Source organism: Lissotriton helveticus, chromosome 7, assembly GCF_964261635.1.
Source record: "Lissotriton helveticus chromosome 7, aLisHel1.1, whole genome shotgun sequence".
Lineage (NCBI taxonomy): Eukaryota > Metazoa > Chordata > Amphibia > Caudata > Salamandridae > Lissotriton > Lissotriton helveticus.
Genome location: NC_136068.1, coordinates 690,134,666 through 690,423,023, shown reverse-complemented (window position 1 = coordinate 690,423,023; position 288,358 = coordinate 690,134,666). Strand labels below are relative to the sequence as shown.

Genomic DNA, 288,358 nt, shown 5'->3' with positions numbered 1-288,358 from the left:
GGTCATTTAATATTCTTCATCACGCACTACATGTAGAATAATGCATGGTCCAGTCTTAGAATCAAGTTAGCCTTTCCTCTCTTGACTTCTAGTTTATATCAACATGTTCCCTAAACATTAGATACCAGATAGGGTTTAGGTACATGTCGCTCCGACCCTCCAGACTTTAGTCTCTGCTCCTAGCACAGAGTTCATAGCCCCCAGCTTCTCCTAGTAACACGTCATTGCCAGTTTGCGCGCACCATCAGGTTAGAGGTCCCGGCTCCTTAGGTAGCCCCCTCCATGGTTTCCGCCCCATTCATGACATATTCTGTTACGTTTGCATCACATGTCTATGTATACGCCCAGTTACACCCTCTTTAGCCCTTATCTTTCGCGACTGTTTCGCGTCACGCCTTCTGCTCCACCCACTGCTACGCCTACTGCAATGTAATGCTATGTGTTTGCGTTATGTATATATGCTCATGTATTGTTATTAAAAGTCAGCGCGCTCATCCCAGATCCAGCCCCAGCAGCTGCTGGGCCCTGTTATCCTATTCCTATGCAGGTTGTCCTGTTCCTGTCCTTATGCTGTATTAAACCTGCAAAACTCCTACTACCTCGAATCTTGACTCTTATTTATTGAGCTATCTGTTATGATATATGTCCAGTCAAAAATAGGGTATTATTTATTTATTTACCACAGACAGGAGGAGAATTTTCCATAGCTTGTAGATGCAACTGGTCTCTCCCAGGCAGAACAATCTAATAGACTGCCATCAGGTGGCTGGTTGCCTTGCGGTAACCGCTTGACTGCGGGAATGTAGCTTTTGACAAACTTTGATGGCAAGCAACTTGCTTCCTAATCCCGATCTTGGATAGTGCACTGCTTGAGATTGAGCTTTTATCCCAAAATAATGGATTCCAAAGGTCTTTTTTTATTTGTTTTTTTATAAACCAACAGAAAACATAGCACAGGCTTGCAGACTGGTTTGGTATGATGTCATATAACAGTACACAAGTTTAAAGTTATCAGTTGTGATCCAATAAATCAGATTACAAAGTAAGGGGCTTTTAGTAATGTCTTGATAGAGATTCAAGGGCGTATGAACTGCAATACATCATTTCTCCAAGTCTCAATGTATCTTCCCTCTTCACAATAATGTTGTTTAATATATGTTATAGGATCCCAGGTGTTACTTCTAAGCAGGTACATTCCCTCCCTCTGGCTCCCCGGTTTCTTGTCCCACAGTGTGTTGCTGATACAGGCAACTGAATATTCCAGCAATTAAACACGAGCACCCGGCATTGTTTGTTCTTGGCTCCACTTAGTTATCCTTCGGGTCCTCCCCCAGTGAATTGCTGGTAGGAGTCCACCAGGCAACCACTTGGTCCAGTGCATTTTTTGAGGTGGAGATGTGTCCTTGTGCCCTGATGAAATTGCAGCAGATTTTTAGGGCAATGAAACATGTTTAATTTCTGGGTTGATTAGTTCACTTTGTTTTACATTACAGGGCTTAGATGGTGGATAGATGTCACCTTTATTTGCACACCTTTTCATCACATTAGTTTATGAGTTAGGTTACATTCTTTTTCTGTCAAGAAGGTGCAGATGATGAGAGTGAGCAAACTGGTGAGTACCAACCAGTAGCTCCATGGATGGTGCTTACGTGAGGCACTTTCTGACCGACCTCACACTTTTCCTTTATTATCCGTTTTTACGGATTTTTACAGATAAATACAGACTGAAACCCATTTATTTTCCTGTCTATATTTATATTTAAATGTGGATAAAAACGGAAATCGGATTGTTTTTTGAGTGATTCTAAATGCTGTCAGTCATGGCTGCCAATCGTATAGCTGTGCGGATTGACAGACAAGGGTATTAAAAAAAAGAAAGGAATGTTAGTAAAGTTGCTTTAACAGCAGTAGATATGCACAAGGTTGATACTGATATGCACGTTTTCATATAAGTGCATGGAGTTATTGTCTGTGGATTTTCATATCATTAACACCTCTCTGGCATTTAAGCATGAGAGAACATTTATCGGTTAAAAACATGTGGAAATATACTAGTTTCAGCTCAATTTTTTCACAAAACCCAAAATAAATATGGATAAATACAGATGGAAAAGTAAAAAAAAAAATACCATGAATCCAGGAGCCCTAATTATAATTGATAAGCCCATTTGGAGACGGTTGGCTGATGGGCCTGTGACCTGAACTGGTAGGTTGATGATTTTATTTTTTACAACGATTAACACATATAGGTAGGCATGACTAGATAAATGAGCATAGCCTTACCAAGGAGTAAGATAGGATACCCATTTGATAGAAATTATTTATAAGTGTTAAGTGTTTCTTATAACCAGGTTTTTCTTTTTGTGAGGGATTGCAGATACTACCCCAAACTTTCTGAGGTCGATTCTGGTGCGGAAGCAATTTGTTGATTCTAAAAGTCTTTGAATGCAAACCACTGCCTCCCTGCCACCAAGCAGGTTTTCATTATTGTTTTTAAGTGATAAAAGGGGTTGCCCAGCTTGCACCAAAGGCTCTGAATAGCCATAAGATCAGGCAGAGACATCGCTGCAGCTCACTAAATGGACAAAATGTTACCATCCCAGTCATTTAAGCTGCTTTGCAGCTTTGGTTGGTGTCATTCTGAAACCCATCTGCTCTTCCTCCATAGTTCCCTCTGGACTATGCTGCTGATTTTTTGCTCTTTATTTTTAGAGTCAGTTCACTCAGCCTGGTTGAAACAAGTACGTACAAGAGGGAACGCCTAAACAAAAACACTTTAAATGGATCTGCTCATATGAACACCAGGCACCTCTGGGTCCCCCATTTGTCAACATTATTCTCTTTAAACTTTCTCTGTCTTGCAAAATCCTTCGTCATGAATCATTGAGCCTCTTGTTTTCCCGTTACCTTAGCTATAACAGACAGTGCTGCCACCCACATTTCCACAAACTGATCTGGGTGTAAATAAATAAATCGTAAATCATATGTTCTTATATAGCGCCTTTTCACCGTAAGGTCTCAAGGCGCTTGCTTTGGGAACCCGTCCTGGCCTTTCCCTGCGAGATTACCCCTACTGGGCATCTCCAAGGTGAAGACCAGGCATCCCATCGCGGTGGGGCCGTAGTGGAGATTAAGCAAGCTATTGCCCAGAGTTGCAGAGTGTGAACCCACGATTCGAGTAGGCACCGAGGCGAGAATTATCGAGTCCATGGACATTTTGAGCTCAAGACCCTGCCGCGTCGGGGATTGAACCCTGGTCCCGGGTCTGACCTCTGCATCAGGGACTGCCTCCTCTAACCGGTGAGCCACACTTCTCCACTACCATTAACCCATGCCCAAAGCATGAACGATATTGGAGAGATTCTTGGCAGACAGTCAGTGTCATTCCCCTACGTCCTCCATACACACTTAAACCTGTAGAGGGCATCTACTGAACTCATTGCTACTTATCTGGCACTAGAGTCCTTAAGGACAGAACGTTAGCTTGGTTCTTAATGAACTGCAGCCTTTCAGTTAGCTTGTAGATGCTATTGTACACACAAAACATTAAGTTTTAAACATTTGGGGATTAGCGTGAGAATGTATGAGCACTTGGGTGTGTGGTTGTTCAAGGTCTACATTGTTGACCTTCTGACTAAAATACTATGTTCTTCTTTCACTCCAAACCTCTATTGCCACCTGGATGGCAGAAATCATAATCTAATAGCTTTCTCTAGTTCTACTGTATCAGCTAGTCATCTATTCATCAATGCCTGTCCAAGGAGGTGCCAAGGTCCCATCTAACAGATTCCTTTGTATTTCCCCCAGAGCCTCACTGCTTAGTTTATGTCCCCTCCATATGTACACCCAATTGTAATTCTCTAATGTGTCTTCAAAATTCACAGTCCATTATTTCCTTGGTTGAGGCTGCACAAATGCTGTGTTTGAGATCCACTGTAACTCTGGAAAAGAATAGACAGAATAAGCCTGAAGAATATCTATCTATAAACCACAGGTAGTATACATTTTTGTACAAAGAAATGCACATATCTAAATACTTACATATAATCAAATTATACACATTTACATGCACAGGTATATACTATACTTTTGTGTTGAAGTGAGGTGGTCATGTAGGAAAGAGCCAGCTCTTGAGTAGTCTTCTGAAAATAAGATAGTAATCGGTGGCTCTTATTTTAGGGGTAATGAAGTCCATAGTTTGGCTGCTTGCACAGAGGAACAAGGTGCCACCTATGGATTTTTTCTTGTATGCTGGGGTTTTGAAGAGAGGTGTCAATGCGGAGCGGAGGTTCTTTCGTTGTATGTATTTGGTGATATTATTCCCAAGAAAAAGTGGTCCCATTCCATTTATTGCTTTGTTGGTTGGACCTCGTGTGGAAATCCTAGATGTGGGAAGATGCGTTTCAGAGTTTTCATGGTAATGAAGCTTGATCTTGCGAACATGTTGTCGTGACCCGAGAGTCTTTCCCAGATGAAGAGTTGGCCAAACCAATGACTTTTTCAGGAGACTGATGTGTTGGTTGAGAATTCTTTTGTTTATTCAAAAGAAATGATACAAAATAAAAGAAACGTCTGTAGTGTCTTCGGGGATCCGAACTCCTGGTTAAAAAAAGGTCCCGTCTTCACCAGGACGTCCCCTGGACTTTAGATGGTCGCCTCTCCAGCGTGGATGGGATGGCGTGAGTAGATGGGGATGGGACAACAAAGAAATAAACCGGGTTGAGTTATGGAGAGAAAAAAACAGCGGTTCTTTTTCAGGGGAAAGGAGTGATGCCACCTTTGACCGTCACTGAGTGGTCCCTGAAGTGACCTCCCTCTAAACACCGTCCTTCCCCCTCCCGTGACCCGCAAGCCCCTGAAAAGTCGCCCATACCTTAGTATGCCACCCTCCTCCAGGGGGGTGGCTGGGCGAAGCGTGGTGCTGTTGCCCTCCTGGCTTCTCATCCATGCACACCGCCGCAACACTGGTGCCGGTGTCCTCTCCGGCTCGGCTTCTTCGGGCTTCTATTTCGCCTCCGTTGCTCCACGCCACGTCCTTCTCTGCTTCGGGGAAATCCGCTCCCGTATCCTGAGGGAAGGACGGCCCTCTTGTTTGTGTCTGCCGCTCCTCTGATAGGCCGTTGGGGTGTGAAGTCACAGGCCACGCCCCCAGGTATCCCGTCTGAGAGATTCCTTTAAAGGGGTCGTGTCCGTCCTGCACAGAGGATGAAAGGACGGTGTCAGAGCCGAAGGGCAACAGAGTCCGTAGTCCGTTATCGGACTCGTGACACATGTCCACTTGGGCATTCATTGATAATATGGAGTCCATTGTAATTCCAAGGTTCAGCACTTCCTTAGATGCTTTAGCAGGTGGTCCCAAATTGCCAGGCCAGTTGCAGAGCGGGTCATAATTTTTCCAAACATCACATGAGTATTTCAGTTTTGGACAAATTCAATTTGAGATAGCTCTATGTCATCCACCAATCAATGGCTCGGAGACAAATTAAGATTTCTGAGTTTCCGTTGTCTTTGGGGCTTTCCAGTTTAAGAAGTATTTGTGCGTCATCTGCGTAGTTATAGCATGCAAGCTGAAATTCATTGATCATTGCCGGTAATAACCATGTAAATGTTGAAAAGCATGGGTGAGATGACAGATTTTTTGTAAAGTACAGTTTGGGTGAGAAAGGGAGAGTATGAATGACATTGGCCCTATGTTTAAGGTAGTACATGAGCAGTCCCCTCTATGCTAGCTTCGTAGTCTTTGGATTAGAGTGTCATGGTCAACTGTGTTGAAGGCAGATGAAAGGTCCAACAGAAGTATTGTGGCCTGTTCCGGTCTACTGTGTTTTTAGGGTCATCCCAGATGGCAATGAGGACAGATTCAGTGCCTCTTCCTGGACAGAATCCTGTTTGGCATTCGGAAAGTATGGACTTATCTTCAATTAAATGTTACAAATTGGAAGATGTGTGTGCGCCCCGGAGAGTGCCAGAGTACTTTCTTTTTTTAAATATTTTTATTAGATATTTACCCCACATTCTCCCCCCTCCCTCCCCCTTGGCTGCATGACACTTTACACGTAACATAACACAATTATTGTTTTACATATACAAAATTCAATGTTTATATTGAAAAGACTCAGTGAAGACAGGAAAAAGAAGGAACAAACTTAAAAAAAGAAAATAGTAATAGCAAAGGTACCAGGTTCACAAAAGTGGGAGAGTTTCAAGAAAATAAATACATGAGATTTTCCTAGAAGATAAGGGTAAGGGAAAAAGAGAAAAAACAAAAAAGGGGAAACATCTACTAATAAACCCATACCCTATTACCCTCATTCATCCCTTCTTCCAAATTTCCATAGATTCCCATATTTCTAAACCTAGCTTTCTCCCTCTTTTACCTTACCTTGCATATATCTCCCTCTCCAAATTATATATATGGAGTAGCCTTGCCAGCCATTGATGAAAAGTGGGTAGTGCCGAATCTTTCCAAGCTGATGTCACGCAAAGTCTCAACCTCGCCATAGCTACGAACAAAAATGTATCAGCTGCACAGTGCCCATCCACTCCCAGGATCAGCCTTGCTGGTGTCAATTCTGTAATGATACCCATAGCGTTCTCCAAAAACTTTTCTATTTCTTTATGTAGTGGTAGCAATGTTGGACAGGTTGCAAACATGTGCACCATCCCAGCTTCCGAACTATTACAGCGCGGGCATGTAATTCCAGATGTGCCTCCCCATTGCGCAATTTTTGCTGGCGTACAATAGAGTGAGAAGATGGTTTTATAATGCTGCGCCTGCAAGGCTGCACAGCATAGGGTATTTCTGCCTAATTCCAGTGATGTCTGAAAGTGCTCCTGTCCTACCCCCAGTCTCCCTATCCATTTGTCTCATTGTTTCATTTTAAATCATCCTCTCTACTTTCTATCAATTCAAAGTAGATTCTTTTAATCGTACAGCCCCCCTGCTTCTTCACATACTCCATCACCACATTCTCACTGAATCCAGCTGGGCCTCCCTTTTTCGTAGCAAAAAAGCTCCTCACTTGCAGATATTTATAAAAAACTTCTCGTCTCCACCCCGTATTTCAGTTGTAATTCCGCAAATTGGTATATACCATGTTCCCCCATCAAGTCCTTGATGCTTACAATGCCCTTCTGAGCCCACTCTCTGAATACTGAATCCGCAAATATCTCCGGAGGGAGCGTTTTATTGTCTGATAATCGTGTGTATGCGTTGTATCTTCCTAATCCATACTTCTTTTTAAATGCAGCCCATATCTTGTATGCCGCAATTAGAGTTTGAAATTTCGTTCTTTTATAATAGCTAAACTCAGTGTACTTTAAAAACAGATCTTTATGTCATCCACCCCTAACAGTACTGCATATACCGAGTTACCCACACCCACTTGCGCTGATACTCCACCAATTAACTCCGCCATATATTGAAAAACTAACGCCCAATGATACATTTTGAAATCTGGAACTGCCCATCCACCTTTCTCTTTAGGGAGTGCCATACATCTCTGGGCTCGCCTCGTTCTCCCATGTGCCCATAAGAACCTGTTTACCATCTGTTCCAGAAATGTTGATCAAATGTTAATGGAATTGCCCGAAAGATGTATAGCAATTTTGGCAACAACATCATTTTTACTACATTTGCTCGCCCTACTAATGTAAAATGTAGGTTATGCCATCTGTCTAGATCCCTTTTGGCTTTCTTAATTATTGGTTCAATGTTTCTTTCCACCACTGTATCTAGGTTTGCTGTTATCTCTATCCCCAAATATATACCTGATTCTACCACTCGACTATCTAAGCACTGTACCTTTTTATTTATAATAATCTGTGTTTTTGCCTTATTTAAAGAGTAGCCGGCTATTTTACCAAACAACGCGGCTTCTCCCTCTATTTCCCCTATTGCCTCCGTAGGATTTGATGAGATAACCGCAACGTCGTCGGCATATGCCAAAACTTTGTCTTCGCCCCCCATAGACTTAACTGGTGCAATTCTCCTATTCCCTATTAACCTACGCAATAGTGGGTCTAAATATACAGCGAAGAGCAGCGGGGAACATAAGCATCCCTGCCTAGTGCCCCGCTTTATTTCTAACATGTTTGTGTATTCCCCATTAACCCTCACCCGTGCAGTTGGGGCTTGGTAAAGCACCCGAATGGCCCTTATAAAATTATTCCCTATGCCAGCCCAGCGCAAAGATGTCCACAGATAGTCCCAGGAGACTCGTTTGAACGCTTTCTCTGCGTCTAGAAGCATAACCGACATCGGGTCCTCTGTGACTTCTGTGGCATCGAAAAGTGTAATTACTCTCCGTATATGTTCCGTCGTACCCCTCCCTGGGATAAAACCATGCTGCGCCTGAGTCACTATGCTATCTATCACTCTTGAGAGTCTAGTGGCCAAAACCTTGGAATAAACTTTGGCATCTGCATTTAACAGCGTAATTGGCCTATACGAGCCTGCCTCTGTAGGTGCCTTACCTTTTTTAAGAATGATTACAATTTCTGCCCCTGCCCATGATTTTGGTATTGACTGACCCTTCTGTGCCTGCTGAAGTGTTTCCACCATGTGCTTAAAAATTCCTGTTTGAAAAGTTCTATAAAACTCCACTGGCAGTTGGTCCGGTCCTGCGGCTTTCCCTGCTGGTAGGCTTGCCAGCGCATGCCTCACCTCTTCTTCTCACATTGGTGAGTCAGATCATCCCTATCTTCCTGGGTGACATATGGCGCTACTATATTTGCCAGATATTCCTGGGTTAAATCCTCATCTGTTTCCTGATCCTCATTATAGAGTCTAGTATAGTACTGCCTGAACACCTCTCTAATTCCAGCTGCTTCAGTAATCAAACTCCCATTGCTATCCATAATCTCCTTTATCTCCCCCCTTGCCTCAATCTGCCTAGTCCTAACCGCCAATGTGTGTCCCACTCTTTCACTATACTCATGGCAGTGTTCCTTTTTTGCCGTATATAACTCTGCTGCCTTTGCTGCTATATTTTCCCCTGCTTCTGCCTTTGCTCTAGCTAGATCTATCAGGGTCTGCTCTAGCGTTGCCCATAACCCTAAGTCGTGCCACAGTTCTGCCTCCACTTCTGCAACCTTCTGATGTAACCTGGTCACCTTGGCTCTTTCTTTTTTTTTATTTTTTAATGTATAGCTGAGAGTTTCTCCGCGTACCCCCGCCTTAAAAGCATCCCAGGTAAAGGCTGTAGTGGTGCTATGCCAGTTCGTCTCCCAATAATTTTCTATCCACTTTTCCAAATGCTCAATGTACTGCTTGTCTTTTAATAATCTTCGTTCGAATGTCCATTTTCGTATCGGCCCGACTTTTACTGTATTCTCTAATATAAGTGACAACGGATTGTGATCTGATACAATACGGTGTGCCCTTTCCACCTTAGCTTTCCCTATCAACCTATTGGATATCATGAAGTAATCTAGCCTTGCGAAACTCTATGTGGTGCAGAAAAGTACGTTGGACCATCATCCAGTGGATTGATTGTATCCCAGATATCTACCAGAGAATTATTTTTTGCCATCTCAACAATTGCCTTACATACTCTCTTCTTCCGCCCCTGGTAATTCCCTGACCCCCCTAGACCTAGCCCTCCTATGCCATTGATGTTAAAATCACCCCCCAAGATTACTGTTGGGGCCCATGCTGGTAATTCAGTATCTAAAAATGAGAATATCTCTGGGTCATCTTCTGTTGATCCATAAATTGAGCCTATCGTGATCCATTCCCCATTTACTTGTCATTCCACTAAAACCCACCTGCCCCATACATCCTCTATTTACTTCCTAACTGCGATTTGGTCTCTTTTAGCCAGTATTGCCACTCCTCTTGTCTTTGCACCTTGTTTGGAACATGCTAGCACCTGGAAACCTAGCTGATCCAAAAGATACGCCTTGCTACCATCTATAAATGTGTCTCCTGCAAACACAAAATGTCCGCTCCTGATGCTCCGAGATAGGCGGCCACACGCTGTCTTTTCACACGGTCATTCAACCCACATACATTAATAGTAAGTATTCTAGTGCTCATCTTAGTTTCCCTTTTTTTAATCCCTCTGCATCTTGTCCAGCCATTTAATACTTCCGACGCTCCTCTTCCTCGTGCCCCTAGTTCACCCCTTAATGTCCTTCTGCTGAGCATCTTTTTACTTGTGACATGTTCAACCCCTCCAGTGCCTCCCCCAAAAATGTGCCATGCAGCCCCCTCCCCTCCAGCCCCCCCACCCACAGAACCCCCCCCCTACGGGCAAATAGGTCATGCATGACCTATGTGTAGCTGCTGTGTATCCGCAGGTAGTCGCATCCCTCCTCCCGTCAGAGGCTATAATTCCATTTCAGATCCCTGAGTCCCTCATACCATATTGTACCCTACAAAGTCATCTTACTTTAATCCTACTTAAGCTCCTTATGTCAATTTTACTGAAATGCTGTCTACCCCTGCCCTACTTGCCCTTGTTTCTTCTTGCATCCTGACAAACTCCTGCGCTTTTACTTCAGTGGTGAACATTCTAACACCCCCATTTATCAAAACCTTCAGCCTTGATGAAATAGTAAATAAGCCTCGAGCCCCAAAGCCTGGAACGCCGGAATCATCTGTCTCAGTCTCCATCTCCATCTCCTTTCAACCGTTGCATGACAGAAGTCCGGTCGTGCGAAAAACGTGACCCCATTAACTGTTCTTTTTGCTTCTGGTCTTGCTGTATCCATTACCTCCTGTCGCAATATGTAGTTCCCGAGAAAGACCAAGATTGCCCTAGGCTTGTTGCCACCGGTGCAGCCCTTTTTTTGAAACAAGGGAAACCTATGCGCCCTCTGAACCTCGCTTTCCCAATTCCAAGTTTTCAGTTCAGGGAGAGCTTTTTCAAATAGGTTGATCACGAAAGCCCGAACATCTTGCCCCTCCACTCCTTCGGCTATTCCCAAGAGTCTTACATTATTGCGCCTTTGGCGGTTCTCAAAGTCTTCGAGCTTCCACCTCATATCTTCAGCAAGCTTTTCCTGGTCTTCCTTGAACTGCTGCCACTTAGATACTTCGTCTTCTAGATTTCCTGTGCGCTCTTCCACCAGGTCTACTCTTCCTGCCACTTCTGTGTAGAGCCTGTTCATCTTCCTGATAGCACCTTGTATTTTCTTCGACTCATGTCTGGCTTTTCTTGACTCAGCCCTGGCTTCACCCTGCATTTGTTTAAGGGTCACAAACAACAGATCTAAAGTAGCTGGGTTTGAGGCTGGATTTGAGGCTTCATTATTGGGAGTATTATTGGCAGCGCCCTGCTGTGGGTCCAACCCTCCATTCTCTACATACAACTGAGATGTAGCAGCGTAGTCCCAATCCAGTTTGTTAGCTATATCTCCTTGCTGTAGGCTGACCCTTTTCCTCTGTTTGGTCCTGGACCCTCCTCGACGTTGTCTTGTCCCAATAGACCCTCTATGGTCGGAGCTGCTCTCTTCAGTGGATGTCTCGGATTCAGAATCTGTACCAGACTTAAGACTCAAAATCTGATTCCTCCGTATAGCTACACCTACTAGAAACTGAGGTACCTGTGTCCTCATTTAATGAGTAAAAACAGTCATCGCTCGGAGAGCCAGGTATTGTTTTCCCCAGCCTTCCCCCAGGCTCCTTATTTCCAGGCGCTGTGTTTGCTATGGCTTTTGAGCTCTCGTGTTTTTTGCCTACAAGGACCCCCTGGCGGCTAGCAACTTCCTTTAACTTCGTGTGCACTCTTTCCCCGGACTCAGTGGGATCTAATACTTTATCTTTGTCTTTTCTAAACTGATGCCGTTGTTCTTTAGCTTGCCCCTGTGTCAATGTCTGGGTTGGGGGAATTATGCATGTAATTTCGCTAACCAGAGGTAGTTCTATTGAGGTTGCTGCTGGGGCCTGCTCCAGCTCCAGCTCATCTTCCTGCCCTTGTGGGGTTTGCTGCACTCTGAATGTGCCCGTTTTATCAGTCTCTGTTTCCTCTGCAGCCCCCCTTACCTCCTGCTGCTGAATTAATTCTCCCGTTTGCTCCCGCTGGTCTGCTGCCTCCGCTGCCATTGCTCTTGCTCCTATTTCCTCTCCAGGAGCCCCCGCCGTGACTCCATTAGCTTTGCCTGCATGTGGTTCATTCAGCCCTTCTGCATCGGTATCCCTAGAGTCGTCCTCCGCATCGCTCTGCTCCTCTTGTCTGGCTTCCTGCTCGATACCTTGCCGGTTCTGGGCCGACTTTTCCCCTGGATTCGGTGCTGGCAGCCTTCTGGCAGAAGGGAAAGCTTCATGCAGCGTCGGTTGCCGGAGCGCATCTTTACCCATCGCGGTCTTCCCAGCTGCAGGCACTCGACCTCTCACACCTTTCCTGATGTTCTAGGGCGCTGCCTCCTTTCCTCCAGTGCCGCGATCTGCAGACTTCAGAGCTTCCCCGGTTGACCCAGCGCCGCTGGCCTTTATAATCGCCTTCTTACTCACTGCTCCCGCTCGTGCAGTGGCGGCGGCGGACACTGGGGTTACAGTTCCTGCTCCTGCTCCTGTAGCCACTGTCTGCTCCTTGGGCTCCTTCGGCTTTGCTCCTCGAGGCGCCATTGTCCGCGTCTTGTCACTCCAGCTCCGCTTTCACTGTTTGCTGGCCTCCGACCACAGCCATGATCTGCCTGCTACAAGGCGCTCACAGCCCTGGAGCGCTACTCTCAGGTAAGCGTTTATTCGATTAGTTTTTTGTAGCCTGAATCTTCGTTCAGCATTCCACTGTAAAACGTACTGCATACTCTGCATACTACACATCAGTGCCTGGGTTTTGTAGGGTACTCCGGGTACTCAGAGCATCATTTTCAGTCCATGAAGGGAGAGAGAAGGAGTGTGCGACTGTCCTCCTACGGTCCGTCAGCGGCCATCTTGCCCCCGACTCTGTAGTGCGCACATTGTACGTGCCAGAGTACTTTCAAGGGTGAGAATTCAACAGGATCTATGGAAAATAGTAATGGATTTTAAAACGAGAGTTTTGCGTACGTGCAGCTAGTGAGGGATCTGCAAGGTGAAAGGTACATGGTCCTCTTTGTGCCAGCCTACAACCAATCTTGCAACTATCTGTAGGCAACAAATCACTTTTTCTGATATTGCTAGTCTAGGTATGAATGTACCAATGCACACACAACTAGCAAAACCGGGAAAGATTCTGTGAGTTCTAGATAAGGTACAATGTGTCTTAAAATTCTTATCTGGGAAAAATAAGTAACAGCTACTTTGGCTGCTTGGGCAACCAGAAAGAGCTTTTGGTGCATCTGGACACCGAGATTTTAAACAATTTTATCGAGGTTGGGACAGCGGCCTCTAACTTCAGTTAACGCCTTGCGTGCGGTGCAGATTTACCCCCGGTGCTGGGCCCCAATGTAAATGGGTGTGGTCATGACGATATTAGACCATAAAAGCACAATCCAGCAAACAAAAAAATAGGACGCTATCCGATAGCAGAGTGCAAAGCACATATAAATCAAACCTCAATTTTAAGAAAACAGTCCTTTCCATACCTAATTAACAATTATGTAGAGGAAGTATTAACTTATATTAATTAAAAGAAATTCTTGGTACATTGTTGTAGAGCAACATACAGGAGGGTAAGAACCTCAAATCTGGGCCCGCCATATGATCCTGATGAGCTCGCCCGAACCAATACCTATTTGCTAAAATACATATAGATTATTCATAAATAACATAATAAAATTGATAAAAACAGACTTCCTGGTGTAAAAAACGCTCCGCAGGAAGGATTACATTCTTTCACAGATGTCAATTGTCGGTAAGGACTGTAGGAATAGATATGCCGGACGACACTGATAAAAATCTATGTGCTTTAGATAACTTAATGTAGAATGCTTCCTCCATTTTTTAATAAAATTTACAAAAAAGAACATGCATAGTTGTCGTGATGAAGCATTATCACATGGGCAATTAGCTAAAGTAGGGGACCAATCATTACTTCAGTAAACATAATCATGCGGTGAAAGATGTCCATCTTAAAACGAGTTAAAACAGATCTGTGCTTTTGATGTGGGACCTGCCTAAGGTATAAATGGATGTCGTAGCTGGTTAAAATTAGCTGGTTTCTTTGAACAGAAGGTTTTAAAAGTTCTTTTGACATCCTGTTATTCCCAAGTGTGCTTAGCGGTCATCTTATAGGTCTTTCCTGCTCAGTTTTTAGAGGCTGTCAGGGTTATTGAATTATTCAGGATAACCTAAGTCCTTGCAAAAGCGCTCTACATACTTTAACCAGGGGATTTCTGCATAATGAGTAGAGTTTAGGCAGTCCATAATAACAAGGTGATTTAAAGCAGTGTACTCCGATGTCCATGCTTTATGCCACAACAGGATCGGTTGGGTCTTAATTAAATCTGTAAGAAAAGATAGTCCTAACACTGCGTGACACACAAACGTTGAAGCCGATTTGGCGGTAGCAGTAGGTATCTTAAAAATTAATTCTCCACTACTTGTAGCGGCGTGCAGTTCACGTTTCCCCATATGCATGCCCCATATACTGCTTTTCTGACACACCTTGCCTTGTAGATGGTAAGCATTTCCTTAGGGGATTAGTACCCAATCTTAAAGCAAATTTACGTACGGCCATACAGGCACTTATAAAAAGGAGAAACCTTGCTTTAAAAGCTGGATTCCAAGAACCGCCCTTGTCAAATAACACTCCAAGATATGAGACGGTATTGGTGTGTTCAATAATAGTGTCCTTAATTCTCATATTTCGGGAGCTGCATATTTTCCTTCCACACTTCATTATAAAAGTCTTGGCCTGGTTTACATGTAGGTCAAGATCCTGTATGTAGTTTGCAAAGTCGTTAAGTACCAGCTGCATTGAATTTGGGGTGCGCACCATCTGTACAGCATTGTCAGCATAGAGAAGGGCAGGCACTGGACGGTGTCCCACCTGTGCCAGATCTTTCGGTTGCAGTACCAGGTCAGTGCCCACATTGTTGATATAAAGTGAGAACAAAAAAGGTGCAAGGACACAGCCTTGCCTCACCCCCCTTCCTATGCTGAATGACTGAGTGCATTCACAGTGAGTTCTGTGTCTAACCCTAGCCTTAGCTACTGAGTATAGGTCCCTTAAAAAATAAATTATCTGGGAGTCCACACCCATCTCGCCCGGAGTTTGGAATGGGTAACACAGCCAAAGGCAGAAGAAAGATAAACTAATCCCAAATACAGGTTGCCGCCTTTGATTTTCGTGTACTTCCCTAGGAGGATGGACAAATGAAGGCTCTGTTCAATTGTCCCCACCCCAGTACGAAACCCATATTGTAGATTGGTAACACACCATTACTGTCAGCCCACTCTTTTAGTCTATTTAAACTTATTCTACCAACTATTTTGACTAAGGAGTCAAGCAGTGAGATCGGCCTATAGCAGGCAGGGTTGGGTCGATCCCCTTTTTAGGTCGAGCTGGAGAAAGCAATGCGAAGCATTGCGTCCAGCTCGACAACTTATGTTGCCCGTCTCCTGGGAATCTGAGAGAGGGGTCGGGCACGCGCGGCGATTGGTGTCTGTGGACGCGCCCGTCCAGGCCGGCGCCATGCCCATCTCCTGCCTCAGATTCCCAGAAGTGTGCAAACACACACACACCGGCACGCACGCGCACACACACACACACACACACACACACACACACACACACACACACACACACACACGCGCGCGCGCACACACACACACACACACACACACACACACGCGCACACACACACACACACACACACACACACACGCACACACACACGCACACATACACACATACACACGCACACAGACACACGCAAACACACGCGCGCGAGGGCACCCTCCCCCACACACTTACCAGGGTCTTTCCAACGGGTCAGTCTTGGCAACAGGCGGGGGTCTCCATGACCACGGGAGCCCTACTAGCTCACACGCAAATCTTCCGGCTAGCTACAGGAGCGCGGGGTAGGCTCCCGTCTGCTTCCTGTTTGCGGCCCCGCCCCCGTCCCAAAACAGGTTGCCTGGCTTCCTTTCCAATCCGGGCTGCGGCGGTGAGTTTTTTTCACTACGTGACTTATTACTGAACTGTTTTGACTCTATTGTAAACCGCTCTGGGCCTAGCCTTTGCTATATAAAAATCACAAAAACAAAAAGGCATAAATAACTCCGTTGCGCGGTATTGTGATTTTGAGAAAGGTAGTCTTTAAATAAGGTTTGACTGTCCCAAAATGTCCGACTTCCGTACGCGCTATTCCTGCGGCCAGTCCCGATCCCACAACAAGGAAGGTGGTCTGGAGGCAACGAGACACGTTCCTATCTGTAGGGAGAGGAGCGGTAACCCTTACTCAACTGGTGCAGGAAGTTCCCCGGTCGCATAACTGATACCAAACATTTTTCATTACTCGGTGTTTGCATAGTAAACTCTGTTGAATGTTGTCACGTCAATGAGAGCACTTGCACGTGGAAGTAACATGAGAGCCTTATTAATCCGGATTAACTTTGGGCAGCTCGACGAGGAGGGTGGCGAGCCCGGCAGCGCCGGCACGCAATTTCACGCCCTCGGGGAACGATTCTCCGGAGGCCACTGGGCTTAAAAATGTATATCGGTATGGGTCTCAGTCGGAGCTCCTGTGGCAGACTCAAGCAGGGCTTCGTGATGGGTCTAAGCCGGCTGCCTGCAACCGTCTTTGAGAAAACCGTACAAGGTGTGAGGATGGGATGAGGTGTGGGGCAAGGCTGAGATGTAAGGAGGACAATGGTAGCCTACTTACATTAACGCAAAGTACATTTTCATTGTACAGTGCCCCACATGCCAGGATGTTTGTTCCACACGTTCATCCCCCCCCAAAAGGCTCCACTGTAGTGAAAGCATGTTGGAGTCAAAATTCAATGCCCCTTCAGAGTGTGGATTTGTAATGTGAATTGCCCCGCCATACATCTCACAGCAAGTTGGTCATTGTGAAGGAGACTGTCCCTCCCCATGCAGTGATGAGTGGGATACTCGGGAGTGGGTAACATATTCTTTCAAATGACACACTGTAAAATTAATTGCTTCTAGGCACTCTCAACATTTGTTGCAGACGATGGAGCTGAGCCAAAGGGAGTGTTTTGCCCAGGATCACACAATTTAATGGAGAGTAGAAAGCAGGGATTGAAAGCTAGGTTTCTTCGCCCTAAAGATAATAACCTTGCTGCTAAACTACGCCTTGTCTAAAGGAGTGCTAAGGCCAATCCAATGTAACAGTTAATGCTTTTGGTAATTCACTGAAAGATGGCAAGAAAGGTTAATTTTGATAAATTTAACATTAAAATTCAGCAGAACACATGGTAATTTCACAGTAGCAAATGTTGAATACTACACCAAAAACATGGCCACAGCCTAGCAGTAGCAGCACTGCAACATTAGATCTCCCACAGCACTTAACCCAACAAACACGGCAACAAGGCATTCTTGAAAATAGTTGCAAATCTCTTACGGACCTCAATCCTTCTGCACCCCTACAAAAGCCCCCCTAATGGGTTAGGCACTACATAAGAATATCCGAGACAGCCCCAACTGCAAACAAAGTATGTGCCTTCTGTCAACCATTCTTTAAGATGTGCCTAGTGAACGAATACAACAAGCAATTGCAATGCAATAGGTATCGCATTTACGCAGATTTGACCTATTGGCATTGTAAATGACAATGGCTTTTATTTATGTTCCAAAAACCAAAACATAAATAAAAGGCAATGTCATTTACTATAAAAATAGCTCAAACTCTCGCAAATGCGAGACCTATTGCATTGCAAATGCTTGTTTATGAATGGGAACTATTATAGATTCCCCCATGTTGGGAGAAATACTGACATACAGCAGGTTTTTAGAACAATTGTTAAGATGGGCCCCCACAATGGAACATTAGCTTTATACAGATCCACCGAAATGGCATCAGGGCTGGGTGCTTTGCACCCTTTACTAGAAGTTATTGCTTCAATCACTTCATCTAGGGTAAAAGGGGAAATAATTGGTGGCTGGTCAGTGTCCATATTACCATTGTTAGTAGTGGTAGAATCAAGGGGGGACTGTGCAGCATAAATAGCAGAAAAGTGTTTGATCCAATCATCCTCCGGGATTGCGACACCAATGCCAGGACTAGTATCTTCGCTCAATGGGGCAGAATTTACAAACCTCCAGAATGTATTAATATCGTTTAACCTACACACAGTGCATCCCAGGCCTCATCTCAGCCTTATTTTTTGATTTTTCAAAGCCTGTCTGTAGGCGGATCTACACTGTTTAACCTCATTTGCATTCCTAGGGTTTCTGTGAAGTGCCTCTAAGTTTTTTATTTGCCTTTGTACAATGTGTGTCGAACCAACCATTTCTAATTGTCCTTAATTGTTTGTCGACTCAGGTTCTCTTTCACCGTCTTGCTTCTGGCTAGGAAGGAGTTAGTGATATCTGTTGGTTGTGCACTATCAACCAGTCATATCTCAAAGTCTTCCCTCCCTTCTCTGATGAATTTTCCGAGGTAGTACTCTGGGATGATCGTGTGCCAACGCATTGAAAAAACATTAATAGTGGACAACAAGTCATCACATAAGAGTGACAAGAAAGTCGAGCAGCAGTAAGTAGTGGGCTGGTCCAAAATCCATTGCATGTATTGTTATTGTACACAATAGGTTTCCAACAACAGACAACTAAAAGTAGTCTATTGGTGAGACCCAATTAAACCTACCAGAACAAGTCTTGCAACTCTTTTCAGACTCTCTGTACACTGAATATGCCGTAAGCAAGAGATAAAACTCTTCACCCCTGTGTAGAGTGCCACTCGGGCGCTCCTCTACTTTGTATCCTTTAAACACGCATCCCCACACCCCTCGGGGCGGGCCCGCGCCGAGGGGATAAATAAACCTGCGGAAGACCGCTCGGGTCTTCCCGCCTACACACCACATAACCTGTCTGAGGTGTCTTTGTATAGTGAGCCCGGGGCCTGCCTGTAGCACAGCAGACCCTACACTGGCGACGAGGCCGGTACATAACCATGTGTGCCTGGCCGTGCCATGCCTGCACCATCACCGGTGGAGACCCGGAGCCCGCACCCGTGATTACGGAAGAACCGTGCACGACCCCGTGGACGCACCAGAGTGTGGACTTCGGTAGCTTTCCGGATGGCCGTCACATGATGGTGATCGTCGACTCGTTCTCGAAGTTCCCGATTGTGGAAGTCCTATCGTCAACCGCCTTTCCACAAGTGAAAACAGCCCTTGACCGAATCTTTGCGCTGATGGGCCTCCCTGCCGAGGTCAAATCTGATAATGGACCCCCATTTCAGGGACGGGAATTCCAGGGATACCTAGAGAACCTCGCCATCAGACACCGAAAGATCACCCCCCTGTGGCCCCAGGCCAATGGGGAGGTGGAAAGACTTATGAGGACCCTGAATCGCGCATTGCGCATTGCCGTCGACAATGGAGAGAATCCAGAAACTGCCCTTGACCAGTTTTTGGGGGCATATCGTCAAACGCCTCACAGCACCACAAAGTGTGCTCCAGCCCACCTGTTGTTCAAACGTGCCCCGAGAGACATCATACTGGCGGGCCCGGAATGGGCCCCGGAATCAAGAAATGAGGAAGCCGTGCAAGCAAGAAGAGAAGCAACCAATCGGAAGGCGAGTGAGGCACGTCATGCGAAAGTACCAACGCTTGCCGTAGGGGACTCGGTGGTGATCAAAGACCGACACCCTGGGTGGAAATTCCGGACGCCCTACGAGCCTGAGGTCTGGACTGTCGAAAGGGTCAATGGAACGATGGTGACGGCCCGAAGAGGGAACCAACTAGTCACTCGGAATGTCTCCAGCTTCAAGAGAGCTTCCGAGCTGGAAGTGAGGTCTACCCCCACACGACACCACCAAGAGACCCTCCCGGGTCATTCCCAGCTTGGAGTCCGGCACCGGAAGGGCGTAAGCCAGTGAGTCCCATGGCTGGAGAACAACCAAAAAACCCTGTTTGCCCCAGGACCGCGATGATGTTACTGAACGTTCCCCCGAGGTCCCGATGTCTCCAAGCCGCCGCAACCAAAGATACCATGTACGGCCCAACCCAGGTCCCAGTCAGAGACTTAGAGACTTTGTCTGTACCTCTCCATAAGAAAGACTTTGATCCTGATGTCAGCTAAAATAAAGGAGGGATGTAGAATGCCACTCGGGCGCTCCTCTACTTTGTATCCTTTAAACACGCATCCCCACACCCCTCGGGGCGGGCCCGCGCCGAGTGGATAAATAAACCTGCGGAAGACCGCTCGGGGTCTTCCCGCCTACACACCACATAACCTGTCTGAGGTGTCGCCTGTAGCACAGCAGACCCTACACACACAAAAAATGCACCATTTTATCTAACATCGCATTCAACCTTAATATTGTTATTATTTATTAATACATGCTTGTGCGTCACGAATTACTGTGTGCGGAAGCCACAGCCTTTGAGCTAACAATCTCACATTTAACATTTTAAAGAGGCTCATGAAAACAACTGGTTTTAATCAGCGATGAAGGTAGAGGGATAGCACACACGCTTAGAACTTTTTATAAAAACTAAAGAGAACCGCTAGACCAACAAAACAAAAAGTGAACCCCATACATACGGAAAACTGAGGACATGCTCTTATCCAAAGACTAAAAAAACTAACAAATAAAGGCACTTGGACAGAGATAAAACAGCGTTTCTCAGGTAAAGCAATTAAAAATTCACAAACAGGGATGTTGTTTACAAGTCTTTTGTAATATAGAGTGCATAACAGGACGATTGAGTTGCAGTTGGCCCTCGCAGAGGTTCATTTGATCCTGATTAAACACTCTTTCCCAAGAAACGAGGCACAATTCCTGTTCCTTGGAAGCACAGGGTTAAATGTGACAACCTGGCATGTTAAAAGGCACATGCTCTCATTTGTAGAAAGTCGACACCATCCAAACAAGACTCGCCACGTGACAGAAGACAGCAGAGGCAGCTCTCAAGGCATGCTTGAACTATGGTTACCTTTTATCAATATCAAAAAGTTCTCAAAGAGCAGGAAATGGTGCGGCTGCAAAACTTGTGGTAATGCAGCAATAATTCAGTAACAAGCCGCAAAAGCAGCAGAAAGCACTTCCAGGGGTTTCTTGAATGATGATAAATCAAACATCCAATTCAAACTTCTTTTCTTACACTGTATTCCACTTTAAAAATGCATCACCTCGCCAGAAACTCAGCCCTAATCACTGGTATAAAATCCTGCTGTAGTCAATGCTCACCCAGGAACACAATGTTCTGACAAATCAAACACTGGTTAAGCCTCAGGCCTTCCTTCCCATCAGGACCCGAAGGCCCACTCAATGTGCCTAAACCCGACCATCTTCTATAAACACTTCCGAAAAAAGCTCCGCCTTAATTAACTATTGCGTCACAAGAGAACACCTTCAAGGCACCTACTTTGAATAGGAATAGCATTTGTATGCATTAAAGCTCAAGTGTTAAAAAAACGCAAAAAATAAATAGAAAACCGAGGCCGTACACCGAAGTGGATCTTTGAAAGAGTCCGCCTCATGTAAAAAATCTAGAACCACAGGTTTGCTGTAATAAGGACGAGAGACTCTGGAAACCGTGTAAATTTTAATTTTGTCCAGCCACAGCCACAATGAAAGAAAATCTAAACGGTTTGTGAAAAAAAAACATTCTTCAGCGACATTAAGCACTTTCTACCAATTCACAAAGAGACACCGAACGCGGGCAGGCGTCTCTGAATTAAAATTGCAAAAACTAACTTTTGTAGCCTCATTTAGACATGTGACTGATGCAACGTTTCCAGAGCATGAAAGGGGACGCCGTGTTCCGCAGGCAGATTTGGAAAGGTGTGCGTCATTGTCCCGTGTCCATGGCAGGAACTTTCCGTCGCATCACGTGACGCAGAGTCAACGACTTGCTCTCTACTTTAAGACAAAATAGGCAGTTGACGATCGTAAAATGGTGAAAACTTTTTGGGCGAGAAAAAACGAAAGAAATAGAATTCACTCGATGACCACCACGCCCAGTCATTCTGTCTTCCAGCCGGATTAGGCCCAAAAGTGTCTCAAATATTACCATAGGTTTCCTGGGACTAGCCTCCACCTGCTGCCCCGGCACGTGTTTGCAAGTGGGCGCGCGGCGGAGGTTGCAAAACAATTTACGCGTGACGTGTTCTTAACACACTTAAGGATCACAACGATTTAAATTAAATTCAGAGCATATTTTTACGTAGAAACCTTGTTAATGTGGCAAAAAATGCATTGGGATTCTTTAAAAATGTATGGCTATGGATAGCTTCCACCACCACGGCATCACTCTTTTCAAAAGCAAAGTTGATTTCATAAATGCGCACCCGAGATTCTCTGTCTACAGACTTATTCTGACCACTTGTGAACTATAAACGGCGTCAGCAGTGAAGAACATACCAGAGGCAACAGTTTGAAACAACGAGGAAAAGCTTGGCTTTGACGCTGCTTATGTTAAGGACTGGATATACCCGCCAACGGGGCTGGATCAGAAATACTTCAAAGTTACTTTTCAAGATATCCTGCATTGAAGTCACATAGGGAAATCCCACTTAGTTAAGCAAAGGTGGTTTGGTGGTCTATTGAGATGTATTGTATAGTATGGAGTGTTGTCTGTGACTCCATTCTTAACAGCACAGAGGTCAAATAATTGCAGGTATCTCTCCCAGAGGGTTCTCCCTTCACATTACAACTTTAACTTTGACACATGTAAGGAAGAATTTACTAAAAAGAGAGCTTTTTATCTTCCCTCTGTAGTGTAGTTCCTATCTTCCCAATAGGCTCTGCGCATTGGAATAATACCTACAGCAGTAAAGGCCTAGGCCAGACGTTAACTAGGTCTACTACTGTCGATACTAGACTTAAAGTTTTGGGTTTGCCAGCTTAGCTCAGAGTTCACTAGAAACTTTCTCGAATGTTCAAGGAGGACTTAACTTCCCTGATTAGACAAGAAGGGATTTAGTTTCTGACAACCATAGAACATGACAACTTTGCTCTCCCCTAATCAAGAGTCAATCTCGAGAGTCGTGTGAACAAAAGGCAAATTATTTTACTCAGTCAGTACGTGCATTCTTAGTCCCATCAGAATGTAGAGAAAAGGAAGAGACGGGCGTGTTCAATAAAAAGGTGTTATTTATTGATCAGTCTCTTTTCTCATACAAGAGAAATGGATCGATATTATTGCAATACTTATAGTTAAGTAAAGTGCATACATTAAAAGCAATAGTATAAAATAATACTGTAAAAACATTGATATGGTTTCTAAGCCATAAGATGTTTTAAAATGAATAAAATATATTACATACACATATACATTTGACTAAACCTACTCAACTGGTGTTTCTAGATACGCCTACCCCGTGTACCTGACCTAAGTCTAATACGTGGGCGGGAATAGAAAGTTACAGTTTAAGTTAAGTTTGTTTTTGCCAAGTGAATAACTAAGGAATTCTCTGTGAGGGGTTATTCAGTTCTGTACCTGGAAGTTAGGATGAATGAGGAATGGTATCTCTCTCTCTGGTCTCGATATTCCAGGCGGCCTGCGAGGGCTGCCCAGAAACGCCAGTGCTGGATTCTCGGCAGGAGAAAGCAGCGCGTCTCTCAGCGCGTCAGAAAGGCGGGGCTGCTGCCAGCGGGGTCTGCTCTGCTCTCGGCTTCGGCAAGTATGGCTGCTCCGTCTCGTCACCACGCGTGTGTTTGCATATGGCAAGATCGGTAATATTTATACCTTTAAGGTACCGGGATTGACGTAAGGATGGACATAGATACGTCAATAAAGATGTCATACGACTTGCTCGTTAGCACATTCTTTTACTAAAGTTCTCGGTGAAATCAAAACAATGGCCGCAGGGTTTTGCCCAGGTTGTCATAGGTTTGATTTGTTATGAGAACTCCGTATGCCTTATCAGGGGCTGGAGAAATATCGTTTGTCTAATTAGATCGCAAGCGTTATGACCTAATCAGATAACACGTTCCTGTGCCGTAGTGTGACTGCGTCAGATAACGGTATCTGCATCATGGGGGTTTTCTGCCTCATGGGCTGACTGCTAGTTAACTTGTTGGTTTGTTTAACTAGAATAGGGTCAGGAATAGGGGGATCGATTCAGGACCTATAGGAATACATGACACCCACTCCACGCTAACTATGGACATATTTATTAATCTAGGCATAGTATAACATAGTACAACATACTATAGAGTAGTGTGTATACCTTACCACCCCAAAATACATAAATGCATTTTGAAATTTTCAAATATACTGAAAAATTGCAGACATATATATTGTATGCACTCAAGCTGTAGAATAATGCCAAAGTAATCGCATTTGTATACATTATTGCTTGTATGGTATATGAGAATTACACATGAAATGGTTTCTTAAATACAGAAAAAGGTTTCGAGACCATTCCATCACAAAATAAAATAGTTATGAACATGCCAGCGGGCAGCTAATGTCTATAAGCTATCTAAAAATTAGAAACCTTAGTTCTCTAAGAATAGTTCTTACTTTAAGCAGAAGATAGTGTCCCGAAAAATATGCAAAAATATTTTGGGGCTGCTGAAAAATTGCTGTCCGTGAACTGGAGCGAAATTGTTCATGTGACTTTATTTTTAAAGTTGAAGGCCGAATTCAGGGAACGCCGTGTGCGGGCTTGTTCAAAAGTCTCTATTTCTGTTCGGGTGAGAACATCATATCATTTAGGCTTTCGAAAAAACTGTCAACAGCTTCCTGGGAAAGTTCCACTAACTCGGAAATAGGTGTAATCATGCATTCTTGCGCATGATTGTCTCCATTGACATTCTGATTCGCATTGCTGACAGAAGGTCGTACCTGTTCGATGCTGCTTTCATCTTGAACTTCACTACCCATCAATCGTAGTGGTGAAGCTTCCACGAATGCCGTCATCAGGATTGGTAGCCTTTGAGGGCAGCACAAAGCATGAACCTTGATCGGGCTCAACAATGTTTCTGCATCCATCGGCGCATCCGATTGTAGCGTCAGACAGGTGTCTAACACGCATTCTTCTCCGCATAGCAGACACCTCAATACAGGTAAAACACATCTTTGCCACATTGGTCGAAATGATAGAAACCAAGTCATGTTCAGGTCTCTAAGCCGGGAGAGTCCCAGGATTTTTGATATCCGGTCCCGGTATCCAATGGCTAGGATTGTTTCTTCCCTTGTCGCAAGAGTTTTGTCTGTGACATGGGTTGCCATAACGAAAAATAAGGACTAAGAATAGGATTCCTGCAATTAGTCCCAAGATCAGGGGAAGTCCGCCAAAAATCGAATGGACGAAATCTGGAAAAATACCCAGTATGGCTTTGAATGGTGTTAATGCCATCGAAAATACTGTCTTAAATACCTTTGAGACCCCATTGGTATCAGAAATATTTAAGATTTCATTCAGGATTTCCGCGAAATGTACGGGGGAATTAGTTGATAATAATGTATGTATCTCTGCAGTCGTCCTTGCGACTTGTAGATCATACGTTTCTTTTGATGACGAGAGCCTGGTAGGCGCCTGAAGAAGGACTGTTTTCATTCTGCTTAAAGTATCTATTCGAATAGAAGTAATTTTCAAATCGGGCCATGCCCTTGCCTCCCTGTCTGGGAAGGAGCTGGGGAAACCCGAGCGTCCACAGCACTTGACCTTCGCAGTCGTAGTTACTAGATAAGGAGTCCCGGGCATAAGACTACAACATCTGCGGTCTACAATAAGAATGTAACTCCCATTATAGAGTCTTTGAAAGAATGGTTCTATTTCTGTTGCAGGTGCGCCTTGCTGGTGACATGAAAGGTTGTATGAATTCCCTTCACAGGCTCCATGCAAACTAATTCCGTTACACAGAAGTGTGCCACTTAGTGACATCGCACAATTGTTGCCACTAAGAAACACTTTCTGTCCTTTATTACTGACACATGCATGTGAATAGGGCAGGTTCCATGTTGTTTTAAGGTACCCCTTTCCCAATTTCTCGTACATGCCAGCCTGTATATATTTTTGGCAGTATTGAAACCTGAAGGTTGAGATTGGAATATTTATTATCCCATGTATTATCCATTCACTGACAGGTCGTTCTGACATTGTCATTGGTAATCTTTCTAGTTTTTCAATGCTCAAGATTGTATAATCAGCACCCTTTTGTGCCATACCGATTTGTCTATCAGTAAGGTTAAAGATTTGGAATAGTGACGTTGTGTTGATTAAACGCCAAGGCACATAGCCTGAACGCAGATTTTGTAACGTCCAGCCAAGCTGTACAATAGAACGCAATTGTGACTGACCGTGTTGTAATAACAGTAAGTCTTGCGATAATATATCGATTGCTGACGACACAATGCTGTCCAAAGAAAAAATTCTGGAGGACAGAGTCATTAACCCATTGTCCACTACAGAAAGTGATTTTTCCAAATGAATACGGTCAATTTCCCGTATTCTCTCTGCTGTTTCAATTTGAGTAACCTTCCAGGCCTCATTGTATGCTGCATATACAGAGGCTGCTATGAAACGCTTTTGACGCTGTTTGCGTGGTCCCAAAGTGAAATCACGCAAGTCAGCACCATCAGTAAGTAAAGTTAGGTGTTGCTTAATTTCTGCCAGTGTGGAAGTTTGTAGCCATTGGAGGCATAATTTGCCCACACTGTAGGTTGTTATTATCCCTGGGTGATGTCTTTGAGGATATCTAGGGTCTGGCCTGGTCATTTTGAACCCCTGTGTTTTGTTCAGGAATCTGGTCTTGACAGTTATTAGTATCTGTGGGCCAGATCAACCACTGTTTCCAATCAGGATGTGTTCTGTTTTGGTTTAATATATGGTTTACGTCTATCTCTTCATCTGTAGAAGTGTTGCTAAACATTGTTGGCTTTGGAATAGACGGTTTATTTAAATCTTTGATTTTGGCTAGGCCAAGACAGGTGGTTTGTTGAACAGTGTCATTTAAAAATATCATTTGTTCTGGGATCATGCAGGCTCTAAACAAAGCTTCTATACCCTGTACATGCCATTCTTTTGTACCCCAAACACTTTTCAATTCAACATTTTTGTCCCAATATTCAAAACCAAAAGTATTCATTTTAGCAAAAGAATGAGTCTGAATATAACAATTTTGTGTTGGTTATCATGGTTTTGGTTCCTGTCTTGTTCGACAATTTAAAATAAAATGCTTCAGCATTACTTATGTTAAAACCTGAAAAATATGAATATTTGTCGTAAACGGTTCTTGAGCTCCCTTTTGGAGGTGTTGCACAATGTTCCCATTGATTATAATTTAAAACATTTCTAGGTTGTGCAGATCTATGTAAAAAGTGATTACCATAGTGGTTATAGCAATACATACTGTCATAATTTGTAGAACCCTGCAAATAATCATGTTTGGTAAATTTAGCAGTCATTACTAAGTCAGACATCATATTATTAATGCTTTCGAAGTCCCAATCATCAGCAAATGAGTTTGGTTTTACAAAGTCACTCAAGGAGATCTTAATTTGGTGTGGATATTTCAGGATCTCGACCGGACCATAAATTTCATAGTCAGTGTTGTCCCAAGCTACCCCACCAGGTATCGGATTGGCTGTGAAGTTGGCTGAAGAAAGTTCTCTTTTCTCGACGTGTGAAGATGTGTGTGGTTTGAGGATCAAGTTGATTTTCTGACTTGCTGTGTCCATTTTTGCATATTTTCCCTCAATAAAGCGTCCCAATGTTAGTATCATGATGAGCCAAAGTATGAGGATAAATGCACCAAAACCCACCCAAAATTCAATCCATGGAGAAATCAGATATGTTTCTTTCAGTTGTTTCAAAAGTTCTTTAGCTTTATCTTTAAAGGTTTTTGATGATGGCTGTGTCTTTGATTCACTGAAGCCTTCAGAGGAATCATCGAAGTTTATGAAGTAGCCAGATGCAGTTCTGTCAATTGTTCCAATTGGTTCAGGATTTCTGTTTCTTGCATTTTCACTTGGTACTTCATTATAGAGTGGTGTGTCCCTGCTAAATGTTTTTATTTGGGTTTTCAGAGGTCTGAGTTCTATTGCATTGTTGCATAGTCCTTGTTGTTCTTCTGTAGGCGTTTCGAATGTGATGAGCCTCTTCGTTAGGACCTCTGTACTGGTAGCAAACCTTGGTGTTCTGCTACTTATTGGGAGTCCACTTGGCCTACTGTTTGTTATCGGCCACATGTTGTGGTTTTACCAGGTCGATGGATACAACTCGGTTCTCCTTTTTTCCAGCAAGTGGCGGTAGTACAACTGATCTTGTCCCGTTGACAGACAAGACAGGAACTGCTTTTCTGTAAGAAGGCCCAAATTCCTTCTATACCGCGATCTTTTCCCTGACTAGATCCCCGACTTTTGGAATCCAGACAGGTCTTGCTGGGACAGGTGGTGGTTCTTCAGTGGTTGTTGGCTGTTGTTTCAACTTTATGTTGCTCAGGTCTTTTCTTGTTTTGTTTAAGTCCTGCAAAATAGCCAAACGGTCTTTGATATCAAAGCTTTTTTCTTTCACCACTGAAGTCTGACTATCAATGTCAGAGATCATCATCCTAGTTCCAAACAATAATTCGTACGCACTGAATCCCTTCAGAGAATTTCTTGGCAAGTTATTGAGACTACGTTGGACACTTATTAGATGTTTGACCCACCCAGCTCCCGAACCTAATATCCTTTCCGTTATAGATTGCTTTATGCCTTGGTTTTTTCTTTACACCGTCCTGTACCCTCAGGAAGGAAGTGAGAAGATTCCCGCTGGACTATGCTCATTTGGCCATGTTTCCCCCCAGGCTGGAAGGCCTGAGTGAAAACAATAGTCAAACGTAGCATGCGCTTAGCGTATATGCCATTTAGACCCGCAAATCTTTGTATAACAGTCCGGACGTCAGCCGAGTGCTGGTGATCTACATTATAAGTGGAAACTAGCCTGTATATGTTAATCGCAACCCTTCCTTTTTACTCCTGATTTTTCCTGGAGTAGAACGACGAGGTATTAAACTGTTTCTCTCCCCACTGCGATCTCTGTTGCAGTTTGGGCAGTTTTTTACAAACATGGTGTGACGCAGGCTCATGCCTGGCCACCAGTACCGTGATTGTAATTCTTCCAGAGAATCTTTCAGTTTAAGGTGTCTGAGACCCTCGCCCATGTGTGCGTCTGCGATTAACAAGTTTCTCCTGTCCATGTTTGGAATCACTCTATCCCCCACTCCAGGGATTCGAGCAAAAGGGACGGAGTTTGCATCGATTATGTATGTATAATCAGACCCTCCAGGATATCGCGATTTCGCGATTTCGCGATTTGCCGCGAAATCGGCACTTTAGTAAAAATGCCGCGATTTTTACAAAAGTGCCCGCGAAATCGGCACTTTTTGTAGAAATCGCGGCATTTTTACAAAAGCCGCCTATATCCTGGGGGAGTCTGACTTACGTTGTTTATTGGGGCGGGCGGGAAGGACACAGAAGCACGAAATAATAACATTCCGGGCTTAATGGGGCATTAGCAGCTCACTGCGACAGGCTTTGAAGTGCCCCTCCCGCGTCTGGCTCCCCGCTGGAGACCCTCCCGGTGACTGGGGCGAGCCCCCGCCCTCTCCCCTGGAGCCGAGGGTCGATATGGGAAAGAATAGAAAGGGTGATTGTTTGCTGACCTGGTGAAATCAAAAAAACGTAATGGTGCAACCCAGAGGCCAGAAAAGACTGAGAGGCACCGTGCGTGCGATGGCGACCGCCACGCCAGCCATACTTTAATTATTTCTAAATGCTAGACTTGCTGCCCTGTCTGCTGCCCGCGCAGGTGAGTCTTCGGCTGTGCCAAATCCAGTCGGGTGGAATGGGAGGGATGCATGCATGATGCATCATCATGGGCAGTGGGCGGGCAGGCCGAGATTAAAAGCCAAACGTAATATAGGTCCCAGGCACCAGGTCCGGTTCTGCACAATCACACCGTGAAGATACATATCTCCACCAGTCAGTTACAGCGAGAGCAGAGGGAGGACTGCCACATGCCTGTCAATAAGCTGCTGATAAATTTCTTCTGTTTTCGCTCGGATCTGTAGGTGGGGCAGTTCACCGAGTGTGAAATGCGATATTCACTCGATATTCACTCTTTCTACCCAGGAATGCAAACGCGCCAAGGCTGATTCATGAAAAATGTATGCCACGCGTCCCTTAAGCCCGTCTCATTTGTCGTGGAGAAAATCTAAGGCCTTGAATTTAGAGAATCGTTTAAAATTATTAGGCAGAAAAGTTTGAAAAGTTTGACTGAATCATCACCGCCGCTATAATTCAAAAGTGCAAAGATAACATAATGCATCTCAAATGTAGCCGAGGTGTCTGCGGGATGAGCCGGGAGCAACAGGCTTTACTTCTTGTTCTCGTGCAGCAGAGAATCATGCAGAGGGCTGTGTCTTGGAATTTGAAAATATCCACAACTGCCACATTGTTCACGCACTGTACTTCTTCCTACAAATACGAAGCCTCTGTTTATCTCATGATATATATAACTGATTCCTGGCAACGTTATAAAAATAGTTTTCTTCATAAAGGCATGGGTTGTTTAACTTTCTTTTTTTAATGTGTAGTTATTTTTTTTCCACAACCGGAGGAGGCACATGTGGGGGGAGAAGAAAGGGGTAAAAGAAAGGGAGAGTGGCTGGGTTTAGAAGGAAAGCGTAGGGGTGAAAGAAAATGGGAGGATAAAGGTGAAAGGTGGAGCGCAAAGGTAAAGAGGGGGAGCAAGAATGAAACCTGAGGGTATGGGGCAGGTGAGACGAGAAAGAAGGGGTGAAAGAGAAGGGGGAGTGAGCAAAGAAGTCAGAAGTGGGAAAGAAGTAAAGGGTAGTAGGGGGTGAGAGAAACTGGGCGAATGAAAGTGAAAGGTGGAGAAAAGTAGAGAGGAGTGAGCGGGAGAAAAAGAGGGAGGGTGAATGCGCGAGAAAGGGCGAGAGAGGAAGGGGAAGAAAGACAGTGTCTGGAAGAACAAAAGTATGAGAGCTAGAGAGAGAAGAGAGGGTGAGGTAGGGAGAGAGGGCGACAAGAGAGAACTAGAGAGATCCAAAGATGGAAAGAGAGAGGGACGGGGGAGAAGAGACTGGGCTGAGAGAGATATCGATAAGAAGAGAAAGATGTGTGTGAGAGAGAGAGAGAGAGGATGAGTGAATGAGACACAGAAAGGAGGGGGCATGAGAAACAGAAAGCTGAATGGGACAGTGGAAAGAGTGAAACAGGAAGGAAGATAGAGGAGCTAAAAGCGGCAAAACACAACTAAGAGAGGGAGAATTGGGAGGCAGAAAGAGTGTAAGGAAGGGCGGGTGATGGATAGGGTCACTGGAGGCCGCTTTATCAAGGTCCAGGGCCAAATGAAATGCCGCACAATTGCCGCTAAATTTCCATATTTGTGCCGCTAAATTTCCATTTTTGTGCCGCTAAATTTGCTAATCCATGCCGCTATATCCTGGGGGGTCTGTATAATTGAGTGGATAGTTGATCGGTAACGCGGAGCAGTCGCCTTTTGATGACGTTTTTACCGCCAGCACTGTTTCACCGTCAATGTATTTTAATGTACGCTTTTTTCGAACTACGGGAGCCGATTTAGTGGCTGCCGCTGCGGCTGTTTCAGCCAATGAATTCCCTACAACGTGAACGCCATCACGCTGATGACTCAGTGAGTGAGTCACGTGAGTCTTTGGTAGTTCTTTTTGTAAAAGAGCTATTTGTTCCCAGAGCAGTTTCTGCTTTATTGGTGCATCTGTGTCATCTTTGTAACCGTTTTGAATCCATGTCTGTAAATCGCTGTTATATGATTTGACGCAGTAATATGAATCTGACACTATAAGTGTCGGGAATTCGCGATCCGCATTATCTAGCGCCATTTTCAAAGCTAATATTTCAGTTTGTTGTTCTGAATTAGTTTCTACTGAGTGTGTCTTTGTTAATAGAGGTTTTAGTTTACCTCCGCGCCACACTTCTTTTGTAATCTCACATGTGGGGTTGTATGCTTGTTCTCCCCAAACGGAGGGTTGTGCATGTCCGTCTGTATAGATTACACAGGCGTAATGTCGTAAAGGCAGAATGTCGATTGGCAGAGGATATGTTTTTTCATATTCTAGATTTTTTAATTCTTCTAGTTCTGGATCAAAGTAGTAGTACACTTTGTCCGTTGTGATTGAATTCACCCATTGTATCCATTCCGGATTCAATGCTGTTGTTGGTAAATTACACGGTGTTGTTAGTGCCTCAAAGGCTGATTTTGCTGTTCTGACTGTGATATGTCTACCGTCTGCTTGATCTCTTTCTCTAGCTATTGCGGTTTGAACTGCATGAACAATTTTTTCTTTGTTGCTGAATTTCTGTTCAGCCTCTGTGTACAAGTGTGATTTAAATGCAATTGGTACCTTTTCTCCCTCATTAGAGGTCAGGTATGTGAATCCGCATCTCCCTGGGATGACTCGAATCACAAGATTGCGTGTTTTATCACGTGTTTCTAATTTTGTTTTAATTAGCATGTCTGTTTGTAAGGATCTCAAAATTTCTGTGTGTATTTGAGTCCAATTGGATCTTTTAAAATCTGGTTTAATTAGATCATAAAGGGGTTTGACCCTTTCTGCGTAGTTTGCAATGTATGTTCTTCCGAAATTTAGGAAGCCTAGAATCGACTGTAAGTTTTTTAGTGTTCTAGGTGCTTGGAGTACGGCACATTTCTCTAGGAAATTGTCAGCCAGGCTTTTGCCTTCACTTGATAACTCATATCCTAAGAATAGGACTGTCAGATGGGCAATTCTGGATTTTTTAAAGTTGAATTTGTAACCCTCTGCAGCGAACCCAAGTATTATGGTGTTCACTCTTTTCAAGTGAGTCTCCAAGTCATCATCTGTTAAGTAAATGTCATCGACATAAGATAATGCTTCATCATCATATAGTTGAAGTAATTCTGTTACTCTCGCTGAGAATACCCCCGGGCTGTTCTTGTACCCCTGGGCTAACCGACAGAATTGTTTTTGAGTGCCATTTACTGAGAATGCAGTTAAATATCTGCTCTCTGGTGCTATGTTTTGACAAAAGAATCCATTGGAGATGTCTAAGGTTGTTTTATATTTTTTGCGCACTATGTTATTCATTAGTGCAGCACTGTGTGAGTTTTGCACTGCAAAAGTTTTGCAACATGTGTTAAGGTGTCGGTAATCCAAAACTAGACGATATGAATTGTCTGGTTTGGAGACCGGAAACAAAGGGTTGTTCATTTGTGAGGTGCAAGTTTCAATCACCCCCTGGTATTCTAGCTGATCTAGTATTTCATTTACCTGTTTTTTAGCTTCTTGCTTAATTGGGTACTGCCTTTGTGCAGTAGGTTGTGATTTTAACTGGATTTTGTGAGGAGGGGAGTCCTCATCCCATCCCACATGATTTTTATATAAAGCAGGTGCTAGAGCCACTGCCCACTTTCTGGCAAGTGTGTATTTTTTATGAATTGGAATTAAATTTGAGAAGGCAGGCATAATTACTTCTTCGCCATGAGGGCACTCCCTGACAAACTCTGGTGGCCAGTCTTTTTCAGCTAGAAGGATGTCATAACCCTTGGAGAGGTTATCCCAAAATAGTCCCCTTATTTTCCTAGTCTTATCTCCCTCTATACGTAATGTTATCTCGTATATCTTGTGAGGTTTGCTAACCCTGGTGTCTGCAGTTTCCACTTGAAGATATTCATTCGTGTCCACTGTCTCCAGATGATTCATAAGGACTTTGCGAGCTATGCTCACTTCTGCTGCACTGTCTAGCATTGTCTGAGCCCACTCTCCGTTTTTCAGTTGTGTCCTCAGTATTCTCGGCATTGTTAACTACCTTGATACTGGCTACCTTCTTTTTTGGAAATTGTAATTTCTTTTTTAGCTGAGCAGGTTCCTTGTCTTTGGACTTGGTGTGCTCTTCTCTTTGTTCTGATCGTCCTCTTCTTTCCGATTTCTGCGAGGAAGTCTGAAAAGATTGAGAGGGACGTGTATCAATGTCTTGATATCTATCAGGCTTTTTTATATTATCCCTATTTCTAAGGTAATATCTTTTCCCAGAGGGGTCACTCTGGGGTGACCAGTGTCTTTGGTTCGGAGATTTCTCTCTTTAGGATTGGATTGTTTGTTTCCATCCCAGTTCTTTTTTGGTGAATTATTATTAAAAAATATTTTTTCGGGACTTTCAGTCAGTTGCGGTTTTACTGGTATTCCACCTAAACTATCTCTGCCTAGTTCCTCATAGGATTTTTCTATGATTCTGGCAATTTCAGCTGGTTGGTCTGCTATATCCGTCTCCTTTAACCTCTGGCGGATCGCCACATTTGCTGCTTCTCCCTTTATGTTGGCTAATAATATAGCTGAGACCTGCTTGAAGTCTTTTAGTAATTTCATACCAAGAGTTAAAGCGGGTTCTGGACCATATTCGTCTTGAATTTGTTTTAGCACATCTGGTATCACCGAAATGGATGGAACACCGTGCGTTTTTGTGTAGATGGAAGCAAAGACTGTACCCCAAGTGTCACAGTCCTCAATGTGTGGTGCGATTCCCATAGGAAGACAGATAGTCAGAATCCTGTGTTTTTCTAGCGGGGTGGTGTCAGGAAACACCGCCTCTATTTGGGTAATTTTCTGTGCCAACCAGAATGGTATTTGTTCCCGTTTAACCGGTACTTTACCTAGGCAAGACTGGATGTTCTGTGGTGTAATTTTATTTGTGTTCCCCTGGTGAGGGGTCAGCTGTGGAAGTTTAATCGCTGGCTGAATTGTTGAAGTCCGCATCACATACTGTACTAATTGTCTATGAATTTTTATTAATTGTTTTAGCTGTGTTAACAGCTCTGCTACAGACATCCCATTGATGTCTGGGTGTGGTGTGTATCCGGCTAGGACCGGCCACGTTGCTCCTGGTCTACCTAAAGGACCGAGCCTGGTGATGTGATTGTTATGTTTTAGGGCGCCATCAAATAAGAGCAAATGCTCTTGGAATTTGAGTGGTACTTCCACCTCCTCGAAAGGAGTGTACTCATTAGGAGGTTCCTCTATTTTGTAATAGTGGATGTACTTTGTTACAGCATTTGCTGCTGGAATATGTATCCATGAATAATATAACTCTGTCTGCCGATATTCGTGTGCCTCAATTACGAATATGACTGTGCCACCTCTAGGTGTCAGTCCATTTTCTATAAGTTTCAGGGTTATAGCTCTCCTTTTGATGACCGGGATGAGTATTATATCCCCGTCCGCATCTAGTGCTGCAGCATCAGCCGCTGCGAGTTCAGCTGCTAATCTAACTGCCTCTCTTTCTTCTTCATTGTCTGACATTTTACTGTCCTGAAGGTTATTTTGTTTGTTTGCAGATCAGGTTTCTTAAGGAAACAAAGATTAGATGCACAATATTTTGGAACTGTTTATCCTTCAACGTTGACTATACCAAGAACCATACATAGGAGTTCCCTCCTGCGAGGTCTGGCGGATATAACCTTTCACCCACTCCAGACGTCTTTGGAGTATTTGGAAAAAGGGGTCTGAGTGAGAAAGCACGACTGAGTTACTCTAAATGTCTTACGTTAGTTTTATCGCCCTTTCCAAACGCGTTGGGCGCCATGTAGTGTAGTTCCTATCTTCCCAATAGGCTCTGCGCATTAGAATAATACCTACAGCAGTAAAGGCCTAGGCCAGACGTTAACTAGGTCTACTACTGTCGATACTAGACTTAAAGTTTTGGGTTTGCCAGCTTAGCTCAGAGTTCACTAGAAACGTTCTCGAATGTTCAAGGAGGACTTAACTTCCCTGATTAGACAAGAAGGGATTTAGTTTCTGACAACCATAGAACATGACAACTTTGCTCTCCCCTAATCAAGAGTCAATCTCGAGAGTCGTGTGAACAAAAGGCAAATTATTTTACTCAGTCAGTACGTGCATTCTTAGTCCCATCAGAATGTAGAGAAAAGGAAGAGACGGGCGTGTTCAATAAAAAGGTGTTATTTATTGATCAGTCTCTTTTCTCATACAAGAGAAATGGATCGATATTATTGCAATACTTATAGTTAAGTAAAGTGCATACATTAAAAGCAATAGTATAAAATAATACTGTAAAAACATTGATATGGTTTCTAAGCCATAAGATGTTTTAAAATGAATAAAATATATTACATACACATATACATTTGACTAAACGTACTCAACTGGTGTTTCTAGATACGCCTACCCCGTGTACCTGACCTAAGTCTAATACGTGGGCAGGAATAGAAAGTTACAGTTTAAGTTAAGTTTGTTTTTGCCAAGTGAATAACTAAGGAATTCTCTGTGAGGGGTTATTCAGTTCTGTACCTGGAAGTTAGGATGAATGAGGAATGGTATCTCTCTCTCTGGTCTCGATATTCCAGGCGGCCTGCGAGGGCTGCCCAGAAACGCCGGTGCTGGATTCTCGGCAGGAGAAAGCAGCGCGTCTCTCAGCGCGTCAGAAAGGCGGGGCTGCTGCCAGCGGGGTCTGCTCTGCTCTTGGCTTCGGCAAGTATGGCTGCTCCGTCTCGTCACCACGCGTGTGTTTGCATATGGCAAGATCGGTAATATTTATACCTTTAAGGTGCCGGGATTGACGTAAGGATGGACATAGATACGTCAATAAGGATGTCATACGACTTGCTCGTTAGCACATTCTTTTACTAAAGTTCTCGGTGAAATCAAAACAATGGCCGCAGGGTTTTGCCCAGGTTGTCATAGGTTTGATTTGTTATGAGAACTCCGTATGCCTTATCAGGGGCTGGAGAAATATCGCTTGTCTAATTAGATCGCAAGCGTTATGACCTAATCAGATAACACGTTCCTGTGCCGTAGTGTGACTGCGTCAGATAACGGTATCTGCATCATGGGGGTTTTCTGCCTCATGGGCTGACTGCTAGTTAACTTGTTGGTTTGTTTAACTAGAATAGGGTCAGGAATAGGGGGATCGATTCAGGACCTATAGGAATACATGACACCTCTTGTACAGTAATGAACCTTCAGTAACGCTCTTCTAGAGGACACTCTTATTGCAGATTGCTTCACTTAAGAATATTCTCCTAGAATCAGATTGGACCCTGTCACCCTGACATTTTCATAGTAGTGCTACCCATGAAGCTGGGTGGCGCCATGCAGTCCTCACTGACTTTGTTTCACCCCAGAAGTGATGGAGCAGAGCTACATATAAGCACCACCCCGGCATGCAGATCTCAGCTGCTAACTAGACTCTTTCTGCGCCCTTGGACGCGGAGCACAACATAATCAGAGTTACTGGTTTGCAGATTTCTAAATTGGGACTTCTTTGTATTAAAAAAAGTCTACTTCACAGAACAGGGAGATGAGAGGGCAGTGAAGAATCTGAAAAGGTAACTAACATTCTTCTGATGGCTACATCTAACCACAGATTCCTAGCCGTTAGAATAGATACCAAAGCAGTGCCTTCCCAAGGTGGAGTGGACACCAAGCAGACCAAAGATTCCTTCAGGACTAAACGGATAAAAGGACCATCCCATCAGACCTGAATGTCAAGGCAGAAGTGCTTCATGAGCGTGTGCACGGACGCCCACGTGGCGGCCTAACTGATCTCGGCAAGCACTCTGCATGCCAGCATACTGGTAACCGTCTTGACCCTCGTGGAATTGACTTGGACCTTCTGGAGGCTGCTTTTTGGCTAATGTGTAGCAGATCCCAATGAGGAGGACTATACACAAGGACAGAGTCCTTTTCGGAGTCACCTTACCTTTCTTTCCCCTAGGGAACCCCAAAGCGCAAATCGTCCACCTAAAGGTCTTTGGTGTGTTCTATGTTGTAGCTTAGGGCTCTTACGGGGTCAAACTGATGGAGTCTATTCTCTTTCGGGGGTGAGGCAGAGACACTGGGAGAGTGATGGACTGCCCAATGTCAAGCAGCATCACAGCTTAAAAAAAAAAAAAAAAAAAAAGGCCAGCCTGTTCCTAAACACCAATATGTCTGGGATAAAGGTGATGCAGGTAGGCTGAACCCAGATAACATGGAGTTCACTCGTGACAAGCTGAAGTAATCTTTACCAGAACGGCAGTTTTGATAGTCAGAAAGTTCGGCAAACACCTGTGCATGGGCTCAAATGGAATGCAAATGAGGAAGGTTAGGACCAAATGAAGGTCCTACTGCAGCATCACAAACTGTTTTGGAGGAGGCATGTCAAACCATTAATAAAACGCATCACATCAGGGGATTTAAACAAGGACTAGTAGTCCGGTAAACGAAAAAAAGGCCGAAAGGGCATTTAAATAACCTTCAATAGTACTCGCTGTAAGGCCTTGCTGACCTAGAGACAAAACAAACAGAAATACACCTGACAGTTTGGCTCGTAAGGCTGCATACTTATCCAGTGCACGGTATAGAAGGACATCTGGACGGGAGGAAGACATGCACAATCTTTAGTGTTAGATCGAATGCAGTCAATTGTTGCTGCTCAATTTCAATCCTTGAGGTGTAGATTGCGCAGGTTCAGGTGCAGAACCCTGCCATGCTATTGCAACAACAAATCCTACCACAGTAGTAGCCAGATTGGCAGACAAATGTGCATACCTAGAAGTTCCAGGTACCACACTCTTCTGGCCAAATCCTACCTCACTAGGATGGCTTGGGCTCAGTTGGTCCTAATTTTCCTTGGAACTCTGCGCAGGAGAGGCTGTGGCAGAAGGGAATACCAATACTCCATTCTAGCCTGAGAGTCCAACAGCAGCATTCTTGGGAACACCAATACACAAATGTTGTGACACTGTGCTTTAGACTATGGCGAACCTATGTAGCCATAGTTCTCCCCAATGTTGGAAAATGCTCCGCGCCACCCCAGGGTACATTTGTGATTGCTAGGTGCATTGAATGAGCTCTTCACCCCACCAATGCTTCTGTCAACTTCTGGTATAGTGTAGGAAAGTAGGGTCTGCTTCCTATGGTTACCCTCACTTTTTGCTGTGTTTCACTAGTTTTTCGACTTTAGTATGGCCGTGGCCCTGCTAATCAGGCCCATAGCCTAGCTGTACTCTCTCTAAATTGATATGATGTACTTTAGGAACATACTAGATTGGTTACTGGGGCACCCTTGTGAGCCCCTGTATATGGTACCTTAGGTACCCAGGGCATAGGTGTACCCTAGGCCTATCAGGGGCTGCAGCATGTATTGTGCCACCCCTGGTTAGCGTTCCAAACGGACACCACAGGTCTGCACTTGCAGCCTGGGTAAGGTGGTGTAAGCACCCCTTACTTAGATATAGTATACCTATATCTACCTTATATATAGACACATTAAACTAGAAGTCACTCCTTAGGCAGGCCTGACAATCCTGGAGGCAGAGTGCTTGGTTTTGTGTGAGAGGGTGCCCTAGCATGAGCTGAGCCCCTCTGCAGCTTTCGAAACCATCTCCTTATAGCTGTTCTATGATATAGCCAAACCATATACTCTTAAGTGCATTATAATCCTCGCGGTTAATGCTAACTTTGGTAAATGTTGTGTAAGGTGTCAAACACTTTGGAATACTACCTTCCACCAGTTCTGGTGGTGGGGGTAGCATTCCACCCTTCTAGAGAGAGAAGACATGTAGTTACTGGTAAACGCGGTTAAAGTTAAACAGAGCCCCAGCATCACAAAATGGATGCTGCTGCTGCCACAGACATGAGTCTGCCCTCCTGCTGCTGGACGAAACACCGGCAAGGGAGGCCTGGACAATAGGTTTCCTGTCCAGGGAGGGGCCAGTACCTCCCCAGACAGGCTTTAGTGTATTGGGGCAGGGTGGTTTGCATTCACTGAATGCTTTTCAGACACTGCCTGGGGCACACAAGGTGCTCCATGCATTTCCCAGTTCAAACCGGTTGCTGGGGCACTCAGCCCCAGCTCTGGCACGAAACTGGACAAAGGGGAAGGGGTGTAACCACCCCCTCCCCAGGTCCACCCATAGGAGAGACCTTCGAGTTAGTCCAACCCCTAAACTTGCTATAAGTATAGAACCCCAGTCCCTAGGACTTTAGGGTACCCTGGAGGAAACTCCGATACATAATTCCTGGACCTTCAACATTCCATTTCGACTGGAAGACGGAAGAAATCTCCCTTGTGGTCAAGAAGTGACCACCCTGTCCAAACAGGCACCAACAGCATCTTTGCCGGTTTGCATTTTTTAGGCTTCCGCAGAATCTGCGACACAGGACACGGACTTCCAGACATCTGACGCTGACCTGCGCTCCCAGCAAAACTGAGACCTGTAGCAGACACGAGAGACGTGGGACCGGAACTCCTGGACATCCTGCATTTTTGCTACTGCACCTACTTCCTGAGGTATCCCGAAGGTGTGCATTGGGGTATTTGAAGCCCCTGCCCATAGGACCTTTTGCACCGAAGCTCAGCGGCCTACACTCCACGAGTGTCCCGTGGGCCTCCTTTGTGCATTTGTGCTCGAGGTCCCTTCGCGGTTCCTAGTCCGTTGGCTAGTGAGCCCCCACGAAGGGCCATCTTTGAACTCTTGAGCTTTCCTTGTTGCTCCATACTTGCTCCCACTCCTCTCCAAAGGAGGAGTTCCTCAGACCTTGCTGGTCTGCACCGAAGCCCATCTCGACATCCTGTGTGGATTGCGTTTGCCAACGCTTGTTGGGTCCAATCCGGATTCCGACACCGCAGTCAACTAGATCCTTTGTGGGACAGCTCAAATCCAGCTCATGCTCCTGGTCGTCGTCAATGCCTCCTGGTCCTTGTAGCTGAAGAGACAAGCTTCACCTTTTCACCTGAAATAACCCGACATCGGCTGGCATCTTCCTATCGCCATCCTGGCCACTGGCTAGTGACCCAGACTCTGTCTCCTCTGCTTTCAGGTTCTTCACATCTCCGATCCACCCTTGGATCCACCCGGACACTTTTTCTCTGGTCGCCTGCAGCATTTCTTCGCAGTTCTCCATTGGAATCGACGACAAAACCAGACACCAAAAGACACCTATGCACCGGCTTCCCTGGGTGAGGTAACACGAGTACTCCGGTGCTCCCGTGGGTCTTGACTCTCGAAGTGTCCTAGTCTAAAAGGGTTCCATCGTAGTTCATCTAGAAGTGTCCTTAATCTTTAAAATTGTAACTTGTTGAGTTCCCATAGAAAGTCAATGGTGATCCGCTGCTGTGTTTAGACACTGCACCCGACCCCGTGGGCCTCCTGCATCCTAACCTTTAGTGATTCTAGGTAGCCCCAGCGGTTCTACAGGCCCTAGGCCTGCTTTCGCAGTCTCACGTGGTTCTTATACCACTATTTTAGTATATAGTTTGTGAGGCCCCTAGGGCATAACGTATACTGTGCAACATATCGTATGCTAATTAAGTTCCTTGTATTGTACTTTTACCTCTGACCTCAAAGAGTCCAGAGGGGTTGTGTTTAGAATAAACACATATATATTTGATATATACCTTGTGTGGTGTGCTTTCATTTGATCATTCAAGAGATTATAATTGGTAAAACAACTAGCTTAACATGCCTCTAAGTCTTAGCCTGAAGGCTGCTCTCCACAGCTACCACTAGGATAGCTTTCTATAAGGTTGACTTTATAACCAACCATCAATAAGGGTCGTTTGGACTGGTGCAAGGTGCCCACTAGAATAGTGGACATCATATACCAGGCCAACTTCTCACATTGGTGTGCAGCGGAAGGTATAAGATCTTGCATTGTTTTACCAAATAATCTTGAGAATATCATTTGAAAAATCACAACAAGGTACCAGTAGGTACATATAAATCAAGCCTATAATACATAAGTTATACTGAACTTAAAAGTTGTAGGTGGTAAGGGCTTAGCACACCCTCACTACAACTCCTAGAGAGATTCTAGTAGGAAACCAAGTAGTGTAGGTAGCTGCACACACCACACCTCACTAGTCGTGGCTTTAAAAGCAGGGCCCAGCATGCCTCTGCAAGATGACAGCCTAGGGCTGCCATCTAAATGACACACTCACCTTTCAAGAGTTAAGGGGCTTGTGTGCTATAAGAAAATTAAAGCCAGGAAAAAGTCCCACCACCCAACACCTTATAGATATCTTAGTGGCAGATGACTTGGACAAAGCATCAAACCCAGATAGACTAGGTAATGGGGATGGGGTGCAACCATCAACTGAAGAGGATCCTAGTGGGGCACCCCACCAGGACTCTGAGGAAGATGAGGATGCAGACAAGGGTGTGGTCACTGGACCGAACCTGGGAGAAACAGGGATACCTGGAGATGAAGTGGGCCAAAATGGGCCTCCTTCCATCCCCCCACGTAGGCCTACTGGTGCACCTAGAAGGGCAAGACCACCTTTAGTGGAATCTAACCATTCTGGGTCATCAATAGGGTCCTTTGCCTCATCTCATAGGAGAAGAAGTTCTCCCGAGAAGAGGGAACATGAAGCTAGAATGAGAAAAGTCAAGCTTAGGATAAAAGGCAAGACATTGCATTAGAAAAAGAAACCCTAGCTCTTGAGAGAGAGAGAAAAAAGATGGGGTTAGAAACCCCTGGTGGCAGCAATATCCCTAGTGGTAGGGATAGGTCTTATGACCATAGAAACCTAAACAAGATTGTCCCTCCCTATCAGACTGGGGATGACATCCACAAATGGATCACTGCACTGGAAAGGGCATGCAAAGTACAGATGGTGCCCCAGGAGCAGGGGGCAGCAATCTTGTGGCTCTCCTTTGCAGACAAAGGTAGAGATAATCTCCTCACTGTTAGAGAAGAGGATGCTGATGATTACAAAGTCTCGAAGAGTGCTCTAATCGATTGGTTTGACCTAACCACTGAACAGTATAGGTTGCAGTTCAGAGTTACCCAGAAGGAACAGACTCGGGACTGGACTGACTCTGTAGATTGTGCTACTAAGGCTCTGGAGGGCTGGTTACTGGGCAGTAAAGTGTGTGACTATACAGGATTGTATAATCTAATCATGAGAACAAATTCTTAATAATTGTCAGAGCCTGTTGTTGCATCAGCACTTGGTTGACTCTGATCTGACCTCTCCCCAAGAATAGGGAAAGAGGGCAGACAAATGGGCCAGAACCAGGGTGAAGCAGAAGGTACAGAACCAAGGTGGTGACCAGAAGAAGCAAGACCAAAAGGGTGGGGAGAAAGCTAAAGACCAGAAGTCTTCACAAGGTCCCCAAAAAGCTTCTAATGATGGGGGTCCCCAGTTCAAAAAGAAAGAAGGTCCAAAGAAACCATGGTGCAAGGTTTGTAAGACTGGACCAGTGAGTGCACCAAAAAGGAGACCGCTCCAGCCACCATTGCCCCTAAGGCAACTGTTCCCCCTAGTTCAGCTCCAGGTGGTGGTTCTCAACAGAAGGGTGTAGTAGGGTTAACCCTAGGAACTGAGATGGATTCTGGCCTAGTCAGAGTACCAACTCAAGCTGTTTTGATCTGTGATGGAGGCATGGATATGTCCTCCTGTGTGAGTCCCAGTAACCTGGGCAAGTACAGACAAACTCCTTTAGTCAATGAGAAAAAGGCTCAGGCCTACAGGGACACAGGTGCTAGTGTCACAACGGTGATACCAGAGTTCTGTAGTAGGGGATCTCTGTTATAGTCATAATCTAGTGAATAGTCCCGCCCATGTGCGTGGACCCCGGAGCAATCAAAAATAATCTCTTACAGTGTCAAAAAATGCAGAAATGCATAGACACTTAAGAGAAATTTTAAAGACAGATAATGCAGCCAAAAAGGCTACACTGCCCAGTACTTCAACTAGAAATTCCACCATAAAATCCACAAAACAGCAAAAGCCTGTACAGATTTCCATTGCTTTAACAGCAAACTCCCTCAGGAATGATAGAGAGAAGAACCTGGACAGACAAGCCCCATAGGCTGCCATTATGTGGCTTAAATAGGATACTGTGCCTTTAAGGAACCTTCCAGAACCTTCTCCCAGTATCCCAGAATGCATAGCAGGTCCAACTTAGTTTCAGTTCTTTTTTCCGGCTCCTGCAAGCAGGACCCTGGAGCATTGAGCTCTCCCTTTTCAAGGGTTTTGTTGGTGTTTTTACACTTAATTCGATTTTTGGTGCTTTTAAAGTACTTTAGTGACTTTCTTCTTGGGTTCCTGCACTCTTTTATTGTCCATGATGCCAGCATTATTTGACAAATGCCCGGAGTGCTCCAGGAAGAAGGCCAAGTCAGACCCCCATGAGGTCTGTATCCTCTGCCTTCCCTCTTCCCACATCCCTGAGGACTGTGTGATCTGTAGAGGCTTCTCTGGAAGGACCCTGAAGGACAGGAGAAAAATCAGACTTCAGGGACTTGAAGAAAGAAGATTGAAGGCACGAGGTGGGTCAGGAGGGGCTCCTTCTGCCCATGCTGAGGCCTCTGGGGGGCTCCCCAGGGGCAGGAAGTCCAGCCCGCGCCCAAGATCTCCGTCTGGGTCAGTTGCGATGACCACGACGTCGAGAGGGAGGTCCACGGCCAGTTCCCGGTCTCCCCAGGGCGCTGGGTTGAGAAAACGTCGCCCGTCGAGGGACGTGTTCCGGCCGCCGTCGAAGCCGGTGTCGATCTCCTCGTCGTCGCCGTCGGCGTCGAGTGGTCAACGTCGGAGGACCTGGCGTCGGCGCTCACCGTCGAGGCGACACCGCCGTTCGCCGTCAAGGACATCGTCGTCGAGGGGATCCTCGTCGTCGAGACCGCCGTCGAGACGGGAGAAGTCTCCGGCGCCGAAGACGTCGATGTCGAGACGTTCAAAGGGATCGACGTCGAGACGTTCAAAGAGATCGACGTCGAGGCGATCCAAGAGGTCGAGGTCGAGACGTACGAAGAGGTCGAGGTCGCCGTCGAGGCGCCATCGCTCGTCGTCGAGGTTTCGTGGTTCGTCCATCTGGTCGGGGTCGACGTCGAGACGTGGACACCGGTCGACGTCGAAGAGTGAGAAACGGTCGACGCCGAAGGGCCGCTCGACGTCTAAGGATCCCCGGTCGTCGTCTGGGCACCGATCTTCAGCGTCTGGAGGCCGTAGGGACAGGCCTAGGACTGTGGGGGGCTCCCCACGGTCCGAACAGGATGATGGCTCGCCGGGAACGGCGTATTCCGAGGTTTATACCCCGAAGAAGCCTTCTGCACCTTCGCTGCCTCCTTTGCCGAAGGGTCCGCCTCCGAAGGCTCCGACCCCTCCGCCAGTGCCTCCTCTGCCGGCGCCGCAGGCCCCGCGTCCGGTTACTCCCCCGCCCCCGGTTCCGCCGAGGGCGGTGTCGATGCCCAAGTTTCCGACGCCACCGAAGAAGACTCCTAGGAAGCCTAAGGCTTCTGAACCAGGGAGGCCAGCGGAACGTCCGCGACCCAAGAGATCGAGGTCTCGCTCGGGGAGAAGGGACAGATCTAGGAGTGGACGTGGTTCTTCATCGAGATCCAGGCATCGCCATAGGAGGCGTAGGTCCAGGTCACGTTCTGCATCTGGGACCCGTTCTTACTCTCCCACACTGTCTGATTCGCCGGAGACTAGAGTGTCCCCGATAGACGATATAGGCACATTCCAGGAGGTTCTCCTGCGTGGAGCGGCGAAGTTGGGGATCAAGGTTGAAGCGCCTACACCTTCGACTTCGGTGATCTTTGAGACATTACATAAATGTCCTCGAGACCGCAAAGAGGACTTCATGGAGATCGTCCAGGAGGGGATGCTGGTCTCTAACCAGGCCATCAGCGCCGCGGCGGATATCTCCTTGCTGTCTGCGCACGGATACTGCCACGGGATTAACCAGAGACGCCATGCTTGGCTCAGGTTGACGTCGCTTAAACCGGAAGCACAACAACGTGTGGCGAATCTCCCGTTTTCCGGAGATACCCTCTTCGGAAAACACGCGGATGACGAGATGGCCAGGATGAAGGCTGAGGCGGAGACCCTGACGGCGGTGGGCTTGGAGAAGCCCAAGGAGAAGAAACCCTACCGCCAGTTCCAACGGCGGTTCGGGTCGCAGGGTCGTGGAAGGGGGCAGTCTGCCGGACAACATCAGCAGCAGCAACAGCAGCAGCAGTACAGAAGGCCCTTCCAGAAACGCCAGGGGGGTAGAGGTAGACAGCAGTCCTCTACCGCTTCCAAGGGCCCGGCCGGGTCTCGACCCTGAGCTGTTACTTCCCCCTCGTCCGTTACCTGCTCCGGTGGGGGGAAGCGTTCAATTTTTTCTGGCAGAGTGGAGAAAAATTACTCAGGACAAGTGGGTGCTGAATATTGTTTGCAATGGATACAGTCTGCGTTTCACCAGCCCTCCTCCATCGATTCCTCCCGTCAGCTCGCAGTATCAACTGCGCGAGCTTCAGGCGGAGGCAGACATTCTGCTAAGGAAAAGGGCGATAGAAGACGTACCTCTGTCTCAAAGAGGAAGAGGTCTTTACTCTCGGTTCTTTCTTGTCCGCAAGAAGGACAAAAACGAGTTCAGGCCCATTCTGGATTTGCGACAGGCAAACAAGTGGATTCGCAGAGAAAAGTTTCGCATGCTGTCGTTGCATCAGATCTACCCTCAGCTGCAACGAGGAGATTGGATGTGTGCCATAGATCTACAGGACGCATACTTCCACGTGCCCATTGCATGCAAACACAGGAAGTTTCTGCGCTTTCAAGTCGGCACCAATCACTATCAGTACACGGTGCTGCCCTTCGGGCTGAAGTCTGCACCCAGGACATTCTCGAAATGTATGGCAGTGGTAGCAGCACACCTGCGGAAGAACAAGGTGTTTGTCTACCCGTACCTGGATGATTGGTTGATCAAGACCTCCTCCTTCTCGGAAGCTCATGCACACTTCCAGAAGACGTGCGTTCTCTTGAACAAGCTGGGGTTGCACATCAACATGTCCAAGTCGGTCCCGATTCCGGTCCAGCGCATCCAGTACTTGGGAGCCTCCATCAATACACTGTCAGCAAGCGTGTCTCCTTCGGAAGAGCGACGTTTATCACGTTTATGACGTTTATCACTCCTTCGGAAGGCTCAGGCTCTCATGTCTACTCCATCCACGACAGTGAGGACGGTGTCTTCTCTGCTGGGATCGATGGCCTCGTGTATCTTCCTGACGCCACATGCGCGGCTGCACATGAGACCGCTGCAGGAGTGCTTGGAGGATCAATGGGACCAAAGGAGAGGATCTTGGGACGACAAGATACGACTGTCTCTGCATGCTCTTCAGTCTCTGAAGTGGTGGTGCTCGAAGGAGAATCTCCTCAGAGGGGTTCCCTTCCACAAGGACATTCCCACACAGACTATCGTGACGGATGCTTCTCTCCAGGGCTGGGGAGCGCACTCCGGAGACCTACAAATTCAAGGGACGTGGTCCCAGATGGAGTCCACGTACCACATCAATTTCCTGGAACTCAGGGCTGTGCACTTGGCACTGAAGGCTTTTCACCCGTCCTTTCAGACCAACTCTCTGCTTGTTCAGACAGACAACACGACAACGATGTATTACCTCAACAAGCAGGGGGGCTCGAGATCGCGCACTCTGTCGCAGGAGGCGCAGGCGATCTGGCACTGGCTTCTGGCTCGAGGACTGTCGATAACACCCACGAACTGAGCAGACTCATTCAGGAAAACCACGAATGGGTCATAAACGACGAAGTACTAGGAGAAGTCTTCGCAAGGTGGGGAACTCCAGACGTGGATCTGTTCGCCACCGCCGAAAACAGCAAATGCCGAGGCTTCGCCTCCTGGTTCCTCCAGCATTCCCCAGCCGGGGACGCTGGGGAACGCGTTATGGATCAACTGGTCGAACAGCTTTCTGGACGCTTTTCCACCAATTCCCCTGATTCCGGCGGTTCTCATCAAGCTGTCCCAGTCCAGGGCACGGATGATCCGGATTGCCCCGGAATGGCCCAGACAGTGGTGGTTCACGGACCTGCTTCACCGCTCTCTCCTTCCGCACATGAAGCTGCCGTGCAGGCCGGACCTTCTCACGAAGTTCGGGGGGCGGATGGTTCACCCCAACCTCTCGTCTTTGAGTTTGGCGGCATGGCTCCTGAAATAGTGCAATATGGCTATCTGAATCTCCCAGAGGATTGTATGGACATAATGAAGGAGGCTAAGCGACCTTCCACTAGGACGTCTTATGCTTACAAGTGGAAGAGGTTTTGCATCTGGTGCAAGTCTAAGAACTATGACCCTACGACATGCAAGGAAGATGTCATCCTTCCATATCTACTACATCTGGCGCAGTCGGGCCTTAATGTCCATTCCATTAAGGTTCATCTGGCTGCTTTGACTGCCTACAGGAAAGGCCCTTCACAGACTTCCTTCTTCCAGATCCCTGTGATCAAAGATTTTTTGGAAGGCTTGAAGAAAGTGTTCCCTCCTGTCAGGCTTCCTTCGCCTTCATGGGACTTGAATGTGGTGCTGTCCGGATTGATGAAGGAGCCTTTTGAACCCATTCATAAGGCTTCGTTGCAGCACCTGTCCTGGAAGGCGGCGTTCCTCGTGGCCATTACATCGGCCCGCAGGGTGAGTGAGATTCAGGCGTTGTGTTGCCAAGAACCTTATACTGTGTTTCATGCTGCTAAGGTTGTTATGCGTACTCACCCTAAATTTCTTCCCAAGGTTGTTTCTGATTTTCATATCAATCAGACTATCACTTTGCCTACGTTCCTTCAGAATCCGTCATCTCCAGCGGAAAGGTCTTTACATTCCCTGGATGTGAGGAGGGTGCTGAAGTTTTATCTTGATAAGACTAAAGATATTCGTAGGTCTGACCAATTGTTCATTAATTAGGGCTCAGTCAGGACAGGTCTTGCTACCTCTAAACAGTCCATTTCTAGGTGGATTGTGTCCTGTATACAATTGTGTTACTGCAAAGCTAATAAGACCTTAGGGGGTAAACCTAAGGCTCATTCCACCAGAGGCAAAGCTGCCACGACAGCTATGCTTCGCAATGTTCCCTTTGCAGAGATCTGCAAGGCGGCCACTTGGAAGTCGGTCCATACCTTTGCTAAGCATTACTGCCTGGACACTGATGCCAGGGCAGACGCTCAGGTTGGGCAGGCTTCGCTGCGGAATTTGTTCGCACAATAGTGGCGTAATTTTCATATTCTCCACCGCCGCTTGATGTGGGGATGGGCTTGCCATTCTATTCACTAGATTATGACTATACACAGAGATTGGAAGTTGGACCTGCTATGCATTCTGGGATACTGGGAGAAGGTTCTGGAAGGTTCCTTAAAGGCACAGTATCCTATTTAAGCCACATAATGGCAGCCTATGGGGCTTGTCTGTCCAGGTTCTTCTCTCTATCATTCCTGAGGGAGTTTGCTGTTAAAGCAATGGAAATCTGTACAGGCTTTTGCTGTTTTGTGGATTTTATGGTGGAATTTCTAGTTGAAGTACTGGACAGTGTAGCCTTTTTGGCTGCATTATCTGTCTTTAAAATTTCTCTTAAGTGTCTATGCATTTCTGCATTTTTTGACACTGTAAGAGATTATTTTTGATTGCTCCGGGGTCCACGCACATGGGCGGGACTATTCACTAGATTATGACTATAACAGAGATACCCCTACTACAGAACTGGAGTTACAGGACAGAAACGACTCCTTTGTGGACCCTGGACAGAACATACTTGGTGAAACCTACCAAGTGACCAATGCTAACTATGTCACTACCACACATAGTATGGCAGTTGTTAATTTCTCCTGGGGAGGGGTAACTGGCCTTAAGAAGGTTGTTGTTAGTTCAGACCTCCCTGTAGAATGTTTGCTTGGCAATGACCTAGAGACTTCAGCCTGGTCTGAAGTGGAGTTTAGGACACATGCAGAAATGATAGGTATCTCAGCACACGTTCATGCAGTGACTAGGTCACAGGTCAAAAAGTGCAACACTGAACAGGCACTGGCTTCTGGAATAATGGACCAGTTGCCTACCAGGAGCAGTAGGGTTAAGGCTGTGCCTTCCTCCTGCCTCAGAGTGAGGATCAGCCTTCTGAGGAAGCTGATTGTGAGCCTGAAGAAGGAACTGCCCAGAAGAACTTGAACCTGATAAGGTTGAGTTTTCGTGGGACAGGGGGCCCTTCCAGGGCAGATCTGAGGCAGGCGCAGTTGGACTGCCCTTCTCTTGAACCCCTCGGACAGCAAGTTGCTGCTGAGGCTGCAGGGAATGCTAGTGGCACCCATAACGTTTATTGGGATGAAGGGCTCCTGTATTCAGAGGGTAGAGACCCCAGGCCTGGTGCTTCCAGGAGGTTGGTCATACCTTTGGCATTCAGGGGCTTCCTTTTGACACTATTCCTCTTGCAGGACATCTTGGCCAGAACAAAACTTGGGACAGGCTTGTTCCTCACTTTCACTGGCCCAACATGTCAGAAGACACAAATGAGTTTTTTCGCTCCTGTGTAACCTGCCAAGCCAGTGGCAAAGCAGGTGGCACTACAAAGGCCTCCCTTATACCACTACCAGTGGTGGGGGTTCCATTTGAAAGAGTGGGGATTGATATTGTTGGACCAATGGATCCTCAGGCAGCATCTGGGCACAGGTTTATCCTGGTGGTAGTGGATCATGCCACCAGGTACCCAGAAGCTATACCCCTTAGGACCACTACAGCACCTGTTGTGGCAAGAGCCCTCTTGGGAGTTTTCTCAAGAGTGGGTTTCCCTAAGGAGGTTGTATCAGACAGAGGGGCAACATTTATGTCTAGTTACTTAACTGCAATGTGGAAGGAGTGTGGAGTGAACTACAAGTTCACTACACCCTATCACCCACAGTGCAATGGTCTAGTTCAAATATTTAACAAGACCTTAAAGGGTATGATTAAGGGTCTCCCAGAAAAGCTCAGGTGGAGATGGGATATCCTGCTACCCTGCCTTTTGTTTGCATACAGGGAGGTTCCTCAGAAGGGGGGTTGGCTACAGCCCATTTGAACTTCTGTTTGGGCACCCTGTTAGAGGCCCACTGTGTCTAGTGAAGGAGGGATGGGAGTTACCTCTCAAACCCCTGAAACATGACATTGTGGACTATGTACTTGGTCTCCGCTCCCGGATGGCTGAGTACTTGAAAACGGCAACCAAAAACCTGGAGGCCAGTCAAGAATTACAAAAGGCCTGGCATGACCAAAAGGCAGTACTGACTGTTTACCAGTCAGGTCAGAAACTGTGGGTGTTGGAGCCTGTGGCCCCAGCAGCTCTCCAAGACAAGTGGAGTGGACCCCACACTATTGTTGAACAGAAGGGAGAGGTTACCTATTTGGTAGATCTTGGAACTCCCAGGAGCACCCATAGGGTGCTTCATGTTAACAGACTGAAACCATATGTTGACAGGGCAGACATGGGCTTGCTCATGGCTACTGATGAAGGACAGGAGGACGAGAGTGACCCTCTCCCAGACCTGCTCTCTCAGAACCCTGATGATGGGTCAGTTGATGGAGTAGCCTTGGCAGGCAGCCTCACTGACCAGCAGCAAAGTGACTGCAGACAAGTTCTGCAACAATACAGACATATGTTTTCACTGACTCCAAGTCAGACTACCTGGTGCACTCATGAAGTGGACACTGGGGACAGTCTGCCTGTTAAAAATACGATTTAAAGACACCCTGATCATGTCAGGGACTGTATCAGGACTGAAGTCCAGAAAATGTTGAAATTGGGAGTAATTGAACCTTCAGATAGCCCTTGGGCTAGTCCACTAGTCCTAGTGCCACAACCTCACACCCAGGGTGGTAAGAGAGAGATGAGGTTTTGTGTAGACTACAGAGGTCTCATTGCTGTCACTAAGACAGAAGCCCATCCAATACCCAGAGCAGATGAGCTCTTAGATAAGTTGGCCTCTGCCAAATTTCTGAGCACATTTGATCTAACAGCTGGCTACTGGCAGATCAGGCTCCCTGATGATGCAAAGCCAAAGACAGCATTTTCAACCCCTAGTGGGCATTATCGGTTTGTGGTGATGCCCCTTGGTCTGAAAAATGCACCTGCCTCATTGCAAAGGTTGGTGAACAAAGTCCTCACAGGCCTGGATGACTACTGTGCAGCTTATCTTGATGATATTGCTGTCTTTAACTCCACCTGGGAAGATCACCTGATCCACCTGAAAAATGTTTTGGAGGCCCTGCAGAAAGCAGGCCTAACTATCAAGGCTACTAAGTGCCAGATAGGGCAGAGTCAGGTTGTGTACCTGGGCCACCTTGTAGGTGGCCCAGGTACACAACCATTGCAGAGCAAAATCCAGACCGTAACGGACTGGGTTGCTCCAACCAGCCAGACTCAGGTCAGAGCTTTCTTGGGCCTGACTGGGTACTATAGGAGATTTGTCAAGGGGTATGAATCCATTGTGACACCCCTGAATGACCTAACTTTTAAAAGAATTCCTAAGAAAGTTCAGTGGACATTCAGCTGTCAAAAGGCATTTGATGACCTGAAGCAGGCCATGTGCACTGCACCAATTCTGCAAAGTCCTAACTACTCCGAAGAATTCATTCAGATGCTTCTGAGTTGGGGGTAGGGGCTGTGCTATCACAATTGAATGAAGGTCAGGACCAGCCAGTAGCTTTTATTAGCAGAAGGCTGACCCCTAGAGAGAAACGTTGGTCAGCTATTGAGAGGGAGGGCTTTGCTATGGTTTGGGCCCTGAAGAAGCTGAGGCCATACTGGTTTGGTACTCACTACACAGTTCAGACAGACCATAAGCCCCTCTTTTGGCTAAAACAGATGAAGGGTGAAAATCCCAAACTGCTCAGGTGGTCCATTTCCCTACAGGGGATGGACTATACAGTGGAACATAGACCTGGGAGAAGCACACCGTTTCTGAATCTGCTGCCACTTATTCTACAGTTGCGAAGCATCGTACTTGTAAGTACACGCACAGAGTCGAATTGTCAGAAAACACGACATGCACGATATCCGTGCTATTATACCCCCAAACTGGCATAAAGTCTGTTGTGCACCGAAGCTCAGCGGCCTACACTCCACAAGTGTCCTGTGGGCCCGCTTTGTGCATTTCCGCTCGAGGTCCCTTTGCGGTTCCTAGTCCGTTGGCTAGTGAGCCCCCACGAAGGGCCATCTTTGAACTCTTGAGCTTTCTTGGTTGCTCCAGACTTGCTCCCACTCCTCTCCAAAGGAGGAGTTCCTCAGACCTTGCTGGTCTGCACCAAAGCCCATCTCGACATCCTGCGTGGATTGCGTGTGCTAAGGCTTGTTGGGTCCAATCCAGATTCCGACACCACAGTCAACTAGATCCTTCGTGCGACAGCTCTAATCCAGCTCCTGGTCGCCGTCGACACCTCCTGGTCCTCGTGGCTGAAGCAACAAGCTTCACCTTTTCACCTGAAATCACCGACATCGGCTGGCATCTTCCTATCGCCATCCTGGTCAGTGGCTAGTGACCCAGACTCAGTCTCCTCTGCTTTCAGGTTCTTCACATCTTCGATCCACCCTTGGATCCACCCGGACACTTTTCCTCTGGTCGCCTGCAGAATTTCTTCGCAGCTCTCCATTGGAATCGACGACGAAATCCGACACCAAAAGACACCTATGCACCCGGCTTCCCTGGGTGAGGTAACACGAGTACTCCGGTGCTCCCGTGGGTCTTGACTCTCGAAGTGTCCTAGTCTAAAAGGGTTCTATCGTAGTTCACCTAGAAGTGCCCTTAATCTTTAAAATTGCAACTTGTTTGTTTCCCATAGAAAGTCAATGGTGAAACGCGGCTGTGTGTAGACACAGCACGCGTCCCCCGTGGGACTCCTGTATCCTAACCTTTAGTGATTCTAGGTAGCCCCAGCGGTTCTAGGCCTACTTTCTAATTCTCACGTGGTTCTAATACCACTATTTTAGTATGTGGTTTGTGAGGCCCCTAGGGCATAACGTATACTGTGCAACTTATCATATGCTAATTAAGTTCCTTGTATTGTACTTTTACCCCTGACCTTATAAAGAGTCCAGAAGGGTTGTGTTTAGAATAAATACATATATATTTGATATATACCTTGTGTGGTGTGCTTTCATTTGATCATTCAAGAGATTATAAATTGGTAAAATAACTAGCTTAACTCGCATCTAAGTCTTAGGCTGAAGGCTGCTCTCCACAGCTACCACTAGGATAGCGTTCTATAAGGTTGACTTTATAACCTACCATCAATAAGGGTCGTTTGGACTGGTGCAAGGTGCCCACTAGAATAGTGGACATCATATACCAGGACAACTTCTCACATATAGTACCCAGAATTTTACTCCTCCTGGTTGTTGGAGTCCTTGAGAACCTGTATTAGCCTTTCACTGATAAACAGCAGGGAGGCTTTCAACGCCAAGGGAATAGTCCAAAGCTCCAACAAGTTTGAAGTAGAGACGGTTTTCAGCCGACTCCCCAACCCAATAGTGACACATCAGTCACCACTGTCAGCTCTGGGTGGGGAAGGGAGAGGGGTCTGCCTCATTGGATTTCATTCAAGCAGCCACCACTGCAGATCTTGAGAAGCCTTCTGCGAAACCTGAATGTCATCCAACAGATTTCCTTTGTACTAGGTCCACTGAGACTTCAGTTCTCACTGCACAGCACCCATAAGTCACTTGGTGAATGGGACAGGAGGGATGCATGAGACCAACAGGCCCACCATTCTCTGAGCTGATCATACATGAGGATTATAGCCAGAATGTCCTGGGCTTATTGCGGGAGAGAAAAGGCCCTGAACAGCACATACCCAGAATGGCCCCAAGTAAGGAGAGCCTATGTTAAGGGGTCACATGCAACTGTGGTTCGTTAATAGAGAACTCTAGCAATGTGAGGTCTCGTATGGAGGTGGGCCACCACTGACTGTGGTTAGCCTGCCTTCAGCAGCTAGTTGTCGAGATAAGGTAAAACTATTATCTCTAACCTCCAAAGGTGCACCACAACCAACGCCATGACTTTCATTAACACCCAAGGGGTGCTGGTAAGGCCTGAAAATGCTCCGGACCTTGAACTCCTGAGTACTGACTGCAGGACGGGCACATCAAAATATGCATCCTGCAGGTCCAAGGCAACAATCAAGTCTCCCAGATCCAGGGCTTACAGAACTTTGGACAAAGTGAGCATTTTGAATTTGCCCTTCTAGAGAAGGGCATTCAGAGGGTACATATGTAAAACAGGATGAAGGCTTCCATCATTCTTTGGCATGAGGAATTGGCTAGAGTACCAATCCGTCCCTTCTTCCAAGGCCAGCACCCTCTCGATGGCCACTATGGCAAGAAAGTCAGCACCTTGTACAGCAGGATAGAACAGTAGCCCACCAAAAGGTGCTGTGCTGTTGAAGGGAGCAAGAGGTGGGCTGGAAAGGAATGGTAGGGGATAGCCCTGTCAGATGCTACACATTTGCTCTGAACTCTTTAACTGGATTTGTAATTGTTGGCACATTCAAAAGATCTCACCTGTCTTTTCTCCCTGGCCCCGGTCCGACGCGGCAAGTGCCGTTGCACAGAGGGCTTCTGGGAGCGGCTTCCTGCTGGGGTCAGCGCATTTGTCTTTGGCGCCCCCACCAGTACTTAGGTCCTTGCTCACGCCAAAGGCAAGCCCATCTGCGCCCGTCCGCACCTGGACCAGGCCCAGGCCCCCCCCCCCCCCTGTCCTTTGCCTCTAGATCATAAGAAATTAAACTATTCAGGCATGGAACTTTCAAACCTACACCCAGCACCCAATAATGTTTGTTCCTGCATGATTTTAGATGCCATCCCCAGTGGACTCTGCAAAGTCTGTCCTTGTAATTTTAAACCTTCTATTCAACCAAATCGGAACTAAACTGCATTCTCTCTATCTTGACAGTGAAAATATCACCGCAGCACTCAAACACGTGCTCACTAGTTAAACACAAATATGAGATAGCGGACCTGCTAATTGATCACAATCTTGATGTTCTTTTTATAACGGAAACTTGGACAGATCCCTCATCACAACCTGATCTTACTGCTGCCACCCCAGAGGGATACATAGCCTTAAGACAAGATAGATCTAACAAAAAAGGCGGTGGGCTGGCGATAATTTATCGCAGTAATCTTACTACCAAAATAGATCATATATCCTCCCTGACTTGTGAAGCTATATATTTCTCTATTCAGCTCACCCCCTTCCAAACCTTTAATGGCATTTTACTTTATCACCCACCATGACCTAGGACAGAGTTTCTCTCTACACTAGGCAACCAGGTAGAACCAATGGCAGCCAAACCCACCCTCACAATTTTAGGCGATTTTAACTTTCACCTAGAAAATCATCTTGAGAAGGACCCTAACACACTACTTTCAGACCTGGAAGCGGTGGTTCTATCACAGCGAGTTCCAAACTCTACGCACATAGCAGGCCACACTTTAGATGGCCTATTCTCCAATTCTCAAGCTATTCACTTAAAGAGCATTCTCCCTTTAGTCTGGACTGACCATCATGCGATTATAGTTAACTTTTGTATTGAAATCAAGTCCTCTTCTAGCACCCTAACAAATACGCCGGTTGTAATCAAAGCCTGGAAGAGTATAGATCATCAACTTCTGAAGACACACCTATCTTTAACCCAACCAGATGTCTCCTCAGACCCCGACCTTGCCTCAGCAAACTAAGGCAACTGGCTGCACAATGCACTCAATTTGCTGGTGCCAAAGAACACTTTCTCAAAAAAACTGCGCTTTCCTTCAGCCCCTTGGTTCTCTGAATCCCTCAGAGAACAAAAGAAACTGTGTAGAGACCATGAAAGACAATGGCGTAAATCTTACAATAGTCAGGAGAAACTCCTTTATAAAGAAGCGCTCACTAAATACAAACTATTGATTGCGCGGAAAAAAGCAAATATTATATTGCACAGATTGAATCTGCGCACGATTCTAATAAGCAGCTCTATCAAGTAGTCGCCAAACTGTCAGGTCAAACATCTTCCTGCATTCCAGCCCCTTCACAGTCACTGTGTGACTCTCTAGCGAACTACTTTTTTGAAAAAGTAAATGACATCTATTCGAAATTTGCATCCCAGACCAACACAGCCGACCTGTCCTTAATAAGTGGTACCACTGAATACTCCTTATTACAATTTGATAACACCACCCCTGATCAGATTGCCACTCTAATTTCTTCTGTAAAATCAGGCTACGCTATTGACCCTTGTCCTCCGGCTGTACTTATACAGGTGGCACCGGTTCTATCCAGCATCTGCAATGCTAGGTTTGCTTCAGGCATATACCCCACAACCTGGAAAAAACTATCATAAAACCATTGCTAAAAAAAGAAAACCTGACCCGACTGACACTAAGAATTATAAGCCAATAGCCAGCTTGCCTTTCCCGGACAAAATCTTTGAAAGGTGATGAATACTTAACGTTCCAAGTATATTGAAGATCATCATCTGTTAGATGACACTCAATTTGGCTTCCGTAGGGGCCACGGAACAGAGACCGCGCTTATCAAAGCGTCTGAAGATATCAGAATCATTCTGGATCAGGGAGGCACGGCTGTTCTTATACTGCTGGATCTCTCAGCAGCTTTTGACACGGTCGATCATACCATCTTGATCGACCGTGTCACTAAAATGGGGGCGTCCAACATAAATTAAGAGCACTGTTGACCTCTTTCCTCACCAACCGCACTCAAGTCGGTAAGTTCTGGCACTTTCCATTCTGCCCAACTGGCCCTCCTGTGTGGTGTTCCGAAAGGTTCATCCCTAAGTCCGACACTCTTTAACATCTATGTGTTGGACAAAGCCAGAGTCATCAAGGCGCACGGGATGGGCCTTACATCTAATGCAGACGATACGCAATTGGTGTTACCTATACACAATGATGGTGAAAAGGTAGTAGCCAACTTTCAAAAGGGCATGCTGGCCATCAGTAGCTGGATGACCAGCAATTGCCTTAAGCTGAACTCTGACAAAACAGAGGTTGTGACATTCGGCAAGCTATCTCCTGTGAGAAGTTGGCCTGGTATATGATGTTCACTATTGTAGTGAGCACCTTCCACCAGTCCAAACAACCCTTATGGTGATGGTTGTAAAGTCAACCTTATAGACCAACTATCCTAGAGGTAGCATGGACAAAGCAGCCTTAGGCTAAAACTTCAGAGAGCATGTGAAGCAAGCTGTTTTACCATATGTAACCTCTTGAATACCGAATGAAAGGACACCACACAGGTTATATATAAAATATATATGTATTTATTATTAACACAACCCCTCTGAACTCTTTATGAGGTCAGAGGACAAAGCACATAACAAGTTACTTAATTATCATACAATAAGTTGCACAAAATACAGTTGAGCCCTAGGGGCGTTTCAAACCATATACTAAAATAGTGGTATAAGTACCACGTCACGAACAGGGACTAGGCCTGGGGCCTAGGGAATCGCTGGGGCTACACTGAGCTAACAAGAGTTAGGAAGCAGGAGGCCAACGGGATGCCTGTGCAGTGTCTATTCACACATGCAAGTTACTATAGGGAAACAATGGGAACGTAAGAGTTAGAAACTAGTTCTTTTAGGACACTTCCGGATGTACTAGGAGAAAGCCACTGAAAACTAGGACACTAGGATAGTCAATACCCACAGGAGCACCGGAGTGCCCGCGTTACCTCACCCACAGGAGCCGGGTGCATAGGTGTCAAGTTGTGTCAGGTTTCGTCGCTGAATCCTATGGAGACCTGTAAAAAGATGCTGCAGGCGACCAGGAGAGAAGTGTCCGGTTGGATCCAAGGGCGGATCGAGGATGAAGAGTAGCTGAAAGCAGAGGGGACAGAGTCTGGGTCACTAGCCAATGACCAGGAAGGAACCAGGCGATGTCGAGAAGCAATCGGGTAATGTCGTGGAGCTTGACTCTGCAGCCACGTGGACCAGGAGGCGTTGACGACGACCAGGAGCTGGATACGGACTGTCCCACGAAGGATCTCGCTGTTAGCGGCGTCCGGATTGGAGTCAACAGGCCTTGGCAAATGCAACCCACGCAGGATTCGAATATTCGCTTCGAGTTAGACCAGCAAGGTCTAGGGGGTTTCTCCTTTGCAGGGAAGCAGGGGCCCACCTGGAGCAACCAGGCAGGCGGTTCAAATTCAAAGGTTCCTCATCACAGAGGCCACTAGCCAACGGGCAAGTAACCGGACAGACGCGTCGAGCACAAAAACACTAGCAGGCCCCACGCGGCACTCGTGGAGTGTGGAGGGCTGTGCGTCGGTGCAGAAGGTGCTCGGGGCTGGGGCTTCGCAATCCCCAACGCACAACTTCGAGGGTGCCTCAGAAGCTGCACAAGTAGCAAAGAGCAGGTTATTCAAGATGTCCGGTCCCACGTCTCTCGTCGCCTCCACGGGTCTCGGCTTTGCTGTGGCTGTGGATCGGGGTCAAAGAAGTCTGGAAGTCTGGCTCTTGTTGGACTCTGTGCTCGGGCTCCAGCGGGAGCGTCGACAAAGTAAACCGCAGATCGCTGGATGGTGCCTGTTTGCACAGGGTGGTCACTCCTTGACCACAAGGGAGATTCTTCAGTTTTCTAGTTGCCATAGAAGGTCAAAGGTCCAGAGTTTCGTTTCAAGTTTCTGTTCAGGATAAATCTAAAGTCTCTTGACTCAGCTCCTACCTATATACTAATCTGAGGGGCTGGATTACCTGCTAGCTCCCTCCTATGGGTGGGACCAGGGAAGGGGGTGGTTACACCCCTTTCCCTTTGTCCAGTTTCGCGCCAGAGCTGGGGCTGGAGTGCACCAGCAACTGGTTTGAACCGGGCTATGCATGGGACACCTTGTGTGCCCCAGGCAGTGTCATTTCATTCAGCCCTCCCTGCCCCAATACACTATGGCCTGTCTGGGGTGGTGCTAGCACCTCCAAAGACAGGAAACCTATTGTCCAAGCCTCCCTCGCTGGAAGGACTCCCAGCAGCAGGAGGTCAGACTTGTGTCTGTGGCAGCAGCATCCATTTTGTGATGCTGAGGCTCTGGTTAACTTTAACCGGGATTAACAGGAACAACATGTCTTCTCCCTCTAGAAGGGTGGAATGCTACCCCGTCGCCAGAACTGGCGAGAGGGTAGTATTCCAAAGCGTATAACACCGTACACAACATGTTTTGATAAAGCCAAACCAGAGTTCGCATTTAACCGCGAGGATTATAATGCACTCAAGAGTATATGGTATGGCTATATCATAGAACAGCTATAAGGACATGGTTCCGAAAGCTGCAGACAGGCTCAGCTCATGCTAGAGCACCATCTCACATAAAACCAAGCACTCTGCCTTCAGGATTAAGGCCTGCCATAGGAGTGAGTTATAGGTGCATATGTGTCTATATATAATGTTAGATATAGGAATACTATATTGAAGCAAGGGGTGATTACACGACCTTGCCCCAGCTGAGTGATCAGCCAGTTGTGTCAGTTTGGATGGCCAGCCAGGGGTGGCATAATATATGCTGCAGTCCCTGGTAGGCCTTGGATGCACCTATGCCCTGGGTACCTATGGTACACTATACAGGGGCTCACAAAGGTGACCCAATTCCTAATTGGTTATGTGCCTAAAGTACATGGTATGAATTTAGAGAGAGAACAGCTGGGCTGTGGGTTTGATTAGCTGGCCCACAGCCACATTAAGTCAAAAACCAGTAAAGCAAAAAAGTAAAAAGTGGGGTGACCATAGGAAAGCAGACCCTACTCTCCTACATCCCCCACCTGGTCCCCCTCTTGGTGGCCTTCCTCACTGCCCCCCCCCCCCCACTTCCAGTCACCAGGGTTAGGAATTTGGGCGTCATATACGATGACAGGCTGACCTTTGTTCCTCATGCCAACTCGGTGGTCTCAGCTTCATTCCGTAAACTGTGAATGATAAAAAGATTCTACAATTTCTTCCTTTGACTGCGGGAAAAACTTTGGTCAGCACACTAGTCATGTCTACTATTGACTACTGTAATTGGCTCCTTGTGAATGCCCAAAATAAGGTCATTCATAAACTCCAATTAGTCCAGAACGCAGCAGCCAGAATGCTATCAGGAACCCCCAAATACAAGGCTCTCTCATATGTCATTCAGAAGTATCACTGGCTCCCTGTGAAGAACCGCATAAAATTCAAGGCCTTGTGCATTGCTTACAAGCCTTCCCGGAAATCTGGACCTCAGTTTCTAATCAAGGAGCTAGCACCCTATATTCCCACTCGGGCCCTTCGCTCATCCACTGCATTTCTGCTTTGGGTTCCACGCACCAAAACTGCTTCATGGGGCGACAAGCCACTGCAAAACTCTGGAACTCCCTTCCAATAAAGATCAGATCCTGCCAGTCTCTTCTAACGTTCAGGAAAATGACAAAAACTTGGCTGTTTAATCAATAAGTCCCTCCGGTATATGGAACAAGTCAGCTGTCCTCAGCGCCGAGACACCCACGGGTAGTTGAGCGCTTTATAAATCTCATAAACATGATCTGAAGGACCGATCTTTGGTATGTGACAGTACAACAACCCGAAGAAAATGTATGACCCTACCTTCGACACAGTGCCTGTGTACAGCTAAGGACAAGCTTAAGCAGCTTGGAGGGTGATGATGCAGCGGCAGAAAACTGAGTGGAGCAGGGCACCTGTGTAATATCTGCTGGATCCACGGCCACAAAAAGCTTGGGTGACTGTGGTGGAGGTGCACGTGTAAATTCAATCAGTAGGTTTTTAAAGTTACTTTCATAGCTATTAGATCTTTTGTGGCATGAATCGCATTAATATATATTACATGTGAATTAATATATTGGCGTTTTGGTCTAAAAAATGAATACTCGAGTTTGATTTTAGTTCTGTTTTGTGCTAAATGAGACCACAGGTGAGCATGCGTGTGAGTTCTGACGCCACCTCACATTTAGTTACAGCATTAGCCCCCACTTTTAACTATTGAGGCAAAGAGGAAATTCACAGCACCGTGGAATTATATATTTGTGCATTTGTTCATTCACGGGTAGGCAGTTGAAGATGGCAACATTTCTGTGGAGGACTTAAATGCCCTGGTGCTTTGAATCATCCACTTTGCATAGTCCTGAAACCCATAACCCAAATGGATTCATGCCCGTAGGGGCAAACCAATGAAGACAGCACAACAAAAAACGCTTTTATTGCAAAGGTGAAAGCAAGGTCCTTCATTTCCATGCTACAGGGAGCTTCTTAAGAACACTTTATTGCTTGTTCTTGGACACTGTTCAAATTAAGTTCACGGTTAGACTCAGATATCAGGATGTGGAGTTTCACTGTATCTAAGGGCACGCAACCCCAAGCTGAGGGGAGAGAATGAATGTATTCAGAAGAGGATTTATGCACAAGTGCTCAAGAAGAACAAGTTACTAACCTGTGGTAACACGCTTTCTGATGGATACTCTTTCAAACTTCAGATTTCTCACCTTTTGAATATTCCCCAGGTGCTAGTCTGGATCAGGAATTTTTCATAGCAGTGCTCCTCCTCGCCGGTAGGTGGCAGCATGAGAATCTGCATAGGCTTTGTTTCATCCAGGAAGTTATGGAGCAGAGCTTAAAAGCGCCACTCCTGCATACCAATGTCAGCTTCTTGTGTGACTCTTTCTGCATCCATTGACACGAAGCACAAAACAATTGATGGGATCACTGCGTCTATATCTAACTAGGAACCTTTTTAGATGATAAAAAGAGACCACTCCACACAATGGGGGGGTGGTAGGGTTGTGAGAACCCAGAGATTGGATAGAGCATACATTAGAAAGGGTGTTACCAAGGACAAGTAGCTTGTTCTTATGATGGATACATCGAATTGCAGATAACACCTTGAGAATAAATACCAAAGCCGTACCATCCTGAAGGTGGAGGGTAAGTGGAATGGGCTACGATCAGAGAATATTGCAGGATCAATGGTCTTCCCATTGGACCTGGCTCTCAAGGCAGTAGTGCTTCTTGAAAGTCGTAGCCTGAAATGTTGAGGAAAGGCACCCAGGGTACCAAAGCAGTGGTGGCAGCCTTGGCCCTGGTGGAATGGGCTCTCAGACCTTCTGTATGCTGCTTTTTAGCCAGTCACAAAATATGTTAAAGCAGAGGAATATCCACCTTGACAGCCCTTTCAGACCAGGATGGTTGGTCTAGCAAAACAAAAAGGTCGATAAATAACCTTTAATAGCGCCCACTGCACGGCCTTGCTGGACCAAAGGCAAAACAAACAATACAACATCCAATAGTTTGGCTTGTACAGGGTATGTGTTGAGGACTATAAACCAGACCACAAATTTGTCCCAGCACCTAGTTTTAAATGGACTTTGTAGACGGACACCCTTCAACAAGGATGACGCTCACAACCTAAGGTTGTAGAACAAACTCAGTCAACTGCCACAGATCGGGGGAGGGGACAGATGCTCAAGCCCAGAAGTTACAGGTAACACATATTACTGCCAATCCAAATCCACTAGGATGACTTTGCCATATTCGTTCCGGATCATCTTCAGAACTCTGAGCAGGAGAGGCAGAAGGGTGTGCGGAGTCCTGTGCTCCACCCCAGCTGGAATGCATATCCCAGTGCTAGTTTTCATGGAAACTCCAATAAACAAAAAGGTCTCACACTATGCATTAAACAGTGGCAAAGAGATCTAGTTTGAGATCTTCTGTCAACTTTTGAAAAGTGCCCTCTGCCACCTCTGTATGTACACTCCATTCGTGATCTGGCAGGCACTGCCGGATGAATTTGTCCGTTATGGTGTTCAAGAATTCTGTCAGGTGTTTCACAATTAAGACGATGCCTATACGCTTAGGCCAACTCCAAAGGTGCAGAGCCTCTTGACACAGGAGCCAGATCCTTACCCACTCTGCTTATTGAAGTACCACATGCCGGTAGCGTTGGCCATGAGAATCTCTACCAGCCTCCCCTTGGTGGATAGCAGGAAGGCTAGCAGCGTCAGACAATTAGCCCTTAACTCCAAAATATTGATACGGAGCGGTGTTTCCGCAGGAGACCAAAGTCCCCTGATCTCCTACTCCCACAGATGACCTCCACAACCCAGCATTGATACACATTCCCCACCGTAAGCCCTGGTTGGGGAAGGTAGAGGGGTTTGCCACAGATCCAACTGTGATTGAGCAACCAACACTGCAGATTGCTTCCAGTCACCTCAGAAATCCGGATTGCATCAGACAGGTTGCTTGGTACTGAACTTATTGGGATTTCAGATTCTATTGTAGGGCCCAAATATGCCCCCTGGCCTAGTCAACAAGCAGATGCAGAAGAACAGTGGACTAAGAAGTTTCAGAGCTGCTCTTATCGAGACCCAGAACCGAGGATGAAGAACAAGTTACTTACCATAGGTAACAACTTATCTGGTAAAGTCGATCTAGTTGCAGATTCCTTACCACAGAATTATCCCCAGGCATCAGATCGTATTCATACATTTTTCAGTAGTACTCCTGCGGGCCAGTAGGTGGCGTCGATCAGCTCCACAGAAATCTGCAGAGCGGGAGGATGGGAGGGTCGGTAAGGAATTTGTGGTTGGATATATTCTCTACCAGATAAGGCGTTACCAATGATAAGTAACTTGTTCATCTGATAGCGACGTTTAGGTGCAGATTACTTACCTTAGAATAGATACCCAAAGCAATGCTCCCCAGAGGTGGGTCTGCAAACAGATTAGACCAAAATGACCTGCAGGACCGAATGGGCAAAAAGGCCTCCAGGTAGTAGTGCTTAGTAAATGTGTGTCAAGACGCCCATATTGCTGCCTAACAAATATCTGGCCTCGACTCGACTCTGGTGGAATGAGCTTGAAAGACCTCAGGGGCTTGCTGCTTTGTAAATGCATATCAGATTTTATGCAGGGCACACCATCGTGAGATGGTCAGTTTCTGTACAGAATTGCATCTCTTTGCCCCTACATACCCAACGAAGAGGTTATCCTCGACCTGGAAACTTTCTTGTGGGATCAATGTAGAACAACATATTTTTGGGTCCAGCCGGCATATTCCCGCCTCCTCTTTAGCCCCTTTGCAGCTGGGCAAATTCCCCCGCTGTGCTGGGGGGTGCGCACAGCGCCCCCATGCTCATGAGACACTGTGGTCGTAAGCTCATGACGAGCTGAGCTCGTCATGACCACACCCGTTCCTTTAGAACTCTCGCACAGCAGGGGAATTTGCCCAGCATGCGAGCGTTCTAACGTTCTAACGGTCATGACGAGCTCAGCTCGTCATGAGCACACGAGCACCGTGGCTCATGACGAGCTCAGCTCGTCATGGGACTTGAAGAAGTTAGAAGGATGAGGCGGAGCAAAGAAAGCAGGCAGGGTGAGGTTTGATCTACATGTAAGGGTGTTACCACCTATGGAAGAAAGAAACCCAGGGTCTCAGACCAGTCTGTCAGGGTAGAACGTCGTGTGGTGAGAGGGCCTGCAGATAGCTCATGTCCGATAAGCAGATGTTATGACCACCAAAAAAAGCTGTTTTGATGGTTAAGAATCGAAGAACGCAATTATGTTATGGCTCAAAGGGAGTGCACATGAGGAAGGTTAAGATCAGATTGAGGTCCCATTGGGGCATGATGAATTGTCTTGGTGGAAACAGATGTTGGAGTCCCTTAAGAAATCTAGTGACAACAGAACTTGAACAAACAAGGTATGACCCTGTTTTCCAGGAGTTGTCACTCGAAGCTCTGAGGCCACAGGGCAGGTTCCTTGCCCGTGACCCAAATTGCTGCTACAACCAAGACTACCTGAGGAGATTTAGTCGGAGCCCCGCCGGAGCAAGGAGACTGCCCTCATTCCAGAGTGGGGAAGAATAATTCTTACTGCGTGTGGATGGAGCAGCTCTGATACTCAAGATGCAGGTAAGCAGGGGGGGGGGGGGGGTAAGAGAGAGGGAGTGTAGGGGCTTCATTAAAAGGGAGTAAAGGTTTGGAGGGGATAACTCACTGCTAAAGCACCCCTGTCAAGATGTTTATTTTGAATGCCACCAAGGGCATCTGAAGGTCCGGGACCTCAGCCACCCTCCGCACTACCATAGAAAAAGAGGCTCACTCCTCCATAGCTATAGTGGGAGGAGAGACCAAGTAAGCGTCCAGGAAGGTGTCCTCTAGGTCATCTAGGGGAAGATGGCAGCGTCCTCAGACCCTTCCCATTCATCTCCCTCTACAGGCCTATTCGAAGAAAAATGTGCAGGTTCCAACTCAGAAGGCATAGTATTGTCCGGTGCCAGAGTCGGGCGAAGCCACTTCAGCTATGTATCGGAGTTGGGAATGAGGATGGGGTCAGTAGCGCCGGGAATATTGGCACTGGAGTGGGCCCAGAAGAAGGTTGCGGTCTCACAGGGAGTCGCGCTCCTGATCCAACTTCAAATCAGTGGGGCCCAACAAACGCCTAGGGTGAACCCACTGATGAGAATTCAGTAGGGCCCCTCTGAACCTGTATGGCGCAAAGGCGCTGCAGAGGGGCAAGGGCACCCAATTTTGAGGCATACGGCCTCATGAAACTCCTTAAGCTGGGTCGCTTTGGCTCCGGGAAACTATGGGAGCAGCAGGGCAGAAGCAGGTACAGGCTCCGTGCAGGAGTGAGAACATGAGCAGAGCAGTGGTTCCTGCACCTCATCGGAGAACTTGGACCTGTGCTAAGAAGTCGAAAAGCGATTTGACTTCTTGTGCAACAACCCACAATTTAGATTGGGACGACTATTGTGGCAAGCATGTCTGGAACCTTTCGCATGAAGTTAGTTTTTTTTTTGGGTGCCATCCCTCTGCACACCAGGAGAAAGAATCCCTCAAAAATATCTTCAACAAAAAAAATCAAAAACTCAGTCAAAAAACGACAGGGGGTGCCCTTCCAGATCTGTGTGACTGACATGGAAAGAAAATAACTGCAGTATGCTGGGGTGGCGCCTATATAGGCACCGCACACGCCACTTCTGGCGTAGAGACCGAAGAGCTGATAGAGGTCACCTACCGGCTTGCAGGGGTATTGCTAAAGAATTTCAGGATCTTCTAGAAGTCTATCAGATACATCAGGATCATAGCTCATATGTCCTCATTTCATTGCAATGAAGGGAAGGCCCTGAACTGCAGCCTGTCCAAGACAGCTCATAACAAGCATTGGCATAGCCAATAGGTCTCGCCTTTGGGACCTTATAAGTGTTTAGTTATCCAGCACAATATCCTTGGTGCAACAACATTAACTGTTGCATGGCTAAACACTTATAAGGTCCCAAAGGCGACACCCATTCTTTGCATTCACGTTATTGTTTTCATACGAAACTACACGTCCCAGAGTGCTAAGCGGTTTGGTGATCAACGCATTCTTCTCGAGCTACAAATCATGCTTCTAAATGTTCTAATGCTTATATGAGTGTTAAAGATGTTTTTCGGGCAGTACCTTGACCCGGTGTTGCACTTCGTTTTTAGATTGGTGGCCGCAGGGCGGGTCACAGGCAAAACACACGGTAGTACAACTGCACTGCTCCTGAAAGCCACAATTATCACCAATATCGGAAACACAACTGGAGAAGATGAGGCATTACGATAGAGCTATTGAGAACTGTGGAGCCAGGCTTGAGTCTTGGCGCTGGGTCTACAGCCTGTGATTCTGGTCAAATCATATAATTTCCCCGTTACAGCTAAGACAGGCGCATGAACAACTGGGATAAGTGCATACATTTCACGCACAGGTAGGAACGGGGCGCACACCTCGTGAACAGCTAAAGTGGAACCACACAGTGCATGAGCAGCAACAGTAAACAAGTGCCCCATGATGACGGCCAGAGGGGCATGAAGGTGTTCATAACCCACGCTCGGCAGTCCTGGGCCTTCTTGCAGATGGCACAGAGCGTGGTCCCACGTGGCAGTGATGACTGATTTTAGCAGAAGTGTGTGAAAAGCAGCGCTGCAGACCTACAAGGTAACGAGCAGCACAGACAGCCCTGTGATTGGTGGGGGGGGGGGGGAGCCTGAGGGAGGGGTGGGGTGGTGGGGCTGGCGGGGTGTGAGCCTGGCTGGTTGAGCTCAGAAGAACAGGGAGGCTACAAGAGGGTTGGGCGAGAGGGGTGGTGTAGGAGAAAGATATGAAGAGAAGATGGCAGATGAGAGTGAAATGAAAGGAAGGGATGGAGGAAAGAAATTAACAAGGAAGAGATAGGTAAGACAGGAGAAACCACAGGACACCGTTAAACAGAAGGGAAGAGCACAGAAAGCAAGGACCTGGGCAGAGCAGGATAACTGGGCAAACAGACGTTCTTGGGAGGATATACTGGCGACCTGGTGCAGTCTGGAGTGAGGACCATTTGCAGCCAGAACGGAAATGCCAGGTTCCATACCAAAACTACACGGGTGAATGCCAGGATGGGAGAGAATAGCAGCTGGCTGTAGAACCGTCGGCCTTTGCCAAGGTAGCTCCCTGTGCGGAAAGAAAGTTGGCGCCCTCGCTGCTGGTGCATAAAACGAGGCAGCACAGAGCAGCTTTTGTGCTCAGAAGTCAGCCCATGGCTGCCTGCATAGAGTAGTGACTGGCCTCGGAACACCCCCCTGTACCTCCATCCCCCTGATTAAGCAGATTAGTAACTCACGCTGCTGCCAAGATGTTTGTTGGAGGAGGGTTAATAGTGTGTGGCAGCAGGGGGTGAGAGGGTATGGAGGGGCAAGAAAGCAGGTTGATGGGGTGTTAAAATAGCGCCCGGAGGACCACTGGAGCCAATTGACAGGGACTCTGCTGTCTGCGTGACCTGAATGCATACAGCTCCTAACGCCCCTCTGAGCATGGGCCCAGTTCAACAACAGCCAGCCCTGCTGTCGAGCAATGGTTTACTGGGTGAAAGAAGAAGAGAAAAGGTGTGGTCGTACAGTTAGATTTTTTGGGGCAAAAGAGGAAGAAGGGATAGCAGTTCAGCAAGGGTTTCTCGATGAAAGAGGAGAGGTCAGCGGAATAGCAAGGATTTCTGGGACGAAAGGAGATAGGATGAGTGGCCTGCGGTACAGTAAGGGTTTCTGGGATGAAAGAAAAATGGAGGGCGGCACAAAAAAGGCTTTCTGAGATGAAACAAGGGAAAAGAGACGGTGGCCCAGCAAGTGATCCTGGAATGAAAGAAGTGGAGAATAGAGGCCGAAATATAAGAAGAGTTTTGAGGATGAAAAAAGAAAAGTTGAAGTTACTGGGGATACAGCAAGGTTTTCTGAGTGGGTGATGGGTCAGAAAATAATTCTGGGATAGAAGGAGAAAGTGAGAGGGGCTGGCAGTACAACAGGGTTTCTGGTTGGGATGAAAGAGTTTGGGATAGGAAAGTAGGTTAAGAGAGAACGACGGCTGCAGATGACCAAAAGGCCCCTGCGCGCGCAGCTGTTTAAAACAAGCCCGGCAGTGGTACGCGCGCGCAGTCTGCTTTTTTTGTTAGCACATACTTGTGCTTGTGGCGTGCCCCTGCTCGCTCCCGCAAGGTGGGTGCCGCCACAAGCACGAGTATGTGCTTCCAAAAAGAGCAGAGCGATGGCTAAAGGTCCTCCTATGCAGCAAATGCACGCAGAGTAGGCGAGACCTAAAAAGGAAGCATCTGCAAAGGAGTCGGGTGCACTTTCAGTTTGAGAATCAAGAAGCCCAATGATGTCAGGGGTTTAATGCGGTCTGGAGAATGTCCCTGGCTGATTGTGGCCAGCCCAGCTTCAAGAGCCAGTCATCGGGTAGGGGAAAAACTGATATCCCGAACCTTTCAAAATGGGAGGCCACCAGTGCTATCACTTTTGTGAACACCTGAGGGGCATTGGTGAGGCTAAAGGAGAGCATGGAAAACTAAAAATGCTCTTGCTCTACCTTGAACTACATACAACATCTGCACGACTGCAGGATGGGTATATGAAAATAGGAGTCCTGCAGGTCCAAGGCTACCATCAAGTTGCCTGGATCCAAGTCGGACAGAACACTGACCAGCATAAGTACTTGTTCTTCTGTAGGCAGGTATTCAGAAGACAAAGATCTAGGATAGCCCAGAGCCCTTCATCATTCTTCGCACTAGGAAATAGAGAGAGTAGTAACTCACCCTTATTTCCAAGTCCTGAATCCTCTTGATGGCTCCTTTGGAGAGTAACGCTCACATCTCTTGCATCAGAATGTACTGGTGCTCCTGAGAGCAGTTCTGATGTAAAAGGGAGGTGCAGCGGGCTGAAAAAAAACCAGCTATGGCTCTACTGAACGATTTGGAGAACGCATCCATCAGATGTGATCAATCAATACCCTGGAATAAAGTGCTGGATGCAGCTTACCAAAAGGGTGGTTGAGCACCACGAATGGCAAACTAAAGCAGCTTGGAGAGTGTTGCCACTTGAGTGGGGGGATAGGAGGACTGATGCCCATGATTTGCATTGACTGCCCAGTTACAAAAGGACTGGGGTGACTTAAGTGCTGACTGGCACTGTCCATACACCAATCTCCTGTAGTTCTCTTAGAAATTCTTCAACTGGTGAAGAAACGGTTAGGCAGGGGCTTAAGGACCTAGCAAGCATGCCATGGTCCTATTGTCTTTAGAGCACTTTGAGGTAAAATCCACTGTTCACTGAATAGACGCGAGTGATCGCCGGGTATATCCATATGGGAGGCATGTGTATCTACTAAGATACCGGTGGATCGAATCCATGTATAGTGACCACACTAGTGCCTATCACTAACCCCAGATAAAAACTAGTAAAAAGGCTGCATCTTGGCATTTTGTTAATGAAGAGGTGTGGCGCCGCGGCCAGGGCGACTGACGCTGGAATCTGGGGACCACGGTTCGATCCCCGGCTCCGGCGGCAGGTCAGCCAAGCACCATGTGACTCTGGGCAATAGCTCGCTTAATCTTCCCGACGGCCCCCCAGCGCCTAGAGACCCTTACGGGTGATTGTGCGCTTTACAAATGTGGACTTTACTTACTTTACTTTACTATGCACTGGGACAAGGAAGCCCTAAGTTCCTCTGGGACCGCTTGAAGGATCTTGTTGGCTATGTCCTAGAAGGCATGCCCAATAAACAAGCCGCACTGATCAACCTCCATGCTAGGGATAGCAGAAGAAGATTGTCTTTCAAAAGCCACAATCCTCTTGACTCTGAGGGTTGGGGATTCTAGGGAATTCATTGCGGTTTACCTTACTGGTGGAAGTCAGGGCCACCAGACGGTCTGAAGTAGGATGCTGTGTAAGGAAATCAGGATCACCAGTGGGCAAGAACCAGGTTTATACCAAGTGCCTGTTAAGACGTTACTTCATTCAACAAAAGCAAAGGCTCAGATGAGGCTGGCCCAAGTTGCTACATTTCTGTAATGACATTTGTCTTGGCGTCAAGGGAAGGCAGCTGTAGGTCCAGAACCCCAGCCACTTGTTGAATTACCACAACAAAGGAGGACTTCTCAACTGGGGTTTCACAAGGTGAATTCAAACCTGTAATGAGGATGGGGGTGGGGGTGGGGGCTAAATCTAGTCCACTGTCCTACTGTATGTCCATGTAAAGACTGTCATCTTCATCCCCACCATCGTAATCTCAAAGTGGTGGCAAGACAATGGAGCCTCTGAGGGCACATTCGTTTCAGTTAAAGCATAAGCTAAGACACAGGTTATGTGGGGTCTGGGTGCACTGTAGCAGATTCAGAGCACAACCTCAACCTGGATATTGGAGAAGGAATTGGATCTCCTCCAGCATTGGCGGGTTAAATGAAGGAGAGGCCAACAAGGGTCTCAGAGCCAAGGTGGATGTCTGCACTGGAGTTTGTGCTGAACCTGTGACCTGTGTCAAAGGTGTACACATGGGCCAGTGGATGGATCCGGCAGTGGTAAATCAACTAAGGGCTCCTATGGCTCTTTGGTGACCGAATGCTTACTAGAGGGAGCCAGAAGATATACACCATGGCCTTCTTAAAGGCCTCGACCTGCTGCGGTGTCTGCGATGTACCCAGGAACTCATGGTGTATCATGAACAACTGTGAAATTTACACCCAAGTTGGAAGCGATATCCAATGGTATTTTTGCGACTTCCATTTTGATAGAGAAGCAGGATGCTGTATTGTCCCACCTCGCCGTTTAAGGCTTTCCTTTTATTTATTTTCCAATTTATGTTGACTCTAATATTTCTGTGACTACACACACTATCGTTCTGATACGCTTTTTTGTGTGTTCTATCTAGAGCCTCCTGTTTGGTGTCTGTTCACCGTCAACAGGACCACAATAGGCACATAACTGTCAATACGTGTGTTGCCTCCTTATCCATGGTTTTATCACACTGTCATCTCAGCAAAGTCTGAGCACTTTAAAACATTAGGAGTGTATAATGAAGACTTCTCGCACAACTTCCATTAGTAAATTACGAGAAAATAATACGCTGAACCTGAACAATTAGACTGGCTACCTGTAAAGGAACATTTCACTCTAATTAAAAACCCAATAAGTCAACAAGAGGACAAGTCACAAGACACCACCCATGATTCCTTTGAGAAAGCCCAGACCTTAAAGAGGGCCCTTTTTACGATGACATGAATGGTGGTATTCCAACAGCAGATCAGACAGCAGTATATTCATAAGTTTCTGCAGCACCATTTATTGTAGCTGCACAGCTGTTTTCAGAACTCAGCAAACATGCATAGTTACTTCTGCGCAGAGGGTCACGCCCTGGGACGGTAAATTCCGACATTTGAGAAGCCTCGGCTGAAGAGGTTGTGAAGCCGTGAGAAGGACAGAAAGCTAAACAAGAAACAAGACGTCTTGCCAGGGTGTCTGCTGTCTGAAAGAAATGTAAATGTGGGCATCTGGTTAATCAGAAAATCTAAGGGCTGCTTGAAAGCCGGTATTGGCTTTAATGGAGAGTCACTTAAAGATCATTCTTAAGAGATATTGCAAGATGACCTGATAATCTGTGTTTTAAACCTTTATCTTTGTGTGCACTTTGCGGCAGCCTTTCTTATACTGTGGGTAATGGAAGTTTAAAATAATGACGTACATACAGTGCTGGGACCTTGTAACACTAAAACCCACACTAGTCATTATTCCGCACTGCGCCATCCAGAATGAAATTGTGTCTCTCTGGTTACACACAAATCTGCAGTGATCACATTAACCAACAGATGTTTCTCGGCATAATATAGTGCACCTGTCACCAATTAGTTTAACTTGCATTTATTTTTCATTTATGGTAGGAGTTATTTTATATGCAGTTACGTGAAGGTGAAAGACCTACAAAAAGTTACAGGATATTTTGTTAATTTTAGCCGCGCCGGTTATCCTGCTCCCACGATCACGGACTACAGCCCCATTGGATTCAGGATCGCAGTTCCCAGACTTTTATTTGATGCACTTTGACCGCTGGGAAGTAGGCGGTCACAGAAGTGACCAGTAGTGCCAGTTTCAAGGAGTTTAGACAACATGGCCTAATGGAAACTTTACTAACCATTCAGTCAATGCACCATTAAACAAATCACAAAAACAATGAATCAATGCCTTCTAGGATCAGATTTGAACCAGTCATGAGGCGTGCAGATGTATGACATTTCTTTAAGGAAGCCAGCAAAACAAGCCGGAACCCCAATATCGTTTTTCAGGGTTGCCCTAGTAAGGCAGCCAAGCCACTTTCTTACCGCCATGCACTCCACTTTTAAAAAGGCAACCTAACGCAATGGAAAATAAGATTGTGGTTGCTCACATCTCATTCATGAGTTTGAGGCCGTTAATTATAAAGGTGATTTTCCAGGGCAAATAACCTTTTCACCTGAGCAACTGCTGACACTAACAGTATAAGTCCATTAAAGATCACAGTGGGACAAGACATGAACAAGCATCTCAGATTTGGACGCTTTCCAGTCCCACGCTCAAATGCACCTTGATCCATCCATGATCCACGAACAGATAGTCAAAGGCATGTCATATGGCAATAGAAATCTCAATACAAAATGGAACTTCAATACAACAGTACGAACAAAATTTCACTTGTTTTACATAGCACTTAATACTGAATTGGCATTTGTTCTTTCGCATATTTTGGGACTTAGGCAAAAAAAAATCAAAAGATTAAATAGAACACTAAACAATTTGCTCACATCGGATAGGTGAGAACTGAACTTTCTTTGGTCATTAACTTAAATACATTATTATCTCTTGGTCTATTCAGAAGGTGAAGCTTAGTTAGGTACGTTTAGCAATCCAGAAAAACAAATGTTTTGAACCTTGTAGACGCAAGGCATTTAATAGATGAACACACACACACACAATAGCTTAATTTTGTAGAGCTCGTGAAAAAACGAGCACTTTTTAATGAAGAAAATAGTTTAGTCTCATGTACTTAAAATTTCCACACTTAAATAAGGCACAGGTTTGTGAAACAGAGAACACTTTGCCCCAAAGGGGAGGTATGAATCAGAAGATTCTGCAATACAAGGAAAGTTTTAAGGCTTCGTCATAAAATTAAGGCATTTTCAAAGTCTGTGGTAACAGCATCTTCCAAGGCAGTCTGTGGATGGGAATGTCAACCGGAAGTATCTGTGTTACCTGCAAAAAGATTAAGATGGCGCATTACTTTTCTTAGTCCGAAGTCTTAAACATGCCAAATTTCAATCGGGAATGGATTCTGAAATAGTTCTATTAGTGCTGGAATCTGGGACAAGTGGGACCCGCCCATCTGTGCTCCCTACTGCCTATGGGAGTTTTCACACCTGCATTCTTGTAAGGGGAAGGAAATTAGGAAACATTTGGCACCAACAAGGATAAAATAGTGGCTACACCTATATCTATTCACTATATGCATCCTCTATGCCAGCGTCTTAGATTTCAGACCACCAGTACTCTACAAACTCAAAGCTTTCAAAATAGGAGTTACTAAATCATGAAATGCTTCCTTCAGTAATGCAGAAACGCCTCAAGGGGACATAAAGCTACCCAACTGACCACTTGTAGATCTCCTAAAGATACTATCTTAACATCCCTTCATGATAACGCATCTGCAGAATAGTTTATAAGCAATACCTCAAAAAAGTACAATTGAGAAATAAGGGACAGTTGAAAACTATGTACACACTCTTAACAGTAGTGATGCAGTTCCAATGCTCCACTTACTTTGCCCAACAAAGCAGCCACGGTTGCATTTATTATGCAACAGATTGCAGCAAAGGTCTCAGCAAGTGTGGAAAAGCAAAAATGGCTAGAAGATGGGTAGTAGTGGGGTGGGTGGTAGGAGAAGTGGTATTTCATGTAGTGCAAGTACCAGCTGGAGGTTTCAACACTGAACATCGTAGGATGGTACAAACATAATGGTTAATTAGCAACAGCATATTTTTAAAACATAAAACACTAACAAACTGCCTGCAAGTACACTGGTGGCATTAAAACAAGAACAAGCATTGGCAACGCCCATAGGTCTTGCCTTGTCTAATGTACAATGGCTTTTAGCACTGTGCAGAAGAGCTAAAGTACAAAAGAAAAAAAACATGAGTTTTGCGCTGTCATTCTGTAGGCGCGCACACACCATACATGCGCGTGCCTCTACAAAACGACGGGTGATTTTTTTTCTATATTTTTTTTTTAAAACAAAGCATGCAAACGAGTTTTGGGTTTTATAAAGAAGATGGAGGGGCGGAAGTTACATGAAGTAAGGTGGTGGGGTAACAGCGACACGGACGTAACAATATGGGAGGGCATACAGAAGGAACAGAGTGGAGGGCTGGAGGAGCTGCATTGGAGAAAGCAATGGAGAGGAACACATAGGCAAGCACCCGGGAAACAGCCACACGGAGTGCAGGAATAGAGAACTCTGTACATGATGGAGACATCTGAAAAAAACACAAGTTCTTTCAAGGCGGGCTTAATTAACACAAAAGGAATTAATGAGGAAATGAGCTATATCAAGCTCATTAGCCTTGGATAGGGGCGTGTTACCTTTCAACTGCAAATCTGCGACAACACTCTGCTTCTTTCTAGTGAGAGGGGAAATCCATGATGTCACCTTCATGTGTCCAAAGAGGGCCTTATGACCCAGTGTCCACCTCAGCACAACCCCTAGAGTCTGGAGTCTAGCACCATCCGACAAAGAGCATCACAAGGTAGCTGTACTCCCTAACGGTGGAATCTACTCCATTGGTTGTACTTGGAGAACTCGAGCAGCTAAAGCCAGGCAATCAATAGGGTGCGCTAACTGATAGAAAAAATCAAGTGGCAAGTTCCATGGAAAGAGAAAAGATGGAAAATAGCCAGCAGAACCCAGGGGTAAATTTATGTGAAAGGTGCAAGGTAAAACTGGTTGAAGCGGAGGAATGCAATAGTGACACTGTGGAAAAAAAGGGGAGTTCATGGACATAAGTACACCAGAAAATGACACAAAGAGGGCTTAGTGCGACAAAACATCTAGGGCTTAGGGTGGCCAGACATCACAGATTTGCCGGACACTTCCAGATTTTGAACGTTGTCTAGGAGAGTTTTTGTAAGTATATCACGTTTTTTTTTTTTTTTTTTAAAGACAGACATCTAAGCACAGAGGGAGACAAGTCTTTCTGTGTACCGATGCAGGATTAGTTTGAAACACTTACCAAGAAGCAATTATGTGACACAGATACTGTGCATACATGACAACATTTTAGAACAGGAAAGTGGTAGATTTTCCCCAAAAAAGTGGGAGAATGCATTCTCCCCAATTTACTTCTTTTGAAGCAGAGGCAATTTTAGACAGAAGACATCTAAAATAAAGCGATTTTTGGCTTGAAAAACTAGAGTCTCACGTCAGAATTAGGTCTGTTGGCATGTATAACTACAACAAAGCTGGATTTAATTTTCTGTGCCATTGACACAAAATTACCAAGCTTGTACCTCGTTGTCATTTAAGTAAGTCGTCAATGATATCATTCCCTGGCCCAAAGTTGCAGTTAAATTATAGTCTACTTCTTCGCTAGAGGTATATGCCAGTTTTTGGTGTCTACATCTGGTTGCCCTAAACAGCAGGCTGCAAAACATTATTTTTTTTTTTTTAAATGGACCCAGTGTGGATATGTGTTGTGCTCTGTTTAGCACCACCTCACACACCATCAACTACCACTGCTCTAATGTTCATTCTCACCTCACCTCACTGTACCACTTCACACAAGAAATTATAGAGGCAATGCTCTATCGGTTACCTTACATTCGTCAGCTAAATGAATGTGCGAACGCGCTAGTTACAGCTTAGTTCACAAAAACGAAAATAAATTTTACTAGAACCACAAGTAAACTCAAGGCTTTCAAATAAACATACTTGAAACCGAAGCCACATATTTTATCCTCTAACATGCAACTGATATAACAAATTAACATTTCACATTTAACCAGCCCTCAACAATCAAACACTTCCGAAACTTTACAGTGGCAATTTTTGGGGGAAAAAAAGCCAAAATACAGGGTGTTGAGAAAAATCAACTTAACTTCTCACAAGACCATAGAATCAGAATGGGCAAGTGTTCGTTTGTATTACAATCCAACCAAATTACAGATCTATGACAAGGGAAAGTGAGAACTTTAGCCGTTAACCACAGGTTAGTTAAACAGAAACCACAAATTAAGCAAGAAAGCAAATGTGGGGCGAGCCCCCAATCCCACAACTACTGCAGACAATGCAAAATAGTAAAGTTAATATAGATTTAAAGTAGTATGCAGAAAGTTAGGTTTGTTACATAGAGGAGACTGGATTAGTTAGCCAATGTAGGTTGAGTTCTGTGACCATGTTGTTCTTAGAATCTGAGGGTGATTCTTTCCAAGGCAAGTCAAAGGATGGAGCTAGCAGTTACTTAACAGAGTTTAGCACAATGATACATCACAAAACTTAGCAGAAACAATGCACACAAGATTTCACTTAAATGTTTCTCAGTGACACATTTAAGCACTTGCAAGCAGTATTGAAAATGGATAAAATGAACTCCAAGAAGTCACACAATAATGGTACCATGTAGAGTCAAAGTGGGCAGATCCATGAGGTGCTGTTCAATAGAAGTCAGCCTGTAATTTTTTTTTCCTTTGGACTAACCCCAAAGATACTGGAAATGTGGAAATAAGACAATATTAAAGCTATTTGCTCTTACGTAATTGATCACAAAAAGACACCATTTTAAGATAGGTTAGGGAGTTAAGACACCTGAAGTAAAGATCTACATTCCATGGTATAATCCATGTACAGCTGTGTGGTAGTATCTGGTCAAAGATAAGGAACATTGAATAAATGACAGTTGAGGTGTCCATTGTATACAAATCACATGCAGCATGTTGTCACAGATTTCTATTTTTATAATGGGTATTATCAAATGATGCTTTTTATTGAAAAGATCCTTATGTAGCATACCAATCAGAAGTTACAAACCTTTAAAACAGCTCTGGGAATTATGCACCCAATATAAATATCTGCAGGGAAACCAGAAAGCTTGATTTTGAAAATGCATGATTTAAACAAAATATTTCATTATTTGAAGTTCATAAAATTGCATCAATAGAATTGTTATAAACACAGTTTAGTGTTGAATATTAGCTTTGTATTGTGAGCTACATAATGGGTATTACAGTAACTGCACACACAGGTAGAAGTACCTGACAGTGATACAAAATGAAAGAGCTATTACCTTTGGTAACTCTCTTTCTGGTAGATACTGTAAGTGCAGATTCCTTACTTTGCGAATACCCCCAGACGCCAGACTGGATCCAGAACATTTTCATAGGAACTCCCTTGTACATTAGTAGGTGGTATATAGTGCAGCTATCCGTCAGACCCGCCTCGCCCCTGAAGTGATGTCACAGCCCATACATAGATGCCACATTGCACTCCGTCAGTTTCTTTCTGATCTGTCTGCACTGTCAGACGTGGAGCCCTTAGAAATCAAATTTGTGCCAGTGTGCAGCTCTCTATACTGGAATATTATTAGGATGCAATAAATGAGTCCATTCCACAGAACACAGAGAAGGGTGGGTCAGTGAGGAATCTGCTGTTAAGAGTACCCACAAGAAGGAGCATTAGAGGAGGAGAGTAACCTTTTATTCTGATGGGTACTTCTAAAAAATAGTTGTACCTGTAACTCCAGTTCTCTTGTAGGTGTATTTCCATGATAAGTCATAAGCAATGAATAGTACCGCACACCTGCGGGACCACAGAACACTTTATCCAATATATCTATTTAGTTGTAGATGTTTGTCTTTCTTTGGGAAGGCCTGCAGAGAAACTTAAGAAAGAAAAATATTATGCAGCCTATAGGAGGAGGCTACAGTGGGCAAATTCTTCATTTTGCAGATACAAAGGTTGCAAGAAGAGGTGTCTATGCGTGTAAATGTATTCTGCTTTTATAAAAAATGCCTTTCAGAAACCCTTTTTTAGAAGTGTATACAAAAGAAGACGCACAAGACAGTGTAGTCTCATAGGCTGCCATTAAAAGCTGAAAATAGACGTAGTGCCTTTAAGGCCCCAGAGACCATCATGCGTGGCTAGAGGCAGTTACCTCACTTCTTTTTGAGGCGAACAATGATGATATGTATAAGATCTAGGAGTATCTCTGTCCATTCCACAGGGGAGGAGGGAGTGTTGCTTATGACTTACCATGGAAATACCCCTATGAGAGAACTGGAGTTACAGGTAAGAAACTATTCTTTCTCTCGTAGGGGATTTCCATGTATAACCATAAGCACTGAACAGAATAGCAAAGCCATACATAGTTATAGCGGTGGAGAAGCCAGAGTGAATTTCAGAAGCACTTTAAGCAAATTGATTTGAGGTAGGCCTGCCCTGCTTGGAGGACTGCCCTAGCTTCAGAATGAAGGCAGTAATGTTTGGTGAAAGTATGAATAGACCTCCATGTAGCTGCCTTGCAAATCTCTGTAATGGGAATATTCCGCATTAAGGCAGCAGTGGCTGCTTTACCGGTAGTGGAATGTGCTTTAGGTCTGGCATAGAGTGTTTATTAGATTTCTGATGACATAACAGGATGCAAGAACAATCCATCTTGAAATTAACTGCTTAGGAGTGACTAGACCAGGGCAGATCAGACCATACTGAACAAATAACTGGTCTGATCTGCGGATGTTGCATGTTTTATCGGGATAAAATTTCAACACTCTCCGTACATCAAGAGAATAAAGAGTTCTCTCGGCTGGTGTGGATGGGTTCTGAAAGAATGTGGGTAATAATCAAACAATTTTAACATGGAAATCTGAAACCACCTTAGGGAGGAATTTTGGGTGAGTTCTCATAACTACTTTGAATGAATGGAAAACTGTGCAAGGTTTGTAAGAACACTAAGCTTGGAGCTAGCTAACCCTGCCTGCTGATGTAATTGCTACAAGAAAAGCGGTTTTACAAGAGAGCTGTTGGAAAGATCCCTTGTGTATGGTCTCAAATGGGTGCTACATAAGGCGGGAGAGGACTACATTAAGCTCCCCTGGAGGGGAAGAACGCCTAATAGAAGGAAACACCTTCTTCAAACCCTCTAGAAAATCCTTTAGGATAGGATTTTGGGAAAAAAAAAGGTTTGTGAATGACATTTTCTGTATGGAGTAAGAGCTGCCAAGTGAACTTTTATGGAAGAGAATTTGAAGCCAGATTTTTCAGGATGTAATAAATATAAAGAATAATATTTTCCTGGCATGTTGTAGGATCCAAACTTTTGGATGGACAACAGCAAAACCTCTACCAATTAAGGTATATACTGACTGGGTGGATGGTCGCTTGGCCTCTTTCAGGATTTCCATGCAGTCTTGTGGCAGGTTCAAATGTCCATATTGTGGGGGGCGTGGCTTGCAGCATGCCGAGCTAGACGTGCAGCCCGGGAGCTCCCGGCCGACAAATACATTATCCGACTCTCATATGCCAAACATCCACTCGAAAACACCTGCAAACGTGTAGCCTAGACCCCCTGAAGCTGCAGCGCTATCAGAGGGGACTCACCGGAGCCATGAAATCGAAGTTTGACTGGCCGGCCGGCGAGAGCGCCAAGGAGGCAAGATGGCGACGCCGGCGCTGATCTAGAACCGGAGAGGCAGCAAGAAGCATAGAGAGGTCCACGGCGGTGGAAAAAGACTTCTGCGGGCACAGAGAGGCATCAGGACAGTTGTGGAGAGCCCGGTAGCCGGATCCCTCGGTGCGGGCGGTTCCGACGCCCGGCCGCACTTCATCAATATGGCGGCGTGAAGCGGACGAGGCAGTCGGGAGCCAGAAGCAGGGAGGCGAGGACACGACGCGAAGCGGATCCCGAGCGGAGCCTGAGACTCTACGAGACAGCCGCCCGGACGGGCCCAAGACCGGAGGGGAGAGACCCGAACCCCAGGCCACCCTTTACCAAGATGGCGGCATAACTTATCGGTGGTCCCCGGGAATTGATTAGGGGGCCCCGCCTGGAGCAGGAAAGGGAACGCTGACCGGGGTAGGCCCCGTGCTGCAACTGGGGAGCCCGCGGAACGGGGAGCAGCCACCAGGACAGTGCACACCCGGCCACCCTTTACCAACATGGCGGCGCGGTGAAGACGGTCTGCTAGTGCAGGCGGAAAGCACGCAACGGCACACGGGCGCCTGAGGCGGCATGGTGAGACGCCCTGACAGAGGCTGATGCCGGGTCCGCTGGGAGCAGGGGATCCTGCGGGTGCTGGCAAGATCGTGGCACCGGGCCTCCAACAGGAGGGGGGGCAACCGCAGCGGAACAGGCTGGGGGAGTCGGAGGCTGGATGACCCAAGCCGCGGCAGATATAGGGATTCTCAGTAGTGTGTGAGCAGCAGGCACTGGATCGAGGTGGCACTCGTGGTTGGGACAGCAGGCGGCATACTAGGTGAGACTCACGCTAATCCCTGGCACTGATGATCCACAGACCCCGCATCCCCGACTGAGAAATGTAACAGTATAATCAGCGAGAAGTGGAGATCCGGCGAACTAAAGCATATGGGGGGGTGCCCGGCTAGAACACAATCCGGAGATTGGCCAGAACACCATGGAGCATTTGTGACCACTGACTGGGGACCCAGGCTGGCAGTGGGTGCACCACGGAGCGGAGGCGACACACGTTAGAAGGCTCACGGCTCGGCGGTGTTATTGATACCTGGCAGTGCTAAGGGGTCAGGAGGTTAGCATCTAGAGGACGCACTTGGCACACCTGGCGGGAACGGGAGCCGTTCAGACACCATAAGGGCAGAGCAAGAGTCGCGACGGAGCCGAGTGCAGCGGACAATACTGTATAGCAGCACATGAGTGACACTGACCTGAGGCGGCCAGCCATGGGGAAAAAAGATGCAATACCCAAACCTCTGAAACAAGGCCCCATGGATAACTTCGCAACATCTCGCCCGGGTCGGGAGAACCCCAACACAGCGCCGGAGGGGCCAATAGACACTGGTAGGCTACTAGCAGCTATTCAAGCCTTAAGATCGGACATTCAGGAATCCCGAGCGGCCCTAGAAGTTAAAATCGGAGAGGTGGGGTCGGAGGTCACTCTCCTGCGACAAAACTTCAGGAACCTGTCGGCTAGAGTCACAGAGACGGAAACGCGAATTGGGGAGGCGGAAGACTCGCTCACCACGCTTCGGAAAGATATGGTGGAACTCCAAGCCTCGCATAGACAACTATTATGGAAGGTGGACGATGCCGAAAACAGGGCGCGCCGCAACAACCTGCGCTTTGTGGGATTTAGAGAAGGAATCGAAGGAAATAACATGGCGGCGTTCCTTCACACATGGCTGACTGCTACCTTCCCAGCGGCACACTTCGCTGCGTGCTTTGTCATTGAAAGAGCGCATAGAGCACTACTGGCAAAACCGCCGGAGGGTGCGAGACCTAGACCGGTTATCGCGCGCTCTCAATTTTGCAGACAGGGATTTGATACTGCGGGAAGCAAGAAAACTGGGAGAGATTCGATTGGAGAACACGAACATCATGATCTTCCCGGATTACAGCCAGGGGGTGCAGAAACAGAGACGCTCCTTCGACATGGTGAAGGCGAAACTCAGGACAATGAATATCACCTACATGCTGCTTTTCCCGGCAAAACTTAAAGTCATATACAAAGAAAAATTAATATTCTTTAACCACCCTGAAGACGCTTGGCAGTGGCTCGAGGAGAGACCGATCCTAAATAGTAGAGAAGCGGCAGGGCGCGAGGAAGTGGACAGGTCCCTAAGGGAGAAGGCGCAGTGGGGACTTCCTAAACCCCAAAGACGGAGATCTAGAAGGCTAAATTCCCGCACGCCTGGGACACCATACCAGATGCGCACTTCCACGGGGGTAAGGAGAGGGCGATCGGAGTCGCCGGGGAAATCATCCACTGCGGGCTCCAGACGGCAGGGTATTCGTCAGCAGATACGTTCAGAAGGAGAGGAAGAAGACGACGCAGGCGGTGGAGCGTCGGAAGCCGAGGAAGATGAGCAAGGAGAGGGACAGAACTCGATGCATCCACTGGTGCAGGAGATACGCCACCTAGAACAGGACTCCTCCGACAAGAATAGCGGGACTGATACAGCTACACAAGATTCACATTCATGAACAATGATGGAGTGGGTTACCAGAGACAACGGCCGGGGCGACCGGAGACATGCAAGTTAACACTGCCCCTTGTTTTTTATCATTTAATAGTTGGTGTGTTTTTTAAGTTGGTTTGGTTGTCCGACTGGGCACAGAGTTTGGCCTAGTAACCTCACAGCATTCCACATTGGGGGGGAAGAGTGAGGGGTAGTTGAACAAATAGGAGGGCAAGGGTGGGCGACAGACTGGCTCCCGCTGAAAGCTCTGTCCTATACTGGAATGAGTCTGGAAGGGGAGGGTGGTGGGGAGGAGGGGGGAGCAAGGGGATGCAGTGTTCCAACAAGTTGGGGAGGGGGGGAACAAAGTTGGGGGGGGGGGGAACAGTAGGAGGAGAGCTACAGACATGCACTTCGACACACCGATCCATACATCCACCACCGGTACCGACAGTAGATGAGAATCGATTTACACAATGACAGGTACATTAGCTGCACCGCAAAAGGAGGACAGGGGAGTCTCTATCTTAACGTGGAATGTGAACGGCCTGGGATCGAAAATTAAACGGGGATTGGTGAATGCATACCTTAAGAGAACAGCCCCGGACATCATTCTATTGCAAGAAACACACCTTAGAGGGGATAAGTGTGCGTTCATAGCGAGAGGTCGACACAAGGTCTTGGCACATGCAGGGTACACCTCAGACTCCAGAGGAGTAGCGATCCTAATTAAAAAGTCATCCCCGTTCTGCACCACACGCACATGGAGTGACCCTCAAGGAACATATGTGGGAGTGCAAGGGACGTGGAGGAGACATAGGTACACTATAAACTCGGTCTATGCGCCACCGAAGCTCCAGGCCCGCACGCTCAAGGCACTCACGTCCATTCTCTTAGATACAGCAGACACCATACAAATAGTGGGGGGCGATTTCAACGATGTAATGTCTGAAGAGCAAGATCGTACGGGGCAAGCACGTAGAGGGGGAGCGCAGACAGCTCTGTCACAACTGATGGCTAATATAGGACTCACTGACATATGGCGATGGCGCCATCCTACACAGACCGCTTACTCGTTCTACTCCGGGGCACATAAGGTCTTTTCCAGACTCGACTATATCTTCTTAGCGAGGCAATACCTAACAGCAGATGATGTGGTAGAATACAAAGCTAGGGGAATATCAGACCACTCACCCCTATATGCAAAGGTGGGAGGAGTGAGGAGGAGGAGAGGTGCTGAATGGCGCCTGGCGGCTTGGGATATCCATACACCGGAGATCACACGCGGCATTAGGGCAGACATTAAGGTGTATGTAGCGGAGAATGAAGGATCAGTTACCTCTGGGACAACCTTCTGGGAGGCGATGAAGCCGGTGCTACGGGATAGAATACAGAGGAGGTTGGGGAGGAGAGACGGAAACAACAAGCGGAGGGAGCAGACATGGAAGCCACGATTTTGAATCTGGAAGATGAATATCAAGCACATAAGGGCGCGGAGACTCTGCGACAACTGCTTGATACTCAACAGAAATATAGAGAGGTGGTCTCGAATGAGGCGAGGACACAATCCCTAGCAACTCTCCATCGTCTGTACGATGTGGGGGATAAATCTGGTAGGCTCCTGGCATGGCTGAGTAGGAAGGAAGGGGCAGCAAGGTGGGTGGAACAAATTAAGTTGGCGGAAGGGGGAATGGTGTGCAATGATGAGGAGATAGCAGAGGCATTCGCGACCCACTACGAACGCTTCTATGAAGCCAAAGACCTGGGGGACACCGACGTGGCGTTGCAATATATGGAACAGACGGAGATACCAACACTATCCTCCGAAACCTGTATGGTTCTGGAAGCGGAGGTCACGTTAGACGAGATATCGGAAGCTATAACCAAATTGAAAACGGGTAAGACACCGGGACCAAACGGATTCCCAGCGGAATTCTTTAAAAAGGCAACCGATCTCTTGACGCGACACCTTAAAACCCTCTTCACCGAAGCATACCAGGAGGGGATCCTGCCACCAGACCTCGCGCTGGCCACCATTGTGCCGATATATAAGGAGGGCAAACCTAAGGATGAATGTGCCTCCTACCGCCCCATCTCTCTCCTTAATATGGAGGTGAAGATTATAGCGACTATCTTAGCTAATCGCCTGAGATCGGTTATCCCAGACCTCGTCCATATGGACCAGTCGGGGTTTCTGCCGGATAGAGCGACCAAATTAAACCTCAGGCGCACACACAACTGGCTGCAAGAAGTCAAGGGAAGGAGTGAACCCCACTGGTTTCTTTCACTAGACGCCGAAAAAGCGTTTGATGCGGTGCACTGGCCCTTTCTCATGGCGGCGCTTCAAAGGTTTGGCCTCGGCCCAAAATTTCGGGGGTGGATACAGCTCCTATACACTGCCCCGAGAGCGCGAGTGAGAGTGAATGGGAGACTATCCCGCGAATTCCGAGTTGAAAGGGGTACACGCCAGGGGTGCCGGTTATCCCCCCTTCTATTCACACTAACCATCGAAATCCTGGCACTGAAGATAAGACGGAACCCAGATATTCATGGCTTTTTCGCGAGAGGCCTTAGTTGCCGTACAAGAAAAGATATCACTATGCCGACGATGTACTACTCTACATCACTAAACCCGACATTACGGTGCCGGAGTTGTTTAGGGAACTGGACAGTTTTGGAGCGAGAGCAGGCCATACCATAAATTGGCATAAGTCAGTTATATATGATCCACAGGGGAGGGAGGAGTGGGGGAACTTGCCTGAGCGACTGGTCACCACCGCCGCAGGCTTCCAGTACCTGTGCATATATATTACCCTAGACAGGAAACTCTCATTTACCAAAAACATAGAACGGATTATGGGGGACGCAGTGCTGGACATGAATAGGTGGAAACAGTTGCCGCTCACCCTTCTGGGCCGGGCGGCAATGTACAAAATGATTACCTTACCCAAGTTCCTATACGCGCTTCAAAATGAATATTACCCACTCCCGACCACGACGATACCAAAGATACATGCGGATCTCCGTACCTTTCTATGGTTAGGAAAGCAACCGCGGATAGCCCTGCAGACGCTCCAACGACACCAATACAGTGGGGGGATCTCCTTACCCAACCTAGAGGCCTACTATTGGGCGGAACACTTGACTCCGATAAACGATTGGATCCATGCTCCGGCGGACCACCCGACATATGCACTCGAAAGGTACAAAATGTCACCCAAAAACATACTATACTATCTATATGGTGGTAAGGCGAGGAAGTCGCTCCTGCCGGCGACGGTAATCACACTGAGAGCTTGGCTCAATGCTACGAAACGTATGGGATGGGAAGGGAAACCCACCAGACAAATGCCGTTATGGCACTGCCAATGGCTAAAAGAACTCTGTAAGCTGCGAGGCTTCCAAAGGTGGGACGACATCGGCATATCGAGCATAGGGGACGTGATCTCCAGGGGAGAACTGAAGTCATTCCAGGCACTTCAGACCGAGTTTGGGCTGCACCACTCACAAATGTTCAAATACACACAGCTGAGACATGCTTGGAGGGACCAAAATATCACGCTCACGGAAATGCCGGAATACGCGCCACTGGAGGGCAGACTCCTCCAGTAACAGATAATGGGCCAGGCGGTCTCCCTCACATACAAAACTCTGACTAATAACATGCTAGGTGACTTGACAAAACTTAGGGGCATATGGGAGGCAGATGTGGGGGTAATGGACTGGGAGATCGTCCTCATGCATCCCCGGGAAGTAGCGATCAAATCAAGGCTACGCCTCATTCAGTTAAATGTGCTCCACAGAACGTATTTCGATAGAATACGACTCCTTAAAATGGGGAAAATTAGTGACCCGGCGTGCCTTCGGTGCCGCCAACAACAAGGGGACTTCTACCACACCATATGGGCATGCGCAAACATACAAACCTACTGGTCACACATTTTCACTGAAGTAGGGGAAGTCCTAGGGGTGGAACTATCGCTGGAGCCTAAGCTGGCCCTACTGGGCATGACGAACGAGGTGGACCTGCCACGCCCACTGCTCATTTTCCTGGTGCTAGCACTAGTAGTAGCCAAAAGAGACGTAGCAAAATACTGGGGAGCCACAGAGACACCAGACATTGAGGAATGGAGACGGGGCTAGACCTTTATATGGCAGCAGAAAGGGTGACCTATAAGGCGAGAGGCTGCCCCCAAAAGTTCCGCAAAGTTTGGGCCAAGGGGAGACGGTATCATGGATTGGAGGGGGGGCAGTGAGGGAGTACGCCAGAGGAGAGAAGGGAGGCGAGACCGCAGGTGTAATCTAGAACGGAACTGAAAGGATTATAAAGCCTTATGTGAGACCATTGGAGGGCCGGAATGCGATGCGAGAAAACAAAAATCTGAAGAATAAGGTGTCGTGTTGGGGGGTGTTGGGGCGGGGAAAGATGAGCTGCACACTAGTATGCATGTGTATCCGGAGAAACTATCATGAATGCAGCCTGAAGTGTAAGATGTGGCTCATCACATGACTGTAGCACTGGTCTCAGTTAATATGAAAAGTTTGGGGGGGGGGGGGGGGGGGAGTTGGGGTTAAAAGAAAAAGGAAAAAAAGCAGAAGTTCGACAAGACTTTGAATGCCTAAACTGGCTCTTGAAGGTATGCCTTCAGCGTGCGATCTACACATGCCGCCCGACCTCCGGGATGTGGGCTGAATGGCCGTGTGACACTATACAAATTATTACGACTCTTCCTAATGTGGTTCAGTTGAAGTGCTCCTTGTAGGCTGGTATTTTCTGTGTTTCTGCAATAAAAATCTTTTAAAAAAAATAAAAATGTCCATATTGTGCTAGTCTCACAAGTCATGCAGGCAAATTCAAGGAGGAGAGATTGGGGTGTACTATCTGGCCTCTGAATTTTGTCAGTACTTCGGGTCTGCATGGGATGCTATGACCGGTGAAGCAGGTGTATGAACCACTACTGAAGCGCCCACTCTGGCTCTATGAGTATCACCTTGGCATTGGAGAGCGAGCTAGATTAGAATCGCCTAGAACAGGGTTCTGCAAGACGTTGTTGTGCAAGACCCATTTGTGTTTTTTTTGCAGAACTCTGCTGAGAGCTTCCGCCTGTGCGTTCAACTCCTGTAAGATGAGTCGCTGTGATCCATAGGTTTCGGGCGATCAACCAATTCCACATGGACTGGGATTCTAGTGACAATAGCCTGCACCTCGTCCCGCCCTGCTAGCTGAGGTAGTATATTGTGGTGATATTGTCTGTTATAACAATCAGGGTCTGTGACTTGTATGATGGCTGGAAGGCTTGAGAGCTAGACGGACTGCTCGAAGTTCGAGGAGGTTGATGTGATAAGACATCTCTTTTGGGGACCACATTTGTAAAGGATCCATGTGGGCTCCCCAGCCTTAAAGTGATGTATCCGTCACCATGATCTGAGAAGGAACCTGTTGGTGAAAAGGTAGGGGAGCACCACCATTTAAGGGAATGCTGGACATGGAGGGACAAATGGATCCTGTCAGTCCAACTGCCCGTTAGCTGATCCCACTGGTCATCTCAGCATTCAATGAGAGGTCATATGTGGAGATGTGCATTTGGAGTAAGAAAGATGCAGGAGGCCATCGAACAGAGGAGAGATGAAACCGTCCTCACCTTGGGTTGAGACAGTCGTGAGAAAGCAACATTACTGAAGGATCGATAAGCTTCTCTCCTCCGGACACACTTTTGCCTGGACGTTGTAAATGGAGGCACCCAAATAATGTAAAGTCTGAACAGGAACTGGTTGAGATTTGTTGTGATTGAGCTGAAGTCCCAAGCGTAATGGAAGTAGTTTGCCCAGTTGAAATAGAGTTGAACTTCCTGAAAATGTACGCCTTTATGAGCCAATCGTCTAGATAGGGACACACAAAGCCCTGTTGTTTCCTGAGATGGACAGCCACGACTTTCGAGGAAGGTCTGGGTGCTGACTTTAGGCCAAACGGTAGTACATGGTATTGGTGATGTTCCTCCTCCTCCACAAACCTCATGTTTGTCCACTGCGATATGAAAATAAGCATCCTAGAGATCGATGGGGCACAGCCAATCCCCCCTGGTGGAGTTGGGGATAGATGGAATGTGAAGACATCACCCTGAACTTTTCTCAATGAATCTCTTTGTTGGTTTATTTGAGATAAAGGATGGGTCTGAATTTGTTCTGGTCCTTTTTCTGTACCAAAAATCTGATAATGCCTGTACCTCACTGTTGGAGAGGAACAGCTTCCACCGCGTTTTTTTTAGTAAGATCTTGACTTCCCATCGTAACCTATTCAGATGGTGTTTGGATGACTTTGGTGGTAGGACTTATGAACTTCAGACAGTAACCACTGCAAACAATATTCAGTACTCAAGTGTGGTTTGTTATTTGTTGCCACTCTGCCAGGAAAGTCGAAATGCTTTCCCCCCAACTGGATGGGTAATGGAAGAGGGGGGAAGGAACAGTTCAGTGTTGTTTGCCTATGATAGGCTTCCAGCCTTGAGCTTATTGCTGGGAGGCTCTTTCTCTAGGTGTCCTACACTGTTGAATATAGGGACGCTACTGTTGTCGTCCCAGATGCAAGGAAGGGGTTTGTACCCTCTGAGAATAGTATCTCCTTTAGTAAGGGTGGAATGTTTTTCATTGCTCCTTTGGCCTTTCCAGGTCAACTGCTTTAAGAGTGTCCATTTATGTTTTCATACAGGACATCTCATCAAAAAAGACCCAGAGTAATGCAGGTTGATGATACAATGCTGTGACTGCGGTTTCAGAGATGTAAGATGGAGCCGCACATGCCTACGGAGGGCCACACCATGGCAGCATCATGAGCTGCCAGAAGGGCGGAATCAGCCGCAGCACAAATAATTTAGTTTGATACCATCAAACCTTCATTTACTTCCTCCAGAAAATCTTCTAGTTTGTCTCAGGGCATATCCTCGTCAAACTTCTGTACTGATTCCTATAACGCCCCATCATAGCGACCTAAGGGAGCAGTTGCACTAGCCGCTTTCATGGAAGTGGCCGCAGTCCCACATGTTTTACAGCCCACAGAATCCAACTTCCTGCTCTCTTTATCTGGAATTCGGGAGGTGGAGGTAGTAGCATGGTGTTTCATTGTTCCTAAGATTACCACCACGTCTGAAAGAGGGTCTGGCCACAGGAAGAGTTGAACCTGCTAAGGTGGGCTGTACTTTTTTAGTATTCTTGATGGGGCTGACTTAGCTGAAGCAGGGGTCAAGAAGAGTTCCTTGCCCGATCCAAGAGGCCTGGCACCAGACGAAGGAGTGGTCTGGAGGCTGTGCGTTACTGTAGCATCTCCATGATCAATGATGTTGTTGGCGTAGGCACAGACATTTGGATGTTCAATTTTGTCGCTCCTCTCACTAAGACTTCATGGAAAGCATTCAGGTCATCTATAGAATAGACTCGAGGTGGTGGAGAGTGTTAAAAGAGGAGCTACCCGATGATTGTGGAGCACACTGGCTCATTTGTTTTTCTGTGTACAAAATCAATAAAAGAAATTCTAAACCAAAATAGGAGAGAAGCATCCTGTAGAGGTGGAGGACGAGTGTCTGGAACGATGGGGAGATTGTGACCGTGATCTGGGTCTACGTGATCTATGGCCATGATGCCTTCTAGATGCCTAATGACTCGATGTATGGTGTCTGCAAGATGGCGCGTTCTAGAAGGTGATCTTGGCCTTGGCGAAATATGTATTGGTACATCTGGAATTTGTGGAGGAGGCGGAGTCTGAGGGGGTGGAGGAAGCGTTAGAATCTGTGGAGGAGGCAATGGAGAAGGTGATGAAGGAGCAACTGGTACGACCTCAGGTGAAGGAGAGTACACCCTTCAATAGTCAGAACATGGTGACTGATAAATGAGTCTTATCTCTGACGAGGGATCAACTTCGACCGGCTCCTAGACATCGACCTCCTGTGACAGTGCGACGGAGATCTTCTCCTCCCCCGAAATCTGCTCCTCGATGTGGACAGTCTGTGTCTCCTCAACATCAAATGTCTCTATGACGTTGAAAGTCGGTGTTCCCACAAAAATGAACCCCTCCACTGCATCTTAAATAGTTTGCATCTAAGTCAACCTGCTTTTCAACTGTAATCTATGGCTCTGTGGATGGTGGGTTAGTCTTCGACATTGACCTACCCAATCTAAATCCTTTTTGTCGACATCAAACCAGCTCAGACAGTTAACAGGTTGGTGCAACGTTCTAGACGTCGATGGAAAATTATGCTGTTTCAGGCTGCAGACCTGGTTTTGGACGTTTTCTGTCCACCAGAGGTTGATCCTGTGGAGATTGCATCTGCTTCCTGCACTGTTCTTCCGCACCCTGGCGGTGAATCTTTTCTCTATCACGTAAAGTTCGCCTGGAAAATGTCTTGCAGTGCTGGAAGTCTTCAGGAAGAGGACTCGCTGGAAGACAAAGAATACAGACACTACGAGGGTCTGTTTTGGCTTTCGTTCTCCCAAAGGAAGGGCACTTATCAAATAAAGATGGCATTTTAAAAGACCAAGTGCACCGATTCTGGTCAGAAAATTGCAAAAAATGCAAGGGAGACTAGAAAAACATTGAGTAAAAATGTTTTAAGAAAAATTCAAAGGTGAATTTTGAAGAGAAAAGCCTTAATAAGGCAGAGTTCAATGCTCCTAGGTCCTGACAGCAGGTGCCGGAAAGAAGAACGTGGGTAACTGCCTCTAGCCAAGCATGATGGGATACTGGAGATCTCCGGGCCTTAAAGGGACCACATCTATTTTCAGCTCTTTTAATGGCAGCCTATGAGACTACACCGTCTTGCTCTTCTTCATTTCTATACTCTTCTAACAAAGGGTTTGTGAAAGACATTTGAATTGTTTTACAAAAGCATTATACATTTACATGCATAGACACCTCTCCTGGCAACCTTTATCTTCAAAATAATGAATTTGTCCATTGTAGCCTCCTCCTACAGGCTGCATAATATTGTTCTTTAAGTGACTCTGCATGCCTTCCCGTAGAAAGGCGAACCTCTACACTTAGATGATATGTTGGATAAAGTGCTCCTGGGTCCCTGAACGTGGGCAGGACTATTCAGTGCTTAAGACTACACATGGAAATCCCTTACGAGAGAACCTTAGAATCTTCACCTTGTAAGTAGATACCATACCAGTACCTCTTCAAGTGGTGGATCTGTGGAATGACTTAGGCCAGAAAATCATACAGAATAGACCGATCAAAATGCTCCTCCACCAGACCTGGTTATCCAGGCAGTAGTGCTTTGTGAATGTATATATGGATGCAAACGTAGCAGACTGGCAGATGTCCAAGACTGGCACATCAGTGCCGTGGTAGCCAACCTCGCCATGGTTGAATAGGTGCGCAAGCCTGCCAGAGGCTGATTCTTGGCCAGACCGCAACAGATCATGATGCACAATACATTCCATCTGGGAATAGTTCTTATGTTCCGCTTTGCCCTTTATTGCCCCAAAGAAACCCATAAAGAGAGGACTGTCCACACGATGTTCCATGATGTGATCAATGTAAAAGCTCAGAGCTCTTTCAGGGTCGAGGCGATCGAGTCATTCTTTCTCTTTAGACTGGTGAGAAAGCAGGTGGGGGGAATTATAGCCCTATATGGAATGGTGCGACCTCTTTTGGAAGAAAGGAAGCTTTTGTCTGAAGAACCAACTTGTACAGGTAGAAGTTGTTAGATGACCGTTGCACAGGCAGACCTTATAGTGCATTCACTCGATGAGCTGAGATCATCACATTGAGAAATGTTTTCAATTTCAAGAGACATAGGTAAAACCTAAGTATCAATTTGAATGGAGTGCAAAAGACTAAGGTGAGAACTAGATTAAGATCCCACTGCGGCATAACAAAAGGTGTTGTTTGGAACATATGAATCAGGCCTTTCAAGAAAAGCACCACAACTGGTGATTTGAAAAGAGATGGCTGATCAGGTAGATGTAAAAAGGTCGAAGGGCTGACAAATAAACTTGCCACAGCAAGCCCATGCTAGACTAAAGACAGACAATGTAAAAGTACATAAGCTAATCATGCCTGTAAAGGCGGATTGTTGCAAGAGGAACACCATACAATAAACTTCTCCCAGCAGGCAACATAAACCATTTTGGTGGAGGAACGTCTGGCTCCAGGTCTTACACCAACCACTGTAGGAGGAAGATGGAAAACCATCAACTGATGCTGCTCAATCTCCACACAGAAATGCAGCTTGGGCAGGCTCTGGTGAAGGATGCTGTCCTGCTGCTGCATCAGCAAGTCTTCTCAAAGGGACTGCCGGACTTGGAGGACATATGCTCATAGCCAGAAGTTCCAAATACCACACTCTACTCACTCAGTCCAGAGTCGAGGAAGACATTGACCAGTCAGTCCTGATTTTCTTTACAACTCTGGGTAGGAGATGTAGAGTCAGGAAGGAATACAGTAGTCCAGAATCACAATCAAGATGAAAGTCAACTGCAAGCGAAAGCTGCCTTGGGAACTCCAACATGCTAAATTTAGGACACGGAATGTTCTCTGGAGTGGCGAAAATATTGAGGCGGGATTCTCCCGATTGCTGGAAGAAACTCTGTGCCTCCTCTAAATTAAGCTGCCGCTCGTGATTCACTAAGCAACGTTGGAATGTTCATTCTCCCTTACATTCAAAGATCCTGCTAGTGTTGTACAATCAGGGAGATGCCCGGATTCATCATCTTCTTGGCAGAGGATCCATCACTACAGTCCGACCTGTTTGTTGCAGTACCAAATGGCAATACAATTGCCTGTGAGACCCTGTACATGCCACTGGGGGGCCGGATCTCATCCCTTGGTCTCGAATGGCATAGGAGGCCTGTTGTTGTTGAGGCAAAGTTGGACTCTGACTCTGCTGGTATCTTCTTCCGAAGTCTCGAAAGGGGGCGAACTTGCTTGGTAAAGTGCCATCCTGGCAGTGCCAAACCCTCAGACCATGATTTTGCCTGATTATATTTAAAGTGCTCCAGGGCTGAGTCCACCTTGTATCTAAAGAGGTGTGTACTATCAAACAGCATGTCCATGAGCGACTGAGTTCCCGTGAGAAATCGTTGGAGTGAATACAAGCATGGCGCCAAAGCACCACACTTGCCCCGACTGACCAACCCAAGCAGTCGGTAGTCTCCAGACCTGATCTTATGGAGTAATTTACTGCATCCTGGATGTTTTGGATACAGCAGTGTAGGTTGGTTTGAATGTCATCTGGCAAAATATCTTCCACTGTGAGTATCTACCGGGAAGGCAACTGGTGTTTAATGACCAAGGGGCAAGGCTGGCATAGGAGAAAATTCACTTAGAATCACAATGCAAGGAGGCGTTAACTGTCTGGTCTGACGTGCATTAGGATTTAATTGACTAGTGGAGGCCTGTATCACAAGGCAGTAAGGGCCCAAATAGGAGGATTTCCAACTTATCCTGGTTGCATTGTAACCCCTTCCATGCTCATGACGAGCTGAGCTCGTCATGAGTTGCGCCGCTCGCATGCTCATGATGAGCTCAGCTCGTCATGTAACGCGGCTTTTAGAAAAAAGCCGCACAGGGCAAAAATAACCGCCGCACGCATGCGGTTAAGCTATTTATTTTCAGCCAATTGATGACCACCCTCATACAGGCTGGGAAAGTTTTCCTAGCCGCATACGAAGCCTCCTCAAAGGAGAAGAGAAACTGGGTATCATTGGTATAGGACATAATATTGAAACCCTAGGACTCCACTAGAAAGTCCAGCGGGGCTATGTAATCAAACAGCATAGGACTTAATGCTGACTGTTGGGGCACTCCATACTTGAGGTTTTGCATTAGAAAAGTATGGTTTCATAGATACAGACTATTCTTGGTCAACCAGAAAGGAGCTGAGCCACTTCAAGGCTTCTCCTCCCAGGCCTATGTGTGCTAGACTTAAGACCAAGGTATTTTGACAGTGTTGAAAGCTGCCAAAAGATCCAATAACATTAAGGCAGCATTGTGGCCTTGATCCAATGTCAACTTAATGGAATTAGTTATTCATAAAAGAGCAGCCTCAGTGCTGTGGCGCTCACGAAAGGCAGACTGGGAAGGGTGGAGAAGGTAGTTGGTTTCAGTAAACTTCGATAGTGTTTGGTTGACAAATTAATTCTGGGTGGGCTGACAATGGGGCATGGCAGCGGGCCACAGTCAGCGCCTGGGACGAATCCACCAGCCACAGACAGACTGGGGGCCACTTCGTATCCCTAGGGCCGGAAGGTGCTCAAGAAGGATGCGGCCAGATACAAAAAAAATTGCCCATGGTCTCTTTGAATTTGGTGAACTGTTGCGGCGTCACAGCTGGACCGAGAAAACTATAGTGCATGGGAAAAAGGGTTGAATCGATTCCATGGACAGAGACAGTTTCTGAACCAGAGGTGGGGGGGTGTGGCACAGCTCCTCATGTTGGGAGCAGTGGTACAAAGGGGAGTCGTGCTTCGACTCTGTATGTTTCGTTAACCTAAAATGTTTCTTTACCTGTAGAGCTTGAGGAGGACTGTTCAAACGTCAGCCTCAGGTGCACATACAAGTTCTCAACTTCAACCTGGACTGGAGGTGCTTCACGATGTAAAATGTGGCTTTGCGGTCACAGATGGCATCGGGTTCATCTTCGCACATTTGTATAACAGAGTTGCGTGTGAAGCCTAGACACCAGAGACAGACCTTGCAGGGAGCCATCACCCACATCCATTTGGGGCAAACCTTCATGGCTTGAACAACCTGCACACTGGAGATTTTTTTTTCTTTCGATACGACTTTTAGACCTAATTTGAGGGAGTGAACTACAGATCTACATTGGAAGGCACAGAAAAAAAAGGAACTGACATCAGCGCTCAGAGGTGGTGGTTATGTAGGGGCACCAACATCACTTGGAACCAGACGTGGAGCTGCACATGGTCACACACACGCAGAAGGGAGTTGCTATGAAAATCCTCCAGTCTGGCACCTGGGCGTATTTACAAGTTGAGAAATCTGTGGTTAGAAGTATCCATCAGCAACACTATACCAATCCAGAGTGCTTCTCCCAAAAAAAAAAAAAAACCCTGTCAAAACGCACAAGATAACTGTTTTTGACACAAGCTCCCTGGTTTGGTAGAGTCTCTTGGAAACGTGTTAATTGATACAGAAGTGTACCTCCGTTGTTAAACCCGGAGACAAAGTTCTTACCTGTGTGCTCCCAGCTAGAGACAGCTCAGACAAAGGGTATTTTTGTCGACGCTGGGCTGAATAGAATGGAAAATAAGAGCCCTCACCCTCTGTCCACTGCAACTCTGCCCGGAGAATGGATGAATGTGTGTGAGCCCCAAATTATGTCCTACTGTCAGCACACAACAAGCAATTCTCTGTGGCCTTCCAGGATCCCAGTTAGAGCTCGGGAAAAGCTGTAGGGACCAGAATACGACTAAATCCCACTCTATTACAACACTACTGAGGAACTGCTGGGACTGCTCTCAATCCACTTTCCTTCACAATCACCAGCCCAACACTCAACTGGCACACAAGACTACAGTAATTCTGACTGTGTGCTATACAAACGTAACAATTAACTACTTTCCTTGTGTGAGATTCTCCAGTGAACAAGTGATCCTACAACAATTCACAACCTATACAAAATCGCCCTGCTGATCACTAGCAAACCTCAGGTATTCATTCATCTGTCAGTATCAATAAATAACATCACAACCAAGACCTCATTTGTCAGAATTAGCGCAGTTTGCCCTTGGCAGTTCTGGACAAAACACGGAGCTTTCTACTGGTGTTTTAGAGAGATAATAAAAAAAAAACTTCCAAGCTAAACAGTAATGATCAGTGGCTTGCATTAGTGTGCATGGAATAAAGAGTTGTGGGTTGGACACAGCACCTCAACTGAGTTTCAGAATCTCCAAGCTTGCGAGCTTTTTATGTTATCAAATGACCGGGCACCTCTAGCTACCCATAACCTAGATAAGCATCTGAATAGCAACTCTGTGAAACTCAACAGGGAATCATTCTTTATGGAACACACATTCAAACACTGGCCCACGGACGGGCGGCTAGATGGCCCAATCTTATTCTAAACCCAGACACAAAAGCTCTAGGGTAGGGCGGCGTATCAAGGCTCTGGTAATGCAGTAAGAAGGGAAATTCCACTGCTTGCATTGGCTTGGCTTGGCATTCCTGACCGGCTCGGGTTTTCCCATTTAAACAGCCGTGCCAGTAATATCACAGATCTGCTCTGTTGTATGCTCTACAAGCGGTTTCAAAAGGGCTGGGTACTTCCTTTCAGGAAGGAGTAAACCATCCAGAAGAAATCAATGAAACTTCTACCATATGCAGCAGCGGGAAGGTTCAGAGTGCCATAGGGTACCATTAGCGTGTGTAATAGTGGCCATGGATTATTTATAGCTCTTAGAATTGACGCTGAAGGAAGTCGCATGGGTTTTTTTACAACTGATTTAGGAAGCGCAGTGTCCACTGATTGGCATATTTGCACGAATATGGAAGAACCTAGATTGCATTCTGATAGCAGCCATGCTTTTGGTCTCCTTAAAAAACTTCAGGAAGCCAGGCTACCTATGCATGATCACAAGTGAAGAGGCTGGCACAATCAGGTGTAAAGCAGGTCCAGGTCAGAGATCGCAACGCGGCAGGTAAATGTTGACTTTGCGTGAGAGAAAATGCACGTCATTTTGATCCATAGGTGTGTGTGTGTGTGTGTTTTCTTTATATTTAATCATACACAGCCTTAAGCTTTATTCGTTCCAGAACTTGGAATCAGTGCGTCTGGCATAGAGCAAAACTAATGGTATTCCTCTTTTTTGGATGCGGCAATATATGTGTGGCAGCATTCAGGAGGACCGGGGTTCTAGACAAGTTATCAGAATAATCCAGAGGCTCTGGCACAAACATTAATCGTGATTAACATATACGGGAAGTTACAGAAATTTATAAGATTCCTTATGCTACTTTGGAGATGAAAGCAACTTTTAGGAGTGGACAATCTGCTATCCAAGAGTTTAAACAAAAAACATACACACTTCAAACCTTTCAGTGGTTCAGGCAAGTGTGATATCGTGACGGTCAAAGCATGTCCCGCCATTCAGAGGTCAAAAAGCAACCCTCCCACTCATGATATAGCAACAATAATAACTCAACTTTTGTGGTATAAAGCAAAGGACATGTTGCGGCCTCCAAAATGCATGCTATGATATTTTGCAGCACTTAATCACTGAGTTCTATCTACACAACTGAGTCCTCGAATGGGGGTATTATGAAGGGCACCCATTTAGCTAAGGGGTACAGACAGTACAGTACCACTTTAGGTTTTGCGAGCAGGAAACAGAAAGTACATAAGTGAGCCAAGAGTGCTCGGTGATCGGCCGCTGCCATAATACCTCCCGTTCTGAATCTTTCTGGCTGGCAGCATGCCCTCGAAGCGATGGGAGGCAGCGATCTCTGACCGGTAAATTCTACCACCACAACTCCGGCTACTCGGCGCTCACCTCCATTGCCTACTCTCGCCGCTTACTACCCTACCAGGTACCAGCCGAGATGTATGGAGACCGGGCTAACCAGGCAGGGCTAGCAGCAGTCACTCTCAGGGGCACAGGCACTCGGACAAGTACCCCGTCCCCACCCGCCTAGCACAGCTCATGGATGTCACACTGGAGATCACCGGTGTCTACCTGGGACCAGTTCCTTGGCAGACATCTGCCAATTACGCAGGGCAGGCTCGGTCTCAGGGCGGCTCCAATAAGGAAAACAAAACCTGAAAGACTGCTTCGTTTTGAGATCGAGGTGACAAATTGCGGCCAGCACACACCTCACACAGTTTTGCTAGAATTTCGCAAAACTGTGATTGACAGGAGTCTGGCAAAATCACTGTCCGGTTTAGTCTTATTTAATTTCAATACGCTAGTTTATTACAGCTCTCACAGGCTAAATTAAATAACTGGAGCAAAGGGTCAAATAAGCAGCATTCGTGATACAAATATTCTATTACTCGTTCTAAATAGGAGAAAGGATGTAGGCAAAACCAAAAGCCATCGAATTAACCATCCGCCCTCCTCCGAGGCCTCCCGTTTGACAAAACACGCCAACATCCATTACATAATACACCTCAGGCAGCAGGAGTAATGAGGAACAGAAGTACAGAGGAAGCGGTTTTTCCGCCAGAGCTTTCAACTTTGGAACTGAAAAACCATGTTCAGGTCTCGGCGTTGGCCCAGCATCCTGTGATTCTGGGCAAATTACTTGTACTCCCCGTGCGTAAAAATGAATGCACCCTTCTGTAATGCAACTGGTGATCATGTGAAGTGCTCATATACCTCCGGGTCGAATTCGCACTATGTAGAAACTGCAAAAACAGATACATAAAAGAAACAAAATAGGATATTGATTATCCTAGGGGCTCCAGGCGCAGGGTACCCTTTTCCAAATATTAATCCACTGCTGAAGGGGGAATGAGGACAGAGTAGGAAAGGGGCTTGGCCTCTTTTTGGTGGCACATTTCTACCTGCCCAACCAGACAAATAATTAGGGTGTTGTTGGTTTCCACTACTCAAGGATTTTGCTTAGCATTTCCACCCCTAGCCCCTTTTAATCTCACATATAGATAAGCATCCTTTTGTGACAAAATACAGTTGCATCATCAACAAAAACAGACCAGCACATTTTTTCTTGTGGGAAAACTGTCGCAATGTTTATTCGCATTCTGTTATGCATTACACAGGTAGGGTTAAGTTTACGGTTGATCATCAGAGTGGAACGCCGTTTAGGACTAACCGCCGACAGCCATCCTGAAACAATCTCCAGCCACAAGGCATTACGTTGCCATCTAATTATTTATCCGGTGCTAATAATTTCGTATTGGAACTGAGGCCCAGTGCTTTCATGTGGTTGTTGCACCTGTGCCACCACAGAGCGAGATAAGGCCAACCCCCAGCTATCAGGATTACAACTGTCTCTTCCGGGATGAAGGGATCGCTTTTGCGTTCTTCTCATGGCCCCCTATGGCCGGAGGAACTCATTTCTAGCTGCCCCATCGCCCTGCGATGGGGTATTAATCGCTTTTTGCATTAATATCACCCGTAAGACCCCTAAGGGTCATGGTAGGCCACCGAGCCTTTGAGGGTCTTACGAACACCGTCTCGGGAATTGGACTCATTAAACAACTATTTTAATTTGCTATTAAAAATGTAATTCAAAGATTAAGTCAGATTTTTAATAAATACTAGAGAAAAATAACCTTTCGAAAGTTACCTTTTTTCTGTCTTGCATTCTCAGTAGCTAATTTGAACTGGCTTCCCCCAGCCAGTAATTATCCGTGAAGAGGTGCAAAATGCCTCACTGAAACAAAAAATAGGCTGACCTGAATGGGGAGAGATGACTACTCTGAGCTCCTCAGCATATGCCGAGTGGCGGCAGTGGCCATCTCAACTCTACAATAAAAAATCCAACGAGTGTCAAATCCTGCTAGACAGGTCCGCTAGGTTCACATATAACACTCAGGGCACATTTGGAAGTGAAGAGGGTGCTAAGACAATTCTTGTGGATCCACTGCCTGGTTACTAATGGACTCTTGTTTTGCCAAACCCAGATTTCTGTCTGGGTTTACTGTGCATACAGTGGCTGCTGCTAACTGGATTCTAGTGTTCGATGTGGGACACTAGGATTACAATAGTACACTACACTACACTACACCCATCCCACCTCCCCCCAGCCCTTAAAGTCCAAGTTTAGTGTGGCCGAAGACTTCAGCCAACATGAAAACCCCAAAGAAGGTAGGGCTGGAATAGGGAACCTTTACCCCATTGATTAGGGTGCACCCAGGAGTTATTCCCGTCCACTGGGTAGTACCAGTTATGAATAAATTGCCATGCAGGGTTTGGAGGCAATGCTAGGTTTCCCGGCAGGATGGGACCCTTGATGAATGTTAGAGTCAGGGCTGATCTTCCTCCATTTCTATCCTATAAGGAATATTAGAGCCCATTAAAAAGGTACCCACTAAAAACTTTGTGACTTAGGAGAGCATAAGTGTATGAAATGCCTAAGCGTGTGTGTGTGTTCGTCCATGCATTTTAAATGGCACAGATTGCAAATTAGCTAACACATTTCAACAAAGAATAGTTGTTTGGCTGGATCTGTCAACTCACTCACGATCCAGAAGAAAGCCACACGACCCAGTCGGGACTAAGATGACAAACATGTTGCCATGATTTGGTTGATGCCAGGGGGGGCCTTAATTTACTCCATTAGGCATCATATATATATATTTGTAACCTTACCCTAGTACCAGTTGTTAAAGAATCCTTCCTTTTAGATACTAAAAGTAATTTTAATTGCACACAGATCCAGATAAGGAAATCTCCCTTAGAAGTGTTCCCTCCCTCCTTCTAGAGCTAGAGCCCATCCGGGCACAGTAGGTGCTTTGGAAATGGACTTAATGATGCACGGAGGGAGAGAGAAAGACATAAAAAAAAAGATGTTAGGATTTCTACGGTAGGAAAGGTGTCATAGTGGCTCCACTCCCCTCAATTTAGTTCGATGTACATTTGGAAGTTGAGTAGTTCCAATAATTATGTTTCTTCCTACCCATCTTTTGTGTATTTCTAGAAGTAGAACCCCTCAAGAAAACTTAATGGACCAGTGCAAGCTCAGAAGAGGACTGGACCTGCTGCCTGTGACCTAAGAGGAGCCCTTAAGGACTGGACCTGCTCCCTCTATTACCCAGGACAAAAAGCGGACTCCAAGGGTCATAAAGTGACCTCCTGTTCAAGCTACACAGATACAACAAGCTACTAGAGGCCTTTTCCTGGAAGTACCCAACTGCCCAGTGGCAAATGGACACTGCTGTTGGTCTCTGCATGAAACCCTATGAATCGCTAGGTGCCTCTCCAGAGGGGCTTTAGAAGTGTGGCAGTCGCACACCCCAAATAATAATCCAATTTCTTACAATCAGACTGCTTAATATCAGGTGGCGAATGGGTAAAAGCAACATTTGTAAGCTTTTTAGAAGCATCTCTGAAAATGTTCACAACGTTTGGAAAATGAACACTGCCCATTTTTTTTTAGAGAGAAGAAGAAACAAATATCTTGATCAGAATAGTCTATGACAGCAGCGGAAAAATAAAATGATAACCGAACATGATCATCATTTCATTTTTTATCATGAAGCCAGGTTGGGGCTGGGCTCACGCAAGAGGGAGGAGGAGTGATTGGTGCACCATAAGTGCACATGATGGTTTAACCGGCCAAACCATCATGCAAACTTCACATGTTCTCTACCCGGCTGTTTTGCACAGCACAGGCTCTCAATCCGTGTCTGAGCGCCAAACCAGTCAGCTCAGACCAATCACAACACTGCTGGCATGCTAGTGACAGCAGCGTCATGATTAGCTGGTGAGGGGGGGGGGGGCTACCGGGAGCCAGGAACACAGGGAGGATGGAGGAGAGGCGGTGGCTGGCGACCAGCAGGTACGTCTACTCTTTTTTCTAACATTCCCCCCCCACCACTGCCACCCGCCCCCACCAGACTACCACTCCCTACCAGCCGCCACTGGTCTAAGGGTCAGTTTCTGAGACCGCAAATTGACAAAAGTCTGAACAGCTAAAAATCGCCATATTTAGCTCTTGACCTAGTCATATAGTCTAGTGATTGTATTTCTACCTTCCCCTTTTATTAAATCAGAAGAGCAGGCACAAAACACTAGACTATGTACGGCTTACTGATAAAGCGCCCAAACGTTATTTACTTTTAGCACTTTATTGGAAACAGTTGTTGAATATACTAAAACTGCTTTCCAAACTCGTAGTGATAAACACTAGAATGAAGACATTCACATGTTAATTTTAGACCTGGGCTTCCTTGCACTGTAAGAACCCCCAATATATCCTAAAATCATCTCAGGTCCGACCTAATGTGTGGTACTCTGACTCAGTTTAACAGTGCAGGACAATAGGGAGGTGCCACTGGGGGTGGGGGGAGAAAGGGGGGGGGGGGGGGAGACACACAATACCAAATATCATGTATTCAATAAATACTCTCTCAGTGAGGGCAGTTTTTTCAACTCAGTATAACATCTACCCAACTCCCTTCCTTCATTAAAATCTTCATTAACCTTAGGATTCACCCAGGCAATAATCGTATGCATTTCTTTAGGCACTAACCACTCATCTACATACTCCTTCCACACATCACACACTTGTCACCGAGCTAGCACCCAACAAATGGTTATGTCTCTGTTCGTCAGTATTAGCTCCAGGCACTAGGTGGTAATAAATGCTTCTCTTTCAAGAGTTTGGGAGTAAACCAAGATACAATGTACAGGCTACAAAGTAATACTTTTCCCCAGACTCTCTGGATTGTGGACATCACTTAGTACCAGAACAACCCCACAAACCTTGAAATCGTAACCATGTAAATCAAACATGCAACATTCACACCCTTTCTTGAGCATTTCCATTGGTGTGTGGGTTATAGCTTATGTAGAACTGAAGGCACAAAGTAAACTGTGCAAGAATTTAAAAAGTGGAAGAAGAAGAAATTCAGCATTACTCTCCCCCCCCCCCCCAGACACCCTACCCCCTTCGGCATAGTCCAGAACTCTATTTCAATCACCATCCAAGATTTGCATACTGATGTCCCTATCCCTCAGCCTTTATCAGCAGTTCAGATTATGGGCGATCCTCACACAATGCCCTATAGAGAGAAGGCAATGGGCGGCCACCGACAAAAATTCCAGAAGTACTTTAGATTCATGGTGATGGTCGAGGGCATCCTTCCCATGTGACGTGTGCCTCAAATCAAGTTACAATTATGAGCCAGAAGTGGCTCAAATGATGCAGCCATGGGCTCAATCTTACTAAGTTAGAACAATATAAAACTTTCAACTACAGAGTAATCGTCGGAATGAAAACCTGGAACAGGTGTACTATTTTTTATTATTATTATTATTATTATTATTATTATTATTTAAATGGCGTCGTATTCTGGTGCTAAGATTTGAAGCAAGTATCTTTATAATATGTGCTATAAAAAAGAAACAATCGGTGAGATGCCAATATCTCCAACGTTTAAGACAGATTACTTTCAAGCGTACAATAGCTAAAGTTAGGTAGAAACTCATGACAAAAGAGTTTTTTTCAGCAATTACATTTCATAATGGATTAGGAAGAGCCAGTTTGACATTATCCAAGTGTAGCAGTGGGCACAGCCGGGGATGTGTACGACACAGATGCTGGGAAGAGACAAGCGAACAGTATGTGCTGGGAACGGATATCATTTATCAATGGATCTTTGTGCTTCTGACAACAGCTGACTGTTCCGATCAGTGTTCATGGACTGCCAGTCTGATATCTTAAACTTACTCCTGTATTACATTAGTCCGTTGCTCCTCAAAGGCTACGAAGCAGATGGATAATATCCACAGAAAAATGCTATTTTGCAAGTGAGATGCCGGAACAAATGCCAATTCTTCCGCCCACTGCATTACTCAGCAGAAACAGGCTAAAAACCTGTACATCCTAGGGGGCAGGATGCTGCTCCCTCATATAATTGGCCCTCTCTTTCACACAACTCTCCATTCACCTTTCATTCCTGCTCACAGCATTACAACATATGTCTAGGGCTCCAGTGTTCCAAAATGTAAGGTATTCATGAGCGACAAACCAAATGACCATAGCCACTTAAACATGCATGTTAAAAGTATGGGCTTTAGAACATCTTGGCGAAGGGCTAAAGGGGTCCTTGGTTTACTTATCACCTACTCTAGTTCCAAGTATGCCTTCAACTGAAACAACTTGCAAGTGGTCTCGCCACCTCCACCCCACCCTTCTAATTTCTCAGAGCCTCCTTTTCCTTCAGCCATATCTTTTCCCCGATCCTATAAGCGTACAGGAGCTGTGCAACTTCTGAGCTACTATTTCAAATAGATACATTGACAGGAGGAACTTTTCCCAATATTTCTACTCTTACACGCATCCAAAGACAGGCTACTTTAATAACCATTGTAGAATTATCCCCTGCATGCGATTGACCACATTTTACAATAAAAATAAATAGTAATTAAACAAAAAAGGTATGGATTTAAAATACAGAATTCTTTTCTGACTTCTTTACAGAAGCAATGCTTGACTCCCATTTATCCAGAAGCCCCCAATGATGCATACATTGGTGATTCAGTAACCAACACAGTAGTCAAAAGGAACCCCACTGCCTTTACTTCGTTTCCTTTCATCTTTCATTGGAACTCAGGGAAAATTCAGTGCGTGATTTAAGTGGCTTGCAGCAACCTACAGACACCCTACAACAAATAACTGGCCAGGTCCTAGAATAGTAATCACAGCAAGAAAATGACACTACACATTTCCCTCAAGGACCTTGCATGTCTTGGTCACCACCCTTAGACTTCCAAACGTACACATGCTCAGGTTCAAGTCTCAACCCAGAAACTCATTTTGTAGGTCAATAGTGACAAGGATCTAGACATGGTAGGACAAGGTTAACACACAAAATGACTTCATCTAACTCCAACCCCAAGTCCCATGGCAGTATTACCTGTAGCTGGGGTGAAGACCGCAGGAACGCAGACCGGGGTCACTGCCAGTGATACCGCAGGTACCAGATGGTTTCATTGCTCAGCTGCGGCCCAAAGAGTGGGTTGACCTGCGCCAAGATGGCTATGAGCCAGCTGCAAAACAAAACGCAATCTTTAAAACAAGCAACACTCAAGCAGCGCAAAAATATTTCGGACTTGGACCAACAAAACAAACTTTTCTTTTGAGAATGTGAGAATATAACAGTTAGGACGTCTGTTGAGGAGGGTGGAAAAGTACTGCAAAAACTAAAAGAACTGTCAACAGCCAGTTAATTACTCAACAGAAACAAGGAAGAAACAAGTGAACATTTGTCACATATTTACATTTTATAGAGTCGCAACAACGCAATCCTATTGTTGCACAATGTCTATGGTTGTGTAGAGCCTTCCGCAGTCCACCTCCTTTTCGCGATTCTTTGGTAACGAGCGCAGATCAGAGCCTGACTCAGCTTGTGATGTGCGACCGGCATTGTGTTCTGGCTAAGTTTTATTCACCAAGCTGAATAAGATTCTGGCTTTTAAGGATGGAGGCTCTCTTAATTTATCACGTGTCTCCTTAGTTTAAAAGCATGCTTAACCAATGAAGGTGGTGGGGAAAAATAGGGTTAGAGTCTGGAGGGGCAGGGGTGTTTGTGTGTATCATCAGTATTAGCTAACACCTTCCCTCTCAAATTGTGTAGCTCTTGGTTCTGAAATATAATGTTTTTATCTCAACACCTAAATCTTTTATTTTAGCAGGGTACATATATTTATTAACAGCCACACCCAAACAGATACATAGCCAGGCAGCCCCACGACAACGCACTGTCTCGCCACTTTAACCATTGAGTTATTTACAAAGATCATATCATGCCATAGCGAAGAAGCGGGAAAAGCCTTCTCGTGAGCTCAGGCGCTGCTTGCTGCGAGAGTTTCACTTTAGCAAGCTGTACAACGCCCAAACCTTCAAAGATTATGGTGCAGAATCCAAAACCTACTGCTCAAGCGATAATGACCCCTCAACAAACAGTTCACACCAGCCTCAAAGTCTGCACTGGAGGCCCTTCATTGAACTGGCCAACTTCAGGTGTCTAGTTTAGTGGTATACATAGCAAAAAGCCGAAAGAACCTGCAATAAGACTGGCCCTCATTGTGAAGATTTGTGATCTCATCGGAGAGTTTGTGACTGTGCAATTTCACTTTGTGGCGACGCACTCACTAAAACTCCAGCCCCTTGTATGCAAGGATTAAAAATACACAGCAGAAGGGCTGTGAAATAAACCGGGCCATTGATAAGCAAAGGGCACATAAGGCTTGTGAAGCACCACAGTGCCTTTCAAGGTTATCAAAAGGATAAAGGCTGATTTTAGATTAAACGGTGTCATCCAGTTTCCCTCTGTTCATTCATCTTCTGTGACAGCCAATTGCAAAATTCAAGCACCTAACAACGAAGAGTCCAAGTTTGTAAGCAGCATGCTGCAAAATCATGCCCTCAGACTCTGCATATCTACCCCACTATGTTTGGACATATTTAAAATCAGCCCTGGCACACCATTGGTTTTATGGGGCTCTGCATTAAAACCAGCCGAATACACCAGCGTCGCCTGGTTTGAAGGGGACATTAACTAGGTTCATTAATAAGTGACTGCTCCTGTCTAAACTTCCACCGTGTTGAGACTGGGTCACCGCTTACTGGGCAGCAGTGCAAAGCTGGCACAAAGAGGAAAAACTAAGACCGGGAGAAGTCTGGCTGTTGCTCTGCTATGTACACTATTGGTGGAACCTGCATCCTGTAGACCCACGAACTACATCTAGAGTCCACTACACACTGCTTTGGCAGCCTTGCTGCGGATACGTGTGCCAGGGCCGTCTAGATCACTCCTGTGACTATACGCATTGTCACTGTTTTGTTCTCTTGTGTCATTACCACCAATATCAAAGAGAAAATTATGCTCAGCAATTCAGAGTGGTTACTCTCTTAATGACATAGGGCAATTATGTGTCAACATGTTGTCTACCACTAAGTCTCCCACCATGGGAACTCACCATGCATTGGAAGTCTAGGACGGGCCCACGCTATCAGAGATGGCGGACGAGCTTCTTGACCTGGGCGAGCAGCGAGGGCACCCTTCGCCTGCAATTGGCTAGGCGCTCGAATAATGAGAAGGCGTTAGAGACAGCCAGAGCGTGGGAGGCACTGGTGACCGCGCTGCAGACCCCATCTGCAGACTCCGAGGAGGAGGATGGAGGGGAGAATACCGGGGCTAGTCGGGGGGGGGGCAATGCCGGCGCCGGACAGGCGGAGAGTGCGTTGAGTGAGACTGAGGGGTGCGGGTGAATTGGTGGGCGCCCTACGACGTTCCAGGTTTGATTGCGTTTTTGGATGGGGCTACAGGGCTCTGATTGTCTTGTGAAGGCACTTTATCATGTTGCCACATCTGATTTTAGGTGATTACACGGCTGTATAGATGGGTAGTTCGCTGCTATACTTATGATCGACCTAAATGGGGCACACTGGCGGGGCGAGGGCGGCAGGGGGGGGGGGAGAAGGGTGTTTGGGGGAAGGGTGTTTGGGGGGATGGATGAGTATTGGATGCTTGCTTTTATCCTGTGGCGGCACGAGCCATCTGCGTAATGGCAGCCTTTCATTGTGGCTTAAATGTTTTTTTTTCCTGCAAAACTAATAAACTCTGTTTGAAAAAAAAAAGTCTCCCACCATAGGGAAGATGATATAAATTGTTTTACATTGGAATTTAATTAAAGAGTATACTTGAAGTTTTAATATACCTGCTTGTGACAGATCCTTGGCTGGAGATGCAAATTACTGATTTGGTTCTACCTGGATTCCATATGCCCTGCATCTTGTGTGGTTCTGAATAATGTGCAAACCTGGTGCTTTGAGCCATGCTCCACAAATAAATACTTCTTCATAGTACTGGCACATACTTTGGTGGCCACTTGAAAACAGTTTTGATTTCTAACCTAGCTAATTAGGCTCATGCATATATCAGAATATATGCTTTTTTGTGTGAAAAATTATAAACCTTGTTATAGGGTCAGCTTCAGGCCCCGCTCTGCAATTACCATTGAATCCAAGCATTCTGAGAAGAATTTGGCTGAAAGTACTTTAAAATGCAATTTTTGACACACATCTTACCAAAAGTTCATTTGGTGGATGGGGTATCACCCATGTACTACAAATAAAATCCACTTTTCACTAATGTTTCTAGCCTTATGCATTTTAAAACCAAATCTTAGTATAACTTTCCTTGGAAAAAAAAATCTGCCCCTCCATTAAATAACCTTAGAATTCCATATAATACACAATTCCCCAATACTTTTCACACTCCTTTCTTTAAAGCTATACGGATTTCAGCAAAGAAAAGAACTGTTCAAAGGTACTTTTGTATTCGCCATTTTCACCAATTTTACGAAACAAAGTTTACGGGCATGCACTGCGCATCTCTGACCAATCTTTTTGAAGCAACAGGTTTCAAAATGTACCCTTTTCCCACATGCTTTTCCAGAGAGAAGCTCAAATTTTAAGACAAGCTGAGCACTGAAAAAACAAATACTTGCAAGGCCAACAGGTTTGATATGGGCATTTTAGCACCAACAATAGCTATAGAAAAATACCTGCTCCATTCCAATACAGAGAAAGGATTGTTTTTTATTTACAGAGCATGTATGTGTAAAGAATTAAGTGTGATGACAGAGTGTACTTTTCATGTATTAAATAGTCCCTCTTACATCCCAATAGGAAGCAAAGGAATACACTTAAATTGCCAACAGATGAAAAGTGAAGCTAAAATATGCCTGCGAGCTGATCCAAGATGGAAGTAAAAACGTCCCACCCAAAGGCTGACTGCTCTAGAGCCAAATAAGCTATTGCTCGTAGGAAGCTTTCCATAAAAATACAATGTTTGCCATGAATGAATACAATTTTTGCCATGAATGACGCAAGCCTCTTTAAGTCTTTCATGAGCATCGACAAAGAAAACAGATCTCACCTTTGGGAGGTTTTGGCTTTGCCAATGGTATCAGCAGCAGGTTTCTGTATAAATATTGCATATTTTACTCAATTAAAGACTTTGAATATGTTTTCATTGGTAAAGCCTCTTTGCTTTAGTGCAATTTTGTATTTTTATTGAAACTTACGAAGCACTAGTAAAGCCAAGCAGTCTCTGCTCTAAAAGGCTTAGCCATTGAGTTTTCCACTACTTGTATGGTACAAGTGAGCAGATATGCATTCAGGTGTCCGGGTATGTTCTGGTTCTGGAAAGGTGGTAGTAATGGCCCATGAGTGAGGGCTCTGGAGCCGAAGGCAGCGTTAGTCAGTGAGCCATAGCAGTGCTCACATTACAAGATCAACCAATCCTCCACTCCTTGGTCTTGCTCTAGTGCCAAAATTGTAATTGGCACATATGTACCATTATTTACAACACAACTATTATCACTTATTTATATCAAGCTGCCAACAATTATTCCCAAAACAACAGGTCTGGCTTGTTTTACGCATATGTTTGTTGTTGTGTGATATGTCTGGATGCAATGGGAGAAAACTCTCAAAAAAGTACCTAAATCCTGGTCAGACAGCATGCTTTATAAGGCACAGCTGCAGTCCACATGTTTTAAGCCGTGCTCTTAATTACTGAAGCCATGCCACTTTTAGAGGCCCCCCACTCCACCTTTTTCATCTTACTTAAGGCCCTATGGTCCACTGTAGGCATTTGTCCACAGACAGCTAAAAGTTGAGGTGTGGGGGGGGGGGGGGCATCTCTGGGGGGGGCATCTCTGGGAGGCCAGAAGCATAGCTGATGTTATGAATCAGGCTGGGAGGGTGTTGCACTTTACTGAAAGAAAGCAGAGGGCTTGATCTCCTCCACTATGACATCCCAGGCAGTGATCTTGGTGCCACCGTGCCCCTAAGAAGTAGAGCTGCAGTAGCAGATCCAAAAGCTGTGCAGGCCATTTGCTCCCTGGTGAAACAGATCCAAATACCCTCAGCTTCTTAGGGATTCAAGCACAAAGAAAGAAACACAGGCGAGAGACAGCAACATGGACCGTGGGGGCGGGTGGAAGCAATACAGAGGGAAAGAGGCAGAATCACTGAGGACAGGGACAGAGGTGGGTGATTAGTTACACTAAGAAAACAGGGAGGGAAGCGAGTTAACGGAGAGAGAGAGCTATGTGGCGGGGATCAGAAGCAATAGAGAGAGCGGGGTGGAAAGCAAGGGGTTGGGGAAGCAACAGGAGGGCAGTGAGGGAGGAACACAGGAGATGAGGGGGGTGTGGTGGGGAAGCACCATTGAGGAAATGGGGAAGGATGCAAACTAAGTAGGAGAGAGCACTGTGGAGGGTGGGGTGGAGTAGGAACGAGAGCAGCAGGAGACGTCATGGGATAAATCACATGGACAAAAGAGCGAAACACGAACGAAGGGAGGGGAAGAAGCACACTAGGGAAACTTCAGGAAAACACATGCACTTTTGTGGAGTGCATAAACAAAAAGATAAAAATAGTGCCTAAAAATTAAGCAGTGGAAGGCCACAAGTAATGCATCTATGCTCATGGGAAGGCAGAAACACAAGAAAAGGAAGGAAAGCCTGCAGATGCTAACGAATAAGCAAGAAATCAAATGACAATGAAGACAACCGTAAGCATAAGCAATGGGAGGACTCGAAGCCCACTGTAAACCAAGAATACATTCCGCAACACATGTTGTCTAGTAGGCAAAACCAAAAATTCATTTCTCATCCCCATTCCAAGATTAAGTTGAAGTAGAATGGCAGCTAAAGCATGTCTATAAAAATGTTTACATTGCATCTCCCCGCTGACCCGACCCAAGAAAAGCCAGATCTTCACCACAAGAATTTCTTGTGGCAGAGGTTGTTGGCTGTCATCAGACAAGCCTTAAAAAACAAACCAACAATACAAAACCACTCCATTTCACAGAACAACTTTCCTAATGCAATGACAAAATATAATATTATTTGCACTTCCGAGGCTGGCAAAGTCCCAAGGATATTTTCTCGGCATGAAAAACGTGGCAGTAACAACTTTGTGCACTGCTCCCTCACGGCTGTTTTAAGGGTCGATAAGAAGGGCACGTTTTTTTTCAGAAACTACCAAAACTGCCCGTGTCCTGCACCTTACTTGCTCCGATTTCATGTCCCACTTGTACCGCACCTATAGTATGAAGCGGTGCACTCAAAGATTGCTACTTCCTCGTTTTATTTTCTTAATTTTTAAGCATCGAATTATTGCTTAATTTCGTTTACCAACAGGGGGTTTTTCCATGAGTGAAACTCCGTCATCTTCACTCATCTGAAGTGATGACTCACACACTCGGGACAGGTCTTTTAATACAGACTCGAGTCCATTTGCATGCACAGGAGGTTACTGTTAGCTCTACTTGCTATTGTGAGAACAGAAGTGCGCTACGAGGCCCCGAAAGCCGTGAGACGGCGGCCTGGCTTCTCCGCCTACAGAAGTTAGGAGATAACGTGTTCCTTTGAATGTGCACAACTGGTCCGGTCTGCAGATACTGCGTGGCCGGAGCACGGCTCTTCAAAGGCCGACATTATGTAACAGGCAGATACCATCTATTTATATCTCATCCCCCCGCCCATGTTCTGACCTCTCCCTGACTTCCCTGCGCATCGGCCTCGGCCACGCGAGGACCATGGGCCGGGCGGCAGCCTCCGGACTCGAAGCAGTGATAAAACGCGGTGAACACCCCTCGGGCAGCAGACAGCATCACCGGCGGGCAGAGTATCCGCCGCAATTGGGACACAAATGCAGCCCTTTCGCTGCACTCTCACCCAGGGGAATGATATACAGACACAAAGGGTAGGGCACAGACGCCATCAGACACGGCTGACTCGTGGAAAATTACTGACAAGCCAAGATTCAGAGCGGAATGAGAACAGTGGATGGCAAATCTTTGAAAACAAATTGTGTCCTCCAAAGAAAGCATTTAACGAATGAGTTACAGTATTTTTTAAATACTAATTATACAATACCCTGTAAGAATTGTGTAATATAAAGGAGAACACCTTAAAACTATCATCACGTTTTTCGACATCAAAAGAAAAGCTGAGTAGGATGAGTCGGGTTTGGCCATATAAAAGAAAGCCCATGAACACATCTGTCCCAGTCATGCTCCCGACAAAGCTTTCAAGTGGCTCTGAAACTGCAGGAATAGACTATACACCGACTTGTAATTTACTGCTTCGTAAAATCATATGTCCCCGCGGGTTTGTAGAGCAAATCACCTATCCCTGAACATCTATTAAGTGCAGCGAAGAAAGAAATAAGGAAAGGGTGTAACAAACGACAATTGAGAAAGGTGACTTTAATCGGTCATGTTGGTTGCTTGTCTGGGCTTATGTTACACTAAGGTCCTTTCAAAACTCGATGGAAAGGAGGGGATACTGGAGTGTATGAAGTGACCTAAAGGGTGAGGATGGGAGACTCCGCTACCATCGAGTTCGTAGGAGAACAAGATTACATTTGGACATTGATGAACAAAAACAAGTGAATTAGTACCAAAAAGGAGAGCTGGCAAGTGTGCTTGCAGGCACTAACCCAGATTTATGCTACTGCTTAGTAATCTTTACAAATTCAAAAGGCAAGACTGTACGTGTTCCCTACATACCGGATTCAGGATTTTTGATTGGAGACGGAAACTTCCCTGGATAGTTTGGTTGGGCTATTAAGCCTAGCGTAGGTGTGCAAAGGTTGTTCAGTTATAGTACCTCCCACACACACAGCCATTGTGTTTATTTGGTGAACATTTTTTTTAATTAGTTTTACTCTTCAATAGTATCATTAAATACAAGGGAAATGTATGTTAACAATTACACAAGTATTGCAGCTCAAAGCATAGTGTGGATCAGCCAGTTTCACCAGGGGCAGCTGCCGCAATGGCAATAAGTAGTCAAGAGCAAATTGGGGAAGTGAAAAGAGAAACAATTGAAAATACCTGGCCACACTGTGGAATAGCAGATGCCACATGCTGGTGTAAGAGGTCCCCCACCCCAAATAATACCTCCGCCTTACCCCCCCCCCCCACACACGGTTACCACATCAAATGAAATAACTACAAGTTTATCGTTCTTAACATCCATGAAATATTCAAGTGTTCCAGGCTGTTTTGAGGTTTGCAGACCACTCGGAGTATGTGTTAAGGGTAGCTTCAGGGGAATGACTGTCACAGAAAACAATTCGTCAATCTTTTCCTAATTATATTCAACACCGTGGATAGCTCATAATGTGTCCAGAATACTGAAAGTCTAACACTGAAGTATATGAAGGTGTGCCAAACATATGGCAAACTCAAAAAAGGTACGGCTTACTACAAGACGCATTCAGCACCAGAACAGTTAACAAGGCACAAAAGAATATTGTTACCAAGCTGAATGATTCCCCTTTTAACGACTCTGGCAACCAGCTTTTATTTGTTTGCCAAAGTGCAACAAGTTCGACTCAAATCAAAGGTGACTTGGCAGGATGTGTTGCCGCTTTGCACCCAATACTGCCATAGCTTTTCAACCCATAGTTACTCATATTTAGGTCCTTAATTGCCAGATATAACCACTCTATCAGCGAGTCCCAAACTGTTTTTGGGATATCCGAACCATCGCCCATGGATGGATAGGAATTAAACATGACTTTCTTCACCCTGGTAGCCAATGCAAGTTTGGGTAGTGTCAGATATGTGATGTTTGTTAGGCGCGATTCCCGGGAAGCTCTGCTGGCAGGTAGACCAACAGAACTGCCAAAACCAGATTTCAGACTTGGTGCCAGCCTTTGGGAGAAACCAGTTTTTCCTTTTAAAAAGCTAACATTTTTAAATCGATATTTACATAGAATAGTAGTTAGAAATCTCCCTGCTTCCAAATTCTCCCCTAAAGGATACATTTAATTTAAAATATTTTTACTATTATTCTGTACCCAACGATTCTGCATGAAGAATTCTGTTACAGTTTTGTCTAAAGGAAACAAAAGCATGCCATGCCACTTCATCGGGCCTTACCGCTTGGGAGGTCAGTTCCCTGTTGATACAGTCATTATGTGGGGAGCTGTCTTAGAGTCTAGCTTTCAATGGAGCCATGGGTAATTTCAGGCCTCAAGAAATCTAATCGCCCACTCGCTATGGCTAGTCAGATTTTATCAGGACAAGCTATTTTTAGGCCCTACTGGCCCGGCGAGCTGACAACTAGGTGTCTCGTTCACTGAGTTGAATGAGCAATAAAGATGCTTTAAATCGTGTTTTCTTCATGTCACATATGCTCAGCGTTCAAAGACAGATGTCTAAAGTTAGCTTGGTGTTTACTTTTCTTTCTCTGACAGCAAAGTTACAGGATTTTGCAAAGTGACCATTCGAACAATCATGCAGTGTGAAATGAAAGGCTGTAGATTTTTTTTTTAACACCTGTAAATAGCTCAAAAATTAGATGTACAAATATTTCAATAGTTGGGAAAGGACATTCTTTGTAATTCGGTGCAATATAAACAAAATATTTTATTAGAATGAAAACAAATCATAACACATTATTTAGTAATGTGCAAATGATAAATACTCTTGCTGCTAGAGTCCTTGCAAAGCATCTGGGACTATAAAGGAGCAGCTTATTTCAAAAGCATTACTTAGACAAAAAAAACAGTGTTACATATGTCCATCAGTTAATAGAGCATAGCTTAACATAGAAACCAGTCGTATGGAGCATAGAAGGAAGTGGTGGAATAGTAAGGGGTTGGAATGTTGATCGGGTCAGGCAGACCTGCCAGGGAGATAGTACTTCATGGGAACATCAACAAAGTCAGAGTAAACAAGTCAACAAACTCGTTGCTGCTTTGTCGAGGGAGCAAGACTTTGTGGGTCCCAGCCGCCATCCCGGAAAGGCGTAGCTGGAACCCAGCCAACTGTGGTCAAGTCCGGAAGGCAGGTGATGGCCGGAGGGGTGATCCCCAGCCCATCTCCTCAGCAGCTACCTAGGCAGCTCACCTTGGCATCGGCTATGTTGGCAATGAATCCACAATCAGCAGATTTTCGTTGATTTATCAGAAGGAGAGGGAAGAAGGAGATGAGGTGGGGTGGCGAGAAACAGTACCCATGTCAACTGTCTTCCTGCAGCAGCAAACACTTGAGGATTTTCGCCACTCCATCTGGTCTTTGAACCATATACTAATACATTTCATTCCCTTTGTGCCACCACCATGCTGCTCTCCCCTCCAGATACATTTCTCTAACCGGAGACGTACCACCCTCTCTGCTGATAAGAAGGAAGGGGTTTGTGGCAGAGAAGAGAGTATGAATGAACTAGATGGGGAGAAGTAGCAAACTAGCATTAGAGGTTCACTGATAGAAAAGTAGAGAAAGATTTGTACAGGCATTGCTATAGTGAAGCATGATTTATTGTATTGTAATTGCATTTATATAGCACTTACTACCTCGGACGAGGCGTCGATGCGCTTTTTCAACGAGTAGCACTCTACTTCGGGACCCATAAAGGATTAGTGTTGAGTTAGTATAGTGAAACTTTTCTGGCGAGTAGCACGCTACTCCGGAACCCATAAGGATTAGTGTTGAAAATGAGTATAGTGAAATATGAAGTAATTTTGGTGGTAGACAACAAGTGGAGAAAACTCATATCCCCAAAAGAATATTATAGTTAATTCTTTTCAGCTTTAGGATGGAAACCTCTTTTGCAAATCAAATTAAGTGAATAGGCTCTTGCCCATTTACCTGAGAATTAAAGGAAAAATATCTGGTCACGTCCAATGGTGGCCTAAATGCGGATGTTTTGACCAATGAGAATGGCATAATTGAATCTCTAATACTAATGCGCTAAAATGTACTCTCCAGAGAAACCACTGGTTGTAGAATACAGTCCACAAACACTAACTCCTTTAAAACACAGTACTTAACCCTTTTGAGGAATTTATGTAGCAGGGTAGATTAGCATGATAAGCTGCGAAGCCATGATTGTTCTCTGCAATTTAAAGCTCGAGGCAAAAAGCTACAGTACAAGTTAACTGCTGAATTCAGAAAGCAATATCTCTGCAACTAGAAAAGTGACTCTTGACAGTTAATAGTTATGTTTTCAAGTATCCTAGAAGCTCAAACTCTTCCAACGTTTAATCTGTTACCATGGTAGACATGGAAAAGGAGTTTGACAACGTTATGACATTTTCTCAAATAAGTTACGGAGAATTTCGACCAGTCGCCCACATCAAACTGTGCGAATAAGTAGGTGATCTAATAAAATCCATGAAATCTCCCCAAAAAATGATCAGGGGCTTGCGGGTACCCCTTACTCCCAAAGGTACTAAGCTTTCATATTAAGTGCCTCCTTCAAACCCATAAGCATGCAGTTCAGGGTCAGATGCCTCTTGGTCTCCAACCCCAAATGGATGTTTAAACTACTTCTGTGAAGAGAACACATTGGTTGTCAATGTATTCAAGATGAGGATTGTCAATTTTGGAAGAACACAAATTTCAATCAGGACGCTGGAGGAAGAACTCATGGCTGTGGTCCAAGATTATAATTAAGCCTACTTTCCTAGCATACTCTTAGACAGATACTGTGCCATGCCTGCAAGCAATAAAACAGCTGCAGTGGTTGCATTGCCACAAATCAATTGAGGTTACAGTGAACTTGTCAAACCTTCTAAATTTCAGCACACAAGGAGTGCTAAGTGGTACCTTTTATGGCAACAATAACTTATGATGGACTCTTAAGTCAACTCCAGCAAACCTGGAAGTGCATTTATTTCAGAAAAAAACATTGTTGTCCAAATAATGCACAAGGAATCCTTGTGTGTGCATTCGGGAATTAGACTGATAAAACCAGAAACCTTGGAGATCAATTTTCTGCATCCACGGACTAAAACAAGAAAAAGACAACTGCTCTGAAAAGTTCTGTGGATCTGCTAAGCAGTGAATCTACTAGAGAGTGAATCACATTGGGCTTACACACTTTTAACACTCGTAAATTCACTTTTGCAGAAACAAGAGCAATTCTATTCAATGATGATTTTAGATATACTATCAATAAGTTTAGGATTTAAATACTATTCATAAAATCTTTTGGAACAATTTTGCTTATAACGGGGAAAACAATTGCTTTTCTCTTTCTCGCAATTAAAAGGTAGTAAGGTCCATCAGTGACCATCTTCCTGAATCCGGTTTGAAGGCGTATGCTCTAATTAAACAATTGGCCATATACCGAATAATTATCAGGTCAACATGTTTTGAGAGACATGATTGTTTAAACTCTGAAACAATGGTTTGCTTCACTTGTTTTTCTTGTCATAAGTATCTACATTTTATAAAGACAGATTTGTGCCATAGCTTTAAAGTTAGTGGTGTTGGTGACACTCCACATGAACTTTTATTTTGATTGAGTAGGCTTGAGACGGATACTGCATTAACATTTGTAAAGGTCATTTTATAACAATCTGATGGTAGGGGGCGTTCATAAATTGTATCCTATTACATTTGTGTGGGGTTTTATAGGCAAACTGTCTAATCAGTGTTTCTTACTTAAAATATATAGAAATATTTAACTGCTCTGCTTTATACTCTCAAGGCCACTTGTTTAAACTAACCGCCTTCCCTCTACACCCTTGGCCCAAACCAAGGTACTTGAGAAAGCAGTCCTTTTTGGCCATTCTCATTACCATTTGACTGGGATAACCTACTTACACTAAAGTCTTTCAGAATGTAAACCACTAATTACCCACTGCACCAAAAAAACACGATCAATGACAGTCTTAAAACGGCAGTCAAGCCCTATTAGAAACATGGGCATTCTACGGAGTTCAGTAACAATGAACTAAATTGAAAGCATGGCCTTGAGCAAGTCAGAGACAGTATAGAAATGGTCACAAAAGTAAGACAAATAGGCTGGGTCGTGGAGCATGGAAAAAGCTACAAAAGTGATGCTTAATCCAATCATTGGCAACGCACTAAATCTTACCTAAAAATATTCCCTCCTCTTTATCCGAAGAGGTAACCCCTAATAATCAACTAATTCCGAAAGGACTCAGATACCATGCACGGAACTCGATCAGCAAAGCTCAAAGGCAAACAACGGAGGAGACATACAATTTGTGTCACGCAGTTAAGAGTTCATCCTCATAACACGGAATTCTAGCCTCGCTAATACTTCTAGACATTGCTGAAGCAATTGTTTTGGCTTCCAATAGCTCAGTAAGGGCTCAATAATTCAAGGCACATGATATTACAGACCCATAAAGTCATGACATGCAATAACGAGATTCAGGAGCCATTTAATGTGGGCTTCTTAACTATAGCCTGCAGACTCTCCCGACGCTCCTCTCCAGACACCTTCACAAGTAGCAATAACTGGCAAAGAAAAAAAAAAAAACAAGCATCTGCCATGCAATAGGTCTCACATTTGCGAGGGTTTAAGCTATTGCCTTTGTAAAGTACAATGCCTTTTATTTATGTGTTGACAAAACCTGTAAGCATGCTTGCACTGCCCAGGCTGGACCTAAAAAAGCATATAGGCAGCCATGACTTCAGAGAGTAACCAACATGCAGGCCCCAGTGCTGCTAAGGGACAGCAAGGTACCAGTTACAAGAGAGGACAAAAAGAGAGCAACAGTTTGTGGTACCTATCACTCTCTAAGAACTCTTGAGCAATTTAGGTGCTGCATCTTTTCTTTCTGTTTCTCAGGATTTCAGCGCAAGCATTAGTGTCCCGTATGCCAATAAAAAGGCAACTGCATAGCCAGGTCACGAAGAAAGGGGTCCTACAAAAGCTAGATGCAATGGAGTGAACAGTCTTAAATAATGGGTCAGTTCTGCAACATATTGGGACCCACGGTGATGCTATGCTCAAGATGGTACAGGAGTAATGACCAGGACACTTCAAAATGTGTGAAATATTTGCTGCTCATTCTCGATGGGCCCGCTACACCTGCACTGGTTAGCACTGCCAGAAGCTGCACGGCTTCAGTCAAGAAAGGGCCGCTCTCATTTAAACTATGACAATGCTTCATTAGAGTGGATACCAAGCTGGGAAATCGAAGAATAACCAAAGCTCGTTTTAAAATAGGATGCAGCCTTACTTCTAGAGCGGTCAACGTCGAAGCTGGGGAACCGGGTTTGAGTCATGGCAACGACGCTCAACATCCTGTGATTCTGGGCAAATCACTAAATCTCCCCGTACCTAACTAAAACTAAAGTGTCCTTGTGTAACGAAACTGGTGCTATGTAAAGCGCTCTGATACCCGATATCTTCAGGTCAAGTTTGCGCTACATAAAACTCTGGAAGAAAAATAAGTTTGCACCTGTGAACAAAAAAGCATCTTATCTACTTTAATTAAGTAACATTTCTGCAAATGTATTCAAAATATTAATTATCTGATCACGTCCTTAAACCAGTTATGTACCAGCAAGGTTCGCCAGCAGCCTTCGGCATAGGTGTCACAGCATCCTCAGCAGTGCTAGGCTCTAGAGGCCCAGGAAAAAATGAGCCCCTGAATCTCTAGATCCTTCTACAGCTAAAATCCATTGGAATGTCTTGCCCAGGGGCAGGTAGATCCAATTTATTTTAACAGAAGGTTAGCCCGGTATCCTAATAGCACTGGAATTTATCCGCTCGGACAGTGAGAACTAAGATGTCAGTCCCAACTACCTATGGTGACCATTCACCCCAAAAGCAAAGCTGCTAGAATACTTCCATCATGGAAGGACTAAAACATTCTGATCATAACTAGTAGGTATAAGGGCCAACTGACTTTTATCCATCCCCGATTTTACCCAGGCATATTTCTTGCAAAACAGTATGCAGACTAATGTTTGGAGAGGCACAGTAGCAATGTTCCACACCTAACCCACCATTCCAGAATACGATCAGATGTTTAAGCTTGAAATTTAACTACTGTGCCTCTATGACTCCAGTGACTGATGTGAAAATAGTAGGTTCTCTGGACAGTTCGGGAGCAATCACTCTGCTAAATTATTATAGGAAAGCATTGGTCTTTTGTTCCCTATGAGAGGTGTTAAACCACAACAAAGAAGGTTGCAGACCCCTGAAACGGTCTATGGTAAAGAAAGCATGGCCAAACATCTAGTTTGCTAAAAAAAAATCCCTTGGACAGTCAGTGCTTTAATCAAGCGACTGCCACCGTTCTCCCTCATATCTACTGGACTATAATCCTGTGTTGTGCATGATATTTATACCATACTAGATCTGGCTCACCCTCTGCATGACCTCCTTCCATTGCGGCTTGTCCAATCTACAGAGACGGAGAGGAGCAGGTTTTGCATGCCCAAGTTGCTGTCGCAGAGCAAGTACCTAGCTTCATGGCCTCTAGCAAGCAGTCGCATTACTAATTCTGAATTTGGGAAAAAGCTAGGTACACCATTATCCACACATGGAAAAGGAAAGCCCCATCCTGTGTCACCTATGGCTTCTCAACACTGGACTGGGAGATAATTGAACCTGGCAACTTGAAACATTTAAAAACATAGAAAAAGCTACCAAAGCATGAATGTTTGCCCACGGAATTGAGGCCATCTTCCTGCCGAAAGTCTGTTTGACTAGAGAGCTCTTTAGTGGGAGGCTTGCAGCCTAAATCTCACATCAAATCAATATTTGCTTAGAATGAGAGAGTAGAACAAATAAATGCTAACTTTTTTTGAATATTTCTGAATGTGTTTTCTACCCTCCACAGTAGCTGGAACCCGTATGATTAAGGTGAAATAGTACTTCGAAAGAAAAGCATAGATTACTAAAAGTGTCAACTTATTGATGGTTACACAATCAAATTATTTTTCTGCCCGTGTTTAAACATTGTTCTAAAATGACTTCCATATTCTCGACTAAAATCAGTTTTGTAGAAAGACTACTGTCAACGCTGCTTATACATAAAGGAAGCAAGGCATTGAACACAATTATGGTTTGCTTTTGGTTCTCATGTGAATTTCTCTGTAATGCCCCTTTACTTGAAGTGGCCACGATTTTGTTAATTCGCCTTTTGCGTAATACATTTTAAGTTAGTTGTTAACTAAACTACCTGGTCTGCATCTTTTATGTGCTGTCATGTATCAGACTATCCTTCTCAAACTATTACCCAGATGGTTTGCGGCCGTGTCATGCAACTGAAAAGACAAGTAGCCAGTCTTAAGTGAAACAAACCAATCTTGCTTCCAATGGCACAGGCTTTCAGTCACTACCAGGTTCGCCAGTTCCTTTGGAAAGTGACAACATCGGGAAAACCTAACTGCAAGTGTTTCTCCAACGAGAACAACTCTTAATTCCCATCACTGGCACATATTTATGACACATGGTGGCAAGGTCGGTCTATTTTTAGAACATCGGCAGCCGTTTTAACAATTCACGATACATTAAAATATTAATGCCAACTCGTCCCGGTCATTTTTTTTTTTTTTAAAGACCTTTATTGTGCAAAAGTAGTATACAGTTACGGGCCCACAACCAGTCCGGCTGGCCTTGAAATCAGATCAGAGCACATACGGCAACAATAATACAGCTCAGCAGTCTCCAAAGTCAAAAAACAGCAAACATTACAACGTCCCACAGATTGGATGCGATTACCGAGTGCAAGAGTCTTTAAGGTCCATTTTAAAATTAAGATATAATACAAGAAGGATCAGAGACCAGATAGTCCATTGAAACACCGAGAGGGCAATGCGCACAGAAGGATATCCAAAAACGGAGATGCATAATCGGAGGAGCGGTACAGAACTACATTAATCAGGATAAAGAGGCATACAATCAAATTTCGTATCGTGCAAAACCCACCCCACATACATAAACAACCCCGTAGAAGCGAGCGTGAACCCCAAGGAGACGAAAAAGGCACGCAACTCCACACCTAGCCTCCATACTGACCCAGAAAAAGAGGGAAAGAAAGAAAAGACAAACAAAAGGAAGAGAATAAAAATAACGGTCCATAGAACTAAAAAAGGACAAAACAACCCCCCCCTACCCACCACCCTACACGCATGCAGAGGCTATGGCCTACCCCCCCTCGCAGTGTGCCTATCGCCCAAAGTACCCGAAATATAATCCCGGTCATTCTTGCAGCTGTGGGTGGTTAGGAGAAATCCAAATTGCCAGATTTATAGGAGTGTGATAGTAACTGCCATCGCTGGTACTGAGAGTTGGCAGCACTGGCAGGAACAGTGGGTGGCGAAAGCTGCAGTGGCCTCCTGAGAAATATCTTGAGCCCTGCTAATTATGTTTCTTTTATTTATTTTATATGCAAATTAAGAACTGCGTCCCTACAACACCTGTCATCTCGTGGTTCCAAAGGCAGCGAATAAGGCAACGTTCTGGTATATAGCTTGGAGATCATCAAAAACCACAGATGACAAAGCTTTGAAAGAAACAAAGTATATACACGATACACAGTGACTCAGCAGTCAAGAAGAAACGCGAAGATTTCTTTAGCAAACAGCACCAGCCTTCTGACAGAATCACTTTTCAATAGATTGGGGAGAAAGGCGGATTTTATCCCCTACGTTTTACAATAAACGTTAACTATTCTCTTGGCAACACGGGAAGGTTTCCTTTACATCCGGTCATACGAGGAGGCTTGTACAGCGATCAGAGAACAATCTGAACGGTCTTTAGCAGTCCCACTGGTGTGCAGCCAAGGAGCATTCTAATGCGAAGCGAGGCTCTGCCTGGCTTTTTCCACTGCAGTCGGCAGGAACCCTGCATCGAGCATGTTGAAATATTCAGTTCATGTAATACAGACGCACGGTGAGAACGGGACAGAATGTGCTAGAATAGCACTGCGCAACGAAAATTGAGAAGGGGTAGGGATTCCGCCCCAGACAACAGTGATCTTTCGCCAGCTTTACAGCAAAACCCACTGCATGGCACATGAGAGAAAACAGTTGGCAAAAGCAATTAGGATTGAGGGAAGCGAGGACGCAAAGAGAAAAAAAAAGTTTCAAAATCAGTACACGTCCCTCACGAGTGTTCATCTTGCTGCACATGAAAGAAAATCTGCCATGTTCTGAATTACAGGAGGTCTACTCTAAGAGGAAGTTATGATAAGAAATGCAAAATAAAATAAAATGAGCAATTGTTGGCTAATCACCTATGTACCTCCTTCTTTAGGAGCTGGTGAGCATACATTGGCCGCATCCAGCTATGGATTTTCTTAGAGTATTCAATTATACCAATATAAACACTGGCATGCCACCTAAAATGCTCTTTCACCTTGGCTGTCCTAAAATGTCGTTTATAACCAATCCCAATATCAGACTTTGGCAATGGTTTCCAAACATAACCTTTGACTTCAATGGTTAGAGCGGCAGACCCTGATGCAGAGGTCTAGCCCGGGACCAGGGTTCAATTCCCCGCCTCGGCGGGTCTTGAGCTAAAAAAATTCCACGGACCTGATAATTCTCGCCTCGGTGCCTATTCCAATCATGGAGTCCCACTCTGCAACTCTGGGCAATAGCTTGCTTAATCTCCACAACGGCCCCCACAATGCTAAAGGATGCCTGTCCTCCACCTTGGGGGTGCCCAGGAGTGGACACCTCACAGGGAAAGCCAGGATGGGTTCCACAGCGGTATTCGTACAAGCGCCTTGAGACCCTTGCGGGTGAGTAGTGCGCTATACAAGTATCAATTTACATTTAACTGTTTCTCCCCCTAATCTCCTTTACATTCTTCTCTCGAGTTTCTTGCGCCACACTTGCCTTCCATTCTTTGGTTCTGAAGATCAGATGTATTTACTATTTTTAGAAAAAAGCAATACTAACAAATGTCAATCAATCACCACTCAAGTGGTGGTCTACTGCAAAAAGTCCATTATTCCATTGGTGGATATCAACCATGTGCATGTAATCACCCTGTGCCCCACCCATCTCAGAAGGTTCTCTCAATGTGCCTGCCATTCAATAGTATTCACGGTCTCTTCTCAGGTATAGTAGAACCCATCACATTTACAAAAACCTACTCTGAATAAGGTTGTGGAACTTGAGCTGGGGAAATGGACAACGGACACGATGCAGGTATGAAGAATTTGTGAAGGAGCAAATAGTATTTCCAATTTGCTTGTTGAGAGGGAAAGCATGCGAAGAGGTGATCAACTAAATTATATAAAGGGAAAGAAAAATATGGCACAATTGTTCTGGTAAGTGAACAGAGGTTGAAAACTTACCATTTCAGAATGGTAGGTACTGTCATGGTAATCGTCTACACAGACCAGAATAGGAGACTAGCTAACAAGAGCCTCTTGTTTGGTTGTAGAGACAAATGAAGCATACCACACTCCGTTAAAGACAGCTGCTATGGAGATTTGTTTTTCTTTTTAAAGGGGTGGTAGGTGGGGTGATGCGGGTTGAGGACTGAACGTTTCTCAGCAGATAGGTTAACCACAGTAAACATGGTCTCTCCCACAGAGACCTGGCAGAACCCTGTCTCCACACCGAACATCGAATCCGACATTCCTTAAGGCTACAAAATTACTCAGACTGAACCAACAAACACGGAGGTAGAATCGCCATCATTCACAAGGACACCATCTACTGCACAACATCCCCAGACAGACAACCCAACCCTGCTGATGGAATACCTCAACTTCAAACTATGCACAGATGGAAAAAGCACCATCAGGGGCACCCTTGCCTTTAGACCACCTGGACCGTGCCCCAGCTTCTGCAGTGCCATTCCACATCTCATTGGCCCGATCCCCATCAATTCCAAGCACTGCATCTTCCCACGAAACCTCAACTTTCACGTTGATGACGCCAGAGACACCAACACCACTGACCTCTTGGAAAGTTTGAGCAACATCGGCCTCAGGCAACTGGTCACCAACCCCACCCACATCACAGGACACACACTCCACTATATCTTCACCTCCAGCGACAGCCAAGTACACCCATGCTACACAACACACCTGTTCTGACCACTACAGCATCCCTTTCACCATCACAGGATCCACCAACGCAGGCACCGCACACCTAGATCCACAAGCAGAGACTGGAAAACGATATAAGAAGAACAATACTCTTCACTCCCACATCCCAGACTCGATACCCGACGCAGAAGGAGCCGAAAGAATAGCCCCTGCCAAGACCAGAAGACCAGCTAAAAGAGCCAGCTGGTTCATCGAGGAACTGCAAGCCGCAAAATGCAACTGCTGACAACTATAAAGAAAGTGGCGCCTAAGCAAACAGTCAAAGGCCACACTGCCTTCAAGGCAGCACTGAGCCAGTACAACGCCTCCTGAAAGAAAGCAAGAAGAATGCCCTGGCAGACAGCATTGAAGGTAGCACAAGCTGCAGCAAGGAACTCTTCACCATCGTAAAGGAGTTCAACGCAGCCGCCATTGAGAACATCATTCCCTCCCAGGAACTGTAGCAACCTTGCTGACTTTTCGCACAACAATATTTTGGCCATCTACGAAAACTTTGAATGCCAACCCCCGCCGCCGACAGCATCAACCAGCTTGTACCCACAAACACAAACTCCTAACACCAGCTCACCCACTGGGACCACACATACCACTTTAGTCATCATGAACTCCGTGCACTCGAGGGCACCCACAGACCCCTGCCTCCTCCTTATTTTCAACTTGGGAAGCAAGACTATCGGGGACAAAGCCAGGAATGTCCTAAACACTTAAGTCATTGCGGCCTACTTAGCTGAAGCTGGGAACACATTAAAGCGAAACCCCTCCTAAAGAAGCCAATCCCCGTACCCAGCAGAACCTAAGAAATACCGGCCCATCTCTACTCCCCTTTCCTGCAAATGTCCATGAGAAAACAATCAACCAGCAACTCACTCAATACCTAGAACACCACAACCTCGTGGACCCCTCCCAATCCGGATTTCGAGCCAACCACAGGACCACCTAATTAATTTGATGGTCCTGACAAAAGTTTTAAACATTGTTTTTGCAGTCACTTCAGCACATACTCTTGTATTTATGACAAGACTTTTGTTGGCTACCAGTGGATGGCTTTTACAGAGGATGTTGGTTAGCAATTATGGCGGTCAGAATTTTACCTAATCCTTGCAGTCACAAGAATTATCCAACAATGTCTAAAGTGAGATTACAGAGTTTCTCCCACCATCTAGGACACAGAGAACTCTATCTGCGATGGAAAGATTACCTCTGACTGTTTCTAGACTGTGTGGTGGAGTAGACACTTCTACAAGGTGGTGTGAAGGAGGATCCATGGAACAATGCAATCAATTTTCGCAGTTGCAATAAAGTTTTATAAATGCATATCAGTTTCATTATACGTCATAAATATGTGCAGTAAACGCCATGGTCAAATAGAAGGTACACAATCACAGTAAAAAGCTAACATAAGAGGAGTACAGTGGTGAACCGGGACACCTGGATTGTACACAATATTACTAATAATCACAAAATGACTGCAAACAGCACAGTAGCCTGGAAGAGATGGAATGGAACACAATACATTTGCGGTCTCAAAAGAATTGAGTGAACAAACAAAATGCATCCTGTTTGCATACGTTCTATATAAATGCAAATATAAATTTATATGTAAACGCCCACATGACACCCCCCTCCACCCACCCGGCTGACAGTCATATCGCATGAATTCAACATCATCTCCTAAACCGATGAAACCCAACTCATCTCACTGTCCAAAGACCTCTCCACCATCAGAGCCAACTTCCACAGATGCATGAGGGACGTCGCCGATTAAATGAAAATAAACAGTCTTCAAACTTCATACAGAGCAGACGGAAAAACTCATTTTTGGAAACAACACCTCGCTTTGGAATGACGCATGTTGATCCAAGGAACTCGGTCCTCCCCGCCCAGACAGACCAAGCGCCCAACGTCAGCATCATCCTAGACAGCAAGCTTTCCATGAAAAAAACAATTTTCAAAGCATTCTCATGCACCTGCCTTCACATTCTTCGCTTGCTCAGAAGGATCTATAGATGGCTTCCAGTCATCATCAGGACAACCATGCAGGCCCTCACGACCAGCAGACAGGACTACAGAAATGCACTCTACATAGGAATCCCAACACGTCTTCTGAAAAGACTACAGGCCCTACAAAACTGCAACAAGACTCATCCTTTACCTCCCCAGAAGGACCCACATCATGTCCCACCACAAGAAACTCAACTGGCTACTGATCCAGAAGTGATGACGGTTCAAGATGCTGACCCTCGCTTGCAAGGCCCTACACAATGAAGGACCAGCATACATCAACAAACGCCTGACCTTCCACCAACCAACTAGACACCTTTAATCTGCCTTACTCGCCTACACCCCTCGGATCCAGCGAACTAACAGCGGTGGACGCGCCTTCTCGCACCCTGCAGCTAAGGCATGGAACAGCCTTCCCCTACACTTCAGAACCTCACCCTCACTCCAGATTTTCAGGAAGGAGCTCAAGATCTTGCTGTTCGACTGAACATTCGAAGAAGCAGCTTCCCCCTAAATGTCCATAGCGCCTCGACCCTTATGGGTAAGCTGCCACACTTTATAAAAGTTTGATTGATTGAAACTCATATCAGAGGATGTAATAGTGTAGACTCAAGTACACAAGAGATTTTAAACCTGAAGCGAGGTTTGTCCCTTTTGAAAGATTAGCAAAGACGGATGAAAAGCAGAATAGTCGCATAAAAATGTCTGGTGTTGGCACCTTTATTTGAGCCAGTGGACCAGTCAAGCCGGAATTTTGTACAAGTAAGTTTAATGAAAAGCTAGGAGTTTATTCCTCAAGCAGGATACGGCGAATACAGATAGGGACTTTAAGGACTTGGGAATCAAACACTGAACAGCTCAAGTGGTGGAAGCTTGTTTTCTTCCAATAGCAATCACAAATTTCAGGAGTAATTTCACTTATCAACTGATGGGTGTGCAGTAAACTTTAATATAGACGTGTGGTGTTTATCTATTAGGCCCGTTTCTGCATTCTTCTTTACAATGGGGAGTCTTCATTTTTTTTCTGAAATTGAAGCAGGGATAGAGAGGTCCTAATGTGTAAGGGGATGTTATTCCAGATCCTGAGTGCATAATATCTTACGGCAACAAATGCTGCCCTGGATAGTGCAACCATATATGCTCCTATTCTGGGCTGTGGCACCTTTCAACACTATGAATAAAGGCAATGTCAGGGAATGTTAATGAATTGTATTTTTTAAGATGTGGTCAATAACACCACTGAACCAGCCATGTTTATTGATGCCAGTTGGGATGCAATAGATACTTTTCGAAGATTCCACCATGTGTTCTCCTAGAAGTCTGGAAGGAAACTGAAGGGATTTGTATAGAGAACAGCGCTGATTTGAGAAACTATCCTGTGTCACAACTAAAAAAAACACTTTCAGTGGGAACTCAATAGTTCTGTAGAAAGGGACATAAATCTAGGTTATTGAGACAATTTGAAGGGGCAGTTACAGTACCTAGAGTGTAATAAGAAGGAGGTAGGATAGGTATGCTTCTAGACTTTCAAAATTTAAACAGAGCAGACCAACATCCTCTTACCGACATCATGGGAGGCATACGAGTTTAAGACCGTTTGTTGGCATACCACCAAATTAACTTACATGTTCACTAGTGCTCTTTAATCTCCGAGAAGCGGCATACAAATGCCACTTAAAGCTGCTATAGTACAATCAAGCAAAACGCATTTAAGTGAATTAAAAAAAGGTTTATGGTTCCAGAATAGCATATTAATCGAGGGTAAAGACAAAATAAACCCTAATCTAGTAATCAGTCCAGTAAGACACATTTGAAAGGAAGGACGAGGATTCAGGCAGAAACGAACCAGCGCAGAGTTCGAATCATTAGTTGGTTGTGTTGTACTCTAGCTAAGGAATACGCCAAGGGTCGTTTTAGGAGAGGACATGTCAAATAATGTTGACTGGAATGAAAACGACCAATACATGGTGCCAGTGCTATACAGTTGGTAAAGAGGATGTCACAAGAACAAATGTATGTAAATAACTCTATGGGGAGCAGAGGCCAAACAAGGGATTTGAGAACATAACTGAAAGGCCTTTGACTGGGGCAGTTGGAGCAAGAGAATTCAACTCGGTCTGGCCTTATATGTGTAGTTTAGGCAGTCAGACGGGTCTAAACAAAAACAAATTCGTGTAAAGAGGGTCTCAAAAGTTCTGTAATAGAGGTATTAGGAAAACCCACAATTGCACAATAATGGGTTGAAACCGAAGAACGTCTTATTAGCAAGAAATTATGCAAGTGGTGCAAGAAGAATGACTTGCCAGGTTGAAGTTAAAGAATTTATGTTATTTCATACCATTAAAAGAAAAGGGCTTCAGGCAATGACCTGTGGCGAGATCAAAAGCTAGTTCCACAAGGAAGACTAAGGAGTCATATTGTGGCATCAACTGATGAGGGCACAACGATAAAAACAACAAACAAATCATCCGTGAATAGGAAGAAGTGGTGTAAGTGCAGCATGCAGATGATTATACAACCATCATGATCATCTGCAATTGATTTGATAGGCCCACTAGCACTGAATGAACGAAGCAGGTTTATACAGATGCACTTCAATTTCAAGAGAGGGGAACTAAGTATATATAAGAGATACAGTAATGGTAAAATTTCTAAGAAGTGCTTTTGGATAAAGTGGGAGTTTAATGTGCTAAAATGTCCACTTTCAGAAAACATGCAATATATTTCCTGGAAGTTTGCTGTGCACAAATATGCAGAATTGTATTGGATGCAAGCAATAGGCTTTTGGAAAGATCAAACCATATCATTTTGAAGAGTTCAGTTAACCCTCCAGCAGTTGCTATCGAGGAGCAATATCCTGGACAAATCAATACAAGGGGACCCTAATACTCTACAATTTATCTCCTCTTGTATCACTTACAAGAAGGGCGCTAGGAACCAAATGAAGCAAGTTCATGTAGGATTAGCTGAACCACAGTTAAATACAGGAAACGTGGAAGACTAAATGGGGGTCATGAGGATAATAATGGCTCTAATTTTAAATCTGCTGATGTTATATTAGGCTCAGTGCTTAATTTGTAACAAAAATAAGTGCCAGGGCACTTGTCAGAAGACCACTTGCACCACCACCCATTGCCCCTGCTGGCTCTACCCATGTCAGTGCCAACACAATCCTAACCAGCACACTCCTACAAGAGTAACAATTGAGACTATTACAGGCCTCAAAAGCTTTAAGAATGGCTTGGGCGGCAGGGACCTGTTATTTTCAATGTATATTGAATCAATAAACTGTGATTGTGCTCCTCCCTAAATTAGACAAACAGTGCCATCATGTGGCAGACTGTCATAACTACTGGTGTTAACAAATAAGTGCTATGTTGCGCACTGGAAAACCTTAGCTCAAATTAAGCAATAATTAGGACAGTTGATGGGGGCTGGTAACCATGACACAACAGCACTTAGTGTGTTGTAACTTGTAGACTCGTTAGGTTTCGCCTGGCGTTTACTGCTCAAGCAGTATCGCGCAGGCGAAAACTTTTGTAAACAAGTATGGAGCTTTCTCCCGCCTCTGTCTACCATTGAAATTTGAAATTTGAAATTTAAACTTTATTGTTTAGTTAATTAAAACCATAACAATTTGATGAATGTCACATAACAGATATAAAATTTATACATTTATCGCTAAAATGATTGATAAAAAGACTTAATGTTAAAAAATTCAAGCATTAATTGTTCATGTTGTTTTTATACGTTTCTCAAATGCCTGCAAGAACTTCACCAGCTTGCAGTGTATTCTTGGAGTGGTAGTGTCCAGGCTTCCAATAATGGCTGATCTACATGTTCGTAGTTTCATGGACCGATAACTTTCCTTTAGGTGTGACCGTTCCTTGGATAGCATTTTACAGTGACAAATGATGTGTATTAGATCCTCTTTAGGGCTGCCACACAGTCGACAAGAAACATCATCAAGCAGTTTCCAGGCAGGTTCATTGGCTCGTGTCGGAAAGTCGCCAAGTCTCAAAGCCATCAGTTTTTTCTTAATAAAAACAGAGTAAGTTGTTTCCAGGTATTGTGCAGCTGTCAATGTCTTATAGCCATTTATCACAGCCCATGAGTGCGAACGATGGGAGAAAATTTCTTTGTCCAAAATTAACGAGTGGAGTTTGGCCACTTTATTTAGGGTCTGTTTTAGTACAACAAATGACAGATTATTATCCCATAAGGTTTTTGAGCAGGTTGTCTCCAAAGCTTGCACGTGAAATTGATTTGCTTTGGATTTTTTTTGGGATTTAAACTCTTGCCATAGGTAGGTATTCAGATTGTTATTACTTGCTTTTTGCTTGATCTGATACCACACCTTAATATGAGAATATAGTCGCCCCGGTATTTCGTTTTTTAGTCCGAATTCAAGTCGCAATTGAGCTGGTGATGTCGTGCGTGGGAGTCGTAATACTTTTTTGTATATTTTAGTTGTCAAGGTGTTTAGTAGGTCGGCGTCCTTTCCGTGCATTGCCACACTTGCATAGGTCAGGGTTGGGAGGATTTTATTTGCCATCACGGTTAGAAGGGGTTTGAGTGATGGCCCTTCCAACTTTTTTGCCAAGGTACTTAGTCCAAATATCAGAGCACCCGCTCTTTGGGTCAGATAATTCTTCTGTTCTTTTAGGTTAAGTTTGTCATCTATAAAAAAAAACAAATATTTGTAATCCGAGACTTTCTCTAGTGGTTTTCCTTTTAACCATATATCATGATGCAATCCACGGCGGTTAGTAATCAACATGGTTTTAGTTTTTGAGACGTTTAATGCCAACTTGTTTGCCAACAAGAAATCCGACAGTTCCATTACTAATCTGGTTAGCCCCACCTTTGTTAGGCTCAAGAGGACAATGTCGTCTGCATAGGCCAAATGAGTGAGCTGTAGATCACCAAGTTTTGGTGGATGGGCATTGCAGTGGTTCAATTTCGCAGAGAGATCTGAGATGAAAAGGTTAAATAAGTGTGGCGCAAGAACACACCCCTGTTTGAGGCCGATCGTTGTGGGAACTTTTCTCGACAGTCGTGTTCCATCACCAATTTTTACTTGCGACCAAGTATCAGAATAAAATAGCAGCAAACCCCTTAGGATACACTCAGGGATTGCCCATGATCTCAATTTCACCCACAGGAGATTACGATCCACACTGTCGAAGGCCGCCTGAAGATCAATAAAACACATATTCAGATCCTGTTTTCTACTCATACACTTCTCCGCGATCATAGTTATCGATAGGATATTTGCTGTCGTTCCGATCCCCTTCCTGAACCCCGTTTGATTTATGGGGATCAGTTCTTTCTCACTTGACCATGCGACCAAATCATCCAAGAGTGGAGAAGCAAAATATTTTGCCTCGATGTCCTGCAACGCTATCAAACGATAGTTGTTTGCTAAAGATCTTTCCCCACCTTTGTAAATCCATAAATGGAGGCTAGCCATTGGAAGACAGATCTGCCCGTCATTGCCGGAGCAGATTCGTGGGCGTTCCCGCGATTTTTACTCATCCCACCCCTTTCCCTACGTCATGCGGCGGTGGGCGGTGTTTTTTTCTTTTCTTTTTCAAGCCATGTTTTTGTCATTTGGTTGCCTGTGGTCTCCGTGAGCTGCTCGGCTCCGCTGGCCACCCCCTCTTCTCTCTGCAACACCCGGAGAAGCTAAACCGGCCCCCAACAACAACAGTTTCTTTGTAAACATTGGTCCGCATCGAGATATATTTAGTGTAGTGGCGGAGTTCGGAATATCAGCGTTCCTCGGTGACTCGAAATGTTATCGGTTTTCAGGGACTGCTAACCCCTCCCGCCTTCTGGAACGTAAAAAGTGCACGCCGTCTAATTACGTCATTACAAGCGAGCCGCAGTTCGCCCATGTGACCCAGGCTGTCATGGACTCTACCTGGTTTGTTGATTCCGGTGGCTGGAGGCAGCCTGTTAAAGAAGGATAGCGCGGCAGTTGCTGGTTGTGCCGCGTGCCCCTTGTTTGCGAGTGGAGATGTTCCGTAGGTCCAGGCTCAGTGTCAAACCCAACGTTATACCTCCTGCAGGATGTAGAGGTGGCCCCGCGCCTCCCATCCCTGTTGCTCCTCAACTACCACTCGTCCAGAGCACCACCCCTGATCTACCACTGGCACGTGAGAATGAGAGTCCGCCCTGTGACAGCCTGCAACATCCCATCGAAGAGGCCAACAACAGCCCCAGTACCCAAAGGTAAGTAGAGCTGCTGAAGATGAGTAAAGAGGTGAGCCTGAATTTCAGGCGTAGTGGGCATACTACAATAGAAGAACTATTGTTACTTACCTGTAAACAGGTGGTTCTCCAGTATTGGTGTCTTTCATAGATTCACATGCTTGAATATTCCCCGTCGTCGAAGTGGGAGTCCCACGGTATATAAAAATAGCAATAATGCTAATATAACATAAATGATAATATCATATAATAATAAAATAGAGATAATACACTGTAAAAACCTCTACAATGGTAACTTCCATAGGAAGACAGTATAAGAGAAAAAACTCATTTGTAACATATCAGTGTCATTATGTTGGTCCAAACTGCAGCCAATCAGGCTCACGCACCCTCTAGAACCTTCTCCTCAGAAGCTCAAGCCCTCAGATTTTCGTAGCACTAGTAACAATAGCGTATGAGGAGAAGAGAGCCTCTGAGGGGAGGAAGGGTGGGTCGCATGTGAATCTATGAAAGACACCAATACTGGAGAACCACCTGTTTACAGGTAAGTAACAATAGTTCTTCTCCAGTATTAGGGGTGTCTTTCATAGATTCACATGCTTGAATAGAATAGATAGCAGTAACTCCTTAGCACTGGGATTGCAAGCATCTTCACAAGAAGTAAACACATAGCTTAAAAGCATATAGCAATCACAGAAGAGAAAGGAGGAGGGAACAGAGGCTCACCTTATTTAAAGAGATGGCGAAGCACTGCTTGCCCCACTGCGGTATCCGCCTCGTTGATGGAATCCAAACAGTAATGTCTGGTAAAGGTGTGCCTATTCGACCACGTTGCCGCCCGGCAAATCTGGTGTAGAGGCACTCCGGCAAACAAGGCGGTGGAGGACGCCATCGCTCTCGTCGAATGTGCCTTCACAGGACCCTGTAAAGGCTTGCCAGCTTGTTGGTGACAGTAGGATATGGCTGCTGAGAGCCATCTTGCAAGTGTCTGTTTTGTCACTGAATGTCCCCTTCGCATTCTTCCATATGCTACAAAAAGCTGATCTGATTTGCGGAAGGGGGCAGTTCTTGAAATGTAAAACTTTAGACAACGGCTGATGTCTAAGGAATGAAGGCGTTGTTCTGCCGGAGACTGTGGATTCGGAAAGAAAGTCTTCAAGAAGACAGGTTCGTTCAGATGGAAATCTGTAGGCACTTTAGGCAAAAAAGAGGGATTGGTCCGAAGAGACACCCCATCTGGTTTGAATTGCAAATAAGGAGGCTTGATTGTGAAAGCATGAAGATCGCTGACACGGCGAGAAGACGTTAGGGCCAAAAGCAAAACGACCTTCCAGGTAAGAAACTTGTTGTCTGCCCTGTGGATTGGCTCAAAAGGAGGCTTCATGAGCTGTGACAATACCACGTTGAGCTGCCATGCCGGAGGCGGGCGTCTGATAGGAGGAAACTTCCTGAAGAGACCTTTAAAGAATTGTCTGATAATTCTGGATGAGCAGAGAGAGGTTGAGCCATCATGCCTGAAACGTGAAATAGCTGCCAGAAAGACCCTCAAGGTGGCATGAGAGAGGCCAGACTGAGCAAGGCTTAGAAAGAAGGGCAACAGCTGTTCTGGGGCAGAAGTGAGTGGGTGGACATTTGCTTCTGCGCACCAAAGGCAAAACCGTTTCCACTTTAGTTTGTACGTTTGAACAGTTGAGGAAGCTCTAGCAGAAGCCAGAATCTCTCTGCATTCCTGGGGCATCTCTAAATTCGCGAATTCGAGGAATTCAGGTTCCATGCCCATAACTGAAGAGTGGTCGGGTCTGGATGGCAGACTTGGCCCTCGTCCATGGACAGAAGATCTGGACGTGGATGCAGACGAATGGGCGTGCATTGGGACAACAGAAGAAGTTCCGAGAACCAAGCCTGTCTGGGCCAACGAGGTGCGATCAGTATCAAGTGGCAGGGTTGCCTGCGCATCTTCCACAACGTCCTCGGCACCAATGGTATGGGAGGAAACGCATAGGCGAACAGGCCGCTCCAGTCCATGAGAAGGGCGTTGCCGCTGGACCCCGGATGAGGATGCCAGCTCGCAAAGGCGGGGCACTTCCGATTCAGTGGAGTGGCAAAAAGGTCCATCAGGGGACGACCCCAACGGCGGAACACCATGTCCAGAGTTTGTTGATGAAGCTCCCACTCGTGGGTAGACGATGTGGACCTGCTCAACGAATCCGCTAGGATGTTTGAAACCCCCGGCAGATGGACCGCCGTCAGGGAGATTCGATGATGAAGAGCCCAGTTCCAGATCTTCTGAGCTAGCCGAGACAAGGGCTGAGATCTTGTGCCGCCCTGTTTGTTCATGTAGTGCATGCTGGTTGTGTTGTCCGTTTGAACCAGCACGGACTCTCCTTGCACTACTGGCAGAAAAGATCTGAGAGCAAGGAAGATCGCCAGCAGCTCCAATCTGTTGATATGCCATGTTCGTTGTGACGGTGTCCACTTCCCTTTGATTGAAAGGTCTAGGAGATGAGCTCCCCAACCCTCCATGGATGCATCTGTGGTCAGCGTCAGATCCGGAGGAAGGGTCAGAAAGGAAACTCCTTCGTTTAGGTTGGATGGTTCTCTCCACCAAAGGAGACTGTCTTTCATGCGAGACGAGACTCTCACTAGATCGTTGAAGGATCCTGACACTTGGCGCCATTGCAGGTCTAGTTCCTCCTGAATAGGGCGAGTGCGGAGCCTGCAGTTCGGAAGCAGAGCGATGCAGGACGACGCCATCCCCAGAAAGGACTTCAACATGCGCACAGAAACTGACTGTTTTGAACGGATGAGGGTGACCAGACGTACTATTTTCACCTGTCGTTCTTGGGAAACGAAGGCTTTTGATAATTCCGTGTCGAGAATGGCACCCAGGAAGTTCCTTCTTTGTGATGGTGTTAAGTGTGACTTGTCCACGTTGATGGTCAACCCCAGTGACTCGAAAGTCCGCAGGCAGAGACTTGTGTCGTGAGCCAGCTGAAGAGGAGACGGAGATTTCAGAAGGCAATCGTCCAGATAAGGAAAAATCTGCACTCCTTGAAGACGTAGATAAGCCATGACTGGGGCCAGGACCTTCGTGAAAACACGAGGTGCCGAACGCAGGCCGAAAGGCAGCACCTTGAATTGGTAATGGACAGTGCCCACCTTGAACCTCAGAAATTGGCGATGTTGTTGCAGAATCGGCACATGAAAATAGGCGTCTTGCAGATCTATCGTGGACAGAAAATCTCCGCTGCAGAGAAGCCGCAAGACTTCTGACAATGTGAGCATGCGGAAAGACTGCTGTTTCAGAAAGAAATTGAGCGCCCTCAAATCCAGTATAGGCCGCCACTCTCCCGTCTTCTTGGCAATGAGGAAAAAACGTGAGTAGAAACCTGTCCCTTGTTGTGATATAGGAACCACTTCGACTGCACCTTTTAGTATGAGAAGACGAACTTGATGTTGCAATTCTAGAAAATGGGGAGGTGGCGGGCCTGATGGCGGAGAATGAGGAGGAATCTCTGTGAACTCCAAGGCATGACCCTTGCGAACAATGTCCAATACCCATTGGTCCGATGTTATCAGAGACCATTGGGAATAAAACTGCGAGATTCTCCCTCCAACTCCTTGCGTGACATGAGAGTCACTGGCGTTTGTTGTTGGCACCCCTATAAGTAGGTTTTCCTTTATAGGGTCGTGACTGATTTTGGCGAGTAGACTGCTGAGAGGAGTAACGTTGATTGCCTTGGTTGAATTGGCGGTACTGAGTGTGTCCTCCTCGAAAATTCGTGGAAGACGAACCTCTTCCACGGGCGCCACGAAAGGGCTGCTTCTTAAATTGTAAGGAGACTAGCGATTTTGCTGTATCGGTGTCCTTTTTAATTGACTCAAGCGCCTCGTCAATGTGAGCGCCAAAAAGAGATTCACCGTCATAGGGCATGTCGAGTATCTTCGACTGGACTTCTTGCCGGAAAGAAGTGGATTTAAGCCAGCCCTGGCGGCGGAGAGCCGCAGCACTGGCGAGGATGCGAAATCCCGTACTCGCCACATCAATCGCGCAGTCAATCATTTCCTCTGACGCCCTCATGCCATCCTGGAGAACTTGCTGGGCTTCCGCTCTGGACGCTTCTGGAATTAGAGAAACGAATGCGGAAATGTCCGACCACATTTGCCTGTCGAAGCGACCTAGAATGGCCAACGCATTTGCAGCGCGTACCGATGTAGAGGACATGGTGGAAAATTTCTTCCCAATGGCGTCCAAACGTCGACCCTCTCTATCAGGTGGAGTAGTGAGAGGAGTCGCCGGATTACGGGATCGTCGCTGTGCCGCCTGTGTGACAACCGAGTCCGGTTTGGGATGCGACAGCAAACAAGCAGGTGAACCCGCAGGAGCCTTGTACTTCTTTTCCAGGCGAGGGACTTGTGCCGGCAAGGAGTTAGGAGAATGCATAATTCTTATCCCTTCTTTCCATACAAATTCTATGATTGGTATGGTGTGAATTTGTTTGTATGGTTTGTTTTTGAAATCGTAGAGAAAGCAATCTTCTTGCCGTTGTTCTCTCGGCAATTTAAAGCGGTCCGCCGCTTTATTCATCAGCACATGGAAGCTTGCTGTATCAATGGTAGGCGCATCACCCGCCTCTGGCTGTTGCGGAGAAGGTGTCTGTATCCGATAGTCGTCGTAATCCGCCATATCTGGATCCTGATCATCGTCAGTATCCTGGTGTAATTCCCCTTCTTCACTGTCCGACTCATCCACCCCGTGCGCACCAGGTTGCGGAAGAAGAGGGGGGTGAGGGCGGGGAAGCTCTGTCAAAACAGGCTGCTCCAAAGACTGTGGATGGGTGGCAGGGCCGGAGACCTCCGCAGGAGCGTGGCTTGGAGTACCCTGAGGGGTAGGCGGAAACCTTCTGTTGTAGTCATCCAGCATATGCTGGAGGTTTGAAAACAAAGAAACTGGAAAAGATGCCATAGGCAACTGGACAAATTGGTCATCCGGTTGGACCACTTCCTCCACGTCCTCCTGGTCAGAACTGGAGTCTTGACATTTTATAATCAATTCTGATGGACTGTGAGCTTCATCGTCATCATCTTCCCCCATAGATCCAGTCTCGTGATCAGTTGCCATCAAAGGCGAGGGTAATTGGAGATCAGGAGGCGGCAGCTGCATAGAAGAATCCCTGCCAGAGGTCAAGGAAGGCAGTGGTACCAGAGGCATGGTGGCAAAAGAACCCGATCCTGACGAGGATCCTGAACATGCCGCTGAAGAAATCGCCATCGTCGACGAGGTAGGGCCCACTGAGGGATTCGTCGTCGACGGTATCGTCGTCGACGGAACGTGCGTCGACGGAGCCGTCTTTGCTGGAATCTGAGGAGACGGAAGCCTCGTCGACGGTGTCTTCGTCGACGGTATCTTCGTCGACGATACTTTCGTCGACGGTATCGTCGTCGACGGTACCTTCGTCGACGGTACCTTCGTCGACGGAACCGGCGTCGCCTTCTTCGACGACGACGCCGTCGTCATGGAGCTGGTCGACGGAGCACTCGACGTCGACGGGGCTCTCGTCGTCGGAACCATCGTTGCCTTCTTCGTCGACGATGCCGACGTCGACGAGGTGGTCGACGGAGAGGCTGACGTCGACGGGACCTTCGTCGACGAGGAATTCTTCGACGTCGAAGAGGTTTTCTTCGTCGACGGCAACTTCGTCGCCGACGAGACAATAGGGATCGTCGACGGGATCGTAGTTCTCGTCGACGTCGAGGATGTCGACATCACCGTCGTCGACGACGAGGAAGCAGACGTCGTCGTCACAGAGGTCGTCGACGAAGACAGCAAAGCCAATCTTGTGGACGGAACGGTCGTCGACGAGCCCGTCGACGACCTGGGAGTCAGGACTGTCAGAATACTGATAGAGCCTGGACAAGACGCCTGAGAGCCAGGTCTCGTGGGCGTTGACACAGAAGGCATAGAATTTGAAAATTGTGTCACAGGCAAAGCCAGCTTTTTCTTTTTCTGAAGAAAAGGAGAAGGCAAGTCTTGAACACTCCCACGCTTGGAAGGAACAGTGGAACAGCCTGACTGAAGACTTACTGCGTCTGACAGAACATCTTCTTTATCTTGGAGGCGCTTCAACCATATAAGAAGGCGACCTTCCCTGTCTCTGAGAGTCTTAGAAGGAAGAGCTCTACAGATTTTACATTCATCCACCTTGTGGTCAGGGTACAGGCAGTAAATACACTTTTGGTGGGGGTCCTTCTCAAACAAACGTAGTTTCCCACATGAAGAGCAAGCTCTAAATAAGGACTTCTTACTTGACATTCTTGGAAAAATAATTTGAAGAGACAAACTTTGAAGAAAACTGAGCAGAGCTCAGGGAGACTCCCTTCACACGACGTGCGATAGAAAATCTGAGGGCTTGAGCTTCTGAGGAGAAGGTTCTAGAGGGTGCGTGAGCCTGATTGGCTGCAGTTTGGACCAACATAATGACACTGATATGTTACAAATGAGTTTTTTCTCTTATACTGTCTTCCTATGGAAGTTACCATTGTAGAGGTTTTTACAGTGTATTATCTCTATTTTATTATTATATGATATTATCATTTATGTTATATTAGCATTATTGCTATTTTTATATACCGTGGGACTCCCACTTCGACGACGGGGAATATTCAAGCATGTGAATCTATGAAAGACACCCCTAATACTGGAGAACTTTGTATACACACCCAGAGCATTGTAATATTGCACTTTCCCGTTCCCCGAACCAGGTACACTGCAGCATCTTTGCACAAACAGGGCTTAGAGAACAACAAGGAACACAATTGCAACCACACTGCAAACAGACTGGATCCAGTTACAATAAATCTGTAAAAAATGCAGGGCCCCTGTGAACACGATAAGTGCCTAGTACAGGGAAAATAACAATTGGGAAAATAAAGCCTAAGCGAGGCGATTGAAACGTAGTGCTAGAAAGGCAAAAGGCAAGTTACACACATGCACAAGTACTGTCAGATTTTTATGTAATTTATTATATAGAAAAATATATTTTATGCTTTTCGTTATCTTTTGTTAAAAAATGCATAAAGTTACCATAAAGTGACAATTGTTGATGTAGGATTATAGATACTTTACAAATCAAGATTAATATTGCTGATACTTCAATGAGGCCGGATACAACTTTACAATGTGGTAACGAGGGGCGGTCAGCGTCACTCCACTGACCTTCATTAGCTCAGTGGGTTACTGGAGGGGCGCGCTGTGCGGGGTAGGGGGGTGCATGACAAGCTGCCGCCTGCTGTCTGACATATGGTTAAGAGCCGAGCATGTGCGCACTGCTCCAGAGTGTGTGCGTGTGTGACTGCTCCAGTGTGTGCGTGCATGTGACTGCTCCAGAGTGTGTGTGTGTGTGACTGCTCCTGGGTGTGTGTGTGTGTGTGTGTGTATGTGACTGCTCCAGAGTGTGTGTGTGTGTGTGTGTGTGTATGTGACTGCTCCAGAGTGTGAGTGTGTGTGTATGTGACTGCTCCAGAGTGTGTGTGTGTGTGACTGCTCTGGGTGTGTGTGTGTGTGGGGCTCTGGGTGTGTGTGTGTGTGTGTGGGGGGCTCTGGGTGTGTGTGTGTGTGTGGGGCTCTGGGTGTGTGTGTGGGGGGCTCTGGGTGTGTGTGTGGGGCTCTGGGTGTGTGGCTCTGGAGAGAGAGAGAGAGAGAGAGAGAGAGAGAGAGAGAGAGAGAGAGAGAGAGAGAGAGAGAGAGAGAGAGAGAGAGAGAGAGAGAGAGAGAGAGAGAGAGAGAGAGAGAGAGAGAGAGAGAGAGAGAGAGAGAGAGAGAGAGAGAGAGAGAGAGAGAGAGAGAGAGAGAGAGAGAGAGAGAGAGAGAGAGAGAGAAACGAAAGAAACGAAAGAAAAAGAAAGAAAGAAACGAAAGAAACGAAAGAAAAAGAAAGAAAGAAAGAGAAAAGAAAGAAAGAGAAAGAAAGAAAGAAAGAAAGAAAGAAAAGAAAGAACTCTGGAGGAAGCTTGGGGCAGACTGGCAGTTGTCTACCGCACAACTCCAAGGAACTGGATGCATGTCTTTGTTCCACCACTCCAGCTTGTTGAACATCAAATTTAATAGACCCCTGGTGTAACTGTCCAGATCATGAAACATATAGATGCTCATTTCCAAAGCATAAAAGACCTCCTAAAAATCTGCTGGCTTGCCATGCTTTAGCTGCCAATGTGCTAGGCTGTATGGCAGATCCTAGCCTGCCCACCCAAAAAGTCCAAAGATGTATGAACAACACTTAGAAGCAGATGCTTCCCTTTCCAAGACGCAAAATTAAGGGTGCATCAAAAACAAAATAAATGTACAGGCAAGTTGAGTGGTAAACACAAGATGATGGACGGAGTGATGAAACTTTCCAACGACTCACTCCCAGTCAAGAGATTTGGGTTTAATCCATTGTTCTTTTGGTCACTATGTCATCCCAGTTTGGACCCAGCCATATGCAAATCAGTCTTGACCCTGCTCCTCATGGGAACAGTTCAGCCTGAACTGCCATGCCAGGTCCTCCTTGGACCAGTAACAAGCATTCTAGGACCAGTTTGGGGGTATTACCCCCTCATCAGCCAGGTTAGCTTTAATCCAGTGGCACAGCAAGCAAGGGACACACGTCAGGCATACCCTTGGCTTGTTTCCGGTCCAGGTAGGACCTGGCCTGGTTGTTCGGGCTGGACTGTTCTCATGGGGAGCAGGGTCAAGACTCATTTGCATATGGCCGAGTTAAAGCTGAAATGCCATGGGGAGCAAAAAACGATGGATGTAGGCCCAGATCTCTGCACTGGTGTGAATGTTTGACATTGTTCAACATTCTGTCCATCAACTGTTCTTTTGGCAAGTTGAGTGGTGACATTGCCTAGCAAGCACTGCCTTTTATGTTTTGATGTTCCCTGAGCATACCCTTTAATACACAGGTGAAGCACCCAGTTGGGCTGTGCACTAATCGCATCAAGAGGGGTCCCAGTATGTGCCTAATGCCTGAAAGCTACCTCCACTTAACTCTGATTTAGGCAACAGTCTGTAGCATTAAGTTGGTCAGTCCCCTTAAACCCCCCCTCCACTCAAATGCACACCAGTGGACCCAAAGCCACTATCCCAGCTCCCTCCCTCCCCATGCCTTGAAACAAACATTTAAAGGAACCAACTCTTTACCAGGAAGGTAAGCAGATCTTCTTTGTGTGTTTTCTAGCACCACTGGACTCTAAGGCACATTGTTTCTACAGTTCTGAGCTACTGCTGAAACTGCCTTTCACATTGCTGCCATTTTCTTTTGTTTTTGCTCATTTTCAGAGTTGGTGGACATTAGCACTGCATGCTAGAGTTTGTAAACCTAGATACAAAGCACTGAGGTGGCAGGAGGATTGTAATAGTCTATTTTACGTCACATAGTAAATATTTGCATCTATATAGAATGAATGCAGATGTATTGTGTTGATTTACTCATTTCTTTCAAGACAGCAAATGTATGGTGTTTCATTCAATCTCTTTCAGGCTACTTTGCTGTTCGCAGTAATTTTGCGATTGTTATTAGTAATACAGTGTGTACAATCCACGAGTTCCGGTTCATCCCTCTACTGTCCTCATGTTAGCTTTTTATTGCGATTGTGTACCTTCTGCTATTTGACCTTCGCTTTTACTGCACAGATTTATGACTTCTAACGACACGGATATGCATTTATAAATCTTTATTGCAACTGCGAAAATTGTTTGCATGGTTCCATGGATTTTCCTTCACACCATCCTGTAGCTAAGTCTCGACTCCCTGTCTACGCCACCACACCGTCTAGAAGCAGTAGGAGGGCATCTCCCTTCACAGATAAGAGTACCCAGAGTCCTAGGTGACGGGAGAAACACTGCAATCTCACTTTGACATTGCAGAATTATTCTTGTGACTGCAAGGGTTGAGTAAAAATTCCGACAGGCAAAAAAGCTAACCAGCATCTACAGGACCAGCCATCCACTGGTAGCCAACAAAAGACTCGTTATAAATTCTAGAGTATGTGGTGAAGTGACTGCAAAAGTAGTGTCTTAAACTTTTGCCAGGTCAATCTAATCAAAATAGTTAGAGGCATAATGTTACATTGGGAGGTGGCAATTAATTGCAATTTCTTTTATGGAGTCCCTTTTTGGCACAAAGACTTTCAGCACATTTGTGACTGGTTGGAGTCAAGTAGTATTAGAAAACATATTTCAAACAGCGATTACAATAGTTCAGATGTTAAGGGTAGGGCCCAGCAGATACAAAGGGGAATATTTGGCTTTTGGGAAATCTTTCAAATACAATTTTTCCCCCTAAGCGGGCCAGCGGGTATGTTAGATAGAGACTCCTCAAAGAGTGCTGGACAACATGTAAGGGTGGCCAGGTTTTCGAAACAGGGGCAGTGTAATCAGTTTTTAGCTTTTGCCTGTAGACAATATAGCAACATGAAAACAGAAATTGAGTATTTGGATATTCAAAACTTTGCTTTGCAGTTCACTTTCATGCAAGTATGCAAGCTTATAAAATGCAATCAAAGACAAACCAATGGAAACCTGTACATTATTAAAGGGGGATACAAAACAAAAATAGAAGATGTGGGAGGGGCGTTCACAAACGTGGTGAGTGATTAGGTTACCGCAAGGGAGGGAGAGGGAGTTCCAGGGTGGGCTGGCCATGGTGGTTCCAGAAGCCTGGTTTGGTTAAGTGGGTTGGGAATCCCAGGGATAGTGGAAGTTGGGACCGGGAGGGTTCCAAGTGGACTTGTAACATTTGGCAACAGACCACGCTTTCAGATGAACCAGGTAAGTGGGAGAATAGAAACGGTGAGATGCTGCTTGAGAAGTAGAGCCTTGAATTATTTTCTTAAGTCAAGGAGGATGGTCCTCACCATATGTCAATTGGGGTAAAGGGCCAAAAGCTCACAGTACAGCCTAAGAAAGCCTCATATCTTGTCTTTTACAATTTGCACATCCTGGATTATCTTTTGATGCTGCTTCTCAGTCGTGCATGGCCCTCTGGATGTCTTGATTATCATGTACTGTGAGGAATCGTCTGTGAATACCTTGCAGGCTTGACGCAGCACATCTGGAAGGAGATTCTTGCACGCACAAAGGAGCCAGTGGAGTTCTGAGATAGTGCTGGAGCCATTCTGTCAAATTTCTGAAGACCGTTGAGGAAGTGGGATGCTATATACAGATTGTTTTCAGGGTAGCCAAATGTGTCAAGAATGCCTCATCATGGAGGCTTTGCTGATTGTATTCCAGTAGCAGGTGTCTTTAGCCATTTTAAGAGCAGTCTGAATCTGGCGCCATTGCTTCAGGGTGGCTGGGTTATCCTACAAGTGTTTCTCTACACTTCTCTTCCTGGTGTCTGATGGTCTATTTTCTGTGACGCCTGTTGTACCCAGGTGTAGATGATCTTGCATTGCGAAATGTGCTTTCATTTTTTCCAAGCATCTTCCACCAGAAAGGTGCTGACTGGATCCTTTTCCTACTCCCCTATACGAGTAGAGAAAAGAGCAGTTATTTCCATCCACACCCTTCATACTCCACAGGATGAACTGCAGAACAAGATTGGTAGCTACCCTAATGTTTTCCTGATTGATCGCGAATGAGGAAATAGTGAAAGAAACAGTGGCTGAAAAGTAACCCCCCCCCAAAAAAAAATCCCAGCAAAGCAGACTCCTGTCCATGCAACCTACCACAAATATGGAAAAAGCAGATGTAGGTGTATATAAACAGTAGATTGGACGCACGAACAAGGATAGAGAGATGCTCTTTCCAAATGATGGCATCTATAATCTACAGTACTTAAATAAAAAGACTAAAAGATCCCAAAAGTAAGGGAGACCCATGAGACTCAAGTTAAACTGAGGAACTGGGTTCGAGCTAGTACCCTTATTGCTCTGCCTCCTCTGCATTTGTTCTCCAAATACCATCTGAAAATGCTATGGAGGAAAAGGATGAGGATTAGACATCTTAAGCTTCCACCTGCCAGCAAATGCCAGGGCAAGCCAGCAGCTTCACTGGTCAACGAGCCGGCAGGAGGGGTTCCAGCAAATACCGCAAGCCAAGTAACAGGCAGCACATTTGAATCAAGTGTTAGAGGATGGCACATGCTAGAAGAATGGTGACTTCCAGGCAACATTTAGATCTTAAAGAGCCCACTCACACACTGTACCTTACTGATGCAAGATGCTGAACCAAAGGAAACGCAGTCCTACTATAACCCTGGGTAGCCTAAGATGTAAAGCTAGTCGTAGAGTCAGAGAACGTGATGGGAACCCCTGAAATGATCACCACACCCCCTCAATCTAGTGATATTGATAGCGACAATGCCTTAGATGCCATGTTTCCTTTGAGAGAATACTGGGGACCAATGGTAGAACAGAGATCTGCAGGGGATCAAGGGATATAAATGGTAACTAATTCCCCTGAAAAGCCCTTGAAGTTTTGTGATGCGGTCCAAACAGTATTTGAATGTTATGAACCTAATTGGGCAGGTCAACTGTTGCAACTTGTTGTGCCGAGTAGTTGAGGAAAAAATTGGTGAAGAGCACTGGCCTCAACAAATCTTCTATGATACATCTGCCCTCATGACTGCAAAGAACACCTTGCAAATGCTGTAACGGAAGATGAGATCAGTCAAGACTGATTGGAACAAGGTATTCAATTGTAAAGAAAACAAAGGTGAATCCATGCTTACCATTTAAAACATTTAAAGTATGTGTTTGAGTTATACTCCGTTACTTCTGAATATGTAAATAACGAGCTCTGTAAGTTGTGGAGATGCTTTTGGTTAGGATCTGATGCCCAAAGTCCGGGAGCAGCTGCAGGCGATTTGTATAGGGAAGCAAACCAAGGGAATAGTTAAATCAATCACCACTTGGCAGTGCAAGAAAGGAAAATGCAGTCAACTGAATCTGCGTTGATGTCTTTATAAGTGCAGTATTTTCAACAAACCATAAATGAGGGGAGTACAGGAGGGATGGAAAGATCAAACAAGGAGTGGACTGCGGGATGGGGGAGTGGCTGGAACCCAGAACAGGGAGGGAGATACTCCGGCGCTCCAGGAGGTTCTCGTTTCAGTTGTGGACAACTGTATCACTGGAAACAGGAGAGCCCCAGCCTAATTTTCAAGGCACTGTCACATGTTAATCAGCCCAAGTTGGGCCAACTTCCCAGAGCCAATATCCTACCTTTTAGGATAGCCTAGGTAGCCAAATGCTCTTTAAAAGCCCGGATACCCTTAGAACAAAATGTCCCCAGCACCCCCTCCCCCTGGGTTTGTCCAACTATGTATTGGGTTAAAAAAAATATTTGACTTGTCTTCTAGCCAAACGTTGTAGATCTTAGCTCTGCCTTTTTCTCCATCTCCATACATCAGGACAGCTAGTATCTATTCCCATTTTTCAGGGCCAATAAACACGGTATCGGCTCCTACAGAGATTTACTGAATCACCATCTATCTTGTCCCAAGTCTTAAAGAAAAGTCAAGTCAAGTCAGAAATTTGTATAGCGCGCTACTCACCCAGAGGGTCTCAAGGCGCTTAAGGAAGAGGGGTTCGCTACTGATCAAACAGCCAGGTTTTGAGTTGCTTTCTGAAGGAGAGGTGGTTCTGTGTGAGACGGAGGTGGGTGGGGAGGGAGTTCCAGGTCTTGGCCGCCAAGTAGGAGAAGGATCTTCCTCCATGGTGACTTTTCGGATGCGTGGAATTGCGGCGAGGGCTTGGTTGGACGAACGTAGTTGGCGGGTGGGGGTGTAAAAGGTTAGGAGAGTGTCGAGGTATCTAGGTCCTAGGTCGTGGAGGGCCTTGTGTGCGTGGGTGAGGAGACGGAACGGGATTCTCTTGTTGACTGGGAGCCAGTGCAGGTCTCTCAGGTGACCGGATATGTGGTTGTGGCGAGGTATGTCTAGGATGAGTCGAGCGGAGGCGTTTTGAATGCGTTGAAGTCTTTTCTGCAATTTGGCTGTGGTTCCGGCGTAGAGGGTGTTTCCGTAGTCCAGTCGGCTGGTGACAAGTGCTTGGGTGACCGTCTTCCTTGTTTCGGTGGGGATCCATCGAAAGATCTTTCGGAGCATGCGTAGGATGTTAAAACATGATGATGAGACGGCGTTGACTTGTCTGGTCATCGAGAGGGAGGAGTCTAGGATGAATCCCAAGTTGCGAGCATGGTCCGTTGGTTTGGGTGCGCTGCCTAGGGCCGGGGGCCACCATGAGTCGTCCCAGGCAGAGGGGGATGATCCTAGGATGAGTACTTCCGTCTTGTCGGAGTTCAGTTTTAGGCGGCTGTTCTTCATCCATTCGGCTACGTCTTTCATCCCTTGGTGTAGGTTTGTTTTGGCTGTGGTTGGGTCTTTGGTAAGGGAGAGGATCAGCTGGGTGTCGTCTGCGTAGGAGATGATGTTGAGGTTGTGTTGGCGTGCGATGGATGCGAGGGGACTCATGTAGACGTTGAAGAGGGTGGGGCCGAGCGATGATCCTTGTGGAACGCCGCATATGACTTCGGTGGCCTCTGATCTGAAAGGGGGGAGGCGGACTCTCTGGGTTCTTCCGGCGAGGAAAGAGATGATCCAATCCAATGCCTTATCTTGTATCCCAACGTTCCTGAGGCGTTGTACAAGGGTGCGGTGGCAGACCGTGTCGAACGCTGCGGAAAGGTCCAGGAGGATGAGGGCCGCAGTTTCCCTGTTGTCGAGCAGTGTCCGGATGTCGTCTGTGGCTGCGATGAGGGCGGTTTCGGTGCTGTGGTTGGCTCGGAAGCCAGATTGTGATGGGTCGAGGGAGTTGCTAGACTCAAGGAAGGCGGCGAGCTGACTGTTGACGGTCTTCTCTATGACTTTGGCGGGGAACGGGAGGAGCGAGATGGGGCGGTAGTTCTTAAGTTCGGTGGGGTCTGCTCTAGGTTTCTTCAGGAGGGAGCTGAGCTCGGCATGTTTCCAGCTTTCTGGGAAGGTAGCGGTGTTGAAGGAGCAGTTGATGATGTCCCGGAGTTGGGGTGCGATGACGGAGTCGGCCTTGTTGAAGATGTGATGGGGGCATGAGTCGGTTGGCGATCCGGAGTGGATGGAGTTCATCAGGCGGATGGTGTCATCGGTGCTGATTGGGGTCCAGGCGCGGATGGTGGTGGTGGGGGGCTTCGGTTCAGTTGTGAGGGGAGTGGGCTGGTCGCCGAAGCTGTTATGCATGTCTACGATCTTGCTGTGGAAGAACGAGGCTAGAGAATCGCAGAGGTCTTGAGAGGGAGTGATGTCGTTGCCGGCGCTGGGATTGGTGAGCTCTTTGACAATGCTGAAGAGTTCCTTGCTGTTGTGGGCGTTGTTGTCTAGTCGATCCTTGAATGTAGATTTCTTGGTGGTGCGGATCAGCTGGTGGTGTTTGCGGGTGGCGTTCTTGAGGGCGGTCATGTTGTCTGTGGTTGGGTTTTTTCGCCAGGCTTTCTCGAGGGTGCGGCAGTTCTTTTTGGAGTTCTTGAGGTCGTCGTTGAACCAGGAGGCTTTTTTGCTTCCTGGCTTGTTGGAATGGTTTTTCAAGGGTGCTTGTTCGTTAGCGCAGTGGGTGATCCACTGTTCGAGATTGATGGCTGCTTGATTAGGATCCGTTGATATGGCTGGAGGGTTTTGGTTCAGAGATGTGGTGAGCTGGTCGGTGGTAATTTTGTTCCAGTTTCTGCGGGGAACCTGTTGCGGGTGGTGGTGGGTCGTGGTCTTTCTGAAGCTGAAGTGGACGCAGCTGTGGTCCGTCCAGTGGAGCCCCGTGGTGTGATTGAAGGAGATGTGCTTGCTGGAGGAGAAGATTGGGTCGAGCGTGTGTCCGGCGTAGTGGGTGGGGGTGTTCACCAGTTGTTTGAGTCCGAGATTGGCGAGGTTCTCCAGCAGGGTGGTGGTGTTGTTGTCGTTGTTATTCTCCAGGTGGAAGTTGAGGTCCCCTAGGAGAATGTAGTCATCGGAGGGGAGGGCGTGTGGGCTAAAAGTCAGCAATGTCTTCGCTGAATTGTGTGCGGGGTCCTGGAGGTCTGTAAATGAGGGTGCCTCTGAGTGTGGTCTTGGGGTCGGTGTGTATCTGGAAGTGGAGGTGTTCGGTGGCTATGAGGGTGTCGTCGGAGTTGGTCGAGATGCGGATGGTGTTCTTGTGGACGATGGCGATGCCTCCTCCTGTTTGGTTGATGCGGGACATGCAAACAGGTCAGGCTCATTAATGAAAAATCCATTTGCGCCCTCGATCGGTTACATCCACTGTGTAACTCACCTTTGCACACGTGTATCCATTTTGTAGATCCACTTACTCATTTTTGTATTTAACCTCCAACACAGCCAGAATAAAACACGAACTCAACAAAATATAGCAGATAAACGCATACAAAGAGAAACAAGCATTTACAATGCAACGGTTTCGCCTTTACAAAAGTTAGAGCTATTGGCATTGTAAATGACAATATTTTTATTTATGTGTTGGTTTTGAAAACAGATAAATAAATGGCATTGTTATTTACAATACCAATAGCATAATCTCTCGCAAATGCTAAACACACACACCCACAGAGAGCCCCCCAACAGAGCCCCACCCACACAGAGCCCCCCACACACACCCACACAGCCCGGGCGCGAAGCTTGACAAACTGGAAGCCCACGGCATGGGGGTCTCTCCTGAGCCCACTCCCCAGAGTGACCCACTCTTTGGGGTAATTGTCACTTCCCCTGATCCCATTAACACTGTTGGACTACTCCAAGCACCCTGGCGCCTTATTACCTTACGATTGGAGGGCTGGCAGGAGTGAGTGATTGTGTGTGTATGAATTCAACACTAATTCCTCTATGGGTCCGGGAGTAGCGTGCTACTCGCCGAAAAAAATGCTTTGACGCCTCGTATGGGGTAGTACGCGCTATACATATACAATTACAATACAATTAAGAATGAATCTGTCAATTATTACACTTAAACAGTCATACTTGAGGCCACTAATGGTAGTGCTAATTTGGTTTGATGCATCCAACCTGCAAACGAATCAGCAGTATGCAACCTAGAAAATGGCGTCCAGGTGATAATAAAGATGCATTTCTAAACCTCATCTGTCCATTGATAAAATGTATTCATCAGTAAAACCAATTAAACTATAACATTAGATTACAGTAGGGTGGGAACAAAGAAAACCATGAGTAGTTATGTGACACCCGGACGAGGAGTAGTCTGGTAGCCACCGATTTTCAAATTCAAGATGCATTCAGTTCCTCAGAAAACACCAACATGGACTGTAAACGTAGGTCATTGTAGCTTTCAAAGAAAAAAAACTCGTGTCGGTCTACATAAAACGTTTAAATATGGAAGATGAAAACAATCACCCCCCCCGGCGGAGGGCATGAGTTACAAGAGCCTTGGGGCAACCTTATCAAATCGTATACACAAAATTCGACACGGAAGTCTAGAAGGGAGACTGAGCTTAGGTAGCCAGACTTGGAACGCTTTACTGTTCCAGGCCTGGAAATACAAGAGTAACCTTCATCCTGGTCACTTCGTACCTTTAGCATGGACCACTGAGGGTGGCCGCCTCGTGACCACACACATCTCTCACCATGCTGTCATGGGGTTGAGCGCCCTCCGGTGGTCACCTAGTCCGCCTCGGTCTCCCCTCTATTAAACTCCCCTCCCTCTCACTCCACCCTTACATGCTTAGATTTGGACTGCGCGGCGGTCGGGCCCTTCTTCCGAAGAACGGTTACGGTGTCCCAGTCGCTCTCAGCCATTGTTGCCGTTTCAGATACGCTGCATACGAAATTAACTGCAGAATGGTTGATGCTCTCACCGCGGCTGCGCCTCAGACTCTACCGGAAATCCCGTCTCCAACATCCGATAGGCTACGAAAGCTGCCCGTCAGGCCATTGCTGCTCTTCATTGGTCAAAATGCTTAACCAACAGGCCAGGGTCGCTGATTGTGGTTAGTTAAACGACACAAACAGAATTATTTCAGGTTTTAGACGTATGATTGGTTACCACAATAAATTAGCTGTTGTATCCAGGCGCCTCATTGAGTGATCCGGAAGGCCAATAAGATCTTCCACTTGTTTCCCCTCAAACATGATTGGCTAAGAGGAGGACTAGTAAAGCAACTCCATTTGGTAACAAGCACCTACGAAGACACGGGGGGTGGGAGAGAACACGGACGGCGGGAGGGGGGCGGGAGAGAACACGGACGGCGGGAGGGGGGCGGGAGAGAACACGGACGGCGGGAGGGGGGCGGGAGAGAACACGGACGGCGGGAGGGGTGCGGGAGAGAACACGGACGGCGGGAGGGGGGCGGGAGAGGACACGGACGGCGGGAGGGGGGCGGGAGAGGACACGGACGGCGGGAAAGGGGAGGGAACGGGAAAGAACGTAACTCCGCCCAGGGAAAAAATCTCGGGAACGCCCCCGAATCTGGTCCGGCCTTGACGGACAGATCCGGCACCCAATGGCTAGCCTCCATTTATGGAGCTAGCCAATGAGAGCCGGGGGACGTTCCCGAAGTCCTTATTGTCAACATAGGATTTCACCTGCGCCGAAAAGCTGCGCAGAGCGCAGCCTTCGGCAGGCGAAACCCAAAAAGGAAACCTACTACCGTCTTAACACAGTGGGCACATGCCTGCATTCAGGAAACAAAAACAGTAGCGGTTGTCTATTATGCACTGGTACTGGACATAGTCTATCTTTGTTTTAAAGTTTCAGCAATGTCGCCACACAATCTTGAAATGGTAAAAAAAAAAGATACACAATGTAGAACCAAATTCTATAAATGTCTACAGATTTAGAGGAAGTGGTCCGCGGCGCATTGTGGATGAAATGAAGGGCAAGGAAGCAAGCAGCCCATTAGCACTAACTGGGGAGCTGTAGTATCCTCTTAAGCATCATTAAAAACAAGGGAAGCAAAGAAAGGAACTAGAACAGGAGAAAATGAAACAAGCATTTACAATGAAATAGGTCTCACATTAATGAGAGTTTGACCTATTGGCATTTAGCTTAAACTCTCGGTTTTGCAATCAACGGCTCGAAATCGGTGCTCTTCGTCCTTAGAGGCGACCCGCCGGCAATCGCGCAGACCTGCCCGATACAAATTGAGCCGATAGGGTTTAGATACCTCGGTATCTAGGTCACGCTTGACCCGAAGTTAAGATATGCTAACAATCTGGGCCCCCCTGACTCGATTTAAGGGAGACGTGGCACGATGGAAGGCACTCCCGCTCTCCCTTTTGGGTAGAGCGGTACTTTTCAAGATGAAGGCCCTTCCCCAATTCTTATACGCACTCCAGAACACAATGGACCCAGTACCGGCATCCTATTTCAGGGAAATAGAGGTCCTCCAGAGACAGCTTCTCTGGGACTGTAAGCCTGTATAACATTTTCTAAGCTCACCCTTCCCTGGTATGACGAGGGGGATAGGATTGCCGGATCTATGGAAATATTATTGGGCCTCCCAGTTGGCGGCGGTAAATCATGCCATATTCAGGGCCCCCCGGGGACCCAGGGTATGCTATTGACCGCTGGCAGGTGCCAGGGGGTGACTTCACCAGGGCGCTATATGCCAGATCCCGCCGGTTTTCCCTTGCGGGACCAACGGCACACGCCGTACAGGTGTGGCACGCGGCGAATAGGCATCTCAAGTGGGAGGGGAAGCTCACACTTGCCACCCCATTATGGAGCTCGGAGAAGCTGGGAAGTTTATGGAAGTCCAAGGGATTTGACAAATGGGATCTTATTGGGATCACGCAGATCAAAGATGTTTGGGGGAAGGGCACAGTTCACACATTTAGTTCCCTCAAGCAACAATACCACCTTCACGACATTGAGTACTACCGTCACCTCCAGATTAGGAATGCTCTGCTTACACACATCCTCAGAGACACGACGCTTCCCGACGCTTCCTGACGCTTCCCCTCTTGAAGACTGAGTGTTAGACGGTCACCTCCCAGAGAAGACCATCTCAATAATATATAAAAAGCTCAAAAATAATATGGAGGACCGGCCGGTACTTATCGGGACGCAGTGGAGTGCAGATGGGGTGGAGCTAGATGACGAAGATTGGCAAGAGGCGTTCTCCTCTCCACAGGTGGTAGCGATACAGATGAGGCTCGGATTAGTGCAACGAAGATTCTCCACAGGTCATATGTTACGGGGCCTCGTCTGGTTCGTATGGGTCGGGTGGGGAGTGTCGGTGGGGGGGCGGAGAGCTTAGAACATTTATGCATATATTGTGGCACTGTACGGAGGTGCAGGAGTATTGGGTAAAGATCCATGATATACTGCGAGACGTCCTGGGGGTAGAGACAGGGTCGGAGGCCCGCAGGTGTATTTTAAACGTTTGGGAACCCACAGATCTGATTGTGTATGGGAGACAATGGGTAACGTTGGCATGTATGGTAGCCAAGCGTAACATTGCTCAGCTGTGGGGAGCCAGCCAGCCACGCCGGGTTGAGAAGTGGGTGGAAGACTTGGATTGGTGCATGTTCAGGGAGAGGTCGGTCTACGTAGCCAGGGGTTGTCCCGAGAAGGGGAAGAGTATCCAAGTGAATTAGGTATGTACAATTACATTCAATATTCCTAAATTCAGAAACATAGGTAGTCGGCAATGTTAACTGATTTTACTCACTACAGCCGAAATGAGTAACATTTATTTATTACCAAAAGATTGTTACTTAAAAAAGCATGTTTGCACAACAATTCTACACACAGTACAAAAAAGAGAAATATTTATATGCATATATTCAGGGGTGGGGGAATCATATCGCCAGACGCCCGAACCATGTAGATTATTAAAATGGGCAAGAAGATTTAATGTCAATTTTGTCCGACGGACAAGAAGACATTAAATCACTAAACACGGGTCTCTGTCCTCGAGCTCCATGGCTCTGATCTGGAAGCGCGATGCCGCTGCCCCAGAAGTGGAGCTGCGGGGTTGACAGAGATAGACAGAGAACTGCACGGTCTCTGCGGCTGCTGGAAAGTAGAGGCCTGTGTGCGCAGGGGCAGACAGACGGGCCCAGGGCCCCAAGAGTCGAGCGGGGCTGGAGACACAGACCAGGTCCGGGAGAGGGGCCCAGGAGGCAGCAGACATAAGCTAACAGTGCACTGGAAGACAGTGGACGGGGAGTGGCTCAGAAACAGACCCCCGAGAGAGGAGGAACAGGCCTGAGGCAGCCTAGAGGACAGAAGCTGTCTGGTGTACTTAGGATGGTGGGCGGGAGAAGAGGCTGTCTTCCTGTGGCTCTAGGGGAAAAGGTCGGTCTGCGGGAGAAAGAGGCTGGCCACGGGGGCAGAGACAGGCTCACAGTAGCTATGATCTGAGCAGTGGGCAGGCTGCTCAGAGGGAAGGCCTGAAAAAAATGATCAGAGTGTCGGGAGGGAGAGGGAGAGGGAGAGGGGGAGGGAGGGAGAGGGAGGGAGGGGGAGAGGGAGGGGGAGAGGGAGGGGGAGGGGGAGAGGGAGGGGGAGAGGAAGGGAGGGAGGGGGGAGAGGGGCAGGGGGAGGGGGGAGGGGGAGGGGTAGGGGGAGAGGAAGAGGGAGAGACACAGCTCCGAAAATTACAGACCAGACGGGCTCGGCTGAGCAGCCTGTGAACGGGGATAGGTGTGCCTCCCTGTCAGGGCGGGCTCAGGAAGGGGCACACGCCGGGGAGGGAGAAAGATGCAGCCACCAGAGGAGGAGAGCCGGCAGCGTGGGACAGGAGAGAGACGGAGAGACACCGAGGCAGCCGCTCTGGTCCTGCCACAGAGCAGAGAGAAGAGGCTGCAGTTAAGGGACTTCCTGGGATACAGCTGTGGAGCAGATACATTACCATTGCTAGGATCACCATAAACCTCCAGTATGTCATGAGGCTGTAGCAGTGAGGGCATAGGCTGCCCATCCTTTCACAGACCATCTTCACTTGGCACCGACCCGCCTTCCATGACCCTCCACTCACACCCCAATCTTGCGATCTCCCCTTATCCTTGGGGGATTGGCCTCTCCCCTGTTTAACGACTCCTCCCTTTTACCGGCCCTAACCAAAGAACCAACTCCAGCCCCTACCTGAAACCTGTGCCGGCTAACTCCCTCAGTTTCAAAGACTGTGCTATAAACCCAGCCATAACAGGGGCCTTACCTAGCACGATCTTCTTCAAATGTCCCATGGCAGAATTCCTCGCTTTTGGAAAGATGCTTCCCAGCCTGCCTCTTCTCTCCTGCAATTTGTGCAAGGGCTTGATAGATCTGTTCTTCCCAGTACAGAATTAAATCCTGCTTAAAATGATTATACCCTCAGTGATGTACAGTCTTTGTGTGTCTTTCTCTAACCTGTGTATCCCCTATTCAGCCAGGATGGGCCCCTTAATGCGCCTGTCTTTTGGGTGGAGAGAGTAGGTCTTCTCCTACTCTCGGAACACACCTCATATACTACCCCCTCTCTAGAGGTCTGGGAAATGGTCCCATCCCCCTTGCCCCTCTGTACACATCACATTCATCTTAGTGCAGGGACGCAAGTTCTGTGTCTGCCCCATTGACCCCTCTGATCCAGATGGTTGCAAGGAGAAGGGTTCAACCTGCTCTGTGCGCGCTGCATATACCCACTTCTGGGTGCAGGGGGGTGGACTGCCCCTTACCTCATATCTTTCAAACTTTTTTCCTTCGTGCGGGTTATTGGTCGTCCGCTTTTACCGGTCTCTAAAGTCCTTGTATGCATCCCTTTCTAGGTCTACGGAAGTTAGCTGTGTGCTCTTTTCTTCTGTTACTTTTCCTTTCTGCGAACGTACAACAGTGGCTCTTTGGTCCATTGGATGGGCTCTGTTCTCCAGTTCTCTAAGCTCATTCACTTCATTTACACCCCTTGCTTGTGGTATCGCATGTAGTTTCAGTTGTGAAATTTAAGTAAGTTGTTGGCCCCCCATAAAGGGTGAATTCTGCATTTGAGGGATGCTGTTGGAGTCTTGTAAGTTTTCAGGTTTTTTTAAATGTGGAATTGCAGTGATGTCAAGAGGGACAACACACACAAATAACGGGGAGTTGATGTGTGGTTTATGCTTTTAATCCTTCCAAAGTTGCTAGATTGAGAACTAATTCCCATCATGGTTGTAATGTATATATTCTTCTGATTGTGTGCAAGTAGGCAGTTTATGCTCTTGGCTGCTTTTCCCTCCTACAGAAGTTATCTTTTCGGCTCCTGTGATCAACAGTGAGTTCTCTGTCCAGTATGCTTGCCTGCTTCCTCATCTGTGGACCTGTGCACTGTGCAGGTTGTCCAGCTGTAAATTATTTATGCACATCACTCCCTCTGTGACTAGTTTAGAGGGAATTCTTGCTCTTGGGCCGTGTTTCGGGGGGACGTTTGCTTCTTGACCTTGTGTTTTAGAGAAGTAATAACAGCGGCAGGCCAGCCTGTTTTGGCGGGCTGGCAAAACTGTTTCAGACATTGGTCTTGTTTGACTGTAGGTATGGTGGCTTGTAGGCCAGAGTTATTTGGGTGTGAATGGGGTGCGGACTTGTTGCCTGGTTTGGGAGGAAGATTGGGTGCTGATGCTGGCTTCTGCGTCTGGTTTAGGGAGTTAAGGCTCAACTTTGTTGCAGGGTTGGAGACTCCTGGGCCTTGTGGATAGACTGGAGACTCCTGTGCATACTATAGAGGTGGCTGAAGACTCCTGGGTGTGCTCTAGAGGGCTCCGGCTCGTCTATAGGGCTCTGGCTTGTGGGACAAAATTCGGGAGGCACTGGTGCATATGCTCAGCTTAGGAGTTGAATGGCCTAGGGGTGCTGTTTTCTGAGCCCAGTTTAAGTCGAGAGAGTGTTGGTTCTTGAGCCCAGTTTCGAGGTGGGAGTGCCGGTTCCTGGTCTAAATATTATAGGAGAGGCTGCTGGTCCCTGGAGCAAATTTATCCACCATTAATTCTGCCCTCACATAAAGCGGACTGTGATATAATCCTGTGTATATGGCGAGCAGTGGGAATAGTACATATTTTCCCATAAACTAGACACAGTTGTTTCTCTGTCAGCCCTTATTATAGATTTATTGAGTAGGTGGGACAAGTGTTATTTAACAGGACATGTAGATCTCAGTACCAATTTGTCCCTTGGCCAAGTTGATTATTCAAAAAATTCCACACCCCTGCATATTTGTGACATGTGCGCCCCCAGTTCAATTACCATAACCAACTCGTTGTTCAAACAAGGTGACTTATTTACAGAGGTTATTGGAAGAGAAAGGAGGTCTTATTAGATTCTGATAACATTTCCAGACAAATGACCAGCTTCTTTTTCTAGTAGTTTGAGACTATCCAAGTATAGTGTCAACGACTCTTTGACCCGGCGGACGGTTGTAGGGTCTCTTCAGGACAAGATATCCCTGGAGACTGTAAGGGATATTTGTATTAGAATTAAGGAATTGTTGTATATATGATGTGTAAGGGCTACTGGGGAACCATGTTTTGAGAGAGGTGCTTACTTCAGGACTTCATGTAATTATGTACCTCGTGGATCAGAGTTCAGTGTCTTGCTGTGGCATGCATGTTGATAAGAAATAGGAGGGCGTGTTGGAGGAACCAATCTCCAATGACCACCTGTAATGTTTAATTTCCTGTTTGAGCTTACACCTAAGGGTTAAGATGGATTGATCGATCGATCGATTTCTTCAAGATACAGACGGAACTTCACAAGTTCTTCAGAACACGGAGATTAAAATATTTCTTTCAAGACAAAGAAACAGTCTACATCTCAGGTATCCATTCTTCGGCCTAAATCATAGTTTATACCTGCAAGTAATGTGATGCCTTTAGAGATCCTTGCTTTAGAAACAGCTGTACTGGAAGACATCATTAATTTAAAAAGGGTTCACATTTTCACCCCCTACAACATCTCCCTGTCTGAGAGACTATCACTACTAAGTCTGAAAAAGGAGGATTCCATTATCATCAAATCAGCTGGGGTGGAGGCATTGTGACTCAGGAACGAACTGAATATGAAGACGAAATAATGAGACCGCTAAATAACACTCGTCACTACAAGAAACTCAGTTGGAATCCACTGACAGATCAAACAACAGATACAAGAAATAACTACAAAAGGTCTGGAGCAAGGCTTCCTATCGAAATTGAAATGTGAATTTCGTAACAAAAAATGCCCCAGAACTCTGGTCCTCTGTACCCTGCCTAAGATCCACAAAACATCACAAACTCACAAGGAAGACCTATTCCGTTTGGGTGTGGTTCAGTTTTGGAACCAGTAGGTGGATACATTAACGCATTCATCAAGGAATTTGCCCCTGTCCTGGAGACTTATGTTAGGGACAGCACGTATATGATCAACCTCAATGATGGGAGTTATATACAATCCAATTCAAGATATTTTAGTCACCTGTGACATAGAATCATTGTATACCAACATTCCCCAAAATGATAGTATTGCAGTAATAAAAAAAGGTTCTTGATTCACGCTAGTCACCATGTCGTATACCCACTGTATTTATTACTGATCTCCTCATATTTGCACTGACATCCAGCTATTTCTCCTGCAACTCTACATACTACCAACAATGTTCAGGTACTTCCATTGGAGCAATTTTTGCTCCTAATCTAGCCAATCTGTATGTTGGAGACTTAGAACAAACTTACTTAAATACCGTGCATAACCCATTCCATGAGAACATCAACTGTTGAAAGCGTTATATTGACATATCTTCCTTATATGGAAAGGCACTGGGAACAGATATAAGCTCTTTAACACATATCTACATAGCAGTCAATCGGCAATAACCTTCACCTATAACATTGCCAAAGAAAGAATTCCCTTCCTTGACCTGGAGATCAAACATAAAGAGAATGAACTGATTGTGGGTTTATACAGGAAATCAACGGAAAGGAATACATTATTACAATATAAGAATTTCCACCCTCTAGCACTAAAGGATGGTCTACCATTTGGCCAATTCTTGAGATTTCTTTAGAGAAAGTACTATTCTCAGAGGTAAGCTCATATAGGCTATCCAAAAAGATTGGTTAAAACAACTATGAAGAGGGCATGGTATAGTCCGCGAGAGGAAATACTGAAACCTAAACAAAGGCCCATTGTCACAAAAACATTTGTGTCACCACATTCTGCCCACACAGCACAAAAATTGTCAAAACCATCAAAAGGCACTGGCCCATATTGCATACCGTAAAGATCTTTAAAGAGCAACCTATGTTCTCTTACAGAAAAGGCAAAAACATCAGACCATTTGGTACATTCAGATACCAGTATTCGCACACAGAACAGCACAATTACCACCAACCTATGGGCATTACAACCTATTACAGATTACTATAAATGTGGTGGATGTATTGCATGTCAGTACACCTCTAACACTAAGGAATTACATGTACATTGAAACATTACGATGACCTTACGAGACCATACCAATTGTTCCACCTCTCGTGTGATCTACAGTATCTGGTGTCTGTGTAACTTGATTTACATAGGCCAGACATCACAACCTGTAAAGGTCCACATTAGACAACATCGAAGCAGGATAAGATGTCTGACTGAGAATGCCCCATTAGTACAGCACTACCACAAAAAAAACACACACGTCTGACGAATTACGTTGGCAAGTAATTGAGAAAGGCAACATTCCTCCGAGGGGTGGTGACATCAACTTGATTTTACAGAAACTGGAATGTAAATGGATCGACAATTGCAACTCAATCAGACAGGGTTTAAACTGCCTTGAAGAATGGCGTACGTTCATAAGTTTGAACTAAACATGCCCTCAACATGAACTATCATGATGCTGTTGTCTTAGATAGGTACCCATTATTAATAGACCTTCTAATTTTACCTCCCTGTTAGAATCATCACCAGTGACGATAAAGACTACACCTATCACTGATACATGTCCTCTTCTGTGAATTCATATATGGCATTCTAGACCATACTGTACGCCAGTCTTATGATATACTTGACTAATCATACAAGTAACTATTACTTTAGCAAGAATCATCAGGTACAGTGGTTCACTTAAGTCCGGTTATGCCTGTAGGACTGAGCCCATTGTATAGCATAGAGATCACCAATGTAATTATATGCAAAAAACTGTTGCCTACAGGTGTTGATCTATTGCATGTTTTAATATTTTAATTACGTGTGATTGCCTATATGTAAATCAATATGTGTATTATGAACGCCATCATGAATATTACAACTGTTTATACTTGGTTGCTATAATGCGGGGATCTTTCTCCATTCTTATTCCTATATTAAATACACTAACACTCCAGCTACCAATGTAGTTCCATCTAGAGTAATTACTATTAGGTCTGACACCACATGAAATAATGATTAATTTCAGTGAGAAGTATTCTCGTGAATCATTCAGCCTCAAGAGTCCCTTTAATAATTTGGACACTGAATGACTGATAGCGGGGCCATGCTATGCACAATAAACACTTGGTAGGAGAGTTTTGCCCTAACTCCCTTCCAAGATGGCCCCCGAAACGCTCACTTGACCCCAATTCCAGGTCATGGAGATCTAATTCCGGTTCATTGAACCGCAGGTCCCAGCATATATTCCACGGCTCACCTCGGCCCCTCAATCAACACAGAGCATTAATCTCCGTTGCATACCCGAAGGGATTCACTTTGGCCCCCTGACTAAGTAAGTAGATACCTGGGTCTTTAAGAGAATTAGGCCGTAATTTTACTCAACTCATTTTTTCTATTACGCCGCCCCAGATTATCCGGTATGGGGACTTCTCGCCAGTACTGCGGTGAGTTCTTATCTAAGCACCCCGCACTTTCTGGATGTTCCTTTCACATCTGATTATTCGTACGCAGAGCACTTTAGATCCCTGCTAAAATATTGCTGTCTACCTATTAGGTGAGTGCACAACCATATTTATTATCACCACAATTCCTTAAAAATAGGACGAATTTTAAATTGCTTCCATCTTAACCCTTAGGTGTAAGCTCAATCGGGAAATTAAAAACTACAGGTGGTCATTGGAGATTGATTCCTCTAACACACTTACCCATTTCTTATCAACATGCATGCCACAGCAAGACACTGAACTCTTACCCACGAGGTACATAATTACATGAAGTCCTGAAGTAAGCACCTCTCGAAAAACATGGTTCCCCAGTAGCCCTAGCACATCATATATAAAAACAAATCCTTAACTCTAATACAAATATCCCTTACAGTCTCCAGGAATATCTTGTCCTGAAGAGACCCTACAACCGTCCGCCGGGTCGAAGAGTCGTCAACACTATACTTGGATAGTCTCAAACTACTAGAAAAAGAATCTGGTCCTTGATTTGAAAATGTAATCAGAATCTAATAAGACATCCTTTCTCTTGAAATAATCTCTGTAAAAAAGTCACCTAGTTTGAACAACGAGTTCGTTATGGTCACTGCACTGGGGGCACAAATGTCAAATATGTATATAAATATTTCTCTTTTTTGTACTGTGTATAGAATTGGTGTGCAAACATCCTTTTTTAAGTAACAATCTTTTGGTAATAAATAAATATGTTACTCATTTCGGCTGAAGTGAGTAAAATCAGTTAACACTGCGGGCTACCCACGTTTCTGGATTTAGGAATATTGAATGTAATTGTACATGCCTAATTGACTTGGATACTCTATTCTTATTGCTCCGTCTTATGGTTGAATCACAGCAAAAGTGTATACCAGCTCAAATGATATTATCTTGTGAATCAGTTCCTTGTGAAAAATTGTAACAAGTTATAGAGATGTCTTTCAAGCAGGCAGCTGGAGTGCAGATACTTTTTCGAAACATAAATGCATGCAGCTGGGGAGATATATTCCTCCCAAGTCATCTTCCAAGCTGCAGTAATTCTTACCCATTTGTCACTACTCCCGCACCATGCCCGAGCCTCCCATTGGATACTCGTAGCTGGGGTTGGCTCATGGCTGAGCAGCAGCGAGGCAGACTTGGAAAGTGCAGGCCTAGAACGAACTTGGCCCTCTGTTGCAGGGTGCTGCTTCAGAACCGGCCTGTTGGGAATGAATTCAGTGTGGACTTGCCAGTGAGTGACTTTCTTTCTGCCTCTTCACTCACCCCCCTACCGGGCCTCGTCCAACAGACTTGGCTATGCAGCGAGAGAGAAGCCCTGGCAGCCGGGCATGGTATGTGCAAGATGTGTTCCCACTCACTGCAAGCTCGCCAGCCCCCTTTAATTGCTCTGCGAAGATCTTGGCTACAATCTCACTGCCCTTTGCTCCAGCTGAAAAAGTTTATAAAATTCAAAATTAGATTAAAGTGTGCTGGCGAATGGGGCAGCGCGGGTAGTTTAATTTCACATATTTAATTAGCCCTAAAGGGACTTTGGGCCCTTGCCATATTCAAATAATAGAACACGAAAACTTAAGGAAAGATGTAAATAAACGTACACATGACGCATAACTAGCAGCACACCATCCTTTTCGGTCTACTCAACATGTGACATGTAAACATGGTGTCATTACATATGCGGAATCAGAGACTTATGCTTTGGCGGGTGTTATCTGTAGGTAAAGTTAAGGCCTGCCCTTTGCTGTTAGTAGCTTGTTTTTGCCACTGAAATTCTTGAAGGGATGTGGTCAACATTGAACCAACGCATTGATTCCATAAAAGTGGCGCGAATAGCTATAACCAAAAATATTACCTAGTCATGTTTTAAACAGTACTTACTTTCTATAACTAATATCAGCTTAGCTCTAGTAATAATGAGCTACAGTCAAGGCCCACAAACTAGGACTTCCATTTCTCGGACGCTCATTTCTAGCGCTGCTTTCTTACTTTGTCCAGCACTCGCTTTTGGGGTCTTAGAGAGAGAAAGGCACTAAAGGGTTAAAGGAGGAGGAAGAGACTGGAAAACAGTGACGAAGGAAGCTGCACAGAGAACAAGCATTTGCAATGCAATAGGTCTCGCATTTACACCAGTTTGAGCTTTTGACATTGTAAATGACAATGCCTTTTATGTTGGTCTTCATTTTTAAAACATAAATAAATGGCATTGTAAGTTATAATGCCAATAGCTTGAATTCTCGTAAATACAAGATAATGCCTTTTATCATAACTAGAGAAAAATTGAGCATCCCATCAACTGCCAAGACCTTCTCCGTGTATGCTAGATAATTTAGATGCCTAGCAAATATATTCATGTTAGCATTACAAGAAACCTGATCATTACAAGAAAACGTAAATACACCTTTGCAAAAAATTTCCGACATAAAATGTAAAAGTGAAAGAGTATTTGTTTCAAGATTGAGCGTTTTATGCCTTGAGATTACCGGTGAAACGTAATTAGAGAGGGGATAATCCCCAAGTGAAATAGTAAACATGTCCTATGTTCCCTCTGTACCAAGGGAAATGAGAGGTTGATATGACTTTTCCAAGGCATGTGCATACATATATATCTATATATATATATATGCAAGACTTTCCTGTGCAACAAATTAATTCACTAACATACCATTTGTACAAGGTCAGTTAATATCTCTGCACAAAAACAGCATGCATGATCAAAAAATAATTTAAATCTTAAATAATTGTAGATATCAACATGTATTTGTAGTATACATGAAATGGGTTGCATTACTTGACCTCTGCTCCACATGGGAGTTCACTTTAATTAACTATATGTCGAACTATATTGGCTACAACGTTATATTTCATATACCAAAATAAATATGATTAAAGTCTGACAGAATGAGCACAAAAAAAAACCTATAAAAAAAAGCATTTGCAATGCAGTAGGTCTCGCATTTACACGGGTTTAGGCAATTGGCCTTGTAAATGACAATGCCTTTTATTTATGTTTTGAAAACCAAAACATAAATAAAGGGCATTGTCATTTACAATGCCAATAGCTCGAACTGCATAAATGCAATAGTTTAACATGAAGCTATATAAATTTTGCCTGGTCAGTTATGGAATATAACATTTTTATTATATTACCTTGTGTTAAGTTATGTGTTAGGTTTTGTTGTGGCATGTTTTATGTGATGTTAGGCTGCTCTATGTTAAATTACTCTATGATCTAAAGATTCAAGCACCTGACCTATTCTGGGTATTTTAGTTCTGGTGCCCCCTTCATGGAAAATATGGAATATCATCTTTTGTTTCGTGAAATTTGCAGTGTTTTTTTTGTTATCAGTTTTGTAAGACTGGGATCACAACCCCCATCACTGGTGTACAGCGGCAGGAAGGTGCCACAGCCTTATGGAATACGATTACCTAATGCTTGTACGATTAATTATGTGAAACAATCTAGTTTAGTTTACTCAGGCCAGGCAAACAGCGGGTTTGCCTTGTAGCGGAAACAACTAATGTAGATATAATAATTGTGTGAATATTCAGTGTTTCACAGTGGCGACACCACGTGTGCTTGACAATCGCATCACATATGGAGCTGGTGACCGCACTCTGCCTGCAATGTGAGAACGAGCCGCCATTTGTCACTATCCATTATCTAAAGCTACGCGTCTTTTAACTCCTGAGTGCCTGGGAGGGGTTGGGGAGGGGCATTCGAACACTGAGGGGTCAGTCCCTGTTGCAATTGTGGGAAAGAATTAAAGATGGCGTGTCACACTCCTAGAATTTCGGCATTCTGAGGCCTGCTAAAATCAAGGGTCCTTTATGTACCTTGTATAGCCTGACGGAAAGTATGCCATGACCAGGAGTGGGAATCCCACCAGTTGTATCTTTTTTTCGAATGCACACCCTAAACATGAGGACTTCGAACATACCTGCAGTAGTCCTGAAATGGATTAGAACTTTTTTTGTGCAAATTATGTGAGATAAACTCTCAAAAGAAACTAATGAAAGTGATAAACTAGGTTCGAAATTGTGCTCTTTCATATCAATTCAGTGACAAGGTGGTTGGTATTTACTCACTGTGTGTGCATGCGTGCTTGTATTTCGTGGCTCTGTGGAGATGACCTCTCAGAAGGGGATACTTGCCCCCAGAAGGCTATGAGACGTGTGGGAGGGAGACTGGCCTCTCAGAGGCCTGGAACCTTGCCCACTGTGTGGATGTGTGTCTCGGGGCTCAGTGGGGAGCAAGTGACTGGCCTGTCGGAAGGCACAGAAGTTCACCTCCGAATGAGAGGGGGTCACCTCTCGGAGGCCACTGATTCTCGCCCACCATGGGGCAGAGTGTATGGAGGCCGAGTGGGGCCATGGAACTGTTCCCTCAGAAGGAAAGGTTACATCTAAAGAGACACTCTGTCTTCTGCGTGTTCCTTCCGGGTCACTGGTGCACGTGTACTTCAGAGACGATTCTACCCGAGACATTTTCTATAGCCGGTGGGGACTGCTTGCAAACTGCGTGGTATGTTTGATTTGGTAGTACACCCTATTATTATTTTAAATGCTGAAAGCATTACTGCGTCTGGTGCTTTCGTTACCAGCATTTGATGTTGCCCGAGGTACTCCTCGCATCCAGGCTTGGATTACACGCCCGAAGCGTGCCCACCATGAACATCAGCCCTGTTGGTCTTTGGAAGCACTTCAGTGGTGTGTTCGTGACTTTGTGGCAAATAGGTAACTGTTTAGTTCCCTTCAATAATGACCTTTAAGTTGGGGTCCTCGGGGGCTAGAGAAACTCCCTTTCCTTAAACAAAACCACCTTTGGAAGAGAGGAGCTCACCGTTGCTCCTGTTTCCACCTACTCTTCCAGAAGGGACTGGGGAGCCCCGTACTCCACGCACCCTGCACCTGTAACGGCCCTCTCCCACAGGAGGAGCGAGGAAACATCGTCAGGACACCCCGAGGGGAATGACTCCCTCGAGGAACGGAAACCCTCAGCCATGCAGTGGCGTCAGGCAGGCGTCTCGGAGGCTCCAGCACTCCATGGAGTGTGTGTCCTTGATGTCAGTACACTGCACGGCATGCACTGCACGGCATGCGCAGCCCGGCTGCAGCCATGCTGGCTACCCGAGAGAGACGTCTTCATATAAATGCTTGGTGCCGAATCTAAAGCTAGCAGAGGGAGGGACGTCTCCACACAGCCCCTGGGGTGGGGGGGAGGTGGTGGTGCTGGGAAGAGCCCGCAGCGCTCACTCAGGCAACCTGCAAGGTACGGGAATCAGTTTGCACTCATATACCCTCAGACCAGCTGTGTTGTCATTCACTTGACACCACACATAGAACACCCCGTGACTACTCCCTAAAAACACATCAATGTAGTGTGTGCGTATGAGTTGTGATATCTACTGCTGGCTGCTACTACTAAGTAGGCAAATGCAGCTATAGCCTGTAAATGCCTACATGATCGGGTGTTTCCTGCACCTTTCCCACAATCTCTTTCACATACTAACTGTGCCCTGCACTTCCCCACATGAAGGGAACTCGCATCTCAGTGATCTTCCAACGTGTCTCGTTCAAAGATTCGGATGGCGGCAGTTGTGCCCCCCACCCCCCCTCCCCCCTTTGACCAAAGTCCTCCAGAGTTTAGGGGATGTCTCTGCTGCACGGAAGGAGGCAGTGGGTTGAAACCCTTCCCAAGTCCTGCTTACTTGGTGATGCCATGAATCCGGACCAACTGTATGAGGGCTCTGCAATCTAACGTCTTATCAGTTCACCCCAGTCCCCCTGAAAGTACACCAGTCCTGAGAGGATGGGGTGCATGGTCTACCCTGGCCTCTCTCTGTCCCGGTCACACTACAGCCTTCCCCGGGTGAGGCAGAACCGCCTGCCCTCCTATGAGGGCTCCAGCACCGTCAGTCAGCCCTCCCCGGGCCTCCACTCCCGCCTCTTAGCTCGGATGCATACACCCTCTGACCCACTTCGCTACTCTGTGCTCTCCCTGCTCAGGATTTCCCTCCAGACACCTCTCCCAACTCCCCGGCCTCCGATTAGCAATTTAACGCGCCTGCATGCTCGCTGCCGAATCCCGGGCAGGCTCAACAACCCCCCCGCCGCCCCCCCCCCCCCACACACACACACACACACATACAAAGTGATCCTCGGGCGGAGAGCTTGCTGCCAGTTGTGCTTGTTTATCTTTTAAGTTGTATACGGCCCACAGTTGCAGACTAAAGGGAATCATGTATGTACGTGACAATGTCCAAACATGATCTGAAGAGTCAGACGCCGAGGTGCACACTTTTAATCATGCCCTGAGAAGTGTGAGCCCAAGTTTCTGATCACAAGTGCACTTGTATCACCTCATTTAGCGCTGCACAAACACACACAACATAATATCACAATGACCCATGGTGTCAGTGCGCTCTATAAGCACCCCTTACAATACAATACAAAGTGGTGCCACGTGACTGGTAGGAGACAGTTAAATGTCTGTGATGGTGTGTTCAGCTTTGGGGGGTGGGGTGCACAAGTGAGTTGAGTTTTGTGGTTTCGCATGTGTGTCCTCGGGCCAGGCTGCTGGAAAGTTTCTCTCTAGGGTGGGAGCGTTAGAGAGGTATGGCTGCAGGGTACGTTTTCAGACGGGAATGGGGATCAGTTGTACAGTAAGTGTTCGGGAAGTGGGGAGGGGGGATGTGCGACAGGATAATTTGATTTTCAGAAGACTTCGATGTGAGCATGAGTTTTAAAGTACTCTCGCGATGCTGGCCGCAGAGGTGGTGCTGATGGCCACGGCCAGCCCGGGGATGCAGGCTCCACCGCTGATGCCACAGCTGCCCGGGAGGAGGTTGGGGCTGCTGCCGCCTTAGCTGGTGCTAATGCTGCTCCCTGCGCCGCCGCTGCCAGGGGTGGGGGAGTTGGATGCTGCTGGCAGTAAGGGCTCTGGCAGGAGGAGTCCTGCACTGGAGGCGGTCGGAGGGGCTGTGGCCGGAGTGGCCAGGCGCGGGGAGGGCGAGGAAGAGGCGGTGGACGAGGACGAAGAGCTAGAGGAGCACACAGAGAGTGCCGCGGCTGCAGGGGCACCAGCTGGGAATGGGGAATTAGAGCAGCCTGTATGGCCATGATGGTACCCAACCCCGTTCCGCCAGCAAAAAGATATTTAAAACACATTTAAAAAGAAACGCATATATAATACAACAACACAAAAGAAAAAATCCTGAAAAAAACGCCTTACATTGTGGAAGCGCTCTCCCTCTTCTATAATGGAATCAGCAAACAGCTAAGCACCTGCAACGGTCCAGCACGAGGTAAAAAAGACAGAAAACCACACGCACAAAAAATAAAGCTAGCTATAGCTAAAATCCCTCGGTTACTCACCAGTAATGTTCATGATTGCCCTTATGTCCCATTCATTACAAAGTGTCTCTGTAGTGACGTGGGCTGCGCATAACCAAAAGCTGCCTACGGAAATAATAAGCAAAAACAAAGGTGATTGGCCCATGCTGCCGTTTTTGCTGGGGCCACGACGCACCGTGCAGTTCAAAATGATAGCGGACCAGAGAGGGAGCATGTCTCAAAGGAGTTCTGCCTCCTGATTGGCTGTTTAAATAGAAACCTGTGGTGCGCGCGCACCACAGAGGAGCCGACGCGGGAATCGAAACTAGTGGTGCGCGCGCACCAGAAGAGCGGGGGCAAGGGAGCGCGAAGACGCCGAGATGAGGTAGGGGATGTGTGTGTAAGTGCCGGGGGTTCTCTGTGTATGTGTGTGCGTGTGTGTGTGTATGCGGGGGTTCTGTATGTATGTATGTGTGTGTGTATGCGTGGGGGGGGCTGTATGTGTGTTGTGCATGTGTTGGGAAGAGCCTGCCGGAATCGGAGTGCGTGTTGACGCGCGCGACCTGATCCTGGCAGGCTGCTGCTTGTGTGCGCGTGCCAGTCTCTTGTTCTCTCCCTTTCAGTCCTTGAAAGCCGGAATGATAACAATAGTCTCGCTCTGCGACAGCAGGCCTTTGGCCTGCAATCGCAGGGCGAGACCTAAAAAGGACCTGCAAAAGTAAGATACAGGGATAGATATTGTATGGTGGTACTGGTAGTGGATCAAACGTCAACTCCATATTTGGCAGTGCTAGTAATGAGCGTCTGAGAAAACCTTTGATGTGCCCAGCACTTTTTTTTTTCAAATTAAGCACCGATTAGACCTCAAGGTGTTTTGCAATCATTACAGTAGCTGGGGGAGCAGGAGGAGAAGAGTTTGGCCACCATGTTATGGATGAGAAACAATTGGATTTGCCAAAGAGGGGTATCTCAGTCTGGTTGAAATTGCACTAAAGATGGTTGGCTTGTATCCACAAAATAATGTCCGTCAAGCAGTTCTGAAAGATAGCTTCTGAATTAAAAGTTTTTATCTAAGGACAAATTTAGTTGGGCGAGATCAGCATATCATGTGGTGGCAATCCTGTAGGAGGCTATCAGTGAAATAAGGAGAGTCACATCAATATTGAAGGAGCCAGGCTCAAAGAAGAGCCCCGAGTACACTCATTGTGACTTCTCTTTCTGAGAATAGAAATTGTCCAAGAGGTACTGTTTGCCTTCTGTTGGTCAATTAGGGTTTTAACCAGGCTAAGGCATTGTGAGAAATCCCGTTTTTCTGACTCTGCTGCAATAGAATGGCATGCAATCCTACTTGCTATAACAAATGATTTTCACAGTAAGTAATTCAGACCTACATGCTTTGTCATAACTTTGCATTATCAAGAGACCACACCTAATGAATCTGACGTAAGATTTCCCAGTAAACCAATAAGGTCTATAGCCTTTACATCAGAACCAACACAGGCACACTACAGTGTGCATAGGCTAGCAGCCATTATGCATACAGTTTTAAAAAATCAACTATGTCCACATATACAGTTGTCAAAATAATACACAACCCTTTTGTCATAACTTTTCATAATAAACAGACCACACATATGGCATCGTGCACAACTTTTCCCAGTGCACCAATTAGAGCTATTGCCTTTAAGATTTGCTTGTCACCATAACCAATTCAGGCCTAATTGTACAGAACATAAACACTCCCCCAAGGCAACCATCAGGCATACAGTCCTGAAATCACAAATGTATACAAAACTGCAGTTGGCAAAGCTAAATACTATCTCTCCCACGAGGGCCCAACAAGGATTCTATGTCAGGACCCTGATGTGAGGAAGAGGTTTTACTTTCTTCATTTATTCTCCGCAGCAGCCAGATAAAACGTGAATAAACAAAACTTCATTTCCTTAAACACTTGGGGAAAAAAATGAAGCAACCGAGTTTTGTTTTTTTTGCAGAGTTTTATATAGCGCGAACTAGACCTGAACTGAATCAGGTATCAGAGCGCTTTACATAGCACCAGTTACGTTACATGAGGACACGCATTCATTTTAGGCACGGGGAGATTAAGTGATTTGCCCAGAATCACAGGAGGTTTTTGGCGTCGTTACCAAGACTCGAACCCAGATCCCCAGGTCCGAGGTCGAGCACCCGAGCCGTTAGGCCAACCCCTCTCCGAGTTATGTTATGTTATGTTAAATTTATGCTTCTATAGCGCACGGCCACTCCATTTGGAGCATCCCGGCGCTTTTTCGAAGGTACCCACCAGAAGAGGGAGAAACATAACACTGAAGGGACATGCAACACACCTATAAAACAGCAGCAGCGGACTATGGGAAAAGCCATGTTTTAAGGGCCTTTCGGAAGGACAGCAGGCTGGAAGCCTGTCTTAAAGAAATCGGGAGGTCATTCCAAGCACGAGGAGCTAGATAACGGAAGGACCGACCTCCTACTCTGGCGCGCTTGATAATGGGAACCTTCACTTTGGATAGCGCAGCAGATCTAAGAGATCTAGAGGGCTGATACCAAGACACACGTTTAGAAATATATTTAGTACCAATACCATGTAAGGCCTTGAAGGTCGTAGTCAGAGTTTTAAAAAGAATCCTTTTATCAATCGGGAGCCAATGTAAGGTAGAGAGAAGAGCAGTGGCTCTGGCTCTTCTAGGGAGGCCGAAGACCGCTCGGGCTGCAGAGTTCTGAGCAACTTGAAGACGCCTGACCAGGTATTTGGGAAGCCCCAAAAATAAAACATTGGCGTAATCCAGTCTGGAGCCAACCAGTGCCTGGACGATAATTTTCCTGTGCTCGATGGATACTAAAGGTAAAAATTTACGTAGCATCCGAAGGATGCCAAAACATTTCCCAGTGAGAGAGGAAATGTGTGGTCCAAAAGATAGGTCGCTGTCAATGATCACTCCCAGATTTTTGGCCTTCTGGGATGAACTAACGGGGGGACACATATCCTGCGGCCACCAGGGTTTCCAATCCGGCTCGGCGATACACCCAAAAAAGAGCAGCTCCGACTTGTCGGAGTTGCATTTCAGTCCATGATGTCCTAACCACTCGAAAACCGCACTCAGACAACCTCTGACCTGATCGTCGTTAAACAGACCATTCCTGTTGCTCACAAACAGGAGCTGGGTGTCGTCGGCATAAGTGACAATCCGGGCGCCGAAAGACTCCGCGACCACTGCCAGAGGAGCCATAAAGATGTTAAAAAGGAGGGGGCTCAAGATGGATCCTTGGGGAACCCCCACTTCTAGCAGCGGCATCTCGGCGGAGTAAGGAGGAGCCCAGATTGTCTGCCGGCAGTCGGCTAAGAAGGATTTAAGCCACCTCCACACCGTTCCCTGCAGGCCAAAGTCCCAGAGTCTAGTAAGGAGAAGCGCATGGGGAACGGTGTTGAACGCCGCCGACAGGTCAAGCATGACCAATACCACCTTTCTTCCAGCATCCAACTCCTCCCGGATGGCGTCTGTGACTTCGAGGAGCGCAGTTTCCGTGCTGAAATTCGCACGGAAACCGGATTGGGTGTTATGCAACAGATCATTTTCCTCGATGAAGTTAGATATTGATCTGTGGACAAACCTCTCCGTCACTTTCGCTAGAGCCGGGAGTAAGGAAATAGGTCTGTAGTTGGCATGGACTAGAGGGTCGAGTGCTGGTTTTTTCAGGAGTGGCAGGATCATGGCGCTCTTCCAGGCCTTTGGAACTACCCCGGATGAGAGTGACATATTTAAAATAGGGTTGACCAAATCATTCAGCACAGGTGCCAAGTACGCTAAACACTTGGCCGGGCACGGATCCTGTGGAGATCCAGATTTAAGGTTGGACAGGATGTCAAAAGAGCTTGCATGATCCAGTGGGGGAAAATCACACAGCAGAGGACCATGAACAGACATGGGACACCCCATGCTCACCGGTTGCTGCTGGAAAGTGGAAGAGAGTGAATCTTGAATAGTAATAATTTTCTGTACAAAGTATACAGCCAGATCCCTCCACCAGGATTCAGAGTGCGTATGAATAGGGGTGTAAGCAGAGGAAGAAGTGAAGTCTTTTACCACCCTAAAAAGTTCTTTACTGGAATGCTCCGCCTCATTTATTCTAGATTCCAAGTAAGCTTTATTCCCAGCCCAGATTGATTTGTGGTAGACTCTAGTCAGTGTCTTAAAATTCTGCCTTTCTGAATGATCGTAAGATCGTCTCCAAGCTCTTTCAGCTTTTTTAAGATCTTGTCTAGCTTTTTTTAGCTGCGGAGTAAACCATGGGGCAGATATCCTTTTATTGGCAGAGTTCTGTGTCTTGGTCGGGATCGAACTCTCAAGACACTCTAAGAGCCATTGATGGAAAAAAGCAGTATAGTCCTCTACATTGTCAGATGTAGGACAAGGAAAGTTGATTAGGGTGTTTGATAGCATCTCTCTAGTGAACAGATGGAAAGATTTAGAGAGATGCTTTGACGACCCCACTAATTTGGACCGTGTTGAAACCATAATAGGGAGGGAAAAGGAAATAAGAAAGTGGTCCGACCACAAAACTGGCACGGGAAGATCTACCCCAATAGGGAGAGTAGAGAAGATCTGGTCCAGCGTGTGGCCCTTCTCATGAGACGGTCCTACCACGTATGGAGCTAATCCGAGCACAGAAGTAATATCCAGTAGTTTTTGGGTATCTGGGTCTGAGCTAACATCCATATGAATGTTTAGATCACCTAACAGGAGGCAGTGATTAGATCTGAGGCAAGGGGTCGAAAGGGCTGCCTGTAAATCTTCTAAAAACGGCCCCACCGAGCCTGGTGGTCTGTAGACAAGAATCCCTGTACAAGCCTGGGAGGACGAGAGCTGAAGGGTGAAGCCGAGGGCTTCGCTGCCCTGGATATTGTCAACAGGAAAAGTGCGACATGCTATGCTCTTCTTTACTATGATCGCCACTCCACCACCTCTACCAGACGATCTGTCTTTCCTAAATATATTGTAGGCGGGAGGTATGGCATTAGCCAAATCGGGGGCAGACAAATCAGACAGCCAAGTCTCTGTCAGGAATAAACAGGAAATCTTAGAATCCTGTAATAGATTCCAAATATCCATGACATGGCGAGGTAGGGATCTGGTATTAAGCAATAAACATTGATAGTTCAAGGGTGTACTAACCGTAGAAGATTGATTGCGTTCAGGAAGGCGCCAGCCACAGTAGCTACAGCCTTTCCTTAAGGCCCTTCCTCCGGGGAAGACATGATGGCAAAGACTATACGGAGGACGGAGGGAGCAAAGCTCAGAACTAGAATACATAAGCATAATGAGTTCAAATGTCATCCTATCACGATCCATTAATGTCCATATCTGTGCAAGTCCCCTTGCGTTTTCCCTCTTTCTTCGCTGCTCCGCAGCCATTGGAATGCTCAGTATTAAAGACTCCTGTCCCCTTATACATATTTTCACATTTAATTAAATGCGGCGCGTTACATTTTGACATCACTTAATTGCCGCTTGGGACCCCGGTCCGGTGTATACTTTAGTTTATGCATGCCGTGGTCTCCAACGATTTTTCCTCCTCACAGCAGATGCTTTGCCTCCTCACAACGGCCATGGGAATAATAGTTTGTCCTGTACATGGACGCTCCTGATCAGTGGTCGCCTGCAGGGTGCGCGGCGGTCCTCCGACCGCTAGGGGGCAAGTGCCTCCATTAGCACACTGCGCTCCTCTACCAGCCACAGGATTGGAGCGCATTTTTGGCTAATCAAGTCCTCCCAAGCGTCTCAAATCGTGGTGAGCTGGCAACAGTGCCTCGCAATAGCCCCCAACCACCTGGAGTCAGAACGCCATCACTCATGGGTCCCCTGATATTAGGGAGTCTTAACTCTTACTACTTAGAAGACACAACCCATCTTCGGGGACACTAGTCTCCCCAGAAATCTTGTCAGGTAGGGCACACGGGCAGTGATTTTCTTAGGGAATGCCAATTGCACCATCTCTACGGAAAGGCGCAGATTTCTTCTTATAACAAGCATTAAAAATGCAATAGGTCTCGCCTTTGATTAAGTTAAAGCCAATTACTTTGCTATACAATACCATTAGCAAAGCAAATGGCTTTAACTTAATCAAAGGCGAGACCTATTGCATTTTCAATGCTTGTTTGAAAGAAGGTGCCATGAAGCTTTCAGTTGGCTGGCTGGTAGCTTACCCAACCACATAAAATAGCCTTGTTTTTCTCCACACACATTTACCACAGTTTTTCCAGATTTAAAATGTAAGGGAAAAACACACCGTATTCTACGTTTTGCAGCGTGATACTGGGTTGAATATGAGCAATTACCAAGTTATTCCGATTCTGACCCACGGAGATCGTAAAGGAGGTAATACCACACAGCAGGGCTACCGGAGGTCTCCAGGCGGTATTAGCTTCCGGTGTTCCAATGCATCGTGTGTGATGCATATTCGTTATAAAGCGAAGTATCACATCGTATAGGCCAAAAAATACAAAAGTATTTTGCAAATGTAATGAAATATCCAATTACAGCTCGCCACACAGCTAATTGTGCGGTGTTGTGATTTATAGAGAAAAACGAATGCATTGTGCTACACAGTAACATGCTACCCTCCCACACGTGCAAACTCTGATATCTTTTAATTCAATGTTCATTGGCCCTTAATGGCAACCATCTCGGGTATTGTTATGGGTTTACATTCATATAGTGCTTTATACCCAGAAAAGGCGCCAAAGCAACCTGTTGCATGTCACTTTGTGGAATTGCGTTGTTTGATAGGAAATCCCATGGGGAGTGTGTTTCAGTACATTGCTCAATGCTCCATGAGAAGAGTTGTTCTCGTGCTGTGCTAAGTGCCTGCGCCTCAGCGTGTCAGTATGTGAGGAAGTGAAAATGAGTGGCAGTTATGGTTAAGCTTAGAAGGCACTGATGTATTTGGTGGTTTGCTGTGTGTCATTGGCAAAGAATGCATACACCAGCTCCCTGCTAACACGTATATTTATTTTACGGAGTTTTAATTAGCGTGAACTTGACCCGAATCGGGTATCAGAGCGCTTTACATAGCACCAGTTGCATTACACGAGGACACATTTATTTATTGTTAGGCACTGGGAAATTAAGTGATTTGCCCAGAATGACAGGATGTTCAGCGTTGTTGCCAAGACTCGAACCCAGTTCCCCAGATTGTAAGAGATGATGCAGACTTTGGGAGAGTGCAGAGACTGCCTGCAGGAAAGATCAGGACGTCCTGTGGATCCATTAGTGAAACAAGAACTTAATGCTTGGATCAAACATCTATGTAAAGAAGACCAGAAGTTCTCATTGGAGCCTTCATCTAGTGGTGCAAGTCGCAGTAAAAATAATGGAATGGCCTTGCGGGCAGAGGATGTAACATTCATACAGTATCTTGAGAATTTATATATGATAACGCAGCATTACATACTGAAGATATAGTTGAAAAGTGACGGTATCTCGATTCGATAAAAAACTGTTTTCTCTAATGAAAACAGGTTTAAATGTTTAATGCGAGACTCACAGATGAAATAACGTGGACAGAGAAACGCTGCAATGATAGTCTGCCATCAAGGATTGCCTTACAAGTAAAGGGACATGATAAAAACAAGGCAGCGCTGGAAGGAAGGAAGGAGAAATGCGAGTCACGGCCGGCCGTGAAAACAATGCAGGCTCCTGAAACTGAAAGCACGGCCGGCCGTGAAAGCCTTTGATGCCGCAGGGGGTGGAGCGGCAAACTGAAAGCACGGCCGGCCGGCCGTGAAAGCATTTGATGCCGCAGGGGGTGGAGCGGCATCAAGCTGGGCAACAGATGGCTGACGATTTGATGCTGTGCACGCGCATTTTAGGTCAATGCGCTTGCGCATTGACCTAAAAGCGCACGGGCACAGCACCAAATCGCCAGCTAGTTAAACCTCTGTTTAAGCCCCTTTATATCTCGCTCCCGCTCAATGCGCATGCGCATTGAGATAGGTCGCTCGACCTAAAAAGCTAAACCAAAATTGGGGGACCTTGGCAGCTTGGAGGCCGGCCAAGTGGCGCAAGGAGGGCTCTTTGGTGACAAGTCGTCAAGTAACTTGGAAAATGTGTGTCCACTTTCAACTCTGTGGACAAAGCGCAATCCTCCATAAAGAGAATCCTCAATCCCCGGGTTTTCGCAGAGGTCGACCAAGTCAGGGGGGCACGCGGCTGGCTGTACCCAGACCTACACCTCAAATAGAGGCCAGCTCTCGCAAAGAGGCCAGTGACAGGATTCGTCTCGCTTCTTGAACTTCCACCCGACCAGACGCTATCAGCAATGGAGAGGCGCTTGCAACGGTTCCCGAGGAGGATCGTCTACCAATGCCAACGGTGAGTTTACTCCTTTCTCAGACATCTGTGGGGGTCGCTTCGCACAGTTCTTAGAATAAGGTTTTCCCAGTTGTCGGACACCTGGGTAATCCAGACTATTCGAGGGTTCCATATCGAATTCTATGCCCCCCCCCTCCCCCCACCAGCCTGTCCCTCCTAGCCCCCTCTGTTTTTCGGAGCAGGAGACAACTCTTATTTGGCTGGACATCCAGGAACTCATGTACAAAGGCGCCATATTTCTGTCCACTCACCCTTCTGTTTATTTTTAGCAACATCTTTCTGGTGTACAAGAGAGAAGGGGGTAAACGTCCAATAATAAACCTCTGGAAATTCAACAAGTGATTGGATTTCCGCCACTTCAAGATGGAGAGCATTCGCCTACTAGAGTATTGCCTCTCTCACCAAATCTCAGTTACATCAGAACGCCTCCCTGGGACAGCCAAACAAGGGGCGGAATGGCAATCGTGCCACCTTCGTGACATGAGCTTGTGGTAGCGACTTCTGAAATTTTTTCTGGCCCAATCAGAGAGATGGTACCCTTTCACAGTCTACCTTTTCGCGTCTCGCCTAGACCACCATTCCCCTAGTACTTCAGACCTAGAGGAGGTGGAGACGAACGAATTCCTGCAGGACTGGTGGAAGGAGTACGGGTATGCCTCCACGCCATGATAATGAGAATGACTGCCCAATGTCACCAACAAAGGGCAGATCTGGTGGTGCTGAGGCCTACATGCAAGTCTCAAGTCTTGTTTCCAGTTGTGATGGAACTTTCTTGGGATTTTGCAATCAGTCTACCCCGCGATCCATCTCTCTATTTTCCTTCCAGGATCTCTCATCCCTGATGGCCCTGGAGTCCTGTAATCCTCCAGCTCATGGAGTGGATGATTACAGGACTCTAGGGCAAGTCCCGGGCCTTTCAAGAAACGCTGAAAACCTACTCTTCTGTGCTTGAGCAGACACATGGTCAAATGTTACAGGTCAGCATGGGGCCGATGGCTGGTGCCAGCAACGGAATTTGGATCCTGGGGTCCGAGAATGTTCATATCCTAAATTGTATGGCTTCTTTGACATCGGAGAGAAAAGCCCATTGGTCCATCAATACCTTCCGATCTGCGATTTTGGCAGGTTATTCCATGGTGGTAGAGCCCACTCTGGTTCTGAAATTACTCAGAGGCATCCCCTTGTCTCTTCCTCCAGAACTGCGATAATTATGGCATGGCAATAAGTACCTTTCGCGGAAACAATGGTCTACAAAACTGGCCACCTTCTGTGTTTGATTTGATGCGGAGTGTCTCGGACGGTCGGGCTCTGGATATTACAGGTAAAACCTTAACACCAGAAGGGGTTTCTTTCCACATTCACAGACGCACCAGATGAAACTCCTGTTTGATCTCCTATCCAACTTTACCAGATTCCCCGAAATATTGTGAAGTGCGTTGTATCAAAGTTTATGAGGTCTTGACTATGGATCTACGATTCATGGGGAACGACAACTGCTCATCAAACCATTTAGGGAGGTCTCTACTCCCACCATTGCACAATAGGTTAGATGGGTCATGCAAGAGGCAGGCACGGATATGAAATTATTCGGGCACATTCTACCAGAAGCGCTATGGTCTCCAAAGCCTTCGCCCTCAGAGCTTGCTTGGAGGATATCTTGAATGCGGCAAACTGGTCTTTCGATTCTACGTTTGAAAGGTTTTATTTCAGACCAGTCTCCTTCATTGCGACTCTTGTGGTAGATAAACTTTAAACTAGCCTAATCCTCGCCTCTGGGTCCTGACATACAATGTAAATTTTCTTAGCTATTGTAAAGGAAAGTTTCAATTCTAAAACGGAGTCTGAGGCGAGGATTAGCCCACCCAATGCTAGATCATTACCAACTCCGACATGGTGGATCGTTTAAGCTATGTAAGTAATCTGCTTTAAGTTCATAAATTGTACATGACTGCGATGGAGCTTGTTTTTATCTATGTTTATGTTCAACTAGCATTTGAAGTCTCTCCTTGGAAGTTCAATGTATGTACTGGATAAACATACGTCAAGCTGGTTATACCTGCAGGTTCCATTTTTGTCTGTTGATTTATCGCAGGTCTGGGGTCCGCAAAGCAGAAGTAATATCTTCCAAGTGCGGCTGTTGTCGCAGGAAGAAAGAGGGAAAGCGAGAGGGGACTTACGCAGATATGGACATTAATGTATCCTGATTGGATGACATTTGAACTCGCTTAATTGTTTCCCTAGTTTTGCTGGGAAATTAAGTTCTCATAAGTTTCACATGTTTTATCTGGCTGCTGTGGAGAAAAAAGTAAAGCCTAGCCCTCGCCTCAGAGTCCTTAATAGAATTGAAACTTTCCTTTATGATAGCTAGGAAAATTTACATTCTCACACCGCAGATCTATGCTCACGGTTTGTCAGAGGGAGTGACCAACACTAAAACTCTGGCCTACTATGGTTATCTGAGAGAGTTCCTGTAAAAAAAATATCAAACACCAATGTGCAAGCTTTAATACAGAGTAAAAGCAATGGTTGTTTAAAAGCTTATGGATGTATGCTTTTCACACTCCGTCTGGCAGATTGCCTAAAACCGTAACTATTCATAACAATGAGGTCTATACCTTTTATCACTGACGTGTCATCATAAGAAACTCAAACCTACTGTGTTGGGCATACATTTTCATACAAGGCAACTATTTGGTATGCCATGATTACATTTCAAATATATGTAAAAATGTACAGTTGCCAAAACAATATAAAATGGTTCATTCACATCAGTTCATTCCTGGAAAGTTTTGGGGTGACTAGTCAAGCGAGTAAACAAAGGAGGAGGGTGGGGGGTAGAGGGGGGGGGGGGGACACACGAGTGGGAGGGATAGTCGCTAAATGTGTTTTCCCCAATGCAATTTTAGAGCTAAAGCCAAAATAGCTGAACGGAATGACACGAAATTTGGAAAACAGCTAGAATCTTTCCTCAGAAATAGTGCTTGTGGTGATTTAGTGTAAAACCATTCACTCGATTTTGAGAAATGAAGGGCAAATTTTGAGAGAGATACAAAAAAAGAGAAACAATTGATTGGCATTAAACCAAATTTGGCAAAACCTGACAGGTTTACTCAGAAAACGTGATTTTCAATATTTGGTGGAAATCTGTTCAGCAATTCGAGAAATTTGCGTATAAAGATGTGCTCGGGGAGGCCATGAAGAGGTTAAAAAAATTGTGATATCTGGAGGGCTGGTCCCACGAGACCGTCTAAAAAAATAAGTTGCTGATCGCCCAGGGAGCATCTCCTCGCAAAAAGCCATTTCAGTACCTCAGTTCTAATCTGGTACCGCAGTATCAAAATATTTGATTGGCTAGCCGCAACTAAAAACAGAATGTTACAGCTGCCATTACGAGACGAGTCAGTCCCAGAGCCTTATGTTTTTTGGGGTTTTTTTAAAATAAAAACTGAAGGGGAAATGGTGGCCATGGCCTAACCAACTTGGACATGTAGGGGGTCCTAATGGGACCCACAGTACATTAAAAAATAAATAGACCCAAGACATTGGGTATCAGAGCACTGTACATGAGCACCGGTTTCATTACATGAGGACAAATTCATTTTTGTTAGGCACAGGGAGATTAAGTGATTTGCCCAGAATCACAGGATATTGAGCGTCCTTGCCCAGGCTCGAACCCGGTTCCCAGGTTCAAGTTTGACCGCTCTAGCCGTAAGGGTACACCCTCTGCCCAAATTCTAGTTTCAAACTCATTTTAACATCCAACTGTAACGTAACTTTTAAAGAGTTCCAAGGTGGTGGTCAGGGCAGGTCTGGTTTATCAAGCTTTTTCAGGAAAACAATTCCAATGAGACAAGGGTTCGTAGTGGTAGCTATTTATATAGGTGTCATCACTATAGCAGCCATAATACAAGACAGACTGGACCAGGCATTACGCCCGATATTATTAGATATACAGGACCTCCCCGTATCGACGACCCAAGTCTCCCAAGATTTCCATATGCCCCGAGGAAGCCCCAGGCCAGTTGGCAATGTAAGGGGGTGAAACATGTTTTGGCTGTTAGTAACTTGCCCCAGGCCGGTTGGCAATGTAAAGGGGTGAAACATGTTTTGGCTGTTAGTAACTTCTATACTCACTCTCACGGAGAGAGTGATAACACCTATATGAATAGCAACCACTACGAACCCTTGTCTCATTGGAATTTTTTTCCTGAAAAAGCTTGATAAACCAGATCTACCCTGACAACCACCTTGGAACTCTTTAACGTATTAGGGGCTTCCCCCTGTCAAGGGCTAGGTGCCGCAACAAGATTTGCTCAATACTAACGGCCAGTAAGGGATTGGGACCTATCACCCCTCACCCTACAGAACTGTAACATAACTAACTTTTGCTTTTTTTCAGTGAATAGGCTTCTTTTCACATAAGCTAAGATCTTATTACACTCCACTATACCGTCACTTTAATGACAGGCGCACACATACGCAAGTTCAGGATGCGTGCTGTAAAAACGCCTCTTGCATTTGATTTAGGCTAAAGTGGTGCTTCATGTATCAAAATATAGGCCACGTAAGGTACAGATGACAACAGACTTGCCTCTTAGTTCACCAGTGGGAGGCATTGTTGTCATGGGGAAAGCAGGGCAACAATGATTTTAGTGTTTAAAAACTGTTTTTAATAAATGGCTGAGCAAAGCCAGCTGCAATATAATTACTACACATAATGCAAGCTACTACTAAGAAACAAGAGGCTATGCAGAGTACCTTAAGTGTGCCACAGCCTGCAAGAGAAAACGGAAGCACTGACGCAAGCCCCACAACAAATGGCCAGAGGAACAAAGTCGCTCCCACCTAAGCATCAGAAGCAATGCACTCCGAGGCTGGCAGAGACACTGTGCACAAGTCAGGCCCCCATGCCCCTCCCTGGCTGATTATAAACACACAGTGGAAAGCGAGAATAAATAGCTGGAACTTGATTTATCTATGCCCAAATATAGTCTAAATGCTTTCAGGTTGGACTGATGCATATCTTTATTTACAGTTGGTAAGCGGCAAATGAGAAACTTCACACCTAGGTTTGGGGGTCCTCTGGCAATCTAGTGACAATGGTTGTCCCTTGGTTTATCCTGAAGTGCAAGAACAATGAAAGGCTTTACGAATTAAACAATACCCATTGTGCACACTGACCAGAGTCCTCAGAGAAAGTGGAGGGCTTTAATTGTACCTTGAAAAACAAACCCGTAAAAATATGTTCTGAAGCCGGCCTCAAGTGGGCTGATGCCCTAACCTTGGCAATCTGGTCAAATCAAGCCATTCCTCCTCAGAAAGCTAAACTCTGTCCATATAAAATCATTACGGATGAGCCCATGCTTCTTCTGTCCCACCCTCTAGTGCCTCCCGCACGACTTGAGCTTAAATTAAGACTTCAGTTTTGTAAACAGGGCTTAATTTGTGCCGGTGCTCAGCACCGGCTCTTATTTTACATGGCCGGTGCTATAACTGTCTTTCATACGGGCAGCAGATGTGCAGATAATTTTTCGAAACCAATGCATGCGGCTGGGGAGAAATATTCCTCTGAGCTGCTGTCATTCTCGCCCATTTGTCACTAGGCCTGCACCATGCCCAACATACCCACACATACACATATACACATATACACATCCACATACACATACACATACCCACACCCACACACATACACACCCACACATACATACATACATACACACACCCACACATACACACCCACCCACACATACATACACACACCCACACATACATACATACACCCACACACACACACACACACACCCACACACCCACACATACATACATACATGCACACACCCACTCATACACACACCCACACACACATACACACACCCACATACATACACACACACCCACATACATACACACACACCCACATACATACACACACACCCACACATACATACACCCACACATACACACACACTCCCACACATACACCCACACTCCCACACATACACCCACACATACATACACACTCCCACACATACATACACACTCCCACACATACATACACACTCCCACACATACATACACACTCCCACACATACATACACACTCCCACACATACATACACACTCCCACACATACATACACACTCCCACACATATACACACACACCCACACATACATACACACACCCACACATATATCACACACACCCACACATATATCACACACACACACACACACACCCACGCACAAACCCACACATATACACACATACACACACATACCCATATATATATCTACACATGCCTCGTCGAAGCCGGGACATATCAGCCATGGTGCGCGCCAGGGTACATGGATACCCTGTATACTTTATGATCCACTAAGCAACAACGCTGCAAAGCGCACACTCCTTCCGCAAATTACGAGGCACAATCCATTCAGTGCATGGGGTGGTTTATTGCTAGTTCCAATCCGAAAACCCAACGTGTTTCGGTGTTTGTACGCCTTGGTCAGTCAATAAACCACCCCATACACTAAAATGGATTGTGCCTTGTAATTTGCGGAAGGAGTGTGCGCTTTGCAGCGTTGTTGCTTAGTAGATTGTAAAATATATATCAGCTACAATCTATCTCAATGACATTTGCTCCGGCTGAAAAGGTCTATGAATTCAAAATAAGATTAAAGTGTGCTTGCAATTCAGGAAGTACATACCACAGGTAGATTCATTTCACCTGTTTAATTGGTCATGAAGGGATTTTAGGCCCATCCCATATCCAAATACTATAACACGACAACTGAAGCAAAGTTGTAAATAAACAAAATACGGTACATGTGAATCATAACTAGCATCACACCCTCCTTTTCTGTTTACTCCACGCTACCATGTAAGCGTGGAGTGATTACATATGCTGAATCAGAGACGTAAGCTTTGGCGGGTGTTATCTGAGCTCCATAGGTAAAGTTTATGCCTCCCCTTTGCTGCTAGAAACTGCAGCTTATTTTTGCCACTGAAATTCTTGAAGTGATTTGGTCAACATGGAAAAAAAGTATTGATTCCATGGGCAACCTTGGCCGATGTCCTGTGGGGCTATCATATGCAGCTATAGAGGCGTCTGGCCCAGGTTTCCCCCCCTCAGCTGTCACCTACCCAGCCAGTCATCTGACATTGTTTTCCTCGTTTCCCCGTTGTGTTTCCTTCCCTCCCCCTCCTCCTCCTCCTCCCTCCATCATTCTTTGATTTAATTGATGTAACTATGTAACTCGCTGATCCTCTTGTAAAGCGCTCCGATACCTCCGGGTCTAGCCAGCGCTATATATAAAACGTCTCTATTAAAATAAATAAATAGCAGCGCTAGTGGCTATAACCAAAGACATTACATAGTCATGTTTTAAACCGTTCTTCCCCACTATAACTAGCGTCAGCTTAGCTCTAGCAACAATAAGCCACAGTCAAGGCCCACACACTAGGACTCCCATTTCTCAGATGCTCCTTACTACTGCTGCTTTCTTCCTTTGTCCAGCACTCGCTTGGATCTGGGAAAGAACGAGAGAGAAAGGCAGTTAAGGGGTAAAGAAGGAGGAAGAGAAAGACTGGAAAACTATCACAAAGGTAGAAAGCTGCAGGGAGGAAAAGAAACTGCAAAATCAAGATAAAGGGGCAGGTATTGTTTGGTGGTACTGGTGGCAGAATCAAATGTCCACTTCATATTCAGCAGGGCTAGTAATGAGCATCTGAGGAAAACTCTGGGACTCGGCACGTATTTTTTCTTACAATGTAACCACTGACCGGCGCACTCGCCACTGGTGGTCTCACCTAACGAGACATCGGAACCACCTGGCAACTTTTCGCTGAAACAAATTGTGTTGGGCTGACGCGTCCTTCGGCCACACAGCTCCTGATTTCCTTACATTTCTAGCACTCCATCTGATGACTATTGTTGGTGGGCTGTTCTGCTGTCTGGTGAATGATGCACTTTGACGATTCGCCTAACTTGCCTTCACAAGATGTGTAAATATATAACTTACATTACCTTCTTGTTGTCATGTTACGATCCCCATCGCAGGTCCTTCCTCACCTCCCATTCCTTTTCTCCTTACTGCCCCTAAATGTATTTGCAATCTGCCTTTTTTAAAATCTAATTTGTTTATACACATTGTGTATTATTGATTCTCGTTTGTGGTATTGTTCTATTTCTATAGTCTCACCAAATATCAATAAAAAAAATTGGAGAAAAAACTCATACCCCTTGTGGGCTACAATCAGAAAAAGAAATCAGTAATTCCCTAAAAGCATAGGAGTCAACCATCTACAGAGACGGGAAAAAGGATATGCTTCAGGAGGTAGACTAATACAAGATTGACAGGCTGAAACAAGGAAAGCCACCCGATTGAAAGCAAACAAATGAGAACACCAGCAAAGTCAAACAATGGTAAGCAATGGGCGGGCTGCAACTCACTATATGATCTTGGTAAGCACATAATAAGTCTTTTGCAACTGGAAGTGTGGCTAATAAAGGCATCTCCCTTATATTTAGAAGAGAGCAATGAGAAGCTGATAGAACTTCTGAGTATGGTACTTCTTTAAAATGTCTTGATGAAACACCCACGTCAGTTTTTTGGATCTAGGGTTTGCACATATATATGCAAATGGAAGTGCTCGTCTTGTGAGGGTTTTCTGGTCTGCTGGCGCTACTATGATACCCACTTCCACCTTACTTGCTAATGTTAAACATAGTACCAAGCTGTGCTAAATCTTGACGTGTAAATCCTCACTTTCATGCTAAGTGAGAATTTCAAGAAGCTTGCAAAGCACCAAAAAGTTTTAAACAAGCATTTGCAATGCATAAGGTCTCGCATTAGGAAAGTTTGAGCTATTGGTATTGTAAATGACACATTTGTTATATATGTGTTGGTTTTGAAAATAGCAAAAATAATAGCTTTGTCATTTACAATGCCAATAGTTATAACTTGTGACACCTATAGCATTTGTAATGCAATATGTGTTGTATTCACGTGACTTAGATGTATTGATATTACAAATAACAATGGCTTTGAATTTTTTTAATAATTAATACTTAAATAAAAGTTATTGTAATTTATAATGGCAATAGCTTAAACTTTTGTAAATAACTTTTCTGAAGAATATGTTCAGTGTATTTTATTGTGACGAAAATCCAAGAACAGAAGTGAAATACTAACCTCTTTTTGTGACATTTGTAATAAAGCTTGAAACATTGAGAGATCATATTTGACCCAGTTGTTGGTAAATGGTTGCACAGATTGATGCTGTTATGGGGCTGAGAGATGTTGTGGTGGCGACTAGTGATGCTGTGGCATTCAATGATCCTGTGGTAGCGCATAGTGATGTTGTGGTAGCGCATAGTGATGTTGTTGTGCCCCTTAGTGATGCTGTGGTGATGCGATAGATAGAGTGAGTGGGATAGATAGAGTGAGCGGGATAGATAGATAGATAGAGGGAGGGCGATAGAGAGATTGAGTGAGCGAGATAGATAGATAGGAGTGAGGGCGATAGATAGCTAGACAGATAGATAGAGTGATGGCGATCAGTATCTAAATAAGTAGATAGAATGAGGGCGATAGATCGATAGAAAGATAGATAGAGTGAGGGCGATAGATAGATAGAGTGAGGGCGATAGATAGCGTGAGGGCGATAGATAGATAGAGTGAGGGCGATAGATTGATAGATAGATAGAGTGAGGGCGATAGATAGATAGAGTTAGGGCGATAGATAGATAGAGTGAGGGCGATAGATAGATAGAGTGAGGGCGATAGATAGAGTGAGTGAGGGCGATAGATAGAGTGAGGGCGATAGATAGAGTGAGGGCGATAGATAGAGTGAGGGCGATAGATAGCGTGAGGGTGATAGAGTGAGGGCGATAAGATAGAGTGAAGGCGATAGATAGATAGAGTGAGGGCGATTAGATAGAGTGAGGCCGATAGATAGACAGATAGAGTGAGGGCGATAGATAGATAGACTGAGGCCGATAGATAGACAGATAGAGTGAGGGCGATAGATAGATAGTTGTGTGTGGTTGTGTGTGGTTGTGGTTGTGTGTGTGGTTGTGGTTATGTGTGCGTGGTTGTGTGTGTGTGGTTGTGTGTGTGTGCTTGTGTGTGTTATGCTTTGTTTTTCTATGTTTTGTTATGCTATGTTTTGTTGTGTTTGGTATGCTATGTTTTGCTAGGCTATGATATGTTTTGTTTTGCTATGCTATGTTTTGTTATGTTATGTTTTGTTATGCTATGCAATGTTTTGTTTTGCTATTCTATGCTTTGTTATGCTATGCTATGTTTTTTTGCTATCCTATGCTTTGTTATGCTATGCAATGCTTTGTTGTGTTTGTTATGCTATTCTTTGTTATGCTATGCTATGTTGTGTTGTGTTGTGTTTTGCTATGCTATGCTTTGTTTTGCTATGCTATGTTTTGTTTTGCTATGCTTTGTTATGCTTTGTTATGCTATGCTCTGTTTTGCTATGCTATGCTTTGTTTTGCTATGCTATGTTTTGTTGTGTTTGATATGCTATGTTTTGCTATGCTATTATATGTTTTGCTATGCCATGTTTTGTTATGCCATGTTGTGTTATGCCATGTTTTGTTAGGCTATGTTTTGTTTTGCTATCCTATGCTTTGTTTTGTTATGCTATGCTTTGTTTAGTTTTGCTATCCTATGCTATGTTGTGTTTTGCTATCCTATGCTATGTTGTGTTTTGTTATGCTATGCTATGTTGTGTTTTGTTATGCTATGCTATGTTGTGTTTTGTTATGCTATGCTATGTTATGCTATGTTTTGTTATGTTATGCTATGCTATGTTTTGTTATGCTATGCTATGCTATGCTTTGTTATGCTATGCTATCTTTTGCTATGCTATGCTTTGTTTTGCTATGCTATGTTTTGTTGTGTTTGATATGCTATGTTTTGCTATGCTATTATATGTTTTGCTATGCTATGTTTTGTTATGCCATGTTTTGTTATGCCATGTTTTGTTATGCCATGTTTTGTTATGCCATGTTTTGTTATGCCATGTTTTGTTAGGCTATGTTTTGTTAGGCTATGTTTTGTTTTGCTATCCTATGCTTTGTTTTGTTATCCTATGCTATGTTGTGTTTTGTTATGCTATGCTATGTTGTGTTTTGTTATGCTATGCTGTGTTGTGTTATGCTATGTTTTGTTATGCTATGCTATGTTTTGTTGTGTTTGTTATGCTATGCTTTGTTATGCTATGCTATGTTGTGTTTTGCTATGCTATGCTATGTTTTGCTATGCTATGTTTTGTTGTGTTGTGTTATGCTATTTTTTGTTATGCTATTTTTTGTTGTGCTTTATTACGCTATGCTTAGTTATGCTATGCTTGGTTATGCTGTGCTTGGTTGTGCTGTGCTTGGTTGTGCTGTGCTGTGTTTTGCTGTGCTGTGCTGTGCTGTGTTTTGCTGTGCTGTGTTTTGCTGTGCTGTGTTTTGCTGTGCTTGCTGTGTTTTGCTGTGCTTGCTGTGTTTTGCTGTGCTTGCTGTGTTTTGCTGTGCTGTGCTTTGCTGTGCTGTGTTTTGCTGTGCTGTGTTTTGCTGTGCTGTGCTGTGTTTTGCTGTGCTGTGTTTTGCTATGCTGTGCTGTGTTTTGCTATGCTGTGCTGTGTTTTGCTATGCTGTGCTGTGTTTTGCTTTGCTGTGCTGTGTTTTGCTTTGCTGTGCTGTGTTTTGCTGTGTTTTGCTGTGTTGTGCTGTGCTGTGTTGTGCTGTGTTGTGTTGTGCTGTGATGTGTTGTGCTGTGTTGTGTTGTGTTGTGCTGTGTTGTGTTGTGTTGTGCTGTGTTGTGTTTTGCTGTGCTGTGCTGTGCTGTGTTGTGCTGTGCTGTGCTGTCCTGTCCTGTGCTGTGCTGTGCTTTGCTGTGCTGTGCTGTGTTGTGCTGTGCTGTGCTGTGTTTTGCTGTGCTGTGTTGTGTTTTGCTGTGCTGTGCTGTGTTGTGCTGTGTTGTGTTTTGCTGTGCTGTGTTTTGCTCTGCTGTGCTTTGCTCTGCTGTGTTGTGTTTTGCTGTGCTGTGTTATGTTGTGTTTTGCTGTGCTGTGTTGTGTTTTGCTGTACTGTGCTGTGTTGTGTTTTGCTGTGCTGTGTTGTGTTTTGCTGTGCTGGTAAGGGTATGTGAGGGTGTGTGTGAGGGGGTGTGAAGGTGAGGGTGTGAGGGTGAGGAGGTGTGTGAGGGTGATGAGGGGTGAGGGGGTGAGGGTTGTGTTGTGTTGTGCTGTGCTTTGCTGTGCTTTGCTGTGCTGTGCTGTGCTGTGCTGTGCTGTGCTGTGCTGTGTTGTGTTGTGTTTTGCTGTGCTTTGCTGTGCTGTGTTGTGCTGTGTTTTGCTGTGTTTTGCTGTGCTGTGCTGTGTTTTGCTGTGCTTTGCTGTGCTGTCCTGTGCTGTGTTTTGATGTGCTGTGTTGTGCTGTGCTGTGTTTTGCTGTGCTTTGCTGTGCTGTCCTGTGCTGTGTTTTGCTGTGCTGTGTTGTGTTGTTTTGCTGTGCTGTGTTGTGTTTTGCTGTGCTGTGCTGTGTTGTGTTTTGCTGTGCTGTGTTGTGTTGTGTTTTGCTGTGCTGGTAAGGGTATGTGAGGGTGTGTGTGAGGGGGTGTGAAGGTGAGGGTGTGAGGGTGAGGAGGTGTGTGAGGGTGATGAGGTGTGTGAGGGGTGAGGGGGTGAGGGCGTGAGGGTTGTGTTGTGTTTTGCTGTGCTGTGTTGTGCTGTGCTGTGTTTTGCTGTGCTGTGTTGTGTTGTGTTGTGTTTTGCTGTGCTGTGCTGTGCTGTGTTGTGCTGTGTTTTGCTGTGTTGTGCTGTGCTTTGCTGTGCTGTGTTGTGCTGTGCTGTGCTGTGCTGTGCTGTGTTGTGCTGTGCTGTGCTTTGCTGTCCTGTGCTGTGTTTTGCTGTGCTGTGTTTTGCTGTGCTGTGTTTTGCTGTGCTGTGTTTTGCTGTGCTGTGTTGTGTTTTGCTGTGCTGTGCTTTGCTCTGCTGTCCTGTGCTGTGCTTTGCTGTGCTGTGATGTGTTGTGTTTTGCTGTGTTTTGCTGTGCTGCGTTGTGCTGTGTTGTGTTTTGCTGTGCTGTGTTGTGTTTTGCTGTGCTGTGTTTTGCTGTGCTGTGTTTTGCTGTGCTGTGTTGTGTTTTGCTCTGTTGTGCTGTGTTGTGTTTTGTTGTGCTGTGCTTTGCTGTGCTGTGTTTTGCTGTGCTGTGCTGTGTTGTGTTGTGTTTTGCTGTGCTGTGCTGGGTTGTGTTTTGCTGTGCTGTGCTGTGTTTTGCTGTGCTGTGTTGTGTTTTGCTGTGCTGGTAAAGGTATGTGAGGGTGTGTGTGAGGGGGTGTGAAGGTGAGGGTGTGAGGGTGAGGAGGTGTGTGAGGGTGAGGAGGTGTGTGAGGGGTGAGGGGGTGAGGGCGTGAGGGTGAGTGTCTCCAATGAATGTCACTGCTTCGCATGCCGCCGTAATTATCACAGCATGAGGCCCCAAAGTGATAATTATCACAGCATGCAGAGAGCCGCCCCACGCTGCTGGAGCACTCAACTGCACATTAATTATAGTTGAGTGCTCCAGCAGCCTGGGGCGCCTGTTGACATGCTGTGATAATTGTTGCAGGTCTGAGGAAGTGGAGACTCCTGCTGGGATAATTGGTCTTGTGGGCCTCAGGAAGTAGAGTTTCATGCTGGGATAATTGGTCTGGCGGGCTTGCAGCGCCTGACGGCCAACAAACGTGCACAAGCTGCTCAACCTTGAAGCTGTTCACAGACCTGGGTCGGCTCGTGCCCAGGTCTGTATCGGGCTCGTTCACAGCTGTTACTCCCTTGACAGGGAGGAAGGTGACTATAGTCTCGCTGGCGGGAGCGCTTCGCGCTCCAACGCCAGCTCGACCTAAAAATGTAATCATTCTGAACCTTAAATGTGCTAGGTCTCACAATTTTCTTCCGCACTTGAAATCACTGCTTTGTTTCAATATCGGCAAAGTGCTCTCCGTTGGAGCCATGTAAACAAAAGTCTTTATATATTTTTTAGTGAATGTCTATCAGCATTTATGTTCAGTGAGTGCAGGGAACCTTTCGTTGGCCAACTATGATTTAAAGACCTTAAAGATTCCTATTTTCTTTTTACTAAACTTGTCCAGACTTTAAACAGGCATGTGAATACATTTTATCCAAAACAACCACCCTCCAGGAGTAAACCTCAAGCATGTAACTTCACTATGTCTGAAAGTAAAAGGCTAAAGAGATGGTAATTGGATATTCCGAGGCTTAACAGTTGTATTTGGTTTCTGTTTTTCCCAAGGACAGATCCAGCAATACTTGTCTCAAGGATTACCTCCTCTAAATACTGTAACTCCAGCAGGATGGGCCCATCACAGTTTTTTTTTTTTTTTACAAAACTACATCCGAAATTCCAGGCACCGACACCAATGGAAGGGAAAGGGAACATCACATTCTTCAAAGTTCCTTCTGAAATTCCTTTATGCTTCCTGGCCGTCTCTGGGTATGAGCCATTTTCACGATTCCACTGGCTGGTGCAACAGATTTCTTCTTTACTGTTGTCAATTTGCTTAGCAAGAAACTCCCCACCCTTTTAAGCATGCCTCCACCAAGTTCCGAGCCATCTTGACCAGTAACAAATAGCAGAACAAAGTCTAATTGAGACAGCTCCACCTCCATAAATTTCGTTTTAATCATCTACCCATAGTTCCATTATACTTCATTCTTCTGTTTTATCATTCTTCACTTTAGATATTCTTCACTGCATTCTGACCTACTCCATCCAGTAGTCCCCTCACCGGAGTCTGTACATTTTCTGGAGAAGTGACTGTATTAATATCAGAGTAAGACTGAGCGTATTTCACCTGAGAACCTTACCCCTACTGGATTCCTGGGCTCTGCATCCAGAGTATAATTCATCTGCCTTAATGGTCGTGTTATCCAAAATTCTAACTTGCCCAATATCCTAGACATCAAGAGCACAGGCGTGTGTGGGGGCAACAAGAGTGTTTGAAGGGCCTAATCACTAGGTCTCATGGCTCCTGAAATTACCCCTTGGAACGAGGGTCAGTTACCAGCTACTATACACTGAAATGGTGTTGATGGAGCCTTTGTTGAAATGGAGGAGAGAAGCTGGGAGGTAGGGTGAATCAGCATGTGACTTCTTGCTGTACTCCACAACCTTAGGCAACTGAAGTTCGAAAGAGGCCTGTCAGTGTGTGCACCATGGAAATAGAGAACTCTAAACCTACCTAAAACTAGCCACACCATTCACTTCCATCACCATCCAATCTTTCCAATTTCCGTGTTAAGAACTTTCCGCTTTAATAGGGCTGCCGAACACCTTCTCAGGCGTCCACTCTTCATCGATGCATGTCTTTACCATTGCACAGCATAAGTCTACAGCTGCATGCAGATAGTGGCTGTGGGGCCAAATTAAAGTGAAGCACAGCTGTTCTATGGCTGAAATCTAGCTACAGCAGTCCCGAGATCGGGTCATTTATTAGTTAGTAGAGCTGCAGCAGGAACCAGAGCTGGCAAGTAGATCAGAGAAAGAGGCACTATGACTAGCTAATGCCCAATTTCCCCAAAGGTAAGATACAACATCATAGTTTTAATCAGGAGGGGAAGGGAGAAGCAGGAATGGGTTCACTTAGCTTCTGAATATAATCTAATGCAAATTAAGAAGGGAGTGAACCTCAACAGTTTATAAACCAGAGTCTCAAAGAGATGGTCTCATCGACCCTCAGAAGAAAAAACTCAAGTTACTATACTTTCTAAACACCTCCACAAGATATCCAGAAAAAAAAGAGATCCACTACACACGGTCTTGATCAAGGCCACAGACCCACAAGGGCAACAAAAGGCCAGAACATGTTGACACAATCACTAGATATTTAGGGCCAAATCACTCGTCCAAGTAACATCACTGGTTTTTTTTTTACTAACCCCGATCCCACTTTTAATAAATCACACACACAGGCATTGGAGGTAATTTTATTGGTTTCATCTTGTTCCCACCGTGTCTCCACCCAGACAATGTCCCTCCTGGTGGAGGTATGACTCACTTGATGAACAGAACACTCAAGTGAGAGACCTGATGACACTGTCCACTATATCACTCCAATGGAGATAATATACGCCGTTGGTAGTGACAACGTGATTGAGGGTCCACACGACAATCTCTTTGAGACTCTGGTTCATAGACTGTTGAGGTTCACTCCCATCTTGATTTGCATTAGATACAAGATCAAATCCTGAAACACTAGTGGAAAGGCTGCAGTACTGTGTAATTTACAGGTAAACCTTTGACAAAATTGTTTAAATTGAGGTTCATCAAAGATGGGTTGGGGGTTGGGGCGATTCTGAGGTGGAATCTTGATGACCCCTCCATCTATTGCTAGTTTCCTCCTTTAGTTGATTTTTGCCCCAAAAAAATAAAAATAAATCTGAAGATATTCAAAACAATCCAATCAAACATGTATCTTGCCAAGAGCTGGTTGTTGAAGTTTGAGAACACTCTTAGAGAATGCACCATTTGCAATGCCATCACAACCTGCACCTGGGCTATCTGGCTGCAAGCTCACCATTTCTGGTGGCTTCTGGCACACACTCAACCAGGACAAAGTGTCAAAAAGAATAAAAAAAAAAAAAAACAAAGCAACATGGCATTTTCCTCCCACAAACCAAGATTTGTAGCAACATCCCCATATCAATAAGGACCGCCATAAACCTGCCCAGGAAAGAGATGACGACCGGCCACTTTAGAGAAGCCCACATCATGATTGCAGTAACACACCCCAAACTACCTAGCTCTCAAATCAGTTGTATACAGTATCCTTGCCTTTGACTCTGTGCAGCGTTCCGACTCCTTTGGTTAAGCGCAACCTATACAAATAGCACACACATTCAGGTGTCTAGAACTCTAGCACCAACCCAAGCACCAGTCGCATTTGAAAGAAGAACAGATGGAAGGAGTAAGGTAATTTGACTACTTGAATAGTTTGTCATTACTTTTAAAACATAAATATTGGTGAAAAAAGGCACTATGTTCCCTTGTAGATAACTTAATCACAATTAACAAAGAGGTTCCTTTTTGCTAAACGAAAATGTAGATTTTAGTAAAGACACAGATTTTACTTTATGGTGCTTGCATGTTATACATAGCTTACTATGGATATAGATGGAATTGAAGCAAATATTTTAAGAGCACCACTGCACATTTTGAATAATACTCTGGTTTTCTTCATTTGGCAAACAGGGGCTACGGGTCCAGCACCCCCTCATTATTTCCTGTTCTGTCCGTTTAGATTTAAGCATGTGTTAGCTAGGACGAACTACTGTTCTTTGAGTCCAGGTCAAATATTTTGAGTCCTCCCACTGTCTAATGGCTAAATTTGAGCGTGAGCGAATACCATAGGAGTGGTTCATTGGAAATAATGGTGTTGCATTTTTTTATTTATTAAAAAATTGGACAGAACAGTCTGCCTCAGACTTTTACTACAAGCCACACAAGGATCCCCTTGACTGCATATGTACTTTGGGACAGTGAACTGCTTAAATGAAGCACAATACTAGCTGTGAAGAAACGTTACCACATCCCTTGCCAAGAAATAGCAGAATTAAGATTGGAACTAAGAAGGCTGCTTAACAAGATGAAGGCTTTTCCAAGCAAGTCATCTCCCTGCATGGGCCAAGTATCTACTATAGTCAATAGGACATTTTAAAGGATTATTGTTGCATAAGTGACTTAATGAGTCCCACTTAGGTCAATCCTTTCGCTATCTGTTTAACATATAAATGCAGACCTTTGCCCGATTGCACTAAGCAGGGGTACACTTTTACATGTATGCTGATGAGGCCCAGCTTATCTTTAACCTAGCTAGTACACTAGAGACTCCCAATCAAGATAAAACCTGTAATGGATGGATTGTCAACAACGTCCTGAAAATGAAGCAAAACTAATTAAGATCTAATCACCTGCCCTTCATCGGTAGTGGAATAGGATACAACCTTCTGGCCAAATCTAGTGGATGCCCTCTACTTCCTCCTAACCCACCACCAATTCCCTTTGACAGTTGCGTTTAATTCGGAATTTCTTTTGGACAGCACCCTGCTTCTAGCACCTGCCTCAATAAACGTGTCCGGCACATTTTTCTGCCACTTATGCCTTTTAAAAAAGATTGTGTTCTTTATTGATCCCACTTTGTATACAACAGTAGGGAACACTATCATTCAATCTCAGCTGGAGTACGCCAATTCAATTTACCTTGAATCTCCAAACAAAATCTTAAGTCGACTGCAAATTACTAAGTATGTTGCAGAACGAGTGTTTACAAAAACAACCAAAAGATTGTATGTGTCACCAGTACCGTGATTTCCACACTGGCTTTTTTATTTGATCTCATATACCTTTAAGGACCTAACAGTTACCCATAAAGCCCAACACCACAGGTCATCCTCTTTTCTGCCCATTAATTTTTCTTTCTACCAACCCTTATGCTCCTTCTTTAGATCAGCAAAACAATTTGTACTTGCCACCACTAGGATCTGAGCGTAACGTCGAGATCATGCTTTTGCTACAGCAGCAACCAATATATTGAATTCTCTCCCTTCAAGTCTGGGGGCAGAAACAAATCTACTGTTTGAGGTCTGCTGAAAAAAACTGTTTTTAATAATTAATTATCTTTCAACACTCTCAATCCCATGTGCAGACCACTGTTAACATTTTAAAGTTGTGACTTCCTAAAACATCAAGATGCATATGAGTATAAGTGCTCTACCAAAAAGTCATACATGGCATTAGTGGAGAATGACAATTTCAACAAAGAAAACTAATCAAAGGTTTGAAAGCTTTTGCAATCTCGATAACAGAGGGATAAAAAATGCTCCTGTCCTAGCTACTGCAAAAACTTCACAAGGGAGCTGGCCATTCAGACATTTCATTATTATTCCTCGCGCTTGTGGGAGTTGCATTAAAAGATAAAAGACATGTTTTTCCGCATTGAATATGCTCTGCAAACTAGCATGATAACTTAAATGGTAGAGGCCCAGCTGGAGAAGTAAAGGAGGGAACTGGAAAGAGATGGAACTAGCAGATCGCTAAACAGTGTAGGGGTAATACAACAGCATCTCCAAGACAGGATCCTAAATTAGAAGAGCATGAAGTGGATATGAAAACACCCTAAAAACTGCCACTACATCAAAAAGAGCTGATGGAAAACAAAGACCCTTGTCTAAGCTCAAACGACAAGGAACTAAGTGGCCCTGCAGCATTTTTATATAAAGGCTCTGGACAACCTCTCGATGATTAACTAGATTGTGAACTCGTTCGATAAGTAGCTTGCTCTTTGCCGTCATGAACTGAATATGAAATGAAATTCATACAGACCTTTAGGAAGATAGTGTCTGGGAGTTTCAAGCAATTCTTTGAAGTACAACCTGCAGCAAGAGTGATAGCTGCTACTTCAAATAAAATTTTGAAATCCCTTCTAATAAAAAAAAATAAAAAACAAAACAAAACTGTCCTTTATTGTTTTTTTGCCATGCTTTGCAAAGTTAATGTCAACATATGCTAATAACGATTGGTTGAATGATGTTATTGCCAGCTAAGCTGTTGCTGTTAAGCACGATAGGGCGCACAAAAGACCTCGTGAGCATGGATGATGAAAGGGTTTAATTTGTTATTATTTTTCTTGAACATTTTTAATCAATCATTCTAAGTAATTAAAAAAAGTTCAAAAACAGAGCAGCAAATAAACTAATTTTCAAATGCTTCACCAAAATCCACATATGCGTTACTCAAGTTACTGCATTGCTGCTTGGATAGTGGCATAGAATGAGCACAAAGATGAAGTTTAAACACGAGTCACAAATATTGAGATGAACATTATTATTGCTTTAAACACAACATGTTTGCGGCTGTCCAAGAGAAGTTTGGACAATGAGGATAAATTCCGGATCCACCTATGCGGATCTTAAATTCTCAGACCGATGTCGACAGGCCTGCCACAAATGGAAATTTTCACATTTAGCACCTTTGTAATGCTCCATTTCATGAGACTAGAATGAAGACCTTAACTGTAGTGAAAAATAGAACGAATTATAACAGTGAAATCTGCCCAAGCTTTTTTAGCAATTTAGAAAGCTGGATTGAACAGTAAAGGGAAGCATTACTGAGCGGAGTGAGGCAGATTCTGATTCACAAACTAATGCACGAGGTATATGTTTTTGCAAATGTTATCCTGGCGCACTACAGTTGTACCCAATCAAACTGCCAGTTTAGCTGAATGTCACTTCAATTTATATTGCCTTGTACATCTTTATCCTTTAGCTAGCATCCAATTAAAAATCTTGTCTGGATTCCAATGGGTGGCAATTAAACAGCGTCTCGCCAGGATCTATGCATCGTACTACAGTCAAGTGGTTCTCAGGCAAAAATGACTCCAATTTCAACTTTATTTTCAGGTTAACAAATTTCCTCCAAACGAAACGCCTAATGCTACGATGGTGAAGAATACAGTTATGGCACACGTTAAACTATAGGCAAGAAAAGGTGTTCTCTAGTTAAGTTACAACTACTCTTTCAAAACGTCCCCTGCCTCCTCTTTGGATTATTTATGTCCTTCAGAAGGACATACTAATGGTTCACCTAAGCTTCAGAAAAGTCATGTGCAACATAAACATCACTGTTTACCTGTATTCAAAAGGAACAGGAGCAAGCAGTGTGCCTGACCTTAAAAGACGGCCAGAACCAGCAAAAGCTGGTATAGAACAACTCTAGCAGAGAAGAGTGTGGATCCAGCAGAGTCGCTTTACCCCGGTGCTCAGTTTCAGTCCTAACCGCCTCACAGCCATGGCCAAGGGAGCAGAATAGTGTTGTAGTTGCATTTAAGGCTAATCAAAGTGCATAATCAGACAATATAGCGATTTAGAGTAAGACACAGACTGTGGGACACAGAGCCAGCTGTGCATCAACAATAAGTTGCCAACATTTATAGATACACAGGCATATAAAACATTCTGCTGAAAATCAAGAGAAATAGTTGATGTTTACAGACGCAAGGTTTATGCAGTTTTGATCATGCAGCACAGTAACAGCTCTATGTAATACTAAGCGCCAAAGCTGGCAATAAACTTTGACACAAAATAGGAAAACAGAGCTACAAGAAACGAGATGACTTTTAAAAACAAATTAATATAGTTTTCGTTAGAAACAGGACACTTGGCCCAGTTAGTAGGTTGGACATGTAGAGATAAATGCACAAATGTCACAAACGCCCACCACTGTACAAACAGCTGCTCCCCAGATCAAGTACATTCCAGAGAGGGACACTCAGCAAATCTGACGTTTTGGGACTTGGCAGCTATGAAGTTGCTGAATGAAATGAGATAGAAAATGAAAGAGGATGAACTGATGGGAGGTTTTCTTCCAAGAAAAGTCCTGTGTATCTTCGGGTCTCATTCACTTCAATTAAGCATAAAATAGTTCTACGAAGCACAATGCTTAATTCTAGAAGATGTGCAATATATGTGCCATAGCATCATTAACAGTGCATACTGGAACCCACCAATCAAGAGATGAAAACACTAGCGACAATGAAAGAATGAAAGGTGAAGTGCTACCAGAGCATGTCCCACCATACATAGAAGGCGTTCTTTGAATGGACCTAGAGAAGCCAGTGGCGAGGAAACATTAGACAACGTTGGTTTATGTCTCTGTAATGTTTAAAATTGGGCAAAGTCATTCTTTCCCTGAAGAAGCAGAACCAGGCAATGGCGTGGCCATTCAGTTACACACGGGCGTGTTTAAGTGCAATCCTTTAATGGACATATATAAAGACGCCTTGTGAGAGCTCCTTCACATCATTTTTTCAAATAAATGTGAGAAGTGTTATTAGGTCTTCCCTACCAGACAGTGCAAGTTGTCTGTTTGCAAAAAGATCTTTTGTCAGCTTACACTGGGCTTATAGCTCGCCCACTGCTTACCATTGGTAAGATTTATTGTCATTCATATGCTTGCTTTTTATTTGTCAGGTTGTGAGGGCTTTTCTTGCATGTGTCCCTCTCCTGGAGTTTATCCTCATTACTTGTGTCCTTCTACGGTTTACTTTTCAGGCACTTTTTTGATAAAGCACTTCATGGTAGTACGTGTTTGCCAGTTCTCTCCCTCGTGCAAGCCTTCTTCTCCCCTTCAATGCGCTCAGTCTAACCCTTTCACCTGTGCTTCCCCCTCGCCCCAATATGGTGTTGTGCTTATCCTCATGCATGGGAGGGCTTTCCATCCCCTCCACCCCCCTCCAACACCACAACCACCACCATAATGCAGCTTTGGTTTCTAGTTTGTGTTCTCCTAGTGTCTTCAGTACTCCATCTCTCTAAACTATGGGATTAGTGTAGAGGAAAAGCACACCAGCAACTGTAATACCACCCAACAGCATCACTAAAAAGCATTGGCAAAGTCAATTGGTCATAAAGACACGCTCTAATGGCTTTGCCATTGCTTGGTTTTGGGGGATGTACGTGGTGCATTTTAAAAGAGCAAGTAACAAACTGTGCATGTTTTCGATTAGGCAGAAGTAATCTTTGGGGTATGTCATGAACACTGTCTATACCGGCCTCTTGTTATAACTGCCAATAAAGCAATAAGAGAATTAATCAGTTGTTCAGGCGCTGCTGGTACCTCCAAGGGGCGACTCTTCTCAGGGGGACCGCATGCAGCAGACGGAAGGGACATTGCACCTCCGCCTAACTAGTTGACCGGAAGAATCTCTACCAAAGCGGTACATTGATCTCTGTCCTGTACCCACGAAGGCTGAGGACCCCCAGCCTTTGAAAACAGAACTGTCCGCATTATCCCCCCACTTGTTTTGAGAAAGACCCGCCGTGACCACCGACTGGGGCACCTCGGGGTCGAAACATCGACGGTTGTCTTAGGTCCAGCATCACCAGGATTCCGTCAAGAAAAATAGGGATTATTGGCTATAAATCAGTAGCTGGCCGCTAAAACATGTGTATATATTTGTATATATGTAATTGAACCCACTGTATATATCGTGCACTTTGGAGCATTTCACACAAATGTCACTAAATTGCACTATAACACAAATTCAGAAAGTCTTCTAATGTATTGTATGAAATCATTGAACGGGGGGACGCGACACCAACCTGACTGCAAGCCGCGCTGTGAGAGGGTAAACACTGCTGCCTGTTCCCTGTTGGGGGAGAGCTGGGGGATTGTTGCTGCCACCCGTGCCTGGAGTCACCCGCGGACCGCGCGCTGCCGGCCTACAACATCTAGCAGGCAGTGCGGTCTCGCGTGAGGTGCCGGCCGGAAGCCCCGCCCCCTGGGACCTTCAAAAATCAGAACCGGTGCAATGCGCGCGGGTTTCGCCCGCGGGTTTCGCCCGGGGCAAAGGGCGGGCAAAGGGCGGGCAAAGGGCGGGCAAAGGGCGGGCCCTCTGTGGCCCTCAGAGGCCTGAGGAGACTGGACTGGCCCACGGCCCTTGTATCTCTTGGTTATATTAAATAGTGTGTCTGTGGCATGTTTTGCTAAGTCTTAAACCTCTGCTTAGCTTTGTGTTGGCAATTAGTATTGCTTGCTGTTCCCCCTGAGGAAATCACTCTGCTCATTGTTAAGTCCTTGCACACTGCCTTTTGTTAGGGGTGAATTTATATCATTATAGGCAATCATGTCTAATGTTAAAAACCCTACTAAAGGCCAAGGAGTCTCTACCTTAGATAACTATCTTCTAAAGGTAGTTACTAAAATTAATAATGACCGGAGAGTCGCCTTGGGGAAATCTAGTTCACCGGGTGTTTCTCTTCTGGATTCCGTACCTGTAACATCTCCTGTCACTGTTGTGGATAATTTGGATTTGGGTTGCAAGGATGTTTTTGCTGCAGATGTTCAGGTTCACCCTCCCCCACCAGCATCTAATCTAAGTGTTGACATAGAGGTGTGCGTAGATGACCCAGTGGACACTGAGGAGAACTCCTCTAAAGGTGCGAGAGCAGTTCGAGCCTGTAGGAAAATGCCACCAAAACGTGGTGGCAGTAGACCTAGAAAGGCTTTAGATAGTGTTCCCCCCCCCCCCCCACGCAAAAAGAAAGGTAAACAGGTAGATGCAGAGTTGTTGGATCCTGTTCCTAGCTGCATTACGGACACAGTGTCCTTGGAACGGTTCTTGGGTGTTTTAGAAGTGAAACTGTTGGCAAGAATGGCAGAAATCATCACACCTTTGGAGAAAAAAATAGATTTACTAACACTGGAGGTTGATAGATTAAGTAACCTCGTTTCAAGACAGCCAGGTCAGACTGATGAAGGGAGTGCCGTTAATAGGGCCCATGATGAGAGGCCGAGTCAGGTGGCCTCTAGTTCAGCTCCATTGTTACAGCAAGCGCCAATACTTGGTAAAGAGTTGCAACAAAAAGCCAAGATTGCTCCAGCAACCCAAGGGCCAATAGTGTTTAATAAACCTAGTGACTTTACCCTAGTGGTAAATAGTGGCGCTCAAACTAGAATAAATCTTCCTCCAGAGGCAGCACCCTTTGTGTGTATTTTCTCAGGAGTCCCCGAACTTAAAGAAGGGAAGACTGAAAGTCTTCAGGAGTTAAAAAACAAAGTAGCTTTCTGGCTTACAAAAAATAGACCACTCCCCCCTGCAATTGATGGTCGTATTCTAAATGTACGTAGGGTGGGGTGGTTAGGCCATATGCCTAAAGATATTCCAGGGGACTTGGTTATTATAAACTTTAGAAATAAGTATGTAGTACCCTTTCTTAGAGGTTGGAATCCCCAGGCAAATGATGGCCCTATTGTAACATGGGTACTCTCAGATTTTTATCCAAAACCTCGCCCCTGTCCTATGGTGTGCCCTCCTTTGCCACCACGGCCAAACTCTTCCCCCTTCTCTGGGCCCTGTTAATACATTGTGCATGGAGTCCCTGATCGCTGCGGGGAGATATACACCATTGACCAATTTGGATGAAAACGATTGACTTTTTGTTGGGCAGGCTTTAGGTACCTCGGGGGTAGAAAGTGGTTCCGTTAATATTGTTAAAATCACAGAGGTTCCATCTGTTGCCCAACGTTCGGATTCCACCATTACAGCTATTTTACCATTGGCATATGATGATAATGTAGTTCCTCTATCACAGGATGTAGTACCCTCCCACTCTAAGGCCGAAACTTTTGTCCTGGCGGTTTCAAACGGCACCAAGTTTGGTAGTTGGAATATAGCTGGGCTTGAGTCCCGTATGTGTATCCCGGACTGGGTGAATTTTATACAACAAGGTGATGTTTGGTCATTCCAGGAAACCTGGGCACTCTCATCGGTGTTCCTTGTGGGTTATTTAAACTTCAGTAAACCTGCAATTAAAGGACACAGAGGGCGTGCTATGGGAGGCTGGACTACCTGGGTTCGCCAGTATGAGGGCGTAAGAGTGGAGGAGGTTCCAATTGATAGCCCTGATATATTAATGGCTAGTATAAGATCTTCTAAAGGCCTTAATATTCTTTTGATTAACATATACGTTAGGGGCATCCAGGGCGGAAGGGTCTCTCCAACCCTCCGCCTTTTGGATGACTTCTTATCAGGAGCATCTGTAGACGGGTACACGGTTGTGATGGGGGACTTTAACACCCGTTTTGAACCCCTGAGTTTAGATGATGGCTCACTCACAGAGGTTGAAGATATGACCTGGGGGATTCCCCAGCTTGAGTTATCCCCGATTGGGAAATGGACACAATCCGCAACATTTATCAAAGGGTTGTGTCTGGACCAGGGACTGCAAGCATTAAATGGTAGAGTGCGATCAGATAGGACGGGTAGACATACCTTCTGCAACGGCAGACACAGTAGCCGTATTGACTATATTCTAGTCGATGTGAAGCTGTGGGCTGCAGTTGAGGATATGGTGGTCATGACCCGCCTGGAAAGTGATCATGATCCGCTGGTTGTGGAACTAAGGGTCCACAGTTTTCTTGGGTCTGAGAGCTGTAGGTCCAACGCCATTCAGGATGAAGTCGTACTCAGTAACGATACGAGAAGGGTACGGTGGCCAAAAAGTTCTGCTAATGTAGAGGCACGTAAGGAGATTAGATCCCTGGTGTCTAACTCTTTGGAAGAAATATCTAGTTGTGGGTCACAGGACGATATTAATGCAATAAACACTAATATTCACACCAGTCTATTTTTGGAGTTGAAAAAGCTGTTTGTGAAGTCTATCTCCAAGCAGGGTAGGAGGGGGAAACTCAAAGTTATAACCTGGTATGATGAGGAGTGTCGTCGGACTCATGGGGAATTGTTTAAAGCAATAAAAAAACAGTCAAATTAGGACTTGTAGGAAGGCATATAAAGATGCTAAGCACAAAGCCAAGATTAATTGGGATGAGGAACGGTGGTTATCACTAACCGAAGCATGCAGCTTTCGAAATATGCGACAGTTTTGGCATCTTTTAAAATGGGGTAAATCCCAGGAAGATCGCCCAAGCCCTGCTTCGGTTGGCCAACATCAGTGGGTATGTTATTTTGAGGAGCAATTTAGGAACTATAGTAGTGCCCAGGTTGACATTCCCTGTCTTGCCCTGGTTGATCCCCTTAAGTTTACGAGTAGTGAAGTAAAACATATTTTGCAGTCTATTCCGAGGGGTAAGGCACCAGGCCCGGATTGTATACCTGCTGATTAATTTCAGCAGGATCAGGATCTCTGGGTCCCCTATATAGTCCATTTGGCCAATGCTCTAGCCTCTGGAGCTAAAGTTCCAGAGTCCTGGTTTGGGGCAGAAATCCTGCCAATTTACAAGAAAGGCGATCGGTCCGTTCCTTCCAACTACCGTCCGATCAGCCTCATAGATGCGGTGCAAAAAATCTCAGCCCGCCTTGGTCTTGGCAGGATTCAGGACTGGATCAGTGAGTTCAACATTCTTACATCACTCCAGGCTGGTTTTCGGTCCCATGTGAGTACTTTAGACCAGGCTTTTTGGTTCATTCTTCTTTATTGGAAGACCGTTATCCTAGGTAAAGGTATACTCTACGCAGCCTTTGTGGACTTAAGGTCTGCATTTGACCTTGTCCCAAGGGCAAAGTTGTGGGATTGTTTAGTGAAGCTGGGTATGCCAGCTCCCCTTGTACGTCTCTTGGTGAATTTACATGCCCAAACTTTTGCCCAAGTACGTTGGGGAAAACCAGGGGAGGTAACGGATAGATTTCCAGTCGCTAAAGGTGTAAGGCAAGGGTGTGTTTTAGCTCCTACCCTGTTTTCTTTATATATAAATGGGGTTACTAATTATTTTGCTAATCACCCCACTGATGACCCGTCCCTGGCTGGAATGAAAATTCCTTTGCTCATGTTCGCGGATGACACTCTTAATTTCCAAGACCAGACAGGGTCTTCAACAGGCCCTGACAAGGTTTGAACGGTTCTGCTGCAAGCATGAGCTTGAGGTGAATGTGTCCAAAACAAAATTCATGGTACTAAGAGGACCCACCCCGATTACAGCTAGGGTTACTATGGGGGCACATCACTGGAACAGACTAAATTGTTTACCTACCTTGGAGTTACGTTTAGCGAGACCCTTAGTTGGTCTCAACAGGTTGACTTATTGGCATTAAAGCATGCGCAGATAGGAGGAGCCCTGCTTAAAGAACATAAAAGCTCCTATACCCGGCCTTTGTCCCCATTAATGAAGATTTATGGAAAGAAAGTTCTACCCTCTGTCTTATATGGGGCGGAGCTCTGGGGCTACAGTAATCTCGATCCTCTGAAAGTTGCCCAAAACAAATTTCTTAGGGTGGCCATTGGTCTCCCGCAGTCAACACCACGGATCCCACTCTTGTACGATCTTGGGTGTCAACCAGTGGAGGACCTAGCCAGATTGCGACCGTTAGCGTTCTGGCGCCGCCTTTGGACAACGCCCGAACTTCTGCTTTATGCAAGAGCATGCATGGAGGTCAGGGATCTTCCTGGCTCCTCTAACATAGGTTGGTTCAAAGATTTAAGAACTACCTTGTGTGCCTTGGGGCTAGGAGAACTATGGTTAAACCCCGATACTGCAACCTTCCCCTCCAAAAAGGAGTTGAAGCTACGATATTGGGATTGGGTTGTAGGAAAAAGACATTCAGGATTGACTGTTAGTAACCTTACTGGTACTTTTGTTGTTATGAAGGATGTCTCCTGTCTTGAAAAATACTGGGATGTTATAACCAAGCCCCTGGACCGTAAATTATTTCACCAATACAGATGCGGTTCATTGCCATTAAGGGAGTTCACTAAAACGTGGGGTAAGGGTGGGTCTGGGCATTGTCCTATGTGCTCAGGACAGGGTGAAAGTGTAAATCATTTTCTTTTCGTCTGCCCGCTGTATGTTGCCCCAAGATTAAAGTGGTTAAGTCCAGTTTGTAGAAGCTTGGGAACACGTTCAGCAGCAACAGCCAGTAGGATATTAAAGACAGATCTGTCGCCCGTGATTGTAATTGGAGTAGCAAAATACTTAGGCTGGGCCTGGATCTTAAGAGCAAGGTTCATCAACTTGACTTAGGCTCTAGCCTAAAAATCATAGGCTCTCCATTGACTGTGTGCAAATGTGTAATTAGTTACTGTGCCCGAATTTACCATGGTTATTTAACTAAGGATCTATTGTAAACTTTTAAAATAATTTTCAAATGAAGTTCTGTATAAATGATTTAATATGGTCTTAGATTGTTTTTAATACTATTTTAAATTATTTTATAAATAATACATGTATTTTAGCCATTGTAAATTGTGATGCATGTCTTTAATGATGTAATAATCGAATAAAGACTTCTTTGAATTGAAATCATTGAATGACTTAATTCAGATAAAGAAGAAACAATACAACTACTTGATCGTATGACGTATTTGTTAAAGCATTGTTTTCTGTTAGTTGTGTATTTCAGAGAGCCTTCACCCTAGAGTGCATTAATAGCAATGTCAAAGCAATTTTGTCTTACCCAACAGAACCACCTTTTTGTTTAACCATTAATTACCCAGGTTCTGAGGGACACAGGGTCACCCCTTTTCTTTAACTACTCTCCTCGGGGGGGGGGGTATATGAAATGTAGAGAACAGCCTCAGATTGGGAAAGCAAGTTATAACCCAAATTATTTAAGATGCTTGAGCCTGTAGCACACACCTACCCTCTTTGCAAAGTTGAGGTTACAATCTCAGTTTTAATAGCGCAAAAAGTAATTATTCTTGCCAGCTAGTCTGTTCATTCACCCTGAGCTACGAAAAGCTATCACAGGTATGAGCAGGCGGCAAGTGTTTCCATCTGGCTATTATTAGCCATCCAGCTTTCAAAGCATTCCTTTTCCTGGTGTGTTCTCTTCCTATTAGTATGGTTGAGAGATCGACAAATGGTGAAAATACCCAAAGTCAGTGGAAGAAGTTAAGTTAGGAATCAATTTGTTGGTTTATATTTTCGACATAGATGTTACGATGTACCTCTTAGTGACAGTTAAGCATGTGTCACCTAACGCCAAGGGCCTGCCAGGTCAGGACATACCTTCCAGTCACATATGGTGTCACACACTATGCAACCCTATTTCAAATTCACGTCGATTCAGTCAAGGTGTTCCAATCACATCTGTATGTGTGCTCTATAGTGTTTAAACGGACAAGAAGCAGCCTTTGCAGACAGTGTGTACTGGCTTAACTGAAGCATACCAGCCAACGCAACATCGGTGACTTTGTTCAAATAAACCTAACATTTGTTCAATGACAACTGACATCATTCACTGAATTGCACTATTTGTAGAGCATTAAGCTAAGAGGGAGTGCATTGATAAAGCTCTATGGCAAATAGCAGCCAGACCGAAATTTTTGTCAGCTGCTTATATCCAATTCCATTTAAATGGATCTGTATCGGACAAAAATAAAGGAAGTGTTTTTTACATCATATAATTTGGATCTGTAAACTTTACCTCGAAAATCGTGTAGGAGAGTCCTACATTCAATGAACAACTGAAGATCTTTGGATTATTTGTCTATTATCTAAAGTGTGTCCATTCTCCAATGGGTGTCAAGAGTAGAAAGCGCTGCGAGTAACCACCTGGAGGCTTGGTTTGCACTATGCATACACACCAAATATGAGAAATCCAAACACTTGTTTGTAAGTAATGCACACAAGGAACCTACCCCACCCCCCAAACGGACATGTTGTTCAATGCATCTTCAATACCAAACAAGCAATGGCATAGCCAACTAGGTCTAGCCTTTCGGGCCTTATAAGTGTTTAGACATGCAGTACAGTATCCTGGGTGCTGTGTCGCCCCAAGGATTGAATTACTATACACAGGGTCATGCAGTCTGATTCAGGAACACATGCTTGCCCCCGGAAACAGTCATGGACACATTACTAGGCTTTTTAACGCACAAACAAAGCAAGGGCACCAATGCAACTGCATCATTAGAGTATTGAAAGCCTGAAGGAGCAGTGGCAGGGGCAAGATGGGCTTAACACGATAAAAGTGAAGATTTAACACACCTCCTGCTGAAAACTATGCACCGAATTTACAAACACAATTGTTTGAGGAGTGCATGCACCTTGCTCTATGCACGTTCGAGGACAGCCACCATTCATTGCGTTGTATTGCAGTCAAAAATTATTTAACTGGCCCCTTCTACAGCTGGTGGGTCCACTTAAGAACCACAAAAAGCTCAGCCATTCGCAATAACCCCTCATGTAGTGGTGTATGCATAAGGATGCCTGATGTTGGTCATCCGTCCTTACTGGGAAACTTCTGTCACACCTGCCCATCTAATATTGTGAAAATACTTAATAATGCAGTGCTGCACTGATTTTTGTATTGTTCTGAAAACCTGAATAAATACACCCCCACCCCCACCCCCAAAAAAGGTATAGCTAGATATACAATTTAACTGCATTACACTGTCTCCACTTTAAATGAGGACCCGTGATGTCGAACTGAAATGTGACAATTACGGCTCTCTCCCTGGCTGCAGAGGCCAGAAAATATACATTTGCCTTTTCCTGTCCTGTCTGTCAAACACCATAAAAAGAGGCCATCTCCTGAAAGTGATGCTGCTCACTCAGGCGCTGAACTGGGGGCTATAAATACCTTCGTTTGAGGGAGGACACAAAATTGGGAATTATTGCAAAATAATGAAATGCACATAGAACGTTATATTTGAGTTAGTGTGTACAAGACTAATCCAGAAATCCTAACACAATATAAATTTCGTTATAAACTATCTTCACATTTTGACTAACTTAATCCTAACGAAAACTTTTTTGTCAAGAAGAAAGCAGATTATGGTAAACTCCGAGCTTCTAGTGTGGTTTAGTCACCAATACTTTCATTTTTCTTAGCAGTGCCAGCTCTACACTACTGCCCTATCTATTCTGTTACCATTGCACAACACTTTCCAAAAAGTGTCGGTTACCAAGGGCCTTACTAGAGCCAGATTCTGTAGAGATGTTACCCTACAATTGTGACATGGTTGGTAAACTGGTTCAAAGCATGCACCACAAACCTAGATGTGTGCACTTGTAGACTTCCCATTATTGTTTTTTAGATTCATAAGTCCCAAAGAAAAGCATTCAATTACCAGGCAAGAAAGCCGGACCGTTTGAAATAACTTTAAGAGAAAATTAACTGGAGTGGTTTCTAACCAAGAAAGAAACGTTGGAAACCCAAGCTGAGAACCAACACTATCTAGTACAGGTCAAATGAAAAAAAAACGAGATCCAAATTGAGCTCATGCCTATAACCAACCATACCTATGTGCTCCCAATATCATATTCCATAGATTACCGTTTTAGGCATTTCCTTCAATTCCTACATTTCAGCCATTTTACCACATTCTCCACCTGTACCTCCACCTGTACCAGTATTCGGATTCAACTAACCTCAATTTATGTGCTATAGAAACTATTCAGTATATGAAAAATCTCAAAATGAATACTACAGATTACTTTAAAAAATACCGCATAAAAGGCCAACTATGCTGTAATGCCTATCATACCAGGTGTTGCAATGAATCTGTGACCCTTAAAATTTATGAATGTAGAATTATCAAACGCTTTTACCGCAAGCAAAACTGAGAAAACCCTCAGATGAGGCGATCCTATTTTTTTTTTGCTTTGGCCGACCGTATGAATCTTGTGGTTCGAAATGGTTTCTTCTGTAACCGTATATGTGATAATGTATACACAGCATTGAACAAAGTAAAAGTTCTTATATCTGGAACGGAGTAAGAATAATAACAAAGCAAAGGAAATCATCAGAGATGGATTGACACTGTACACAGTGCTTAAACTTGAGAAAATTAAAAGCATGAGAAATACCTTTGGCCTGCTTGCATTTAAAGCTCCTTGGATTTGTGGAGCATGGGCCTGGGGATGAAGCAGAGCAGGCAAGTGGACATGTGCGTTTGGGGGTTGCAAACTAGAGAAAATAAGTGTTAGCCTTTATGCCGACAGCAACTAAGCACGATTGGCTGTCATATCAGTGCCCTTTCCTCTTATGTCAGAGTTGACAATTAACAGCCGTTAACATGCTCAAGAGACCGCAATTGAGCTTTCCTGGCATACACTACTACACTGTGAGAAGGCAGTGGGGCAAAGGGCTTCAGAGTTTGATTTCTATTTTTTTTTTAAACAGAAGCTTGCTTAATTAATTTGCGTAGTAAGCCAACTTTTCTTGCCATCCATTAGAACTATTCAGTTAAGATTTACACACAGTCAATTTGTTTCTTTCATTAATTTTTGGTGGAACCCTGTTTGGTGAAAACTTGCCCAACTGGGGTACCGAAAAAGATTTGTTGTGAATACAAATGACACATAAGAGATCATGAATCAGAGGTATGGTCAATCAAATATAAGAGAAAGTAAGATCCAGTTATGACAAATACAAAGGCATAACTGCCAACTTGCATTATCCGGAGGTGGTGTAGCAGCAAAGCAGGTGTGATAAGAGGAAAAAATGGTGCAGAAAAGTTAGAAAGAACAGACATGCATCCTTTATTTTTGATGAAGTGTAGGTGGGTAGCAATGGAATTGTAAGAAATTGTGTTTAGCAGTGGGTTTATGTGATGCTGTCCTTCAATGGAGTAAACAGCCACCATCCATGACCGTTGCCAACCTGGTCCTTCTTTCCAGTATTCTTCTTCCAGGAAAGGAAAGCCATGTAGCCAGATGATTATTGATTCGATGAGTTTGTCTTGGAAGCAGCGGAGGTTCAAGCTCAGGCCAGTGCCTTTGTTCCAGGGACACTGCTCAAAAGGACAGGTGGCTTTAGGAGACTGTCTTACAAGTAGGTGTAAGAAAGGAAGGTCAATATTGTGCAAGTCTCTGTAGATAAAAACAAATGGCTTTTTTTTTTCCTATTGAGTTTTAAATAGCGCAAACTTGACCTGAAGGTATCAGGTATCTGAGCACTTCACACGAGCACCAGTTGCGTTACATGAGGACACATTCATTTGTGTTAGGCACAAGGAGATTAATTGATTTGCCCATAATCACAGGATGTTGCGCGTCCTTGCCAAGACTCTAACCCGGTTCCCCAGATTTGAGGCCGACCGCCCTAGCCGTTAGGCCAAATCCTCTTGTTAAGTGTTAAGTTAAATGTGGAGGAGTTTTACAGTAAGATGTTAGAGCAAGGGGTGTTTGATGGCCTGATAACTACTTCATAGCATTTAAAACATAGCTAGGTAGCATTTGAAAATAAAGCAAAAAATCATTCCAAATATACTACCCCCCAGCTCTACAACCAAACCTAAACCCCACGTCAACGTCTATATATTTTTCTCCCACTGGTAAAATCAAAGGTTTCGGGAACGTTATAGTTAGGTTCAGATTTCACTTGTACAAAACCAGTGAAATTCAGCAGTTATAGTTACCGGAGCAAACTATAAAACTTTTACCCTGCAATGCACTGCTTATGACCTCACAAAATACATCACTCATGGCATGCCTCATTAGGCTTTTTTTCTCTGGCGGCCTTCTTGGGAGACTATTTGTTATGAAGCTCCCTAATTTACTCTTTTACTGCAGGATTCGCAGTAGAAAAGGTTTTCATCTTTCCACTTCGATTCCATAAAGATGGTGTTCAGATGTGCCACACTTTTGGCATAAATTCAAAATAATAGCACTCTAGTTACTCATTAGAACACTGTAGTAAATAACTATTCTGCTCACCAGGAAGTCAACTGGTAGTCTGCTGCTGGTGTTGAAAGTGCATGTTTCAGTCTGCATGTCAGAATGTTTTAATGAAACAGAAGAGGAAGATATTTAAGAAGTCACTTAAAACGTGTGCTAATTTTTCTTTCAATAGTACTAACCATAATTTCTATGAAAAAATAAACCCCTCATTTTGTTCCTTTCTAAATTAAATGCTTTAAGTTTTACCAGTTTGATTTTATCAAGATGGTTTCAATTGTGCCATAGTTTTGTCATAATTAACACTGGTAACACTCTAGTTGTTCTTTAGAACACTCTGCGAGGCTGCTGTAGAACACAAGGGAATCAACTGTAGAGGCCGCTACTGTTGGAAGTCCATGACTTACTGAGAATGTAAGACTTCATTTTCATATGGCTGAGAAAGATTGTGTGGATTTACAGACAATATGCTCTCATTTTAGCTTCGGGGGCACCTTCCATTACCTCTAGTAAGGCAATTTCCTCTCAAACATGATTAATTAAATCCCAGGAGAAGGTTTTTTTCACAGTGTAAACTCATCCTAGAACACACCACAATTCCTGAAATTAGTATGTTACCATCAACAAATGATATATATTGCAACTTACATCTGTTATCACCCTTTATACGTTCTACTTTTTGTAACCCTCCAAAATTTCCATTCACTACAAATCATTTCAATGGGGTACTATCATGTATATTAGTCCCAAATTGGCTGCCAGCACTTCCTGGTTGAAGTGTTGACATCCAATTGGATCTCACCATGAGATCTGTGCTTAAGCTCCGCCCACATATACACATTTCTTTTCCCTTTAATACATTAAAAACTACTGAACAGTTTTTCAGCAAACAACAACAAGCATTTTCAATGCAATAGGTCTCACAATTGGGGGATTTTGAGGTATTAGCACTGTAAATGACAATGTCTTTTATTTGTGTGTAAAAAAAAAAAATACTGAAATAATAAAAGGCACTCATTTACATTACCAATGGGTAAAAGTTTCTAAAATGTGAGACCTATTGCATTGAAAATGCTTTTTGTTTGCAAGAGCCCCATGCTGCACTTTCACGTTAGAGGCCACGCCCCTTTCTTTAGACAAGCCATGTCTAAACAAAGGTCGGAGGCCGCTATTAAAGTGAAAGCGCTGTACAAGTTAACAAAGAAATGCTTTGTAAAAGCACCCAGTGAAAACACGCTTGGCTCGCTGAATGCTGCAGGAAAGCATGCAGTACCCGCAGTAGGAGAAATATTAAAGAAAATAGTGCTTACAGACTAAATAAGATGTACTGTGTAACAACCGAAGTAAAAGGGCCAGTCTTCATGGGGGGGGGAGGGGGAGGAAGAGAGAGAGAGAGAGAGAGAGAGAGAGAGAGAGAGAGAGAGAGAGAGAGAGAGAGAGAGAGAGAGAGAGAGAGAGAGAGAGAGAGAGAGAGAGAGAGAGAGAGAGAGAGAGAGAGAGAGAGAGAGAGAGAGAGAGAGAGAGAGAGAGAGAGAGAGAGAGAGAGAGAGAGAGAGAGAGAGAGAGAGAGAGAGAGAGAGACACACACACACACATATATATATATATACATATATACATATATATACACATATATATATAAAAAAGAAGGAGAGAACTCTGGGTAGGTCTCAGTTTAGGTGGAAAGCAGCTCCTTTAAGAGCACTCTCAACACCAGCGACACTCTAGATCTGCTCACCTCAAATGTCTGTTTTTCTATCAAAGTTTTTAAGCATAGGATTAGACAGTGCTATCCATGCCGAGATAGAAAATGACAAAGTCTTTCGCCATTTAAACAGCAAAGTCTTTAAGCATAGGACTAGTACAGTGCAGTCCTTGCCGAGCTGTCAAATAACAAAAGCCATTTATCACTCCAGGCACAATATTACAGCTTTGAATTAGTAAAATACCAACTCAAGCCAACCTGAAATGATTAAAAGCAACCCCTGACAGTGTTTCGCTCTAATTAGAGCTCTTCAGAGAGGTATAGCTTTGTCCAGACACAAGGGAGCACCCAGTATTAAGTCAAAACAAAACCCTTTCAGGCATAGAGTGACGCATAAATTATGCAAAAAAGAAGGAGAGAACTCTGGGTAGGTCAGAGGTGAGCAGATCTAGAGTGTCGCTGGTGTTGAGAGTGCTCTTAAAGGAGCTGCTTTCCACCTAAACTGAGACCTACCCAGAGTTCTCTCCTTCTTTTTTGCATAATTTATGCGTCACTCTATGCCTGAAAGGGTTTTGTTTTGATAGATAGATATATATATATATATATATATATATATATATATATTTTACCTACTGGCGGTCGCCAGTAGGTATATATAGTTAGAATTTTCAAAAATCCCATAGAGAAAAAATCCTATGTCTAATAACTTTGGCGTTTGGGGACGGAATCGGCTGAAATTTTCTGGAAAATGGAACATTTTGTTTCTGAGCAGCCCCTGGAAATTTGGGGGGCATTCGTCAAGGGGGGGCCGAGAAAAAAGGGGGGGTCCCAAAACGCGTTTTTCCCATGTTAATTTCCGTAGGGCGGTTGGCCTCACTTTTAGCCCGAACGGCTGAATGGATTTGCACGAAACTTGGCAAAATTGTAGGTACTGTTTGCCCGATGTGCCTTTGCTAGGTCTCAATATATGTGCTTCCGTGGATTTTGATAAATTAACGGTCAAAAAAATATATATATCTGTAAGCGCGCTCCGGGCAGCGCCCCGGTTCGCGTACCTGACGCGTAACGGAACTTCGCGAAGCGAAGCTGATTGGCTCTCCGGTGTCTGTCAACATTCTAAACAGTCCGGAGCGGCCGCCATCTTGTCTCTCGGTAGGATCGAGAGACAAGATGTGGTGAAAAACGAAGGGGGAAATGAAGGAAAGGGGGCAAGGTAGACCCCTCCTGACCCCCTAGGATTGATGAGGGGGATATTAAAGTGCCGCGGGGCAAAAAATAAAAAAATAATTTTTTTGCGATTTTTCGCCGTAGAGGCGCGTCCCGGTACGCGAACCGGGCAGCTAACCGGGCAGCTAACCGGCAGCGTAACGGAAGTCCGCCATCTTGTGTTTTTGGAGCGTCCGGTTCGCGTACCGGGTAGCGTACCGGTAAGCGTAACAAGGGGAAAACCAAGAGAAACAGTAAAAAAAAATTAAGGGAACAGATTTCCAGCAAACTTGGCAAAATTGTAGGGACGGTTTGTTTGATGTGCCTTTGCAAGGCCTCAAGATATGTGCATGTGTGGATTTTCTCTAATTAAGGTTAAAAAAAATATATATATCTCTAAGCGTGCTCCGGCGCGCTTACGTTACGGGTTTTGTTTGCGCTGCAGAGCCGATACGTCACGGTTCTGCGACGCGTCATGAGGCGTCTCACGTGGCTACGTGATACGTCACGTAATAAAGAATATATTTTACAGCTATAGATATTAGCTTTTAAAAAACCAATGAAATTCACTGAAAAAACCATAGGTTATAGACCATATATAGTTAGGAATTTGCATTTACAAAACCTTGAAAATTCACTGAAAAAACCATAGGTTAGAGACCATATATAGTTAGCTGGACATTTTATTGACATAAAACCAATGAAATTCCATATATAGTTAGTTGCACTAACTATATATCGCGCACCCTGCAATCCACTGCTGATGAGGTCACATTTTACATCATTCATGACAGGGTCAGTGACATCACTGATGACATCACTGATGACATCTCAAATGACATCACTGATGACATCATCTAGTGTCTGTGTGTTTTTGTAAAGTTTAAATATGTTTTACATATTGAAGAATGAGTGGATGTATAGAAGACTGAGTGTGTGTGTGGCTGGCTGAGAGGTGTGTGACTGTGCATATCAATGTGTACTTGGATCAGTGATTGTATTAGAGAGTAAGTATGTGTTAGTATATGTGTGAAAACGTATGGTGTTCTGTGTTTAACTGTATAGATGAGGAAATCGAAGTGTGATTGATTCTTTACAGGACTGACTAGGTGTGTGAGTAACTCCATGGATGAGTGGCAGTGTGTGAGTGTCTGCATAGGTGTATGAGTGCATATGATAGTGTTGTAATAATGAGTGTATGTATGAGTGATTGTATGGGTGAATGAGTGAATGTGTGTGTAGACGTAGGAATCAGTGAGTGCGTATGTAGTAACTGGTATTGGTGTGTCATGATGTCATCAGTGATGTCATTTGAGATGTCATCAGTGATGTCATCAGTGATGTCACTGACCATGTCATGAATGATGTAATATGTGACATCATCATCAGTGGATTGCAGGGTGCGCGATATATAGTTAGTGCAACTAACTATATATGGAATTTCATTGGTTTTATGTCAACAAGATGTCCAGCTAACTATATATGGTCTCTAACCTATGGTTTTTTCAGTGAATATATATATATATATATATATATATATATATATATATATATATATATATATATAGTTAGGATTTTTTCTCTATGGGATTTTTGAAAATTCTGTCGAATAACTTTGGCGTTTGTGGACGGAATTGGCTGAAATTTTCAGGAAAATGGCACATTTTGTTTCTGAGCAGCCCCTGAAAATTGGGGGGGGTTTGTCCAGGGGGGGGGGGTCGAGAAAAAAGGGGGGTCCCAAAACGTGTTTTTAACATTGAGTTTTCCATAGGGCGGTTGGCCTCACTTTTAGCCCGAACGGCTGAATGGATTTGCACGAAACTTGGCAAAATTGTAGGGACTGGTAGCCCGATGTGCCTTTTGTAGGTCTCAATATATGTGCTCCAGTGGATTTTGAGAAATTAACGTTTAAAAAAAGATATATATCTGTAACAGCGGACCGGGCAGCGCTCCGGTTCGCGGACTTTTCGCGCAACGGAGCTTTGTGAAGCGAAGCTGATTGGTTCTCCGGCGTCGGTCAACATTCCAAACAGTCCGTAGCGGCCGCCATCTTGTCTCTCGGTAGGATCGAGAGACAAGGAGGCGAAAGCGAAGGGGCAAATGACCATAAGGGGGCATAGTAGATCCTCCCTGACCTCTTAGGTTTGATGTACCATTTTGCCAAGTTTGGTGTAATTCCGTTCAGCCATTCAGGCTGTAGACGTATCTAAATGTCAATAATCGAACGGCTGAATGGATTTGCACGAAACTTGGCAAAATATTAGGAACTGGTAGCCCGATGTGCCTTTGCTAGGTCTCAATATATGTGCTCCAGTGGATTTTGAGAAATTAACGTTCAAAAAAAGATATATATCTGTAACAGCGCTTCGCGTACTTTTCGCGTTACGGAGCTTTGCGAAGCTGATTGGTTCTCCGGAGTCTGTCAACATTCCAAACAGTCCGTAGCGGCCGCCATCTTGTCTCTCGGTAGGATCGAGAAACAAGAGGAGGCCAAAGCGAAGGGGCAAATGACCATAAGGGGGCATAGTAGATCCTTCCTGACCTCTTAGGTTTGATGTACCATTTTGCCAAGTTTGGTGTAATTCCGTTCAGCCATTCAGGCTGTAGACGTATGTAAATGTCCTATGGAAAATTGCATGGGGAAAACACATTTAAGTGTTGAAATTTAGAACCAATTAAAATGTTACTTTGGTTTTGTATTTGTGTGTGATGAAAGTTAATTGGTTATGTATATATGTCAAATGAGAGGAAACCACAGCCATTTTGTGATACTACTGTCTGAGGTACATTTGTGAGGAATTTTTGGTGGTGAATTTCTGGTGTTTGATTTACACAGTACTAACACTTCTCCTACTTTTAAAAAGGTGAGTTGTTAATTTGTAAGGGGAACTATGTTGTACACTTGAAGATAATTTGAAAAATGTTTTCTGTTATTTATTTGCAGTCCTTCTGTTATACTAAATACTTGATAAAGTTAGTTTTATATTATGTATTACTAAAAACGATAAATGAAAGTGATTATTTTTTTCTGCAATTTACAGCAAGCAATTTCAAAATAAAATGGCTCACAATGAAGAGACCGCGGCAATTTCTTTTGAATTGTCCACTACATTGATTGAAATTGAGAGCACCAATAATGAAATATTGTCACAAGGAGGAGATGACGTGTATGATTTCATTAGATTGATTGAAATTGACAGCACCAATAATGAAATATTGTCACAAGGAGGAGATGACTTGAATGATTCCACTACATTGATTGAAATTGAGAGCACCAATAATGAAATATTGTCACGAGGAGATGACTTGAATGATTCCACTACATTGATTGAAATTGAGAGCACCAATAATGAAATATTGTCACGAGGAGATGACTTGAATGATTCCACTACATTGATTGAAATTGACAGCACCAATAATGAAATATTGTCACAAGGAGGAGATGACTTGAATGATTCCACTACATTGATTGAAATTGACAGCACCAATAATGAAATATTGTCACAAGGAGGAGATGACTTGAATGATTTTTTTGATCAATCTGTTGATGGCGAATTTATCGAATGTTTGGAGACCATAGAGTTACAAGAATCATCATTGCAGACTTTTCATGAGGAAATTGCTGATGAGGACATGTTACTAGTTCTTTCAAATTTAGAAAATTCTGAAGAATAAATTTATATTTAGAAATCAAAAATTGTTTGAGACATTATTCATTTTTATTTTTAATTTATGAGGTTGTAGCGAAGTGATTGTAGTATAAAATGAGACTTATAGTATAGAGTGCAACATTTTTATGTTACATGGTAAGTTTACTCATATTTACTTCCCTTCTGCCACTATATTATCTCCAATGTGTATTTGACATCTCTTCTTCATCTCCGGCCTCCTTTCTCTCACTGTGTGTCTCCGATGCATCTTATCGCTGCTATTTTGTGTAATTACAGAAGAGAGTAAAATAAAATAGTTCGGAACGCGAAAAGGGGGCAAAGTAGAGTACCCCTCACCCCCTAGGCCTTTTCAGGCGGTCCCAAAAGGATCAGTTTCTGCTTTCCTGAGAGATTATGGTATGAGTTCCATATACCACAATAATTTGCATTACAACATGCAAGATATCTATCTCCCATTACCAACTTTTGGAGATATTCGCGCTAAGCGCGAATATCTCCAAAAAGTAACACCTGCCCTGAGCAGTTCTTAGCCATGTTATCCAATGGGAGGTGGATAAAATGGCTAAGAGCATTAGCTCGGTAATGCATGAATATCGCTGACTTTTTAGCGATATTCATGCATTGCGGCCGTTTATTATCGCATTTGCGATAAACCTTGATAATAGCAAGGTTTATCTTCGATAATTTCTGACGATGCTTAGCGGTAAAAAATTCGTTGGTAAGCATCGTTAGCGATAAATATCGCTTAACTTTGGTAATATGCACCAACGTCTGTTAACGTTCGATTCGAAGGAAATGAGGAAGTGTTGAAAAACATTGTTTGCGCCATCTTGCCTTTTTTGAAATGCCACACTTTTGTCGTGCACGGCAGCCATTTTAGATGCCTTGACCAGACCCACTCTCTGCACGCTGTCGATTCGTAGCATGGCTCCCCACCCTCGCAAGCATCTTCCCCAGGCACTGGTCACCCCCGCTCTCTGTCTTATGCATGGGCAATAAACCTCCCCCCATCTGCGCTGCTCTTCCCTGAGAATCACACTCTGTGCCCGCCCGACACCTCCCTTTCGCCCTATTCACTACCGCACCCTCTGACACTCCTCTTCCTCTGTGTCCGATTGTCCAGGCTATCAGCTAGCCCTGCAGATGTAGTTTATGGCTCCAGCTGTAAAGAATCACCCCTCTTCAAAGGAGTTATAGTAGATCAAGGCCCACACCCGATGAGATCCGTCACACCACACGTGTTCCTACTATCTGAAAACCATCCTGTATTGTGATTGGGGAGGGGACCGAGCCTGAAGCGGGAGATTCCAGGAATGACTCTTTGTACATCAAAGTTTTTACAATTATGTGTCACATTAAAAATATATAGCACTCCAACAAAGTAGTAGGAATATAAAACTTTAATAACATATAAATATATACAACAAAACAAAAACAGTAAAAACATTTAAACAACGAAGAGACCGTGGCAATTTCTTTTGAATTCCTGATGAGGACATGTTACTAGTTCTTTCAAATTATGAAAATTCAGAAGATGTTGCCTGGGGGTGGGTCGTCAGTAGCAGTCTGTTGTGCGAATAGTTCCAAGGCAGCAGAACGCGCTGAAATCTAGATGGCACGAAAGTGATGTCTAGTAAGTTGCCGCCCAGCAAATAACGGCGTGGGGCGCCGCGGGGGTGAGTGAGTCCAGTAGGCACCACAGCTATTCTTACCGGCATTGCAGAATTACTGCTGGGGACAATGCCTGTGCTGTAGCAGGGTCACAGCAGAAACAAAAAGGATTCTGTTGAAGATGTTGTTGGTTTTCAATTTGAAAACAGTTCTGGTGTCAACTGCTATGCTAATGTAGTGGTTAATGTTTTGTTTTCTCTAGAAAATGTAAAAGAGGGGGAGGCAGTCCAAAGTTCCGTTAAAAGGGCAAAGGAAAGGATCGGTGGTTTGAACTATCAGTCAAAAAGGGGAGGGGGTGCAACAATTTTTCCTACCGGGTAACACTGTGCTTTCACCGGAACTGAGGTCTGCAGGATTCTAGTAATTCAAAGTGAGGCTGGCGCCAGCATGGGAGCGGCGACGTCCCGCGGATACAGTTTCGTCACTCCACGGGCGATCATGGCAGTCATTCCCCATCGGGGGTCGGAGACTCCCGCGGCTCCTCTAGAATCTTCAAGGTCGTGGAGGACTACGGTGGTGGAGTCAACCAGTGACCGGGCCATTTCTTTATGCTGGGCCTGCTCTTGCCAGGTCGACCGCCATTTTGAGAGTTCGGTAGCTACTGGCGATCGCGGGGTCAAATGAGCGGACGGGCTCCACCCTGCCGGGCGAGACGTTGCAGCATGGCCACAGTGGAAGAACCCTTTTCCGGGTGCCTGGAGCGCTGAGGGTGCAGCTGGGAAGCCTCCACCTGGGGAGGCGGGAGAGGCCTGTTCGCACCGTCTCTCCCTCCCAGTGCACCCCACGGCGTCTCGCTTGAGATTTGTTATGGCCGGACCAGGCGATGAGGACGAGGGGGGCGGGGGGGGTCGGAGGCATGTGCAAGACATCCCCCCCCCCGTGTTGTCGCAGCCATTATTCAAGAAAGAAGAAGTGTCCCGTCCGTCTTCGGGCCGGGCTTCCGGTGGATGTCGGCCGGACGCCCCTGGCTCTGGCCCCATGAACGGGTTCCTTGGTTTATCGGCTGCAGCCGGATCCCGTCGGCCTCGGCCCCCCGACCGTTTGTGGCCGGACCGGAAGAGCATGTGGCGGGACTACCTGAAACTGTCAAGGGCCACTGCGGCCGGACTGGGAGAGAGAGGGGAGGGTCGAGGAGACATTCCCCCCCCTGCAACTCTTCAGCGTTGTAAAGGCAATCCCCTGGCCGGGTCCCGCTGGCCTCGGCCTCTCCTCCGGCTACACCCTACGTTAGGATCTCCTGGCCGAGGCGTGGCAGCAGGACCCGCCTTATATGGGCTGCTCCCGGCTGGGCGTAGCCGCAACCCTGCCCCACCTTGGAAGTTTCCAGAGTGGGGGCGGATGTTCTACTGACTTGCATTTTCCCTAGTCTATCGATTTTTTTGGCGTGGCAGGCGGTGGGACAGCGAGGGGTGATTTGGTTTCTCTTACTGTTTTTCTGGTCTCTCACCACTGGCATATTTTAACGTTTTCTTGTTTCTAGGACATTAATAGGTTTTATCATTACGTTATGTTATCGTTTCTTTGTTCGTTGTTTAATAAAAGTTCATGTTCATCAGTGGCCTACTGATTTTCGTTTTCCTATTCTTTTCTTTCCAGGTTGTTTCATGCTAAAGTTTCTGTTAACAGGATACAGTGATCACTTCGTTATTATTGCATATGTCCTTTTCACTAGGGGTGCTCTCTGGTCGGGCCAGATGACGTATCTCTAGTAAATGGTCCGGGTGAAACAGGTGCATCAATCAGTGGGGAGTAGATAGGCATGACAGATTACAACGGGGGAGAAAGGTCCGCATTACGTACCCTTTCACTATTTACAACGGGGGAGAAAGGTCCGCATTACGTACCCTTTCACTATTTGCAAAGATTTTCCTACGTATATTTGCAAACAGGGAATACCTCCAAAAAGAACCAATTCCCAAACAGTCAATGTTTGGGGAAACAATCAATCAATGAGGAACGAAATAGGCACAACGTGTTAAAGGTTTGCGTTACCTACCCTTCACTATCTGCAAAGGGAGAGAGAATATTCCTATTCTTCCTCGTTTGCAGGCAGAGAAGATTCTTAAGAGAACCAACTTCGAACAATTCAATGCTGGATTCAAACAATCAACAAGGGGTACTGTGAACACAAATGAACGCCGCTTATGTACATACACATTGGTATTATCAACAGGTTGTTCCTAATGTTTCTATTTTAGGGAGGTCAAAAAGAGATCCCATTAGTGGCCTACTGATTTTGCTCGATTCCTTTTGTTTTTTTACACGATTTTTAGCTATCTGCAAAGACTAAACAGAGTATTGCGACTCTGTGCTTGTTTGTAAATAGAGAATGAACCAAAGAGATCAATCAAATGGAGAGAGAAGCAGGCACGACGGATTACAACGGGGGCAAAGGCCTGCGTTAACTACCCTTCACTATCTGCAAAGAGAGAGTACTCCTAATAGAAATGAGGGGTGGGGGGCAGCATTCAAAGCAGATCAGTGTGCATAAACACGAAAATGTTTTTACTTACCACGTACTTGACATTCGACAGCTTATGATATTTGCTATTAAAAAACCATTGAAATTCACTGAAAAAACCATAGGTTATAGACCATATATAGTTAGGAATTAGCATTTAAAAAACCTTATTTTACTCACACAAAACCATTGAAATTCCATATATAGTTAGTTGCACTAACTATATATCGCGCACCCGCAATCCACTGCTGATCATGTCACATATTACATCATTCATGACATGGTCAGTGACATCACTGATGACATCTCAAATGACATCACTGATGACATCACTGATGACATCTCATTTGACATCATTCTTGTGCTAATACGATAAACCTCTTCAGACTCTAATATAACCTTAGATACACTCAGTGTATACAGACACTCATCCATGGAGTTACTCACACACCCAGTCAGTCATGCAAAGAAACAATCTCACCTCCATTTCTTCAACTATACAGTTAAACACACCTTACTTATTGAAACATATACTAACACATATTTACTCTCTTATACAATCCCTGATACAAGTTCACAATGATCGATACAACCACTCACTCATTCAGTGGCTCTCATGCATAGTTATTTATATATGCCAACTCTCACATGTACTGTGTTTTACATATGTACTTACTATGACATGTAGCATTGAGATATCCATTCACTCATCAATACACTCATGCACACAGTCAACTGCCCATGTAGCTGTTTCCACATGCACTCTTGAACTCATACACCTAGTGAATAAACTGCTCACACATCTATGCACAGAGTCACACACCTTCCAGCCACCCCCACACAAACTCAATCTCCCATAGAAATACTTGGGCAACCAATTAATAACACATATAGCCTCTCGTATAGCTAATGATCAACACATGCAGCAGTTTACAGAACAACAGACATAATGATGCACAAATTAAGACAGTTTAGTCACTAACCCATGCATTCAGTGAGACACATTTAATCACTCACTCATACAGTCAGTCACGCACCTACTAAATTCTTCATCCAGACACTTATACATCCACTCATTCTTCAATATTTAAGACATATTTTAACTTTACAGAAACATACAGTCACTGGATGTTGTCATCAGTGATGTCATCAGTGATGTCATCAGTGATGTCATCAGTGATGTCATCAGTGATGTCATCAGTGATGTCATCAGTGATGTCATCAGTGATGTCATCAGTGATGTCACTGACCATGTCATGAATGATGTAATATGTGACATGATCAGCAGTGGATTGCGGGTGCGCGATATATAGTTAGTGCAACTAACTATATATGGAATTTCAATGGTTTTGTGTGAGTAAAATAAGGTTTTTTAAATGCTAATTCCTAACTATATATGGTCTATAACCTATGGTTTTTTCAGTGAATATATATATATATATATATATATATATATATATATATATATATATATATATATATCCAAACCTCACCAGAGTCCCAAAGTGAAGGAGACCAGCCTGGAAGTATGAACAATAAACGCAGGTTTATTAACAGCAAGCTGGCAGCAGGACACATGGGGAAGCCTCTTCCAAAGTTCAAAAACTAGACGCGTTTCGGGAGTAACCTGCTCCCTTCTTCTGTGGTTTCTTGTGCATGAGAACAGCCTCGCTGCAGTGTTTAAATCAATGCGTAGCACCTGCCCCTGGGGAGGGGGCGTGGCCGACCATCGGCCTTGTGGGTGCTGTAGTCCACCATTAATGAATCCCAAGTGGGTGCGCAGCTCGGTCTGTAGTGAGCAACTAATAAGTCCCCAGTGGGTTAGAAGGGGTGCCAGGCATCCTACTGTCTTGCTTCATTGCTGGAAATAGCATCACGGCGAACACGCACTGGCATAGTGCTCGCCTTCCTTTTAACCATTCTCTGCCAAGCCCCACCGGAGCCGACAAGGTCCGTGGAATCACGGGCGGTCTTCTCCGCGGCCGGGAACAGCCGCTACTATCCAAACCTCACCAGAGTCCCAAAGTGAAGGAGACCAGCCTGGAAGTATGAACAATAAACGCAGGTTTATTAACAGCAAGCTGGCAGCAGGACACATGGGGAAGCCTCTTCCAAAGTTCAAAAACCAGACGCGTTTCGGGAGTAACCTGCTCCCTTCTTCTTTGGTTTCTTGTGCATGAGAACAGCCTCGCTGCAGTGTTTAAATCAATGCGTAGCACCTGCCCCTGGGGAGGGGGCGTGGCCGACCATCGGCCTTGTGGGTGCTGTAGTCCACCATTAATGAATCCCAAGTGGGTGCGCAGCTCGGTCTGTAGTGAGCAACTAATAAGTCCCGAGTGGGTTAGAAGGGGTGCCAGGCATCCTACTGTCTTGCTTCATTGCTGGAAATAGCGTCACGGCGAACACGCACTGGCATAGTGCTCGCCTTCCTTCCAACCATTCTCTGTCAAGCCCCACCGGAGCCGACAAGGTCCGTGGAATCACGGGCGGTCTTCTCCGCGGCCGGGAACAGCCGCTACTATCCAAACCTCACCAGAGTCCCAAAGTGAAGGAGACCAGCCTGGAAGTATGAACAATAAACGCAGGTTTATTAACAGCAAGCTGGCAGCAGGACACATGGGGAGGGGGCGTGGCCGACCATCGGCCTTGTGGGTGCTGTAGTCCACCATTTACTCCCGAAACGCGTCTGGTTTTTTAACTTTGGAAGAGGCTTCCCCATGTGTCCTGCTGCCAGCGTCTGGATGGAACTACCGCAACCAGCATGCAATTTGGAACATCGAACATTGAACGGCCCACTGAGGGCGTGGCATGAAAAGAACCAATTAAAAGAACCAGAACTGCCTACATGAGTCTTCTACAAAGCGACCTCTGATGATTGGCAGCAGCCATGAAACGCGTCAGGTCTATCAAAATAACCAGAACTATATCAGCGCCAGCCTATGCTTTGAAAAAATGACCGGAAGGTACAGCTTGCTAAGAGTGCGCTTTCAAAAGCTTTCGGGCACTTTGTTTGACATATATATATATATATATATATATATATATATATATATATATATATATATCACTGAATAAAAGCAAAATATTAAAGTAACTTTAAATTTAGCAAACATGTTTAGTAACAACGTTTTAATATTTAAAAGACATGGAAATTCACCTGTTACAGTTTTTTCAAGTAACTATAGCTCTTGCCCTATCATAACTATAACTCGCGCCCCAGCCATGCACAGTTTTCTCATCAATGAGATCACTGCAAATGTTGCAGTGACATTATCAATGATGTCATAAGATTTCATGAGTGATGTAATATGTGTGGTAATTAACAGTGCATGGGGAGGGTGTGAGTTATAGTTACCTTAGGGCATGAGCTAGTTACTTGAGATAACTAACAAGTGAAATTCTGTGGTATTTAATGGTTTCAAATGACACGTTGTTACTCAACATTTCACCTAGCTGTAACGTCACTTTAAAAACTTTGATTTTTCCAGTGAATTTCTAGGGGTGTTTAAAGTAAAGTAATATTTAAGTAAGACATACATAAATCCAATCCCCGCCCCACCCGCTACCCCCAAAGGAAGCCAACCCCACATGGCCTTTGGCCGTGCGTGGCAGAGGGTGTGCCACAGGGCCTGGCTCTGGGGACACCATCAACCAGGGCCATATACATTTTAAGGGGAAGAACTCCCTGTCTGAGCCTCATTAGGCCCTGTGGACCCCATCTCTCAGGGCCACTACTTAAAATTAAGGGGAGGGGGACCTTCCCTCTCTGAACCGTTATCTGCCCTGGGTAACCAATCCCCGGTGGCACAGACTTTTTAAAGATGGGTGCCCTAGGTGCCCACCCAGGGCATTTACATATATACTCTATGGGGGCCGTGGGGGAGCCCCCCCGGGCCCCACCCGGATCCCCGCATGCAGCGGGAGCCAGCATTGCTCCCGTCGGGAGCGAGCAGCTACTAATGCTGCACTCCCAGGCAGGAGCAATATTTTTATAGGCTTCCCTGCCCACATCAGAGCTGCAGGGAAACAGATCTCAAGTCTGCTCTCAGCTGGTGGGAGTATTTTCAATGAGGGTGCAACAGGGAAACAGCTATGTCCCGGAGGTGGGCTTCCTGGGACATAGCATATAAGTCGGCCATGGGGGATGGGGCTCGGGCTGCCACCACTTCCTGGTTGAGGTGGTGACAGCCGATCACATCTCTGTTGGGATCTGCAGAAGCTCCACTTCCCTAGATATACAACGTTTTTGGTGCAACTGGGAAATGCGTTTTGGGATCCCGCTTGTTTCTCGCCCACTGCTTGACAGATCACTCCAAAACTTTCCATGAGCAAACTAGTCAAAAAGTAGCACCTTTTTATGAAACATTTAGTCAAGATTTGTCAAACAGTGCTAAAGTTAATTAGCAACACAAAAAATTAATTTTCTATGGCAAACAAAAAGCCATCTCCTCTTCTTTCTCTGGGAATGCCCCAAAAATCTTGAACTCTCTCCCTATCCACATCAGGACTAATCCATCCTTCCTGATCTTCAAGAGACAACTCAAAGAACTTCTCAACAGCCATCTCTAGAAATCTGGCCAATGACCTCGCTCTTCTTGGTCCCCAATATCCTTGATGATACCCACTGTACTATATTGCCTTTGTTTCCTTGTCATGTTATGCTGTAAAGCGCTCTGATACCCCCGGGGGTCTTTAAGCGCTATATAAAAACTTTGAAAACTTCGAAATAACATCACCCTTACTTTAATTACCCATTGGTGACAGTCACTGGGATAGATGCACATACAGATATTTTTTTAAAGCACACTTGTTGAACATGAATTCGGTAGAATACGTTTTTCTAGGCATTAAATAAGGTGTTCTGAATGATACCACTGAGATCATATTAGTACAGGAGGGAGAAACATTGGTTCAATAAGACACTGAAAACATATTAAACTATAAAAATATTCACGGCTCCTTCACCCTCCTGCTTCAACATAATGTTTTGTACATAGGAAGCGTATTTAAACAGTACTGCGACCACATAAAACAGAAATATATACTGTTACGATTTCTGTCCTAATCTAGCCTTTACATCTTTGTTTGGAATAATCTGGCATAGACACATTCACCAGAATATAATGTGGTTTTACTATTCAGTGTGAGCAGTGTGTGCAGGGTTTGAAGCTACAATTGCATGCACGATAAGCTACTGTGTGGGTAAACATTACTTTAAATGTTTTTATTTCCGTAACTGTAGTTCAAAACTTGGATTTGCAATGCCACGCATCAATTGGTGTTATATCAGGTAACTGCACTGAAGACTGCAATCCTAAAAAGGTAATCCGACAAAAAGAAAAAAAGAAACACAAGGCCTTGAGATCTCAAAACTGACTTCAAGTTAATGCCATTAACTGATTCAGTCCTTCTAGTTTCTCTGCATTCCAGTTCTTGTTGTGTTTACCTGTATACATGATAAACCCAGGATTATTAGTTGCAGGATGCATAACAAAGAAAAACAGAACTGCTGAGCCTACAAACTTGTGGCATGAGACAGCATGAGGTTTCCTCGGTATAAATGTGTTGCCGGGAGAAAGAATATATATATTTTTTTTTTTAAGTGAACAAATAGTCTCATCTGACACATCAGAGATAGTGGACGCCAAGGATACCAGTACAGTCAGAATCAGTAGAAGTAAAGTTTGCACTTACAAGAGATAACAGCAAACGGCACACGTCACTAGCATTGTATTGATGACTCTGGAACAAAGGAAAAGAAAATACAAAATAAACAGGTGTGCCTGTACTGCTTGCCAGGATTTGTTCACACAACAGAGGTGAAGAGCGCTTTAATGTGGAAGGTAGCAGTGGGTACATTCTTTTTAATGCCAATAGGTCCCGATGCAAAAATGTTTCAATGTATAATTCTGCCATCAGGGTGCACAGCAAACCAAAAACTAGGGTAAAGGGGAAAAGAGCCATTACTTTCCAAACACACATAGCAAAAATGAACACAGGAGGCGTTTTACATCTCAATGTACCGTATGAGCTGTAGCTCTGCTGTAAACATCCTTCATGTGACCTTGCTTGCTTAGGCGAGAGGAAGGGGGTTTTCTAGCAGGCATCTGAAATCCTCACAAAACTCCCACCCAAAAAAAAGTTCAAACAAAAAGACTACAATGTTAACAAGGAGGTTATCCCTTGTGGGCTTAAAATGTCAGCTTCTTATATAAATACAGTTCTGTTTATGGGATTTGCCTCGGCACAGGGCCTTGTACCAGTCAATCGGTGAATGCACGTTACTTTTGTTTGTTATACACCAAAACAACTTATCATATAGCTGAAAGCAATGTCTGTTTAATCAACACACACGCTTACTATAAAACATCCAAGTACAAATACATGTAGAACAACAAGACTTTAACTTCTGATTTTGCAGACAAACGAAATGCAGTGGGAAGCTGTGTGATAGCCTCATGTCTAAATACTCAATAAAAAGTCACATTTAATTGGAATCCGAACATCTGCTCTATTATAGTCCTACTTTGACTATCTGATGCTCATGAATTTCCCTTCACCAGGGTAAAAAAATTAATTAGTAAATATCACGGCACAACAAAAAAAACTAATGCCCAAGTTACAAATAGAAGATTGCTGCCGCAGTAGTCAGATAGTAATATTTTTTGGTGTTAAAGGATATCCCCAGTGAGGAAGTAAACAACATCCTACCAATTTTGAATGTGCCTTTAGAAAAATGGTTAAATATCACTGAGAAGGCGAATGGCTGATAATTCCAGAGGCATTTAATGGACCTCTGCTTCCATGCCACTACATTCATACCACCAAAAATCTAATGGTTGCTGTTAAATTACGGGTCAGGGCTTTGTTCTCAGATTACCTAAAGATGGAAGTGTGACCTCATGTGAGTGTCTATATTTCCATCCATCTACAGAACACACGCCACCATTTAACTAGGCCGGATCATTTTGTGTATTCGGTTCTTCCTTGTTGAAAAGTGCAGGACCACGTAACAATTATTAACTCAGTCTTCATCTCTTGGTTTGACTGCCCGGTTCATATTTAGGTCTTGACTCTAATGTTCTGCTTGGGACTCATACGTTGGCCTACGAAGCACTCATACCGGATTACTTCAAGTTTCTATTCCCATAATGGTGGGTTGTATATATTTATATATACAATTTTGGGTGCATCTTGGATTTATTCACTTTGCTTCACTATATCTCTTTTGTCACTAGAATTCTCTGTACATTCATTCTTTTCACACCGAATCACTGGGTTCCTCTTGGTCCGGTGTCTAAATGATTTGGGCATTGAGGATCTTCTGGATCTTACTCTTTTTGTATATCTGACAACTGATTTGTCTTCAATCTTTTTCCTTGGCTTTTCACATATTGGAAGCACCATCTCGATAATGTATATGGTTACATTACATGTACTGTAAAGGTTTTATCTTGCATTGTTAGTTTGTAATCAGGTACTAATTTAATGACTAGTAGGATTTTATCTTTTTGTAACAAGTTCTTTCTTTTAATCTTTGTATCTTTATACACTACTGAACACATGATATTTACCTTTCCCATCCTTGAAAAAGTCTAAGAGTAGACAAAACACCTGTCGGCTAACTCGTGTGCAGGGAACTCTTTGAGAAAAATAATAAAGAGTTAATGAAAATCAACAGATGACGTCTTTGGACTACTTGCATGTTTAGTACACCTGTGGTCTAAGGAAGATTGTTCATGTGAGATCCTGCCATGGACTGTATCAGGAATTAGACTTTATTCATCATTTATCCAAGACTGTTTATTGGATGGATATTTGTATTAATGGGTGTACTGTAACAGCTTTTGTTTTTGGTTCATTTGGACTAATATTAATTCTTAATGTGCTAACAACACCTTTTGTTAGTAGGTGTATTAGGCTACTTTAGCACCCGAACAAAGTTTAGTGACAACATTATTCACACTCAAATTGTGGTAAGGTGTACAACACAGATTAATATTGATAGTGCGGTATCTTTCCCTATAGGAACGACTACTACCTATTTCCCTCGTTGAGGGACCACATAAACAAACGTCTGGTCAAAACATATTCCACCATTACACTATCTCACTGGCAGAATGGGTCTCTGTACTGAGCGCATATTAACATTCAACGCTCTACAGTAAAGCTGATTAAGCGTAAATAGTCTCCCCATTCTCAAAATCAATGCTTTTTATCTAGACTGCCGGCAACAAATGGAATCTCCACAACGTATGCATTAGCTTGAAAGATGATAGATTCTACTATTGCTCTGGAAGCTCTATGAAGTGGCTACGCATAAGGCTCGTGTACGTATTCAGCTGCATACGGGGTGTGATCGAGTACTATTCTACCTAGCAGATTAAGAAGGTCAAGTGCATCTTCATTTAACGGACTGCCACTTAAATAAAACAATCAAAATTAAACAAAGTCAGCAGCAGCTAAAAATTAAAAAAAATTAACACATCCATGTGAGAAAACGGTTTAAAGGCTTGTAGCAAGAAGACAAGAATGCTAATAATAGGCAACATGCAAAGCTGAGTGGCATGTGAAATAGAAAAAAAACCTGCACTGCCAGAAAAGTCCAGTCACAACGTGAATCACATCGCCGATAAACCAGTAAAGGAAAGAAGAAGTGCAGAAGGATTAAGCTGAAGGTCATTATTTACATCCTATGACCTTGAATTATTTTCCAAATTGTAAACATGTTTAAACCAACAATACAGCAACACAGAATTGCGTAATGAACAACATATGGCGTTCGAGGGCATTTTCTCTTCCTTTTTGTACAATTAAAACTTCACGGGCAAGGCGAGACTGTATAGAACAGCATTGTTGCAACGTAAAATGTCCCTTCCTCATTTTTAGACGGAAATTAGTCGCATGCTGAAGGAGAAATGAGCACTGAGGCATGCAAGACAGTTAAAATAGTGAGTAAGTAAAAATTAATCATTTAAAACAAAAAAACAGGGTTCTCTACACGAGGTCTGAAAGGGCGTTGTCTGGAGAAGAACTATTGACAGTTCCGGTGACCTACCAGTACTCGGCCATTATTATCCCCAAAGTTATCGAACGCTGCTCTAGTCACAAATATATTACATTTTCAAATGGCTAATACAGTTATTGCACCAGCTGTGAAAATATGTAAATCCAGCCTGTGTCGGAGCATAAAACGGACACTAAGATTTAGATGTAAATGTACTGGTTACAGAAAAGTATGTACTGTGAGGTCACAGTTTTGGTCATCAAACAATAACTTAGACTAGAGGGTTAATGAGCCTGCTGCAAAGCATTGCGTCTAACCCACAGGGGTTATAGTCTATGCAGGATAGCTCAGTTGGGGAGTGTGCTTGTTGCAGGACCTACAACACTCAGACGTTTGTATTTATTATTTTAATGTATGTGGGAACAGATGTACTTAGCCGTTTGGGAATCACAAACTCCGCAATATCACACGAATTGTGACCGCATTAGGCGGATTTTTGATGTACCTCATAGGAGACGGTGACTTATTTGCAAAGGGGACAGGGTCCTCTAGGCCTTTTGTTAATCCGGGTAGGAGACACAAAGAAAGTAGTTAGTGGTCCAAGAGACCACCGATTGCTGCTCCTGAAGTATTCCAAAATCATCACCAGTTCCTTTATGTAACACATGCTACTTAAGTTTGTCGTTCTGGAATCCTGCTACCACAGGCGAGTCCGGCCACTATAGGTATGATTGCAATCAATCACATGGGGATCCAAACTGCAACCAGCCTAACAAATTATGCAGGTCATTCTGCGACCTCCTGCAATTAGGTATTTCCCGCACCGATCTATTAATGCTTCGGTCGGTTCGCAAAATATGATTCCATACGCAAAAGGAGGGGAGGCGTTTTTGTGAATAGAATAATAGTACATCTGCCCCCAATTATGCACTTATTTGCCATTCATGTATTTTCGTATGCAACCTTTCCTATCACATTTACCTCTACTATGTAAATCTTGACATGTGAAGCACCCTGTATAACAAGCTGTCAACCACATATGGTCTAAGAGTGCTTCACCAGAACTATACAAATGAAATAAAAAGTATATTTAAAGCAACTTCAGTTGACAGTATGCCGCCCCCTCTCACTTGGTACGAGGCCATTGACACTCAAAGGCCCAGAACGCGTTTCAAAAACTATTCTAAATCCATGGAATAGTTTAGGCAGACATGCTGCATCTCCATACCACTTCCCCCCAGCAATTCAAGCATACATCATTCGACCACCATCACTGTACACGATCTAGCGTGATAGTTCACCTCTCTAAACCCCCCCCCCCTCCCCCGGTAAATAACCTCCGGATTCTCCAGGTTATATCATTTCAGCCGCCATTCAGACCTTAATTCGTTCCTATGGATCATCCACTACATACGATACACACCGTGTGCCCCAGTTTGAACCATGCCAGGACGGCATGTAGTCGCCGCCACAGTGCACTCCTTTAACATTAGCCGCTCAAGCCTTCTGCTTTACATATAGCCCTCGGTTCCTCAATCTTCTATAGGAGGACACGGCTGCATACCAATTTCCGGGGTCCCCAGCTTAGGCAAACCTCACTGAACGCCCTGACGCACCCATACTTGCTTCAAGATTCGGATCGTCAAACCCCTAAATGCTCTGATTTGCCCCACACCACTCACAATCCCCTTTGCGTGTCCTGCGCTCACCCAACCTTAAACGTCACACTGATAAAAAAAACTTCGCTTTTGTCGCACTCACCCCCGGTTAGGACCCTTGGGGATGAACCAGGGCACGACGGCTCCCACCACTCCCCAGAAGACACTCATGACGATAATAGGCACTGCCAGCCCCGGGTACGCCATGTCTGCAGCCTTCGCGAACACCGCACAGAAACTGACGCACACCGGTTTACAGACACCGGAACCAGCGCGAGCCTCCGGAGTCACGTGACCAGGTCCCGTCACCTGACTCTCAAGCTGACGGAACGATGAACAAAAAAAGATAGGCATTGAACACTAGAGCGGGAACTTGAGTGTAATACTCTGCCATGTTGCGTGTAGGAAAAACTCATCTGCCCAAGGACAAACAAACATTGGCAATTCTAAGAGCTCACGCATAAGCAAGAGCTATTGGCTTTGTTGTTAATTCTGTTTTAGCCATGTTGTACAGCAGCTCTGCTGTGCAGCATGGCTAAATGTCAGCTCTGCCAAGTGTCTCAGGTACATGCGTCATGAGCTGCTCCAGGCCAGGGTTTTTTTAATTCTGCAGTCTTGCTTATTCAATTTTAAAACAGAACTACGCATCCCAGAATTCAAAGGAAAAAGCCTGTACTGGAACAGCACATCACACATTCACACATGGACCGTGTAAAGTTGCAGCTATGAAAAGTTGGGAAAAAGTGTTTTTTTCCCCCCAGGCGGTAGGAGGTAGACGAGGATGTGTAAGGGGCTAGCAAAACAACAGAATGAAGGAGTGGCAGGATGGAGGGGGCAAAGAAAACAACTGAATGCTGGAGGTATAGGAGGGACTGGAGTAAGTGTTGTAATGTTCTTACTTGTTCTTCAAAGAATGCTTATTCCTTCTATTCGGTGTACCACTGGGATGGTGCTTGTGTGTGTGAGCTACATTCGCCGGCAGTTGCCTGCTGACTGGCGATGGGGGCACCACATCTGTAAGTCCTTGCCTTTAGAATAAAGGCCTATGTTCAAATATTTGGGCGGTGCATGGCGGTGGCGATTCGCCCGCCATCCGTCCCGCCCGCCACCCATTTCCCCCCCGCCATATTACTATGGCGGGGGGGATCACGGCGGACGGAAAGACTGTCCGCAGCTTATCTGCCCGGTCGATATGGTGGCGGTGTCTGCTAGACACCACCATCCATATTATGATGGGGCGGACACATGCCTTTCCGTGGTGGCGAAGGCATGCAGGAATCTCTTGCGGGGGCAACGGGCCCCCAGGGATTCTGGGGGGTGTGGGGTGCACATGTGGGGGTACCTATGGTACCCCCCTGCATTTCAATGTACAACGTGGTAGGCACCACGCGGTGCCTGTCACGTTTGCATTGACATACATTTTTGGCATTGCGGCGGCGGTGCTTTCAGCCCGCCCGCCGCAATGGTAAATATGCGGGATGTGTGGCAGGTGCATCCTAATAGCCCCCACGGGACCCCCGCCCTTATGGCGGGCGGTCCCTTTTTACGTCGTGATGGTGGTCGGACAAAGTCCACCCGACATCCCAATGTGCCCCTTGGTGTTTGACTGCATCACTTCAACAAGCAACACCAAGGAAATGTGGGAGGAGGTGGGAGAGATGGGATTGGAAAATAAGAATATGGGAGGGCGTGTGATGGATGGGACAAACAACAGAATGCAGCAGGGGATAGGAGGCATGGGACAAGCAAATGCGTGGGATGTGGTGGCGGAAAGTCGGCCTTCAAACACACACACTCTTATGCAGTGGTGAAACCAAATAAAAAAAAAACTCCAAAAGCACCAGACTAGTGAAAGGACAATGACTGTCAAAAGGAAGCAGTACTTGGTTCATGCTCCAGGGAAAAAAAAACACGAAAATAAGTGAAGCCAGCACGGACTGACCAATGAGAAGCAAGGAAACGACAAAGATGATTAAGCCAATCAATGGTAAGTAATGGGCCTGCTGTAAGGCCCCTTTAAGCTAACTTAATGTCTTGCATGCGACAGCGCATGCACTCACTCAGGCCAGACCTAAAAAAATAAGCGGACCTTTCCTACATATAACATGTCTTGCTGGTCCAGTGTTTGACATAGTAGCAATAATTAGAAGCACTGTCAAAGCTGATAGGGTCCAGCTTTTTGATACACTGACTTTGCCAATACTCTTTGCCAATGCTCTACACCATCGTCCGAAAAGCTTTTTGTTTACACTGTGCAGCACTGGCCAAGAATGAAAAGAAAGGCGTGAAGATGTGAACATGATCTGCTCAGTGACACATCATTCCTAATGCGTGATGGCGTATGCTTGTATGTCCAACAGTACAAATGCATGTGCATATGGAATGACATGCGCCATTTTATTAATTTTTTTTGTTACCGTTCCAAGATGGTAGAAGCTACTTAGAAAAGTGTCAGGTGCGGCATGTGAGTGCTCCTTGGTGTGCCCCGCTCGGTACTTGGCCCCCCAGCCTCCATACCCCCCTCTCTCCCTTGGTAACTCCTCCACTGAGGACTTGTGTTGGCGATATTGGAGCAGCCCTATTTCACTGTTCTGCTATGATCCAGTGCTTGTTCTAGCCCGGAAGTCTGGGAGTATAATATAAGTGGTCTCAAAAGTTATTTCGAAGTGGCACACTCATTTATTCATCAGCCAGCAACAGCGACCATAGTAAGCATTTATTTAGAGTGGTTCGCACACTCTTCGCGCCTGGAAAGTAGGAGTCCTGTGGCTGGTTGGAAGAGCAGGAGGGAGGAGATCATATCGGCAGCCTGGTATACATTCTCTTGGTTAGGGGAAATTAGATCTGGTCTGGTCCAAGATTCAGATCCTTCAAGGCACACTAAAGCATTTGTTAAACCCTAGAACGGGGAGGCGCAAAGCCACAGAGCTCACTATCGAAATTAAATCACTGGAAGTGGAGATACCATCCCGGAAGGAGGGGACAACCCTGCCTGTGCTCTGTAATGACACAGAGGGTCGGGTGACTTACTCTACAAGTGGCTCAATCAGTAACTACTTGAGGTCTACCAGTGTGCCTTTGGATTTGCCTTTGGTTAAGGGTGTACTGGCCCGGTTTGGACAAGTTTAGACCCCTCTTTACCCGCAGAGTCTAACTTACTCAGCATCAAGCTCCAATTCACCTTTGGCAGAGTGTTCGCAAGTATGTCTGAGGTTGTTAGATGATTTTTGAAAAGGAGACAAGTTAAGCTGCCAGCAAGCGGTGCGGAACACCTTGATCCCTGTTATGGTTGCCAACATACCCTACAATGAGGACAAAATTGATCAGGTACCCTCCATATTTTCCCTGGCACTCAAGTCTGATGATAACGAATCTTGTTCCCAATTGGTCGAACCAAATAGTAACAATATCTTAGTAGTTGCCCAAGTGCTGCAAAGCAAGGACTCAGGAAATGATCAAGGCTCACTTACCCCCATAAAGTTGAATGCCCCATTAGGAGCGATTTTTTTCGGTAAATACAGCTATAAACCCTTCATCTTTTATTCCAACAACGGTTGGAAATGCCCATGCCACGGATAACAAGCAAGGAAACCTTTCACATCAGTTTTTAGCTGCCATGGAAGTACAAATAGAGGATACGTTAAGTAAAACACTGTTCATTGGACGGAGGGCTTCACACTACTCCCCTGTTTCAGCTTTGGTTCCCGGGGTAATTGGGGGTGTAGTGACAGATTATTGAATAAACAATATCGAGTTGCACAAATAGCGTGTAAAAAATATTGTTCAGAAATATCAACATCAATAATATCGTGGTCAAGAATATTGACTTAAGGTAAGACATATCAATTTTAAAAATATCAAAGTGTCAAGAATATTGACTTAAGGTAAGACATATCGATTTTAAAAATATCAAAGTGTTTAATTTCGTTTGCAGAAATATAGTTGTCAAAAATATTGTTTTTTAAAATATGTATTTTAGAATATATTTTATATGTGTGTGATGTATGTTTTTTTGTATAAGAATTGTTTGTATTTTTAATACATGTGTTACATTTTTACTAGTTATTATTTTTTTTTTATTTGAAATGTGTGTTTTTAGTTCCATAGCGGGTTGTGGGTTTATAGGGGAATAGGGTGGGAAGTAATTTAATTATATTAAATTAATTGATTTTTTAAATTTATAAATTAATATTGTTTATTGAGATTTTATAGTTTAATTGTGCTAATTAATTTATAATTAATTAAATAATATTAGACTGTTAATTAATTGTAATCAATTAATTGGTAATTAATTATGGTGATTTTGTAATTCATTTTAGGTGTGGGTTGTGGTATTTTTAGATGTAAAGGATGGGAAGTAATTTATTTTCAATTTATGAATAATTGGTGGTTAATTCATTTTAATTAATTAATTGGTAATTAATTATGGTAATTGTGTAATGATTTTTAGGTGTGTGTTGTGGTGTTTATAATTGTGATGGGGGACGTATTTTATTTTTAATTTATGAATTAATAATTGGTTGTTAATTAATTTTAAGTAATTAATTTGTAATTAATTACGATAATTGTGCAATTAATTTTAGGTGTGTGTTGTGGTGTTTATAGGTGTATAGGGTGGGAAGTAATTCATTTTTAATTTATAAATTGATAATTAGTTGTTAATTTAGTGTAATTAATTAATTATGTTAATTGTGCAATTCATTTTAGGTGTGTATTGTGGTGTTTATAGGAGTAAAGGTGTGGAAAAGTAAATTTTGCCATGTCATATGTGCCTACGTGTTCCCCATCTTATGTTATATGTGCATGATCGATATGCATGTATTCCCCTCTGATCGATTAAAGACGCAATTACAGTTGTGTCCATCTCTAGTATGCCAGTTTCCAGTTTTCGTGAATATAACGAATATCAGGCCTATGTAAAGCTACGTTGCCACGTTTTACAGTGTGCACGTTAATTCATTGAATTGTCCCCGTTTCTAGGCCTCAAAAGGGCCCGGACTCAGATTCAGCTCCTGTTTCCTGAACTCTCCGAGGAGCGATACAGCCCCCACCTGTATCCCTGACCCTTCACTTACTTTCATGCCTCGCAGTGCCCGGCTAGGCCTGGCTCTGCCTCCCAGTCTGCCAAGAGTATGTTATGTTTCTAGTTATCAGTCCAGCCCTCCTTCTCTGCATTCCTAAGCTACTGAATCGCATCAATAGTTTCCGTCATGGTCTAGCCTTTATGTCTCCATGTAAGAGAAATACTGTATTCATATTCATAGAATATTCCTCGCACATGCAATACATTTAGAATAATGCATGCACCAGTCTTAGTGTCTGTTAGCCTTTACCCTGATAACTTTTGGATTCTATCAACATGTACTATAAACACCAGATACTAGATATGCCTAGGTACATGTCGCTCTGACCCTCCAGACTTTCGTCTCCTCTTCTAGTGCAGAAGTCATAGCCCCCAGTTCTCCCTGGTAACACGTCATTGCCAGTTTACGCGCACCACTAGATTAGAGGTCCCAGCTGCTCAGGTAGCCCCCTCCATGTTTCTGCCCCGTTTATGACATATTCTGTTACGTTTGCATCACATGTCTATGTATACACCCTGTACACACCTCTTGTTACACCCACTTTATGCCTTATCTTTCGCGACTGCTACAAACTCCGCCTACTGCTACGCCTACTGTATTGAATGCAATGTAATTGTTTTTAGTATATATATTAATGCACTGTTATTAAAAGCCAGCCAATTCCCAGATCCTGCCCCCCGCAGCTGCCATCCATGCAGGCTGTCCTGTTCCTGTCCTTTTATGCCTGATTAAAGCCTGTATACTTCAGCTACCTCGAATCTTGACTCTTATTTATTGAGCTATCTGTTATTAGAGTATCCTGAAAAATAGAACCGGTAATTAATTATTTATTTACCACATAATGGCGCCCGAATAGGGACTTGCCCTTTCCCCACGCGCCGGAGAAGCCACGCAGGCCCCCTGATCCTCTGCAGCCGTGACGGAACCATACCGGCCACGTGCAGATATTTCTGCTTCAAGTATCCCTCAGGCCCACGGAGGAGACGGAGGTTGCGGTCCAGCGTCCAGACGAGGCGGTGGAGGAACGCGGCGAGTCCCGACCAGAGCCCAAGCCGAGAGTCCAAGGTCCGAGGTATCCGGAGGCCCACCTGTAACTGAAGTCCGAAGTTCGTCCGTCCGTCGTCGTAGCAGTCCAGTCCAGTCCGAGGCCTTCCGTTCTTGCTGCCCGGTGAGTACCATTGCTGGGGTAGTATCTAGACAGGGTCAATTAATTTGTCTCTGGTCCGTGGGTTTGGGTACACAGATCCAACACGAAGTGTCCACCTAGGTGGATGCGGGTCCTGACGTGTCTCTTTATGAGACCGGTAAGTTTCGTACTGTTTTAGCAGTGCATCTAGTCATTCCAGTAAGTTCTGTTCTGTTCTCGAGAAATTCATGTGTTTCTGTTTTCAGTATTCCAGGTAGTATTCTGTCCGAACTGTTATTTTAAATGTTATTTCATGTGTTTTCAATGTTGTGGTATGAGTGATTTGTTTTCAAGTTATTATTGTGTTTATCGTGTATTGTATTTGTGTCCAGATTCCAGTCTAAGTCATGCCTCTGTTCTCGAAGTTACGTCAGTTAAAAACCAGGAAAGGTCTGCTCGAAGAAGCAGTTCTTGTCCCGCCTAGGGACAGTCCAGGTCATTTTATGTATCATAAGCATGGCATAAGTGCCATATTATATCTAGACTTATGGGTCGAGTATACTAAAGATCTAGAAGAGAAATATAGATGGCCTGTATCAGGTACATGGGATGCCGAGTGCATCATGCGAGTAGAAGAAGCATTATGGAAAAAGAAATCCAGACAGTCCCAGAAAGATGCCATCGAGTTATGGCGCAAAGAATCTCATAAAAGAACCGAAAAAGAAATCAGAAAGTCAGAATTAAGTAGAGAATCCTCAGAAAGAGCCCAAGAAAGGGAATTAATCGAAGTAGGTGAACGAATTAAAGCCGAACAGTCAGACAGACAGAGAAATGCCCTTATTAAGGGTATGTATCCTCTTCTTGCCGAGGGCTTGCCAAAAGCAACCCCGGAAGCACCATGTAATTTTCCGCCGACATTGGTTCCGATTAAGCTACGTCACAAACCGACCGCAGCTGATATTTTTCTCTCGTCCTATTTGGACGACACAGTCCCAGAATATGCAAATCCTGTTCCGCCAGCTCCTGTAAATAATGTAATTCCTGTTCCTCCAGCCACCGGGGCACCTGTTACAGCACCTGTTACGGTACCCCCGGTCCAGCCCGTAGTACAAGTTCCCGCTACATCGGTCACTCTGCCAGCACGAAGAGTATCAGTCGACGATTCTAGTATAGGGGCCGCGGGGGGAGGTCCTCCTGGTACCCCGCCGCCACACAAACGTGTAACGTTAGTCGAGTTACATGAACGTGCGTTACAGCGTACGCCCAAATATCAGTCCGTTGCAGATATCAGACGAGCTCTCACCGAATGCCGTTATGATCCAGTCCCAGGCGATGATAATATGGTTATATATTCATTGCGTGTAAGACGGGTGACCGAGTATTTGGACACCCTACCGAATATGAAAGAAGATCTAGACAGAATATATCGTTTCATCCGTACAGGAGACGATCCAGAAAGTATTGGCGAAATCATGTCTCTAAGGAAAGCTGAGACCCAGCTCATGCTATTAAAATTTCTAATCAATTGTTTAGTAAGGGAACAAGATTGTCCGACTAAAGATCCGATCGAAATGAGAATTCTGACAAAGTGGAGTGATCATATAGCCGAGGGAAGACACAAGACACTCAGTAGTATAGAGAGTATGTACAAGAAAATTCGTAAGGAAATAATAAGGTTACAAGAGAAACGCAAAGCAGCACAAGTAAGCGAGAAAGAAGACAACACTGATACTGAAGAGGTAGAAGACGAGAATACCGCCAGAATAGCGTATGTAGGTAAATCTAGACTTCTAGACCGACATTCACGCCTAGAACACAAGAAAGTTTTTCACCTTCCAGCACTAGAACAAGAGAATCTTGAACAAGTATTTCAAGCTACCGATCACATTCTGAAATCACGTATCGGTTATAGTGAACTTAGTACCATGCATGAACTAGAACTAGCCCGATCAGCAGTCCGATGGACTACTGATTCTACCACTTTTCCAGATGAAATAGTGGCACAAATGTTTCTGAAACTGCCCCCAGCCGAGCAGCGACTGGTGGGTATGTATATGATCCAGCACCTCATTACACTGTATGAGGGACAACATTCTGATCTAGGTCCGTTACATGATGTTCTGAACGAGTTGCTCCAGTATAGATGGAAAGGTTTAGGTACCGATTTAATTAGTGTCATTCTAGAACAGCGCCACAAATATAGAACGTTTCTGAATCCGCATTTTGTTCACGTCTCACCTCCAGAAAGTAAACCATTTTACATAGATAGACAGCATCCGTTACGAGAAGTACACCCAGTTAGGACAACGGGTGGTGAAATGCAACGAGTATTTGTTTACACCCCTTCACAAAGATGGAACTCTTAGAGATGAAGAAATTAATTCCTTGTCACGACAAAGATCCAGCAGGGTTCCATCGAGAATTAAAAGACATGCTCCGTATGGGAGAATACACGTATCCAGATGTCATTAAAATGCTAAAGGTCCTGTTGCCCGCAGGGGTATATGAAAAACTCAAGGAAAAAGAATGGGAGGTGGGAGAGAAAAAGATTGATTGGACAGCTCTAGAAGCTGAAGATAAAACACGAGTACCAGGTACCGGTCTTGGGGACAAATGTAAAGAATTGCCCGAGTTATTGATACAAGTTTTGCCAAGGTTATTATCCACGAAAAAGGAAGATTGGGATGCAATCTCAGCATGTAAACAGAAACAGGATGAAGACACTAGTGATTTCTATTCTAGATTTGAAAAATGTTTTATTATTAACAGTGGTTTGAAGACAGGTAGCGAGTCATACCCTCATCTTTTTGTTACTAAACTAGTCGAGAATTCAAGCCCACAAGTTAAAAATCGAGTTTTGAAAGTCGAAAGTACCTGGCAAGCTAGTACCCCGTCACAAATGCTTCAAATGCTCCAGTATCACCAGAATAGAATCAGGGAAGAGCAAGAACACGAAAGGAGACGTATGAAAGACACGAAAATGAAAGTACTAGTTGCACAATCTGTTCCACAAGACAGTTAGAAGAGGGGTCCGAATCAAGCCAGTCATCCTGCAGCTCCCGTTAAAGGGACATGCAATTATTGTAAACAGCCAGGTCATTTTATAAACGAGTGTGCAGTTCTGAAACACAACATAGCTACTGGTAAGACTAAAGAAAGACCACGTCCGCCTAGACCAGAACAAGTCTCACAGACTTCTCAGTCACCGCAGAATGCACAACAGACAGTTCCAGCACCGCAGCCTATCGCTGCAACACAGCATGTTACACAGCAGATGTACCAGTATGCCCAGACAGAGTATCCAGAGTATCAACAGTATTCATGAAACAGCCTAGAGAGGGAGGTAGGCTTGCCTCTCATCGAGATACCTGTAGATCAAGAGGGTCCCTATGTGCACAGTCAAGTATTAGGGAAAGACAGAAAGTTTTTGATTGATACAGGGGCAAGTAGGACTACTATCAGTCATGACGAGGTTCCAGGGGCTCCGCTCTCAGGCTCTAGAAATGTTTCCCTTGGATTTTCAGGAAAGCCTATTGTTAACGAGATTTCAAAGCCAGTTACTCTAGAAGTTGGTCCATTGTCCCGAACTACTGATTTGTTACTTACGAAGTCATGTCCAGAAAATTTGTTAGGCATTAAAACATTGAAAGAATTAGGTGCAGTTATTTGCTGCTCCCCAGAAGGAATACGATTGTTTTTGCGTGACTTTAAAGGTCACTATGTATTACGTGATTTTGATCCAAGGTTACTAAATGTTCCGCAGCATTTATGGGCGCAAGGTCCAACTGATGTAGGTTTTATGCAAATCACGCCCCATCGTGTGACCCTCAAGCAAGGTATAGTCTTGCCACGAATCAGACAGTACAGATTGCCACCTGAGGCTGTAGCAGCCTTATCCAAAATTATTGACGAACTTATTGCTCAAAGAGTAGTTGTAGAAACTGACTCCAATGTATGTAATTCTCCTATCATTCCAGTCATGAAACGTACTGATCCAAATGCACCTCCAGTATATCGATTAGTGATTGACCTTCGAGAACTTAATAAATGTATCATACCCCAGTATCCAGTAGTCCCAGATATTTCATCCCTATTGACAGCCATTGATTCTGAAGCTACATTTTTCACTGTCATCGACCTCAAGAATGCATTTTTCAGTGTACCCATTCATCCAGACAGCCAGTACCTTTTCGGTTTTTGTTTAAATGGAAGGAGCTATAAATTCACACGAGCTCCTCAAGGTTTCACAGAAAGTCCTAGTATTTACAGTCAAGCACTTAAAAGACAACTAGACAATATCCACATGCCAACTGACACTGCCCTGCTCCAGTATGTCGATGATCTACTGATCACAGCCCGTTCTGAACGTGACTGCGAACGAGCGTCACTTACAGTTCTGTATTTTCTGGCCGAGATGGGGCACAAGGTGTCCCCTTCAAAGCTCCAGTTCTGTGTCCAGCAAGTGATCTACTTAGGCCACTTACTGTCCAAGTGGGGTAGGCAGTTGACACCAGACCGTATCCAGTTGATAGCGAGTCTTCCACAGCCCAAGACACAGAAGGAGGTACGCGCTTTTATTGGCCACACTTCTTACTGCAGACAATGGATTCCTCAGTATGCATTTCTAGCCAAGCCACTGATACAGTTAACGACACAGGAGGCAGCCGTATCGACTGTCCTCCCTTGGACATCTGAACATACACTTAGTTTTAATGAATTAAAGAAAGCCTTATGCCAAGCACCTGTTCTAGCTACACCGAACTACAGTAAGCCTTTTACACTTTTTGTCACAGAACGTGATGGTACTGCATTATCTGTTCTCACACAAGATCAAGCAGGACAGTACAAGCCTTGTGCTTATTTTTCGAGCACATTAGATCCAGTAGCCCAGGCTCTGCCTGCGTGCCTCAAGTCAGTTGCAGCCACAGCTCTAGCTATCAGACAAAGTGATTCCATAGTATTAGGACACTCCTTGACAGTACAAGTTCCACACTCCGTGGAAGTTCTTTTAAACCGAACACAGACACAGCACTTGACCATTGCACGTTTAACAGGTTATGAACTGACACTGTTCCAGCCACACATAGAAATCAGACGCTGCAACGTTCTAAATCCTGCTACCCTGTTACCATCAGTTACTTCAAATCCTGCCACACATGACTGTGTGGAAGTCATTAATACTATGACTAAGCCAAGACAAGATCTGACAGACATTGCATTACCTAACCCCGACCTGACACTTTATGTGGACGGTTCATGTATGAGAACTAGTACAGGAGAACTAGCAGCCGCGTACGCAGTGACTACTGACACTGAAGTTATAGAAACACACCGTATTGACATCCTGTCTGCTCAAGCAGCAGAGCTAGTTGCTCTGACCCAAGCCTGCATACGTGCCAAGAACCTGAAAGTAAACATATATACAGATTCACGTTACGCATTCGGAGTTGTACACGACTTCGGAGTACTCTGGCAGGAGAGAGGTTTCATGACTTCTCATGGAACCAAGATTCAGCATGGTCTCCTCATTCAAGCTCTGTTAGATGCAATACATTTACCGACAGCTATCGCTATCATGAAGTGCAAGGCACATACGAAAGTTACTGATATCATTTCCCAAGGTAACGATCTAGCAGATCGAACAGCCAAGCTTACAGCTCAGACACCAGACATTCCAGTTAACAAGACACAGACATCCACCCCAGAACAGACTACCTGTATGACAGTTAAGGACCCTACACAAGATGTCATAGACATACAGTTACATGCTACTCCTGAAGAAATCAAGAAATGGTCCGAACAAGGAGGGGTCCAGACAGATCAAGGATGGGTGACGAAGGGAAAAGCCACATGGTTTCTCCCCGACTCTATGGTTCAAGTCATTATCAATACCGCACATAGTCCAGCACATCTAGGAGAAAAAGCTATGTTAGATAGTATACAGAACCTTTGGTTCAACAAGCACTTACGAGCTGCAGCCAAGCAGAAAGTCCGTACTTGTATGATATGTTGTCAATTCAATCCAGGTAAAAGTGTCCCGGTGGAACAAGGTGGATTCCAACCCCCTGACCACCCTTTTGAAGTCCTCCAGATGGATTATATTCAGATGGAGCGATGTCGAGGTTTCAAGTATGTCCTTGTAGTTGTATGCGCTTTGTCCAGGTGGACAGAAGCATATCCAGTTCCAGATTACACAGCAGCGACCACTGCCAAGCAGTTGGTTCGTGAATTTTTTCCCCGTTATGGACTCCCTAGGGTCGTGTATTCTGATAACGGCCAGCCATTCTCATCCGAGTTAATGAAACATGTTTCCCTTCTGTTAGGGTACCAGTGGAAGTTCCATTGTGTGCGCCATCCTGAAGCAGCCGGTCTCGTAGAGAGACATAATCAAACCCTGAAAATCCGTATTGCTAAGACATGTAAAGAGAAAGGTGTAGACTGGCTAGTTGCCCTGCCAGTTGCTTTATTCTACATGAGAATGGTCGCACATTCCAGATCAGGTCTGTCCCCTTATGAGGTCGTATTCGGCCGCCCCCCAAACATGTGGGGTACACCTAGACCCCGCAGTATTACAGATGTTTCCAGCAATATGTTGACAGATTACCTAGCTTCCTTGATGTCTGCCCTACACTCTTGTCGTTCACAGGTTGCCGCTGCATTTCCAGACAATACTGAAGTGAAACCGCACGAGGTCATACCAGGGGACCTCGTCCTTGTAAGGAACTTTGATCGTTCAAGTCCGCTGGAGCCTCGTTGGAAGGAGCCGCGACTTGTTCTCCTGACCACCCGCACGGCCGTGAAGTTGGAGGGCCGCAAGGGGTGGGTCCATCTGTCTCATCTAAAGAAGTTCCATGGAGTCCGAAAAAAAAACATTTGCAAAGGACATTTCTAAAGACTGCCTGAAACCAGACACTGATTTGAATCCTGAACTGAAAGTTCCTCTGTTAGAGAAAACTCTGCAACAGGAGTATAAGTTAAAGCTCCGGTCTAGTAAAATAAGTCAGCCAGTTTAATTGTCTAAGTCCCTCTCGGGTGAAACGGTTAGACAGGTCCCTGACATGTATGAGATAGACCCCCATAGTGAGAGAGTTAGTCAAAACTCTATACGATGTATCGTCATTCTAAGTTTCCTATTGTTTCTAAGTTTGATGGTTACCTGCACAAGTTATGCATTACATTTATGTTTTCCAATTTCGCATATAAATAAGTTTGCTAATGCTACAGTAGAGCACACATTTAGTGATCTGCCTCCTCACGAGCTATCCTATCGTCTTGCTATGCGTAATAATACATTCATCCGAATGTTACACTATTCACACCAGACCAGCAATGCCACTAATTGTTGGGTGTGTGGTCGACTCCCCCCTTTCCAGACACCGAAGGGAGTTCTGCCACTCTTTCCTTATCCGTTTTCACATAATGGTTCGTGTGGAGCATGGTCCATGTTAACGTCATCTTCAAATGATATGTCCCTTCTGAATAGAACATGTTTTCCAGACAAGCAAGGTCTCCCCCATAGAACAGGGTTAGATCTAGAAAATGAAGTATATAATTTAGGTAATCATTCTTCGAATTTTATGGTATTGAATGTTCAGTCTGATACTACTCCAGACTTACCTGCTATTTCAGTACTACCAGTCAAAGGCGAATTATGTGTCAGAAAGAATGGTTCCGCACATGTAGGACATAGTGATTGTACTACTACTGTCAAGTATAGTGACAGTGGGAAATCTATTTTCAAAGCATCACGTCATTCTTATTTTGTTTGTGGTCAGACCGCATATGTTCGTCTGCCCCTCGATTGGGATGGAACCTGTTACATTGCCTTCCTACTGCCACCAGTTTTTCTAGCCCCATCTGATTATCACAGAAACACACATCTAGTACACGTCAGACATAGAAGGGAGATTGAGTCCCCAATTGTCGATCAAACTGAAACTACTCTAGAACAATATTAAGATTTCAATAAAGGTTTCTTCTTCTTTATAGGACCTATCCAGAATAGTAAGTTAATACGTAGACTAACCAGAACCCTTGAAGCAGTAGTGAATGAGACTACTTCTGCTCTAGGTAACTTAACCGAAGAGCAATCTGCTATGAGATTTGTCGTGCTCCAAAATCGTCTCGTTCTTGATGTCATACTGGCCGATAGAGGAGGAGCATGTAGAGTCATCGGATCTAGTTGCTGCATTTTCATTCCTAATAACGCGCCGTCTGTTTATTCAGCTATAACCAGACTTCATAAAATTGCCCATCAGTTACACCAGAATCCAGGCACCTGGACATGGTCCGGTTGGCTCTGGAGTATCATATCTGCCTGGGGATGGAAAGTATTGTCATTTCTAGGTATTGCAGTAATGATCCTATTCAGTTGCTGCCTCTGTATACAATGTGGCCCTGCGATTTGCGGCATTTGTGCTACCTCTTGTATTCCTAGTCCTAAGTCCCGTTCCAAGACAATTCGAGACGAGCAAATGATGCTATATGAAATGATTGATGGTATCATGAATATTGATGTTTCCTGATGGAAACGTAGGGCACAAGGAGGGAATGTGGAAAAGTAAATTTTGCCATGTCATATGTGCCTACGTGTTCCCCATCTTATGTTATATGTGCATGATCGATATGCATGTATTCCCCTCTGATCGATTAAAGACGCAATTACAGTTGTGTCCATCTCTAGTATGCCAGTTTCCAGTTTTCGTGAATATAACGAATATCAGGCCTATGTAAAGCTACGTTGCCACGTTTTACAGTGTGCACGTTAATTCATTGAATTGTCCCCGTTTCTAGGCCTCAAAAGGGCCCGGACTCAGATTCAGCTCCTGTTTCCTGAACTCTCCGAGGAGCGATACAGCCCCCACCTGTATCCCTGACCCTTCACTTACTTTCATGCCTCGCAGTGCCCGGCTAGGCCTGGCTCTGCCTCCCAGTCTGCCAAGAGTATGTTATGTTTCTAGTTATCAGTCCAGCCCTCCTTCTCTGCATTCCTAAGCTACTGAATCGCATCACTAGTTTCCGTCATGGTCTAGCCTTTATGTCTCCATGTAAGAGAAATACTGTATTCATATTCATAGAATATTCCTCGCACATGCAATACATTTAGAATAATGCATGCACCAGTCTTAGTGTCTGTTAGCCTTTACCCTGATAACTTTTGGATTCTATCAACATGTACTATAAACACCAGATACTAGATATGCCTAGGTACATGTCGCTCTGACCCTCCAGACTTTCGTCTCCTCTTCTAGTGCAGAAGTCATAGCCCCCAGTTCTCCCTGGTAACACGTCATTGCCAGTTTACGCGCACCACTAGATTAGAGGTCCCAGCTGCTCAGGTAGCCCCCTCCATGTTTCCGCCCCGTTTATGACATATTCTGTTACGTTTGCATCACATGTCTATGTATACGCCCTGTACACACCTCTTGTTACACCCACTTTATGCCTTATCTTTCGCGACTGCTACAAACTCCGCCTATTGCTACGCCTACTGTATTGAATGCAATGTAATTGTTTTTAGTATATATATTAATGCACTGTTATTAAAAGCCAGCCAATTCCCAGATCCTGCCCCCGGCAGCTGCCATCCTATTCCCATGCAGGCTGTCCTGTTCCTGTCCTTTTATGCCTGATTAAAGCCTGTATACTTCAGCTACCTCGAATCTTGACTCTTATTTATTGAGCTATCTGTTATTAGAGTATCCTGAAAAATAGAACCGATAATTAATTATTTATTTACCACAAAGGGTGGGAAGTAATTTTTGTTAAATTAATTAATATATAGATGTCAATGTTAATTATTAGCTATTTATTTTGAGTAATTGTTAATTTTTGTGTGTGTTGTTTTTACTTTTAAAGGGTGGGTATTAAATGCATTGTAATTAATTTATTATTAGTTGTTAACAGTAATAGATTTTAATTAAATTGTGTTGTTTTGTTTAAAGTTTAATTTAGGTATGTGTTGTGGATATTATAGTGTTAAAGTGTGTGTAGTCAATTAATGTTTATTAGTTATTTTATTAATAATATTTGTTAATTGATTATTATTTATGTTAATTTATGGAAGTAAATTTAGTTGAAAATGTTGAAGTGTTTTGTTTTTGGTGTGGTGTTATAGGGTAGGAAATAAAATAAAGACATATATGTATTGATTCATTTTTTTAATTTAATTTATTTTCTTTTATATAATGTTTGTAGGTTTTTGTTATATATAATTAATATTATAATGTTTATATATATATATATGATATTTTATTTTTCATTTTTTAAATATTGTTTATTTATTTTAATATTCTGTTTACATTTTAATATATATATACTTTTTACTGTTTGAGTGTGAATAATAATTTTTGTCTCTCCACAATCGAACACTTTCCCTAATGTTGCACTCACTGGAGTGGGAACAGTAGTTTTTGCCTCTCTGCTATCCAGCACTTTCCCTACTGTCGCAATCACTGGAGTTGGAATAGTAATTTTTACCCCTCCGCTATCCAACATTTTCCCTACTGTCGCACTCACTGGAGTAGGAATTGTGACTTTTTACCCCTCCACTATCAAGCACTTTCCCTTCTGTTGCACTCACTGGAGTGGGAATAGTTAATTTTACCCCTCCGCTGTCCAACACTTTTCCTACTGTTGCACTCACTGGAGTTGGAATAGTAATTTTTGCCCATCCGCTATCCAACACTTTCCCTACTGTTGCACCCACTGGAGTGGGAATACATTTTTTTTACCACTCCAATATCAAGCACTTTCTCTACTGTTGCACTCACTGGAGTGGGAATAGTCATTTTTACCCCTCCGCTATCCAACACTTTCCCTACTGTTGCACTCACTGGAGTGGGAATAGTCATTTTTACCCCTCCGCTATCAAGCACTTTCCCTACTGTTACACTCACTGGAGTGGGAATAGTTAATTTGACCCCTCCGCTAGCCAACACTTTCCCTGCTGTTGCACCCCCTGGAGCTGGAATAGTAATTTTTACCCCTCCGCTATCCAACACTTTCCCTACTTTTGCAACTCTTTGGAGTGGGATAGTAATTTTTACCCCTCCGCTATCCAACACTTTCCCTACTGTTGCACTCACTGGAGTGGGAATACATTTTTTTACCCCTTCGCTATCAAGCACTTTCCCTACTGTTGCACTCACTGGAGTGGGAATAGTAATGTTTACCCCTCCGCTATCCAACACTTTCCCTACTGTTGCACTTGCTGGAGTTGGAATAGTAATTTTTACCCCTTCACTATCCAACACTTTCCCTACTGTTGCACTCTTTGGAGTGGGAATAGTAATTTTTTACCCCTCCACTATCCAGTAAGGGCCCACAACAGTGGGCAAGCCACTCCCTTCTGACCTAGAGCAGGACCGCCCACCTGCCCGCCCCCAACCAGGCACTTCTGCTTTCTCGCAGTGCAAGAAGCAGAAATATAAAATGGTTGTTTTACCATTTTATGTTTCTTCTCTCGCACTGCGAGAAATCAGTGGGGCGTCACCCCTCTGCCCCAGTGGAGGAGCCGCCCCTGACTAATGCACTCCTCCGCTATCCAACACTTTCCCTACTGTTCCACTCACTGGAGTGGGAATAGTAATTTTTAACCCTCCGCTATCCAACACTTTTCCTACTGTTGCACTCTCTGGAGTGGCAATGGTAATTTTTACCCCTCCGCTATCTAACAGTTTATAGATTTTTTATTTTATTTGAAATCATTATTATATATTTTAATTTTTTAAATTATTTTAAACTTTAAATATAAATAAAAAATAAAAAGTTACTAACTGTTTTAAAGTAAATATATATGTATAAATAATACTTTTGGGTGTTTATCTTTTTTTATTAGGTTTATTTGTTATATTTTATTAAAATGTAGATTCCATTTATTTAGTTTTGTTAAAATTATGTTCAATATTTATTATATATTATTTTATTTAATATTTTTTATAAAAGTTGATATTTAATACACCTATATTTTTACATCAAGATTTTTTGTCCATTCGGAACGGGATAAGACGGGGGCTCTGTTGGCCTGGCTGGCCAATCCGGCTCGCCGCGGCTCGGTCATCCTCGAACTCAGAGATCATGCGGGGCAGGCGCGTTTCGACCAACAGGGAATTAATGAGCTAATCTATGACTATTACACGGAGCTATACCGTAGTCGGGTCCTCCCATCGGAGGACGAGTTCCAGAGATTCATGGAAGGCTTGGGTTTGCCGGAGCTGACCGGAGAGGAAGCAAAACCTCTGGGAGATAAAATTGAGGTGAGGGAGGTGAGAGTCGCCATTAAGAGTATGGCACGGAATAAAACGCCGGGCTCCAACGGTCTCCCGACGGAGTTCTATCACACCTATGTAGATCTCCTGGCTCCCCGGCTGGCGTGGCTCTACAATGAGGCTAAACGGCTAGGTGGCTTGCCGAAGACCACAGGGGAGGCACTAATTGTCCCACTGCTGAAGCCAGGCAAACAACCTTGGGACAGATCAGCGTATCGTCCTCTGTCCATGCTTAACCTGGACTACAAAATATTTAGCAAAATTTTGGCAACGCGTCTACTCCCCCATATGTCCACACTGATCCACGTGGACCAATCTGGCTTCATCCCGACCCGCAACACCGCGCTTAATATACGACGGCTCCTCCACGTTCTGGAGGCTGACACCTACGATGCGGACGAGGCAGCGGTGTTAGCAATCGACATGGAGAAGGCCTTCGATAGTCTGGAATGGCCCTACCTTTTCCATGTTATGCGCGCAATGGGACTAGGCGAGGGTTTCGTGGATTGGACGGCACTTCTGTACCGGAACGCTACGGCTAGGGTCAGAACGGGAGGGGTAATATCTGAGGCTTGCACCGTCGGACGGGGCACCCGTCAGGGGTGCCCCCTCTCCCCCCTATTATTTGCCATAGCGATCGAGCCTTTAGCGGCGCGAGCCCGGTTAGGGCTGGCATATCAGTGGTTGGACGTATACGGACAGGTGCACCATATTGCTTTATACGCTGATGACCTCCTGCTGTTTCTGGCAAACTCCGCTGCCTCCCTGCGGGGAGCTAAATCCCTCCTCAAATCACTGAGCATGGTGTCGGGCCTCAGAGTGAACTGGGCGAAATCTTACCTGTTCCCGACTCGTGCGCGTAGAACATGCCCGCTCACTACGGAAGGAGTGGCCTGGGAGGGGAGGAGACTTCGCTACCTGGGTACTTCGATTTACCACAACAGCATCGACATTCTAGAGGGCAACATTGGCTCGGCGATCAGGCTCACTAAAACGAATCTCGACTTCTGGGGTACGCTCCCGCTGTCTCTGGTGGGGAGGGTGGCGCTCCTCAAGATGGTGACGCTACCAAGATTGCTCTATTTTTTCCGAACCTTACCGATCTGGATCCCGGCGACTTACTTCCGGCGTCTACAGACCATGGTGATTGACTTTCTCTGGGGTTCGGGCAGACGCAGAGTGGCACACACCACGCTCCTACGGCCTCGGGGTGAGGGGGGTCTTGCGGTGCCGGATTACGAACTATATTACCTGGCGGCCCAGTTGCAATGGTTAACACAGTGGGTGGCGAGAGCCACGAGGGGAGAGGACGGATCTGGTGAACCGGCAGGCCCGGTTCAGGTGGTGTCCCGGATCGTCCTGGGCCTCCCGATGGGGGACCTCCATCTCACCCAAGAGTTTGCGACGGTTCGGAAGTGTTGGAACAGATATCTGCGGCGGGGACGTATTGTGGTTCCATACACTCCTGAGATCCCGCTCAGGCTGTGCAGAGCGCTCCCGCATGGAGGCATGTGGCACCGGTTGGAAGACTGGGAACAGCAGGGTCTAGCGACTGTTGGAGATCTGTTTGAGAACGGTGTGCTGATGCCTTTCGATCTCTTGAGGGATCACTTTGCGATTCCAGGGGGAGATTTCCTCCTTGATGCGGCGCTGTCAGCGGCGATCCGTAGGCATTGGAGGTCGGGCGTGACGGAACCGCCTCTGTCCATGGGCTGTCAGTACGTGATGGTGGCCGCGGGGACGGTCAAGGCCATTACGTGCCTCTATAGGCGCATGACTATGGACGTTTTAACCCCGCTGATGGCTCTGAAGGCGAAATGGGAGGCAGATTTAATGACGGAGATCCCTGAGACGGCGTGGCCTGGTATCGTGGAGCGGGCCTGGAAAGGGACGCGCAACGCGAGGTTTCAGCTGGTGCATTTTTACATCCTGCACAGAGCATACCTTACCCCTGACATATTACATAGGTACTTCCCATCACACTCGGCGGCCTGTTCGCGCTGCCCGGCAGAGGTGGCTGATTTCCAACACATGTTCTGGTCCTGCCCGGCACTGGGATCCTTGTGGCAGGGGGTGGTGGAGAGCCTGCGAGAGGTCACTGAGAGGGATTTACAACTCACAATGGCGCACTGCATACTCCACTGGTTCCCACATACATCAAAGAACAAAATCACTAGTAAGTTCCTAGACCTGGGTCTGCTCTTAGCGAAACAAGCCATAACATCCCAATGGAAGGCGAACAGGGGTCCTACGGTGGAGAGATGGAGAACGGAGCTCAGTAAATGGGCCTCTGTGAAGGGGAGGTTCGACTACAGATGGCACTTAAAGCGGGTACTGATACTGCTCTGGAGCGGGCCCGAGCATGGGAGCGATTGGTTCTGGGCCTCACGCTCTCGGACTCGGACAGCGAGGCTCCCCCGCGCATAGCCCTGCACCTTCATTACATTAGCCTGGGTTTGGGATCGGCCGGGTCCTTTCCCTTGGATTGCCCCACACCCCACGTGATGACTGCAATCCTCTGTTGATCAATCCTGATAACCGGTCTCGGACCTGCACTACTCGTGCGACATGCCTGGGGGGGGGGGGGGCGGGGATAGGGGGAAGAGTGGGGGGGTAGGAGGTATAGGGGCTGGAGATGGGGGTTTTTGGGGGGGAATGTGTATATAGTTTTGTTAGCAGCTCAACGGAAGAGGAGCAAGAGCACCGAGAAGAAAGAAAAGTAGTCTTGGGTACTGATCACGGTTCAGCCGTATTGGAACATTTCTACACCTGTCAGATATTAGTGCTCCCCTGTATGATGCCGCTCGACCTCCGGGGTGTGAGCTAAATGGCCGTGTACAATTTCATTTTGGAGCCTGTGGTATAAGGGGATGAGTAACTGAATTGACTATCGGAATGTTTGTACAAATTTGGAAACTGCAATAAAAATATATAAAAAAAAAAAAAAAAGGAGGAGTGGATCTCAGAGAGATGCAGTGCGGGGTGAAAAAGAAACTTTTGCGGACTTGGGGATCGAACCTGTGAAATCTACCCCCCAACATATCTGTATGTTTTATTAAGCCCGGCCACAGGTCAGTTAACCCACAGCCAGGGGCGTAGCTAGAGCTTATGGCGCCCGGGGCTATCCCTCAGATTGCCGCCCCTGGGGAGGGGGCTGGGGAAAAAGGACCGAGAGTCACGAAGTATCACCGCTAATTGTTACCTTGATCATGCAAGTTACATGCACATACATGACACGGTCCAAGGCTACACAGTTAAATACACCGGTGACCGGCAGTAAAAAGGTGAGCACACAGACTGCCACCATACTAACACTTACGTTTGTGACATTTAATTGCAGCTCTCTCCAGCACCTGCACCGCACATATGCAGTGCAATTCTTAAATCAAATATTGTAGCGTGAAGAACAAACTGACGACTTAATGTTCACTATAAGACAACACATCTTTGCAAACATGGATTTGTATGACTTAGATGCATTTCTCAGAATATGTATCTACAAAATGCAAAATGCTCTGACATCATCCTGAACATTTCTTTGTAAATATGTATGTTTATTATTTGGAATCATTTCTCACATTTTTTTGTAAAGAAATAACTGTAGAGTACTTTAACGTCGTCTGTGTGTGATATAACATTTCAAATAAAGAAATGAAAACTTAGAAATTACCAGCATTCGCAGGGTTCTATACTTTATGGAATGTTCTCCGACACCCCACTGTACAACCGGCGGCCATGTCTACGTTTCTGCAGTTGCAGAGCAATGCCTGCAATGTTCAGCTCATGGTTTGTGTACGTGGAGTGGCGCAGCTGGCACCGGAAGTACAGGTAACAACAGCAGGCCGGACATAAAGGAAGCATAGCTGCCAAGGTTTCAGATTGCTAAGTGTGACATTTTTATAATGTCAGCGTAATTATGAGTGACATTTCAACAACTATGAGTGACATTTTTTTCGCTTCGATTTAAACTTATGAATTCTGTCATATCTAATGGTATATCAGCCAGTCTTCCTTCTTATGAACTGGGAGTTTTTGATAACCTAGCTGGACCTCCTATTAGCATGAAGGATTGACTGAGAACTGTGGACCAAGGGCCCTTAAAGTGTCATCCCGAATCAATCCATTTCTCAAGATCCCCACCGGGACAGGGTTGAATAGTTTGAGACTGGCTCCTGAGTCCCAGGATGTCGCGCAGTTCAGAAACCTTTGAAATGCCGCCCGCTCGATGCATAGCTGCCAAGGTTTCAGATTGCTTATGTGTGACATTTTCATAATTTCGGTGTACTTATAAGTCACATTCAATGATTATGAGTGACACTTTCTTGTAAACAAAATTCAAGCAAGGAAGATGAGGGAAACATATAAATATCAAAAATTACACACATTTGAGCAACTCTGCAGAGCACCAGCAATGGAAGGCCACTAACCCACATGAGAAACAGACTGAGCTTATTAGCCCGCTGCCGGCACCAGCCTAAGGTAATCTATGAGCTACAGGCTCAGGTTGTAAACTAAATATGCTCAACAATCTTATTTGTAAAAACACCGATGTACACACAGACCGGAGTCTGCTACAATTAAATTTTGCATGTATTTGAGGTGCTAAACCGGACCTTTTAGTGTGTCACCGTAATCACTTAGAGTTCACAGAACCAGTGCAGCGGGACCGTCCGTGCGTGACTTCACTGCTGCCCATCGATGGTGCACTCTGCTGCAACCTGTTCTCAGGCTGCCTGGCCACTCAGACGCGTCCCGTGAATTAATCTTATTTTTAGGCTGTGGGGTTTTAGGTTTAAACCTATAATAACTGATAAAACACCACTGAAAGGGAAATAGCCCTCACCAGTGAAAACATATAAACACTGAAAAAACACCTGCACACCCACAAACTAAATGCCATTCAAAGAAAGGAAAAAGAGTGAAAGAGTCATTTTTTTTCTTCCTGCAGGGGCCAATACAATGTAACTTTGTTATACAAGCTAGCAGTAAGAAAGACTGGGCTAACATTATTCTGCTTGAGTTTTTGATGTTTAGGGATGCCACTAAAATATTGTTTCTTGTTCCTTTTGCTTGTTTTTGTGGTCTTTGGTCTAAAGAAAAAAGGGTTTAGAAGCATGTTTTACGTCTCGTTTAATTATTTTATAAACTGTTGAGCATCTGGAAATATCAAAATCATATTTCATATTTTGACTGCGTTTGATTCTTTCACCGATAGGTAAAATGGCTGGTTTCACAAGAATCTTTCCTAATATATGTAATATTTTATCCATGTGGCAACCATTTACAAATTGTTTGCTGAGTGATGATGCCAAAGGCAAGAAATGGGAGGATCTTTGATTGCATATTGATAGTGATGTAAAAAAAGTACACTCTACTGCATTATTACATTTTTACAGGAAAACATTGCTGTAGTGGACATGATAAAAAGCTAGAGTCTGAAAAAACCCTTGTCTGCCAAGTGTTCAGCATAATTGGTGTAGATGTGAAACGTCTCCTAGAGGGTAGGCTGGACGACACCTTTAGTGACTTTGGCACTGCAACATGTTCCATGTTAGAGTGCTTGCTACTTGGTAAGCAAAGCAATGTTGAAGAGCAATTCAAGAACGTTTATTTTACAATGTATGAGAAATGACTTGCAATTATGCAGAGAAAAGTCCCTTCACACAAATGGCATTTGAAGTCAATGAAATCTCACTGTGGTACTCTGTACAAGTTCTAGATCCCTTCAGTAAAGGGGAGTTTCCTCCGTAGTTTCCAAAGTGCTGCTTCACTTTTGACCGCTTCAATAACTCTGATGGCATAAGCGCCAGCTCAATGCAAATGTTACAGAACCTGCCATGAGAATCGCAATGTTCAAGTGCACCAGTATTGGCATGGAAAGCTGTGTCAGTGGGCAGAGTTAACACATGTTGTACTGGCTGTTTTGGCGTTGCCCATCTCAATTGCCAATGTTGAGAGGGCTTTTTCACAGTTTACATGGGAAGGATAGAGCGAGCACACATGACCAAAGACTCACTGAAGAAGTATTGCATGGTGTACTACAAGTTTAATTTGCAAAAATCTATTTGGACCTCATAAACACTATTTGTACACTGTCTATATACCATGTTCTATCAGTGCAAAAAGCAAGCAATAATAAAAGCAAAACGTTCCATAAACACCGGAAAAAACACTTTTTTGTTGTTTTTAGTGGCGCACAAATGTGTAACCACTGATAACTGTTTTTTAAGGTACTGAAATCACTGAAAAAACCCCACCAGAATTGACCAAAAATAGAAACTGAAAACAGGAAAGCCTACTTATTTTATATAATGATAATATATATTGAATTCTGGAACTTTGCACATTCCTCGGCGTGCTCCAAATGCATATTAATAACTGCTATTCAGCCTTTCATCAAATGTATACAAAGGATTCCTTTAGAGAAAGATACACTAAGGAACTGACAGGCTGTATTAACTTACAAGGAGAAAATAAAGTAATGATTGATCTAGGCTACTAAAGTTTTGCAAATCAAGAAAATACATACCAATTCGAAAGCAATTCAATAGGATTAAGATTAAAAAAATAAATCAACGTTGACATATGAAAATGCTGGAAACTTGGGAATGGAAACATCTAAATTAAAAACAAATTCCAACACAAAAGTTTCTCACATAACAAGTTCGAACAATTAACCACAGGTATGCACCAACTGCAACTTGAAGGGAGTATTAATCGATCGTCCAAAAGATACAATTAAAAACAATGTGCTGAGTGTGATGCAAAGGAATGTATACCTGGAATTCTATGTCAAGACAGGAGGCTCCGATTATGCTTTCTCATTTCTTTAATGAAATGCTCAGCAGCCAATAAAAAACAACCAAAACGACATTTCCCATGAACACTAGGGAATGACCATAGAGACTACACTATAAAAGGTCCCAACATTAGTCCTTCTTCCTCTTTCTTTGCTGCTCCGCAGCCAGTTAAGTCTCTTTATCTTTATTCTCATGCTCTTGCTAAATGTATGCATTATTGTTGTTGACTTGCACTTGCCTTGTGTTCCGCTGCTTTGCCTTCCTAGCGCGCGGTGCTTGTGCATGCTTAGAGCACTCCGGCTCCGATTTCGTAATTGCCGGTTTTTGGGTATTTCGTCCGTTTGCGGCGTGTCCCTTGGGAGCGTGTGTTCGCCTCCCTGCGCCTGGCCGCTGTTGCCCGGTTGCCCTTGGTGGAGCGGGAGTAGGGGTTGCCGGCTCGCGAGGGGAGCGCGAGCGCTCTCGAGCCGGAGTTACACAGGCAGCAGTTCGCGCATGCACGCTACGTTATTTCCGGCCTAGGGGTTTCTCCACACGCCGGTTAAGTGAAGGGACGTTCTTTTGAGCGCTCACGCCCACAGCTTGTGAACTTTCGACCCCGTTGACGCCGGAGTTCAAGAAAGAGCTTCGGTAGTATTATTTTGTGCATAGGCTCTGCCTAGAGTGAATTTTGGTCGGCAGGCTTAGCTCCCTCCACATTTTACCTGTTTCTCTGAGTCTGGTTTTTACCTGCTCTGAGTAGCCTGCTTTGGAGTTATCACTCCCCCTGAATTGTATCTCTGATACTGCGGAGTTTGTAAGAGTCATCTTGTGGGCTTTGAATTGTTGCACTACAGTGCCATGGCGGAATTTTATGACGCTGAGGATGACTACTACTATGGGGATGAGGATAATGATTCTCTCGAATATGATTTAGTGGAGGAGCTGGATAAGGGTGTCCAGCACTCTGTTAATAAGGCGCTTGTTAGTGCCATAAACCCTCTGAAGCGTCATTTGAACCAGTATGCGAAGCAGGAGGGCTGGTTGCCTACCTCGCAAAAACCCTCCAAATCACCTCTCAATCCTCATAAGTCTGACTTTCAGAAGCTGGCAAAAACTTTGGCGACTGAGACTTCCAAGTCCTCTGCTCCTCAATTCACTGATGATTCCGATAATGCTCAAACTTCTTCTGGCCAGGATTCGCCCCCGCCCAGAAAGCGTCTCCGCAAAGAACATTTTGTTGACGCTCCAGAGCGTCCGTCCCTGTTGAATTTTGAACCAGCAGATATCGTCCATCCAAATTCGTCATCTTGGTTGCCCTCTCCAGCTGTGGCGGCTTATATTCAAGCGCACATTCGTCAACCTTTCGATGCTTCTGTTCGGGCCAGGCTCCATTCGGAATGCCCGAGACCAGATCTTGCGGATCATCTAGCAGACACACCGGAGGTGGATCCCATGATGGTCACCTACCTAAAGAAATATGCTAAGGACCCTAAGAAGGGCCTAGACCGTTCCTGGAGGTCTTGTCAAGATAAAATACTTGATATGCTTGGCCCCCTTACCAAGATTCTGGATCTTGGCTTTCAAGCAAAGGAAGCCTCGGCTCTTGTAGACCCTGATGAGCTCATATGTGGGCACAGAGAGCAATCTGTCAATTGGGAAACGCCAATTGCGCAGTTTCTTCCGAGAGGCGCCGGTCCATCTTGTTGAAGTTGGATCCGAAATTAGCGGAACTGTCGACCTCTGAGTCGGATCCGGAGGCGCAAGGCCTATTATTTGGCCAACCTTTTCTGAAGGAGCTTACGAAATTTGTCTCCACTTTCAGTGGCATCGACAAGGCACAGGCTTCATTGCGCCGGGCAATGCGTCCGGTTTTTGCCAAGGCCGGACGACAACGTGGACGCTCGTTCGGCCGTGGGTCGCACCAACAGTCCCAGCGAGGAGCCTCACAGCAGCATGGTGGAGGACATGACTCCGGATACTCCACCAGAGCGAATTTCTACCCCTCCCGCAAAGGAAAGGGACAGTATGGCAAAGGCCGATCAGGAGGACAGCAAGGCCATTACCAGGACTCCAACTCTACAGGTGAGCCTGATTCATGCTTGCGAGGTGATGTTGGGGGGCAGGGTGCAGTTTTTCCTCCACAACTGGCGTATGATCTCCAGCGATGCATGGGTGCTAGACACTGTTCAAGGGTTCAAGATAGAGTTCTATCACCCTCTGCATCAGACCCGTCCTCCCCCTCCTTTAAGTTTTTCCCTTCAAGATCAAGCTTGTCTTTCAGAGTAAATCGGAGTTCTACTACAGAAAGGGGCGATTCTTCCCACCGTCCGTCATCCGAAGGGCTTTGTAAGCTCAGTCTTTCTGGTCGAGAAGAAAGGAGGCGGGTCTCGCCTGGTTCTCAACCTGAAAGACTTCAACGGCGGGGTTGTCTATCGGCACTTCAAGATGGAGGGCATCCATCTCTTACGAGACTGGATGGTCCGTCTGGACCTGAAGGACGCGTATCTGTCGATCCCGATCTTCAAGCCTCATCGTCGGTTCCTACAGTTTCAGTGGCAAGGGATTTGGTACGAATATCAGGTTCTCCCGTTCGGCCTTTCGTCAGCACCATGGTGCTTCACGAAACTTTTGAGGCCGGTTGTGGAGCATCTCCGTGCTCGAGGTATACGTCTGATTATTTACTTGGACGATATCCTCCTGATGGCAGATTGCCCACTCAGGCTCCTGACTCATCTGGAGTGGTCCATCGATCTTTTGCAATCTCTCGGTTTTCTGATCAACGTTCCAAAATCGGTTTTAACTCCCACACAATCGATAGATTTTCTGGGATTCAAGATCGATTCTGTTGCTTGTCTTCTTCTTTTGCCCTCTCAGAAAATTTGTTACATCAAGAGGGAGCTGACATCTGTTATTTCCAGACAGACTGTGTTGTTGAGGTCGTTGGCACGTGTGGTAGGTCTGTTGGCTTCTTCCATTCAGGCGATCTTTCCGGGACCGCTGCATTACCGAGCAATGCAGCGTCTCAAGATCCAACATCTCCGCAAAAGCCTCAGGTACTCGGACCAGATTCCTCTATCGGAGGAGGTGAGGTGGGAGATGCAATGGTGGCTGGACCACATGGAGGCCTGGAATGGTCGAGCTCTCTTCGGTGCGTCGCCGGAACTAGTGATCGAATCCGATACCAGTCGCTGGGGTTGGGGAGCCCGCTGCGGCCCAATCTCGACGGGGGGTCGCTGGTCTCCTCAGGAATTGTCTCTCCACATAAATTGTCTGGAACTCCTGGCGGGTTCTTTCGCGATCAGGTGCTTTGCTCCCCATCAGTCCCGCTGCTGCATTCTTCTCCGGATGGACAACTTGTCTGCAGTCCGTTATGTCAACAAGCTGGGAGGGACTCGGTCCGAAGTACTGGCAGAGATCGCCAAGGATTTTTGGCACTCCTGCCTGCAGCGGAAGATCACTGTTATAGCAGAGTATCTTCCGGGTCGCCACAATCAAATCGCGGATTGGCACTCTCGGCATCTCCGGGACTTCAGCGATTGGAGGCTTCACCCTCGGGTGTTCCGTTCCCTTCTTCGACGTTGGGGACAGTGTCACATGGACCTATTTGCCTCTCGCCTGAACACACAACTTCCGAAAGTTTTACAGTTGGAGACCGGATCCGATGGCTCTTGCCACGGATGCCTTTCTTCAAGCTTGGCCCTCGACTCTGTGCTATGCGTTCCCCCCTTTCTTGATGATCCCCAGGGTTCTGGCTTATGCCACGCGGTTTCGAGCGGATCTGATTCTGATTACTCCGTTTTGGAGGGCTCAGGCGTGGTTCCCACTTCTCCTGGAAATGTGCTGCGAGGCTCCTCTCCTTCTTCCGCAGAAGTGGAATCTTTTGCTGGATCCTCTAGAAGATCCGCATCCCCTGATTCTGTCCGGATCGCTCCGGTTGCTGGCGTGGCGGATCTCGGGGACCGCTGGACGATCCCAGGCATTTCTAGCGACGCTTCCAAGTTCATTAGTGAGGCCTGGTCTCCCAATACTCACAAGCGATACAAAGGTGCTTGGAAACGCTGGTGTGATTGGTGTGTTCAACGGGAAGTTGATCCCGTTTCAGCAGATGTCTCTTTAATTATTAATTTTCTGGCATCCTTAGCCTCTTCTGGTCTGGCTTATAGAACAGTCAACAATTTTCGTTCCACTATCTCGGCGGGTCATATCCAGATTGAGGGAAAACCCGCTGGTGAACACCCTCTTATTTCCAAATTACTTAAGGGTATTCGTCTATCGAAACCTCCGACTCCTAAGTATGTCTCTTTATGGGATGTCTCCATCGTCTTGCGGTTTCTAGAGGCTTGGCCTTCTAACCTGTTGTTGTTGCGTAAGCAGTTGTCTGCGAAGTTGACCATGTTGTTGTGTCTGGTCTCTTGTAAACGCGTGTCGGATGTCCGTGCTTTGGACCTTGCGGGTCGCTGTTTTACGCCGGAAGGTGTTACAGTTCGCCTTTCCAGGCGTACCAAGTCTAACACTGCGGTGATAACATATCCCTCTTTTCCTACTCATCCCAACCTTTGTGTTGTACAGTGTCTCAAGGATTATGAGGTGAGTACTGCTTCTTTACGTTCAGATATGCAGGGTCAATTGTTGATTGCTTTGCAGAAGCCCTTTCGCCCTGTGACTCCAGCTACTTTGGCACGCTGGGTGAGATGGCTCATGTCTGAGGCTGGGATTGACGTGTCTGTGTTTGGGGCACATTCTGCTCGTGGAGCGATGGCCTCTAAGGCTTTTTCCTTGGGGGTCACTCTTTTTGACATCATGAAGGCAGCAGATTGGTCTTCTGACTCAGTTTTTAAAACGTTTTATTATAAGCCCATTGATCATATTGCTTCTGTTGTGGTGGACCAGCTTTAAAAAAGCATAATCGGAGCCTCCTGTCCTGACATAGAATTCCAAATTTGCAAACATACGTGACAAGAATTTTCAATTCTATTAAGGACAAGGAGGCAAGGATTATCCCACCCATTGTACTTGATTTGCATTGTTATGTACTGTGATCTGTTTGATACTGTTGCAAATCTCTTTTATTCCTTGTTTCCCCCCCCCCTGGATTGCATTTCATTCTTTTGCATTTTGGATATTACGGCTATATATCTCTTTCAGGTTCAGACCCGAAGTAGAGTTTGCTGACTTCCTTCTGAGTTTCATCTGTCTCCTGGTTCACGGACCCTGAGTTCTTCTGCTGCCTGCTTCCAGTTCCTTTGGATTTCTGCGGCGTGTTTGGAGTTGTTATTGTTGCTCTACCTTGGATTGTATTTTGAACTTGAACTGTTTCCTCAACAAAGAAAGAGGAAGAAGGACTAATGTTGGGACCTTTTATAGTGTAGTCTCTATGGTCATTCCCTAGTGTTCATGGGAAATGTAGTTTTGGTTGTTTTTTATTGGCTGCTGAGCATTTCATTAAAGAAATGAGAAAGCATAATCCTCGCCTCCTTGTCCTTAATAGAATTGAAAATTCTTGTCACGTATGTTTGCAAATTTTAAATTCAATGCCAGGCAGCCTGTTCTAAGGCTGCCTGGCCACTCAGACTCGTCCCGGGCCCCGTGCCGCTCGCCAGCCAGACTCTCACTGTGAGCCGGCGGCTTCAGAAGTGGTTTGCGCACCCGGGCAGCCTATCGCGATCATGCCTCTTGCGCGGCCGGCGATGCACACCGCAGGCGGCAGCTGAGCTGAGCTCAGCCTCAGCATGACTCTGGGACCTCACCTGTGGCTCGTCCCCGCATTAGCACGCATTAGCCCGTGTCTTTGCGCACGCTGGAGGTTGCCATTTCCCAGGAGAGACTGCCTCGCGCGCGCAGCACACTAACGTGCGTGACGTGCGTGCAATGTGCCACAAGTGCCGCGCTGCCTTGCCGCCTCCAAACCAGTGCCGCCTGGGGTGGTCCGCCCCCCTCACCCCCCCCTAGCTACGCGGGTGCCCACAGCGTTCCTACGGGCTCGACAGGTGGAAGCAGAAACTGGGAACCAGAGGAAACTAAAAGATCAAGAGTATTAAAGATCGTTTGCTTGCGTAACCTGAGAGAGGTGAGATTCAGCCCAAAAAATTCCACCGGGCAGGAGGCAGTGCGAAGGGCAACAGCCACATACAGTTCTTTTGGACGTATGCCTCATTCCTTATGGGAACACTCGTAAAATAAACTGGAAACCACAGTCGAAGGCTCTAATAAATTCTCGACATCCAAAACAGTTGACACAGATGTCAAATCCTGAGATTACAATAATCTTATGGAATGTAGCAAGGCTCAAAAAACGTATGGGAAGCGAGGAGGGGTGCCAGTATTTGGGTACAGGTGACATTTTATGTCTTCAAGAAACTTGGACATTGGCTCCTACTGCTCTACCAGGCTTCTATGAGATTTTTTCATCAAGCATACTGCCAACTTGTCGCGTGATGGCGCTTGATAGTAACTGTTCTGCAGCCCAAGTGATTTGTATTCACAGTTTTAAAACAAACACCAAACACATTGTTTTGATTGTGGTCAACTGTTATTTGAATGCTACCAGGAATGCAAGGTCATTCTTGGTAAAGCAGTTTCTCGAATGCCTTGACGACCTCTTTCTTGATTACACGAATTGGGAATTTATTATTACTGGTGATTTCAACATTAGGGTGTTGGGGGAGAAGACTAATGGAGTTCTTAAGGAAAAGGCAGATTTTGGAATCAATGGTTTTATGGACAACCACAATTTAGTATCCACTCAGTCGGAATGTGAGCCGAGAAATAAGGAGCTAATATTCCCACCAACCTATAAAAATGTATCAAGCATTGATTACACCTTTTTATCTACAAGTCTGGCTGCACGTTTACATCACTTTGACATGACAATTAGAGTAGAAAGAGACCACAATCCTTTAAGGAGCATGCTGAGTCTAGCCTTGAAACCAACAGATAAAGCCATTGATGTGGGTAACTCATCTGGAGAGGAGGCTGTGATGCTGGTTAGAAAAATTAAATGAGTATGTGAATACAAATTCAACATTAATATCTGGTTAAAAGATCTGGAGGCTATTATAAATACAAATCATTTGGCAGGTTCCCTAAAGGAGTGGGGAAGGCTTACGGAGAACTTACGAAAGTATATATTGGATCAGGAGGGCAGGCCCAAATTTCAAAAGTGGGGATATAACCCAGTAAGGTCAGCCAATTTTTGTAAGGCAATCATCGTTTACAGATGAATGCTGCGCAAATCGCGGCTTGTACACCGGTGCAATCCTGCAAAAAAATCAGCTGCAGCAGTAAAACTGGCAAGAAGGTCACATAATAAAATCGTTTGGGAGATTCATAAAGAAAGAAAGGATAAGGAATGCGTCACAATCTTTCAGCTGTTAAAGGATTCTCATGTTGTCAGCTCTTTATAACCACTGTTTTCTAAGCGCTGACATACCATATGGTTGGAGGGGATCAATTGTATGCCCTATATTTAAGAGTGGAGATTGGACCGCAACTGCAAACTATATATTGGTTGCTTTTCTGGATATTGAAGGAAAAGTCTATGCCCAAATTTTACTAGAACATTTAGAATCCTAGGAGGCAGAGAAGGGAATATTGCTATTCTTTTAAACAGGGTTCAGGGATGGAGCATCTACGGTAGACAATATTCAAGCTCTCTCTGTCCTCAGGCATTGTGCCATTCAGAAGAACAAACACCCTCTCCTGTGCTGTTTTATAGATTACAGTTACCGAGAAGGGTAAACCCAAATAACGTCACTGGGACCTGGGTATAAAGCAGTACATTAGAACAATGGTCCCAGTATACGCATGTATAAAAGAACCACAAAGCTACCACGAGTTAAACAAAAATTAAACAAAACATATTATTCTTGATGTACAGTGTTATTTAATCACAATGAACAACCAGTTCATTGCATATATTGACACATTAAAAGCAGGGTTAATAATTCAATCAATTGACTGTAAGGCTTCCTTGTTAAAATATTTTATCAGTTGTAGGGGCCCCCTAAGAATTCCTTCAAAAATTATTTGAAATCGATTTATGAAAAACTGGGGAATCCATGGTCTAGTCAACCTAATGAGGCGATTCTGTTATTCAAGATCAAGGAGTCTGCTCTGGGGGACGGTGCCATCCCATTCCTGGGATAGTCAAGGATGGGCACAGCCCCTAACGGATTCCTATCACGTTGGGAAGCCACAAACTTATTTCTCAGAACTCATTAACGCAAATACTCAGGACCAAATCCTTTACATGAGAGTGATTGCGTTACCAATAAGAGATGTCAACCCCCGCTGTACTGGCGGTGGGGGTGACTTTAAGTGTAGGCTATGCAACAATTATCAAGAATCATTGTTTCATCTGCTCTGCTGCTGCCCTGCCTTAACCAACAAAGGAGACTACTGCTAAAACCTATTTTTTTTGGGCTGAGGGAGTTTGTTCTTGTGCACAGGCTTCAGCCTTTTGCTTTAGCAGCAGCTCACCTGGGGGACTGTGGAGAAGTGCTAAATTTGTGAATATTTGAAATAAATTACCGTTGAACACCCAGGCAATAGATTTTACTCCGAAATAATGTCTGCAATTAACCTATCTGTGTTGTAGGAGTGTAAGTAAGAGTCGATCTGGGGGACAATGGAAACCTAGGATGGATGGGCCCAGCGGTGAGGTTGAATCCTTCTTAGACTGAACTCTTGGGATTTATGGCTCCCAAATGAAGAACTGGTAGCGCACGGAGGTGGATACCTTGTATTTGGGGATTCCTTGCTGGTGGGAGAGCCACCTGGAGTGTAGTGCAGAGGTAAACGCCAGGATATTCTTGGTAGGTTTTCAGCTTAAATTGGTATTCCAGAGACTCTAAGTTAGGCAAAACTAGAATGCAATAAGCACTTTGTCCTTGCAGATTGAATTGCCCCACTGGTCCCCAAGTAAGGGACTTAGGCATTATTTTAATTTGGCTAATGTTGTTATAATTTAGATCTGTGTATATACTCCAGATTTTGTTTTAGGAATATTTTATATTGTATATAAATTTTAGTGACAATGAGATGCTGTACTACTTGTATGATGGAGATGACCCATTCGGATTGGGTTGGAACGAGGCATTTAGTATTTTAATAAGGGCACTGCATAGGTTACTTGAAGAATGGACTATCATTGATTATATTGTTAACAAGTCTCTAAGGATGAATTGTTTCATGTTGTTTGATTTTAATGATTTTATGTCTATTTGTTATGGTTTTAATTAATTATACAATTAATGTTTCTACTACTGAAATTAAAAAACATGACTTTTCACTTGAGTAAAAGTGTTTGTTTAAAAAAAACACGTTGGGATGGTAGTGATAGTGGAGAGCTAGGTGAAAAGTCTTCTGGGGGGGAAATAACCAAGGGAAGGGGAGCAATTGAGCTTGAGGTGGGAGGGGTTTGTGGGAAAGGGAAAAAAAGCTAAATATCTCAGCTGTAGAATAGAATGGACCAGCTGGGGGTGTTGGGAGGAGGAAGTGAAAAGGAGCGTGTAGGAAGAGGTATGGGGATGGACCAAGTATTTAAGGGGGAAAATCAGCATGCGATCGAGAGAAGAAGAAAACACATGCAAGCTCATTGAGTGCTGAAATGAGTGCATTATTCACAAAGCAGTACCTGTGTGAGGATGATTGTTGTGGAAGACATGGTAGACAAAATCACATGAAATACAAGCAGCCTTATGATGAAAGATGTTAAGTGACCCAATTCAAAGGAAACCCAGCGGTTTTCTCAGAATTAAGAAACCCTCCAAGCAAGCTAAGGAAGAGACCGCTTACTGTGATACCTACAAAGTCATAAATGTGGGGATAACTTTGATTGGCACGAGTGATGAAAAAAGATGGCACTCAACAGAGTGTGGAAATTGACTTCACTTCCTAATTATGAAACAGGGGTAAGTTACCAGTCTTTTGGTTAATATTGGTTGACTGATGACATGTTAGATCAACAAATTGAAGGGTAATAATCTGTCTGAACAAAGATGGCAGACTATAAAACCTTTGCACCTTGGATGCACAAGAGTGGGTAGTGGTAATGTCCCTAAAGTTATTGATGGGGAAAATGAGTGAATTAAGTCAGTTAAGAAACTAGGTGGGTCAAGGGGCGTGGCTTGCGCGCCAGCTGTAGAGGACGGACTTCCCGTGAGCTCCGCTGCGGACAAAATCGCGGATGCCGTGAGGTCCTTTCCTGCCATTTTTTGCACAGCTTTTCAGAGCGGCAGTGGCGTCGGAAGGTGCACTGACCTTGCAGAGGCACTCATGCGGTCTCTTCCAGCGCCGAAGCGGCAGTTATTTGACCCGGTAATCTAGACCTCTCCCCACATCGGGCGGCCGCCATTTTGTTTCCTGCTTGCCGCGAATGTCTCCCTGCACCTGTTCTAACGCGGTCCTTCTTCCTTCCTCATGCTGGTGACTTTCATGGCTCGTTATGGCATGGCTTTCACTGTTTTCAGCAGTGTTTAACCCTTTTTGCATGCCTAATGCCTTTTTCTTCTGATTTTTGCTGTCACTACGATTTCTATGAAGAGATATGGCCGCCATTTTAGGAGTCCTCCATGTGCAGTTCTATACTTCTTTTGAAAGTCCCTCATATACCTACTTTTGAGACATCGTACTTGAACTTTGTTGTCCTTCTTTTTTGATTCAGCTCACGTCCTTTGCCTCCTGTGTCTTCCAGCTCTCTGCTTTAAATTGGACATGTTTTTCTTCTATGTGTGGAGAAACCACGGCCGCCATTTTAGGAGTTACCAGTTTTAGTCTTCCTTGTGCCTCTACTTCTTCCTTTGGTGACAGCCTCGTTAAGTGACTTTGCCTTTACGCAATGCCATCTTATTCTTGTGCTGGCTTTCGTTGATGCTCTCTTTTTGCGCTGTGGTTTTTATTGCACAGTATTACTGATTTTCTCCTGATAATTTCAATCCAGTGAGGGTACCAGCACATCAGAACAGTGCGTTTTTGGCTGCTCCTCTCTGTTGCTTCATTTTTAGCCACGCTCTGTCTGCCCCTCTTACTGCCTACGCATCTTCGAGCCAGTCCATTGGATTCTGCTGTTATCTGTTGGTGCCTACCTGCATACGACTCTTTGTCAGGCGTCCATCATTATGGCAAATAATTCCACCTCTCCTAAAATGTCACAAACTGGAACCAAGCCTAAGAGGCCTAAGAATGACCCGCCTTCTCCTATTGCATCTTCTTCTAATCCTGTATTGGACTCCATTCTTGAAGAAGTGCGTGGTCTTCAACCTTTCATGTCCGCTACTAATGCAAAACTTCAACAAATTGAGGAGCGCTGGGTTGTTATGGAGGGCAAAGTTTCGCATTTAGAACAACGTGTGAGTGAAATTCAAGATGTCTCAACTAAAATTCCATTGTTGGAACAGGAGATCCTCAAACTCAAACTCCACACCGAGGATTTGGAAAATCGTAATCGTCGAAACAACCTTCGCGTTTATGGTGTTCCGGAAAATTTGGAGGGTCCTGACATGGTGTCCTTTATTCGTAAATTTCTTCAGGAACTTTTGGATCTTCAACCAGCTACGCACCCTCTTAATATCCAGAGGGCCCATCGTCTTGGGCGTATTAATTCCAACACCTCCAAACCTCGGGGCATCATTCTGCTATTTCTCGAATTCACAGAATTAATGTCTGTTCTGAAAGCCGCCAGGATCAAACGTCGTCTCCAGTGGTCTGGACATAACATTTTTATATCACAGGACCTTTCCTCGGCTACGAATGCACGACGCAAAGAGTTCTTGAATCTTCGACCTTTAATGCGACAACTGAACATTCAATATGGAATCCTGCATCCCTGTTTCTGCAAGATCACGCATAATGGCCGTACCAGATCCTATGATGATCCGCAAAAACTTCACGAATATCTTCTGAGTGTCTCTCCTTCCAATATGGACACTGCTCATTAGTGTTTTTTTGTCTTCTTCCCTTCGTTCACTGTTGTTCTTCTATTCTTCCTGACCTCTTTTGCTGCTTCTCCTTTATTCTTGGTCTATTCCTTGAGGTCTTGTCCTCACATCCTTGTGTGTTTCCTTTTTTGTATATGTCCTGCTTTTTGGTAGCTCGTGGGCTGTGTTCTCTCTCTGGCGCATCTTCGCCTCAGATGTTTTGGTTACTTTCTCCCTTTCCGTTCAGGCCTTTGTGCCTTGACCTGTTTACTTCTTCTCTTTCTGTCCTCCTCTACTTTTTCTCTTTTTTCTTTCTCTTCTTTCTTTCTTTTTGGTTACTTTGCTTTATTCCCATTTTCAATGCTATGCTATACCTGAGCGATCTTTACTTCTCCTTTTGTTTTTCATATTGTTATTTTCTGTTTACATGGTTTTCACTGATCTTGATATTGTGAGCGTTTTGGAAACCCCCTTTTTTGATTCCTTATGCATTTTTTGTCTTCCCGTTTGTAGTGATCTCCTTGCCATGTGTCTCCTCCACCTGTCGCCCATCCTTCCCTCTTACCACCATGTGTAATTTTGTCTCGTGGAACGTATGAGGTCTTGGTCATCCTGTCAAGCGTCAAAAGGTACTGTCTCATTTATCTAAATTTCATTCACAGGTTGTTTTTCTTCAGGAGACGCATTGTTCTGATGTTGAATCGCTTAAGCTTAAAAGACAATGGGTGGGCCAGGTTGTGTTTTCGCCTGCTATTCAAAAAAAGGGAGGGGTTGCTATACTATTTCATAAGGCTTTAAATGTTCAAATTGTTTCTTCTAGTAATGATGTTGAAGGACGTTGGGCAATGGCTAAGGTTGTCATTCAAAACAAGATGTTGGTATTGCTTAATATTTATGGTCCTACCCGCCCTGACCCACAGTTTTGGAAAGATATCAACGTTCTAATTTCGTCCATTGATTGCCCTGATTTTATTGTTGCTGGTGATTTTAATCAATGGTTAGATCCTTTCTCGGATAGATTATCCTCTAGTAAATTTCAACCTGATAAATCCCATAAGAGTTTTCAATCTGCCATTGCTTCTCGTCCTTTATATGACTCTTGGAAAATGTGTAACCCGGATTTGCTTGAATATACTTTTTTTTCTAATGTTCACAACACCCGCTCTAGGATTGATTATCTTATGGTCAGGAAGTCTCTTTTGCCAACCATTCAAAAGTCTGTTATTGGCTCTATTTTTATCTCTGATCATGCCCCTGTGTATACTACCCTGGATCTCTCCCATGTTTCCTCTAAATTTAGTCGTTGGAAGTTTAATTCTTTTCTTTTATCTGATGCAATTTTTATGAAGGAGAGTGTGCAATTTTTTTATGAGTTTTTTTCCTTTAATAATCCTCTGGACACTTCCGTTCCTATCACCTGGGATGCTTTTAAGGCCTCCTTTAGAGCCTTTACTATATCCTATGTTTCCAAAAGGAAGAAGATCAATAGACAAAAATATGAAGACCAGCTTAAAGTGATCAAAAGTCTTGAACATTCTTATTTTTCCTCTAAGTCCTCCTCGGCTCTTCAGGAGCTAATTCTAGCCAAAACTGACCTTAACAAAATTATCACCAATGAAGCTTGTCACACCCTTCTTAAAATTAAATCTAAATTTCATGGAGGCCAGAATAAAGCAGGGAAAATGTTGGCAAATTATTTGAAAATTAAGTCCGAACGCAAAACGATTGGTCCGATCTTTAATGACTCTTCAAATACTCTAGTCTCTTCTGATGAAGACATTGCCGAGGTATTTCATAATTATTACCAGGCCTTATACTCTGATGATACACACCCCTCTGAAGCGAACTTATCTACATTTTTTGAGGGCCTCCCAGCTCCCCCTTCCCTTCCCATAGATTTTGCTCTGTTGGAACGAGAAATCACTCTACAGGAAATTACTACAGCCATTAACTGTCTTAAGAAATCGAAAGCTCCTGGCCCTGATGGCTTGCCTGTTGAGTTTTATTCCTCTTTTCATTCTTTTTTTGCACCTAAACTCCTTCAATTATTTAACTCATTTATCTCGGAGGCTAAAGCCCCTGGGTCCTTTTTGGATGCTCTCATTGTCATTATTCCTAAACCTGATAAAGACCACTCGCAATGTAAAAACTATCGCCCCATTTCATTAATTAATTACGATTGCAAAATTTTTGCTAAAATCCTTGCCTCTCGTTTAGATTCTATTATTCCTTCTTTAATTAAAACAGACCAAGTGGGTTTTGTGAAGGGTAGACTAGCTGCTGATAATGCTCGCTTGTTTTCCAATGTCATTGCGCAAGCTAAACATGTTAAAGTCCCCTTGGTGGCCCTTTCCCTGGACTCCGAAAAAGCTTTTGACCGTATTAATTGGCAATTCATGTTCCGTACTCTCAAATGGTTTGGTTTTGGTCCCTCTTTCATTTCCTTGGTTCAACTGCTTTATTCTTCCCCTCGTGCTAGTATTTTTGTTAACAACCAATTCTCCAGATTTTTTTCATTGAACAGAGGCCCGAGACAAGGCTGTCCCCTTACCCCTTTGTTATTTATTTTATGGCTCGAGCCTTTTTTAGAACGTATTCGTTCCAACTCTAACATTACTGGCCTTATGCTTTCCTCTACAGAAACTAAACTGTCTGCTTATGCAGATGATGTCCTGATATATATGTCCAATCCGGAATCCTCCCTTCCTCATTTTCTGAATGAGGTTAGTTTGTACTCCTCCATATCAGGTTATAAGCTTAACTTATCCAAAACGGAAGTTCTACCCCTTAATCCACTCTGCTTCCAGTACATGTTTAATAATACTGATTTTACATGGTGTCCCTCCAAAATTAAATACCTCGGTATATGGTTTTCTTCCTCACTAAAAGACACCCTTAAATTAACCTTTGATTCGTTACTTAACAAAATTCAATCCCTTCTTCAGATTTGGTCCCCCTTATTCCTATCCTGGTGGGGTAGATTAGACACTATTAAAATGATGATTACCCCTCATGTTCTATATACTGTTTCCATGCTCCCTTTTAAAATTCCTAAATCCTATTTTACAAGAATCAATTCTCTTTGTATAAAATTTTTGTGGAACAACAAACATCCACGCATTGCACTGCACAAATTAATTCGGCCTAAACAAGAGGGTGGTGTTCGTTTTCCTGACTTTAAGTCATACCATTCTGCCTTTTTGATCAAACAGTCCTTTTCCTTGGCTTATGACTTTGTTGACATCCCTGTGCCTAAGTGGGTTCTCTTGGAACGCTCCCTTCTCAAAGATTTCACATTTCAGCATATTGTTTTCATGTCAAATTGCACTTTTCTATCCAAATGTCCCATTTTGAAATATTCCCAATTTCTACTACAAACTGTTTTTTCTTCTACTTTATCCCCTCTTCAATGTTTCTTGGCTCTTAGTGTGGTATAACAAATTCATTAGATACAAAGGTAAATCATTTTACTTTAAACACTGGAAGGAAAAGGGTATCTTATTTGTACATCAGTTTTTTGTTGATTCATCCCTTATTCCCTTCCCAACATTGCAAAATGTATTTCATTTGCCTTCATCATTTATTACTGAATATACCATTATAACATCTTCCATCCAGTCTCACCTGTCTTCCCTCTCCCCGTCTCTTTCTTTTTCTTCCTTCACCCCCACCACTCCACTGTACCCTTTATTTTCTACTCATCTACCTAAAGCTGCACTTGTATATTCAATTCTGTTATCTAATGTTTCAGAACGTTCTAAATCAAATGTAGAGATTGTGTGGGAGACTGACCTTGATGTCTCCTTATCTATTGCATTGTGGGATCGTTTATGGTCCAAACTTTTTAAAATATCTGTTGCTGCACGTATTACGCAATCTTTATTCTTTATATATCATAGAGTAGTTCTTACCCCGGTTAGTATCCATAAGTTTTCTCAAGTTTCCTCACCTCTATGTTGGTCATGTCATGTTCTAAGGAACCTGGTACTCTTAAACACCAATTATACGACTGTTCCCCTGTTTTAACATTTTGGACTGAAGTATGGAACATCTGCATGCCAATGTTTTCTTTTTCCTCCCCGTTATCTTTATTGAATGTGTTTTTAGGTTCCTTATCTGATGATATTGAAATTGTATCTTCTTCTGCTAAGTTATTAGATCTGTTTATTGCTCTTGCATTTAAAGTTATTTTATCGTGTTGGAAGGATAACTCTAAGCTTTCTGTCCACACTTGGTGGAACTTTATCTGTGATGAACACAGAATCTCTATTGCATCCTCCACCTCTGTCCCTTTAAAAATGAAATCTGATCTTCTCTGGCTTCCCTTAACCTCCTACCTTTCTTCCAACCCCCCACCCTTATTACGTGCTGTTAATCCCACGTAGTAATTCTTGCTCTTCGTTTTCTTTTCTCTTTTTCCTTTTTGCTCTCATCTTTCGTTTTTTCTTTTCTTTTCCCCTTTTCTTATCTTCTCTCTCTTTCTTCTTTTTCCCCTTCCCCTCTTGAACTTTTTTATCATTATTGATGTCATTTTAATTGTTATTTACCATTGTACTTTTTACTAATTATTCATGACTTGTTTTTTTTGTATTACTTATTAAATGCTTAATAAAAATTTCTTAAACAAAAACAAAAAAAAAAAAAAGAAAAGAAACTAGGTGGATCAAAACGTTGGTGGACACGACAAAAGAAACCAAATTCTCACAGGCTCGAGGGTGGCCCGTAAGGCAGGTGGAACATGGTCTAGGATTAAGACTGCCTACTTGCATTGAAAGTATTCTGAACTGCTTAAAATACATTTTTATATACCTGGGCTGATACTAAACAAATAAAGTTCTAAGTATTAGCACTATTTAGCATCCAGTAGCTTAATTCCCACTACAATGTGCAAACACGCTTTACAAAAATAGGAATGATATCTGACATTTAGCTTGACAGCCAGCTGAGAAGTAGGGTAGGACACCGTTAGAGGTTTCAGTGTTTCCGCATTTCCAAAGAAGCCCGCAAAACGTCATCTGGTGTTGGAACATTGTCCAGAGAAACACCCTGCAGCACTTGGTGCTTGTTGGTAGATCAGGTCAAGCTTGAAGCATTCCTTACCACCACTGCTTTATTACAGGTTGGAAGCCACAGAGATTGGCCCTTTCTCCCTGCACATTTAGCGTCCTTGGTGCAGATCACAGAATCGTTCAACATTGAATTTTGGATGCACGCTATTGACACTCAGCGGAGTTTGAAGCTACATGAAAGCGCTGTTGACCAACAGAAGATCAGGCCTTGCCTCATAACAAACAAAAATGGTATGAACCAAAACATGCTGTGTTGATAAAGTTAGTTGCTCCTTGTGGTAAACCTCTCTCAGCAAGCCACCTCGGCCACTGGACAATATGTGTAGCCTCTTGACTATGTTGGACTCTGACCTGTCATTCATCTTTCACATCAACAATGTGGTTAATGTGTTTTAAACATTTAAGATTATTACTTGTGTCCTGTAGACCCTCTCACACTGCATCATATTTATGGTAGTGGTGGCAATTTCTACAAAGAATTAAGCAATGCCAACTACTCCAGTTAATGAGGAAAACCCATAAGCAAGTGTCAAAATAATGCTGCGAAGATTATTGCAGGAATTGCTAATCAGTCTGCCTATTTAAGAGCTACGGTAAAACTCCCCAAAATGTATTTTGAGTCCATGACATCATTAGATATCATGGGACCGCAGGAGCAATCAGATTAGATTAGCCTCTAAACCTCTGCCTAGGCAAAATTCACAGGATGGGAATGGAAGTATTGGTCGCAGTACTGTCTAAAATCATGAATTGCTCATTTAGCTCTGGAATGGTACAAGATGATTAGAAGAAGACCATTACTGTGCCTCTGTTCAAAAGACTGTCAGCTGACCCTTCTAATTATAACCACCAATCTTCTTGCTGCCATTCCTAGGTAAAATAGCACCAGACTAGTAAAAATAATAACATTTATCATGGGTGATCTTAGATGATAATCAGGCAGTATTAAGTGCATTGCATGGTACAGAACTTGCACTAGTAGCTGTGACCAATAAGATGAGGCTGATTCAAGACAAGGAATGAGTTGATGCCCTTTTCCTGTTGGATTCATCCACAGCATTTGACAAGGTATCACATTTAATTCTAGTGTTATAGCTATAGAGATGGAATTAAGAGATGAATCCTTAGAATGACTCGCTTCCTTCCTTCAAGGTTGCTATCAGGCGGTCATGCTCCTTCCCTACCCTTCTAAATGTGTTCAAATTTAGTGTGGAGTCCTGCAAGGATACTCTTTAATCATAACATTGTTTGACATTTATGTTGCTCATCTTTGCTGTTTAATAAGATCTTGGTAGCGTCCATTTAACCCTTCACTGGGTAAATACTGATATTTTTCTGCTATTTACTTGGTCACTGGCTAAATACTGAAATTACTTACCATTTGATTGCCAGACTTGAAAATAGCAGAAAAACTTCACTATTTACCCGTCTACTCACTAAATAATAGAGATTTCATTATAAGACCGGAGGCTAACATTATACAATAACCTTTTACTGCTGCCCCAACACGCAGCCCTTTAACCCCCTGGCTGCGGCTGGAATTCTGCGCCTGTGCGGCACATTCCGATCGCGGGCGTGGTCATGACGGCTCCCGGCCGTCATCAGCACACGCCCACCGTAACTGATGAAGACCGGGAGCCGTCATCAGCACCGAAGGGGTTAAAGAACATAAAATACATGATAAACAAATTTAGAACTTTCAGGACTGTATATAACTCCATGTCATTAAGCATAGTCCTCTTTTATTCACTGCTCCTTGACAAGATAAGTACTACGATGTTATCTATTGCTTTGTTTGCGATGTTTAAATAATGTTTATAACGTTTTACACATTTGAAAACACCTTAACGTACTTCAGGTAGGCAGGTGTCAGTGTTTCGTATTACCCCTCCAATTTACGGTTGGGTTTCTTTATGTTTTTTTCACCTTGAAAAATGCGGTGGCTTTCCCCTTGCTATCAAGGGGATTGGTAGCTCGACTACCAGGTAGGTGTCTAATTTCCAATTGTGGCGCGGGCCTAGATAACTCCCCGCGGCCTGCGAAGATTTGGTGAGGGGTAGGACATCTCTTAAAAGACACTCAGGCTCTTTGGAGAAATCTGCTTGACAGATTGCAGGCTTCAGAGACGCTCTCCCGCATTTAGGGACAAGCGCATCTCCCAGTAACGGACAAGCATTGCACCAATGGCCATTTCCTCCTACTGTCATAAGGGCACAGCCAAGTCCTCAGTAAATATTAAGGGCCATATTTACAATGTCTGGCGCATCTCTGAAAATCAGCAGCGATGTGCCAGAACAGATGCGTCACGCAATTCCCCCCTTGCGCCACCACGGATGCGTTGTATTTACAATGTGGTGCACCATGGTGCAAGGAGGGGCAGATGCATGACGCATCTTGTGGCGTAAGGGTGGCGCATTGCTGGAATCGCGTCGCAAGCATGACGCAACTCCAGCAATGCACAGGGGCCACCCATACTTAACGTGGTGTGTCACTCCTTACTTATGCTTCAAGCAGGCATAAGGGTTTGACGCAGCAGCGTCGTAAAACTGACTCAGTGAAATCTTCTAGATTTCACAGCGTCAGAATTACGGGGCTTTCCTGCAAGGGAACGCCCACCCTGCGACAGAACGCCCACATGAAACCTGACGCAGGTTTCATGTGGCGCAGTGCTTTACAACGTGACGCATCTGCCTAGAAGCGTCACGTTGTAAATAAGTTGCAACATAGTGCATGATTTAGGCTGCCCCTGCGTCAAAAAAGTGACGCAATGGCGGTGCAAATGTGTCTCAAGGGGCTTGTAAACCTACCCCTGAAAGAGGACTTGGCGTATCGGTGGCCATTTTCCTTTGGGCTTTAAGCCCTCTTTGTAGACTTGCTCTGCACAAGTACAGCTATAGCAACAAAGTCTCCTTTGAATGGTTGCCGTTTCTGTAACGTACTGGTAGGGAGCGTTTGAGGCATCATTAGATACCAGTTCTATTCATAAAAAAAGAGCGGGGCTTATTTACAAGGCCCTTGTGCCACTTTTGCCTAATTTTTCCCCATGTTAAAAATTACACAAAAGTGGCGCAAGGGACTTGTACATCTGCCCCAGAGAGTATTAGCTGGAAAGGGCAAGCCTAGTTCACTTTAACCCTTTAGCATGTTTCAAGATTTGAAAAGGAACTTGTATCCATTATGTTTGATGAGTCCCATATCCAGAAAAGTAACTTTCAAAAGATATTTTCAAAAGATGTTTTGACAGGGAGCTACAATCTACCCTGAAGAAGGTTTTGGAAGTTGTTTTTGCAACAAAAAAAAAGGAATTTGCCCTTTAAGGAAGACTTTTTCTTTTTTTCAGAGGAGGAGACCCCTTCATTAGCCTAGAAAGGAGGTATGGAAACAAAAAAGTCTAAACACCTCACGAGTGAGGGATACACATTGGGTAGCAAGAGCACTACAAGAGACTGGGGCCTCCATGGTGGCACAATTAGCAGGAGTGACCATGTTGGTGCAATTGATATAGGTGTCCCTCTCGGCACGATTAGAATGAGTGGCCTTCATGGCACCAGAGACTGCAGTATTAATACTGATGATGATTGTCCCTATGACAATGAGGTATAGGATGAGGTGGACAAGTATGTATTTGATCCTCAGGAAACGTTGGACACTGATTTCCTCAATGAGGATTTGGACCAGCCTTCAACTTCGAAGGACAAAAACAATCTTACTCATACTGCAGGCCCACTTGCCCCATGGTGCAAGGGGACCTGCATTGGTGCTAGGCAGCACAGTGCGCCAGCACAGGGAGAGAGCAGAAATGCATCACATATTCGTCGATAATGCACATTTCTGCTCTCTCCATCATGCAACACAAAGTAGCAGATTGTCTTGCTGCTCTGCGTTGCGTGACTTCTTAGTGAATCTTCCCCTTCCTACATACCCACCTCACATACACACACGAATGTCAGCACAACTATTTGGGGGTTACCCAGAATCCCTCTTTGGGCCATGTAAGATGATTTATCTGGAGCCTCCAACACCCCCTCCTCTGCTCATCAGAGCCTTCTTATGATCTTGAGCTTCCATTAGCTGGTTGCCATATCCCTTTGACTCATTTGTTAGCCATTTACCATTTTCCTGACTTCGGAATCTGAGTTTCTTAAACACTTTCTGCCATCCTTCACAGACCACACTCGTGTTCAGTTATCCACCTTTAAATTCCTCTGCCAAGCTTCAGTCCCTATACCCCCAGAGCCACCATCAGACTACTGTATGAGAATTAGACCACATCTTTTACACTCAGAGGTCAGTATGTGACAGTCCTGGCTTTTTAATCACTTTGCATGCCCTGTTTTAAGCAAATACGTACCAGTTCTATACGTGGGCTGAAGAGGTGGGGTTTCTGGGGTTTGGCAGAATAAGAAGCAAGAATAAGAACCATTTACAAAAGGGATATCCAAATACATGTGGTCTAGACTCACATAAGTGTCCTCCTGCTCCTGATCTTCTTAGGTCACTTCCAAGTCTTTCTGTACGTTTAGGCATTGGTCCTCCTCCTAGTTCTTTTCCAAGTCCTCCTTTTCTGGGTTGTTTTGGTTCTTATGATTGTAATAAGGTGTATGCAGTCTAGTCTTTGGTGGGTGGAGTCAGGGGGCCACAGGAAGAGGAGGAGCTGGGACAGGGAAGAGGCAGTTAGGATAGGGACGGGGTCATGAGCAGAGGCATGAATAAAGGCTCCTTGAACAGTATATAGCGTGTCTGTCGTGATTTGCAGCACGACGCTACAGCTAGTGACGAGGGTGGGATGGTGCAGTCTGCCACCACCTGGACCCCTGGAGACGAGTGACCCGTCCCGTGCAGCACACTAAAGGAAGTCGCCGTCGCGACACGTGTGCCCTGCAGAAACTGCCGCCGAGAGTGAAGCGGCCAGCGGTAAATGCCCGCCGCTCCGTGACCAGCTGGTCGCAACAGACATTATTGAGCGGACAGAAGGCCCAACCCCGTGGGTTTCACCAGTGGTGATCGTGCCAAAGAAGGGCACACCACGAAAAGTGCGCCTGTGTGTGGATATGAGGCTTCCAAACACAGCTATCGAAAGAGAGCGTCATCCAGGACCTCACTTAAGTGACATGATTTCATCTCTTAATGGCGCACGGGTCTTATCCAAGCTAGACCTGAACAAAGGGTACCACCAGTTGGAACTACATGAGAAGTCGCGCTATATAACAACATTCGCCACCCATCTAGGGCTGTTCTGATATAAGCGACTTAGCTTTGGAATATCGTCTGCAGCGGAGATTTTCCAAGAAGCCATCCGCCAGACCATACATCACATACCAAATGCACTAAACTACAGTGATGACATTTTAGTATACGGTGTGAATGTCCAGGAACATGACAAAGCACTAGAGCGGGTGTGCCATGCTCTCCTGGAAGCCAACCTCACCCTCAACAAAGAGAAGTGTGAATTCCATCAGTCCACCCTAAAATTCTTTGGACACATGTTTTCCGGAGCTGGGATGAAGCCTGATCCCGAGAAGGTGATAGCTTTAAACGACACTAAAAGTACACAAAACGTGAGTGACATCAGATCTTTCTTGGGCATGGCGAGCTACTGTGCCAGGTACATCAAAGATTACGCCACCATCAGTCATCCGCTACGTGCTCTTACCAAACAAGGGCAGCCATTCACCTGTACTTCCCAATGTGAGCAGGCGTTTCAGGAAATTAAACGAGCCGTTGAGTCCGCTGACAATCTAGCCTACTTCAGCCCCAAAAGGAACACCGAAATCACTGTTGATGCCAGCCCAGTGGGACTAGGCGCAATACTAGCTCAATTTGACAACGACATGGATCAGAGACACATTGTGGCCTATGCCAGCAGAAGTTTAACGGACACTGAGAAGGCTTATCCTCAACCGGAGAAAGAAAGTCTTGCTGTTGTGTGGGCTTGCGAACATTTTCATATTTTCATATACGGCTGCATTTCACGCTAGTAACCGATCATCAAGCGCTGGTTACCATTTTCGGAAACCCTAGACCCAAAATGGCACCTCGAATTGAGCGCTGGGGTTTACGTTTGTAAGAATACACTTACACTATAGTGCACAAACCAGGAAAGTCAGCTAACCCGGCTGATTACATGTCGAGACACCCTCAAGTGTCTCAGGCATCTAACCCATCCCTGGCCGAAGAGTACATTCACTTTGTAGTGGACCAAGCCAGACCACCGGCGGTTCCCCTCGAAGCCATATGTGAGGCCACAGCTCAAGATGACATCCTTCAAAAGGTGATGCGCCGATTGCAGACTAACCAGTGGTGCCATGACAACGAGGAAGACGGGGACGATCCACACACCCGACAAGAGATGCAGGCTTTCAGACACGTGAGCGAGGAACTATCCGCCACCTCAGAGGGGCTCCTACTGAGGGATCAACGGATCGTTATTCCATGCGACTCCGCCAGGGTGTCATCAATCTTGCACATGAGGGTCACCGTGGCGTGGTAGCTACCAAAAGAGCGCTCAGAGAAAGAGTATGGTTCCCGCTACTCGATCAGATGGTTGAGCTCACTTTGAAAGATTGTCCTCAGTGCCAACTCGTGAATCAAGGAGATCCTCCAGCTCCTCTCCAAATGTCAAAGTTGCCTGGCAGTGTATGGCAAGAGCTCGCTCTGGACTTCTATGGACCCCTTCAGTTGGGGAAATACATCCTAGTGATAATGGATGAGTATTCCAGATTCCCCATAGCACAGTTCGTGTCATCCACCAATGCCACCAGCACTATTGCTGTTCTGGATGAAGTCTTCACTGCCTGGGGCGTTCCGAAAGAAGTCAAGACCGACAATGGACCGCCATTCAACGGACATGACTTTGGGGAATTTGCGAAACACCTCAACTTCAAACATCGCAAAATTACTCCCCTATGGCCCCAGGCCAACGGAATGGTGGAGAGGTTCATGGCTACTTTAAAAAAGACATTCCAGCAAGCTACCCTTGACAAGAAAGACTTTCAAGCGGCTCTAAATTAAGTTCTGAGAGCATATCGGACCACTCCCCATGCCACCACCGGGAAGTGTCCTGCCACACTCATGTTGGGACGACCGATCAGGACACGGATACCTACGTGGGAAGGTGCCTTAATGCCGGTGTCATCCAAAAGTGCACACGAGGAGTTAGTGGTTGCTGACCGTGAGCGCAAGAACAAGATGAAGTCCTACGCCGACGATCGGCGGAGAGCAAGATCTCCATCCCTTCACAAAGGGGACTGGGTGTTGGTCAAGCAGGAACAACAGAAGAAAACAGACTGTAAATTTAGAGCTGAACCTTTAATAATCACACAGCAAAAAGGTACGATGATAACAGCCGAATCAGAGAATAAGAGAATTACACGGAATGTCTCACATTTTCAAAGGTGCACTCTGGCCGTTAAAGATGCCCTCACCAAAGCGACTGAACGGCTGACCGCAGAGAGGCCCGAAACCGTCTCTGCAGCACAGATACCTGAGAATCAGACGGAAGCTGGATCTGAAAATGGAGGTGTGCTCCTGCGGCTCAAACAAACTATTCGCCGACCTACACGGCTAATTGAAGAACTATAATCAAGTCAGACTTTGTTATTTTCTCATTTTGTTAACAAGGGGGGAGATGTAATAAGGTGTATGCGGTCTAGTCTTTGGTGGGTGGAGTTAGGGGGGCCACAGGAAGAGGAGGAGCGGGGACAGGAAAGAGGCAGTTAGGATAGGGACATGAGCAGAGGCATGAATAAAGGCTCCTTGAACAGTACATAGCGTGTCTGTCGTGATTTGCAGCACAACGCTACAATGATCCTCATCCCGGCCCTATTCTAACTAGTTTTGGTTACCCTGGTACTGTTTTTTCTGAACCTGGTGTTCCTGGTTGTAATCCTTCCTGACCCTGGTCCTCATGCTCCTGGCTCATCCTGGTATTAGGCCTTCCCGGGCTTCCCAATCCTGTTACTACTGATCCTCACCCTGAACCTACTGGTCTGCTGTGTCTTTATCCATCTATCCCTGTTGTCCTGGTTCTCATAGGGCTGGTACTCCAAGTTTTTCTGGTTTGGTTCACCCTGATTCTCCGTGCCCTGATTCTTGTGGTCCACCTGGTATTACCACCACTTTTCCTGGTCCACCTCATTCGTGCTTCTTGGACTGGGGATAGTGATTTTGACCCTGGTCTGTTCCCATTGGTCCTCATGCTCTGGTTGTCCTGGTTCCCTTGATCCTCGCCATTCTGGTCCTAATACTCCAGTTCCTGTACTACTGTTCCACTGGAACTTAAGGCGTGGTTCTGACCGCCTATCTGGTCCTCCTTGCTCTGTTCTTGGTCCTGCTTATTCTGAATTTTCTGGTACACCTAATCCTCCCCCATCTGGTCGCTGGTCTTATTGGCTCCGGGTCATCTACTCCTAACCAGACTAGTTCTCCAGGCCCTTCCCCAACATGTCATAATACTCTTGGCCCTTGTCCTCCTGCTCATTTTCATTTTGGACTAACTTGTCCACTTAGTGCTGATCCTCCTTGTTCAGGTCATCCTATTCTTAGCTGTTCTTAGCCGCCCAGATTGGTAATCGTGTCTCTTGTCATCCTGGCCTTTTTTGTCCCGGTCCTCCTTTTCCTCAACATCAAGGTCAACTTGTGCTGGTATGCCAGGTCCTGATACTCTGGGCCTCTATGAATTTATCTTTCCATTCCCCTTGGGTGTGGTGCCACTGGTCCTCATTGCCCTGGTTCTCTTAGCTCTTGTTCTATTGGCTCTGGTTGCCTGGCCATCTCCTCTTTATTTTCCAGGTCCTATTCTCCTAGTCTTCCTCACTCTCAGTCTAGTTTGCCTAGCAATGGTCTTCCTATTTCTGGTCCTCTCAGGCCATGTTCTCTTTCTTGTTTTGTTCCCATTAGTCCTTATATTTTTGTTTCTGGTCCTCCTTGTTTGGGTATTTGTAGATCTAATCATCTTGGTTCCAGTTATTTAGGTCATCTTCGTTCTTTCTTTTCTTTCCTGACCCTATTGTCCCTTGTCCATTTAAGCTGGCCTTTCTTATCCTTCTCACCTTGCTCAGCTGATTTCCAGTACATCAGTTCTTGATCCTGGTGGTCCTCGCGGTCCACTTGGCCTCTTGTGTCTGGCCCTCTTAGACCTTGCTCTCTTAGCTCTTGTCTTCCTGTTTGGATCACACTTATCCTCCTGACCCTGTGCCTTGTCCTCATAGTCCTTCTGGCATTGCACTCAATGGTCTGGTTCTTCTTGGTCCTGGTTGTCTTGTTTGGGTCCATCGAAGCCTCATAATTTTAGTCCTGGTACTCCTGGACATTTGGGGCACTCCCCTTAGCCTTTGTGGCTCTGGCTGCTCTGGTCCTCCTCTTGGCCCAGGTCTTCCTGATGCTTGTCCTCATGCTGCTACACAAATTCATTATTTATCTAGTATCCTTTATCTTTTATCTGGTCCTTCTGGGCCGGCCTGGCAATCCTGTTGCTCTTCTTTCGGCATCCTGTTCCTAGCACCGTGGTCCAGTCCTCCAGGCTGTGATCATTCTGGTCCTGATGTCCCTTGCACTGATCTTCCTGATCCTCCTCATCACCCGGCCCTGGTACTCAAGGTCTTGATCCTCTTTGCCTGGTCTCCTTAGCCCGTTGTTTTCCTTATCATCTTAGAACTTTTCCTTCTGACTGATGGCCTGGGTCCCTGGCCTCAGCTACATGGTACTTCTGGCCATGGTCATGCTATTCCTGTTTTTCATAGTCCTTGGCTATCTTGAGATTATCGTGGTCCTGTTCCTTATAGTTTGGTTTCTCCTTGACCTAGTGCTCCTGGGCCTGACCTACCTGCTATCTTAGTCTTGGTCTCCTTGGTCCTGGCTGCCTAGATCCTTCTTGTCCTATTGTGCTCATTGTCATAAACTTTGCCATTTGACTATGATGGCCCCCCCTGGTTCTCCCAGTCTTGGCCCATCTACCCCTGTTCCTTTGTGGTCCTCTTAGTCCTAGTCGGTTCAGCTTTCGATGCTGGCAGGGCATAAAAACTGATGATGGCGCGAGCGCGCACCATTAATTGAAGCTTGTGAGTACGCGGCGCGGTGTTGCAGATAATCAAGAGGCGACTACGTCCGTTTTTTAACTATTTACAGATACTGTTTTAATTTGTACTGTAAGGGCTAGAATTTTATTTTTAAACTTACCTACATCAGGCAGACTTGGGGGGTGATCTCCTTTCCTCCGATACGATCCTCCCACACGATCAGCTCCATTACCGCTCTCCTGAGTGCGGGCCCGTCCATGCGAGCATACCCGCCATCTTTGGAGTTAGCGGTTTCAGCTTTCGACGCTGGCGGGGCATAAAAACTGATGACAGCGTGCGCGCCGATGCGGCCAAGCCCGTCTGCGCCCATCCGCGCCAAGGACACGCCCAGCGCCAGCCAAGCTGCCCCCCTATTGGAAATCTCGGAGATGTGGGAGGTGGGTGTACCATAAAGTATACCGGTGCTGAGCTACGCAATATAGGGGATAAGGGTTAAGGTACGGGGAGTATTAGATTTGCGGAAACAGCTTCACCGATCTCAGACTTTGTGAGTAAAAACCTGCTGTCATGCGGGCTTTTGAATGTAAGATCTTTGCCCAAACATTGTGTAGAAATCCAATTGCTGCTGGAGCATCATGGTTTGGAGGTTCTGTTCATGACGGAAACTTGAACTCGCCCGGACTGTGATGTTGACTCGGGGGTGGCTTGTCCACCCGGCTATAAATTCTGTCACAAACCTAGACTGAGTGGGAGAGGGGGGGATTTGGGTAATCTATAAAGACTCCTGGGATCTGGTCACGATTGATATTGATGAGATTGAAGGAATCAAACTTTTAGGCTTTGCCATTAAAAATGCCCACGCTTATGTTTTAACAGGGATCATTTGTTACAGGCCCCCCGGGGTCTTTACTGGGCTTCAACAGCAGCTACTACTGGAGACCTTTACTAACCTGGCCGCCGTATATTAGAGATTGGTTATGCTTGTTGGGCTTCTTACCTCAGATCCTCCTCACCCTAGTGCTGCTACTTGTAATGATTGCCCTGCCCCACTTAGTAGTCCGATCCCTGGATCATTAGCTACTGATCTTCATGATCTTCAGCCCTGTTTCTGGTCCTCCTGGCTATGATCCTTTAAGTTTACCTAGTCTTCTTGCTATTGTCTTCTCGTTACCCTTGGTTCTGCCGCACTCTGCCTTGCTAATCCCTGTCCTGAGTTTCCGAGTATCCTGGACATACTGGCTATTGCCCTTCAGGTCCTTTGTCCTCTTCAATCTGCCCTGATCCTCCTGACCCTCGTCGTCCTACTCCTTAACCGCATGGCTCTGAAATAACGTATTCTGTCACAGATCATCCTAGCCTATCCTAGTTCTGATGTTCCTTGACCCCTGGTTCATGCTAGTCTAAGAACTTTCTGGTCCTGTACTTCCTGGTCATCAATCCCATGTACCTCTGTCCCTAATCATTCTGATCTTCGGTCTCCTATTTCTCAGGCTCCCGGACTTGGACCTTTTTTATTCTTCTCACCCTAATATTCGTCCAACAGTCCTCTACGCCCAACTCCCCAAGTTTATTGAGTTCGCTAGTTTGCCTGTTCCAAATCCTTCTGATCCTGGTCACCTCGGTCCATATAGTCGTGGTCTTAGTTCTGGTACTCCTTTGTTTGGCCCTCATATATGGGGTCCTCTGATGCTAGTTCCACTGGCCTTGGTTTTCCTAACCCTCCTAGTCCCCATTCTTTCCCATTACACTCCTACCAGTCCTCCTGGTCAGCCTATTCTACCGTGTTCTTGCCCATCTGACCACGGGCTGCTCTATCATTACTAGTAAGACCTAGTAGTGGTCCTATTGAGTCTGGTCCTCACACCTCTGGTACTGATCCTCATCCCTCTGGCACTGGTCTTCTTACTTCCCATGTTGTGGGTCACCCTGGTTCATGTGGTTCTTGTCATCCTGGTTTAGGATCGACCTGAGTCTGAAACTCCTAGACTTTCCAATCCTGTTCTCACCGGCCTAGAACTTATCATCCTTAAAGCCCCCTGGTCATTCTAATCTCGGGTCTCCAGATCCTGCTAGCCCTGGTCCTTTCTAGTTGTGGTCTTCCTGGTCCTTTTGCTTCTGGCTCCTTGGTCCTCATTGATCTGATTTCTATGGTCTTGGCCCTTCTGACACAAGTCCTTCTCTCCAATGGTCTCCTGGTACTAGTTCTCTTTGGTCTGTCTACTTGGGTCTGCTACTCCTGGACCCAGTCGTCCTTCTGGTACTAGTCAGGGCGCACAGGCCCTCATCGCCCTTCTTGTTGTTACGGTCCAGGTCCTTCTGTTCCTTCTATTTTTGGTCCTTATGTTCCTTCGGCCCTTTTCCACAGTGTCCAGATCCCCCTGTTCCACATCCTCTTGGTTCTCCAGATCCTTTTCGCCCTTGTCGCCCTTGTCCTGATATCCCTAGTGCTGTTTTTCATTGTTATGTTCCTCATCGTCTATTTGGTCCTGGTCTTCTCTGGCATTGGTAACCCTAGTCTTCATAGATCAAGTTTCCCTGGGCCTGGTTTTTCTTGTCCTGGTTGAGGATTAGGTCGTCCTAGTGGTCCACCTCTTGCCCTTATATTCCTGCGTTTCATCAACCTCCCCCTACCGCTTCCTTCCCTAGCACCCCCTCCACATTGACTTTAGTCAGGTACAGCTTCCAAGCCTGTCACACAGATTGCTTTTTAGTTTTGGGGCTTCCAAGAGTTAGCATTGTCAAGTACAGAAATGAGAGACAGGACCTTGCCCACTTAAAACACTACTCAACATGTAAAAAATCTGAAGCTATTTAGCAGCTGAGGAGACCTTAAAATTCTGGGCAAGGACAGAATGTGAAGAATGCCACACAGTATCCACTCTATGTAAATAAGAAATTATAAACAGTGCTCAGTACAGGTCAAGATCAGCCAGAGGACTGTCGATAACGGCTACCCATCTGCCAGGTGTGCAGAATGTTCAGGCAGACGAACTGCAAATGCCGAGGCTTCACCTCCAGGTACTACCAGCCGG

At 45.1% G+C, this 288,358-nt stretch overlaps 1 protein-coding gene across 1 annotated transcript; it reads right to left on the bottom strand.

The window, feature by feature from the left end:
- Window positions 1-74,074: 74,074 nt before the first annotated feature.
- On the bottom strand, window positions 74,075-233,363 carry ATP6V0E1 (ATPase H+ transporting V0 subunit e1). The gene is made up of 4 exons (XM_078653013.1): window positions 233,172-233,363; window positions 228,098-228,145; window positions 105,851-105,983; window positions 74,075-74,347 (listed from the first exon to the last, which is right to left on the bottom strand). Exons 1-3 carry the CDS (start codon window positions 233,273-233,275, stop codon window positions 105,890-105,892), a joined length of 246 nt encoding a protein of 81 aa, XP_078509139.1. The 5' UTR covers window positions 233,276-233,363; the 3' UTR covers window positions 74,075-74,347; window positions 105,851-105,889.
- Between the last annotated feature and the right edge of the window lie 54,995 nt (window positions 233,364-288,358).

What these genes read in the sequence shown, in the direction of transcription:
- ATP6V0E1 (XM_078653013.1), bottom strand. Translation starts at nt 233,275, where the DNA reads ATGGCGTACCCGGGGCTGGCAGTGCCTATTATCGTCATGAGTGTCTTC. An exon ending in CCCAAGGGTCCTAACCGGGG is followed by an intron (nt 228,146 to 233,171) that starts GTGAGTGCGACA and finishes CCTTTGTTCCAG; the next exon opens with AGTCATCAATACAATGCTAG. An exon ending in GCCGTTTGCTGTTATCTCTT is followed by an intron (nt 105,984 to 228,097) that starts GTAAGTGCAAAC and finishes TTTGTTTTGCAG; the next exon opens with CTGGCTCATAGCCATCTTGG.